Source organism: Salvelinus fontinalis, chromosome 22, assembly GCF_029448725.1.
Source record: "Salvelinus fontinalis isolate EN_2023a chromosome 22, ASM2944872v1, whole genome shotgun sequence".
NCBI classification, from domain to species: Eukaryota; Metazoa; Chordata; class Actinopteri; order Salmoniformes; family Salmonidae; genus Salvelinus; species Salvelinus fontinalis.
In genome coordinates this window covers 28,624,029-28,904,028 of record NC_074686.1, presented here as the reverse complement: position 1 = coordinate 28,904,028, position 280,000 = coordinate 28,624,029, and the positions used below count along the sequence as shown (strand labels likewise).

Below are 280,000 nucleotides of genomic sequence, written 5' to 3'. Positions count from 1 at the left end.
GGGTTCCGCTGGGCCCCCACACACGCATGAGGCTACAATCACTGTCCTGTCTCTATAATGCTGAAGGAGTGTCACTACTGTATTGTACTGCACTGATGACTCACAGCAACTTCATAATATAGAGAAATGTGTCAGATGTGACTGTGCATGAATCAGTGTTTACTGGAACTCCTGATATGGGGATCATTAACTACACCCCTGATGACTGACATACTGAACAAATAAAATAAAATCAAAGTTTATTTGTCACGTGCGCCGTATACAACAGGTGTAGAATTTACAGTGAAATGGTTACTTACAGGCTCTAACCAATAGTGCAAAAAAGGTATTAGGTGAACATTAGGTAAGTAAAGAAATAAAACAACAGTAAAAAGACAGGCTATATACAGTAGCGAGGCTATATACAGTAGCGAGGCTACAGACAGACACCAGTTAGTCCGGCTGATTGAGGTAGTATGTACATGCAGATATGCTAAAAGTGACTATGCATAGGGGGGGGGGGGGGGGGGGGGTACGCATTGCAAATAGTCCAGGTAGCCATTTGATTACCTGTTCAGGAGTCTTATGGCTTGGGGGTAAAAACTGTTGAGAGGCCTTTTTGTCCTAGACTTTGCACTCTGGTACCGCTTGCCATGCGGTAGTAGAGAGAACAGTCTATGACTGGGTGGCTGGGGTCTTTGACAATTTTTAGGGCCTTCCTCTGACAATGCCTGGTGTAGAGGTTGAAAATGTAACATTTGCCATAGTTGACTGGACAGTGGACTTCCAAAGACCATGATCAATCGTTTATGAACCTGAAGTATGTGAAGTATGTACTGTATGTGTAGGATGTGCATAAATGCTATCTAGTAGCGTGTGTTTATTTAGATAAGTGGGTTTGAAAACTTGTGTTGAAATTGCAGTTTCAACATAAAAGGAGATCAATCTCTTATCAGTTTACCTTTCTATGAATGCTATTTCCACTGTGATCGCTTGTGTGAAGGCTCTTTGAGTGATTTTGGGGATAGCCCCTATCCCCTTTCCCCCCTCTCCCCCGCTCTCGTCCCCCCTCGCCCCCTGTCCTCTCTCCCCCTCGCCCCCTGTCCCCTCTCCCCCTCTCCCCCCTCTCTCCCCCCTCTCCCCTCCTCTCCCCCACTCCCCTTTCCCCCTCGCCCTCTGTCCCCTCTCCCCCCTCTCCCCCCGCTCCCCCGCTCCCCTTTCCCCCTCGCCCCCTGTCCCCCCTCTCCCCCCCGCTCCCCTTTCCCCCTCGCCCTCTCCCCCCTCTCCCCCCTCTCCCTCGCTCTCCTTTCCCCCTCGCCCCCTGTCCTCTCTCCCCCTCGCCCCCTGTCCCCTCTCCCCCTCTCCCCCCTCTCTCCCCCCTCTCCCCTCCTCTCCCCCGCTCCCCCTTTCCCTCTGTCCCCTCTCCCCCCTCTCCCCCTGCTCCCCCGCTCCCCTTTCCCCCTCGCCCCCTGTCCCCCCTCTCCCCCCCGCTCCTCTTTCCCCCTCGCCCTCTGTCCCCTCTGCCCCCTCTCCCCCCTCTCCCCTGCTCCCCTTTCCCCCTCGCCCTCTATCCTCTCTCACCCTCTCCCCCCTCTCTTCCAAGCCCCCTGTCCCCTCTCCCCGTGTAGTGTGTTGTATTGATTGTGTCTTTAACAGTATTGATTGGTCACACTGGGGGGCTACTAGGGCACATATGTGTGTGTGGAGAAGACCTCCCCCCCTCTCGCTCTCTCTCTCTCTCTCTGGCTAATCCTTTGTCACCTCCAATATCCCGTCTTCACTGACAGACCTCTGCTCCATCCAGATTTTGGAGCACTGTTGTTTTAGGGCGACGATTGAAGGTGTCTAGGAAATTTTATGGGGAAGAAAACTAAACAAAATTATTTAGATGGTGGACATATTGTAGCAAAGGTTTGTTTATTGTCCGTCCTTTGTCATTTGTGCGATCATAAGTTGTTCACTAGCTTTGCTAGCCACAGTACAGGTGAGTCTTTTCAAAACACCCTTGGTGAAGTTGTTCTAGTAGTGACCACTAGGGGGTAGGTAGGTGATAACTTTGCGAACGTGAAACAAGTGGATGACTGCTTACATCACAAGCTAAGAAAGCTAAATCACATGGACAGAATAGAAAGGAAGACCTCCATGGCAGTTTGCTTTTGAAAAAAAGAGCAGTTGTTTTTGAGAAGAACTTGTTTAGGTTTACTCAATACTAGATTTGGAGCTGCCTCATAGGAGAGGCATGAAGGTGTTAGAGTAGGAACGTCATTCCATTTTTCTTCATCTTCAAATCTGATAGGAGATATGAAGAAGAGATAATCTTGAGGTAGGAGAGAGAGAGAGAGAGAGAGAGAGAGAGAGAGAGAGAAAGAGAGAGCGAGAGAGAGAAACCAGTGAAGCACAAACACCATTGTAAATACAAACTATATTTATCTGTCTATTTATCTTCCCTTTCATACTTCAACTATTTGCACGTTGCTACAACGCTGTACATAGACACACTGAAAAAATGAAATGCTTTGTGACACTAAAACTAGTGGCAACTGAGCTGCCACCAACTTAAAGGAGACGAAATCTTGACTCTGTTGGTGTATTGAAACACATGGTTGTGAGAGTGTTAGGACAGATTTAAGATGTTCTGAAACATTCACATGGAGATGTTCTTAAACACTCACACAGAGGGGTTCTGAAACATGACATGGTGTGTTGTAACACCACATAATCAAGAATTGTTCAACACCTTGCCAGAGACTGGCAGCCTTAAAAGTTTTAAAACACTATGATGGTGTTTTGAGTCCTTTCTAGTGCAGAATTAGATCCCTTATTCTGGAGTTTCCAAATACTGTAAATGGGAGTCTCTCCTCTTATTGTTTATTCCCTGCTCTTCGTTCGGGAAGTATTCAGACCCCTTCACTTTTCCCTTTGTTAGGTTAGTCTTTTTCAAAAATTGGTTAAAATGTTTTCCTAATTTCCTAATCATTCTACATACAATACCCCACAATGACAAAGCAAAAACTGTTTTTTAGAAATGTAAAAAAATAAATAAAAATAAAAACTTTTACATAAGTATTCAGACCCTTTACTCAGTACTTTGTTGAATCACCTTTGGCAGTGATTACAGTCTTGAGTCTTCTTGGGTATGGCGCTACAAGCTTGGCACACCTGTATTTGGGGAGTTTCTCCCATTCTTCTCTGCAGATCCTCTCAAGCTCTGTCAGGTTAGATGGGGAGCGTTGCTGCACAGCTATTTTCAGGTCTCTCCAGAGATGTTCGATCGGGTTCACGTCCAGGCTCTGGCTGGGCCACTGAAGGACATTCAGAGACTTTCCCCGAGGCCACTCCTGCGTTGTCTTGGCTGTGTGCTTAGGGTCATTGTCCTGTTGGTAGGTTAACCTTCGCCCCAGTCTGAGGTCCTGAGCTGTCTGGAGCAGGGTTTCATCACATATCTTTCTGTAAAAAAAAAGAAATCCCCACTGCCTGAGGCTGCCACCACCATGCTTCACCGTAGGGATGGTGCCAGGTTTCCTCCAGATGTGACGCTTGGCATTCAGGCCAAAGAGTTCAATCTTGGTTTCATCAGACCAGAGAATCTTGTTTCTCATGGACTGAGAGGCTTTAGGTGCCTTTTGCAAACTCCAAGCGGGCTGTCATGTGCCTTTTCACAGAGGAGTGGCTTCCATCTGGCCACTCCACCATAAAGGCCTGATTGGTGGTGTGCAGCAGAGATGGTTGTCCTTCTGGAAGGTTCTCTCATCTCCACAGAGGAACTCTAGAGCTTTGTCAGAGTGACCATCGGGTTCTCGGTCACCTCCCTGACAAAGGCCCTTCTCCCCCGGGTAGCCAGCTCTAGGAAGAGTCTTGGTGGTTACAAACTTCTTCCATTTAAGAATGATGGAGGCCACTGTGTTCTTTGGGACCTTCAATGCTGCAGAAATAATTTGGTACCCTTCCCCAGATCTGTGCCTCAACACAATCCTGTCTCGGAGCTCTACGGACAAATCCTTTGACCATGCATTGTCAACTGTGGGACCTTATATAGACAGGTGTGTGCCTTTCCAAGTCATGTCTAATCAGTTGAATTTACCACAGCTGGACTACAATTAAGTTGTAGAAACATCTCAGGGATGATCAATGGAAACAGGATGCACCTGAGCTCAATTTTGAGTGTCATAGCAAAGGGTCTGAATACTTATGTCAATAAGGTATTTCTGATTTAAGTGTTTTATACATTTGCAAACATTTCTAAAAACCTGCTTTCGCTTTGTCATTATGGGATATTGTGTGTAGATAGATAAGGATTTTTTTTATTTAATCAATTTTAGAATAAGGCTGTAACGTAGCAAAATATGGAGAAAGTCAAGGGGTCAGAATAGTTTCCGAATGCACTGTAGTGTAGCATATAGCATGTGGGCTACACATCAAACAGTAAATAAATCTCATGAAGCTAGTAGGCAAACAAGCCAGCAGTATTAATTGAAAAGCAGGCCTTAATTTGCACAAAAAAGTGTGAAAGTTGCAAACAATTATGTGTCAATTACCAGCTACATGTAGCATCAAGAAAAGTGATAAATTAATCAAAATGGCTCTTTTTTGAATTCCTCTTCTGTTTCCTTCTTCAATGTGATAAAATTGTGTACATGCGTTTTCATTGATGCATACTTTCTTGATTTGTTTTGAGTATCATGTGAGAAATTGACGTGCTCTCACCTCTCTGAGTTCCTGAAAAACTGAAAAACATTTGTTTTCTGATATGAAGGTATGAACAAATAAAGGTGGAATTTCACAAAAAAACTTATCCTTGGCTCTATTCACACTTGAGTTAAATACGTTGATTTAAAGTGGTCCATTTTTAAATTGAGTTACTGTTTAGTCTACTTAGCTCAAGTCTGAATTGGTCACCATGTGATCAATGTAACAGCTGGAGGACTGTTTACTCCAGGAGGACTGTTTACTCCAAGAGGACTGTTTACTCCAGGAAGACTGTTTACTCCAGGAGGACTGTTTACTCCAGGAGGACTGTTTACTCCAGGAGGACTGTTTACTCCAGGAAGACTGTTTACTCCAGGAGGACTGTTTACTCCAGGAAGACTGCTTACTCCAGGAGGACTGTTTACTCCAGGAAGACTGTTTACTCCAGGAAGACTGTTTACTCCAGGAAGACTGTTTACTCCAGGAGGACTGTTTACTCCAGGAAGACTGTTTACTCCAGTAGGACTGTTTACTCCAGGAGGACAGTTTACTCCAGGAAGACTGTTTACTCCAGGAAGACTGTTTACTCCAGGAGGACTGTTTACTCCAGGAAGACTGTTTACTCCAGGAGGACTGTTTACTCCAGGAAGACTGTTTACTCCAGGAGGACAGTTTACTCCAGGAAGACTGTTTACTCCAGGAGGACTGTTTACTCCAGGAGGACTGTTTACTCCAGGAGGACTGTTTACTCCAGGAGGACTGTTTACTCCAGGAAGACTGTTTACTCCAGGAGGACTGTTTACTCCAGGAAGACTGTTTACTCCAGGAGGACTGTTTACTCCAGGAAGACTGTTTACTCCAGGAGGACTGTTTACTCCAGGAAGACTGGCTGAGTGGGCCAAAGCAGTGTTTTGAGGAGAACTGAGTGCACATCCACCTTCTCACATGTATACCACTGGTGAGGGCTCACTTTATACCTGTTCCCTCTGCTATAACTTACATACCCCTAAGCATTTTGATTGTAACGTTATTTATATTCTCACAGTTTCCTGGTAACTGTAGACTATAATTAGTGCCAAAGTCTACCCTAGGAAACTATTTAATTCCTAGTGTCTTCTTTAAAATGTTAATCAAAATATTGACAAATTCTATCAATATTCAATGCTGTAAACCATTTGAAATGTAAAAACATTTGATTATATGAGACACAGTTTGGCAAAACATTTTGTGTTTGGATGTTACCTTTTACATGCATTGAAACACCAACAAGTGTTTTCACAACACTCTTAAAAACACAATGATTTAGATTGAAGAAACACTTTGGGTTTTTCAGAGTACTTCCGTTCTGTTTTGAAATAAATTCAGTGTATCACGACACTTATATTGGGTTTACATTCGAACACAGTCTAAACTCTATATCTCAGCTTTGGCACACTACTTTCATGGTTTTACTACCCAATTATGTTGTTTTGAGTCTCTATTCTTTTGAAACATTTGTGAGGGTAATGTTTACTGTTCATTTCACTTGTGTTTATTATCTATTCCACTTGGTTTGGCAAAGTAAACATGATTCCCATGCCAATAAAGCCAATTTAATTGATATATATACTAAGGAGGATACAGGGTGATAGGGCAGAGAGAGAGAGAGAGAGAGAGAGAGAGAGAGAGAGAGAGAGAGAGAGAGAGAGAGAGAGAGAGAGAGAGAGAGAGAGAGAGAGGAGAGAGAGAGAGAGAGAGAGAGAGAGAGAGAGAGAGAGAGAGAGAGAGAGAGAGAGAGAGAGAGAGAGAGAGAGAGAGAAGGGGGTGGGGTGGAGAGAGAGGGAGAGGGTGAAGGGGGAGGGGAAGACTGGCTTGTTCTTTCTTAGTGGCTGTATATAGAACTCCGTGGCTCAGGCTGACTATGTAGTGCCATTGTGAAAGAAGAGCGAGAGAGTGAGTGAGAGAAAGAGGGCACAGACTTTCTCTACCTGGTGAATGAGTTACTGAGAGGAGAGAGCAGCAGGAAAGAATATCAGCTTTCACAGGGCTGTGTTTTCCATTGGATTACAAACAACAAGAGGGAGAGATATTTCCCAGAACACACGTAGAAGGTAAGAATACCTTTAATTGAACTCATTCCCCTGTTACGTAACTCTTTTCTAACTCCTCTGATCCTCTCTCTCGTTCTGTGCCAGATCAGGCAGGTGCAGGTTTCAGGTCATAATCTATTGTTTTGGACAAATTTACACTTGGCTTGGATTAGGTTTGGAAGTAGTTTTGACGGTAAATCACTAAATAAATTGTATGTTTACGAACTAGTTGGATTTCCTTGCTATGCTAGTTTTATGATAGTGTATCTGTAACAAGCATTTTGGTTCAGTTATGTACAGGTTTCCTAATCCGATTCTGTGGGTAGTTTGTTTCATGGTGTGGTGTCAGACGGTGTCAGACGGACATGACAACAGTAATGTAACCCACATATAATACTAACATATGAGATTTGAATATGTGCCATGAAAGTGCCATAAAAATGTCTGAAAGTGTCGAGTACAGATTGTTATGTATCCTACATACTATGATTACTGTTAACTTTGTCTTTGGACTGTGTCTCCGTGCGCAGTGGCTTTGATGGCTTGCTTATGAAGAGGCACCGTAAAAAAGAAAAATTGTGCTGGGGGGGGGGGGGGCAGCAAGGCTATAGCTGTCTACAGTACTGCAGCACTGTGCCATTCTGTATGTCTGAGGCGCTCCCGTGCCAGACTGGAACCAGACTGGAACCAGCAGACCATGTCATGTTCACAGGGATTAGATACACAAGACAAAGCTGTCATCTACAAAAGGAAAGTTTGATTAGCAAGTGAGACCTCAAATGACATATATTTACTGATCAATAGGTTTACTGATCAATAGGTTTACTGATCATTAGGTTTACTGATCAATAGGTTTACTGATCATTAGGTTTACTGATCAATAGGTTTACCAATCAATAGGTTTACTGATCATTAGATTTACTGATCAATAGGTTTACTGATCAATAGGTTTACTGATCATTAGATTTACTGATCCATAGGTTTACTGATCAATAGGTTTACTGATCAATAGGTTTACTGATCATTAGATTTACTGATCATTAGGTTCTACTGATCAATAGGTTTACTGATCAATAGGTTTACTGATCATTAGGTTTACTGATCAATAGGTTTACTGATCAATAGGTTTACTGATCATTAGGTTTACTTGGCTTAATCAATAATGGACAGTATTTGCTGTATTTGCACCATACAGGCCGTTTTCCTTTAAAATATATATATTTCTTTTGCCTTTTGCCTCAGACCACCTCTTCTCCTCTGAGTTGGTCATTGTCTTCCCAAATGTTTCTAACAGATCATGTAGGGAAAACATGTGATACACTGCTCAAAAAAATAAAGGGAACACTTAAACAACACAATGTAACTCCAAGTCAATCACACTTATGTGAAATCAAACTGTCCACTTAGGAAGCAACACTGATTGACAATAAATTTCACATGCTGTTGTGCAAATGGAATAGACAGAAGGTGAAAATTATAGGCAATTAGGAAGCCTGCTGGAGGTCATTTTGCAGGGCTCTGGCAGTGCACCTCCTTGCACAAAGGCGGAGGTAGCGGTCCTGCTGCTGGGTTGTTGCCCTCCTACGGCCTCCTCCACGTCTCCTGATGTACTGGCCTGTCTCCTGGTAGCGCCTCCCTGCTCTGGACACTACGCTGACAGACACAGCAAACCTTTTTGCCACAGCTCGCATTGATGTGCCATCCTGGATGAGCTGCACTACCTGAGCCACTTGTGTGGGTTGTAGACTCCGTCTCATGCTACCACTAGAGTGAGAGCACCGCCAGCATTCAAAAGTGACCAAAACATCAGCCAGGAAGCATAGGAACTGAGAAGTGGTCTGTGGTCACCACCTGCAGAATCACTCCTTTTTTGGGGGTGTCTTGCTAATTTCCTATAATTTCCACCTTTTGTCTATTCCATTTGCACAACAGCATGTGAAATTTATTGTCAATCAGTGTTGCTTCCTAAGTGGACAGTTTGACTTCACAGAAGTGTGATTGACTAGGAGTTACATTGTGTTGTTTAAGTGTTCCCTTTATTTTTTTGAGCAGTGTATAATTTGCCCTTTGATATGGTCATTCTGGTCACATGTCCATTTACAGTACATAGAGTTGACCTGTGATTTGTTGATGGTGACTGATGGTGGTGGTGATGGTGATGGGGCTGATGGTTTGTCTGTGTGTGCTTGTGTGTGTGTGTGTGTGTAGTTGTTGATGGTTGTGATGGTAGTTGGTGATGGTGTTGATGGTGGTTGGTGATGGTGGTTGGTGATTGGTGATGGTGATGGTGATGATGTTTTTTGGTGATGGTATTGATGGTGGTTGATGATGGTGTTGATGGCAGTTGGTGATGGTGTTGATGGTGGTTTGTGATGGTGATGGTGATGGGGCTGATGGTTTGTCTGTGTGTGCTTGTGTGTGTGTGTGTGTGTAGTTGTTGATGGTTGTGATGGTAGTTGGTTGTGGTGTTGATGGTGGTTGGTGATGGTGGTTGGTGATTGGTGATGGTGATGGTGATGATGTTTTTTGGTGATGGTATTGATGGTGGTTGATGATGGTGTTGATGGTAGTTGGTGATGGTGTTGATGGTGGTTTGTGATGATGATGTTGATTGGTGATGGTATTGATGGTGGTTGATGATGGTGTTGATGGTAGTTGGTGATGGTGTTGATGGTGGTTTGTGATGATGATGTTGATTGGTGATGGTATTGATGATGGTTGATGATGGTGTTGATGGTAGTTGGTGATTGGCGATGGTGGTTGGTGATGGGGGTGATGTTTATTGGTGATGGTGGTTGATGATGGTGTTGATGGTAGTTGGTGATGGTGGTTGGTGATGGGGGTGATGTTTATTGGTGATGGGGGTTGATGATGGTGTTGATGGTAGTTGGTGATGGTGGTTGGTGATGGGGGTGATGTTTATTGGTGATGATGGTTGATGATGGTGTTGATGGTAGTTGGTGATTGGCGATGGTGGTTGGTGATGGGGGTGATGTTTATTGGTGATGGGGGTTGATGATGGTGTTGATGGTAGTTGGTGATGGTGGTTGGTGATGGTGATGATGTTTATTGGTGACGGTATTTGATGATGGTATTGTTGGTGGTTGGTGATGGTGGTTGGTGATGATGGTAGTGGCGGTTGGTGATGTTGGTTGGTGATGGTGGTTGGTGATGGTGTTGGTGGTGGTTGGTGATGGTGTTGGGGCTGATGGTTTGTCTGTGTGTGCTTGTGTGTGTGTGTGTGTGTAGTTAGTGATGGTTTTGATGGTGGTTGATGATGGTGTTTATGGTAGTTGGTGATTGTGTTGATGGTGGTTTGTGATGTGATGGTGATGATGTTTATTGGTGATGGTGGTTGGTGATGGTATTGATGGTAGTTGGTGATGGTGGTTGGTGATGGTGTTGATGGTGGTTGGTGATGGTAGTTGGTGATGTTAGTTGGTGATGGTGGTTGGTGATGGTGGTTGGTGATGGTGTTTGGTGATGGTGCTGTTGGTGGTTGGTGATGGTGTCGATGGTAGTTGGTGATGGTAGTTGGTGATGGTGGTTGGTGATGGTGGTTTAGGATGATGTTGATGGTGGTTGGTGATGGTGGTTGATGGTGGTTGGTGATGGTGGTTGGTGGTTGGTGATGGTGTTGATGGTAGTGGTGATGGTGTTGATAGTTATTGGTGATGGTGTTGATGGTAGTGGTGATAGTGGTTGGGGATGGTGGGTGTTTCTTTACTGTGCAGTTTACTGCATGTCTGTGCCTTTAGCTGGTGCACACACACACCATCACCAACCACCATCCACAACCACCATCCACAACCACCATCACAAACCACCATCAACACCATCACCAATAACTATCAACACCATCACCACTACCATCAACACCATCACCACTACCATCAACACCATCACCAACCACCATCACCAACGACCATCAATACCATCACCAGTAACATCAACACCATCATCAACAACCATCAACACCATCACCAACTACCATCAACAACACCACCATCAATACCATCATCAACCATCATCACCAACTACCATCAACACCATCATCAACCACCATCACCACCAACTGCCATAAACACCATCACCAGTACCATCAACACCACCATCCCCAACCACCATCAAATCAAATGTATTTATTAAGCCCTTTTTACATCAGCCGATGTCACAAAGTGCTATACAGAAACCCAGCCTAAAACCCCAAACAGAAAGCAATGCAGATGTAGAAGCACGGTGGCTAGGAAAAACTCCCAAAAAAGGCAGGAACCTAAGAAGAAACCTTGAGAGGAAACAGGCTCTGAGGGGGGGCCAGTCCTCTTCTGGCTGTGCTGGGTGGAGATTATAACAGTACATGGCTAAGACGTTTAAACGTTCATAGATAACCAGCAGGGTCAAATAATAATAATCACAGTGGTTGTAGAGGGTGCAACAGCCCCCTCACCACTAGAGGGATATCTTCAAACCACCAACGTACTACCCTGAGACAAGGCCGAGTATAGCCCACAAAGATCTCCCCCACGGCACGAACCCAAGGGGGGCGCCAACCCGGGCAGGAAGATCACGTTAGTGACTCAACCCACTCAAGTGATGCACCCCTCCTAGGGACGGCATGGAAGAGCACCAGTAAGCCAGTGACTCAGCCCCTGTAATAGGGTTAGAGGCAGAGAATCCCAGTGGAGAGAGGGGAACCGGACAGACTTAAAGGTCGAGACAGAGAAGCCAGTGTAGAGAGGCTAGCACTGGAGTAATATGATCACACTTTTTGGTTCTAGTCAAGATTCTAGCAGCCGTGTTTAGCACTAACTGAAGTTTTTTTTGTGCTGTTCTGGGTAGCCGGAAAGTAGAGCATTGCAGTAGTCTAATCTAGAAGTGACAAAAGCATGGATACATTTTTTTGCATCATTTTTGGACAGAAGGTTTCAGATTTTTGCAATGTTACGTAGATTTAAAAAAGCTGTCCTCGAAACAGTCTTAATATGTTCGTCAAAAGAGAGATCAGGGTCCAGCGTAACACCGAGGTCCGTCACAGTTTTATTTCAGACGACTTTACAACCATCAAGATGAATTGTCAGATCCAACAGAAGATCTCTTTGTTTCTTGGGACCTAGAACTAGCATCTCTGTTTTGTCCGAGTTTAAAAGTAAAATATTTGCCGCCATCTACTTCCTTATGTCTGAAACACTGGCTTCCAGGGAGGGCAATTTTGGGACATCCCCATGTTTCATCGAAATGTACAGCTGTGTATCGTCTGCATAGCAGTGAAAGTTAACATTATGTTTCAGATTTTTAGCACCAAGAGGTAAAATATTTAGTGAAAGCAATAGTGGTCCTAAAACAGAACCTTGAGGAACACCGAAATGTACATTTGATTTGTCAGAGGACAAACCATCCACAAAGACAACTGATATCTTTTCGACAGATAAGATCTAATCCAGGCCAGAACGTGTCCGTGTAGACCAATTTGGGTTTCCAATCTCTCCAAAAGAATGTGGTGATCGATGGTATCAAGCAGCACTAAGGTCTAGGAGCACGAGGACAGAGCCTTGGTCTGATTTTCTGAATACCAGAGAGCTAGTTTTTTAAGACAAATGTTTTTGTGTTTTTAGGGGTGCAACTGCATCTAGGATATTACGCAAGGTTAAATTTAGTTCCTCAGTTAGGTGGCTAACGGATTTTTGTACTCTGACGCCCTTGGGTAGGTGGAGGGAGTCTGGAAGGGCATCTAGGAATCTTTGGGTTGTCAAATAATTTATAGCACAGCTTTTGATGGTCCTTGGTTGGGGTCTGAGCAGATTGTTTGTTGCGATTGCAAACATAATAAAATGGTGGTCCGATAGTCCAGGATTATGAGGAAAAATATTAAGATCCACAATATTTATTCCACGGGACAAAACTAGGTCCAGAGTCTGACTGTGGCAGTGAGTAGGTCATCGACCCACTGAGTCGATGATGGCTTCGAAAGCCTTTTGGAGTGGGTCTATGGACTTTTCCATGTGAATATTAAAGTCACTCAAAATTTGAATATTATCTGTCATAACTACAAGGTCCGATAGGAATTCAGGGAACTCAGTGAGGAACGCTGTATATGGCCCAGGAGGCCTGTAAACAGTAGCTATTAAAAGTGACTGAGTAGGCTGCATAGATTTCATCACTAGAAGCTCAAATGATGAAAACGCAGTAATCTTTTTTTGGTAAATAGAAATATACTATCGTGAATGTAATCAAAATCTCCGCCCTTGCGGGATACGCAGGGAATATGGTCACTAGCTTAACCAGGAGGAAAGGCCTAATTTAACACAGTAAATTCATCAGGCTTAAGCCATGTTTCAGTCAGGCCAATCACATCAAGATTATGATCAGTGATTAGTTCATTGACTTTAACTGCCTTGGAGGTGAGGGATCTAACATTAAGGAGCCCTATTTTGTGATGTGAGGTATCACAATTTCTTTCAATAATGACAGGAATGGAGGCGGTCTTTATTCTAGTGAGATTGCTAAAGCGAACACCGCCATGTTCAGTTTTGTCCAACCTAGATCAAGGCACAGACACGGTCTCAATGGGGATAGCTGAGCTGACTACACTGACTGTGCTGGTGACAGACTCCACTAAGCTGGCAGGCTGGCTAACAGCCTGCTGCCTGACCTGGATCTCATTGAGGAGCGAGAGGAGTTAGAGCCCTGTCTATGTTCATAGATAAGATGAGAGCACCCCTCCAGCTAGGATGGAATCCGTCACTCCTCAACATCAACACCATCCCCAAACACCATCAACACCATCACCAACTACCATCAATACCATCACCAACTAGACACACACACACACACACACACACACACACACACACACACACACACACACACACACACACACACACACACACACACACACACACACACACACACACATACACACTCTTGCAGCTCACTGTTTATATGGCTATGGCAGAGCATGTTTATCAAAATATACAGTACAATGCATATAAAAGACAGCGAGACATACACATACATGGGCACACACAACTCAGTCACAAACACTTGTATCATTAATAAATAAGGCACGAGGGGGTGTGGTATACTGCCATCATTGCCAATATACCACAGCTAAGGGATATTCTTAAGCACGATGCAACTCGGAGTCCCTGGATACAGCCCTTAGCCGTGATATATTGGCTGCGCCTTCTTCACCACGCTGTCTGTGTGGGTGGACCAATTCAGTTTGTCCGTGATGTGTACGCCGAGGAACTTAAAACTTACTACCCTCTCCACTACTGTCCCATCAATGTGGATAGGGAGGTGCTCCCTCTGCTGTTTCCTGAAGTCCACGATCATCTCCTTTGTTTTGTTGACGTTGAGTGTGAGGTTATTTTCCTGACACCACACTCCGAGGGCCCTCACCTCCTCCCTGTAGGCCGTCTCATCATTGTTGGTAATCCATCCTACCACTGTAGTGTCCTCTGCAAACTTGATGATTGAGTTGCAGGCGTGCATGACCACGCAGTCATGGGTGAACAGAGAGTACAGGAGAGGGCTCAGAACACACCATTGTGGGGCCCCAGTGTTGAGGATCAGCGGGGTGGAGATGTTGTTACCTACCCTCACCACCTGGGTGCGGCCCGTCAGGAAGTCCAGTACCCAGTTGCACAGGGCGGGGTCGAGACCCAGGATCTCGAGCTTGATGACAAGTTTGGAGGGTACTATGGTGTTAAATGCTGAGCTGTAGTCGATGAACAGCATTCTCACATAGGTATTCCTCTTGTCCAGATGGGTTAGGGCAGTGTGCAGTGTGGTTGCGATTGCATCGTCTGTGGACCTATTGGGGCGGTAAGCAAATTGGAGTGGGTCTAGGGTGTCAGGTAGGGTGGATGTGATATGGTCCTTGACTAGTCTCTCAAAGCACTTCATGATGACGGAAGTGAGTGCTACGGGGAAGTAGTTGTTTAGCTCAGTTACCTTAGCTTTCTTGGGAACAGGAACAATGGTGGCCCTCTTGAAGAATGTGGGAACAGCAGACTGGGATAAGGATTGATTGAATATGTCCGTAAACACACCAGCCAGCTGGTCTGCGCATGCTCTGAGGACGCGGCTGGGGATGCCGTCTGGGTCTGCAGCCTTGCGAGGGTTAACACGTTTAAATGTTTTACTCACGTCGGCTGCAATGAAGGAGAGTCCACAGGTTTTGGTTGCGGGCCGTGTCAGTGGCATTGTATTGTCCTCAAAGCGAGCAAAGAAGTTGTTTAGTCTGTCTGGGAGCAAGACATCCTGGTCCGCAACGGGGCTGGTTTTCTTTTTATAATCCGTGATTGACTGTAGACCCTGCCACATACCTCTTGTGTCTGAGCCGTTGATTTGCGACTCTACTTTGTCTCTATACTGACGCTTAGCTTGTTTGATTGCCTTGCGGAGGGAATAGCTACACTATTTGTATTCGGTCATGTTTCCGGTCACCTTGCCCTGGTGAAAAGCAGTGGTTTGCACTTTCAGTTTCGCACGAATACTGCCATCAATCCACGGTTTCTGGTATAGTTGCTGTGGTTACGACATCGCCGATGCACTTGCTAATAAACTCGCTCACCGAATCTGCGTATTCGTCAATGTTGTTGTTTGATGCAGTGCGGAACATATCCCAATCCACGTGATCGAAGCAATCTTGAAGCGTGGAATCAGATTGGTCAGACCAGCGTTAAACAGACCTGAGCGCGGGAGCTTCCTGTTTTAGTCTCTGTCTATAGGCTGGGAGCAACAAAATGGAATTGGGGTCAGCTTTTCCAAAAGGAAGGCGGGGGAGGGCCTTATATCCATCACAGAAGTTAGAATAACAATGATCTAGGGTTTTACCAGCCCTGGTAGCACAATCGATATGCTGATAGAATTTAGGGAGTCTTGTTTTCAGATTAGCCTTGTTAAAATCCCCAGCTACAATGAATGCAGCCTCAGGATATGTGCTTTCCAGTTTACATAGAGTCAAATAAAGTTCGTTCAGGGCCGTCGATGTGTCTGCTTGGGGGAGAATATGTGGCTGTGATTATAATCGAAGAGAATTCTCTTAGTAGATAATGCGGTCGACATTTTATTGTGAGGAATTTTAAGTCAGGTGAACAGAAGGACTTGAGTTCCTGTATGTTGTTATGATCACACCACGTCTCGTTAATTGTAGGGCATACCCCCCCCCCCCCCCCCCCGCCCCTCTTTTTACCAGAAAGATGCTTGTTTCTGTCAGCGCGATGCGTGAAGAAACCAGCTGGCTGTATCGACTCCGATAGCGTGTCTCGAGTGAGCCATGTTTCCGTAAAGCAAAGAACGTTACAGTCTCTTGTGTCTCTCTGGAATGCTACCCTTGCTCGGATTTCATCAACCTTGTTGTCAAGAGACTGGACATTGGCGAGTTGTATGCTCAGGAGCGGTGCGCGATGTGCCCGTCTCCGGAGCCTGACCAGAAGACCGTTTTGTCTGCCCCTTTTAAGGCGACGTTGTTTTGGTTCGCCGGTTGGGATCCGATCCATTGTCCTGGGTGTTGGGCAAAACAGAGGATCCGCTTCGGGAAAGTCGTATTCCTGGTCGTAATAATGGTGAGTTGACGTTGCTCTTATATCCAGTAGTTCCTCCCGACTGTATGTAATAAAACCTAAGATTACCTGGGGTACCAATGTAAGAAATAACACGTAAAAAAAAAAATACTGCATAGTTTCCTAGGAACGCGAACGTGTACTGGCCTGTCTCCTGGTAGCGCCTCCATGCTCTGGACACTACGCTGACAGACACAGCTAACCTTCTTGCCACAGCTCGCATTGATGTGCCATCCTGGATGAACTGCAATACCTGAGCCACTTGTGTGGGTTGTAGACTCCGCCTCATGCTACCACTAGAGTGAGAGCACCGCCAGCATTCAAAAGTGACCAAAACATCAGCCAGGAAGCATAGGAACTGAGAAGTGGTCTGTGGTCACCACCTGCAGAATCACTCCTTTTTTGGTGGTGTCTTGCTAATTGCCTATAATTTTCACCTTTTGTCTATTCCATTTGCACAACAGCATGTGAAATTTATTGTCAATCAGTGTTGCTTCCTAAGTGGACAGTTTGATTTCACAGAAGTGTGATTGACTTGGAGTTACATTGTGTTGTTTAAGTGTTCCCTTTATTTTTTTGAGCAGTGTACATAAGTGAATTTGTCCCAGTACTTTTGGTCCGCTATAATGGGGGGACTATGTACAAAAAGTGATGTCATTTCTAAATGGTTCACCCGATATGGATAAAAATACCCTAAAATTAAAGCTGACAGTCTGCACTTTAACTTCCTAGTCATTGTATCATTTCATATGCAAAGTTCTGGAGTGCAGAGGCAAAACCACAAAAAATGTGTCACTGTCCCAATACTTGTGGAGCTCATATTGTCTGTAAGACAGAATAGAGAGTGAAGCATGCTCTTTGGGACATTTCCTGAAGTGTGACAGATTAGCTCTGACAGACAGCAGGAAGTTTGTCTGCTTCCGTACCGACATGATAACATTATACTACGGTGTTGATAATAATGTCATGCCCCTCGTTTCTGACTGTGCCCTGATGGCATGTCCCTTTAGATAAACAGTCAAGTACAGCATTCAGTGCTATTTTAGTGTGTCCACATCCATCAACGTATTATGCAATGAGACTCCAGAGAGCCATATCTATACCACTTAAAGGTTGCATCCCAAACGGCACACGAGTCCCTATAATATAGTGCACTACTTTTTACGTACAGGCCCTGGTCAAATGTAGTGCATTTTATATGGAATAGAATGTAATTTGGGACACAGACACAGTGTAACAAGTCTCTGACTTGAAGCAAATGAAATACAGTTACAATATAGGGCAGTTGAATCTTTGTAGCTTTACCTAACCGTTCTATCCATCATACACATGTGTAAGTATAGATGTGCATTGTCCAAATTGAAATATCACATTCTTTGTGTGCTATAGATTTCATTCGAAAAGTAGTAGCATTTTTAGGGCTATGTAGAGAGGTCGCTTGAAATTTGAACTCATGTCAACGCTACATAGTTTACAAAGTGATATGTTCCATACTTATTGATAATAAACACTTTTTACATACAAAGGTGCTATGTTACTATTCTTATTAGTTCTTCTGAAATAATCTATACCCACATGACAGGCTTATTCAACAAAAATCTAATTAAACACAGGAAGAGGATAAAAGAAATTCAGTACTTCAACCATCAGTTGCTCACAGTAGGTTCACCCTTTAAATCAAATCAAATATGTTATTGTATGCTATCACAGTTAGTTGATGTTTTAGATATACTATATGGCCCTGTTGAAAGTTGTGAGTGGATTGTTTAATAAAAGGACCAGATTAACCTGTGTGTTATCACGTAGGTGTGTTGATATTTTGGTCTTGCTGCCAGAGTCCAATCAAAGTCCACTGTGACCGTGTGAATGGAAACGTTGCCAAGTAGGCATACAACTCAGGACTCCTGCTCCTCCTGCTCCTGCTTCTCCTCCTCCTGCTCCTTCTCCTCCTCCTGCTTCTCCTCTACCTCCTCCCCTGCTCCTCCTCAGTCTTCCTAAGCACTCTCTCCAGCTGTTAAATAACCCACTGAGGGTGACTTTAGTGGTTACTGTTAGATTTAGACTATTCTCCTACTGTGTTAGGCTCACTTGATGATCTACAGGACTAGACCTATAACACATGGTTTTGTTCATCTCTTCCAAAATAATCCATTACTGTTATGTTTAGACTATATTCTCCTACGGTTATGAAAATTGGCTGATTTTCTACAGAAGTACTTCTGCATCCTCACAGATGTTCTTCTTTTTAGCTTCTGTCAGGGTGATAATGAAGCTTCTAGCATCATTAGCAGTGGTGCTCCTCCTGGTGGCGGTGGAGAGCATGGCGGCAAGAGGCACATCCAGGAGGACGAAGAGGGAGCTGATGAGCCCGCTGCACATGGAGGGCATCAGGGACCCGTTTGGGTCGTACTGCGAGCAGCGGGGTGGCTGCTGCCCGGGTCGTGAGGATCAGTGCACGGTGCCCTACCTGGACACCATCTGTTACTGTGACCTGTTCTGTAACCGCACCGTCTCCGACTGCTGCCCCGACTTCTGGGGCCACTGTCTGGGCATCTCACCCCCTTTCATTGGTAAGATGGAGAGAGAGTGTGTGTGTGTGTGTGTGTGTGTGTGTGTGTGTGTGTGTGTGTGTGTGTGTGTGTGTGTGTGTGTGTGTGTGTGTGTGTGTGTGTGTGTGTGTGTGTGTGTGTGTGTGTGTGTGTGTGTGTGTGTGTAGAGAGTGTGTGTAGAGAGAGTGTGTGTGTGTAGAGAGAGTGTGTGTGTGTGTAGAGAGTGTGTGTGTGTGTAGAGAGTGTGTGTGTGGGCTTGCTTTTTAGGATTAAGAAAGAAAGGACCAGTACAGGGAAATATGTACAGTATCCAAAGGCATAATACCCCACTAACCTAGCCCCACTGACAGGCCCCGTCCTAACCCTAGCCCCACTGACAGGCCCCGTCCTAACCCTAGCCCCACTGACAGGCCCCGTCCTAACCCTAGCCCCACTGACAGGCCCCATCCTAACCTAGTCCCACTGACAGACCCCACTTTAACCTAGCCCCACTGACAGGCCCACCCTAACCCTAACCCCACTGACAGGCCCTACCCTAACCCTAGCCCCACTGACAGGCCCTACCCTAACCCTAGTCCCACTGACAGGCCCCATCCTAACCCTAGCCCCACTGACAGGCCCCTCCCTAACCCTAGCCCCACTGACAGGCCCCACCCTAACCCTAGTCCCACTGACAGGCCCCACCCTAATCCTAGCCCCACCGACAGGCCTCACCCTAACCCTAGTCCCACTGACAGGCCCCACCCTAACCCTAGCCCCACTGACAGGCCCCACCCTAACCCTAGCCCCACTGACAGGCCCCACCCTAATCCTAGCCCCACCGACAGGCCTCACCCTAACCCTAGTCCCACTGACAGGCCCCACCCTAACCCTAGCCCCACCGACAGGCCCCACCCTAACCCTAGTCCCACTGACAGGCCCCATCCTAACCCTAGCCCCACTGACAGGCCCCACCCTAACCCTAGCCCCACCGACAGGCCCCACCCTAACCCTAGTCCCACTGACAGGCCCCATCCTAACCCTAGCCCCACTGACAGGCCCCACCCTAATCCTAGCCCCACTGACAGGCCCCACACTGAGTGGCTACTATGGGACTACTGAATGAATGGCAATAACCAACTGCTAATCTTATGTGTACAGGCAAAGTTATTTGTTCAGTTCTCACAGTTGCTTTACAATTCAATAATGATCTAGGTAGGAGGTCACATTGGCCTGTGAAATATGAATAAGCACACTGGTTATTATGCTCCACATACAGTATATCCCTGCTAGTTGTTGCAGAGGTGGCAGCAGGGCCGTACCTGAGAATAGACCAAAAACAGTGGTCTTCTTATTAGTCTGAGACAGAGGGAGGGGGAGGCCAGGGAGGGAAGGATGTATGAATGGAGGTCAGGAGAAAGAATGTGTGCTATGCACACGGAGGGATAGGTGATGGGAATGGGACAGGAGGCTGGGAGAGGTCGAGGCAGGTATGTGCTCACTAGACAACATGGGGCATGTTCATACACACACACCAGCACTCACGCGCACACACACATACGATTGAAGTCAGAAGTTTACATAGACTTAGGTTGAAGTCATTAAAACTCGTTTTTCAACCACTCCACACATTTCTTGTTAACAAACTATAGTTTGGCAAGTCGGTTAGGACATCTACTTTGTGCATGATACAAGTAATTCTTTCAACAATTGTTTACAGACAGATTATTTCACTTATAATTCACTCTATCACAATTCCAGTGTGTCAGAAGTTTACATACCATAAGTTGACTGTGCCTTTAAACAGCTTGGAAAATTCCAGAAAATTATGTCATGGCTTTAGAAGCTTCTGATAGGCTAATTCACACAATTTGAGTCAATTGGAGGTGTACCTGTGGATGTATCTCAAGGCCTACCGTCAAACTCAGTGCCTCATTGCTTGACATCATGGGAAAATCAAAAGAAATCAGCCAAGACCTCCACAACAAAAGTGTAGACCTCCACAAGCCTGGTTCATCCTTGGGAGCAATTTCCAAACGCCTGAAGGTACCACGTTCATCTGGACAAACAATGGCAGGCAGTATAAACACCATGGGACCACACAGCCATCATACCGCTCAGGAAGGAGACACGTTCTGTCTCCTAGAGATGAACGTACTTTGGTGCGAAAGGTGCAAATCAATCCCAGAACAATAGCAAAGGACCTTGTGAAGATGCTGGAGGAAACAGGTACAAAAGTATCTATATCCACAGTAAAACGAGTCCTATATCGACATAACCTTAAAGGCCGCTCAGCAAGGAAGAAGCCACGCCTCCAAAACCACCATAAAAAAGCCAGATTACGGTTTGCAACTGCACATGGGGACAAAGATCGTACTTTTGAAATGAGAAATGTCCTCTGGTCTGATGAAACAAGAATAGAACTGTTTGGCCATAATGACCATCGTTCTGTTAGGAGGAAAAGGGGGGATGCTTCGAAGCCGAAGAACACCATCCCAACCGTGAAACAGGGGGTGCTTTGGGGTGGCAGCATCATGTTGTGGGGGTGCTTGCTGCAGGAGGGACTGGTGCACTTCACAAAATAGATGGCATCATGAGGCAGGAAAATTATGTGGATATATTGAAGCAACATCTCAAGACATCAGTCAGGAAGTTAAAGCTTTGTCGCAAATGCGTCTTCCAAATGGACAATGACCCCAAGCATACTTCCAAATTTGTGGCAAAATGGCTTAAGGACAACAAAGTCATGGTATTGGAGTGGCCATCACAAAGCCCTGACCTCAATCCTATAGAACATTTTTGGGCAGAACTAAAAAAGCCTGTGCGAACAAGGAGGCCTACAAACCTGACCTGGTTACACCAGCTCAGTCAGGAGAAATGGGCCAAAATCCACCCACCTTATTGTGGGAAGCAAGTGGAAGGCTACCCAAAACGTTTGACCCAAGTTAAACAATTTAAAGTCAATTCTACCAAATACTCATTGAGTGTATGTAAACTTCTGACCCGCTGGGAATGTGATGAAAGAAATAAAAGCTGAAATAAATCATTTTCTTTACTATTATTCTGACATTTCACATTCTTAAAATAAAGTGGTGATCCTAACTGACCTAAAACAGAATATTTACTCGGATTAAATGCCAGGAATTGTGAAAAACTGAGTTTAAATGTATTTGGCTAAGGTGTATGTAAACTTCCGACTTCAACTGTGTGTGTGTGTGTGTGTGTGTGTGTGTGTGTGTGTGTGTGTGTGTGTGTGTGTGTGTGTGTGTGTGTGTGTGTGTGTGTGTGTGTGTGTGTGTGTGTGTGTGTGTGTTAAGCTCATTAAGGCATGATGGGGACCTGATATTCTGGGAAACACAGGCCAAAAGCCAACAGGACATTCCAACAGCAGATTACTGAAGCTCAGGGTTCCCAGACCCTACACACTACTATACACCTCACATCAGGGTGTTACTGTCAATTCTCTCACTAGAGGGGGGGGGGGGGGTGTAGTGTGTGTCTGTAGTGTGTAATATTGAGTGTGTGTCTGTAGTGTGGAGTGCCTAGTGTGTAGTGTAGAGTATGTGTCTGTAGTATGGAGTGTGTAATGCAGAGTGTGTGCATGTAGAGTGGAGTGTGTGTCTGTAGTGTAGTGTGTAGTGTAGAGTGTAGAGTGTGTGTCTGTAGTATGGAGTGTGTGTCCGTGGTGGGGAGTGTGTGTCTGTAGTATGGAGTGTGTGTCGGTAGTGTAGTGTGTATCTGGCGTGTATTGTGTGTCTGTAATGTGTAGTGTGTGTCTGTAGTGTAGTGTGTGTCTGTAGTGTGCAGTGTGTGTCTGTGGTGTAGTGTGTGCCTGTAGTGTGGAGTGTGTGTCTGTAGTGGCGTGTGTCTGTAGTGTAGTGTGTGTCTGTAGTGTAGAGTGTGTGTCTGTAGTGTGTAGCGTGTAGTGTGTGTCTGTAGTATGTAGTGTGTGTCTGTAGTATGTAGTGTGTGTCGGTAGTGTGGAGTGTGCAGTGTGTGTCTGTAGTATGTAGTATCTAGTGTGTGTCTGTAGTGTGGAGTGTGGAGTGTGGAGTGTAGAATGCGTGTCTGTAGTATGTCGTGTTTAGTGTGTGTCTGTGGTGTGTGTCTGTAGTGTGTAGTGTGTGTCCGTAGTGTGTAGTGTGTGTCTGTAGTGTTTGTCTGTAGTATGTAGTGTGTATCAATGGAATTGTGTAGTGTATCAATGGAAGTGTTGTGATTCTTTAAGTCATCCTCTCAGATCTTCCACCACAACAGGATCAAAGTAATCATTGGTGTGATCCTATCCACTGGCACCATCTTATTCAATTTTCTCCTTTTGTTTCATTCCAGGCACCTGTGAAAGAAACGGACACAAATTCCTCTCAGGACAGACATACAAAGAGAACTGCAACTTATGGTAAGTGTCTAACCGCTTTCTAGTGGTGTAACGTACTTAAGTTCTAGTGGTGTAAAGTACTTAAGTTCTAGTGGTGTAACGTGCTTAAGTTCTAGTGGTGTAACGTACTTAAGTTCTAGTGGTAAAAGGCTAAACTACAGTCACATCCCAGCTAGGGCTTAGTTAACTTATACACAGACTAAACTACAGTCACATCCCAGCTAGGGCTTAGTTAACTTATATACAGGCTAAACTACAGTCACATCCCAGCTAGGGCTTAGTTAACTTATGCACAGGCTAAACTACAGTATCATCCCAGCTAGGGCTTAGTTAACTTATACACAGGCTAAACTACAGTCACATCCCAGCTAGGGCTTAGTTAACTTATACACAGGCTAAACTACAGTATCATCCCAGCTAGGGCTTAGTTAACTTATACACAGGCTAAACTACAGTCACATCCCAGCTAGGGCTTAGTTAACTTATACACAGGCTAAACTATAGTATCATCCCAGCTAGGGCTTAGTTAACTTATACACAGGCTAAACTACAGTATCGTCCCAGCTAGGGCTTAGTTAACTTATACACAGGCTAAACTACAGTCACATCCCAGCTAGGGCTTAGTTAACTTATACACAGGCTAAACTACAGTCACATCCCAGCTAGGGCTTAGTTAACTTATACACAGGCTAAACTACAGTCACATCCCAGCTAGGGCTTAGTTAACTTATACACAGGCTAAACTACAGTCACATCCCAGCTAGGGCTTAGTTAACTTATACACAGGCTAAACTACAGTATCATCCCAGCTAGGGCTTAGTTAACTTATACACAGGCTAAACTACAGTCACATCCCAGCTAGGGCTTAGTTAACTTATACACAGGCTAAACTACAGTCACATCCCAGCTAGGGCTTAGTTAACTTATACACAGGCTAAACTACAGTATCGTCCCAGCTAGGGCTTAGTTAACTTATACACAGGCTAAACTACAGTCACATCCCAGCTAGGGCTTAGTTAACTTATACACAGACTAAACTACAGTCACATCCCAGCTAGGGCTTAGTTAACTTATACACAGGCTAAACTACAGTCACATCCCAGCTAGGGCTTAGTTAACTTATACACAGGCTAAACTACAGTATCATCCCAGCTAGGGCTTAGTTAACTTATACACAGGCTAAACTACAGTCACATCCCAGCTAGGGCTTAGTTAACTTATACACAGGCTAAACTACAGTCACATCCCAGCTAGGGCTTAGTTAACTTATACACAGGCTAAACTACAGTATCGTCCCAGCTAGGGCTTAGTTAACTTATACACAGGCTAAACTACAGTCACATCCCAGCTAGGGCTTAGTTAACTTATACACAGGCTAAACTACAGTCACATCCCAGCTAGGGCTTAGTTAACTTATACACAGGCTAAACTACAGTCACATCCCAGCTAGGGCTTAGTTAACTTATACACAGGCTAAACTACAATATCATCCCAGCTAGGGCTTAGTTAACTTACACACAGGCTAAACTACATCATTATCCCAGCTAGGGCTTAGTTAACTTACACACAGGCTAAACTACATCATTATCCCAGCTAGGGCTTAGTTAACTTATACACAGGCTAAACTACAGTCACATCCCAGCTAGGGCTTAGTTAACTTATACACAGGCTAAACTACAGTATCATCCCAGCTAGGGCTTAGTTAACTTATACACAGGCTAAACTACAGTATCATCCCAGCTAGGGCTTAGTTAACTTATACACAGGTTAAACTACAGTCACATCCCATCTAGGGCTTAGTTAACTTATACACAGGCTAAACTACAGTATCATCCCAGCTAGGGCTTCGTTAACCTAGCGGCTCCCCCGCTGGTAATTCGACCATGATAACAAGTTCAGTGTAAAGAAGTGCGCTAAGAGTCAGGAAGCAAGTTCAGGGAGTGAGGGTTTTAATAAATAAACACAACATAATACAAAATAAGAGACACAAACAACGCACAGACATGACACAGGAACAGAAACAATAACACCTGGGGAAGGAACCAAAGGGAGTGACATATATAGGGAATGTAATCAGGGAAGTGATGGAGTCCAGGTGAGTCTGATGACGCGCAGGTGCGCGCAACAATGGTGACAGGTGTGCGCCATAACGAGCAGCCTGGTGACCTAGACGCCGGAGAGGGTGCACACGTGGCATTTAGATAGCTGACTGCTACACTTACTTAGCAATCTAAAAAAGTATTGCTGACATGGGCTAATTGACTGACTATCAGTGACTGACATAGGAGAAAAACTGCTGATGCACAATCAAATAAAACAATTGCACCTTGTGTATTCTATTATTCTAACTCGCAACAGTAATTTCAGACCCCAACTGAGTTAAAAAAATATATAATTGGGGAAAATTGATCCGAGGGCCTTAAAAACATCTCCTTCCAAAATCATGTGCATTAATATGGAGTTGGTCCCCTTTGCTGCTATAACAGCCTCCACTCTTCTGGGAAGGCTTTCCACTAGATGTTGGAACATTGCTGCTATAACAGCCTCCACTCTTCTGGGAAGGTTTTCCACTAGATGTTGGAACATTGCTGCTATAACAGCCTCCACTCTTCTGGGAAGGTTTTCCACTAGATGTTGGAACATTGCTGCTATAACAGCCTCCACTCTTCTGGGAAGGTTTTCCACTAGATGTTGGAACATTGCTGCTATAACAGCCTCCACTCTTCTGGGAAGGTTTTCCACTAGATGTTGGAACATTGCTGCTATAACAGCCTCCACTCTTCTGGGAAGGCTTTCCACTAGATGTTGGAACATTGCTGCTATAACAGCCTCCACTCTTCTGGGAAGGTTTTCCACTAGATGTTGGAACATTGCTGCTATAACAGCCTCCACTCTTCTGGGAAGGTTTTCCACTAGATGTTGGAACATTGCTGCTATAACAGCCTCCACTCTTCTGGGAAGGTTTTCCACTAGATGTTGGAACATTGCTGCTATAACAGCCTCCACTCTTCTGGGAAGGTTTTCCACTAGATGTTGGAACATTGCTGCTATAACAGCCTCCACTCTTCTGGGAAGGCTTTCCACTAGATGTTGGAACTTTGCTGCTATAACAGCCTCCACTCTTCTGGGAAGGCTTTCCACTAGATGTTGAAACATTGCTGCTATAACAGCCTCCATTCTTCTGGGAAGGCTTTCCACTAGATGTTGGAACATTGCTGCCATAACAGCCTCCACTCTTCTGGGTAGGCTTTCCACTAGATGTTGGAACATTGCTGCTATAACAGCCTCCATTCTTCTGGGAAGGCTTTCCACTAGATGTTGGAACATTGCTGCCATAACAGCCTCCACTCTTCTGGGAAGGCTTTCCACTAGATGTTGGAACATTGCTGCTATAACAGCCTCCACTCTTCTGGGAAGGCTTTCCACTAGATGTTGGAACATTGCTGCTATAACAGCCTCCACTCTTCTGGGAAGGCTTTCCACTAGATGTTGGAACATTGCTGCTATAACAGCCTCCACTCTTCTGGGAAGGCTTTCCACTAGATGTTGGAACATTGCTGCTATAACAGCCTCCACTCTTCTGGGAAGGCTTTCCACTAGATGTTGGAACATTGCTGCTATAACAGCCTCCACTCTTCTGGGAAGGCTTTCCACTAGATGTTGGAACATTGCTGTGGGGACTTGCTTCCGTTCAGCCACAAGAACATTAGTGAAGTCGGGCACTGATGTTGGGCGATTAGGACTGGCTCGCAGTCGGCGTTCCAATTCATCCCAAAGGTGTTCGACGGGGTTGAGGTCAGGGCTTTGTGAAGGCCAGTGAAGTTCTTCCACACCGATCTTGACAAACCCTTTCTGTATGGACCTCGCTTTGTGCACGGGGGCATTGTCATGCTGAAACAGTAAAAGGCCTTCCCCAAACTGTTGTCACAATGTGGGAAGCACAGAATCGTCTAGAATGTCCTTATGTCCTGTAGCATTAAGATTTTGTATAATTGGAACTAAGGAGCCTAGCCCAAACCTTGAAAACAGCCCCAGACCATTATTTCTCCTCCACCAAACTTTACAGTTGGCACTATGCATTGGGGCATGTAGCGTTCTCCTGGCATCCGCCAAACTCAGATTTGTCCGTCGGGCTGCCAGATGGTGAAGCGTGATTCTTCACTCCAGAGAACGTGTTTCAACTGCTCCAGAGTCCAATGGCGGTGAGCTTTACACCACTCCAGCATTGCGCATGGTGATCTTAGTCTTGCGGGCGGCTGCTGGGCCATGGAAACCCATTTCAGGAAGCTCCCGACAAACAGTTATTGTGCTGATGTTGCTTCCAGAGGCAGTTTGGAACTTGGTAGTGAGTGTTGCAACCGAGGACAGATGATTTTTACGCGCTACACACTTCTGCACTCGCCAGTCCCGTTCTGTAAGATTGTGTGGCCTACCACTTTGCGGCTGAGCCGTTATTGCTCCTAGACATTTCCACTTCACAATAACAGCACTTACAGTTGACCGGGGCAGCTCTAGCAGGGCAGAAATTTGACAAACTTACTTTTTGGAAAGTATCATCCATAATCTTCTATGGAGATTGCATGGCTGTGTGCTCAATTTACATCTGTCAGCAACGGATGTGGCTGAAATAGCCGAATTCACTAATTTGAAGGGGTGTCCACATATTTTGTATATACAGTACCAGTCAAAAGTTTTCCACACCTACTCATTCAAGTGTTTTTCTTTATTTTTACTATTTTCTGCATTGTAGTATAATAGTTAAAAACGATTAAATAACACATATTGAATCATGTAGTAACCAGAAAAGTGTTAACAAATATATTTTATATATGAGATTCTTCAAAGTAACCACCCTTTGCCTTGATGACAGCTTTGCACACTCTTGGCATTCTCTCAACCAGCTCCACCTGGAATGTTTTTCTAACAGTCTTGAAGGAGTTCCACATATGCTGAGTACTTGTTGGCTGCTTTTCATTCACTCTGCGGTCCAACTCATCCCAAACCATCTCAATTGGGTTGAGGTCGGGTGATTGTGGAGGCCAGGTTATCTGATGCAGAACTCCATCACTCTCCTTATTGGTCAAATAGCCCTTACAGGTGTGTTGGGTCATTGTCCTGTTTGAAAACAAATTATAGTCCCACTAAGTGCAAACCAGATGGGATGACGTATCACTGCCGAATTCTGTGGTAGCCATGCTGGTTAAGTGTGCCTTGAATTCTAAATAAATCACTGACAGTCTCACCAGCAAAGCACCCCACATCATCACACCTCCTCCTCCATGCTTCACGTTGGGAACCGCACATGCGGAGATCATCCGTTCACCTACTCTGCGTCTCACAAAGACATGGCGGTTGGAACCAAAAATCTCAAATTTGGACATCAAACTGAAGGACAGATTTCCACCGGTCTAATGTCCTTAGCTCGTGTTTCTTGGACCAAACAAGTCTCTTCTTCTTATTGATGTCCTTTAGTAGTGTTTTTTTTGCAGCAATTCGACCATGAAGGCCGGTTTTATGTAGTCTCCTCTGAACAGTTGATGTTGAGATGCGTCTGTTACTTGAACTCTGTGGAGCATTGTTTTGGGCTGCAAGTCCTCAATTGGCAGCTTCATTAAATAGTACCCGCAAAACACCAATCTCAACGTCAACAGTGAAGAGGCGACTCCGGGATGCTGGCCTTCTAGGCAGAGTTGCAAAGAAAAAGCCATATCTCAGACAGCCCAATAAAAATAAAAGATTAAGACGGGCAAAAGAACACAGACACTGGACAGAGGAACTCTGCCTAGAAGGCCAGCATCCCGGTCACTGTTGACGTTGAGACTGGTGTTTTGTGGTACTATTTAATAAAGCTGCCTGTTGAGGACTTGTGAGGCATCTGTTTCTTAAACTGACACTCTAATGTACTTGTCCTCTTGCTCAGTTGTGCACCTGGCCCCCACTCCTCTTTCTATTCTGGTTAGTTCCAGTTTGCGTTGTTCTGTGAAGGGAGTAGTACACAGCGTTGTACGAGATCTTCAGTTTCTTGGCAATTTCTCGCATGGAATAGCCTTCATTTCTCCGAACAAGAATAGACTGACGAGTTTCAGAAGAAAAGGCTTTGTTTCTGGCCATTTTGAGCCTGTGATCAAACCCACAAATGCTGATTCTCCAGATACTCAACTAGTCTAAAGAAGGCCAGTTTTATTGCTCCTTTAATAAGCACGACAGTTTTCAGCTGTGCTAACATAATTGCAAAAGGGTTTCTAATGATCAATTAGCTTTTTAAAATTATCAATTTGGATTAGCTAACACAACGTGCCATTGGAACAGAGGAGTGATGGTCGCTGATAATGGGCCTCTGTACACCCATGTTTATTTCCATAAAACATCTGCCGTTTCCAGCTCCAATAGTCATTTACAACATTAACAATGTCTACACTGTATTTTTGATCAATTTGATGTTATTTTAATGGACAAGAAATGTGCTTTTCTTTCAAAAACAAGAACATTTCTAAGTGACCCCAAACTTTTGAACGGTAGTGTATATTACTATTATACTTCTATACTACTATAGTGGTACTATACTACAATAGTACTACTATACTACTATAGTACCGCTATTATTCTAGAGTACTATAGTACTACTATGCTTCTATACTACTATACTACTACTATACTTCTATTGCACTATAGTACTACTATACTAGTATACTTATATACTACTATAGTACTACTGTACTTCTATACTGATATAGTACTACTGTACTTCTATACTACTACAGTACCACTACACTTATTTACTACTATAGTACTACTGTACTTTTACAGTACTATAGTACTTCTATACCTCTATAGTACTATAATACTACTGTACTTCTATACTACTATAGTACTACTATGCTTCTATACTACTATAGTACTACTATGCTTCTATAATATTATAGTACTCATTTACTTATATGGTACTATACTACTACTATGCTTCTTTACTACTATAGTACTACTACACGTCTATACTATTATATTACTACTATACTTCTATAGTACTACTAAAAGTATTTGGTTTGAAATGTACTTAAGTATCAAAAGTAGAAGTATAAATCATTAAACATTTCTTATATAAACCAGACGACACAATTTTTTCATTTTTTTTCATTTACGGACAGCCAGGGGCACAGTTCAACAAATAATTTACAAACAAAGCATTTGTGTTTAGTGAGTCTGCCAGATCAGAGGCAGTAGGGATGACCAGGGATGTTCTCTTGATAAGTGTGTGAATTAGACAATTGTCCTGTCCTGCTAAGCATTCAAAATGTAATGAATACTTTTGGATGTCAGGGAAAATGTATGGTGTAAAAAGTTCTTTAGGAATATAGTGAAGTAAAAGTAGTCAAAAATATAAATAGTAAAGTAAAGTACAGATACCCCACAAAACTTTACACCACTGTACTACACTATGTTCTACAGATTACAGAATAACTGTCAGTTAGTCTGTGATACAACATACAGTCTGAGCTCTAACATGCAAATACACCTGGGCAAACTCTCTCATGTCAATACACCTGGGCAACATCTGTCTAACATGTCAATACACCTGGGCAACATCTGTCTAACATGCCGATACACCTGGACAACATCTGTCTAACATGTCAATACACCTGGACAACATCTGTCTAACATGTCAATACACCTGGACAACCTCTCTCTAACATGTCAATACACCTGGGCAACATCTGTCTAACATGTCAATACACCTGGGCAACATCTGTCTAACATGCCGATACACCTGGACAACATCCCTCTAACATGTCAATACACCTGGAACACTTTCTAACACACAGACATCTGGAAAACTCTCTAACACACAGACACTTGGAACCAATTTCTAACACAGAGACACCTGGAAAACTCTTTCTAATACACAGACACCTGGAAACCTCTCTAACACACAGACATCTGGAAACCTCTCTAACACACAGACACCTGGAAAACTCTTTCTAATACACAGACACCTGGAAACCTCTCTAACACACAGACACCTGGAAACCTCTTTCTAATACACAGACACCTGGAAACCTCTCTAACACACAGACACCTGGAAACCTCTTTCTAATAAACAGACACCTGGAAACCTCTTTCTAATACACAGACACCTGGAAACCTCTCTAACACACAAACACCTGGAAACCTCTCTAACACACAGACACCTGGAAACCTCTCTCTAACACACAGACACCTGGAAACCTCTCTAACACACAGACACCTGGAAAACTCTTTCTAATACACAGACACCTGGAAACCTCTCTAACACACAGACACCTGGAAACCTCTTTCTAATACACAGACACCTGGAAACCTCTCTAACACACAGACACCTGGAAACCTCTTTCTAATACACAGACACCTGGAAACCTCTCTAACACACAGACACCTGGAAACCTCTTTCTAATAAACAGACACCTGGAAACCTCTCTAACACACAGACACCTGGAAACCTCTTTCTAATACACAGACACCTGGAAACATCTCTAACACACAGACACCTGGAAACCTCTTTCTAATACACAGACACCTGGAAAACTATTTCTAATACACAGACACCTGGAAACCTCTTTCTAATAAACAGACACCTGGAAACCTCTCTAACACACAGACACCTGGAAACCTCTCTCTAACACACAGACACCTGGAAACCTCTCTAACACACAGACACCTGGAAACCTCTCTAACACACAGACACCTGGAAACCTCTCTCTAACACACAGACACCTGGAAACCTCTCTAACACACAGACACCTGGAAACCTCTCTCTAACACACAGACACTTGGAACCAATTTCTAACACACAGACACCTGGAAAACTCTTTCTAATACACAGACACCTGGAAAACTCTCTCTAATAAACAGACACCTGGAAACCTCTCTAACACACAGACACCTGGAAACCTCTCTAACACACAGACATCTGGAAACCTCTCTAACACACAGACACCTGGAAAACTCTTTCTAATACACAGACACCTGGAAACCTCTCTAACACACAGACACCTGGAAACCTCTTTCTAATACACAGACACCTGGAAACCTCTCTAACACACAGACACCTGGAAACCTCTCTAACACACAGACACCTGGAAACCTCTCTAACACATAGACACCTGGAAACCTCTCTAACACACAGACACCTGGAAACCTCTCTAACACACAGACACCTGGAAACCTCTCTCTAACACACAGACACCTGGAAACCTCTCTAACACACAGACACCTGGAAACCTCTTTCTAATAAACAGACACCTGGAAACCTCTCTAACACACAGACACCTGGAAACCTCTTTCTAATACACAGACACCTGGAAACCTCTTTCTAACACACAGACACCTGGAAACCTCTCTCTAACACACAAACACCTGGAAACCTCTCTAACACATAGACACCTGGAAACCTCTTTCTAACACACAGACACCTGGAAACCTCTCTAACACACAGACACCCGGAAACCTCTCTCTAACACACATACACCTGGAAACCTCTCTAACACATAGACACCTGGAAACCTCTCTAACACACAGACACCTGGAAACCTCTCTAACACATAGACACCTGGAAACCTCTTTCTAACACACAGACACCTGGAAACCTGTCTAACACACAGACACCCGGAAACCTCTCTCTAACACACATACACCTGGAAACCTCTTTCTAACACACAGACACCTGGAAATCTCTCTAACACACAGACACCTGGAAACCTCTTTCTAATACACAGACACCTGGAAACCTCTCTAACACACAGACACCTGGAAACCTCTTTCTAACACACAGACACCTGTAAAACTCTCTCAAACACAGGAATATGTAGAAAGACAAAGCCAGGTTGTCATAGACACCAAATTCTGAGTTCTCCTCACCTGCAGCTTTTCAATAGGACAAATTACATTGAGTAGCCCTCACTAACAGCTCTAGGCTTTTTGTCTTAATGGAATGGACTGTCTTTGTTCTAAGCACCTTGCATGTGGGGTGTGGATAGTTTTCCTGTCTGGGAGATGTACAGCCATTCAAAATAAAAGAGGGGATAGCAGGTAGGGGATGAGTGGTGAGAACAGTTTCCAGGATGAGGGGAGGTAGAATTCCTCACCTGTCTGCTAGAATGGTTTCTCACACCCCCACCACGGGCTGTTTCACAGTGTGTGTGTGTGTGTGTGTGTGTGTGTGTGTGTGTGTGTGTGTGTGTGTGTGTGTGTGTGTGTGTGTGTGTGTGTGTGTGTGTGTGTGTGTGTGTGTGTGTGTGTGTGTGTGTGTGTGTGTGTGTGTGTGTGTGTGTGTGCACTGGGGATGCAAAGGCAAGTGTCTGTGTGGCGTCTGCTCCCATTCATGTACCCATTCATGTATTTTAATACTCATGCAACATGTCCTGTAGCTGTTTCTCTGGGCCAATCTAACTCCAGCCATATTGGGGACTGACTGTGGTCAGTCCCTGGATGGGAGACCAGATGCTGCTGGAAGTGGTGTTGGAGGGCCAGTAGGAGGCACTCCTTCCTCTGGTCTAAAAAATATCCCAATGCCCCAGGGCAGTGATTGGGGACACTGCCCTGTGTAGGGTGCCGTCTTTCGGTTGGGACGTTAAACGGGTGTCCTGACTCTCTGAGGTCATTAAAGATCCCATGGCACTTATCGTAAGAGTAGGGGTGTTAACCCCGGTGTCCTGGCTAAATTCCCAATCTGGCCCTCAAACCATCATGGTCACCTAATAATCCCCAGTTTACAATTGGCTCTTTCATCCCCCTCCTCTCCCCTGTAACTACTCCCCAGGTCGTTGCTGCAAATGAGAACGTGTTCTCAGTCAACTTACCTGGTAAAATAACGGTAAAATAAAAATAAAAATAAATAAATATTCATGTCTGCCTACCAGAGCTGGGTTCAAATACTAGCCTGACTGTCAAAATCTTTAAATTACTAGCCTGCCTGTAGTGCCAGATGGGCCGGGTTTGCAGTTTGGGGACTATTCTATTGGGCCACTAAGCCAGACAAGCTCAACCAAACAGATGACGTATTTTAAAGGATTTAGAATAGTATTTGAACCCAGGTCTGCTGCATAGCTTCAGACTGATAGTCCTCAACCCTGGAGTCTATTGGACAGGAGACTGTTGGTGGCGACCTAAGGGTCAGATAGGAGCAGAGATAGTAAAGGGGAGCCTATAGACGTACAGTCTAACCTTGACAAATGGACCTAGTGTGTCTCCCTCTTCTCTCCTCTCCTTTAAGAGAAACGTTTGGCGGTTAAATAAACACAACCTCCCTGGTAAAAATAGATCCTGTTTCAGTACAGCATGGACCAGCATTTAAGTGTAAACTCCCCTTTCACTGTTAAATTCAAACGAAAAGTCACACGCAAGAAACACTCACAACCACTCATGCACTCACATACAAGCATGAAACATACACACACAGGTAGGCACATACAGTATGAACAAACATACGCACGCACGCACGCACGCACACACACGCACACGCACACACACACACACACACACACACACACACACACACACACACACACACACACACACACACACACACACACACACACACACACACACACACACACACACACACACACACACACACACACACACACACACGCTCCCCTACTCTCTTCTCATTTTCCATGTGTGCATATTGTTCCTAACACTCCTACACACTCCCAGACCATTGTGTCTTTTAACACACAGGGTTTTGGGTGGAAGACAGTTTCCATTCCTAAATAACCAAGCACGCTCCCTGTGCCTCTCCCTCAGTGTGCCCTCCTCTCCCCTCTCTGCTCTGGTCAGCCCCCACTGTCTTCAACTTTCCCTTCTACTCATCTTGGATGACCATTCTGATCTCCTTACAACAGCAGGCTGATATATTACAGCAGTCATGACCAACACCACACTACTAACATGCAGTTCAACATCTGCTTGAGTATCTGCGAATGCTTTGTCCGTGTGTCTATTTGTGTTTGAATGTGTGTGTGTGAGTGTGCATGCGTGTGTGTTTGTAGATATCTGTGTGTGTGTGTGTGTGTGTGTGTGTGTGTGTGTGTGTGTGTGTGTGTGTGTGTGTGTGTGTGTGTGTGTGTGTGTGTGTGTGTGTGTGTGTTTGTGTTTGTGTTTGTGTTTGTGTTTGTGTTTGTGTTTGTTGATGTTTATTTGTCTATCACCATGTGTTACTGTCTGATAAGCCCAGGCTTTTGTGTTCCTGATAGGATCTTCAATGGAAGCTTTGAGTCATTAAGCAGTTGGCTGTGATAACTCCTGATAACGCTTTGTCTAATGGAGGTCGTCTCTGGGGCAGCGCCTCCCGTGTTTCTTTGACTTGTGTGTGTGTGTGTGTGCGTGTGCATGCATGTCTTTCGTATGTCTTTTCGTGTTTCTGCCTGTCTGTCTGTCTGTGGTCTGAGAGGTGAGAATCTCCCTGCTGGGTATTATTTCTAGCCTCTTGTTTCTAATGGTGAAGTGTGATGGGGAATCTGAGCTATGGTCTCCCAATGTTCACACAGCCCTCGTATTTCACCGCTCTGTCTCTGTCTCTGTACTCTGTACCAGACTTAGACCTCAGAGTGTGTTTCAGTGCATGAATTTATTTCTGCTTCGGCCCACTGTGTCTGGGTCCTGGCACAGAGACTACTGGAGGCTTCTAGATGTTTCTGGGCTGCTGAGGGAAGGGGTTAGAGGTTTAAAGTCACTGTCTGTTTCCCCCAAGCAGAGACATCAGACAGCTTCTGTTGGCCTCAGGTTCAGTCACGGGTCTGGGTCTATGCCAGGGTAGCAGTAGTAAGAAGCCTTGGTGTGTGAAAGTCAGAACGGCTTATAGGTCAGAAGCCTATCTCCTGTTTCCATAACGTGAGGCAGCTTGATGTACAACTACTCCCCCTGGACAGGATGTTAGTGTGTCTCAGGGCCTTACCCCCAATGTATCGCCTTAATGCTGAGTGCCAAGCAGAGACGCATCAGGTCCCATTTTTACAGTCTTTGATGTGACTCGGCCAGGGATTAAACTCACAACCTTCCAATCTGAGGGCAGACACTAACCACAATGTCACTGAGTGTGCAAATGTGTCTGACTGTATGTTGTCCCTGGAATGTTATTTGTTAGCTAATACACATATTGGACCTAGCATGACTAAATTAGAATGTTTCGGTGGTTCTGACTGGGGCACTAGACAGGGACTCCACTCTATAAAATAGGACCACAGATCCAATAGACTTTATAGTCTGAGATTTCTAGGTACAGTCTTAGAAAAAGGGTTCCAAAAGGGTCCTTCGGCTCTACCCATAGCATAACCATTTTTGGTTCCAGGTAGAACCCTTTTTGGTTCCAGGTAGAACTCTTTTGGGTTCCATCTACAATCCTCTGTGGAAAGGGTTCTACCTGGAACCAAAAAATAACTTATTCAAAGGGTTCTCCTACGGGGACAGCCGAAGAACCCTTTTACGTTCTAGATAGCACCAGAGATAGGGTTAGTATTATCTTAAGATAATGATAAGGTAAGAAGTTAAGTCATCCTCATCATCTTTCTTTAGATAGTACAGTATATGAACCACCTGTGTGAGTATGCACGGCAACTCACTAATGCATAGATTGCTATTAGGAATCATGAGCTAGTGTGAATGTTTATGGCAAGTCAATGGGTGTCAGACCCTAAACATATTAGATAAAGCTGGCTTAAGGAGTTGTTACCATGGTAATGTATCCCACTATCTTCCTTACAGTATGTTGTACAGTAGGCCTATCAGACTTCATGTCTGTGTCCCAAATGGCACCACATGCCCTACATAGTACACTACTTTTGACCATAGCCTAATAGACCCTGATCAAAAGGAGTGCACTAGGGGATAATGTGTGATTTTGGCCTACGACTGTACTGTACTGTATGTGTGTTTGTCCAGCTACTAGTTGTTTCAGGGGGCCATGGCGCACACACCTCCCCACAGTGACTCAGCACAGACAGTAGAAATGCTCTATTTCAGTGGATCACAAAAATGGTCATGCGGTCATGTTTCAATATCTACTTATCACGCCCATCAGACTGGTTAGTATTCACTCCCCCCTGGTTCCTTAGGACTAAAAATGGACATTTTTCTGTGCTCTGTTGCCTTAAAAGGCCCCTTCTTCATCCCTTCATTCTCTCTCCTCTCTCTCTCTCTCTTTTCTCTCTCTCTTTGCCAAGTCCCGTGTTCCTCTTGTTCAGTCTCTCCCTGGGGAATTAGGCTATACAGTGGAACTTCTTATACATGTTTTATTTTTAAAATGTTCTCTCTGTATTGACTGTTAGCTTTCCTTGTTCCTTCCGTTAATTCAGCATCAATACTTCACAACAGTGGACAACGGTCAGTTGTGCTTTTGTACAGTAAATGACATCAATCACTTGAACTACAGTCTGTGCAGTACAGTAATAGACCTCCAATTATTATAATGAATAAAATGTGGCACCATTATCTATGAATCTAAAGCAGTGTTCTGACTTCTGACCCCTGTCCATTCTAACTTTAACTCTTGTACCCTCTCTCTGCCTCCCTCTTCATTCATCTTCCCCCTCTTTATCTGCCCCTCTCTCCTCTCTCTCTGCTCTTCTCCCTCTCCCCTTCTCTACCTCCTACAGCACGTGTGGAACAACTGGGCGTTGGGAGTGTGAGCAGCATGCCTGTCTGATAGAGAATGATATGATCCAGGCTGTCAACAGAGGAAACTTTGGGTAAGAGCACTTTAAAAAAAACTCTTAAGGATCGGACCCTGAAGCAAGGATGTGCATATTCTTGGTACCATTTGAAAGGAAACACTTTGAAGTTTGTGGAAATGTGAAAGGAATGTAGGAGAATATAACACATTTGATCTGGTCAAAGTTAATACAAAGAAAAAAACAACCGTTGTTTTGTAATTTTTTTACCATCATCTTTGAAATGCAAGAGAAAGGCCATAATGTACTATTCCAGCCCAGGTGCAATTTAGATTTTGGCCACTAGATGACAGCAGTGTATGTGCAAAGTTTCAGACTGATCCAATGAACCATTGCATTTCGGTTCAAAATGTTGTATCAAGACTGCTACTACTAATTTGTTTATTAATAACTTTTCACGTTCAAAACTGTGCACTCTCCTCAAGCATGGTATTCTTTCACTGTAATAGCTACTGTCAATTGGACAGTGCAGTTAGATTAACAAGAATTTAAGCTTTCTGCCAATATCAAATATGTCTATGTCCTGGGAAATTTTCTTGTTACTTACAACCTCATGCTAATTGCATTAGCCTACGTTAGCTCAACCATCCTGCAGGGGATCCACTAATCCTGAAGAAGTTTTAAAAACACACACAAACACACATACACACACACACACACATACAAAAAAATGTTACACTCACTGTCCTGACTTTCCTCTGTGTCCCTAGCTGGCGGGCAGCAAACTACAGCCAGTTCTATGGCATGTCTCTGGACGAGGGCCTGAGGTATCGCCTGGGGACACAGAGGCCCTCCAGGACCATCATGAGCATGAACGAGATGCAGGTGAGAAGACCTGTCTGCTGGGTAGGGCAAGGGTGGGATAGGGGGCAGGTTGATGCTGGCTGAGGATGGGGGATTCATGGGATGGATCTCCAATGCCATAGCACCCTATTCCCTATAAAGTGAATACTTTTGATGAGGGCCCATGTAAGGGACCATAGGGCACACTACTGTATATAGGGAATAGATAGCCAATTGGGATGCAGACATGGTGTCACAGCCTCACATTCAGAGTGAGGGACAGTACAGTCTGTTTTTCCCTTTATCAAAGCAGGTCGCTCTCAGAACATTACCTATGTAAACCTGAGAAGAATCTTCCAAATTTCCAATTTGGTGTAATATAAAAGTGTATGCATCAAAAGGGACCTATGATATAACATTTTATTTAAAGATTCTGCTTGCCTGGCCTGTATCATTACCAGCTATGGCTACCAGGCAGAGTCTGGTATTGATCTGTTGATAATTCTTTGTCTGTCTGGATCTTGGAAATCTCCCCTCTGCTATGTGTTGTCTTTAACTCTGTTTACATTCTAACCAGACATATTATGTAAGAGCCAATCACATCATCACAGAGGGGCTTGGGAGGATAAAGGTGGAGGATGGGGTAGAGGATAGAGGTGGAGGATGGGGTAGAGGATAGAAGATAGAGGTGGAGAGGATGGGGTAGAGGATAGAGGTGGAGAGGATGGGGTAGAGGATAGAGGTGGAGAGGATGGGGTAGAGGATAGAGGTGGTGAGGATGGGGTAGAGTATAGAGGTGGAGGATGGGGTAGAGTATAGAGGTGTAGGATGGGGTAAAGCATAGAGGTGGAGAGAATGGGGTAAAGCATAGAGGTGGAGAGAATGGGGTAGAGGATAGAGGTGGATGATGGGGTAGAGGATAGAGGAGGATGGGAGGATGGGGTAGAGGTTAGAGGTGGAAGATGGGGTAGAGGATAGAGGTGGATGGGAGGATGGGGTAGAGGTTAGAGGTGGATGATGGGGTAGAGGATAGAGGTGGATGGGAGGATGGGGTACAGGATAGAAGTTAGAGGTGGAGAGGATGGGGTGAGGATAGAGGTGGAGGATGGGGTAGAGGATAGAGGTGGAGGATGGGGTAGAGGTTAGAGGTGGAGGATGGGGTAGAGGATAGAGGTGGAGGATGGGGTAGAGGATAGAGGTGGAGGATGGGGTAGAGGATAGAGGTGGAGGATGGGGTAGAGGTTAGAGGTGGATGATGGGGTAGAGGATAGAGGTGGAGAGAATGGGGTAAAGCATAGAGGTGGAGGATGGGGTAGAGGATAGAGGTGGAGGATGGGGTAGAGGATAGAGGTGGAGGATGGGGTAGAGGTTAGAGGTGGAGAATGGGGTAGAGGATAGAGGTGGAGGATGGGGTAGAGGATAAAGGTGGAGGATGGGGTAGAGTCATCTTCTTTTAGACAACATAACAGACTGGCCCTCCCCTCTCTGTGCTACCCTTCCCAATCCCTACCCCCCACCTCTCCCACCTTACATCCTCCAGACCAAACTCCCCCACCCCCTCAAGTACACTCTCTCCAACCACTCCCCCCCCCTCCCTTCAATCCACTCTCTCCAACCCCCCACTCCCCCACCCCCTCCTCCCTACAACTCTATTCTCCCCAACCCACCACACCCTCATCCACCTGTCCCTCTCCTCCCAACATGCCCCTACCTGTACCTGGAGACAGATTTAAGCAGGAGAGCTTATTCATAAATCTCTCGGTCTGTTCTGTCTGTCTCCCAGCTGAGTCCCCGCATGTTAACAATCTTTCTACTGGGTGATGGACAGGCCCAGTCCTGAGGCCTGGGGGGTTGCAGCCACACATGCATGCACAGGCAAAATTGTCTCCAATTTCTTATACCCCTTATCTTTAAACATATCAGCACCGTGCTCCCACCTCCAAGCTGGGTCATGCGTCACTCCGAGGTATGGTTTGGACTTTGACCTTCTACAGCGTTCGCGCGAGCACACACACACATTCGTAGATTTTCTATCAGGTGTTTGTTTGGGAAGAATAGTTGAGATATTAACAGGGGGAATGTGAGTAGGCCGTACCAGCAGGTGTGGTGTGTCTAAACAGAGCTAGAGTTCAATGCATAATGCTCTAATGCTACATACAGTTGAAGTCGGAAGTTTACATACACTTAGGTTGGAGTCATTAAAACCTGTTTTTCAATCACTCCACAAATTTCTTGTTAACAAACTATAGTTTTGGCAAGTCGGTTAGGGCATCTACTTTGTGCATGCCACAAGTAATTTTTCCAACAATTGTTTACAGACAGATTATTTCACATAATTCACTGTATTACAATTCCAGTGGGTCAGAAGTTTACATACACTAAGTTGACTGTGCCTTTAAACAGCTTGTAAAATTCCAGAAAATTATGTCATGGCTTTAGAAGCTTCTGATAGGCTAATTGACATAATTTGAGTCAATTGGAGCCGTACCTGTTGATGTATTTAAAGGCCTACCTTCAAACTCAGTGCCTCTTTGCTTGACATCATGGGAAAATATAAAGAAATCAGCCAAGACCTCAGAAAAAAAACTGTAGACCTCCACAAGTCTAGTTCATCCTTGGGAGCAATTTCCAAATGCCTGAAGGTACCACGTTCATCTGTACAAACAATAATACACAAGTATAAACTCCATGTGACCACGCAGCGGTCATACCGCTCAGGAAGGTGACGAGTTCTGTCTCCTAAAGATGAACATACTTCGGTGCGAAAATCCCAGAACAACAGCAAAGGACCTTGTGAAGATGCTGGAGGAAACAGGTACAAAAGTATCTATATCCACAGTAAAACGAGTCCTATGTTGACATAACCTGAAAGGCCGCTCAGCAAAGAAGAAGCCACTGCTCCAAAACCGCCATAAAAAAAGCCAGACTACGGTTTGCAACTGCACATGGGGACAAAGATCGTACTTTTTGGAGAAATGTTCTCTAGTCTGATGAAATAAAAATATAACTGTTTGGCCATAATGACCATCGTTATGTTTAGAGGAAAAAGGGGGATGCTTGCAAGCCGAAGAACACCATTCCAACCGTGAAGCACGGGGGTGGCAGCATCATGTTGTGGGGGTGCTTTGCTGCAGGAGGGACTGGTGCACTTCACAAAATAGAGGGCATCATGAGGTAGGGAAATTATGTGGATATATTGAAGCAAACATCTCAAGACATCTGTCAGGAAGTTAAAGCTTTGTTGCAAATGGATCTTCCAAATGGACAATGACCACAAGCAAACTTGGAAGCAAAGTTGTGGCAAAATGGCTTAAGGACAACACAGTAAATGTATTGGAGTTGGCATCACAAAGCCCTGACCTCAATCCTATAGAAAATGTGTGGGAAGAACTGAAAAAGCTTGTGCGAGCAAGGAGGCCTACAAACCTGACTCAGTTACACCAGCTCTGTCAGGAGGAATGGGCCAAAATTCACTCAACTTATTGTGGGAAGCTTGTGGAAGGCTACCCGACACGTTTGACCCAAGTTAAACAATTTAAAGGCAATGCTACCAAATACTAATTGAGTGTATGTAAACTTTTGACCCACTGGGAATGTGATGAAAGAAATAAAAGCTGAAATAAATAATTCTCTCTACTATTATTCTGACATTTCACATTCTTAAAATAAGTGGTGATCCTAACTGACCTAAAACAGGGACTTTTTACTCAGATTAAATGTCAGGAATTGTGAAAAACTAAGCTTAAATGTATTTGGCTAAGGTGCATGCAAACTTCCGACTTCACCTTTACCTGCAAGGTTAAGCATGCCTCCCACCTCCATACCAGGCCTGTCTCCGTCCCAATGTATAGTGCTCTAATTTTGACCAGGACCCATAGGGCTCCATAGGGTTCATAGGGCTCCATAGGGCTCCGTAGGGCTCATAGGGCTCCATAGGGCTCATAGGGCTCCATAGGGCTCATAGGGTTCCATAGGGGCTCATAGGGCTCCATAGGGCTCCATAGAGCTCCATAGTGCGCCAAATGGCTCTATAGGGCTCCGTAGGGCTCCGTAGGGCTCTGTAGGGCTCCATAGGGCTCTGGGAAAGGTAGGGAACTATGTAGGGAACAACGTCAGAAACTTAGGCCAAATGGTCCTAATCGTCTGTGAATCAGTCATCTCTACCGGAATAACTTATCAGACTTTTGCCAACGATTTGCATGTGTTACACAGTCATCTTACTGTATTTACATTCATGAAAGTCCTATTATGGATAATTATTCACCTTGCGCTGAGCGAGCTCCACACAAAAGCATCAATAGGAAGTTGTTGTTGTTGGTTTGTCAGTCACCTCTTGTTGTTGGTTTGTCAGCCTCCTCTTGTTGTTGGTTTGTCAGCCTCCTCTTGTTGGTTTGTCAGCCTCCTCTTGTTGGTTTGTCAGCCTCCTCTTGTTGTTGGTTTGTCAGCCTCCTCTTGTTGGTTTGTCAGCCTCTTCTTGTTGTTGGTTTGTCAGCCTCCTCTTGCTGTTGGTTTGTCAGCCTCCTCTTGTTGTTGGTTTGTCAGCCTCCTCTTGTTTTGGTTTGTCAGCCGCCTCTTGTTGGTTTGTCATTCTCCTCTTGTTGGTTTGTCAGCCTCCTCTTGCTGTTGGTTTGTCAGCCCTCCTCTTGTTGTTGGTTTGTCAGCCTCCTCTTGTTATTGGTTTGTCAGCCTCCTCTTGTTGTTTGTTTGTCAGCCTCCTCTTGTTGTTGGTTTGTCAGTCTCCTCTTGTTGTTGGTTTGTCATCCTCCTCTTGTTGTTGGTTTGTCAGCCTCCTCTTGTTGGTTTGTCAGCCTCCTGTTGTTGTTGGTTTGTCAGCCTCCTCTTGCTGTTGGTTTGTCAGCCTCCTCTTGCTGTTGGTTTGTCAGCCTCCTCTTGCTGTTGGTTTGTCAGCCTCCTCTTGTTGGTTTGTCAGCCTCGTCTTGTTGTTGGTTTGTCAGCCTCCTCTTGTTGTTGATTTGTCAGCCTCGTCTTGTTGGTTTGTCAGCCTCCTCTTGTTGTTGGTTTGTCAGCCTCCTCTTGTTGTTGGTTTGTCAGTCTCCTCTTGTTGTTGGTTTGTCAGTCTCCTCTTGTTGTTGGTTTGTCAGCCTCCTCTTGCTGTTGGTTTGTCAGCCTCCTCTTGTTAGTTTGTCATTCTCCTCTTGTTGGTTTTTCAGTCACCTCTTGTTGTTGGTTTGTCAGCCTCCTCTTGTTGTTGGTTTGTCAGCCTCCTCTTGTTGGTTTGTCATTCTCCTCTTGTCAGTTTGTCAGTCACCTCTTGTTGTTGGTTTGTCAGTCTCCTCTTGTTGTTGGTTTGTCAGCCTCCTCTTGTTGGTGGTTTGTCAGCCTCCTCTTGTTGATGGTTTGTCAGCCTCCTCTTGTTTTGGTTTTTCAGCCTCCTCTTGTTGGTTTGTCAGCCTCCTCTTGTTGTTGGTTTGTCAGCCTACTCTTGCTGTTGGTTTGTCAGGCTCTTACCGTCTGGCCGCTGGAACACCTACTGTAGGTTTTGGGGAGTAATAATTAATTTTATTTGTATACTTCCAAATAAAATATCACGGTGGTCAAGTACATTGAAACAGGATTGAAACCGCACATTAGCTAATTCCTGTTCGCTATCCCCATGCTCAGGTGAATATGGATACTCAGAATGACCGTCTGCCTCAGTACTTCAACGCAGCAGAGAAGTGGCCTGGAAAGATCCATGAACCCCTGGACCAGGGCAACTGTGCTGCGTCCTGGGCCTTCTCTACTGCAGGTGAGACACAAAATGCTAGTAAAACACTGGCAGAATACTGGCAAATGCAAGTAAATACGGGCAAAATATTGACAAAGTACTGGTAAAATACTAGCAAAAGGCTGGTAAAATGCTGGCAGAATACTGGTAAAACGCTGGTATTTTGGTGAATTACTGGAATTTTTGTAAAATACTGGTAAATGTGGGTCAAGAAAATATAGCTGGTAAAATGGTCATAAAATGACTTATTTGAAGTTCCATCTCATTCCCACATAACATCTCTTAGGACATTTCACAGAGTTTATTTTAAGACAATCTCTTTCTTTCTATCTCACTTTCCATTGATCAGCGGTGGCATCGGATCGAATCTCCATCCAGTCGATGGGTCACATGACCCCTCAGCTGTCGCCCCAGAACCTAATTTCCTGTGACACGCGCAACCAAGGGGGCTGTGCTGGAGGACGTATCGACGGAGCCTGGTGGTACCTGAGACGCAGAGGGTAGGACATATTTCACTGTGACACCAGGCACAATATTTTTTTATGATAAAATTAAAGGTCAGTTTAAGTTTTTTTAGCTGTGAGTTAATGATTTATTGAATACGCTATGTTCTCTATCTCTCATCATCTATCTGTCTCCATCTCTCTCTCTCTCTCTCTCTTAGTGTGGTGACAAAGGAGTGCTACCCGTTCTCTGCTCCCCAGCATACGCCAGCGGAGGTGGGCCGCTGTATGATGCAGAGTCGCTCTGTGGGCAGAGGGAAGAGACAGGCTACTGCACGCTGCCCCAGCACACACACCTACCACAATGATATCTACCAGTCTACACCTCCCTACAGGCTCTCATCAAACGTATGTACACACACACACACACACACTATTACCACCATCAAAACATCTCCTGTCCAACACCTCTCCACGGGATGTGTACCTCTGACATCAGTTTATCACCGCTTGCAAAACATACTCTGTAATCCTCCATAACCATGGTAAAGTATGTTGCATGAGCTCTGTACACACCTGGCTGAATTCCTCACGCTACATTAGCCCATAATCTCTCTCACGTGTTTGTCTTAATGTGTTTTCTCTACCGTCAAGAAAGTACAGAAGTCTCCGTTTGCTCGCTCATAAATGAATTCCTTGTGAAGGATGCAGGCCTTTCCATTTCCATGTGGCAGAAAGAGAAAGAGTAGAGGTGTAGATATTAAATGGTAGGCTATAGTTAGATAACTTCTGGGCAACATCAGTCGTCAACATCACTCACCTGTAGGGCCTATTTTCCGGTTTACACTTGAACATGCCAGATTTCTCAACTGATCAGAGACAGAGTGGGTAGCAGCAGGGAATGTTACTGGAGTGAGCTACAGTAGATCAACAGGAAAGCCTGTATCTATTACATTAAGGCTGTGTCCCAAATAGCACCCTATTCCCTACATAGTACACTACCCTATGGACCCTCGTCAAAAGTAGTGCACTATGTAGGGAATAGGGTGCCATTAAGGAGGCAGCCTAATTGTTTCCAGATTACATGTGCACTTAGAGAACCCACATGCACCCACTTGTTTTATATCCTAATCAAAGTAGACCCACTGAGCAACAGCCTACCTGTGGTTTATTACCTCTCACCATCAATCATTCTACATTATGCCTAATGTTGGAAATCATTACAGCATATTTATCTGGCTCTATAACCTCTCAAGTCACCGAGAGATGTACTGTATTATCTACAGATTTATGTTGATATTCCCTCCACTTTGTCTCTTTCATCGAATCACAGTTCTGTCCATCTCTTTCCTTTCATCTAATCACAGATCTGTCCATCTCTTTCCTTTCATCTAATCACAGATCTGTCCATCTCTTTCCTTTCATCTAATCACAGATCTGTCCATCTCTTTCCTTTCATCTAATCACAGATCTGTCCATCTCTTTCCTTTCATCTAATCACAGATCTGTCCATCTCTTTCCTTTCATCTAATCACAGATCTGTCCATCTCTTTCCTTTCATCTAATCACAGATCTGTCCATCTCTTTCCTTTCATCTAATCACAGATCTGTCCATCTCTTTCCTTTCATCTAATCACAGATCTGTCCATCTCTTTCCTTTCATCTAATCACAGATCTGTCCATCTCTTTCCTTTCATCTAATCACAGTTCTGTCCATCTCTTGCTTCTTCACAGGAGAAGGAGATCATGAAGGAGATTATGGATAACGGCCCAGTGCAAGGTAGGATGGTCTAGTGATGATGACTTACTGTGTGTGCACGTGCATGCAATTGCCATCGGCAACTGTAAAATGATGAGATACTGGAACCATATGTGCATGCTGTAGCGCTCAGAGCCATCTCTTGGTTTTCTGAATGAATACAAACGGGCAAGACAGCCTTGGCTTCTGCTTAAGGAGGAAAATTGGGTATGAGAGGATGTGTATCAGATGTTTGGCTATAACTCTGATTTTATCATGCCATTGTTGGACATTGTTGGACTGATATTCAGGAGGAATAGTGACTTTGTACAGGGTATGTAATGTGGTGAACATGCCAGAGACCTAAAAAACATTGTCAGCCACCAGAGGCTTTAGCTTAGAGGGATAGCTGAGGCAGCTCAATTGACAAAAGCTCGAACCCCAGTGATTAGGACTGTTTATAGTGTAGCTTCCAACCCAACCCTTAGTTTATTCACCTTGATATGTAGACTTCTCACCTTCGCCCTAATGATTTTCTTATGATTTGTGGACAATGTCCTAAGATACAATTACTTTGGATACAAATGTGTCACCTGGAAAACACCTGGTTGAAATGAGTTAACGTCACCAAGCATCTGCTAGTATTCATAAACAGACATATCTGAGCTCCCTCTCTCTTTGTAGAACAGAGAGAAGTTCTTAACACATGTTTCACACTGCCTCACAAGCAGTGAAAAGTGTAAAGTGTAAAAAGGTGAGGCCTCAGGTAGGGAATTTGACCTTTGAAAGAACTGTGATGTTGACTGATGTCTGTGACCTCAGACTCAATTCGATCTGGGTCACCTAGCCAGGGGATACAACTGGTGCTCCTGATGCGAGTCATTATACACGGTTGTCCGAAACAATTTAAAATTCCTCAGAAGTTTGGATGGAGAGAGTGAAATGCATAGAAAGGGAAATTGAAAGGAAGAGAGAAATAGAGAATGACAAATAGACAGTGGAATGTAGACTGTGTGAGTGTTAGTACACTGTATACCTTTATGTGCACGTGTATGTGTGTACGTGTGGTTGTACAGAAGTAGCATGAGCCTGTTCCAGCCTTGATGTATTGTTGCAAACAGCAGGACTGAAACATTGGCCTGCTGACAACTTGTTCTTTCTTTTCCCTTGAATTTCTGTTGTTGCCTTTGCCATAGAGGAGTGTGTGTCCTTGTTTATTGGCAGTAAGAGAACAAGAGAATGGTAACCTAGTAAGAACAGGTAGTCCTCCAAATGTGGGAATTACTCAGCGAGAGTTCCAGATTGTTTTTCCCAGTGGGGTTTCTAGTGAGAAAGTCACAGGGAGTTTAGCTCTAATGGGTTTCTAGTGAGAAAGTCACAGGGAGTTTAGCTCTAATGGGTTTCTAGTGCACCGGATCAGAGAGTCCCGACACTACACTTGTACTCTGATGTTTGGGTGTGTTCTACTCAGGGGGAAATTGGAAATTGTCCTCAGAAGAAGTAAGGAAATGATTTACCCAGGTTCGCGTCCTTGCCCCACCGTTCGCTACAATATGGTTGAACATTCAGCATAGAAACGTTTTTCCAGATGTTTAGGTTGGCGTCCAAGGCCTGGTTTCCCGATCGCGATGGAACTTCGGCTTACGACGCATCATCCCTACAACGGCTGGAGATTTATATCACGCGTTTCCCAAAACACCACGCAGAGAGAAAGTTCCCTAAGTGCGTCGTTGAGGCGTGTGTCAATGCTGATAAGAGCTAAAGAAAGGCAGCGCTGCTCTCAGATCAGCTTTCTCCATTCAAATCTTACCTTAACGTTAGAATTATTCCACAATACGGATGACAGATCAGCTCCTAGAGTAGGGTTCTCCAACCCTGTTCCTGGAGATCTACCCTCCTGTAGGTTATCACTCCAACCCTGCTCCTGGAGATCTACCCTCCTGTAGGTTATCACTCCAACCGCAGTTGCATCTAACCTGATTCAGCGTATCAAACAGCTAATTGTAAAAATGAGGTGTGATAGATTAGGGTTGGGGTGAAAACAGACAGGACAGTAGCTCTCCAGGAACAGGGTTGGAGAGCTTCTGTTCTAGAGAGATATTATCACCGAGGGCTTCAAATATTGAGGTGGCTTATTCCAATGCTTACCCTATGATAATGCACTAAATCAGGATTTGGCACAAAATTGCACACGTTGTTACACATCATTAAATATATTTAAGCAAAATTACAGACAGTAGCCTACAATTTGCAAAAGAGAACTCAGTTGAACATTACATTTATTTCAACATATTTAATTATAAACAGTGCATTCGGGAAGAATTCAGTACCCTTGTTCTTTTTCCACATTTTGTTACGTTACAGCCTTATTCCATTCTTGATCAAATCGTTTTTCCCACTCATCAATATACACACAATACCCCATAATGACAAAGCATAAACAGGTTTTTAGATTGTTTTGCAAAGGTATTAAAAATAAAAACATAAATATTATATCTCTCTGTACTTTGCTCCATTCATCTTTCCCTCGATCCCGACTAGTCTTCCAGTCCCTGTACCCACAGCACCATGCTTCACTGTAGGGATGGTGCCAGGTTTCCTCCAGACGTGATGCTTGGCATTAAGGCCAAAGAGTTCAACCTTGGTTTCATCAGACCAGAGATGACCTTGATGACAGCTTTGCACACTCTTGGCATTCTATCAACCAGTTTCACCTGGAATGCTTATCCAACAGTCTTGAAGGAGTTCCCACATATGCTGAGCACTTGTTGGCTGCTTTTCATTCACTCTGCAGTCCAACTCATCCCAAACCATCTCAATTGGGTTGATGTTGGGTGATTGTGGAGGCCAGGTCATCTGATGCAGCACTCCATCATTCTCCTTCTTGGTCAAATAGCCCTTAAATGAGTTGTGTTGGGTCATTGACCTGTTGAAAACAAATATAGTCTACTAAGCGCAAATCAGATGGGATGGCATATTGCTGCAGAATGCTGTGGTAGCCACGCTGGTTAAGTGTGCCTTGAATTAGAAATATATCACAGACAATCTCACCAACAAAGCACCTCACATCATCACACCTCCTCCTCCGTGCTTCAAGGTGGGAAATACACATGCTCTGTGTCTCACAAAGACACAGCTGTTGGAACCAAAGATCTCGAATTTGGACTCATCAGACCAAAAGACAGATTTCCACTGGACTAAAGTCCATTGCTCCTGTTTCTTGGCCCAAACAACTCTCTTCTTATTATTGGTGTCCTTTAGTAATGGTTTCTTTGCAGCAATTTGACCATGAAGGCCTGATTCACACAGTCTCCTCTGAACAGTTGATGTTGAGACGTGTCTGTTACTTGAACTCTGTGAAGCATTTATTTGGGTTGCAATTTCTGAGGCTGGTAACTCTAATGAACTTATCTGCAACAGCAGAGGTAACTCTGGGTCTTCCGTTCCTGTGTTGGTCCTCATGAGAGCCAGTTTCATCATAGCACTTGATGTTTTTTGCGACTGCACTTGAAGAAACTTTCAAAGTTCATGAAATATTCCAGATTTACTGACCTTCATGTCTTAAAGTGATGAAGGAGTGTCATTTCTCTTTGCTTATTTCAGTTGTTCTTGCCATACTATTGGCTTGGTCTTTTACCAAATAGGGCTATCTTCTGTGTACAACGCCTACCTTGTCACAACACAACTGATTGGCTCAAACGCATTTAGAAGGAAAGAAATTCCACACATTTACTTTTAACAAGGCACACCGGTTAATTGAAATGCATTCCAGGTGACTACCTCATGAAGCTGGTTGAGAGAATGCCAAGAGTGTGCAAAGCTGTCATTAAGGCAAAGGGTGGCTACTTTGAAGGATCTCAAATATCAAATATATTTTTATTTGTTTAACACTTTTTTGGTTACTACATGATTCCATAAGTGTTATTTTATAGTTTTGATGTCTTCACTATTATTCTACAATGTAGAAAATAGTAAAAAATAAAGAAAAACCCTTGAATGAGTAGGTGTGCCCAAACTTTTGACTGGTACTGTATATATATTTTTCAATACATTTTAGAATAAGGCTGTAATTGGCAACTTTATATTTGTAGTAGAGCTGTGCCATATGGAAAAAAAATGCTTGTCGCAATAAATTGCCTAAAATAATGCAATAATCATAAATAGAACGATAAGTGTATAACATTAATGTGCACAATAGTTTTTTAAATTATCCTTTCAACTACTACTACCAGATTGATGGTTGTAGCCAATCGCCAATATTAGCAAACTTATTTAATTTCAAACTTCACATTTCTCTAGTATAGGCTACTTATTGTAATAAACGATATCAGCAAAATGCCTGCGATAAGTGATCGGCATGGTCGGTGTCAATCATTTTCGATTCATCGTCCCAGCTCTAATTTGTAGTCAACTTCATTGTAAAGTTATTGGCGGTCACAGAGAGACAGATTAACATCTTGATTCTATGTTTAGCAGAGATCTTCTGTGTATGATGTGGCGTAGAAAACCCCCCCACATCTAACCAAGTAATTAGCTGTTTGATGAGTGGTCTGAGGCAGTCGATAAGTAACAAGCTTTTTAAAGCGCAACTTTAGTAACGATGGTTTTGGGAAAAAGCTTGGAGATTAAACGATGCTCCTACAAAGGTTCGAACGATTACCTTAGCCTTAAGATGGTTTTGGGAAACCAGGCCTTGGTTACCTTTGAACTACAGTGATGCTTTCTTTACCTAATATGGGTTAATAGGAAAGTTGATTATATCTATGTTTTTCAACAATATTGAAGCATGAACTAAGGGCCTTTGGTTGGTCCTTTTCTAACCATCTGAGAAGCTATAGATTTGTCTGCCTGTATAAAGTGTGGTTCTGTGTTTCCAGTTCATTTAGCTTGTGTTTTTTTTCCTGCAGCCATCCTGGAGGTCCATGAGGACTTCTTCGTCTATAAGAGTGGGATCTATAAACACACAGACGTCAGCTTCACCAAACCGCCACTCTACCGCAAACACAACACACACTCCGTCAGGATCACAGGGTAAGGCTATCAATCATCTGCTGTCTGTTATAGCTTTGTGTTGTCTTCTATCCGTTGTTCTGTGATTACATTTCATTCGACAGTCACTATACAGGTGACATTGCAGCTGACGTGTAAATTACCTTTACAGTCTGTTATAGTGCACTGTGCTATAATTCACCTTGCATTGAATTCCGGCCTAAGTCTACCAACAATAGCAAACCTCAGTATACTTGTTAGCATTTTCCAAGTTATCAAATGATGAAAGCATCTTCATGTATACAGTCCCAGACCGCATGCTACCACAGGTGTGTTATGTTCTCCAGTGTGCCAAAGAGAGATATCCTCCCTCCCCTTCTGTCTGTCGCTCCTTCTGTCGGAGACACACCTTGGCTCCAGTCCTCTATTCCCCAGACAAGCCCCTTAGTTACCACAGAGACCACAAAAATGCAGGCAGACACTACACACCTGGATCACCTCCCCACCCCTTCTCGTCACGCCCCTGTCACTCCACCCCCACCCCTCTGTCTCCCTCTGGGAGTAGAATGAACGAGTCCCTAGACATGGATCTAAGGTCAATGATGATGTTTGGAGGTTAATAGATTAGGTTAGGTTTTTTTTGGGGGGGGGGGGGGGGGGGGTAAGCTGATCCTAGATCTGTGCCTAAAGGCAACGTCTATGAAGAGCGCACATTTCCTCCCAGACAGTATTCTCTCCATCTCCCCTCCATCACCTTTTACCCCCAACACCCCATCCCGGCCAAATACTCACATCATAGTTTAGTCTGAGTGACCAGGTAGTTGTTTTCTGCTGTTTGTCTGGGCTGTGTATTCTAGGCATTACAACCCGTATTACTAGAATGAGGAAAGGCATGCGTTATGAACACACTTCCCTCTTGTAAAGAGCCATTTGATGTGTTTTTCTCCAGCTGGTTTTTAAATGTCAATGACATGCTATACTTTACTATCGGGAAATTATCACCATCTGAGTCTGTTAGCTACCGGTGGAATTTTTGGCTTGTGTGTGTGCATGCGCAGGGGTGTGCGTGTGTGTGTGTGTGTGTGTGTGTGTGCGTGTGTGCGTGCGTGCATGCGCAGGTGTGTGTGTGTGTGTGTGTGTGTGTGTGTGTGTGTGTGTGTGTGTGTGTGTGTGTGTGTGTGTGTGTGTGTGTGTGTGTGTGTGTGTGTGTGTGTCTGTGTCTGTGTGTGTCTGTGTGTGTCTGTGTGTGTCTGGGTGTGTGTGTGTGTGTGTGTGTGTGTGTGTGTGTGTGTGTGTGTGTGTGTGTGTGTGTGTGTGTGTGTGCGTGCGTGCGCTCCAGCGTTGTGCAATGCTGAAGCCACATAATAAAAACTGGAGTTGGAGGGTTTGTTGTCTTTGGCTTGAACAATGCTGTCAGTTGAATAAAAAGGAGCTCTGAGCAGAGCTGCTGAGAGCCGTCATGGAGGCAGTTTCTCTAACTCTTATCTGATCGGCCATTGATCAAGAAAAACAGAGGATGGGGATCCACTTCCTGCCCCGTCCTGCTGCCTTTGTTTGGGTCTCCATGTGATATTGTGTCATTTAACTTTTAGGAATGTGTGTATTTGTCAGTGTGTATTTCTACCTGCATTTTGGTATAATTCATAGCCATGTCTGAAGACTTTATTTACCTATACCTGGTTTGTCTCTGACATCAAGTGAGTGCTCTGTTTGCTTGGTTGCTTGTGAGTATATATTTCACATGGATGTTATAAATGCAGTATATTAGATTATCGGGATTCGGGCAGCAGGCTGAATTTTTCTGGAGCGGATGGTCTGGTGGCAGGAACATAATTACAAATCCTTTATAGACTGCAAATTGACCACAAAAAGACCAAACATATATAATGTCTGACTAAAACATAGCAGTTTCAAACCTTGCTATCATTTATATACAAAACAAATCAAAGTGTATTACAGTGAAATGCTTACTTACAGGCTCTAACCAATAGTGCAAAAAAGGTATTAGGTGAACAATGGGTAAGTAAAGAAATAAAACAACAGTAAAAAGACAGGCTATATACAGTAGCGAGGCTATAAAAGTAGCGAGGCTACATACAGACACCGGTTAGCCAGGCTGATTGAGGTAGTATGTACATGTAGATATGATAAAAGTGACTATGCATATATGATGAACAGAGAGTAGCAGTAGCGTAAAAGAGGGGTTGGCGGGTGGTTAGTGGGACACAGTGCAGATAGCCCGGTTAGCCAATGTGCGGGAGCACTGGTTGGTCGGCCCAATTGAGGTAGTATGTACATGAATGTATAGTTAAAATGACTATGCATATATGATATACAGAGAGTAGCAGCAGTGTAAAAAGAGGGGTTTCGGGTGGGTTGTTGGGGTGGCACACAATGCAAATAGTCCGGGTAGCCATTTGATTACCTGTTCAGGAGTCTTATTGCTTGGGGGTAAAAACTGTTGAGAAGCCTTTTTGTCCTAGACTTGGCACTCCGGTACCGCTTGCCATGCGGTAGTAGAGAGAACATTCTATGACTGGGGTGGCTGGGGTCTTTGACAAATTTTAGGGCCTTCCTCTGACACCGCCTGGTGTAGAGGTCCTGGATGGCAGGCAGCTTAGCCCCAGTGATGTACTCGGCCATACGCACTACCCTCTGTAGTGAACGAGCAATTCCCCTACCAGGCAGTGATGCAACCAGTCAGGATGCTCTCGATGTTGCAGCTGTAGAACATTTTGAGGATCTCAGGACCCATGCCAAATCTTTTTAGTTTCCTGAGGTGGAATAGGCTTTGTCGTTCCCTCTTCACGACTGTCTTGGTGTGTTTGGACCATTCTAGTTTGTTGTTAATGCGGACACCAAGGAACTTGAAGCCCTCAACCTGCTCCACTACAGCCCTGTCGATGAGAATGGGGGCCTTCTCGGTCCTCCTTTTCCTGTAGTCCACAATCATCTCCTTAGTCTTGATTACGTTGAGGGATAGGTTGTTATTCTGGCACCACCTGCCCAGGTCTCTGACCTCCTCCCTATAGGCTGTCTCGTCGTTGTCGGTGATCAGGCCTACCACTGTTGTGTCGTCTGCAAACTTAATGATGGTGTTGGAGACGTGCCTGGCCATGCAGTCGTGGATGAACAGGGAGTACAGGAGGGAACTGAGCACGCACCCCTGGGGAGCTCCAGTGTTGAGGATCAGCGTGGCAGATGTGTTGCTACCTACCCTCACCACCTGGGGGCGGCCCGTCAGGAAGTCCAGGATCCAGTTGCAGAGGGAGGTGTTTAGTCCCAGGATCCTTAGCTTAGTGATGAGCTTTGAGGGTACTATGGTGTTGAACGCTGAGCCGTAATCAATGAACAGCATTCTCACTTAAGTGTTCCTTTTTTCCAGGTGGGAAAGGGTAGTGTGGAGTGGAATAGAGATAGCATCAACTGTGGATCCGTTTGTGCGGTATGCAAATTGGAGTGGGTCTAGGGTTTCTGGGATAATGGTGTTGATGTGAGCCATTACCAACCTTTCAAAGCACTTCATGGCTACGGATGTAAGTGCTACGGGTCTGTAGTCATTTAGTCAGGTTGCCTTTGTGTTCTTGGGCAGAGGGACGATGGTGGTCTGCTTGAAACATGTTGGTATTACAGACTCAATCAGTGACACCTGCCAGTTGGTCAGCACATGCCCGGAGCACACATCCTGGTAATCCGTCTGGCCCCGCGGCCTTGTGTATGTTGACCTTTTTAAAGGTCTTACTCACGTCGGCTACGGAGAGCGTGATCATACAGTCATCTGGAACAGCTGATGCTCTCATGTATGCCTCAGTGTTGCTTGCCTCGAAGCGAGCATAGAAATGATTTAGCTTGTCTGGTAGGCTCGTGCCACTGGGCAGCTCGCGGCTGTGCTTTCCTTTGTAGTTTGTAATAGTTTGCAAGCCCTGCCACATAAGACGAGCGTCGGAGCTGGTGTAGTATGATTCAATCTTAGCCCTGTATTGACGCCTTGCCTGTATGATGGTTTGTCGCAGGGCATAGCAGGATTTCTTGTAAGCTTCCGGGTTAGAGTCCCGCACCTTGAAAGTGGCAGCTCTACCCTTTAGCCTGATGCGGATGTTGCCTGTAATCCATGGCTTCTGGTTGGGGTATGTACGTACAGTCACTGTGGGGACGACGTCCTCAATGCACCTATTGATAAAGCCAGTGACTGATGTGGTGTACTTCTCAATGCCATCGGAAGAATCCCGGAACATATTCCAGTCTGTGACAGCAAAACAGTCCTGTAGTTTAGCATCTGCTTCATCTGACCACTGTTTTATGGACCAAGTCACTGGTGCTTCCTGCTTTAATTTTTGCTTGTAAGCAGGAATCAGGAGGATAGAGTTGTGGTCGGATTTACCAAATAGAGGGCGAGGGAGAGCTTTGACTCTGTGTGTGGAGTACAGGTGATCTAGAATTTTTTTCCCTCTGGTTGCAAATTTAACATGTTGATAGAAGTTTCCCTGCAATCACGTGTCTCTCTATTATGCGTGGGAATACTTGGGAACAGAATCATTTGGAGCTGATTTCCAACAATAAAAAAAAATATATAAAAAAAAGTAAGTTGGGGAACTCTGGTCTCGAGTCTCGGTCTATCAAGATCAATAGCATAAAACTGATTCCCAAATGGCGCCCTATTCCCTTTATAGTGCACTACTTTCACCAAGGCCGATAGTGCTCAGCTCAAAATAAGTGCTCTGTATAGGGAACATGGTGCCATTTGGGACACACTCTAGCTCTGCTCTGTCCTGGAATACTGCTGGAGTATGGTCTGTCCTGTCTGGTCGGTCTGTCCTGGAACACTGCTGGAGTATGGTCTGTCCTGTCTGGTCGGTCTGTCCTGTCTGGTCTGTCCTAAAACGCTGCTCGTGTCTAGTCTGAGCAGCATGCTCTACTGATGATGATGATGATGATGATGGTTGAAGCTCATCTTCCCTTTGCATCCAACCTCCGCTAACACTGCGGTTCTTTCGCTGGTTTGGGCTACGAACGCGAGGCTCGGTGGCTACCGAGGTTATGGATTTGGGGACGGGTTGGGGGGAAGAAGGGGGGTCAGGACAGGGTGCGTAGAGCCTGACTGTCACAAGCTTTGATGTTTTTACAAGCAAAATCCTGCTGCAGTGCGTTCTATTAAGCCAAGGGCCTGGGAACGTTTGTGTTTAGGGCATTGAGGTCCGCTCTGGTGGAAAGGGGATTGTCTGGTGTGTTGAACCCAACTGTACTGGACAGAGAGGGGATCAGGCCCATAGAGGAGGTCAGGGGTAAGGTGGGGGAGGACTGGTATGTCCCTCATTGTCCAGGGGGAACAACGCTAACTGGGGGAGATAAGGGCTCCGTAGTGGTCCAATTCTGTCTGGCTCTCTGGCTCTGCCCGTGTACACACAAGTACACACACACATACACATGTGCACACACACACACGCACAAACGCACACACACGCAAACACACCCACACACACACAGTTTGGCCTCCCAAAACCCACATCCTGCCTTGCCTGGCTATTCAACCACATCGCTCCGGACAAACGCCACGCCCACTAACATTTCTTCTCCACCATGAGTCTGAATTTGATCTTCTTCCCGACAACTTCTCCCATTCTAACCGTTCTGATTGGTCCCAGAAACCGATGGGTTGGGCCAGAGCCTGAACACAAGTGGTTAAAACAGCGTGGGGGACAACGTCCCTCACTTTGGTGTCAGCAGAAATGGCTTCTAGGATGGCAGTCTCAGACTGAATGTATGTAGCGATAGCGGAATTAAAGGGTCGTCAGGCAACCTCCAGTCTCCATCTATTTCAGATGTGGTTGGGATGTTTGTACAGCTGTTTGTATTTGCTTTTTCAGAGCATGATGACCCTTGAACTCTTGTCCAAACCAGAGTCGAGTAATAAAACATTATTCACCAATGTTTTGGTGGCAGGCTACCGAGTTGGCAACAACTGAAAACACAACCTCTCTTTCCCAGCATTCCTATTCCCTCATAAAATATGAGGCCCTAGGAACTGGTGTTCACAAACAGAATGGGAATAGAACTGTAGCAAGGGAGAGGGCAGGGAAAGTCGGTCTAAGACGCAGGGACGATGGGCCAAGTCCGACTGAGGGCAACTGCCAGATAGGACCAGAAGCTAAGGATGATGGGAATGTATGTGCCTTGGCCAGGAGGAGAGAGAGAGAGACCTCTACAGGAGTAAGGTGTATTTATTAGAGCCTCACTCAACCTTCAGCAATGTTGTTGTTGTCTGTGAGATGACAGGAGTCGGGCGGTGACCACTTCCTCACTGGCCATCCCTCTCCTTCCTGTTTCCTGAGCTGCGAGGGGGGAAGTGGCAGAGGGGGGAATTCAGTGTGCTACTGAAGAATCTGAATGATGTGTGTGTGTGTGTGTGTGTGTGTGTGTGTGTGTGTGTGTGTGTGTGTGTGTGTGTGTGTGTGTGTGTGTGTGTGTGTGTGTGTGTGTGTGTGTGTGTGTGTGTGTGTGTGTGTGTGTGTGTGTGTGTGTGTGTGTGGGCAGTATAATCACTCTGGTGTTCCTTAGCCATGGTCATAAATAACATCTTGTTTTCAGGATGCTGTTAAGAGATGAAAGATGTTTTGTACTCAGCATCTCTACCTATACTTATAGCTCTTACTCAAGTTGTGTCAGTTGTGTCAAAACACTCTCAGGTGTGCACATTCTTATGTGGGCGTGGGATATATTTAAAAAGCTACTTGTAAAAGGTTAAAAACAACCCAATTCACAACAGAATAATTGTCCGATTATTTTTACTTCCAGTGAAAAATGAAGAAACCTCTGAAGTTCATAATAATGTATTTCCTTTAGTTGAAAACAATCATGTCAGTAATCCGCCTGTGTGTTCTGTTCCAGGTGGGGAGAAGAGAGGAACTATGATGGGACAACTAAGAAGTACTGGGTAAGTAATGTCTCCTATCACATTACTCATCACATCTTTTTCTCTTTGTTGTCTCTTATTTGTGTAAATATCTTATTATGTATCTACCACAGGAGGTTGGTGGCTCCTTAATTAGGGAGGACAGGCTTGTGGTAATGGCTAGAGCAGATTCAGGGAACGGTATCAAATACATCAAACATATGGTTTCCATGTGTTTGTTGCCATTCCATTTGCTCTGTTTCAGCCATTGTTATGAACCGTCCTCCTCTCATCAGCCTCCTGTGGTCTCTCTCTACTATATCCACATTCTAACCCATGCCACTCTTTCTAATTACTTTTCCCAGATTGCTGCCAACTCGTGGGGGAAGAACTGGGGGGAGAACGGCTACTTCCGCATCGCTCGCGGAGAGAATGAGTGTGAGATCGAGGCGTTCGTGATCGGCGTGTGGGGTAGGGTCACCATGGAAGACATGCAAAGCCACCATCACCACCAACATCGCCGACGCAAGTAGAGACAGGCACTCCAGGAACTCAGCATCCCCAGAGCCCCTACCCTTCACCCCGTACCCACTTCCCCTTCCTACCCTGGGGGAGCAACTCAACCAGCCCCAGACCCCCTACCCTTCACCCCGTACCCACTTCCCCTTCCTACCCTGGGGGAGCAACTCAACCAGCCCCAGACCCCCTACCCTTCACCCCGTACCCACTTCCCCTTCCTACCCTATGGGAGCAACTCAACCAGCCCCAGACCCCCTACCCTTCACCCCGTACCCACTTCCCCTCAGTAGCCCCTACCCTTCACCCTGTACCCACTTCCCCTTCCTACCCTCGGGGTGCAACTCAACCAGCCCCGTACTAAACTCTGGGGGAGCAACACAACCAGAACCCCAGAGTTCACACTCTGACCCTTGGAGGAACCAACTACCCCAAGAACCACTTCTCTTACCCCTTACACCAATATCCCCTTACCCAACACTGGAGGTATTGGGTAAGGCCACCCCCAAGTTAACTCAAGGTTTATGGCATCAAAACAAGCTCACAGGCTTAGAGGGGCTCCTACAGCCTCCCCGGCTTCAGGACACAGCAATAATCTCCTCAGGACTCACTATCCCAAAGACCACACTTCCCAGACTCCTTGGCTTTGGCCTGGGATCGACTGTTTACTTCCTGCTTCTGTTCAGAAGTCTTCATTTCCACTGTTGTGATGATGAAAGGACTGGCTTGATCTCAACTCTCTTTCTCTGTCTTTCGCTCTCTCTCTCTGGAAGCCAAACACTTACGGACGGATTGGGATAGTGAGAACCAGAGAGATAGAATGTTAGATGACACAAGCACCAGAGAGAAACTAACAATCCACTTGTGTTACAGTTTAGTTAGTGTTATCACTGAGGACCTAACTCTTAATCATGCTAGCTATATCATTGATTAATGTATTCCTATTACTGTCAGCAGATCTGCAGTTGCAGTAGCCACGCATCTCTCTACACATTCCAAAAAAGCTGCATTTTACACTGGAAAGAGTCCTGGTCTAAGGCTTGGTGGTAGGTGGGATTGAGTTTAGTGAACTGTCCTTTTGACCAATAATTTATTTCCCCTCATTTACCAAAAAACGATGTTTTCTTTTTAGTACAATCCTGTACTATGCTAAGTGCATAGTACAGGATGGAGTCTCTGCAAGCTCTGGAAATGTTCAGTACCACATAACCTGTCTGGTTATGGAAGAGATGGTGTCAATCTTCCAATGATATCAAATCAACTTCAGTCTCATGACCATGACAGCTCTTGACTGAATCCAACTGCTTGAACATAACCTTTCTGTAAGAATAATTTTAGTGGGTCAACCATTTAAAAATATCCCTTAATAGACAGTATACACTCTTAGAAGTAATAGAGCCTGGAAGAACCTTTAGAACCAAAGAACCAATTCTAAAAATTATTCGAGGAACCCCTGTGGAAAGGTTTAAATCTGAACCTTTTTGTGATGAGTGAGGTTCAATTTTGAACCTTTTTAATAATATATTGTAGAGGTGGCAGCCTATCAGAAGATTGGAGGTGTATCTTATTGGAGGTGTGGCTTTCAGATAGTTATTTTTGGCCACCCATGACAGTAAATGTCATTCTTGTTCATCATGTAAAGTTTCATCATGTTTCAAATGTCAATTTTCCTTGAATATTTATGCATATTACATATTCTAATATAATATTAATAATATTAACATTGCTGATGACATAAGGTCCAAAATTGGGATTTGCATAGGCTCTTGAGGAACTCATACACCTCTGTAAGCCTCATTGAAGCTACAGAACTGTCATTGTTCAACCTTAACATGTGATGAAAATACAACAGAAAATCTGAAAGCCACACCCCTACCAAGCCACACCTCCAGTCCAGGGTTCCTACAGGAACACTTTGCTACATTGAAACATGAAAGGTTCCTCCAAGAACCCCTCAACTAACCTAAGGTGCAAATATTGAGGAACTCCAGGGGTTCATTGACTACCTCCAGTGTTCCTCGAGTCACCACTAATTCTAAGAGTGTACAGTACATTTGAAAGCAGAGATGAAGCAAGCAAGGAGCTTTAAAAAAACACTTTCCGTTTATTAATCAGCTGGTTGACAAAAACATATCTTGGAAAAAATGAGGCATTGATTGAAATATCTGAGTTGTCATTTCTTTGAAGAAGGTAAAATGGCCACCACCATGTCATTTTCAGATGTTGCTTCAACATGGAATCGTCTTGGTTGATCAAATACCTTAAAGAAATAAGCGCTGTTTTTGACCTCTGGTTGAAAGTATCCAAAGTATGTGTATTATAATCTTCATCTGTTTCATTCCGCGTACACTGTGTTACTATAATGCTGAAAGTATTGTTGTATTTTACTCCTATTTTCTTACTTGCTTTGAGAGATGTGGTTGTCTCACACACTCACTCCTCTCCCCTGACCAGCTGCTTTGAGAGTGCTTGCGTGGTGCACTTACTCCTTCTGAAGGTGAACGCACACAAAGTGCCTGACTCTAGGGAGAGGAGGAGGTCGGACTCAGCTGCCAAAGTCTGTTCAATGCTCTTTCATTATAGCCTAAATCTCACAGACGCAACATGCCACTAACACTTCAGTATTCAGCATTAGGCATGTAGGCCTACAACAGACTAATTGTGACATTTCAAAGGTTGTGCATTTCCAAAGAAGTGTTAGGTAGGTAGCTCAAGCCTCAACTGAAGCCAGTAATCACACAGGTTCTGATATACTGATATAACTTGATATAACTGCCTTATGTAATGTTGCCCTAGGTGCTCTTTTTATACTGTCTCCAATTCAGATATATTATTTCTGTGCCTATCATGAGGTTTAATGTCTAAGTTTCCAGAGGTGGCAACTGTCCTTTTAGAGACCACATCATGTATCAGTTCACACTGTGCAGTCTCACTTCACAATAAACTGCTTGGCTTCCCAGAAGTTATGTCTTTTTAACTGTGCCACCTTTCCAATATGGCTTCCAGTTTTCACATTGTTAATGTCAATCCTATATCCAATTTCGTACATTTCGAGTAGGCCTCAGTTTTAAACCCCCATTACAACCGTCACCTCATGAGAAAAGGATAGAGATGCAGGAACACCGATAGGTTCAGATGAACAAGCAATGTTCAATGTGGAGGAAGGGTACACTCTTAGAAATAAGGGTTCCAAAAGGATTCTTCGGCTGTCCCCATAGGAGAACCCTTTTTGTTCGAGGTAGAACCCTTTTGAGTAATCTGGAGGCGAAAGAAACGCACACCTGTTTAGGCGAGGTGCTGGCTAGCAGAGTAGAACTCCTGTTTAGGAGAGGTGCTGGCTAGCAAAGTAGAACACCTGTTTAGGAGAGGTGCTGGCTAGCAGAGTAGAACACCTGTTTAGGAGAGGTGCTGGCTAGCAGAGTAGAACACCTGTTTAGGAGAGGTGCTGGCTAGCAGAGTAGAACACCTGTTTAGGAGAGGTGCTGGCTAGCAGAGTAGAACACCTGTTTAGGAGAGGTGCTGGCTAGCAGAGTAGAACACCTGTTTAGGAGAGGTGCTGGCTAGCGGAGTAGAACACCTGTTTAGGAGAGGTGCTGGCTAATGGAGTAGAACACCTGTTTAGGCGAGGTGCTGGCTAGCGGAGTAGAACACCTGTTTAGGAGAGGTGCTGGCTAGCGGAGTAGAACACCTGTTTAGGAGAGGTGCTGGCTAGCAGAGTAGAACACCTGTTTAGGAGAGGTGCTGGCTAGCAGAGTAGAACACCTGTTTAGGAGAGGTGCTGGCTAGCAGAGTATAACACCTGTTTAGGAGAGGTGCTGGCTAGCGGAGTAGAACACCTGTTTAGGAGAAGTGCTGGCTAGCAGAGTAGAACTCCTGTTTAGGAGAGGTGCTGGCTAGCAGAGTAGAACACCTGTTTAGGAGAGGTGCTGGCTAGCAGAGTATAACACCTGTTTAGGAGAGGTGCTGGCTAGCGGAGTAGAACACCTGTTTAGGAGAAGTGCTGGCTAGCAGAGTAGAACTCCTGTTTAGGAGAGGTGCTGGCTAGCAGAGTAGAACTCCTGTTTAGGAGAGGTGCTGGCTAGCAGAGTAGAACACCTGTTTAGGAGAGGTGCTGGCTAGCAGAGTAGAACACCTGTTTAGGAGAGGTGCTGGCTAGCAGAGTAGAACACCTGTTTAGGAGAGGTGCTGGCTAGCAGAGTAGAACACCTGTTTAGGAGAGGTGCTGGCTAGCAGAGTAGAACACCTGTTTAGGAGAGGTGCTGGCTAGCAGAGTAGAACACCTGTTTAGGAGAGGTGCTGGCTAGCAGAGTAGAACACCTGTTTAGGAGAGGTGCTGGCTAGCAGAGTAGAACACCTGTTTAGGAGAGGTGCTGGCTAGCAGAGTAGAACACCTGTTTAGGAGAGGTGCTGGCTAGCAGAGTAGAACTCCTGTTTAGGAGAGGTGCTGGCTAGCAGAGTAGAACACCTGTTTAGGAGAGGTGCTGGCTAGCAGAGTATAACACCTGTTTAGGAGAGGTGCTGGCTAGCAAAGTAGAACACCTGTTTAGGAGAGGTGCTGGCTAGCGGAGTAGAACACCTGTTTAGGAGAGGTGCTGGCTAGCAGAGTAGAACACCTGTTTAGGAGAGGTGCTGGCTAGCGGAGTAGAACACCTGTTTAGGAGAGGTGCTGGCTAGCAGAGTAGAACACCTGTTTAGGAGAGGTGCTGGCTAGCAGAGTAGAACTCCTGTTTAGGAGAGGTGCTGGCTAGCGGAGTAGAACACCTGTTTAGGAGAGGTGCTGGCTAGCAGAGTAGAACACCTGTTTAGGAGAGGTGCTGGCTAGCGGAGTAGAACACCTGTTTAGGAGAGGTGCTGGCTAGCGGAGTAGAACACCTGTTTAGGCGAGGTGCTGGCTAGCAGAGTAGAACACTTGGAAAGGAAATGAGAGACGCACTCTAGGAGCTCAGATGCAATAATTGAATAACCTAATAACCAACGTTTCCACAGACAAGCTGTCTTCATCAGGGTATAATTCAGCAATAAGTCCCGAGGTGTTGTGGTATATGGCCAATATACCACGGCTAAGGGCTGTTCTTAAGCACGATGCAACATGGAGTGCGTGGACAAAGCCTTCAGTGTATTGGCCATACTATATATCACAAACCCCCGAGGTACCTTATTGCTATTATAAACTGGTTACCAATGTAATTATGGCAATAAAAATATTTTTTTTGTCATACACATGGTATAAGGTCTGATATACCATGGCTGTCAGCCAATCAGCATTCAGGGCTCGAACCACCCAGTTTATAATGACAAACACTGCGGGTCACTAGTTTATATAGTGGCAAAGGACACACACAGGTGTCTGTAATCATGGCCGGCTGTGGTTTGATTTCATTGGTTAATTAACAGATATAAATAGAACATATAGAAAGCATGAAAGGATAACATCTGATCATAAATGCAATTGGCTACATAGTCTACATAGGCAAAATCACAATAATCACAAGAATGGCTTCAGATCAAAGTCTACATTGAGACAGAAGGGAGCAATGGTTTTTAAATTAAAGATCCAGGCAGCCTCTCATTTTAACTATAAATTGTCAAGGTCACCCCATCTCCTTGGGAGGGTGACGGGTTTGATGCCGATATAACATAGGGACGAAATAGAGTAGTTTGCTTCCAAAAAGTGGGTACGTCGAGTTTTTGCACCTAATGGTGCTACGATGCTCCGAGATTCGTGCTTTTAATTCGCGCTTCGTTTACCCACATCATTTTTACCACAAGGACAAGTTATAAGATAAATAACTGCCTTAGTGGAGCACATGATAATACCTTTGATTGGGATCTGTTTCCCTGTTTGGGGGTGTTTGAAGGATCTACATTTATAAGTGCATTGCATTGAGCGCAGACAATACACTTGTAGTTTCCATCCAGTAGGGGCGCAAATAGACATTGTGCAGGGGTATTTTGGGGTGGTAAATCAGAGTATACCAACTCATCTCTGAGATTTCTGCCCTGCGAGAATACGACCATCGGAGGGTCCGAAAACACATTACCGATACTGTCATCGGATCTTAGAATGTGCCAATGTTTGTGAATGATTCCCTTAATTTGTTCAGAGCATTTTAAATAGTGGGTAGTAATAACCCAATAATGCTTATTTTTGCGAGACTGTCCTTGAAAGAGAACATGTCTCGATTTGTTTTGGATTTTCTCAATGGCAGTAATAATCTGACCATTTTTGTACCCACTCTCCTTGAATTTTCTTTGCGTCTCAGCCATATTTCTGTCGAAATCTGACCGTTTTTTGCAAATTCTTTTGATTCGACAGAATTGGCTTTAGGGTAAACTGTTTATTAGGGGAAGCAGGGAGTACAGGTCCCGCCATACACGCCTCCAACTCGATCATCAAGTTTGCAGACGACACAACGGTAGTAGACTTGATCACCAACAACGACAAGACCGGCTATAGGGAGGAGGTGAGGGCACTTGGAGTGTGGTGTCAAGAAAACAACCTCTAACTCAATGTCAACAAAACAAAGGAAATGATCGTGAACTTCAGGAAACAGCAGAGGGAGCACCCCCCCCCCCCCTATTCACATCGACGGGACAGCAGTGGAGAAGGTGGAAAGTTTTAAGTTCCTCGGCGTACACATCACGGACAAACTGAAATGGTCCACCACACAGACAGTGTGGTGAAGAAGGCACAACAGCACCTCTTCAACCTCAGGAGGCTGAAGAAATTTGGCTTGTCACCTAAAACCCTCACAAACTTTTACAGATGCACAATTGAGAGCATTCTGTCGGGCTGTATCACCGCCAGGTACGGCAACTGCACCGCCCACAACCGCAGGGCACTCCAGACGGTGGTGCGGTATGCACAACACATCACCGGGGGCAAAATACCTGCCCTCCAGGACACCTAAAGCACCCGATGTCACAGAGAGGCCAAAAAAATCATCAAGGACAACAACCACCCGAGCCACTGCCTGTTCACCCCGCTACCATCCAGAAGGCGAGGTCAGTACAGGTGCATCAAAGCTGGGACCGAGAGACTGAAAAATAGCTTCTATCTCAAGGCCATCAGACTGATAAACAGCCATCATTAACACAGAGAGGCTGCTTTCTACATACAGACTTGAAATCATTGGCCACTAACAAATGGATCACTAGTCATTTTATTACTGCCACTTTAATTAATAACGATGTTTACATTTCTTACATTACTCATCCCATCTCTTCTAAATCGTTGTTCTCTGGCCTCCTGGGTGGCGCAGTGGTCTAAGGCACTGCATCGCAGTGCTACTCTGGGTTCGAGCCCAGGCTCTGTCACAGCCGACCATGGAGGTCCATGGGGCGAAGCAAAATTGGCCTAGCGTCGTCCGGGTTAGGGAGGGTTTGGCCGGTAGGGATATCCTTGTCTCATCGCACACTAGTGACTCCTGTGGCGGGCCGGGTGCAGTGCGCGCTAACCAAGGTGTCCAGGTGGACGGTGTTTCCTCCGACACATTGGTGCGGCTGGCTTCCGGGTTGGATGCACGCTGTGTTAAGAAGCAGTGCGGCTTGGTTGGGTTGTGTTTCGGAGGACGCATGGCTCTCGACCTTCGTCTCTTTCGAGCCCGTACTGGAGTTGTAGCGATGAGACAAGACAGTAACTACTAACAATTGAGAATTTAAAAAATATATATTTTTTTTTTACATTTTAAAATCATTGTTCTCTTGTTCCTCCTGGACTGTACTGTATTTTATACAGTACTATGCCGCTCGGTCATTGCTCATCTATATATTTATATGTTCATATTCTTATTCCATCCCAGTAGATTTGTGTGTATTAGGTAGTTGTTGTGGAATTGTTTGATTACTTGTTAGATATTGCTGCACTGTCGGAACTAGAAGCACAAGCATTTCGCTACACTCGCAATAACATCTGCTCATCTACATGTGTATGTGACCAATACAATTTGATTTGATTTGATTGAGTCCACCTGTTACCAAAATGGTTCTACCTAGATCCAAAAGAGTTCTACCTGGAACAAAAAGGGTTCTACCTGGAACCAAAAGGGTTCTTCAAAGGGTTCTCCTATTGGGACACCCGAAGAACCCTTTAAGGATCAAGATAACGCCTTTTTTCTACGAGTGTAGGCTATAGGAGGCAGAGCAGACATAGCTGTGTGTTGTGTGAGCCATGCGGTCTACAGAATCACATAGCTTTGTGTTGTGTGAGCCTAGCGGTCTACATAATCACATAGCTTTGTGTTGTGTGAGCCATGCGGTCTACAGAATCACATAGCTTTGTGTCATGTGAGCCATGCGGTCTACAGAATCACATAGCTTTGTGTTGTGTGAGCCATGCGGTCTACAGAATCACATAGCTTTGTGTTGTGTGAGCCATGCGGTCTACAGAATCACATAGCTTTGTGTCGTGTGAGCCATGCGGTCTACAGAATCACATAGCTTTGTGTTGTGTGAGCCATGCGGTCTACAGAATCACATAGCTGTGTGTTGTGTGAGCCATGCGGTCTACAGAATCACATAGCTTTGTGTTGTTTGAGCCATGCGGTCTACAGAATCACATAGCTTTGTATTGTGTGAGCCATGCGGTCTACAGAATCACATAGCTTTGTGTTGTGTGAGCCATGCGGTCTACAGAATCACATAGCTTTGTGTTGTGTGAGCCATGCGGTCTACAGAATCACATAGCTTTGTGTTGCGTGAGCCATGCGGTCTACAGAATCACATAGCTTTGTGTTGTGTGAGCCATGCGGTCTACAGAATCACATAGCTGTGTGTTGTGTGAGCCATGCGGTCTACAGAATCACATAGCTGTGTGATGTGTGAGCCATGCGGCCTACAGAATCACATAGCTTTGTGTTGTGTGAGCCATGCGGTCTACAGAATCACATAGCTTTGTGTTGTGTGAGCCATGCGGTCTACAGAATCACATAGCTTTGTGTTGTGTGAGCCATGCGGTCTACAGAATCACATAGCTTTGTGTCATCTGAGCTATGCGGTCTACAGAATCTTTACTTTAATTGCAAACGGTGCGAGAGAGGATTAGTTTGACTCTGCTGGTCATCTACTGTGGGAACTTTTGAACATCTTGAACGATCTGGCCTTAATGGCCATGTACTCTTATAATCTGCACCCGGCACAGCCAGAAGAGGACTGGTCACCTCTCAGAGCCTGGTTCCTCTCTAGATTTCTTCCTAGGTTCCTGCCTTTCTATGGAGTTTTTCCTAGCCACTGTGCTTCTACAGTACATCTGCATTGCTTGCTGTTTGGGGTTTTAGGCTGGATTTCTGTACAGGCACTTTGTGAAATCTGCTGATGTAAAAATGGCTTTATAAAAACATTTGATTTAATTAAGGGAGGATGATGTGGCCAGGGTTGGGGTGAGGTGCAGCATGGGTTCACGAGGCATGACAGTGGGGAAAGAATTGATGACAGAAGGCAGGTGGAGGCGGAGGTGGAGGTTGGGACTGGGGGGAGTCAATGACAGGTTGTTGTGCCATCGTTTTTTCTTTCCACTTGACTAAATATTAATGAGTCGAGTTGGGAGGTGTTCCACATTATGCATTTATTCTCGATTTTACAATACTGTTATAAGCTACCATAACTGTTTATAGATATAACCTAGCAGTTTTTAATTTATTTTTAATTTAACCTTTATTTAACTAGGCAAGTCAGTTAAGCACAAATTCTTATTTACAATGACGGCCTACACCGGCAAACCCGGAACACGCTGGGCCAATTGTGCGCCACCCTATGGGACTCCCAATCACGGCCGGTTGTGATACAGCCTGGAATTGAACCAGGGTGTCTCTAGTGACGCCTGTAGCACTGAGATACAGTGCCTTAGACCACTGTGCTACTCGGGAGCAAGTCAAATCAGTTTATCCTTTAAAATAATGTTATAGTACTATCCCGCTAGTCTATAAGATACAGCCCCTAGCCACTGAAAACACTAGGGCTGTGTCCCAAATGGCACCATATTCCCTATAGTGCACTACCTTGACCATTAGGCCTACTGTATGAGGTTATTGTCAAACTGTTGGCTAACCAGATGGATCCATTTTCCCATGCAGTCATCCAGACAGCTGTGTCCTTATAGGGATAAACCAGTGATAGACAGATAATCCTGTCTGGATCAATGGGATGAGAGGAGCAGGCGGTTGGATCCAAGTCATGCGGAGAAAGGGGGTGGAATCTGTCCAAAGCTGGATCCAAGTCATGCGGAGAAAGGGGGTGGAATCTGTCCAAAGCTGGATCCAAGTCATGCGGAGAAAGGGGGTGGAATCTGTCCAAAGCTGGATCCAAGTCATGCGGAGAAAGGGGGTGGAATCTGTCCAAAGCTGGATCCAAGTCATGCGGAGAAAGGGGGTGGAATCTGTCCAAAGCTGGATCCAAGTCATGCGGAGAAAGGGGGTGGAATCTGTCCAAAGCTGGATCCAAGTCATGCGGAGAAAGGGGGTGGAATCTGTCCAAAGCTGGATCCAGGTCATGCGGAGAAAGGGGGTGGAATCTGTCCAAAGCTGGATCCAAGTCATGCGGAGAAAGGGGGTGGAATCTGTCCAAAGCTGGATCCAAGTCATGCGGAGAAAGGGGGTGGAATCTGTCCAAAGCTGGATCCAAGTCATGCGGAGAAAGGGGGTGGAATCTGTCCAAAGCTGGATCCAAGTCATGCGGAGAAAGGGGGTGGAATCTGTCCAAAGCTGGATCCAAGTCATGCGGAGAAAGGGGGTGGAATCTGTCCAAAGCTGGATCCAAGTCATGCGGAGAAAGGGGGTGGAATCTGTCCAAAGCTGGATCCAGGTCATGCGGAGAAAGGGGGTGGAATCTGTCCAAAGCTGGATCCAAGTCATGCGGAGAAAGGGGGTGGAATCTGTCCAAAGCTGGATCCAAGTCATGCGGAGAAAGGGGGTGGAATCTGTCCAAAGCTGGATCCAAGTCATGCGGAGAAAGGGGGTGGAATCTGTCCAAAGCTGGATCCAAGTCATGCGGAGAAAGGGGGTGGAATCTGTCCAAAGCTGGATCCAAGTCATGCGGAGAAAGGGGGTGGAATCTGTCCAAAGCTGGATCCAAGTGGGCCCGACTGTTCTTTTTCAGTTTGAGTGACTCCTGAGTGAGATTCACTGGGTTCCATGTTTAGTCCCAATGTGCCAAGATCCGTCGACAGAAGATCCTAGTGGGATACTAAAATGAAAAGATATATGTGGATAAGGGGTAAAACACACTCTCCATAGACAAATAATGAGTTATGACATCTTGGTCATCAACAAGATCTTCATCTGTCAGCCATTTTGGATGGTATTCAGGTAGTACAATTTCTCTGACATTGAAGAACCGCTCACTCACTCAACCAACCAAACATCTTATACTACCAGACTGCTCTTCAAAAACACCCTCAAAACATGTACAGATCCCCTGTCAGAAGTTGTGTATTCAAAGTCAAAGAATCACTTCATATTCAGTGATACATAGACTTTATTTATGATGCGGCAAGATGTGTAAATTATATATTTTCTGTGCAATGTTTACTATTATCTCTCTGTCTCGTGTATTGTGTGCACTAATATAAACACCACCATAGTTTTCACTTGTGAGGCACAATAAAGTATCTTAAAACAACCATACTACACGTATGACTCATTGTCTAATAATGGAACACAATACCCAGCATAATACAAATGTAACCAGCAGCAGAGTCAAAATGTAGAAAAAAGGATATGAAATTGTTTGTTAATGTCAACTGTTGATTTCCGTTCGGGAAAAGAGTTGAAGCGTTGTCTTGGCAAACGTTTTCACATTTAAAGAAATGTAAAAGAAAAAGTAACTAGTAGTGTATGGAAATATAATTCATAAACAAGTGTAGTCAGAGAGAGAAAATGGTCAGAAGACAGCAGGCATTTAGTTTTGGGAGCTGTTGGCACTCCTCTGTTGGGACGAAGGGGGCCACACTGGGCGAGAGTGGGGTAGAGGGTGGGGGCACAGAGAGGCCCATGGGACGAGTGAGGGACAAGGGTGGGATGGGGACAATTTGTATAGGACAGTGCTGTGTCAGCTCACTCCACCACCAGACAGACACAATCCAGGGACAAAAATACAGGAGGGTTATGGAACTCTTATACTTTGCGTGAGAGTCAGTTACGTTGTGCGTGTGTGTGTGTGTGTGTGTGTGTGTGTGTGTGTGTGTGTGTGTGTGTGTGTGTGTGTGTGTGTGTGTGTGTGTGTGTGTGTGTGTGTGTGTGTGTGTGTGTGTGTGTGTGTGTGTGTGTGTGTGTGTGTGTGTGTGTGTGTGTGTGTGTGTGCGTGTGCGTATTCAGCCAACAAAAAGAAGAGGAATTTGATCAGTAGGTTAGCAGACATCTTTCAGACCATAATTTTATTTATTTATTTTATTTCACTTTTATTTAACCAGGTAAGCTAGTTGAGAACAAGTTCTCATTTACAACTGCGACCTGGCCAAGATAAAGCAAAGCAGTTCGTCACATACAACAACACAGAGTTACACATGGAATAAACAAACATACAGTCAATAATACAGTAGAAAAAAGTACATATACAGTGTGTGCAAATGAGGTAAGATAAGGGAGGTAAGGCAATAAATAGGCCATGGTGGTGAAGTAATTACAATATACCAATTAAACACTGGAGTGAATAGATGTGCAGAAGATGAATGTGCAAGTAGAGAATCCCAGACACACATTCAGTCACACAAACAAATCTATGTGTAATACTATCAAAGAGTACAGATAGCATCCACTTGTGACTCTCTAGAACAACGTGATGGTGGAGAACTATCCCCAAGTGTACCCTCTGTTTGCAGATAACCTGTTTTGCTGTCACTGTTATTGGTTTTATGAAGACCTTAACACTGAGAAGGCTGTTAAGCCGAAACGACTGAGACGCTATGGTATCCATCATGCAGTAAAAATAATAAAATAAAAGTAAGCTTTATGCAAAATATTTTTCAGTGCGGACCCATTTCATATTTACTTGTCCAGATTCACTGTTACTGGCATTGAATACATCTGTCCAGAACAGTACACTGTGTGGACCAAGGGGCCAAGTAAGGATGCCAAAGGCACCAAGTAAGGACATTTGGAAAGAGGTATGCATTTGGCGACAATGTATTTACATTTCTGTCATGGTTTGTGGTTCAGGAATAGCCCAATCACCCATTACCTCAACGCTTACTGTTACTTTCCCTTCCAGATGATGATAATTGCCAAATATCTCAGTCGAGGAGGAAGCTGTGATTATGGACTTAGCATTGGAAAGAACATGTTGCCACCCCACCCCGGTGGTCCAGGAATTATCCGTCACATTCTGTTCTTCCTCACATTCTAGCCCATTCTTCTCTCATTGTCTGTGCCCCGCCCCCCCCCCCCCCCGTGTTCCTTCAGTAGTTCTGTTAAAGGAAAAATATTCTTGAAGACGTCAACAACCGTAAAGGACAATGGGAGTTTCCACAGGACGAGGGCTGGGGTTCGGGGGAAGCCCTTTATCACAAACAACTAAGCTGTGAAATAAAGGTGACTGGCTTCACTCAACGTGTGGGATTCTTATCTCCTGTCGGACTGTTGACATCATGCCAGTTCATGTAGCCCTAGTGAACCCCCTGAGAAACCTTCTGGATTTTACCTTGATGTATTGTTTTCCACTTGTTTGTGCAATACTTTCATTATTACAGATTATACAACAGGTGGCTGACGTCGGTCTAATCCTGAATGCTGATTGGTTAAAACCGTATTCCAGCTGGTGTCTATTCCAGTATTACCACTGGGTAAATCTATGATGTTAAAATGTCAATTTACTATTTTCCGTCTGACTGCGCAATCCACTGTCTCATCAGCCCAGCCAAGCAATTTATAAACTTGATCTCAACTATAAAAAGCATCTTGATATGTCCTGGAGGTTTCAGGTTTTAGCTTGTGTCTGGGGCCACCTTGGGCCCACTCTTTAACGTTGGGCCTCTGGGTGAGTAAAAACATGATTCATTGTGGTAGATATAGAACAAGGAAAATAATATCCACGATGTATGACAAATCTTTACCTGTTGCAAGGTGTGGTCCTCTTTCACCATCATCCGGTAGCTTTGGCTATGGGATTTCCCAGGCAACAGAAGCAACTCATCTAGCACTGTGTGCAAAGCCCTGCTCATGTAAACTGGTTTAGTGTCGCCATCTTGTGGTATAACTTTGTGTGCATCACGTATAAGACGGCCATCCTCACTAAAACAACCCATAACTAAAACCTCTTCTCAGAAAGGGATGGAAAATAAGGAAAATAAGCCATTGAAAGGTGGTCCTTGCATTAAGGATCAACTTAGAGACAACAAACATTTAGAGAGGAACTTTATTGAAAATGAGAAATTGTAAAGTCAGCATCGCTGCCCATATTCCTTATCAAAACTACAACACATTTGCATGTACAAAAAGCCTGTTATCATCTTGCATATATGTTTTTGAAAAAGGCACTACGGAGATATCATAACACTTGCAGTGTCAGCCATTTTGAAACATATTCTCCTGTTAACTGCACATAGATAATGAAATGAGTCATATTGACTTTATAAATAAATGCATTATCATTCTCGTAAATGTTCCTTTCATGTGAATGGCAGAAAGCTGTTGTATATTTTTTTTAATCAAACCTTTATTTATCCAGGAAATCCATTGGAAACATCAGGGAATGGAGGCCCAAGCAGTCGCAAAGGCTTTCTGTCATATGTTGGCCTCTCTGGATAAACATGGTCATTCATTCAGTGTTAAATGGTCCTCTTTTTAAAAACAGTTTGTGTATCTTGCTGTGTCTTTCTCTCTAGCGTGTAGGGCCGCCTCCTCTCCTACATTCATGCATTCTGTAGGCACACATGTAAAATATCCCTGGAAGACACAGAGCACATACAGGTTAATGGACAATGGACATTGCATCAAAATCCAGCTGTAGACATACCCTCCCTTCAGCCACTACCCTTCAATCAGGTCTGATGGATCCAGATAGGTGTCAGCAATATGATGTAGCCAGGCTCCCCTAACCCATTGGAAGGCTATGGAAAAACCATCACCATATTGCTTTTAACAATCTGGTCTCTTCAGATCTGCTAACACTGGGAGACAAGGGGCTTGGGGGTTGATTGTTTTTGGACTGGGTTGGTTGAGTACTGTGATTGATCCTGTGTGTCAGTTCTTACCTGCAAAGAAGGTCATGAGCAGTGCCACCCAGCCCAATATGTAAGACCAAGAGAAACGCCAGTCACCGAAGCGCTTGCCCAGGAAGTTCACTGTCACACCCGTGTAGATGGCCATCGCCAGCAGAACAAATAAACCTGGGAGAAGGAAGGGGGATATAAGAGGTGAAAATACTGCACAAAACTAGCGTGTGTGTGTGTGTGTGTGTGTGTGTGTGTGTGTGTGTGTGTGTGTGTGTGTGTGTGTGTGTGTGTGTGTGTGTGTGTGTGTGTGTGTGTGTGTGTGTGTGTGTGTGTGTGTGTGTGTGTGTGTGTGTGTGTGTGTGTGTGTGTGATATGAGACTCACTGGAGATGAAAAACATGATCCCTGCAGCGAAGGAGCGGTTGAACCTCTCGAAGGCGGAGAAGTGGGCGAAGGAGAGGATGCCCGCAATGATGCCCGCGAAGCACGACATCCCTGACAGGATCATAAAGGCACGGGTGGCATTCCAGTACGCTAGAGGGCAACAGTGAAAGAGGTGTGCAGGGTGACATAACAGAGGCCTTTGTCAAATGCATCCCTTCTTCCAGCCAAGAGTGAAAATGAATGGTATTGTAGTGTCATGCCCAGACACTAGGTGGTACCCTTTTGTAACATTTCTCCTCATGTTCAAGTCAACATTTTAACATTTATAGTAATTTAGCACATTCTCTTATCCAGAGCAACTAGGTTTAAGTGCCTTGCTCATGGGCACATCAACAGATTTTTCACCTAGTGGCTCAGGGATTTTAACCAGCAACCTTTCGATTACTGGCCCGACATTCTCAGCAACAGGTCTCTATCGTGAAGTAAAGCAACCATTTATTATGTTTCTGCCAGTGAATGGATGCACTTAGACCTTCCGTTCCATCAGACCAAGTCAGACTGTTAACATAGCTCATTTAAATCAGGTGGCCATTGCTATCCCTCTGTATATAATCTATATCCTTCCATCCCCTGACCCCTCCATGGTGTGTGGTCTTACCGATGCTGTCCGTCTGCATGTAACATTTGCCTGACATGCAGTACCTCCACAGGCCCTGGTGGGCGAAGCTGCCTGACAGGCGGTACTGCATCCAGTAGTCTGTTGCCATTGAAACCACCAGCAGGATGTTCCCCACCATGGCACAGAATAGGCCCCCACCCATGAAGCTATGCATCCTGAGAGATGCTGCTGTGGCCGCTGCGTGGTACCTGATACTGCACGGGACAAGGAGGGATAAACACACCTGAATTATATGAGGTATTACATGACAGACACTCAGTTTGCAATGGTCACCTCATAGGTCCTGATATTGGGGAGGGGATGTGGAAGTTAGACACACCTGTACTGATACTGGGGAGGAGGATGAGGGAGTTAGACACACCTGTACTGATACTGGGGATGGGATGAGGGAGTTAGACACACCTGTACTGATACTGGGGAGGAGGATGAGGGAGTTAGACACACCTGTACTGATACTGGGGAGGAGGATGAGGGAGTTAGACACACCTGTACTGATACTGGGGAGGAGGATGAGGGAGTTAGACACACCTGTACTGATACTGGGGAGGAGGATGAGGGAGTTAGACACACCTGTACTGATACTGGGGAGGAGGATGAGGGAGTTAGACACACCTGTACTGATACTGGGGAGGGGATGAGGGAGTTAGACACACCTGTACTGATACTGGGGAGGAGGATGAGGGAGTTAGACACACCTGTACTGATACTGGGGAGGGGATGAGGGAGTTAGACACACCTGTACTGATACTGGGGATGTGATGAGGGAGTTAGACACACCTGTACTGATACTGGGGATGTGATGAGGGAGTTAGACACACCTGTACTGATACTGGGGAGGGGATGAGGGAGTTAGACACACCTGTACTGATACTGGGGATGGGATGAGGGAGTTAGACACACCTGTACTGATACTGGGGAGGAGGATGAGGGAGTTAGACACACCTGTACTGATACTGGGGAGGAGGATGAGGGACTTAGACACACCTGTACTGATACTGGGGAGGAGGATGAGGGAGTTAGACACACCTGTACTGATACTGGGGAGGAGGATGAGGGAGTTAGACACACCTGTACTGATACTGGGGATGTGATGAGGGAGTTAGACACACCTGTACTGATACTGGGGATGTGATGAGGGAGTTAGACACACCTGTACTGATACTGGGGAGGGGATGAGGGAGTTAGACACACCTGTACTGATACTGGGGAGGGGATGAGGGAGATAGACACACCTGTACTGATACTGGGGATGGGATGAGGGAGTTAGACACACCTGTACTGATACTGGGGAGGAGGATGAGGGAGTTAGACACACCTGTACTGATACTGGGGAGGAGGATGAGGGAGTTAGACACACCTGTACTGATACTGGGGAGGAGGATGAGGGAGTTAGACACACCTGTACTGATACTGGGGAGGAGGATGAGGGAGTTAGACACACCTGTACTGATACTGGGGAGGAGGATGAGGGAGTTAGACACACCTGTACTGATACTGGGGAGGGGATGAGGGAGTTAGACACACCTGTACTGATACTGGGGAGGAGGATGAGGGAGTTAGACACACCTGTACTGATACTGGGGAGGGGATGAGGGAGTTAGACACACCTGTACTGATACTGGGGATGTGATGAGGGAGTTAGACACACCTGTACTGATACTGGGGATGTGATGAGGGAGTTAGACACACCTGTACTGATACTGGGGAGGAGGATGAGGGAGTTAGACACACCTGTACTGATACTGGGGAGGAGGATGAGGGACTTAGACACACCTGTACTGATACTGGGGAGGGGATGAGGGAGTTAGACACACCTGTACTGATACTGGGGAGGGGATGAGGGACTTAGACACACCTGTACTGATACTGGGGAGGGGATGAGGGAGTTAGACACACCTGTACTGATACTGGGGAGGAGGATGAGGGACTTAGACACACCTGTACTGATACTGGGGATGTGATGAGGGACTTAGACACACCTGTACTGATACTGGGGAGGGGATGAGGGAGTTAGACACACCTGTACTGATACTGGGGAGGGGATGAGGGAGTTAGACACACCTGTACTGATACTGGGGAGGGGATGAGGGAGTTAGACACACCTGTACTGATACTGGGGATGTGAAGAGGGAGTTAGACACACCTGTACTGATACTGGGGAGGGGATGAGGGAGTTAGACACACCTGTACTGATACTGGGGATGGGATGAGGGAGTTAGAAACCTGTATCTGTATGATATGATCTTTATAGCACGCACTCATTATTCCATGCTATGGTGCAGACTTCAATAGAAACATGAATAAGTTTAGTACTTGACATCGGGGATACGTGTGACATGGTGAGAGTGGACAACAAATCGAAAAGACAAAGTACAAATCGCTGAGTATCAATGATCTCAAATCACGTACAGTACCAGTCAAAAGTTTGGGCACACCTACTCATTGCAGGGTTTTTCTTTATTTTTACTACTTTCTACATTGTAGAATAGTAGTGAATACATCAAAACTATGAAATAACACATATGGAATCATGTAGTAACCAAAAAAGTGTTAAACTAATCAAAATATATTTTAGATTTTTCAAAGTAGCCACCCTTGTCCTGATGACAGCTTTGCACACTCTTGGCATTCTCTCAACCAGCTTCACCTGGAATGCTTTTTCCAACAGTCTTGAAGGAGTTCCACATATGCTGAGTACTTGTTGGCTGCTTTTCATTCACTCTGAGGTCCAACTCATTCCAAACCATCTCAGTTGGGTTGAGGTCTTGTGATTGTGGAGGTCAGATCATCTGATGCAGCACTCCATCACTCTCCTTCTTGGTCAAATAGCCCTTACACCGCGTGGAGGTGAGTTGTGTCATTGTGCTGTTGAAAACAAATGATAGTCCCACTAAGCACCAACCAGATTGGATGGCGTATCGCTGCAGAATGCTGTGGTAGCCATGCTGGTTAAGTGTGCTTTGAATTCTAAATAAATCACCAGCAAGGGACCCCCACACCATCACACTTCCTTCTCCATGCTTCACGGTGGGAACCACACATGTGGAGATCCTCCGTTCACCTACTCTGTGTCTCATAAAGTAACAGGGCGGTTGGAAACAAAGATCTCAAATTTTAACTCATCAGACCAAAAGAACAGATTTCCACGGGTCTAATGTCCATTGCTCGTGTTTCTTGGCCCAAGCAAGTCTCTTCTTCTTATTGGTGTCCTTTAAGAAGGGTTTCTTTGCAGAAATTTGAACATGAAGGCCTGATTCACGCAGTCTCCTCTGAACAGTTGATGTTGAGATGTGTCTGTTACTTGAACTCTGTGAAGCATTTATTTAGGCTGCAATTTCTAAGGTTGGTAACTCTAATTAACTTATCCTCTGCAGCAGAGGTAACTCTGGATCTTCCTTTCCTCTGTCGGTCCTCATGAGAGCCAGTTTCATCATAGCGCTTGATGGTTTTTGCGACTGCACTTGAAGAAACTTTAAAAGTTCTTGAAATGTTCTGTATTGACTGACCTTCATGTCTTAAAGTAATGATGTACTATCATTTTTTATTTGCTTATTTGAGCTGTTCTTGCCATAATATGGACTTGGTATTTTACCAAATAGGGCTATCTTCTGTGTACCACCCCTACCTTGTCACAACACAACTGATAAGAAGGAAAGAAATTCCACACATTTACTTTTAACAAGGCAACCTGTTAATTGAAATGCATTCCAGGTGACTACCTCATGAAACTAGTTGAGAGAAAGCCAAAGCTGTCATCAAGGCAAAGAGTGGCTACTTTGAAGAATCTCAAATATAACATATATGTTGATTTGTTTCACACTTTTTTGGTTACTACATGATTCCATATGTGTTATTTCATAGTTTTGATGTCTCCACTACTATTCTACAATGTACAAAATAGTAAAAAATTAAGAAAAACCCTTGAATGAGTAGGTGTGTCCAAACTTTTGACTGGTACTGTATATTACAGAGCTTATATTCAGTATCAGTTGTGCTCGCTCATTATAACTACTTTATATGATGCTATGGCAAACACAATAAGTCAGAAATATTACTTAATTTGAGCAATTTGCATTTTGTATGTACAGTTGAACTCGGAAGTTGACATACACCTTAACCAAATACATTTAAACTCAGTTTTTCACAATTCCTGACATTTAATCTCAGTAAAAATTCCATGTCTTAGGTCAGTTAGGATCACCACTTATTTTAAGAATGTGAAATGTCAGAATAATAGTAGAGAGAATTATTTATTTCAGATTTGATTTCTTTCATCACATTCCCAGTGGGTCAGACGTTTACATACACTCAATTAGTATTTGGTAGCATTGCCTTTAAAATGTTTAACTTGGCTCAAACATTTCGGGTAGCCTTCCACAAGCTTCCCACAATAAATTGGGTGAATTTTGGCCCATTCCTCCTGACAGAGCTGATGTAACTGAGTCAGGTTTGTAGGCCTCCTTGCTTGAACACACTTTTTCAGTTCTGCCCACAAATTTTCGATACGATTGAGGTCAGGGCTTTGTGATGGCCACTCCAGTACCTTGCCTTTTTTGTTCTTAATCTCATGCTCGTCATAAAGGTTGGACCAAGGTGCAGCGTGGTAGGCGTATATTTTCTTTATTAAATGAACACCGAACAAAAACAACAAAATACCAAACGAAACGTGAAGCTACCGGTGTGTACACAGGCAACTATCTGTAGACAAGAACCCACAAAAACACAAAGGGGAAATGGCTGCCTAAATATGATCCCCAATCAGAGACAACGATAAACAGCTGTCTCTGATTGGGAAGCATACCAAGCCAACATAAACCATTAACCACCTAGATGACCCACCCTAGTCACTATCACGCCCCACCAACATAGAATAAACAGCTCTCTATGGTCAGGGCGTGACAATACCCTCCCCCCCAAAGGTGCGGACTCCGACCGCAAAACCTGACTCAATAGGGGAGGGTCCGGGTGGCATCTACGACGAATAACACAGGACGTTGGGGGTGGCTCCGGTGCTGGGCGAAGTTCCCACTCCGCTCACAGATACTTCATCCTACATGGCAGCTCTGGTGCGGGGATCGTCGCCGGAAGCTCCGGACCGTGGGTCGTCGCTGGAGGCACCGTACCATGGATCGTTGCCGGAGGCTCCGGACCGTGGATCGTCGCCGGAGGAACCGGATCGTGGATCGTCGCCGGAGGAACCGGAAGGTAGATCGTCGCAGGAGGCTCTGGACTGAGAACCCCTGCTGAAGGCTCTGGACCGCCGCCCGTCGCTGGAGGTTCCGGACCGCCGCCCGTCACTGGAGGCTCCGGACCGCAGACCGTCGCTGGAGGCTCCGGACCGCAGACCGTCTCCGGAGGTTCCGGACCGTAGACCGCCTCCGGAGGTTCAGTACGGTGGACCGTCTCAGGAAATTCCAGACTGTGGCCCGTCGTTGGAGGTTCCGGACTGTGAAACGTCGCCGGAAGCTCTGGACTGGGAACTGTCGCCAGAAGCTCTGGACTGGGAACTGTCGCCAGAAGCTCTGGACTGGGAACTGTCGCCAGAAGCTCTGGACTGGGATCTGTCGCCGGGAGCTCTGGACTGGGAACTGTCGCCGGAAGCTCTGGACTGGGAACTGTCGCCGGAAGCTTTGGACTGGGAACTGTCGCCAGAAGCTCTGGACTGGGATCTGTCGCCGGGAGCTCTGGACTGGGAACTGTCGCCGGAAGCTTTGGACTGGGAACTGTCGCCGGAAGCTCTGGACTGGGAACTGTTGCCGGAAGCTCTGGACTGTGAAGACGCACTGGTGGAATCTTCTCTCACGCTCGTCATAAAGGTTGAACCAAGGTGCAGCGTGGTCGGCGTACATTTTCTTTATTAAATGAACACTGAACAAAAACAACAAAATACCAAACGAAACGTGAAGCTACTGGTGTACACACAGGCAACTATCTGTAGACAAGATCCCACAAAAACACAAAGGGGAAAATGGCTGCCTAAATATGATCCCCAATCAGAGACAACGATAAACAGCTGTCTCTGATTGGGAAGCATACCAGGCCAACATAAACCATTAATCACCTAGATGACCCACCCTAGTCACTATCACGCCCCAACCAACATAGAATAAACAACTCTCTATGGTCAGGGCGTGACACTTAACAATAGAGGGTGCTGTTTTCACTTTGTAAAAAGTTCGTTCCCAAATTAAACTGCCTAAACTGCCTGTCATCTGATGAAGTTGTTTCTTGGTTAGTGACTATTTATATCTTTATTTGGTCGAAATTGTGATAGCTACCTATGCAGGAAAAAAATGGTGGGAAAAAAAAGTTGTGTCTTTTGCCATCGTGGTTAGCTAATAGAAATACATATTGTGTCTTCCCTGTAAAACATTTAAAAAATCAGAAATGATGGCTGGATTCACAAGATGTGTATCTTTCATCTGGTGTCTTGGACTTGTGATTTAATGATATTTAGATGCTAGTATTTACTTGTGACGCTATGCTAGGCTATGCTAGTCAGCTTTTTTACTGATGGGGGTGCTCCCGGATCCGGGATTGTGACCAAGTAGAATTAAGCTATTTTGTCACAACTTTGGAAGTACGCTTGGGGTCATTGTTCGTTTGGAAGACCCATTTGCGACCAAGCTTTAACTCCCTGACTGATGTCTTGAGATGGTGCTTCAATATATCCACATAATTTTCCTGCCTCATGATGAAATCTATTTTGTGAAGTGCACCAGTCCCTCGTGCAGCAAAGCACCCCCACAACATGATGCTGCCACCCCCGTGCGTCACGGTTGGGATGGTGTTCTTCGGCTTGCAAGCTTCCCCATTTTTCCTCCAAAAATAACGATGGTCATTATGTCCAAACAGTTCTATTTTTGTTTCATCTGACCAGAGGACATTTCTCCAAAAAGTATGATCTTTGTCCCAATGTGCAGTTGCAAACCGTAGTCTGGCTTTTTTATGGTGGTTTTGGAGCAGTTGTAACGGTGGTCCTCCTCCTCTTCAACCGAAAAGGAGGAGTAGTGATGGAACCAAGGCGCAGCGGGTTGTGAACACATAATTTATTAAAAGAAAAGACGAAAAAACACGAACTTCACTATAACTAACAAAACAACAAGCGAAGTAGACAGACCTGGACGATGAACTTACATTAAACACGAAGAACGCACGAACAGGGAAAAATAGACTACACAAAATGACGATGTACAAAAACAAACCGAACAGTCCCGTATGGTGCGACAAACACTGACACAGGAGACAACCACCCACAACGAACACTGTGAAACAACCTACCTAAATATGACTCTCAATTAGAGGAACGCCAAACACCTGCCTTTAATTGAGAGCCATACCAGGCAACCCTTAAACCAACATAGAAACAGAAAACATAGAATGCCCACCCAAACTCACGTCCTGACCAACTAACACATACAACAAACTAACAGAAATAGGTCAGGAACGTGACATAACCCCCCCCATAAGGTGCGAACTCCGGGCGCACCAGCACAAAGTCTAGGGGAGGGTCTGGGTGGGCATCTGACCACGGTGGTGGCTCAGGCTCAGGGCGAGGTCCCCACCCCACCATAGTCAATCCCAGCTTACATCTCCCCCTACAAATGACCACCCTCATATTACACCCACTAAATCTTTTGGGTAACATCGACACAAGGGGCAGCACCGGGATAGAGGGATAGCTCAGGACAGAGGGATAGCTCAGGATAGAGAGGTAGCTCAGGATAGAGAGGTAGCTCAGGATAGAGAGGTAGCTCAGGATAGAGGGGCAACTCCGGACTGAAAGGCAGCTCCGGACAGAGAGACAGCTCTGGACTGAGGGGCAGTTCTGGATAAATAGCCGCTCTGGGCTGAGGGACAGCTCATGACTGGCTGACGACTCTGGACGCTCATGGCTGGCTGACGGCTCTGGACACTCATGGCTGGCTGACGGCTCTGGACGCTCATGGCTGGCTGACGGCTCTGGCAGATCCTGTCTGGTTGGCGGCTCTGGCAGATCCTGTCTGGTTGGCGGCTCTGGCAGATCCTGTCTGGTTGGCGGCTCTGGCAGATCCTGTCTGGTTGGCGGCTCTGGCAGATCCTGTCTGGTTGGCGGCTCTGGCAGATCCTGTCTGGTTGGCGGCTCTGGCAGATCCTGTCTGGTTGGCGGCTCTGGCAGATCCTGACTGACGAATGGCTCTAGCGGCTCCTGACTGACTAACGGCTCTGACGGCTCGGGACAGACGGGCGGCTCTAATGGCTCGGGACAGACGGATGGCTCAGACGGCGCTGGGGAGACGGATGGCTCAGACGGCGCTGGGGAGACGGATGGCTCAGACGGCGCTGGGGAGACGGATGGCTCAGATGGCGCTGCGGAGACGGATGGCTCAGACTGATCCTGTCTGGCGGAAGGCTTTGGCTGCTCCTTTCTGGCGGAAGCCTCTGTAGGCTCATGGCAGACGGGCAGTTCATGCGGCGCTTGACAGACGGACAGTTCAGGCGCCGTTGGGCAGACGGCAGACTCTGGCCGGCTGATACGCACTGTAGGCCTGGTGCGTGGTGCCGGAACTGGAGGCACCGGACTGGAGACACGCACTTCAAGCCTAGTGCGGGGAGCAGGGACAGGGCACACTGGATTCTTAAAGCGTACTATATGCCTGGTGCGTGGTACCGGCACTGGTGGCACCGGACTGAGTGCACGCACCTCAGGACGAGTACGGGGAGAAGGAACAGTGTGTACAGGGCTCCGGAGACGCACAGGTGGCTTAGTGCGTGGTGCCGGAACTGGAGGCACCGGACTGGAGACACGCACCATAGAGAGAGTGCGTGGAGGAGGAACAGGGCTCTGAAAACGCACTGGAAGCCTGGTGCGTGGTGTAGGCACTGGTGGTACTGGGCTGGGGCGGGGAGGTAGCGCCGGAAATACCGGACCGTGCAGGCATATTGGCTCCCTTGAACACCGAGCCTGCCCAACCCTACCTGGCTGAATGCTCCCCATCTCCCGACCAGTGCGGGGAGGTGGAATAACCCGCACCGGGCTATGTAGGCGAACCGGGGACACCATGCGTAAGGCTGGTGCCATGTAAGCCGGCTCAAGGAGACGTACTGGTGGCCAGATATGTAGGGCCGGCTTCATGACATTTGGCTCAATGCCCAATCTAGCCCTACCAGTGCGGGGAGGTGGAATAACCCGCACTGGGCTATGCACACGTACAGGAGACACCGTGCGCTCCACTGCGTAACACTGCGTCTGCCCGTACTCCCGCTCTCCACGGTTAGCCTGGGAAGTGGGCGCAGGTCTCCTACCTGCCCTTGGCCCACTACCTCTTAGCCACCCCCAATAAATGTTTGGGTGGTACTCACGGGCTTTTCGGGCTTCCGTGCTAGACTCGTCCCCTCGTAACGCCGGTTCCCTTCTCCGATTGCCTCTGCTCTCCTCAGTGCCTCCAGCTGTTCCCATGGGAGGCGATCCCTTCCAGCCAGGATCTCCTCCCATGTGTAGCAACCTTTCCCGTCCAAAACATCGTCCCAAGTCCATTCCTCCTTCTTGCGCTGTCCCTTACTCCAATTACACCGCTGCTTGATTCTGGATTGGTGGGTGGTTCTGTAACGGTGATCCTCCTCCTCTTCAACCGAAAAGGAGGAGTAGTTATGGAACCAAGGCGCAGCGGGTTGTGTTGACATAATTTATTTACAGAAAGCGAAAAACACGAACTTGACTATAAACTAACAAAACAACAAAACGGAGTAAACAAACCTGGACATGCAAACTCACATACAACGCAGAACTCACAAACAGGTAAAATAAGACTACACAAAATGACGATGTACAAAAACAAACCGAACAGTCCCGTATGGCGCGACAAACACTGACACAGGAGACAACCACCCACAACGAACACTGTGAAACAACCTACCTAAATATGACTCTCAATTAGAGGAACGCCAAACACCTGCCTCTAATTAAGAGCCATACCAGGCAACCCTTAAACCAACGTAGAAACAGAAAACATAGAATGCCCACCCAAACTCACGTCCTGACCAACTAACACATACAACAAACTAACAGAAATAGGTCAGGAACGTGACAGCAGTGGCTTCTTCCTTGCTGAGCGGCCTTTCAGGTTATGTTGATATTGGCCTCGTTTTACTGTGGATATAGATACTTTTGTACCTGTTTCCTCCAGCATCTTCACAAGGTCTTTTGCTCTTTTCGCACCAAAGTACATTCATCTCTAGGAGACAGAACGCGTCTCCTTCCTGAGCGGTATGACGGCTTAGTGGTCCCATGGTGTTTATACTTGCGTACTATTGTTTGAACAGATGGACGTGGTACCTTCAGGCATTTGGAAATTGCTCCCAAGGATGAACCAGACTTGTGGAGGTCTACAATTTTTTTCTGAGGTCTTGGCTGATTTATTTTTATTTTCCCACGATGTCAAGCAAAGAAGCACTGAGTTTGAAGGTAGGCCTTGAAATACATCCACAGGTACACCTCCAATTGACTCAAATTATGTCAATTAGCCTATCAGAAGCTTCTAAAGCCATTACATAATTTTCTGGAATTTTCCAAGCTGTTTAAAGGCACAGTTAACTTAGTGTATGTAAACTTCTGACCCACTGGAATTGTGATACAGTGAATTATAAGTGAAATAATCTGTCTGTAAACAAATGTTGGAAAATTACTTGTGTCATGCACAAAGTAGATGTCCTAAACGACTTGCCAAAACTATAGTTTGTTAACAAGAAATTTGTGGAGTGGTTGAAAAACAAGTTTTAATGACTCCAACCTAAGTGTATGTAAACTTCCGACTTCAACTGTAGCTGTGTCTTAAAATGAGACCTGTTAACATATATGAGCATGTGCTCCATATATAATAAACAAACATTGTCATGGAATGGACATTAACAACTAGCAGCGTTAAACATCATCTCTTTTGCCAAGCACTTAATTAATTGCATTTGATCAATGCTTATTCAATCACTAGTTCACCATTGTCTTTACTTTTTAGACTTCAGTTCACCATTAAGTTGAGTAACTTATTATTTTGCACAACTATACATTTTTATCAAGGGAACATTATATAGATATATTTAGGATGCCCCTTACCTTGTTTCTTTAGTAAAAGTACTCTCTTAACCGTCTGCCTTTCTGGGGAGAACGGGAGAGAGGGATAGAGGGAAAGAGAGAGAGAAGGAGAGATGTTGCAAGCCGAGGAGGAGAGATAGGAGAATAAAAGAGAACTCCACTGGGCTGAATTCCAAAAAGTTATCCCCTCTGTTTTTTCTGTTGATGGAAGCAGAATCCTTAAACAATCGGTCCCTATGTAACGGATGTACTATCGTGTGGGGCACGAGATCACGTGACCCCCTTTGTCCTTTCAGTGTGGGCAGCTGGGATGGGGTCAGGGGGTTAGGGTAGGGGCTTTGGCTGGGGGGCTCCATATTCTTTATGTTTGTTTGTATTTGGTATGTTCTAGAATTGTGGGTGTAAATAGGTATGAAGTACTGCTGGAGTCAATGTAACATGCTGAAGCCAACATTTTTCTTTCAATGGATCTGGGGCTGTGGCGGCATGGAAGGACATTTAGACACACATAGAGGGCGAGATGGCCCCCCTGTCTCACTGGTTGTCCTCTCTCTAATATACAGAATACATATGTAATCTGTAGCTCACCTGCATCCTCATGATACTGTTTTTAAAATACACCGTTAGTTGAGCAATGTGATCGTAGTTTTCCATGACACAGTATTTATATAGTGTATACACACTTCAATACACTCACTTAAACCACACACAGGCAAACACACACACACACACACACACACACACACACACACACACACACACACACACACACGCACACACACACACACACACTGACATTCTTAAGACAGCTACAAACAGTTCTGTGAGGCCTGAGCAAGGGATAGGTCATCTTCGAATGACAGAAATGTCATACCGTTCATCAAAACCCACCACCATCGTGGCATTTAACAGAATCAATTGATCAAAACATAGCAATTAGAACTGCCATTTCATTTCACACAATCTTCCAATCAGTGTTAGCATATATTCACGGGACAAATGGCCAGAGGATGCAGACGCCACAGATGCAGATAAGGACGTGTTTCTGTCTGCTTCATTATGCAAGGAGGTGGGTGGGTGGGGATAACCTTATAGAGATAAAAGGTGATGGTTGACAATTTCAGGACCTGTGAAACTGAGGCTGTGCATATGGAGACTAAGATCTAAATCAGTGCTATCTGCTTTTCATTTGTCTTTCTTGTGTTTTTGTGCAAACCCGTTCACAAGAATTCTGTCCGTGTACTTTTCCCTCCATGTAGTTCATTGCATATTTAATAATGAAAATACCTACCAAAAGGAGAACAGGGATGTGGTTAATTTCTGTGCATGTTAAAAAAAGTAAAATAAGTAGCATATCTGGATGTTATTTACAGTAGATATATCTGTCAACAGTCATACACATGATGTATAATCCTGCCATGTGATTCTGGCCCGCGATGGCAATAATATACTCTAATGTGGCCCCCCATGGAAAATAATTTCCCAATCCTGGACTAGTCCGAACGAGGAAACGTTGAAATTTCCGAATGGCTTATTCATTGAACCCGGCTTTTGTATAACAACAACCAGTTAACAAGTCAGAAATGTCAGTTTCCTAGTGCCGACTAGCACGTGAACGTGGCACTAGAGCGCTATTTATAACTGGTCAGACATGTCCAAATCAACTAGCACGTCAGCTAACGTTTTTTTTAGCCCATAGGTTTTGTAGTAATGTTCGAGTCACTCAAATAGCACGACTACACATTAGACATGGCAACATTTATAGAAAATTAGCTTTACAAGTGTGTAGAATTGTAGGAAATAAGCTTTAAACCTGCTAATTGTTCTCTCAGGGTGTGAACAGTGTGTAATGAACAGTGCTTGTGCCCAAAGAAATAGACATGACGCGGGCCTTCAATAGATCATTGATATGAGTCAACTTTTCTGGATAGGAAGTAATTACTTATATTGACCCGGAAGTGGACGCCAAATCTGAACGATTCCATCGGAGGAGTAAAGATGGCGGACAACGGCGGCGCAGATCCTGTTAATAACAACAATGATACAACTGTTGGTTTGGAGGGAACTATTATTAAGGTCACAGTCAAAACCCCAAAAGACAAGGAGGAAATCGCCATCTCGGAAGATGCCTCTGTCACTCAGGTTCGTTCATTTTGTGAATCAGTAATAGCTGGCTAGCGAGCGGCAACTTGCTGCTACGCTACATCATCATGCCCCTGCCCACTTGCCTTGCCTGTGTGTGTAAGCATGTTGCGAGCTAGCTAGCGAGCTAACATGTCAGAATCTGAAAGTTTAGCGATATTTAAAGCTAGTTATTGACTTGACACGCTATTCACAAGAGTTGTTCTATAGCTAGCTAGCTAATACGGATCACTACTATTACTCGCTCCGTATTGATAACAGTTTAACAGTGTATGTTCCCAAGTTAGCAAACTTAGCTAACCGGCTTGCTAGTAAGGAATTCCCTGAATACACAGTCAGAAAAATGTGTCGCGTGACTTCTGTATGTTAGTCATGGCAACAAAAACATTTAATCAGCTTATATGTAAGTAGCTAACATTAGTTAGGTGTATTGCTAACTAGCTAACGTTGGGCTAATTTTGTTGCCTAAGTGCTAACCAGTATGCTAGCTAGTTTCTTAATCGTAGCTGTTTCTCCAGGACATTTGTGCTTCCTAGGTAGGTAGTCTAGAAACAGTATTCTTCTTCAGAATATAACAGCACCTCATTGTTCTGAATGTCAGTTACTGGACTGTAGATTGTTGTTCATGTGAATCTCCTCTCCCAATGAATGATACACCTGCCCATATTTCACTTTAAGTAGTTTTGTTATGAATCTGTCAGCAAATGCCACTTTTCTTCCTGTCACTTCAGTCCTGGTTGATACCCTGAACAGCTAAATAGCCTAAAGCTTATTTTACTCCTGTTTAATATGCCTCTCATATGTGTAGTATTTTTGTAGCTAGTTGTAGACTGGGGCCAGATGTTGAATCACAATGTTGTCTTGTATTCAGAGGAATGTCTATGCTTGCTGTTTCACAGTTGGATTCAGTTCTTTTGATTTTAAGCTTCTCCCATTGTGAAAAACAAAACACCAAGAATGAGGTGGTATTCGTAATCAGGTAGTAGGATTCCTATAATAGGTTAAGCAATGAGGATTTACCCAGAAACAAGGCTTTAGAATTGAAATCCGCTTATTGAACTAATTGTTTCTTTACTCGATTTCTCCCTTTTCTTCCACCTCTTTCTCTTGCTGTCTATCCATATCTTTCTGTCTCTCTCTCATTTTAAGGGACTTTATTGACATGGGAAACATATGTTTACATTACCAAAGCAAGTGAAATGTATAATAAATTAACAAACAATGACCTCTCTCTCTCCAGTTTAAAGAGGAGATCTCACGGAGGTTCAAAGCCAAGCAGGATCAGTTGGTTCTGATCTTTGCAGGGAAGATACTGAAAGACGGGGACTCTCTCAACCAGCACGGCATCAAGGATGGCCTGACAGTCCATCTGGTCATAAAGACAGCACACAAGTAAGATGGTGCAACTTCTCAAAGGAGAATGAACATTGTGTGTTTCAGTAGGATATGTCAGTGTTTGGCAGGAATAGGAATTGCTTGATAGCATTTTGGATAAGTGATTACAGTACCAGTCAAAAGTTTGGACACCTACTCATTCAAGGGTTTTTCTTTATTTTTACTTTTTTCTACATTGTATAATAATAGTTAAGACATCAAACATATGAAATAACACACATGTAATCTTGTAGAAACCAAAGAAGTGTTAAACAAATCAAAATATATTTTATATCTGAGATTCTTCAGATAGCCACCCTTTGCCTTGATGACCGCTTTGTACGCTCTTGGCATTCACTCAACCAGCTTCACCTGGAATGCTTTTCCAACAGTCTTGAAGGAATTCCCACATATGCTGAGCACTTGTTGGCTGCTTTTCCTTCCCTCTGCGGTCCAGCTCATCCCAAAACATTGCAATTGGGTTGAGGTCGTGTGATTGTGGAGGCCAGGACATCTGATGCAGCACTCCATCACTCTCCTTCTTGGTCAAATAGCCCTTACACAGCCTGGAGGTGTGTTGGGTCATTGTCCTGTTGAAAACAAATGATAGTCCTGCTAAGCGCAAACCAGATGGAATGGTGTATCACTGCAGAATGCTCTGGTAGCCATGCTGGTTAAGTGCCTTGAATTCTAAATAAATCAGACAGTGTCACCAGCAAAGCACCCCCACACAATCACACCTCCTCTATGCTTCACGGTGGGAACCACACAGACTCTGCGTCTCACAAAGACAAGGAGGTTGGAACCAAAGATCTCAAATTTGGACTCATCAGACCAAAGGACAGTCTAATGTCTATTGCTCGTTTTTCTTGGCCCATGCAAGTCTTCTTATTGGTGTCCTTTAGTAGTGGTTTCTTTACAGCAATTCAACCATGAAGGTCTGATTCACGCAGTCTCATCTAAACAAGTCTCCTTTTCAAACAAGATGTTGAGATGTGTCTGTTACTAGAACTCTGTGAAGCATTTATTTAGGCTGCAATTTCTAAGGTTTGTAACTCTAATGAACTTATCCTCTGCAGCAGAGGTAACTCTGGGTCTTCCTTTCCTGTGGCGGTCCTCATGAAAGTCAGATTCATCATAGCGCTTGATGGTTTTTGCAACTGCACTTGAAGAAACTTTAAAAGTTCTTGAAATGTTCTGTATTGACTGACCTTCATGTCTTAAAGTAATTATGGACTGTCGCACAGCTGTTAATTGAAATGCATTCCAGGTGACAACCTCATAAAGCTGGTTGAGAGAATGCCAAGAGTGTGCAAAGCTGTCATCACGGCAAAGGGTGGCTGCTTTTTTGGTTACTACGTCATTCCATATATGTTATTTCATAGTGTTGATGGCTTCGCTATTATTGTACAATGTAGAAAATACTTTTAAAAAATTAAGAAAACCCCTTTAGTCGTGTCCAAACTTTTGACTAATACTGTATGTAGTGGAGTTTAGATTGACTCAGGCCATATATGCTTACTTACTCACTCCACAGCTTGAAGTGTCTCCACTTGCGCAATTGGTTAGTACGTATTCAAGCGGCCGGTCATGTGGGTTTTCAAACAAGAGTATCACTTGTTGGAGCAGTGGTACAAACAGGGACAGCGAGGGAAGCTATACGGTTATAAGCACAGTGAAGCCATTTACATATACAATATATGGGCTGAATCCATGTGTGTGTGTGAGCTGATGCGTTTGCACAACTGGCCTGCATGTATTTCAATGGAAGGTTTGTAGGCAGATACCAAGTTGATGTCAATATGTAAACATAACTGATCAATGCGTTGTCCCTCCAGGGCAGGAGATGGCGCTAGTTCCTCTTCCTCCTTCACCACACAGGTGGGCAGCAGTAGTGGCAACTCCTCTGGCTCCAGTTCTGCAGCCCACCCTTCTACTGTAGGGTCCACTCGAGGCCCTGCCTCAGCACCCCCACAGACCCCCAACATACTGAGTGAGTCTACTAGGCTAAATACACACACACTTATCTATCCACCCCCTCACACACACCCAACACTTTATACAGAAAGACAACCATCATCATTATCATCACCGCTTCCTGACCATACCCCTCTCCCTCCCTCCTAGCTGGGTTCAGTGGCTTGTCCAGCCTGAGCAGCATGGGCATGGGCTCCGCTAACTTCATGGAGCTGCAGCAGCAGATGCAGAGCCAGCTGATGTCTAACCCGGAGATGCTGTCCCAGATCATGGAGAACCCCCTGGTGCAGAACATGATGTCCAACCCAGACCTGATGAGGCAGATGATCGTGGCCAACCCCCAGATGCAGCAGCTGATGGAGCGCAACCCCGAGATCTCCCACATGCTCAACAACCCAGAGCTTATGAGACAGGTAAGGAGGTTTGGCCAGAGTGTACTGTGTCACAGACAGCTTGGGATTGGCTGGGGTGTGCACAGAAGTTGGCCTTGGTTAGTAAGGTGTATGTAGCTGGTGCTGTTTTTGCTATCATTATTTTTGAACTGTGGGAAGTCTACTGCTTTGAGTGGCTGATCTTTGTTTAGCTGCATTCTAAGTCCTATAAAGAAATAGTCTTAGAGGTGGTTTCTCGAACGCAGATGAAACACCCTAGCCTTCTTGAGTACCTATACCCCAGAAACCTGTCTAGCTATCAATATTGTCCTCTTTCATAACATCACAAATCCTGTCAACCCCTTCCTGTTCCCTTCTCCTCAGACCATGGAGCTGGCCAGGAACCCTGCCATGATGCAGGAAATGATGCGTAACCAGGACCGGGCGCTTAGCAACCTGGAGAGCATCCCCGGAGGCTACAATGCCCTGCGCAGGATGTACACAGACATCCAGGAACCTATGTTCAGCGCAGCACGGGACCAGGTACCCATTATGGCACTAACTGAAGTTATTCCTCTTGGTCTCGCTAGTTCCCATCGTTTTTTTTAGTTAGATGGAGAGTATAAGGGGAATCCTAACTTCCACTTGTGGTGAAATGTTCATCAATTGACATCATTGCTGACGAAGTACAAATTCGGCTTAAGTGGAAGTAAGGATTCACTCATTATGGAGCTTTTTTAGCCTCAGAAACTAACTCTCAGCTATCCCATGGAGAGTGCTGAACAGAAACCGGTGTTAAACAGGTTGTTAATGACTTATCTCTCTCCTCTCTCCCAGTTTGGAAACAACCCTTTCTCAGCCCTGGGGGGCAACTCTGACGGGGGGGTGCAGCCGTCGAGGACAGAGAACCGGGAGCCCCTGCCCAACCCCTGGGGTTCAACTAACCCCTCTGAGGGTGGAGGGGGCACTGACACCACAGGCTCCTCTACCACTGGCAGCACCACCCCCAATGTGTCCAACCCTCTGGGCGTCAACTCTGCCAGTCTGGGTAACGGTACGAGAATACATAGACAGACTTTGCTTAAGAGAATACCATTCAAGAGATACTGCAGCTTCCCATACTGCAATATCACGTGGATGTGAATTCCTAAATACATACATATAAATGAGTGATACCCATACATATATCAAGCGGGGGATGCATACGCACACACCTACACCCAAAGCATGCATACGCACACACCTACACCCACACACCATCAACCTCCCTCCCTCTGTGTGTGTGTCTGTGTGTGTCTGTGTGTGTCTGTGTGTGTCTGTGTGTGTGTGTGTGTGTGTGTGTGTGTGTGTGTGTGTGTGTGTGTGTCCCAGGCATGTTCAGCAGTCCGGGCATGCAGAGTCTGATGCAGCAGATCTCGGAGAACCCCCAGCTGATGCAGAACATGCTGTCTGCTCCCTACATGCGCAGTATCATGCAGTCTCTGGCCCAGAACCCTGACATGGCCTCCCAGGTCTGTAGCAGCAGAGTAGTGGGCCCTGGGGATTAGCATGGATCAGGAAGTCATTGATGTGTCTCAAATGGCACCCTATTTCCTTTATGGTGCTCTACAGTGCCCTTGTCAAAAGTAGTGCATTATAAAGTGAATAGGGTGCCATTTAGGATGAGACCAATCTGAACGCAGGGGGATCTATAGGAACCAGTGGGAATGGGTTGTTTGTAATGAATTGTAATGAGAACAATAAAGCAGATCTGGGCCTGTATTCACAAAGCGTAGGAGTGATGATCTAGGATCAGTTTAGCCTTTTGGACCAGGGATGAGCAACGGGCATCCCACGGGCTCCCCCCCGAACTCAGTCAGGCTCTCAACTTACTGTTGAGCATTAGAATGGTAGAATACACAAGGTGCAATATTGACATTTGGTTGTGCATAAGCAGTTTTTCTCTTGTTATCTCAGTCACTGACAGTCACTCAAATACCAACGTCAGCTAAAACATTTTAGATTTGTAAATTAGTCAAGCCAGCTATCTAAACTTATATTCATAGTCAAATTACCGGCTGGGGGGCACCCCATTGAATGCAAAATGTGTCATAAAATTGCTACATCTTCTCTCCGCACCCGTGGCAAAATGTGTAGAATTGCAGTAAATGAAATCTAAAACTTCTAAATTTTTCTCTCCTGTCGAGGGGGGCAACGAAATGTAACTTAGGGCACTCAAAAGGCTAGTGCTGTATGTGTGGGTATGAATTTGGGCCACTGAGGCCCATCATGATGAGTTCAGATTTTGTGGCCCCCATTCACATCAAAGTTTCCAATCCCTGTTCAAGACCATAATGAATAAGATAACATGAACGGGGAGGGGCTGATCCTAAATCAGCAGCCCTGCTCAGAGCCAAGTAGTAGTCCTTGGCAGCTGTATGGAACAGATCCAGCTGGCAGTGCTTTACCACTAGGTGTCTAGAACAGATCCAGCTCGCAGTGCTTTACCACTAGGTGTCTAGAACAGATCCAGCTGGCAGTGCTTTACCACTAGGTGTCTAGAACAGATCCAGCTGGCAGTGCTTTACCACTAGGTGTCTAGAACAGATCCAGCTGGCAGTGCTTTACCACTAGGTGTCTAGAACAGATCCAGCTGGCAGTGCTTTACCACTAGGTGTCTAGAACAGATCCAGCTGGCAGTGCCTTACCACTAGGTGTCTAGAACAGATCCAGCTGGCAGTGCTTTACCACTAGGTGTCTAGAACAGATCCAGCTGGCAGTGCTTTACCACTAGGTGTCTAGAACAGATCCAGCTGGCAGTGCTTTACCACTAGGTGTCTAGAACAGATCCAGCTGGCAGTGCTTTACCACTAGGTGTCTAGAACAGATCCAGCTGGCAGTGCTTTACCACTAGGTGTCTAGAACAGATCCAGCTGGCAGTGCTTTACCACTAGGTGTCTAGAACAGATCCAGCTGGCAGTGCTTTACCACTAGGTGTATAGAACAGATCCAGCTGGCAGTGCTTTACCACAAGGTGTCTAGAATAGATCCAGCTCGCAGTGCTTTACCACTAGGTGTCTAGAACAGATCCAGCTGGCAGTGCTTTACCACTAGGTGTCTAGAACAGATCCAGCTGGCAGTGCCTTACCACTAGGTGTCTAGAACAGATCCAGCTGGCAGTGCTTTACCTCTAGTTATCTCCATGTAGATAGACAGATGTGAGGAAGAGGGTGAACACTGGGAAAGCAGCTGGTGAACGATAGGACCCTGACCTTCTGTTTCTCTCTCTCTCTCCTGTCTTTCTTTCTTTTGCCCCCCCGCTCTCTGTCTTTCTCACATTCTGTGTCTCCTCTAGGTGTTGATGAATAACCCTCTGTTGGCTGGAAACCCCCAGCTGCAGGAACAGTTCAGGAGCCAGCTGCCCGTCTTCCTGCAGCAGGTACACACACACACAGCTGTATTTTCTTCAAACTGAGAGAGAGTTGAACCTCTCCCAAGGACCTGATTGGATTGCTTGAGACTGGATGGACCCTAAACAGATGATTTGGGGATTGTTTTAGAATGTTAATTGATTCATTGTTAGTTTGATTGTCTGATGTTGTTGTTTAGATGCAGAACCCAGAGGCTCTTTCTGTGATGACCAACCCCCGTGCCATGCAGGCTCTCCTCCAGATACAACAGGGCCTACAGACACTGCAGACAGAGGCACCGGGACTCATGCCAAGGTGCACACTGACACGCATGCACACCAGTGTTCTCCACAAGTACAGAGAGTAGCCAGCCAGTCGCCCCCCCCCCCCCCGAGCCCAGCCAGTCGCTCCCAGCTCCTTTTTGCCCAAAGAGGTCTTCTGGTACATTCTAATGCCTTGACTCCATCTGAAATACACAGCTAAATGATTCAATAGTTCAATACCGCCCAGATTGGAAACATAAGTTGTGGTATTGTGTAGAAAGACATGACTTTTCAATTTAAATGACTGAAAATGAACGAATTCAGTGTGTTACTTGTTTTGGATATTGTCAAAGAGAGAACATCAAGCCTTTTTTAACTCTTGAGATTAAAGTCTTATTTACAGTTTTACTGCAAGATATGAATTGCCACAATGTTTGTTCCTTAAATAATGTATTAAAACAGAACTGAAGTAAGTAGCCCACATTATCTTGAAAAATTATTTCAAGGTTTAATTTTCCCCCATGTTTTCGCTCTCAAAATCAAACTTTTTTAAAATAGAGAAACAAGCAAAATTGGATGTTGTAAGTGCACAACAATGCTTAAACCACATCAGGAGACTACATTTGAGGTCTGGGGAAAAATCTGAGAAATTTAGATTTTTGGGTGTAATTACCCTTTAATTCCAGTTGGCACCTAGCATGAGGCTGTTAAGCTATGTCTTTGTAGCACACGTGATCGTAGAGTTTGCGAAACAAATACCCACTACATTGATGAAAATAATCATAATAGCATTCTGCCAGGTATGCACAGGCTACATTGTAGTTAAGATGTAATTGAGACTATTTTTGGGAAAGCCTTTCCATCTACCAGAAGACTGTTTATTAGCATCATGGCCCACGGCTACGCAGTGGTGGACCATGCACCGCACAAAACGGGGAGTTCTCGTTGCTTCTTCAGGAAAGTTGCAGGAAATATGAATCGCTGATCCATTGTGTTCGTGTCTTATGATAAACTTGGCCAAATTAATACATTTTTTTGATTCCCTACTGAAGGTCCAAAAAAATAATATTTTGTTGAATTCCGTTTTAATACCAGGATTCCGTTAGGGAAACCTCGGAAATCCTTTGGTTTACTTGTTCCGATGTGACACCATGGGCATATAACCATGCTGCCGCATTTATAAATGGCAAAGAGATATAGGAGATCGACTTTATTCAGTCAGTTCGACACCTTTCATAAACTAGTCAACACTTGCTGTTCAGTTGTCAACTATGCACCACGACTCCACTTGGCTGGCTACATGAAATAAAAGAAATGAATGTGTCAGAAAACAATAATTAGGCTAAGTCGTGGCTTTCGACTAATCATTACCACTTACATTACATGCCACGTGTGCAAGTTCACGAGCACGATGCACTCTCTCTCTCTCCCTCCATGTATATAAATTAGACAGCAACCAGAGATCTGCATATAATGACGACATGCTCATGTCTCCGCGCTAACAATTGGAGTCGTTCTGATGGCAGGCGACAAGCTTGGGTCCAAAATAAGCCCATAGAAACGCATTGGGCTTATTTTGGATGAATTTTGGCGGAAGTGAAACCTCTCCCTTTGCCTCTTCCTCTATGCTGTGTTCCCCTGTCATCTCTTTGTGACTGAACTGACAGGCACCTATCCTCTCAACAGATCGCTAGAAGATGCGTATTGTTCATTCTAGTGGGAGATGGCTCGACGAACTAGCAAATGTAAACTTTTAAATAAAAATATGAAGTGGAAAATGTAGCCAGTTGAAAATGAGTCTAACCGGTTGTTTGGCCGACAGCCAGCGCTTATGGAAAACAATGACACACACACACACACACACACACACACCCAACCACACGACCTGGAGAAAATGGGAAATACAGAGTTGTTTGAGTAGTAGATACTCTGTTACGCAATCTCCCCCTAACCCCTTGGTCTCCCAGTTTGGCACCAGGTGGACTGCCAGGAGGTCTCCCTGGAGGTCTACCAGGGGGACTACTGGGCGGATTACCAGGTGGAATACCCACAACTCCCCTGTCCACGGGAGGGGGTGTGGCTCCAGAGAACCCTGCCTCTTCGCCGAGTGCTGGGGAAAACCCAGCCCAGCAACTGATGATGCAGCAGATGCTCCAAATGTTCGCAGGAGGGAATTCCTCGGTACGTACCACACACACACACCTACCTGTATTCCCTGTTTTACTGTGATTGTACTGGTTGATTGATTCATTGATGGTTGGTTGACTGATTGATTGACTGCTGTTTTGGACCCTCTCTCTACCGCACCTGCTGTCTCTAACTCTGAATGATCGGCTTTGAAAAGCCAACTGACATTGACATTTACTCCTGCGGTGCTGACCTGTTGCACCCTCTGTGATTATTATTATCTGACCCTGTTGGTCATCTATGAACGTTTGAACATCTTGGCCATGTTCTGTTATAATCTCCACCCCGGCACAGCCAGAAGAGGACTGGCCACCACTCAGAGCCTGGTTCCTCTCTAGGTTTCTTTCTAGGTTCCTGCCTTTTTAGGGAGTTTTTCCTAGCCACCGTGCTTCTACATCTGCATTGCTTGCTGTTTGGGGTTTTAGGCTGGGTTTCTGTACAGCACTTTGTGACATCGGCTTATGTAAAAAGGGCTTTATAAATAGATTTGATTGAGAGATTTTTGACTGGTCCCCCTACAGAGCCAGACCCCGGAGGTGCAGTTCCAGCAGCAGCTGGAGCAGCTGGGTGCTATGGGCTTCATTAACAGAGAGGCCAACCTGCAGGCCCTGATCGCTACCGGAGGAGATGTCAACGCTGCCATCGAGAGACTGCTGGGCTCACAGCCCTCATAAAGACACACTCAGTCACATCGATACAGACACATGCATACATACTATCACCTCTGCAGCAAGGGGAACTCACACGCATATACATTGTCTACAGAGAACCAAGAGAGAAGAAATAAACCATCCAAAAAAGACACAGACGAAACCCGGTCAGGACATGTACCATTCTAAACATCCACCGCAGTCTCCTGTCAGATCATTCCCTAACCATGGCTCCCTTACCCTCTGGTTTTAGCCTCGTCCATAGAGCGCTGCTCAGCAGGACCAGACTGACCGGATCATTTCCTCAACAGAGGGGTGCCCGGTGAAGGGAGGGGGGTGAGCGAGAACGGCACAGATTTGCCTCCCTCCAAACCCTCTCCAAAACAGAATTTCTTTACTCTACCAGAATCACTAATCCCTCTTCCTCTTTAATAAAGCTGTGTTTATTCCGGGGGTAGACCACCCTGGTCCTGGAGAGCTGCAGGCACTTCATGTTTTTGATTTAACTGACCTGGATGACCAGGGGTGTTGAGTTTAGGCAGTCACTGAACTGATCAATTAGCTCAGTTGGTCAAGTGTGGTGCCTAGTTGGGGCAAAATCCTGCAGTACCTGAGGCACTCCAGGAACAGGGTTGCCTACCCCTGGTTTATTCAATGGGTTGGAGGGTTCGTAGTGCGGCAGGTAGAAATACATTGCATAAAGCTGTTTATGAAACTTCAGAACGCATTCCAGGGATTTGTTTCCTGTATTTGTTGCATTTCTAGCTGCAATGTGTTTGTAACCTTCCACCCTTTTGACTAAGCCCCTGGTTGCAGGGTAAGGTATATGAAGACCGGAGGAAGAGAATCACAAAACAGAACTTCCTCAATTTCACACGGATATCAGTTAAGCCTGCCCAAAACCCTTTCTATTTATTGCTAAAAGAACCCCCACACTTCCCTAAAATAATCCAAATAGTCATTCCAGATAGAGATTTCCTATCTCCACTCAGCTGTGAGTTGTTCCCTGAAGGTAGGATTGCTGTGCTTTTTTGTCTTCAACAAAACATTTAACACCAACCACTATCAAATGGATCGATTTGATCAAACCCTGGCTAGTCAAATCAAATGAGTCTGCCATTGGTGGTCTAGATTGACTTCACACACCGGCGTGTCACAAGATTGAGAACTGTCATGATAATGGTTATTAAAAAGACAGGAGTTCTGAGGAAGAACACAGACAAGACAGACAGATTTCCTTTTCATTTTAATCTGATTCATGATGTATTTTAATTTGATGTGTAAGTAGTACATATAGAATCTGTTTTGTCTCATTAAAATAAAAACAAATCTTCCTGGAAAATGTATGAATAAAATATAATGGGAAAAAAGCTTTCCATTTTTGGTATGGTGTGGCAATGAAGTTCTAGCTTTTTGCTTTTTCTGAGAATCTCAGCATTGTAGTTGTGGTAACCTTGGCAATGGCTTCTATAGCTGTGCTTTGTCTGTTGGCCTCAGCTTAAATCTATCACCCAATTCAACATGTTGGAACTAACCTTTAACAGTACTGTACTACAAAATAAAACAAAGTTGGTCAATAAGAACCCTCTAAGTGTGTCCGTCCTGACTTGTAGGAAAAATATAATTATACCAGTGTTGGGGTCTATTCCATTTCAATTCCAGGCAATTCATGAAGTATACTGAAATTCCAATGCTTTTCAATTAGGAAAATGTGGAAATGAAATGTACAATATTTACTGTCATTTTTTTATCGCCTCATATGGTGGGAAAGGGAACTTTTTCATTTATTCTAAAGTGGTTCCATTGGAATGAATGGCCACCTTTTAGATGACTTATTCTGGAATTAGTGAAACATTTTTGTCACGTTCACAGTTTAATAATACATGCCTGGAGGCTACTTGGTATAATACTGTAATTTATCTTCCACAAATGCTAACCTGAGGGGGAACCCAAAAGTTATCTTAGATCAGTGTTGTCTAAGGGAAATATAATCCTATTCGCACTGGCTCACTGCCATACACTGAAGATGCACCTGTCAGATGAGATGGGCAGACTAGATGAAGAGGGTTGAGTCTATTCTCTTGTGATGACTGGCTGTTAATGCTAGTGGTTCTACCTGTTACACCTGCTCTTACCTCACCTTTCCTCCCTCCCCCTCTGCCTCTCCCATGTGTCAGCTGAGCCACAGAGGGATCGGCAGTAGCAGGGATCGTCTAACCACAAACGAACTGCCCCTATCTACAGATAAAGGAAGAGTGTTAGCCTTAACATTTTCTCTTCATTCATTTTTGCTGTCTTTCCACCCTGGCTCCTTGGGAGAGAAGAGAGTAGCTTGTCTGCTGTTCTCTCGTTCTGTCCTCCCTGTCCTGGGATCTAATGCAGTAACAGCCCTAGGATATTGACTGAAACAGGTGGAGGATCCCGCCAGGGCTCAACACAGGCACAGTATGGGTGACGAAAGCTACAACTTTGTCTTCAAAGGTGAGTGTTTTGTTTGTCAAAGAATCTGATTCTATAAGGGAAAAAATCCCCCATTCTCTGGTTTGCGCACAAAGCCTTTGGGCTTAGCTTAGGGGTGCAAAGGTTAGAGTGTGAGAGAGAAGTTTGATCTTTGGTGTTTAATATTTTTAGGGAAGAGAGGTGACATGGAAAGCAGGAAGTAGCTTCCTGGGCAAGGCAGAGAACCAATGTGACAAGGAAAGCAGGAAGTAGTTTCCTGGGCATGGCAGAGAACCAATGTGACCTTTGACCTAAAAGAGGGTTATATTGACTACTGTGGCTTATTTGTTTTTGTAATAGGTTTTTGTCACCTTACTGACAATATGCACTTGTGGAGAATAAGGTTTAACAGTGTCAAGAGTAATTACTTTATTTTCATAGTTTCCAATCCGGGCTAGGCATGCACCTCTTTGACACCAAGTCTGGTGATGTTAGGTAGGGTAGTGGGTACACTTGATGTGTCAGAATGATGCTAGAGCAGGGTGAAGTGGGGTTGAGAGAAGTAACAGTTCCTTATTCTGTTTTATGTAGCAGAGAGTCATGCTACCTCATATGGTACAGGAGGTTGGTGGAACCTTAACTGGGGAGGACGGGCTCGTGGTAAAGGCTAAAGCGGAATAGGTGGAATGGGATCAAATATGGTGTGTTTCCATGTGTTTGATGCCATTCCATTTGCTCCATTCGAGCCATTATTATGAGCCGTCCTCCCCTCAGCAGCCTCCTGTGCTACAGTTATACCTGAAACATCTAACATTGCACCTAAGTCATGATTCTTTTCACCATTGAGAAATGCAGTATTGATATATTACACTTGATAATATGTCTGTCATCCTTTAGTGGTTCTGATTGGTGAGTCTGGTGTTGGGAAGAGCAACCTGCTGTCACGCTTCACCAAGAATGAGTTTAACCACGACAGCCGCACCACCATCGGAGTGGAGTTCAGCACCCGCACTGTTCAGCTGGATACCGTCACCATCAAGGCTCAGATCTGGGACACGGCAGGGCTGGAGAGATACAGAGCCATCACCTCAGCGTGGGCACACACACACACACACACACACACACACACACACACACACACACACACACACACACACACACATACACTCCTTGTACACAATACACACACAGGAATACAGAGATCTACAGAGCCAATCACCTCAGAATGAATAGATACACACAGATATTTGCAAACACATGTATGCAAACCCACCCACCAAGTGAACATATTTCTCTGACTCCACTCGTCTGATTCTCTCTCTGTCTCTGTCTCTGTGTGTGTGTGTGTTTCCAGGTACTACAGAGGGGCAGTGGGTGCTCTCATGGTCTATGACATCACCAAGCACCTAACCTATGAGAGTGTGGAACGTTGGCTGAAGGAGCTGTACGATCACGCTGACCCTCACATCCTGGTCATGCTGGTTGGCAACAAGAGTGACCTGGAGACCCTGAGGACCGTGCCCACCGTGGAGGCCAAGGAATTTGCAGGTTATCATTTACTTAGTTAGCAGTTACTTACTAGTTACAGTAGTTTCAGTTAATCTTGGTTAACCCAGAACAAAAATCTTGGGTAATTTGGTTAAGTGCAGAAAATGTCCACGAGAGATTAGTTACCAGTTATCTACTACTTGCTTACCAGTTACCAGTCAGCAGTTAGTTAGCCGTTAGTTACCAGTTAACTTAATAGTTACTTACTAATTGCCAGGTATTTATCAGTTACCAGTTACTTAGTTACCAGTTAGACAAGTGTGCAATATGCAGTCAATGACAGTTCTAAAGTGACAGAATATTGCAACAATTTTCATATTGTTTTTTCATAGTATAGCATATACATTTCGGACAGTAATGCGAAACAATTACCAGCTTTGCACCAATGACAAGTAATTCTATGGTTGGTTCTTCATGGCATGATTGAGTATGATGTATGTGAGAATATAGTCAACAAGGTATTGGTTCTCATGCAGAAAAGAAGGGGATCTTGTTTATGGAGACGTCAGCTCTGGATTCTACCAACGTTGAAGCTGCTTTCCAGGAAGTTCTCACAGGTTCTTATTATGTTGCTCTTGTGCTTCATACCTTTATCTACAAAACGTTAGACAACAACATGTCATGTGAATCTCTATTATTCTTCTCTGTGCACTTTTCTGCCGTGCACCTTTTATGTGATGTGTGTGTTCATGACGTGAACATTTCTGTTACCCCCAGCGATCCACAAAAAGGTGGCCAGTCGAGAGGTGACCCGCGGGTCAATCAGTGCCGTGACACTGTCCAGTGCTACTGGAACGGCTAGCGAAGTCCAGGAGGAACGTAGGACCTGCTGCAAGAACCTCTGACCGGTTCTGACTAGCTCTGACCGGTTCTGACGGTTCTTTCCGGTATTAAACAGAATCTTCCTACTCTGTCCTCATTCAGGATTAAGGGAGTCTATGTTGATGACTACAGGAGGCATAGCTGTGGGAAGTAGGGGTGCTGAGGGTGCTGCAGCACCCACCTGAAAATGAAAGTGCACTGGGCCTTTACTAGTATTGTATTAGAAGACCCATATACATTCTGCCACCCCCCCACACACCCCCCTACCGTCGGCAAAAATATCGCAGCACCCCAACCACCCTAACATCTTCCCACATCTATGACAGGAGGGCTGTCTAAACCAAAGACCAGGCAGTCCACAAGACACAGGCCACATTTACACTTTGTCAATAAATACACTATTGGTGTCACCTATATTCTCCCTGTTTGGCGAAAGGTTGCAGACCACTTGAAAATATTGGTGTGGAAAGTTGTTGTTTTTTTATGCTTGTTATGTATTATCTACCAAATAAGTCTTGTTGGGGTCTATTTGAAAGGAGGAACTGCATTATTTTTGGATATTCAACATGTGCATGTATTGTTTGTAACCAAGATGAAAAAACTGAATGAGGTTTTGTGTTGACTAAATGGGAACATTTGTAAAGGTTTTAACTTAAGTTAATGAATAGTATGTGTGGCTCGGAGACTGGTTCGAGACCAAGTAGAAAAGTAACTTGATTCATGAATTTGAAATATTGACGTTTGATATTACAAAAACTATGCACTGTATCTAATCTTTTGTAGACATGTCTTTTATGACAAACTTGTATCATTAATCTTTGTGATAGAAAAAATGCTTAGAGATTTCGGAGTTCATTCACTATTAATTTGCTATTCTCCTGTAGAGGGCAGTGTTGTTTTGAATACATCTATGGTGTCTCCAAAATACACAGTTGAAAGTGATGTCTCCGTATCAGATCTGCTATTCGTATCTAACTTTACCTCACACATATAGAAGCAGTAGTTTATGAAGAGCACACACACAGGAGTTTCAATCTTAGAATTAAACTGCCCTAAATGGATGGCGTCATCTATAATTGAGTCAGTCTGGGTGTGGTGCTTATGTGAGTGTTTGTGTGGGTCATGGCGTGTATCATCCTCTCAACAACAAAAACACTCCCACACATAGCCTATACCTGTCTCTTTCCCACTCACACACAGTTAGACTGGACAGCCGTGCAGCCTATGCGCTTCTATAGAGATGATTGACAGGTTAGTGCTGTCACATGACAGATGAGAACCCCTGAGGTGGCTACCTGTCTGCTTCTGGGGCACGTCTACAGATGACATTACCACGACACCATTCTAAGGGAGTGAGGGATTCCATCTCACACCCATAGAAAAAAGCCTAAACAAACCTGGTTTTGGATCAAGCATTTTGAGTGTGGGCATGTGAACATGTCTGTATAAAAGTGTCTGTAGCCATAGAGAATGATAGAGTCCTCTAGTGGCCAAAAGGCCATTTTAGCATGGGCTGCACCATTGAGAGCTTCCACCATTTTAATGTAGTCAGCTGGATGAGACTTCCAACTTCATTGGCTGATCCCTCCTGGTGACCCTGTTGAAGTCATGTCCAACCAGGTCATCAGGAAGGATTGTGAAGAAGGAAACAATCGTGAAGAAGAAAATTGAATAATTCAAAATGGAGATGGCCTCAATGGCGCTGCCCATGCTGTCACAGTCGCTGTAATGGCACAGATACAAAGAGGAGTCCACTATCAATCTATGGTCTGTAGCTCATCTGTGGACCATGGTATAAATTCATTTTTTATGTAGCTCAGCCAAGGGAGTATAAATCTCCACTATTGGTGGTTAGTGACATTCATGACAGATACTGCTCTGTCTCTGTTTCACAGATGTCTACAGAGAACCTTTACTGTGTGTGTGTGTGTGTGTGTGTGTGTGTGTGTGTGTGTGTGTGTGTGTGTGTGTGTGTGTGTGTGTGTGTGTGTGTGTGTGTGTGTGTGTGTGTGTGTGTGTGTGTGTGTGTGTGTGTGTGTGTGTGTGTCAACTGGAAATGATCACATAGGTTTCATTACAATTATTTTATGAAAGCAAAATACTGAGTTTTCTGCACAGGGCAGTAAATGTTTAATAATTTCCTGTGAATTATGATATTGTTATAGACAGGGGGAAAACATATGGTTTGATAATCGGGGCAGGCTGAGCTGGATCTACAGGTTGAGGAGATTGATCTTGAAGTCCGTAAATCTCAGTTTGCTTCAAATAAAGGTGAGGGAGATCATGAAAAAACGTATCAAGACCTATTGCACTGTGGAGTGGGATAGGAAAGCTCTCAGGCAGCATGAGATTTGTTACTCTACGCTACTCTGTGCATTTGACCGAATTCCCCAAATGCTTCCCAGATTTTCTTGTCTGACTGCGGTTTGACCCCTAGCTATGGAAGGTAAGTTGGAGAGTGGTCTTAGTGAGCGTGGGTATATGGCCATTATGCCGAGCCTGTAAAACCCTGTGTAAACCTTGGGATTCATTCATGGCGAATGGTTGAGTACCACAGAGGCTTTAAAACACCAACACTGGTCCTATGTCTCCCCGTTTCAGTTTTGATGTGAGTAGTTGCTATCCGTCCACTCCGCTCTACGCTCGATTGGCGTCTGATTAACGTGAGGATTTACGATTGTCGCACCCCACCTGTGTTTTATCGCGACCCCTACGACCTCTGCATTCACCCTGATCCTTGACCGCAGAGAGCATGGACCTCTCCCCAACCCCAGTGGGGAATCTATCTAATGGAATCCACCGGTGCCCTGTAAAGTGATGGACGACTAAAATGATGGATGTCAATCTCTCGCTCGCTCTCTTTCTCTCTGCACTATACTGCACTATATTGCACCTAGACCTAGGTACAAGATATGATCTGGTGGAGACCCTTCTGGTGTCCACAGACAGAATGCAGCCATCAGATATCTCTCCAGCCTATCCAGCAGTGTTTACTGTAAGGTTAACCATGAAGTGATTAGCATATTAGCTGTGTTTATGGTTCATCTGGTGTTACAGTTCAGCCTAGGGACAGATCAGCCTGGCTCCTGAGGTTGGACAGGGAGTTTGGTAAATTTGTCCTCCTGTCTGAAATGTTCAAAGAGGCACTCTGTGACCGATCAGGTTTCAAACTGGGTCATTGGCACTGGCATAAGAATGTTACCCTGCTAAACTCTAACTCAATCCCCATTTCACAGGCAAGGTTACTTACTCATGGTTCAACTCCAGGCCAGGGAAGCTTTGTTCCATTCCATCCTCCTCCCCTCCATACCCTCCGACCTCTGTATGGAGAGCTGACTAGTGGTGCTAGCTCTAATCAGACATGTATTGATCAGACTGGCTGGGACGAGGGTGGAGCATTAGGTTTACAGTCAAGGAGGTCTAAATATTCTATAGGGCTGTGGAGTGTGTGTGTGTGTGTGTGTGTGTGTGTGTGTGTGTGTGTGTGTGTGTGTGTGTGTGTGTGTGTGTGTGTGTGTGTGTGTGTGTGTGTGTGTGTGTGTGTGTGTGTGTGTGTGTGTGTGTGTGTGACTCTTCCTCAAATGTTTGTTCTTGTTCTGTGTAATTTTGGCTGGCGGTGTCTGACTGTCCATTTGTGGATACATTTGATACATTTTTCGTAAAGGAAAAGCAAGTGTAAGTTACACAATTCAGAAGCATTTTAAACCTCAAATACAATGAAAGTTTAAAAGTTCTCCTAAACCAGGGTGTTCATATTAAGATCCAAAATCTGTAGAGATTACTATAGATCTTCCACTATATACTGCATGGCTACATTCTACTGACCTCTACATGTGTAAGGAAGGCTATCTCTCTGTGTTGGACTATGTCATCTACAGTATACATTATATAGCCTACTATGTGTGTGTGAGCTCTCCAGGGGTGTGTGCTCAGTCCCTTCCTGTACTCCCTGTTCACACACGACTGCATGGCCAGGCACGACTCCAACACCATCATTAAGTTTGCAGACGACACAACAGTGGTAGGCCTGATCAACGACAAGACAGCCTATAAGGAGGAGGTCAGAGACCTGGCCGGGTGGTGCCAGAATAACAACCTATCCCTCAACGTAACCAAGGCTAAGGAGATTATTGTGGACTACAGGAAAAGGAGGACCGAGCACGCCCCCATTCTCATTGACGGGGCTGTAGTGGAGCAGGTTTAGAGTTTCAAGTTCCTTGGTGTCCACATCAACAATAAACTAGAATGGTCCAAACACACCAAGACAGTCGTGAAGAGGGCACGACAAAGCCTATTCCCCCTCAAGGAACTAAAAAGATTTGGCATGGGTCCTGAGATCCTCAAAATGTTCTGCAACATCGAGAGCATCCTGACTGGTTGCATCACTGCCTGGTATGGCATTTGCTCGGCTTCTGACCGCAAGGCACAACAGAGTGTAGTGTGTACGGCCCAGTACATCACTGGGGCTAAGCTTCCTGCCATCCAAGACCTCTACACCAGGCGGTGTCAGAGGAAGGCCCTAAAAATTGTCAAAGACCCCAGTCACCCCAGTCATAGACCTTTCTCTCTACTATCACATGGCAAGCGGTACCAGAGTGCAAAGCCTAGTACAAAAAGGCTTCTCAACAGTTTTTTGCCCCAAAGCCATAAGACTCCTGAACAGGTAATCAAATGGCTACCTGGACTATTTGCATTGTGTGCCCCCCAACCCCTCTTTTATGCTGATGCTACTCTCTGTTTATCATATATGCGTAGTCCCTTTAACTATACATTCATGTACATACTACCTCAATTGGGCCGACCAACCAGTGCTCCCGCACATTGGCTAACCGGGCTATCTGCATTGTGTCCCGCCACCTACCACCCGCCAACCCTTCTTTTACGCTACTGCTGCTCTCTGTTCATCATATATGCATAGTCACTTTTATCATATACACATGTACATACTACCTCAATCAGCCTGACTAACCGGTGTCTGTCTGTAGCCTCACTACTTTTATAGCCTCCCTACAGTATATAGCCTGTCTTTTTAGTGTTTATTTCTTTACTTAACTATTGTTGACCTAATACCTTTTTTGCACTATTGGTTAGAGCCTGTAAGTAAGCATTTCACTGTAAGGTCTACCTACACCTGTTGTATTTGGTGCACATGACAAATAAACTTTGATTTGATTTGATTTGAGGGTGTGCGTGTGTGTGTCAAATCAAATGCTATTGTCATAAACACATATTTAGCAGATCTTATTGCGGGTGTAGCGAAATGCTTGTGTATAGTGTTGCGAAATCCTTGTGTATCGTGTTTACCCACATGTAATGCACCTGTGATGTGGAATCTCATTCCAAGTTCCCCCGCTGAAGATTTACCATTGGAATGACTCCAATGTCTGTATTTGTTGAAAAACATATCCCACATTTCATTGACTAATGGCATCACATAAACACATGATCCAGTGGCCTGCAGATCATTCAGGTGGCCTGAATGATTGTTGACGTAGCATTTCAATCCTCTCGACCAGGAGATGTAGAGTGGGTCTGGATTACTATAGGAAGTACATACAGTATATGGATCGAACCTAGAAGTGACCTCTTCGAGCAGAACAGAAATCCCCAAGAATGAAAAGAAAGAAATGAGGAACTATCTAAACGAGCAATGTCAGAGTCTGAACTATATATACTGAACAAAAATATAAACTTAACATGTAAATTGTAGGTCCCTTGTCTCATGAGCTGAAGTAAAAGATCCCATAAATGTTCCATACTCAATTTTCTATTCCTCCCTTTAGGTGAGCATTTCTCCTTTTGCCAAGATAATCCATCCACCTGACAAGTGTGGCATATCAAGATTAAACAGCATGAACATTACACAGGTGCACCCTGTGCTGGGGACAATAAAAGGCCAATAAAATGTGCAGTTCTGTCAGACAACACAATACCATGCAATTGGCATGCTGACTGCAGGAATGTCTACAAGAGCTGTTGCCAGAGAATGTAATGTTAATGTCTCTACCATAAGCCGCCTCTAACGTTGTTTTAGAGAATTTATCTGTACGACCAATCGGCCACACAACCGCAGACCACGTGTAACCACGCCAGCCCAGGACTTCCACATCTGCTTCTTCACCTGCGGGATCGTCTGAAATCAGCCACCCGGGCAGCTGATGAAACTGAGGAGTATTTATGTCTGTAATAAAAGCCCTTTTGTGGTGAAAAACTTATTCTGATTAGCTGGGCCTGGCTCCCCAGTGGGTGGGTCTATGCCCTCCCTGGCACACCCATGGCTGTGCCCCTGCCCAGTCATGTGAAATCCATAGATTATCTCCTAATTTATTTATTTTAAATTTACTGATTTCCTTATATGAACTGTAAATCAGTAAAATCGTTGAAATTGTTGCATGTTGCATTTGTATTTTTGTTCAGTATATACAGTATCAGTCAAAAGCTTAACAACACATACTCATTCAAGGGTTTTTCTTTATTTTACTATTTTCTACATTGCAGAATAATAGTGAAGACATCAAAATTCTGAAATAACACATGGAATCATGTAGTAACCAAAAAAGTATTAAACAAATCAAAATATATTTTATATTTGAGATTCTTCAAATAGTCACCCTTTGCCTTGGTGACATCTTTGCACACTCTTGGCATTCTCTCAACCAGCTTCATGAGGTAGTCACCTGGAATGCATTTCAATTAACAGGTGTGCCTTCTTAAAAGTTCATTTGTGGAATTTCCTTCTTAATGCGTTTGAGACAATCAGTTGTGTTGTGACAAGGTAGAGGGGGTACACAGAAGATAGCCCTATTTGGTAAAATATCAAGTCCATATTATGGAAAGAACAGCTCAAATAAGCAAAGAGAAACAACAGTCCATCATTACTTTAAGACATGAAGGCCAGTCAATGCAGAACATTTCAAGAACTGTGAAAGTTTCTTCAAGTGCTATGATGAAACTGGCTCTCATGAGGACCACCACAGCAATTGAAGACCCAGAGTTACATCTGCTGCAGAGGATAAGTTCATTAGAGTTACCAGCCTCAGAAATTGCAGTCCAAATAAATGCTTCACAGAGTTCAAGTAACAGACACATCTCAACATCAACTGTTCAGAGGAGACTGTGTGAATCAGGCCTTCACGGTCGAATTGCTGCAAAGAAACCACTCCTAAAGGACACCAATAATAAGAAGAGACTTGCTTGGACCAAGAAACACGAGCAATGGACATTAGACTGGTGGAAATCTGTCCATTGGTCTGATGAGTCCAAATTTGAGTTTTTGGTACCAACCGCTGTGTCTTTGTGAGATGCAGAGTAGGTGAACGGATGATCTCTACCTGTGTAGTTCCCAACGTGAAGCATGGAGGTGTGTGGTGTAGGGGTGCTTTACTGGTGACACTGTCAGTGATTTATTTAGAATTCAAGACACACTTAACCAGCATGGCTACCACAGCATTCTGCAGCGATACGCCATCCCATCTGGTTTGCGCTTAGTGGGACTATCATTTGTTTTTTCTGCAGCATTGAAGGTCCCCAAGAACACAGTGGCCTCCATCATTCCTAAATTTAACAAGTTTATAACCACCAAGACTCTTCCTAGAGCTGGCCTCCCGGCCAAATTGAACAATCGGGGGAGAAAGGCCTTGGTCAGGGAGGTGACAAAGAACCTGATGGTCAATCTGATAGTGCTCCAGAGTTCCACTGTGGAGATGGGAGAACCTTCCAGAAGAACAACTATCTCTGCAGCATTCCACCAATCAGGCCTTTATGGTAGAGTGGCCAGACGGCTCAGGACCTTAAACTGGTGGTTCACCTTCCAACAGGACAATGAACCTAAGCACACAGCCAAGACAACGCAGAAGGAGCTTCGGGACAAGTCTCTGAATGTCCTTGAGTGGCCCAGCCAGAGCCCGGACTTGAACCCGATCGAACATCCCTGGAGAGACCTGAAAATAGTTATGCAGGGATGCTCCCCATCCAACCTGACAGAGCTTGAGCTGATCTGCAGAGAAGAATGGGAGAAAGTCCCCAAATACAGGAGCTTTCAATTGAGTTCATGAGCAGATATTTCCATCTTTGTTATTTCCTCCTTCTCTCTCTCTCTCTCTCTGCCGTTGTTCCGTGGAGCTGGACAGAGACACATACATTAAGTCACTGGGAGATACTCTGGGTGTGTCCCAAATTACACCCTGTTACCTTTAAAGTTCACTACTTTTGACCAGTGTCCATAGGAGGGCTCTGGTTAAAAGTAGTGCACTATATAGGGAATAGGGTGCCATTTGGGACATACATTCTCTGAGGACGCTGGATGTTGAGATGCTGCTGTAACTATGGGCCTCCATACTAAATAACTGTGGTCTATCTGTGCAGTGTTTTACTGTCTGGATCGATGTATGCCTTTGGTTAGTCCTGTGATTGTCCAGTGTTTTACTGTCTGGATCGATGTATGCCTTTGGTTAGTCCTGTGATTGTCCAGTGTTTTACTGTCTGGATCGATGTATGCCTTTGGTTAGTGATTGTCCAGTGTTTTTATTCTACAGTTGCCTTCTTGGCTAAAAGATCGTCAGGGAGATGATATCTCTGTTATGGAAAAGATGCTTTTGTTTTGGTATCCATTATTATTATATTGACAGATCGGCCCTTATATTTGTGTGAAGTGTGAATATACTCTCATGATATGCCAAGTATATTAATGAATTAAAAATACAGTATGTATTTGCTGTTTGGGGTTTTAGGCTGGGTTTCTGTACAGCACTTTGAGACGTCAGCTGATGTAAGTGTCACGCCCTGGCCTTATTATTCTTTGTTTTCTTTATTATTTTAGTTAGGTCAGGGTGTGACATGGGGAATGTTTATGTTTTGTTGTTTTGGGTGTTTATTTGGTAAAGGGGTTAATGGGTGTAGTATATGGTTTTGTGTTGAGTGTAGATGTTTAGCATTGTCTATGGTGGTTAGTATTCTAGGAGAGTCTATGGTTACCTGAATGAGTTCCCAATTAGAGACAGCTGATTTCGGTTGTCTCTGATTGGGAGCCTTATTTAGGGTAGCCATAGGCTCTCATTGGTTGTGGGTAATTGTCTATGTAAGAACGTTAGTAGCCTGTATGTTTGTGCACAACGTTTGTAGCTTCACGGTCGTTTTGTTATTTTGTAAGTTTTGAAAGTGTTTGTTTTCGTGTCATCAGTTTTCGTTGTTATATAATAAAGATGGCATATTTCCCTGAACCCGCATTTTGGTCAGAAGATCCTTCTCTCCTCACCTCATCTGAGGATGAGGAAAGCGACAGCCTAGACAGAATTACCCACCATAGGACCAAGCGGCATGACCAGCGGCAACAGGAGAAATACAAGGATTCATGGACATGGGAGGAAATTTTAGACCGGGAGGTACCAGGAGAATATAACCGCCCCAAAGCTGAGCTGGAGGCAGCGAAAGCAGAGAGGCGGCGATATGAGGAGCTAGCTCGGAGACAGGAAAAGGAACCTACAAAGGATCTGGGCTACACTACGTGGGAGGAGATCGACAGGTGGGCGATCAACCCAGGGAGAGTGCCGGAGCCCGCCTGGGATTCTCTGGCGCAGTGCGAGGAGGGATACCGGCGAATGGAGGCAGCACGACGAAGCGGTAGGAAGCCTGTGGGAAAACCCAAAAAAATTCTTTGGGGGGGGCTTAAAGGGAGAGTGGCGAAGTCAGGTAGGAAACCTGCGCCTACTCCCTGTAATTACCGTGGAGAGCGAGAGTACGGGCAGACACCGTGTTACGCAGTAGAGCGCACGGTGTCTCCTGTACGTGTGCATAGCCCGGTGCGGGTTATTCCACCTCCCCGCACTGGCAGGGCTAGATTGAGTATTGAGCCGGATGTCATGAAGCCGGCCCTACATATCTGGCCACCAGTGCGTCTCCTCGGGCCGGTTTACATGGCACCAGCCTTACGCATGGTGTCCCCGGTTCGCCTACATAGCCCGGTGCGGGTTATTCCACCTCCCCGTACTGGTCGGGCAACGGGGAGCATTCAACCAGGTAAGGTTGGTCAGGCTCAATGCTCAAGGGAGCCAATACGCCTGCACGGTCCGGTATTTCCGGTGCCACCTCCCCGCCCCAACCCAGTACCACCAGTGCCTCCTCCACGCACTAGCTATATGGTGCGTGTCTCCAGCCCTTTACCACCAGTGTCTAAACCACGCACCAAGCCTCCTGTGTGTCCCCAGAGTCCTGTGCGTCCTGTTGCTGCTCCCCGCACTAGCCCTGAGATGCGTGTCCCCAGCCCGGTGCCACCAGTCCCGGCACCACGCACCAGGCCTACAGTGCGCCTCAGCCGGCAGGAGTCTGCCGTCTGCACTGCAATGACTGAACTGCCCGTCTGCCAAGCGCCATCTGAGCCATCCGTCTCCCCAGCGCCATCTGAGCCATCCGTCTCCCCAGCGCCATCTGAGCCATCCGTCTGCCATGAGCCTGCAAAGCCGCCCGTCTGCCATGAGCCTGCAAAGCCGCCCGTCTGCCATGAGCCCACTGAGCCGTCCGCCAGACAGGAGCCGCTAGAGCCGTCCGCCAGACAGGAGCCGCTAGAGCCGCCAGCCAGACAGGAGCCGCTAGAGCCGTCCGTCAGACAGGATCTGCCAGAGCCGCCAACCAGACAGGATCTGCCAGAGCCGCCAACCAGACAGGATCTGCCAGAGCCGCCAACCAGACAGGAGCAGCCAGATCAGTCAGCTAGCCATGAGCAGCCAGATCCGTCAGCTAGCCATGAGCAGCCAGATCCGTCAGCTAGCCATGAGCAGCCAGATCCGTCAGCTAGCCATGAGCAGCCAGATCCGTCAGCTAGCCATGAGCAGCCAGATCCGTCAGCTAGCCATGAGCAGCCAGATCCGTCAGCTAGCCATGAGCAGCCAGATCCGTCAGCTAGCCATGAGCAGCCAGATCCGTCAGCTAGCCATGAGCAGCCAGATCCGTCAGCTAGCCATGAGCAGCCAGATCCGTCAGCCAGCCATGAGCAGCCAGATCCGTCAGCCAGCCATGAGCAGCCAGATCAGTTAGCCAGCCATGAGCAGCCAGATCAGTTAGCCAGCCATGAGCAGCCAGATCCGTTAGCCAGCCATGAGCAGCCAGATCTGTCAGCCAGCCATGGGCCGTCCCTCAGTCCGGAGCTGCAGTCCCTCAGTCCGGAGCTGCAGTCCCTCAGTCCGGAGCTGCCCCTTACCCTGGAGCTGCCCCTTACCCTGGTGCTGCCCCTTACCCTGGTGCTGCCCCTTACCCTGGTGCTGCCCCTTACCCTGGTGCTGCCCCTTACCCTGGTACTGCCCCTTATCCTGGTACTGCCCCTTATCCTGGTACTGTCCCTTACCCTGGTACTGTCCTTTTAGTCCGGAACTGCCCCTTAATGCAATGGGGTTAATGTGGAGGGGGGTCGTTTGGAGAAAGCCTAGGAGGTGGTTAGGTACTGTGGTGACGAGGGGACTACGACCAGAGCCGGAGCCGCCACCGTGGAGGGGAGCCCACCCAGACCCTCCCCTAGACTGTGTATGGTGCGCCCGGAGTTCGCGCCTCAAGGGGGGGGTTATGTCACGCCCTGGCCTTATTATTCTTTGTTTTCTTTATTATTTTAGTTAGGTCAGGGTGTGACATGGGGAATGTTTGTTTTGTTGTTTTGGGTGTTTATTTGGTAAAGGGGTTAATGGGTGTAGTATATGGTTTTGTGTTGAGTGTAGATGTTTAGCATTGTCTATGGTGGTTAGTATTCTAGGAGAGTCTATGGTTACCTGAATGAGTTCCCAATTAGAGACAGCTGATTTCGGTTGTCTCTGATTGGGAGCCTTATTTAGGGTAGCCATAGGCTCTCATTGGTTGTGGGTAATTGTCTATGTAAGAACGTTAGTACCCTGTATGTTTGTGCACAACGTTTGTAGCTTCACGGTCGTTTTGTTATTTTGTTAGTTTGTAAAGTGTTTTTGTGTCGTGTTCATCTTCGTTCGTGTTAAAATAAAAGAAGATGGCATATTTTCCAACTGCTGCATTTTGGTCCGTTAATCCGCCACACGATGGTGACAGTAAGAAGGGGTTTTATAAACAAATTTGGTTGATTAAACCCAAACACTGTATTGTATTATTTGGAGTGTGGCAGATCCAATAGACCATTCCATTTAAATGCCACTCTCTTCCTGATTAATCTGTCCCAGGTGCCACGGAATGTGAGAAAACACATGTTATTGTCCTCCTCCCAAAAAGAGGGGAGGCTGGAACAGAGAGTGGACAGGAAAGTTGAACTGGGTTCACACACCACCAAAACCCATTTATATTCTGACTGTGAGTGTAACTGTGAGGTGTGTGTGTGTGTGTGTGTGTGTGTGTGTGAGAAATAGAGGGACAGTTGTGTACTTGAATACATGCGTTAGTACATGCACATGTGATGATGATGGTGATGATTCCAACACACCACACACTTGCCCTTCCCTAGTGTGATGTTATGGTCCAACAACATGTCTGCCTGACATATGTGGTTTCCTTCTGACACAGTGAAGCCAGGGATGCATCTAACAAATACCTGCCCCTGGAGGAATGGAGTGAGGATGTGAAATAATTTATACACATATTTAAACACAGGCTCATCCAAAGACAACAGCCTGGGCAGCCTCCATAGACTCACAGTGGATGGAATGAATCACAGTGAGGAGGCAGGGATTTCCCCCTTTTTAAGGCTGGATGTGATCACAGTGTCCTATATACCCCATTAGATCACACCACTTCTCTGCTCTTTCTCCCTCTCCTTCTCTCTCTTTCTGTGTGTTTACGTACGGGTCTTTAGATTAACAAGAGCACCTGGCTCAGTCACGACTTGACCAATAAATTCAAATAGCCTACAACAGATAACACAGACACACCCTGCATATGGCTCCGACACCCCAATAAAGTTGTGGGAAAGGAGAATAAACATGTAACGGCTGTCTAATGCCTCCTCCTCGGATGAGGAGGAGGAGTAAGGGTCGGACCAAAACGCAGTGTTGTATGCAAACATAATGGAATATTTATTTAAACAAGACGTAAACCGAAAACTCTTACACAAACTACAAAACAACAAACGACGTAGACAGACCTGAACTTGAGCACTTACATAAAGACACGAAGAACGCACGAACAGGAAAGACCAGCCAAACGAACGAACAAACGAAACAGTCCCGTGTGGTGCAACAGACACAGACACAGGAACAATCACCCACAAACAAACAGTGAGAACAGCCTACCTTAATATGGTTCTCAATCAGAGGAAACGTCAAACACCTGCCTCTAATTGAGAACCATATCAGGCAACACATTTAACCCTACATAGAAACACATAACATAGACTACCCACCCAGCTCACGTCCTGACCAACTAAACAAAGTAAAACAAAGGCAAATAAGGTCAGGAACGTGACAAAACAACCTTGCAACAGGTGCTTCCAACATGTTTATAACACAATGCATGAGCAGTGGAGTATATCTTCACTCTCAGAGAGAATGCTAGAAAGGAGGTAGGTGGAGAGGAGGGAGACAGAAGCCCTGTTTACACCTGGTGCTAGCATGCGTCCCTTGTCCTGATCTTGTCCACATTCTGATTGTGCCCACATTTTTAGACAGGTGTACACGATTAAAAGATGCATCTTCCTGACCACCTTCGGAGGTAGTCTCATTGTATCTGGATATCAATCAAGTGTAAACAGAGCTGGATGGTCAAACCACTTAAATCATCATTATATATGCGTATTAATACACACTTGTACATGTGTAACATAGCACAAATATAGAGAAGCATGCAGCTGCAGATTATGTGGGTTGACACCGCTTGCTCTATGAATCTCAAACGCCTGGTCTGCGAATCTCAAAGCGCAGATGGTATGTGCTCGCGCAACCCTTACTAAAGCCGTAACATAGTAGACGTTTTCTTGTGTCCTTCTGTTTTGTATGATATATTATGTTTCTGTGATATGTATGAATTTGTAATTATCCCTCCAATCCGCATGATATATTATGTTCTGTGATATGTATGAATTTGTAACTATCCCTCCAATTCATATGGTTACATCCACCGATCCGTATGATAAATTACGAATTCAAATTACTATTATATGTTACGAATTTTCATACTTGTTAATGCCCTACTTGTACATTTTTGGGGTTAAAAATCTATACAACCAAGCTAAACCAAACTTCAGCTGTCACCTTAATAAATTGGCTGCACTAGCTATCTAGCTAGCTCTCTGTCACTATTCCACATCCTGTCTCAGCTCACATGTCTCACAGCGTCTGTGTCCTGAGAAGGTATCTGCTGAAGCCAGACCCTATTGCAAATATAATCCACCAAATTATTATTATTAATTATTATTATTATACCAGCCTCTAAAATCATTGACAGGTAGCTTGATGAAAGGTATCAATAATTGTCTTAAAATAAATACATACATATTATTTTGAATAAATATCTAAAATAATTTGGATAGCCTACATGGAGGCACCAGGAAATATGGTCAAAATGCAGACACAGTGGACAGATAAGATACACATTTTAACAGGATGTGTAAACGGACAAACCTTGATCAGATAGTGATTGGAACATAATGATCAGATTACAAAACCCACATGTTGGAGCAGAGTGTTAACAAGGCTAGAGAGACAGCGAGGGAGTTGAGAGGAAGGAGAGTAGCCTACTACAGCAGTGAGAGGTAGACTTGTGGAGACAAGCTCATTCCGAACCCATCGCACAACTACGCTGCGCTAGAGTCGATCTCGCTGCGGGTGAAAGACTTGAGCGGCAGGAGCTGAATTTGCATGAAGACGGACTATTGCTGTTGATAAATTGACGGACTAGACGGACTATTACTGTTGATAAATTGACGAAAACCAGGATGTATTTTGGTAAGTAGGTACTTCTACAGTAGGAAATTATCATAATGCATTTAGCTAGCCTAAATATATATATATATATGTTTGTTTTACGGAAACGGGTTATACGAATTAAAATGTATGTCCCAAGTCTAATCGATATTGTTTTTATGGCTCAGTAGCTTACATGCGCAGATAGTTGCTTCATTTAAAACGTGTCAGGTAAAGATGCGCTCTTTGAGGACGTGTGAAACACAGAAATAGTCTGTTGCCCATCCGGAAAAGTTGTTAAGTCTGCCTTTTTGTTTTGTTTTCTTTATATATTCCAAGCACTTGATGTAGCCTAATGTTTCATGAAAGGTTTTACAACATGTACTATTGTGTAATGCAGTATAATATAGCCTAATCAAGTCCCAGTGGGCAAAACGTTAGTTGACAAATCCAACCGAATGTAAATCAAAACTAGACATTGAACTGACGTCTGTGCCCAGGGTGGTATGTTTATGTTTAAGTTGACTTAGCCTACACATTGTCCCAGAGATCGGGCACAACTCTTACCACTTCCTGTCTGAATGTCTCCATGGCCTCAAGGCAATCTGCTGGCATTTCACTGTGTTTTCATTCATGATCTTTACTGTAATAATGATACTCCTGTTTCCTCACCTCAGAACTCTATGTGGTAATAAAGCGTGACTATGATCTCTACGGTCATGCCTGATCTGCTACATAATACAGTCTACAGTCCACAGTCTATCTGCTTCCCAAATGGTACCTTATTCTGTACATAGTGCACTGCTTTTGGCCAGAGCCCTATGGGAGTGATCAATGGGATTTATTACAAATAATAGAATGCATTTGCCTCTCTGCATGTCTCTCAGCCACAGGGAATGTTAATACTATCTATACAGTTTCCATTGCAAGGCTATACTCTATACAGACAGCGAGAGACAGAGAGAGAGACAGAGAGAGAGAGAGGGACTGAGAGAGAGACAGACAGCGATAGAGATAGAGACTGAGACAAAGAGAGAGACTGAGAGAGACACATAGAGAGAGGGACTGAGAGAGAGACAGACAGCGAGAGAGATAGAGACTGAGACAAAGAGAGAGACTGAGAGAGACACATAGAGAGAGGGACTGAGAGAGAGACAGACAACGAGAGAGATAAATTCTACAACCACCTAAAAGGAAGCGATTCCCAAACCTTCCATAACAAAGCCATCACCTACAGAGAGATGAACCTGGAGAAGAGTCCCCTAAGCAAGCTGGTCCTAGGGCTCTGTTCACAAACACAAACACACCCCACAGAGCCCCAGGACAACAGCACAATTAGACCCAACCAAATCATGAGAAAACAAAAAGATAATTACTTGACACATTGGGAAGAATTAACAAAAAAACAGAGCAAACTAGAATGCTATTTGGCCCTAAACAGAGAGTACACAGTGGCAAAATACCTGACCACTGTGACTGACCCAAACTTAAGGAAAGCTTTGACTATGTACAGACTCAGTGAGCATAGCCTTGCTATTGAGAAAGGTCGCCGTAGGCAGACATGGCTCTCAAGAGAAGACAGGCTATGTGCTCACTGCCCACCAAATGAGGTGGAAACTGAGCTGCACTTCCTAACCTCCTGCCTAATGTATGACCATATTAGAGAGACATATTTCCCTCAGATTACACAGATCCACAAAGAATTCGAAAACAAATCCCATTTTGATAAACTCCCATATCTACTGGGTGAAATTCCACAGTGTGCCATCACAGCAGCAAGTTTGTGACCTGTTGCCACAAGAAAAGGGCAACCAGTGAAGAACAAACACCATTGTAAATACAACCCATATTTATGGTTATTTATTTTCCCTTGTGTACTTTAACCATTTGTACATTGTTACAACACTGTATATATATAATATGACATTTGTAATGTATTTATTGTTTTGAAACTTCTGTATGTGTAATGTTTACTGTTAATTTTGATTGTTTATTTCACTTTGTCTATTATTATTACCTCACTTGCTTTGGCAATGTTAACACATGTTTCCCATGCCAATAAAGCCCCTTGAATTGAATTGAATTGAATTGAGAGAGAAACCAAGACAGACAGAGAGAGAGTATTTATGTTGATAAATTATTTTTTATTTTCCCTTTTTTGTACTTTAACTATTTGCACATAGTATTATTTTGGAAGTTTTGTGGGTGTAATGTTAACTGTTAATTTGGATTGTTTATTTCACTTTAGTTCATTATCTACTTCACTTGCTTTGCGATGTTAACATATGTTTCCCATTCCAATAAAGCCCTTAATTTGAAATTGAATTGAATTGAGAGAGAGAGCTGTGAACTATCTGAGAGAAAAGGCAAGAAGGGCCTTCTATGCCATCAAAAGGAACATCAAATTTGACATACTAATTGTGACCGACCGCCTTGATTCGGTCTTATGTAGCAAAATATGAAATTGTGTTTTTTACATTGGATAAAAGCAGAGACACAGAGTTACAAAATGGTATATCATACACTGCATTTGAGGAACAATGGGAAAGTAATTCTGCTTTGAAATTCGATAAACTTGTGAACTCACTTTTGAGAAAATGGCCTTTGAATGTTTTGGTACCTACTATAGAGCTCTTCTTTGTCTACACCCATTCAGCATCGTTCACACCCTCTTAAGCTTTATCTCCAACCATCTCTTTAAGGGTTGATCCGAGCATTCTGTCCTAACAACAGCAGTCAAGCACCCAAGCTAACTGGCTAACATTGGCTAGCTTGCTAGCTACTTCCAGACACAAATGAGAGAACAGCTCACTGACCATTTTACTAGCCCTAGCAGAGCTGGTTAGGCTGTTTTTATGTTATCCAGAGCGTACACTTTTTGCCAACGTTTACTGACACCGGCCATAATCAACGGGTGTTGAGCGTTTGTAAATTTGTCAGTTATTCTGCGGAGTAGATAGCCAGAGCGAATTTACTAGCTACTTCTATCAACAGTTGTCGCATTGACATTCTATTGAAATGGTTACTTGCGTAGTGGAGTTTTTTGTTATGATATGTAGCTAGTTAGCTAGGTAAGCAATGAACCATAATCCCAATTTATGACGTTACTACCCTACATGAATCTGCAAGTAGCTAACCAACCAGGTTCAATGTTAGCTAGCAAAGCACATGGCTCTTTATTTTTATTTATTTTTATTTTTTATTTTACCGTTATTTTACCAGGTAAGTTGACTGAGAACACGTTCTCATTTGCAGCAACGACCTGGGGAATAGTTACAGGGGAGAGGAGGGGGATGAATGAGCCAATTGTAAACTGGGGATTATTAGGTGACCATGATGGTTTGAGGGCCAGATTGGGAATTTAGCCAGGACACCGGGGTTAACACCCCTACTCTTACGATAAGTGCCATGGGATCTTTAATGACCTCAGAGAGTCAGGACACCCGTTTAACGTCCCATCCGAAAGACGGCACCCTACACAGGGCAGTGTCCCCAATCACTGCCCTGGGGCATTGGGATATTTTTTAGACCAGAGGAAAGAGTGCCTCCTACTGGCCCTCCAACACCACTTCCAGCAGCATCTGGTCTCCCATCCAGGGACTGACCAGGACCAACCCTGCTTAGCTTCAGAAGCAAGCCAGTAGTGGTGTGCAGGGTGGTATGCTGCTGGCGAGGAGATATGAATATTAAGATGATACACGTAACGTAACGTTAGCTAGCTAACAGTACACTTTAACTTACACTTTAACACTTTAACTTGAAATGAAAATGACTTTCTGTCAAAGTTAGAAATGTGTAATATCTGAAAATGTAGCTAGCTAGACTATCTTACTCGTATACATCCTGGATGGACGCTTCTCCCTGTCACGGATGCCATGGGTGCCCTAGGTTTGAAGATGTAACCCGGAGACAGGTGTTTTTTCCATCTCCTTAGCTATCATACTCGAATTCCACTGATTTCAAAACTCGGGCCTCCAGGAAGTGGAGAGCAACACTTACGCACTTCTACTAAGCATTTTTTAAGCCGCGTTAGACAGGATTACCAACACATACTGACCAGCTCAAATAGACAGAAGCGTGCTATATGGCAGACCAATCCGAACTCATCCCTCGGCATGTCCAGCCCACTTATTATCTCAGCCAATCATGGCTAGCGGGAAGGTTGCTCGCTTTTTCTGTGGTTAAACCAACTGGCTCGTAATTTAACAATCGTATTCGTATTTAGAGATGGCATACAAGTTTGTTATTAAGACACATGAAAGTTCACATGTTCCAGAAGGCATTTCTGCCAAAAAAAACACATTTTGATTAAACAAAAAAGTTTAAGTTTAAATGGCTCTCATGTGAAGTAGTGACCATGACATACGCCTAGTTTCCTGAAACGAGTCACAAGTAGGATCTGTCTAAAAATACAATATAGAAGCCATTGCCCTTTATGGTTGTGAGGTCTGGGGTCCACTCACCTACCAAGATTTCATAAAATGGGACAAACATTTTTTGACCCTAAACAGAGAGTACACAGTGGCAGAATATCTGACCACTGTGACTGAACCAAAATTAACGAAAGCTTTGATTATATACAGACTCAGTGAGCAGAGCCTTGCTATTGAGAAAGGCCGCCGTAGGCAGACCGTGCTCTCAAAAGAAGACTATGTGCACACTGCCCACAAAATGAGGTGGAAACTGAGCTGCACTTCCGAACCTCCTGCCAAATGTATGACCATTTAAGAGAAACATATTTCCCTCAGATTACACAGACTCACAAAGAATTTGAAAACAAATCCAATCTTGATAATCTCCCATATCTATTGGGTGAAATACCACAGTATGCCACGACAGCAGCAAGATTTGTGACCTGTTATCACAAGAAAAGAGAGAGAGAGAGAGCGAGAAAGGGGGGGGGGGAGAGAGAGACAGGGACAGGGACAGAGAAAACACATGCACAAACACACACTCACACACATACACACATACACTTGTAGGGTAATCAGATCTAATGGTTGTGCAGCAGGGTGTGCGTGGGCCTCTGATTGTTACGATTATATATTCTGGTTCTGAATTAAACCGTAATCAGGCTCTGTAGAAATGCAAAACCTAAAAATTCGCTCCATAATCAGGAACTCAGCCACACAAACAAAGCTAATCACAGAGGAAGACACATCAATGAGTTTATGTCCTTGCGTGTGAATGTCAGTAAACCTGTGATTGACCCCCTCTCCCTCACCCTCTTTTTTTAATGAGAAAAATCTGTTTAGAATTTACTTGATCACTGCGTCTCCTAGGTAACGTCTGTCAGAACACCGCTGTTCACTCATTGGCCCGTGGGCCCACTGCGAGCGGTGCCCAAACCTCCATGGCGCTGAAGACCCTCCTCCCGTTCAGCCTGTTCCCTGGCTTCAGTGAAGTGAGTAGTACCACCATCACCATAGTTACAATGCTGTCAATCACTATGTTGTCATCACAGAAGATTGATGCCCCTACCACCCAGAGCCAAATATTTATATGTAAATATATGGCTCTGTTTCCACCTACACACTTGTGTAGATCTGAAGAGATTAGATGAGTAACCGGTGGTATTACTGGTATCTCTGCTTTACCCTTCTGATAGGCCAGGTGGAAATACCCCCTAAGGGTTGATTTGGGATTGGGCGCCTGTCACAATAATCCATATTGACACTGCGGTGACCTAGACTGACTCAGCTAAGGGCCACAACCATTGACAAAGAAAGGTGGGACTCTGCAGGATCATACTCGTCTAAAGGTTTGATCATCATGTCACACTGCAGAGACTGAAATCTGGTCAAACATAGCAGTTGAGAAACTCATTTATTACAGTACATGTCAGTTAACCATCTCCCATAAAGATTAGGTTAAAATCAACATGGATATGTAATACACTATGGGCCTCCTGAGTGGCACAGCGGTCTAAGGCACTGCATTGCAGTGCTTGAGGCATCACTACAGACCTGGGTTTGATCCCAGGCTGTGTCACAGCCGGCCGTGACCTGGAGACCCATGAGGCTGCGCAAAATTGTTCTAGCGTCGCCCGGGTTAGGGGAGGGTTTGGTCCAGCGTCGTCCAGGTTAGGGGAGGGTTTGGCCCAGCGTCGTCCGGGTTAGGGGAGGGTTTGGTTCAGCGTCGTCCGGGTTAGGGGAGGGTTTGGCCCAGCGTCGTCCGGGTTAGGGGAGGGTTTGGCTGGCTGGGTTGTCCTTGTCCCATGGTGCTCTAGCAACTCCTGGGTGTCTGCAAGCTGACTGTGCGGCTTGGCAAGGTTTCGGGGGACGCATGGCTCTCGACCTTCGCCTTTACCAGAGTCCGTACGGGAGTTGCAGCAATGGGACAAGACTGTAACTACCAATTGGATATCACAAAATTGAGGAGAAATAATACACTCTGTCGTCCATGGGCCCACCATGTGTGCAATTTTCTGTCCGCTTAAAAACGCCGAAATGCAGAGAAACAACATATCACTCTTAATATAGATGTATAAATTCAGACGTAACATACCATACGTTTGTCACGCCCTGGCCTTAGTATTCTTTGTTTTCTTTATGTTTTTTAGTTAGGTCAGGGTGTGACATGGGGAAGGTATGTGTTTTGTAATGTCTAGGGGTGTATGTGTATGGGGCAGAGTAGAGTAGTGTTGTCTAGTTATGTCTATGGCTGCCTAGATTGGTTCTCAATCAGAGACAGCTGTCATTCATTGTCACTGATTGGGAGCCATATTTAAGGCAGCCATAGGCAGTAGGCTTTTGTGGGGTGTTGTCTATGTTGAACGTTTGTTGCTTGTCTGTGCACTTACGTTATTTAGCTTCACGGTCGTTTGTTGTTTTGTTAGTTTGTGTATAGTGTTCGTTTCGTGTTTTATCTCTCTTCCAAAATAAAGAGATGTATTTTGCACACGCTGTGCCTTGGTCCTCTCTCTCTCACGAAGACGATCGTGACAACGTTGTTATTTTGGTTTTTCTTGTTGTCTCTTAGTTAGTAGTACACAATTCTTTGAGATTTCTCCACACATCCTGAGGTGAGCTTTACTCCAGTGGTTCCGCGGACCACCAGGGTACTGCAGGTGGTCTGCTATTATTATTATTATTATTATTATTTCTTTATTTTTTGCAGATTTTTGTTTATTATAGTTTTTTTATTCCAAAAATAATAACAGTTGGGAGTATTAATGGTATTATAAGCAATGTTACATTACTTTTCACAATGTAAATTGTTAACAATAATAATAATCATAATATGCCTTTCATTTGTTACATTCACTGCTAAAAAGGGACTACATTTGGCCTCCCGTGTGGCGCAGCTGTCTAATGTATTGCCGTGACGTCATACGGGTTAGGACAGGGTTTGGCCGGGGGGGGGGGGGGGGGGGCTTTACTTGGTTCATCATGCTCTAGCGACTCCTTGTGGCGGTCCGGGCGCCTGCAGGCTGATTTCGGTTGTGTGTTTCCTCCAACACATTGGTGCAGCTGGCTTCCGGGTTAGGCGAGTTGGTGTTAAGAAGCACGGTTTGGTGGGTCATGTTTCGGAGGACGCCTAACTCGACCTTTGCCTCTCCCGAGCCTATTGGGGAGTTGCAGCGATGATACAAGATCGTGATCATGAAATTGGGGAGAAAAAGGGGAAAAAATATATATATTTTCTGTAAAAAAATTCAGCAAATCTGTGAATGGTGGTCCTCAAGAGCTTTTGACAGTGATTTGGTGGCCCTGGAGAGCTTTTTACAGTGATTTGGTGACCCTGGAGAGCTTTTGACAGTGATTTGGTGGCCCTGGAGAGCTTTTGACAGTGATTTGGTGGCCCTGGAGAGCTTTTGACAGTGATTTGGTGGCCCTGGAGAGCTTTTTAATGTGATTTGGTGGCCCTGGAGAGCTTTTTACAGTGATTTGGTGGCCCTGGAGAGCTTTTTACAGTGATTTGGTGGCCCTGGAGAGCTTTTGACAGTGATTTGGTGGCCCTGGAGAGCTTTTTACAGTGATTTGGTGGCCCTGGAGAGCTTTTTACAGTGATTTGGTGGCCCTGGAGAGCTTTTGACAGTGATTTGGTGGCCCTGGAGAGCTTTTTACAGTGATTTGGTGGCCCTGGAGAGCTTTTTACAGTGATTTGGTGGCCCTGGAGAGCTTTTTACAGTGATTTGGTGGCCCTGGAGAGCTTTTTACAGTGATTTGGTGGCCCTGGAGAGCTTTTGACAATGATTTGGTGGTCCTCAATTTTGTCCACGGAACAGAAAAGAGAACCGCTGCTCTACTCTGTTGTTTCCAGACCAAGGTTCTTATTAGAACTCTCTGTCCAGGACTTTCTATTAGAACTCTCTGTCCAGGTCTTTTTATTAGAACTCTCTGTCCAGGTCTTTCTATTAGAACTCTCTGTCCAGGACTTTCTATTAGAACTCTCTGTCCAGGTGTTTTTATTAGAACTCTCTGTCCAGGACTTTCTATTAGAACTCTCTGTCCAGGACTTTCTATTAGAACTCTCTGTCCAGGACTTTCTATTAGAACTCTCTGTCCAGGTATTTCTATTAGAACTCTCTGTCCAGGTCTTTCTATTAGAACTCTCTGTCCAGGACTTTCTATTAGAACTCTCTGTCCAGGACTTTCTATTAGAACTCTCTGTCCAGGTCTTTTTATTAGAACTCTCTGTCCAGGACTTTCTATTAGAACTCTCTGTCCGGGTCTTTCAATTAGAACTCTCTGTCCATGTCTTTCTATTAGAACTCCCTGTCCAGGACTTTCTATTAGAACTCTCTGTCCAGCTCTTTCTATTAGAACTCTCTGTCCAGGTCTTTCAATTATAACTCTCTGTCCAGGACTTTCTATTAGAATTCTCTGTCCAGGTCTTTTTATTAGAACTCTCTGTCCAGGTCTTTTTATTAGAACTCTCTGTCCAGGACTTTCTATTAGAACTCTCTGTCCAGGACTTTCTATTAGAACTCTCTGTCCAGGTCTTTCTATTAGAACTCTCTGTCCAGGTCTTTCTATTAGAACTCTCTGTCCAGGACTTTCTATTAGAACTCTCTGTCCAGGACTTTCTATTAGAACTCTCTGTCCAGGTCTTTTTATTAGAACTCTCTGTCCAGGACTTTCTATTAGAACTCTCTGTCCAGGACTTTCTATTATAACTCTCTGTCCAGGACTTTCTATTAGAACTCTCTGTCCAGGTATTTCTATTAGAACTCTCTGTCCAGGTCTTTCTATTAGAACTCTCTGTCCAGGACTTTCTATTAGAACTCTCTGTCCAGGACTTTCTATTAGAACTCTCTGTCCAGGTCTTTTTATTAGAACTCTCTGTCCAGGACTTTCTATTAGAACTCTCTGTTCAGGACTTTCTATTAGAACTCTCTGTCCGGGTCTTTCAATTAGAACTCTCTGTCCATGTCTTTCTATTAGAACTCCCTGTCCAGGACTTTCTATTAGAACTCTCTGTCCAGGTCTTTCTATTAGAACTCTCTGTCCAGGTCTTTCAATTATAACTCTCTGTCCAGGACTTTCTATTAGAATTCTCTGTCCAGGTCTTTTTATTAGAACTCTCTGTCCAGGTCTTTTTATTAGAACTCTCTGTCCAGGTCTTTCTATTAGAACTCTCTGTCCAGGACTTTCTATTAGAACTCTCTGTCCAGGACTTTCTATTAGAACTCTCTGTCCAGGACTTTCTATTAGAACTCTCTGTCCGGGTCTTTCAATTAGAACTCTCTGTCCATGTCTTTCTATTAGAACTCCCTATCCAGGACTTTCTATTAGAACTCTCTGTCCAGGTCTTTCTATTAGAACTCTCTGTCCAGGTCTTTCAATTATAACTCTCTGTCCAGGACTTTCTATTAGAATTCTCTGTCCAGGTCTTTTTATTAGAACTCTCTGTCCAGGTCTTTTTATTAGAACTCTCTGTCCAGGACTTTCTATTAGAACTCTCTGTCCAGGTCTTTTTATTAGAACTCTCTGTCCAGGTCTTTCTATTAGAACTCTCTGTCCAGGACTTTCTATTAGATCTCTCTGTCCAGGTCTTTCTATTAGAACTCTCTGTTCAGGTCTTTCTATTAGAAATCTCTGTCCAGGTCTTTCATCTAGAACTCTCTGTCCAGGACTTTCTATTAGAACTCTCTGTCCAGGACTTTCTATTAGAACTCTCTGTCCAGGTCTTTTTATTAGAACTCTCTGTCCAGGTCTTTTTATTAGAATTCTCTGTCCAGGTCTTTCTATTAGAACTCTCTGTTCAGGTCTTTCTATTAGAAATCTCTGTCCAGGTCTTTCATCTAGAACTCTCTGTCCAGGACTTTCTATTAGAACTCTCTGTCCAGGACTTTCTATTAGAACTCTCTGTCCAGGTCTTTTTATTAGAACTCTCTGTCCAGGTCTTTCTATTAGAACTCTCTGTCCGGGTCTTTCAATTAGAACTCTCTGTCCATGTCTTTCTATTAGAACTCCCTGTCCAGGACTTTCTATTAGAACTCTCTGTCCAGGTCTTTCTATTAGAACTCTCTGTCCAGGTCTTTCAATTATAACTCTCTGTCCAGGACTTTCTATTAGAATTCTCTGTCCAGGTCTTTTTATTAGAACTCTCTGTCCAGGACTTTCTATTAGAACTCTCTGTCCAGGACTTTCTATTAGAACTCTCTGTCCAGGTCTTTTTATTAGAACTCTCTGTCCAGGTCTTTTTATTATAACTCTCTGTCCAGGACTTTCTATTAGAACTCTCTGTCCAGGACTTTCTATTAGAACTCTCTGTCCAGGTCTTTCAATTAGAACGCTCTGTCCATGTCTTTCTATTAGAACTCTTTGTCCAGGATTTTCTATTAGAACTCTCTGTCCAGGTCTTTCTATTAGAACTCTGTGTCCAGGATTTTCTATTAGAACTCTCTGTCCAGGACTTTCTATTAGAACTCTCTGTCCAGGTCTTTCAATTAGAACTCTCTGTCCAGGTCTTTCAATTGAAACTCTCTGTCCAGGACTTTCTATTAGAACTCTCTGTCCAGGTCTTTCTATTAGAACTCTCTGTCCAAGACTTTCAATTAGAACTCTCTGTCCAGGACTTTCTATTAGAACTCTCTGTCCACGACTTTCTATTAGAACTCTCTGTCCACGACTTTCTATTAGAACTCTCTGTCCAGGTCTTTTTATTAGAACTCTCTGTCCAGGACTTTCTATTAGAACGCTCTGTCCATGTCTTTCTATTAGAACTCTTCGTCCAGGATTTTCTATTAGAACTCTCTGTCCAGGATTTTCAATTAGAACGCTCTGTCCATGTCTTTCTATTAGAACTCTTTGTCCAGGATTTTCTATTAGAACTCTCTGTCCAGGTCTTTCTATTAGAACTCTGTGTCCAGGATTTTCTATTAGAACTCTCTGTCCAGGACTTTCTATTAGAACTCTCTGTCCAGGTCTTTCAATTAGAACTCTCTGTCCAGGTCTTTCAATTGGAACTCTCTGTCCAGGACTTTCTATTAGAACTCTCTGTCCAGGTCTTTCTATTAGAACTCTCTGTCCAAGACTTTCAATTAGAACTCTCTGTCCAGGACTTTCTATTAGAACTCTCTGTCCACGACTTTCTATTAGAACTCTCTGTCCAGGTCTTTTTATTAGAACTCTCTGTCCAGGACTTTCTATTAGAACTCTCTGTCCAGGACTTTCTATTAGAACTCTCTGTCCAGGACTTTCTATTAGAACTCTCTGTCCAGGTCTTTTTATTAGAACTCTCTGTCCAGGACTTTCAATTAGAACGCTCTGTCCATGTCTTTCTATTAGAACTCTTCGTCCAGGATTTTCTATTAGAACTCTCTGTCCAGGATTTTCAATTAGAACTCTCTGTCCAGGTCTTTCTATTAGAACTCTCTGTCCAGGTCTTTCAATTATAACTCTCTGTCCAGGACTTTCTATTAGAATTCTCTGTCCAGGTCTTTTTATTAGAACTCTCTGTCCAGGACTTTCTATTAGAACTCTCTGTCCAGGACTTTCTATTAGAACTCTCTGTCCAGGTCTTTCAATTAGAACGCTCTGTCCAGGTCTTTTTATTAGAACTCTCTGTCCAGGTCTTTCTATTAGAACTCTCTGTCCAGGACTTTCTATTAGAACTCTGTGTCCAGGATTTTCTATTAGAACTCTCTGTCCAGGACTTTCTATTAGAACTCTCTGTCCAGGTCTTTCAATTAGAACTCTCTGTCCAGGTCTTTCAATTGGAACTCTCTGTCCAGGACTTTCTATTAGAACTCTCTGTCCAGGTCTTTCTATTAGAACTCTCTGTCCAAGACTTTCAATTAGAACTCTCTGTCCAGGACTTTCTATTAGAACTCTCTGTCCACGACTTTCTATTAGAACTCTCTGTCCAGGTCTTTTTATTAGAACTCTCTGTCCAGGACTTTCTATTAGAACTCTCTGTCCAGGACTTTCTATTAGAACTCTCTGTCCAGGACTTTCTATTAGAACTCTCTGTCCAGGTCTTTTTATTAGAACTCTCTGTCCAGGACTTTCAATTAGAACGCTCTGTCCATGTCTTTCTATTAGAACTCTTCGTCCAGGATTTTCTATTAGAACTCTCTGTCCAGGATTTTCAATTAGAACTCTCTGTCCAGGTCTTTCTATTAGAACTCTCTGTCCAGGTCTTTCAATTATAACTCTCTGTCCAGGACTTTCTATTAGAATTCTCTGTCCAGGTCTTTTTATTAGAACTCTCTGTCCAGGACTTTCTATTAGAACTCTCTGTCCAGGACTTTCTATTAGAACTCTCTGTCCAGGTCTTTCAATTAGAACGCTCTGTCCAGGTCTTTTTATTAGAACTCTCTGTCCAGGTCTTTCTATTAGAACTCTCTGTCCAGGACTTTCTATTAGAACTCTGTGTCCAGGATTTTCTATTAGAACTCTCTGTCCAGGACTTTCTATTAGAACTCTCTGTCCAGGTCTTTCTATTAGAACTCTTTGTCCAGGTCTTTCAATTGAAACTCTCTGTCCAGGACTTTCTATTAGAACTCTGTGTCCAGGTCTTTCTATTAGAACTCTCTGTCCAAGACTTTCAATTAGAACTCTCTGTCCAGGACTTTCTATTAGAACTCTCTGTCCACGACTTTCTATTAGAACTCTCTGTCCACGACTTTCTATTAGAACTCTCTGTCCAGGTCTTTTTATTAGAACTCTCTGTCCAGGACTTTCTATTAGAACGCTCTGTCCATGTCTTTCTATTAGAACTCTTCGTCCAGGATTTTCTATTAGAACTCTCTGTCCAGGATTTTCAATTAGAACGCTCTGTCCATGTCTTTCTATTAGAACTCTTTGTCCAGGATTTTCTATTAGAACTCTCTGTCCAGGTCTTTCTATTAGAACTCTGTGTCCAGGATTTTCTATTAGAACTCTCTGTCCAGGACTTTCTATTAGAACTCTCTGTCCAGGTCTTTCAATTAGAACTCTCTGTCCAGGTCTTTCAATTGGAACTCTCTGTCCAGGACTTTCTATTAGAACTCTCTGTCCAGGTCTTTCTATTAGAACTCTCTGTCCAAGACTTTCAATTAGAACTCTCTGTCCAGGACTTTCTATTAGAACTCTCTGTCCACGACTTTCTATTAGAACTCTCTGTCCAGGTCTTTTTATTAGAACTCTCTGTCCAGGACTTTCTATTAGAACTCTCTGTCCAGGACTTTCTATTAGAACTCTCTGTCCAGGACTTTCTATTAGAACTCTCTGTCCAGGTCTTTTTATTAGAACTCTCTGTCCAGGACTTTCAATTAGAACGCTCTGTCCATGTCTTTCTATTAGAACTCTTCGTCCAGGATTTTCTATTAGAACTCTCTGTCCAGGATTTTCAATTAGAACTCTCTGTCCAGGTCTTTCTATTAGAACTCTCTGTCCAGGTCTTTCAATTATAACTCTCTGTCCAGGACTTTCTATTAGAATTCTCTGTCCAGGTCTTTTTATTAGAACTCTCTGTCCAGGACTTTCTATTAGAACTCTCTGTCCAGGACTTTCTATTAGAACTCTCTGTCCAGGTCTTTTTATTAGAACTCTCTGTCCAGGTCTTTTTATTAGAACTCTCTGTCCAGGTCTTTCTATTAGAACTCTCTGTCCAGGACTTTCTATTAGAACTCTCTGTCCAGGACTTTCTATTAGAACTCTCTGTCCAGGTCTTTCAATTAGAACGCTCTGTCCATGTCTTTCTATTAGAACTCTTTGTCCAGGATTTTCTATTAGAACTCTCTGTCCAGGTCTTTCTATTAGAACTCTGTGTCCAGGATTTTCTATTAGAACTCTCTGTCCAGGACTTTCTATTAGAACTCTCTGTCCAGGTCTTTCAATTAGAACTCTCTGTCCAGGTCTTTCAATTGAAACTCTCTGTCCAGGACTTTCTATTAGAACTCTCTGTCCAGGTCTTTCTATTAGAACTCTCTGTCCAAGACTTTCAATTAGAACTCTCTGTCCAGGACTTTCTATTAGAACTCTCTGTCCACGACTTTCTATTAGAACTCTCTGTCCACGACTTTCTATTAGAACTCTCTGTCCAGGTCTTTCTATTAGAACTCTGTGTCCAGGATTTTCTATTAGAACTCTCTGTCCAGGACTTTCCATTAGAACTCTCTGTCCAGGTCTTTCTATTAGAACTCTCTGTCCAGGTCTTTCAATTAGAACGCTCTGTCCATGTCTTTCTATTAGAACTCTTTGTCCAGGATTTTCTATTAGAACTCTCTGTCCAGGTCTTTCTATTAGAACTCTGTGTCCAGGATTTTCAATTAGAACTCTCTGTCCATGTCTTTCTATTAGAACTCCCTGTCCAGGACTTTCTATTAGAACTCTCTGTCCAGGTCTTTCTATTAGAACTCTCTGTCCAGGTCTTTCAATTATAACTCTCTGTCCAGGACTTTCTATTAGAATTCTCTGTCCAGGTCTTTCTATTAGAACTCTGTGTCCAGGATTTTCTATTAGAACTCTCTGTCCAGGACTTTCTATTAGAACTCTCTGTCCAGGTCTTTCAATTAGAACTCTCTGTCCAGGTCTTTCAATTGGAACTCTCTGTCCAGGACTTTCTATTAGAACTCTCTGTCCAGGTCTTTCTATTAGAACTCTCTGTCCAAGACTTTCAATTAGAACTCTCTGTCCAGGACTTTCTATTAGAACTCTCTGTCCACGACTTTCTATTAGAACTCTCTGTCCACGACTTTCTATTAGAACTCTCTGTCCAGGTCTTTTTATTAGAACTCTCTGTCCAGGACTTTCTATTAGAACTCTCTGTCCAGGACTTGCTATTAGAACTCTCTGTCCAGGACTTTCTATTAGAACTCTCTGTCCAGGTCTTTTTATTAGAACTCTCTGTCCAGGACTTTCAATTAGAACGCTCTGTCCATGTCTTTCTATTAGAACTCTTCGTCCAGGATTTTCTATTAGAACTCTCTGTCCAGGATTTTCAATTAGAACTCTTTGTCCAGGTCTTTCTATTAGAACTCTCTGTCCAGGTCTTTCAATTATAACTCTCTGTCCAGGACTTTCTATTAGAATTCTCTGTCCAGGTCTTTTTATTAGAACTCTCTGTCCAGGACTTTCTATTAGAACTCTCTGTCCAGGACTTTCTATTAGAACTCTCTGTCCAGGTCTTTTTATTAGAACTCTCTGTCCAGGTCTTTTTATTAGAACTCTCTGTCCAGGTCTTTCTATTAGAACTCTCTGTCCAGGACTTTCTATTAGAACTCTCTGTCCAGGACTTTCTATTAGAACTCTCTGTCCAGGTCTTTCAATTAGAACGCTCTGTCCATGTCTTTCTATTAGAACTCTTTGTCCAGGATTTTCTATTAGAACTCTCTGTCCAGGTCTTTCTATTAGAACTCTGTGTCCAGGATTTTCTATTAGAACTCTCTGTCCAGGACTTTCTATTAGAACTCTCTGTCCAGGTCTTTCAATTAGAACTCTCTGTCCAGGTCTTTCAATTGAAACTCTCTGTCCAGGACTTTCTATTAGAACTCTCTGTCCAGGTCTTTCTATTAGAACTCTCTGTCCAAGACTTTCAATTAGAACTCTCTGTCCAGGACTTTCTATTAGAACTCTCTGTCCACGACTTTCTATTAGAACTCTCTGTCCACGACTTTCTATTAGAACTCTCTGTCCAGGTCTTTCTATTAGAACTCTGTGTCCAGGATTTTCTATTAGAACTCTCTGTCCAGGACTTTCCATTAGAACTCTCTGTCCAGGTCTTTCTATTAGAACTCTCTGTCCAGGTCTTTCAATTAGAACGCTCTGTCCATGTCTTTCTATTAGAACTCTTTGTCCAGGATTTTCTATTAGAACTCTCTGTCCAGGTCTTTCTATTAGAACTCTGTGTCCAGGATTTTCTATTAGAACTCTCTGTCCAGGACTTTCTATTAGAACTCTCTGTCCAGGTCTTTCAATTAGAACTCTCTGTCCAGGTCTTTCAATTGAAACTCTCTGTCCAGGACTTTCTATTAGAACTCTCTGTCCAGGTCTTTCTATTAGAACTCTCTGTCCAAGACTTTGAATTAGAACTCTCTGTCCAGGATTTTCAATTAGAACGCTCTGTCCATGTCTTTCTATTAGAACTCTTTGTCCAGGATTTTCTATTAGAACTCTCTGTCCAGGTCTTTCTATTAGAACTCTGTGTCCAGGATTTTCTATTAGAACTCTCTGTCCAGGACTTTCTATTAGAACTCTCTGTCCAGGTCTTTCTATTAGAACTCTCTGTCCAGGACTTTCTATTAGAACTCTCTGTCCAGGACTTTCTATTTGAACTCTCTGTCCAGGTCTTTTTATTAGAACTCTCTGTCCAGGACTTTCTATTAGAACTCTCTGTCCAGGACTTTCTATTATAACTCTCTGTCCAGGACTTTCTATTAGAACTCTCTGTCCAGGTATTTCTATTAGAACTCTCTGTCCAGGTCTTTCTATTAGAACTCTCTGTCCAGGACTTTCTATTAGAACTCTCTGTCCAGGACTTTCTATTAGAACTCTCTGTCCAGGTCTTTTTATTAGAACTCTCTGTCCAGGACTTTCTATTAGAACTCTCTGTCCGGGTCTTTCAATTAGAACTCTCTGTCCATGTCTTTCTATTAGAACTCCCTGTCCAGGACTTTCTATTAGAACTCTCTGTCCAGGTCTTTCTATTAGAACTCTCTGTCCAGGTCTTTCAATTATAACTCTCTGTCCAGGACTTTCTATTAGAATTCTCTGTCCAGGTCTTTTTATTAGAACTCTCTGTCCAGGTCTTTTTATTAGAACTCTCTGTCCAGGACTTTCTATTAGAACTCTCTGTCCAGGACTTTCTATTAGAACTCTCTGTCCAGGTCTTTCTATTAGAACTCTCTGTCCAGGTCTTTCTATTAGAACTCTCTGTCCAGGACTTTCTATTAGAACTCTCTGTCCAGGACTTTCTATTAGAACTCTCTGTCCAGGTCTTTTTATTAGAACTCTCTGTCCAGGACTTTCTATTAGAACTCTCTGTCCAGGACTTTCTATTATAACTCTCTGTCCAGGACTTTCTATTAGAACTCTCTGTCCAGGTATTTCTATTAGAACTCTCTGTCCAGGTCTTTCTATTAGAACTCTCTGTCCAGGACTTTCTATTAGAACTCTCTGTCCAGGACTTTCTATTAGAACTCTCTGTCCAGGTCTTTTTATTAGAACTTTCTGTCCAGGACTTTCTATTAGAACTCTCTGTTCAGGACTTTCTATTAGAACTCTCTGTCCGGGTCTTTCAATTAGAACTCTCTGTCCATGTCTTTCTATTAGAACTCCCTGTCCAGGACTTTCTATTAGAACTCTCTGTCCAGGTCTTTCTATTAGAACTCTCTGTCCAGGTCTTTCAATTATAACTCTCTGTCCAGGACTTTCTATTAGAATTCTCTGTCCAGGTCTTTTTATTAGAACTCTCTGTCCAGGTCTTTTTATTAGAACTCTCTGTCCAGGTCTTTCTATTAGAACTCTCTGTCCAGGACTTTCTATTAGAACTCTCTGTCCAGGACTTTCTATTAGAACTCTCTGTCCAGGACTTTCTATTAGAACTCTCTGTCCGGGTCTTTCAATTAGAACTCTCTGTCCATGTCTTTCTATTAGAACTCCCTATCCAGGACTTTCTATTAGAACTCTCTGTCCAGGTCTTTTTATTAGAACTCTCTGTCCAGGTCTTTTTATTAGAACTCTCTGTCCAGGACTTTCTATTAGAACTCTCTGTCCAGGTCTTTTTATTAGAACTCTCTGTCCAGGACTTTCTATTAGAACTCTCTGTCCAGGACTTTCTATTAGAACTCTCTGTCCAGGACTTTCTATTAGAACTCTCTGTCCAGGTCTTTCAATTAGAACTCTCTGTCCATGTCTTTCTATTAGAACTCTTTGTCCAGGATTTTCTATTAGAACTCTCTGTCCAGGTCTTTCTATTAGAACTCTGTGTCCAGGATTTTCTATTAGAACTCTCTGTCCAGGACTTTCTATTAGAACTCTCTGTCCAGGTCTTTCAATTAGAACTCTCTGTCCAGGTCTTTCAATTGAAACTCTCTGTCCAGGACTTTCTATTAGAACTCTCTGTCCAGGTCTTTCTATTAGAACTCTCTGTCCAAGACTTTCCATTAGAACTCTCTGTCCAGGACCTTCTATTAGAACTCTCTGTCCACGACTTTCTATTAGAACTCTCTGTCCACGACTTTCTATTAGAACTCTCTGTCCAGGTCTTTTTATTAGAACTCTCTGTCCAGGACTTTCTATTAGAACGCTCTGTCCATGTCTTTCTATTAGAACTCTTCGTCCAGGATTTTCTATTAGAACTCTCTGTCCAGGATTTTCAATTAGAACGCTCTGTCCATGTCTTTCTATTAGAACTCTTTGTCCAGGATTTTCTATTAGAACTCTCTGTCCAGGTCTTTCTATTAGAACTCTGTGTCCAGGATTTTCTATTAGAAATCTCTGTCCAGGACTTTCTATTAGAACTCTCTGTCCAGGTCTTTCAATTAGAACTCTCTGTCCAGGTCTTTCAATTGGAACTCTCTGTCCAGGACTTTCTATTAGAACTCTCTGTCCAGGTCTTTCTATTAGAACTCTCTGTCCAAGACTTTCAATTAGAACTCTCTGTCCAGGACTTTCTATTAGAACTCTCTGTCCATGTCTTTCTATTAGAACTCTTTGTCCAGGATTTTCTATTAGAACTCTCTGTCCAGGTCTTTCTATTAGAACTCTGTGTCCAGGATTTTCTATTAGAACTCTCTGTCCAGGACTTTCTATTAGAACTCTCTGTCCAGGTCTTTCAATTAGAACTCTCTGTCCAGGTCTTTCAATTGAAACTCTCTGTCCAGGACTTTCTATTAGAACTCTCTGTCCAGGTCTTTCTATTAGAACTCTCTGTCCAAGACTTTCAATTAGAACTCTCTGTCCAGGACTTTCTATTAGAACTCTCTGTCCACGACTTTCTATTAGAACTCTCTGTCCACGACTTTCTATTAGAACTCTCTGTCCAGGTCTTTTTATTAGAACTCTCTGTCCAGGACTTTCTATTAGAACGCTCTGTCCATGTCTTTCTATTAGAACTCTTCGTCCAGGATTTTCTATTAGAACTCTCTGTCCAGGATTTTCAATTAGAACGCTCTGTCCATGTCTTTCTATTAGAACTCTTTGTCCAGGATTTTCTATTAGAACTCTCTGTCCAGGTCTTTCTATTAGAACTCTGTGTCCAGGATTTTCTATTAGAAATCTCTGTCCAGGACTTTCTATTAGAACTCTCTGTCCAGGTCTTTCAATTAGAACTCTCTGTCCAGGTCTTTCAATTGGAACTCTCTGTCCAGGACTTTCTATTAGAACTCTCTGTCCAGGTCTTTCTATTAGAACTCTCTGTCCAAGACTTTCAATTAGAACTCTCTGTCCAGGACTTTCTATTAGAACTCTCTGTCCACGACTTTCTATTAGAACTCTCTGTCCACGACTTTCTATTAGAACTCTCTGTCCAGGTCTTTTTATTAGAACTCTCTGTCCAGGACTTTCTATTAGAACTCTCTGTCCAGGATTTTCAATTAGAACTCTCTGTCCAGGTCTTTCAATTATAACTCTCTGTCCAGGACTTTCTATTAGAATTCTCTGTCCAGGTCTTTCTATTAGAACTCTGTGTCCAGGATTTTCTATTAGAACTCTCTGTCCAGGACTTTCTATTAGAACTCTCTGTCCAGGTCTTTCAATTAGAACTCTCTGTCCAGGTCTTTCAATTGGAACTCTCTGTCCAGGACTTTCTATTAGAACTCTCTGTCCAGGTCTTTCTATTAGAACTCTCTGTCCAAGACTTTCAATTAGAACTCTCTGTCCAGGACTTTCTATTAGAACTCTCTGTCCACGACTTTCTATTAGAACTCTCTGTCCACGACTTTCTATTAGAACTCTCTGTCCAGGTCTTTTTATTAGAACTCTCTGTCCAGGACTTTCTATTAGAACTCTCTGTCCAGGACTTTCTATTAGAAATCTCTGTCCAGGTCTTTCATCTAGAACTCTCTGTCCAGGACTTTCTATTAGAACTCTCTGTCCAGGACTTTCTATTAGAACTCTCTGTCCAGGTCTTTTTATTAGAACTCTCTGTCCAGGTCTTTTTATTAGAATTCTCTGTCCAGGTCTTTCTATTAGAACTCTCTGTTCAGGTCTTTCTATTAGAAATCTCTGTCCAGGTCTTTCATCTAGAACTCTCTGTCCAGGACTTTCTATTAGAACTCTCTGTCCAGGACTTTCTATTAGAACTCTCTGTCCAGGACTTTCTATTAGAACTCTCTGTCCAGGACTTTCTATTAGAACTCTCTGTCCAGGTCTTTTTATTAGAACTCTCTGTCCAGGTCTTTTTATTAGAACTCTCTGTCCAGGTCTTTCTATTAGAACTCTCTGTCCAGGACTTTCTATTAGAACTCTCTGTCCAGGACTTTCTATTAGAACTCTCTGTCCAGGTCTTTCAATTAGAACGCTCTGTCCAGGTCTTTTTATTAGAACTCTCTGTCCAGGACTTTCTATTAGAACTCTCTGTCCAGGACTTTCTATTAGAACTAATTGAAAGTCTTGGACAGAGAGTTCTAATAGAAAGACCTGGACAGAGAGTTCTAATAGAAAGTTCTGGACAGAGAGTTCCAATTGAAAGACCTGGACAGAGATTTCTAATAGAAAGACCTGGACATAGAGTTCTAATTGAAAGTCCTGGACAGAGAGTTTTAATAGAAAGTCCTGGACAGAGAGTTCTAATAGAAAATCCTGGACACAGAGTTCTAATAGAAAGACATGGACAGAGAGTTCTAATTGAAAATCCTGGACAGAGAGTTCTAATAGAAAATCCTGGACGAAGAGTTCTAATAGAAAGACATAGACAGAGCGTTCTAATTGAAAGTCCTGGACAGAGAGTTCTAATAAAAAGACCTGGACAGAGAGTTCTAATAGAAAGTCCTGGACAGAGAGTTATAATAGAAAGTCCTGGACAGAGAGTTCTAATAGAAAGTCCTGGACAGAGAGTTCTAATAAAAAGACCTGGACAGAGAGTTCTAATAGAAAGTCGTGGACAGAGAGTTCTAATAGAAAGTCGTGGACAGAGAGTTCTAATAGAAAGTCCTGGACAGAGAGTTCTAATTGAAAGTCTTGGACAGAGAGTTCTAATAGAAAGACCTGGACAGAGAGTTCTAATAGAAAGTCCTGGACAGAGAGTTCCAATTGAAAGACCTGGACAGAGAGTTCTAATTGAAAGACCTGGACAGAGAGTCCTAATAGAAAGTCCTGGACAGAGAGTTCTAATAGAAAATCCTGGACACAGAGTTCTAATAGAAAGACCTGGACAGAGAGTTCTAATAGAAAATCCTGGACAAAGAGTTCTAATAGAAAGACATGGACAGAGCGTTCTAATTGAAAATCCTGGACAGAGAGTTCTAATAGAAAATCCTGGACGAAGAGTTCTAATAGAAAGACATGGACAGAGCGTTCTAATAGAAAGTCCTGGACAGAGAGTTCTAATAAAAAGACCTGGACAGAGAGTTCTAATAGAAAGTCGTGGACAGAGAGTTCTAATAGAAAGTCGTGGACAGAGAGTTCTAATAGAAAGTCCTGGACAGAGAGTTCTAATTGAAAGTCTTGGACAGAGAGTTCTAATAGAAAGACCTGGACAGAGAGTTCTAATAGAAAGTCCTGGACAGAGAGTTTCAATTGAAAGACCTGGACAGAGAGTTCTAATTGAAAGACCTGGACAGAGAGTTCTAATAGAAAGTCCTGGACAGAGAGTTCTAATAGAAAATCCTGGACACAGAGTTCTAATAGAAAGACCTGGACAGAGAGTTCTAATAGAAAATCCTGGACAAAGAGTTCTAATAGAAAGACATGGACAGAGCGTTCTAATTGAAAGACCTGGACAGAGAGTTCTAATAGAAAGTCCTGGACAGAGAGTTCTAATAGAAAGTCCTGGACAGAGAGTTCTAATAGAAAGACCTGGACAGAGAGTTCTAATAAAAAGACCTGGACAGAGAGTTCTAATAAAAAGACCTGGACAGAGAGTTCTAATAGAAAGTCCTGGACAGAGAGTTCTAATAGAAAGTCCTGGACAGAGAGTTCTAATAAAAAGACCTGGACAGAGAATTCTAATAGAAAGTCCTGGACAGAGAGTTATAATTGAAAGACCTGGACAGAGAGTTCTAATAGAAAGACCTGGACAGAGAGTTCTAATTGAAAATCCTATTAGAACTCTCTGTCCAGGTCTTTCTATTAGAACTCTCTGTCCAGGACTTTCTATTAGAACTCTCTGTCCAGGACTTTCTATTAGAACTCTCTGTCCAGGTCTTTTTATTAGAACTCTCTGTCCAGGACTTTCTATTAGAACTCTCTGTTCAGGACTTTCTATTAGAACTCTCTGTCCGGGTCTTTCAATTAGAACTCTCTGTCCATGTCTTTCTATTAGAACTCCCTGTCCAGGACTTTCTATTAGAACTCTCTGTCCAGGTCTTTCTATTAGAACTCTCTGTCCAGGTCTTTCAATTATAACTCTCTGTCCAGGACTTTCTATTAGAATTCTCTGTCCAGGTCTTTTTATTAGAACTCTCTGTCCAGGTCTTTTTATTAGAACTCTCTGTCCAGGTCTTTCTATTAGAACTCTCTGTCCAGGACTTTCTATTAGAACTCTCTGTCCAGGACTTTCTATTAGAACTCTCTGTCCAGGACTTTCTATTAGAACTCTCTGTCCGGGTCTTTCAATTAGAACTCTCTGTCCATGTCTTTCTATTAGAACTCCCTATCCAGGACTTTCTATTAGAACTCTCTGTCCAGGTCTTTCTATTAGAACTCTCTGTCCAGGTCTTTCAATTATAACTCTCTGTCCACGACTTTCTATTAGAACTCTCTGTCCAGGTCTTTTTATTAGAACTCTCTGTCCAGGACTTTCTATTAGAACTCTCTGTCCAGGACTTTCTATTAGAATTCTCTGTCCAGGTCTTTTTATTAGAACTCTCTGTCCAGGTCTTTTTATTAGAACTCTCTGTCCAGGACTTTCTATTAGAACTCTCTGTCCAGGTCTTTTTATTAGAACTCTCTGTCCAGGTCTTTCTATTAGAACTCTCTGTCCAGGACTTTCTATTAGATCTCTCTGTCCAGGTCTTTCTATTAGAACTCTCTGTTCAGGTCTTTCAATTGAAACTCTCTGTCCAGGACTTTCTATTAGAACTCTCTGTCCAGGTCTTTCTATTAGAACTCTCTGTCCAAGACTTTCCATTAGAACTCTCTGTCCAGGACTTTCTATTAGAACTCTCTGTCCACGACTTTCTATTAGAACTCTCTGTCCACGACTTTCTATTAGAACTCTCTGTCCAGGTCTTTTTATTAGAACTCTCTGTCCAGGACTTTCTATTAGAACGCTCTGTCCATGTCTTTCTATTAGAACTCTTCGTCCAGGATTTTCTATTAGAACTCTCTGTCCAGGATTTTCAATTAGAACGCTCTGTCCATGTCTTTCTATTAGAACTCTTTGTCCAGGATTTTCTATTAGAACTCTCTGTCCAGGTCTTTCTATTAGAACTCTGTGTCCAGGATTTTCTATTAGAAATCTCTGTCCAGGACTTTCTATTAGAACTCTCTGTCCAGGTCTTTCAATTAGAACTCTCTGTCCAGGTCTTTCAATTGGAACTCTCTGTCCAGGACTTTCTATTAGAACTCTCTGTCCAGGTCTTTCTATTAGAACTCTCTGTCCAAGACTTTCAATTAGAACTCTCTGTCCAGGACTTTCTATTAGAACTCTCTGTCCATGTCTTTCTATTAGAACTCTTTGTCCAGGATTTTCTATTAGAACTCTCTGTCCAGGTCTTTCTATTAGAACTCTGTGTCCAGGATTTTCTATTAGAACTCTCTGTCCAGGACTTTCTATTAGAACTCTCTGTCCAGGTCTTTCAATTAGAACTCTCTGTCCAGGTCTTTCAATTGAAACTCTCTGTCCAGGACTTTCTATTAGAACTCTCTGTCCAGGTCTTTCTATTAGAACTCTCTGTCCAAGACTTTCAATTAGAACTCTCTGTCCAGGACTTTCTATTAGAACTCTCTGTCCACGACTTTCTATTAGAACTCTCTGTCCACGACTTTCTATTAGAACTCTCTGTCCAGGTCTTTTTATTAGAACTCTCTGTCCAGGACTTTCTATTAGAACGCTCTGTCCATGTCTTTCTATTAGAACTCTTCGTCCAGGATTTTCTATTAGAACTCTCTGTCCAGGATTTTCAATTAGAACGCTCTGTCCATGTCTTTCTATTAGAACTCTTTGTCCAGGATTTTCTATTAGAACTCTCTGTCCAGGTCTTTCTATTAGAACTCTGTGTCCAGGATTTTCTATTAGAAATCTCTGTCCAGGACTTTCTATTAGAACTCTCTGTCCAGGTCTTTCAATTAGAACTCTCTGTCCAGGTCTTTCAATTGGAACTCTCTGTCCAGGACTTTCTATTAGAACTCTCTGTCCAGGTCTTTCTATTAGAACTCTCTGTCCAAGACTTTCAATTAGAACTCTCTGTCCAGGACTTTCTATTAGAACTCTCTGTCCACGACTTTCTATTAGAACTCTCTGTCCACGACTTTCTATTAGAACTCTCTGTCCAGGTCTTTTTATTAGAACTCTCTGTCCAGGACTTTCTATTAGAACTCTCTGTCCAGGATTTTCAATTAGAACTCTCTGTCCAGGTCTTTCTATTAGAACTCTCTGTCCAGGTCTTTCAATTATAACTCTCTGTCCAGGACTTTCTATTAGAATTCTCTGTCCAGGTCTTTTTATTAGAACTCTCTGTCCAGGACTTTCTATTAGAACTCTCTGTCCAGGACTTTCTATTAGAACTCTCTGTCCAGGTCTTTTTATTAGAACTCTCTGTCCAGGTCTTTTTATTAGAACTCTCTGTCCAGGTCTTTCTATTAGAACTCTCTGTCCAGGACTTTCTATTAGAACTCTCTGTCCAGGACTTTCTATTAGAACTCTCTGTCCAGGTCTTTCAATTAGAACGCTCTGTCCATGTCTTTCTATTAGAACTCTTTGTCCAGGATTTTCTATTAGAACTCTCTGTCCAGGTCTTTCTATTAGAACTCTGTGTCCAGGATTTTCTATTAGAACTCTCTGTCCAGGACTTTCTATTAGAACTCTCTGTCCAGGTCTTTCAATTAGAACTCTCTGTCCAGGTCTTTCAATTGAAACTCTCTGTCCAGGACTTTCTATTAGAACTCTCTGTCCAGGTCTTTCTATTAGAACTCTCTGTCCAAGACTTTCAATTAGAACTCTCTGTCCAGGACTTTCTATTAGAACTCTCTGTCCACGACTTTCTATTAGAACTCTCTGTCCACGACTTTCTATTAGAACTCTCTGTCCAGGTCTTTTTATTAGAACTCTCTGTCCAGGACTTTCTATTAGAACGCTCTGTCCATGTCTTTCTATTAGAACTCTTCGTCCAGGATTTTCTATTAGAACTCTCTGTCCAGGATTTTCAATTAGAACGCTCTGTCCATGTCTTTCTATTAGAACTCTTTGTCCAGGATTTTCTATTAGAACTCTCTGTCCAGGTCTTTCTATTAGAACTCTGTGTCCAGGATTTTCTATTAGAACTCTCTGTCCAGGTCTTTTTATTAGAACTCTCTGTCCAGGACTTTCTATTAGAACGCTCTGTCCATGTCTTTCTATTAGAACTCTTCGTCCAGGATTTTCTATTAGAACTCTCTGTCCAGGATTTTCAATTAGAACGCTCTGTCCATGTCTTTCTATTAGAACTCTTTGTCCAGGATTTTCTATTAGAACTCTCTGTCCAGGTCTTTCTATTAGAACTCTGTGTCCAGGATTTTCTATTAGAAATCTCTGTCCAGGACTTTCTATTAGAACTCTCTGTCCAGGTCTTTCAATTAGAACTCTCTGTCCAGGTCTTTCAATTGGAACTCTCTGTCCAGGACTTTCTATTAGAACTCTCTGTCCAGGTCTTTCTATTAGAACTCTCTGTCCGAGACTTTCAATTAGAACTCTCTGTCCAGGACTTTCTATTAGAACTCTCTGTCCACGACTTTCTATTAGAACTCTCTGTCCACGACTTTCTATTAGAACTCTCTGTCCAGGTCTTTTTATTAGAACTCTCTGTCCAGGACTTTCTATTAGAACTCTCTGTCCAGGATTTTCAATTAGAACTCTCTGTCCAGGTCTTTCTATTAGAACTCTCTGTCCAGGTCTTTCAATTATAACTCTCTGTCCAGGACTTTCTATTAGAATTCTCTGTCCAGGTCTTTTTATTAGAACTCTCTGTCCAGGACTTTCTATTAGAACTCTCTGTCCAGGACTTTCTATTAGAACTCTCTGTCCAGGTCTTTTTATTAGAACTCTCTGTCCAGGTCTTTTTATTAGAACTCTCTGTCCAGGTCTTTCTATTAGAACTCTCTGTCCAGGACTTTCTATTAGAACTCTCTGTCCAGGACTTTCTATTAGAACTCTCTGTCCAGGTCTTTCAATTAGAACGCTCTGTCCATGTCTTTCTATTAGAACTCTTTGTCCAGGATTTTCTATTAGAACTCTCTGTCCAGGTCTTTCTATTAGAACTCTGTGTCCAGGATTTTCTATTAGAACTCTCTGTCCAGGACTTTCTATTAGAACTCTCTGTCCAGGTCTTTCAATTAGAACTCTCTGTCCAGGTCTTTCAATTGAAACTCTCTGTCCAGGACTTTCTATTAGAACTCTCTGTCCAGGTCTTTCTATTAGAACTCTCTGTCCAAGACTTTCAATTAGAACTCTCTGTCCAGGACTTTCTATTAGAACTCTCTGTCCACGACTTTCTATTAGAACTCTCTGTCCACGACTTTCTATTAGAACTCTCTGTCCAGGTCTTTTTATTAGAACTCTCTGTCCAGGACTTTCTATTAGAACGCTCTGTCCATGTCTTTCTATTAGAACTCTTCGTCCAGGATTTTCTATTAGAACTCTCTGTCCAGGATTTTCAATTAGAACGCTCTGTCCATGTCTTTCTATTAGAACTCTTTGTCCAGGATTTTCTATTAGAACTCTCTGTCCAGGTCTTTCTATTAGAACTCTGTGTCCAGGATTTTCTATTAGAACTCTCTGTCCAGGACTTTCTATTAGGACTCTCTGTCCAGGTCTTTCAATTAGAACTCTCTGTCCAGGTCTTTCAATTGGAACTCTCTGTCCAGGACTTTCTATTAGAACTCTCTGTCCAGGTCTTTCTATTAGAACTCTCTGTCCAAGACTTTCAATTAGAACTCTCTGTCCAGGACTTTCTATTAGAACTCTCTGTCCACGACTTTCTATTAGAACTCTCTGTCCACGACTTTCTATTAGAACTCTCTGTCCAGGTCTTTTTATTAGAACTCTCTGTCCAGGACTTTCTATTAGAACTCTCTGTCCAGGACTTTCTATTAGAACTCTCTGTCCAGGACTTTCTATTAGAACTCTCTGTCCAGGTCTTTTTATTAGAACTCTCTGTCCAGGACTTTCAATTAGAACGCTCTGTCCATGTCTTTCTATTAGAACTCTTCGTCCAGGATTTTCTATTAGAACTCTCTGTCCAGGATTTTCAATTAGAACTCTCTGTCCATGTCTTTCTATTAGAACTCTGTGTCCAGGATTTTCTATTAGAACTCTCTGTCCAGGACTTTCTATTAAAACTCTCTGTCCAGGACTTTCAATTAGAACTCTATGTCCAGGTCTTTCTATTAGAAATCTCTGTCCAGGTCTTTCAATTGGAACTCTCTGTCCAGAACTTTCTATTAGAACTCTCTGTCCAGGTCTTTCTATTAGAACTCTCTGTCCAAGACTTTCAATTAGAACTCTCTGTCCAGGACTTTCTATTAGAACTCTCTGTCCACGACTTTCTATTAGAACTCTCTGTCCACGACTTTCTATTAGAACTCTCTGTCCAGGTCTTTTTATTAGAACTCTCTGTCCAGGACTTTCTATTAGAACTCTCTGTTCAGGACTTTCTATTAGAACTCTCTGTCCAGGTCTTTCTATTAGAAATCTCTGTCCAGGTCTTTCAATTGGAACTCTCTGTCCAGAACGCTCTGTTCATGTCTTTCTATTAGAACTCTTTGTCCAGGATTTTCTATTAGAACTCTCTGTCCAGGATTTTCAATTAGAACTCTCTGTCCATGTCTTTCTATTAGAACTCTGTGTCCAGGATTTTCTATTAGAACTCTCTGTCCAGGACTTTCTATTAGAACTCTCTGTCCAGGACTTTCTATTATAACTCTCTGACCAGGTCTTTCTATTAGAAATTTCTGTCCATGTCATTCAATTGGAACTCTCTGTCCAGAACTCTCTGTCCAGGTCTTTCAATTGGAACTCTCTGTCCAGGCACTCCATGTCCCCCCTCAGGCCCTCCATGTCCCCCTCTCACTTCCTTCATGTCCCCCTCTCACTCCCTCCATGTCCCCTCTCACTCCCTCCATGTCCCCCCTCTCACTCCCTCCATCTCCCACCTTCACCCCCCCTCACTGCCTCCATGTCCCCCCTCTCACTGCCTCCATGTCCCCTCACTCCCTCCATGTCCCACCTTCACCCCCCCTCACTGCCTCCATGTCCCCTCACTCCCTCCATGTGCCACCTTCACCCCCTCTCACTGCCTCCATGTCCTCCTCTCACTCCCTCCATGTCCCCCTCTCACACCCTCCATGCGCCCCCTCTCACTCCCTCTATGTCCCTCCCTTTAACTGCCTCCATGTCTCCCCTCTAACTGCCTCCATGTCCCCCCTCTCACTGCCTCCATGTCCCCCCTCTCACTGCCTCCATCTCCCCCCTCTCACCCCCTCCACATCCCCCTTCTCACTCCCTCCATGTAACCCCTTACTCCCTCCATGTCCCACCATCACCCCCCTCTCACTGCCTCCATGTCCCTCCTCTCACTCCCTCCATGTCCCACATTCACCCCCCTCTCACTGCCTCTGTCCCACCTTCACCCACCTTCACCCCCCTCTCCCTGCCTCCATGTCCCCCCCCTCACTCCTTCCATGTCCCATCTTCACCCCCCTCTCACTCTGTCTGTCTGTCTGTCTGTCTGTCTGTCTGTCTGTCTGTCTGTCTGTCTGTCTGTCTGTCTGTCTGTCTGTCTGGTGGTGTGTGATATGGTGATTGATCAGTAGGTTTTGCCAGAATGTTAATGAAACCTGGCTAGGGTAATGGGGATCCTCCCCCTCTCTCAAAAACAGCACTGATGATTTTAACCTGTGGGTGTTTCAGTTGTTAGTGTGTACAGTTTAGCTGAACCCTGGCTGCACTTTCCCTGTCAGTGTTTGTATTTGTTTGTGTGTGTGCGTGTAAGTGTGTTACTGTGCTATGTGTAACTGTTAGCATTTTGCCCAGGAGTCTGTAAGCGCATATACCCTCCAGCATGTATTTTTGTTTGGCGCCCACATGGGGTTTTCATGGTTACAGGAATGTGTGTGTGTCGTGTGCCAAGCACCACGTCTAAAGGGGAGGGATTGATGGGTTGTTTGGCGTGTTGTGTCGTGTTTCTTTTGGGAAACGGAGAGAGGGGTGCCATAGTGTCCTAAGTGGCCTCTTCGTGAGTTGAGAGAGTTAAGCAAACACTCACTCATACATTTCAGTTCAGTTCCACATGAAATACTGACGTTGTTTAATAACAGTCAAGAGATGTAATAACAGTCAAGAATGATTACCGTACAAAAGAACCGCCATCCTTCTGAATGTACTCCGATTCAACCAGAGCCGTACTGACCACTCTCTCTGTCCAGATAACTCATAGTACTGACTGTACTGACCATGATCATCTCAGACTCAGAACTGTGTCTGGCAGCTCCCTCAGAGGGACCAGGAAGTGGGAACTGCAGTACAGCGGTGTTCATGCTATGATGTGTTTCTGTCTACTGACACGTAGTCCTTAACTCTCTTTCCTACAGCACATGAAATAAACAAAGACAGGTTATAGGAGGGATGGAGAGAATGACAGGTGACATTTGTAAGTGTGAAAAGAGGAAGATACTGTATGTATATATGGACAGAGAGAGAGAGCAAAGGAGAGAAATTCAAATCAAAAATCAAATCAAATCTATTTATAAAGCCCTTCTTACGTCAGATGATACATCCGGACCTCTGGCAGTCTCTATGGGGGTACCACAGGGTTCAATTCTCTGGCCGACTCTTTTTTCTGTAAATATCAATGATGTTGCTCTTGCTGCGGGCGATTCCCTGATCCACCTCTACGCAGACGACACCATTTTGTATACTTCTGGCCCTTCCTTGAATACTGTGTTAACTAACCTCCAAACAAGCTTCAATGCCATACAACTCTCCTTCCGTGGCCTCCAACTGCTCTTAGTAAAACCAAATGCATGCTTTTCAACCGTTCGCTGCCCGCATCCGCCCGACTAGCATCACTACCCTGGACTGTTCTGACTTGGAATATGTGGACAACTACAAATACCTAGGTGTCTGGCTAGACTGTAAACTCTCCTTCCAGACTCATATTAAACATCTCCAATCCAAAATCAAATCTTGATTCGGCTTTCTATTTAGCAGCAAAGTCTCCTTCACTCACTCACGCCGCCAAACTTACCCAAGTAAAACTGACTATCCTACCGATCCGTTTTGTCACCAAAGCCCCATATACCACCCACCACTGCAACCTGTATGCTCTAGTCGGCTCACCAACTTTTTTTCCCTCACCAACTTTAAACATCAGCTATCTGAGCAGCTAACCGATCACTGCAGCTGTACAAAGTCCATCTGTAAATAGACCACCCAATCTACCTACCTACCTCATCATTTTATTTACTTTCTGCTCTTTTGCACACCAGTACCTCTACTTGCACATCATCATCTGCTCATTTATCACTCCAGTGTTAATCTGCTAAATTGTAATTTTTCGCTCCTGTGGCCTATTTATTGCCTTACCTCCTCATGCCTTTTGCACACACTGTATATAGACTTTATTTATTTTTTCTAGTGTGTCATTGACTTGTTTATTGTGTTAATGGCTTGTTTATTGTTTACTCCATGTGTAACTCTGTTGTTATCTGTGTCACACTGCTTTGTTTTATCTTGGCCAGGTCGCAGTTGTAAATGAGAACTTGTTCTCAACTGGCCTACCTGGTTAAATAAAGGTAAAATAAAAAATAAAATAAAAAATATCTCAAAGTGCTGTACAGAAACCCAGCCTAAAACCCCAAACAGCAAGCAATGCAAGTGTAGAAGCACGGTGGCTAGGAAAAACTCCCTAGAAAGGCAGGAACCTAGGAAGAAACCTAGAGAGGAACCAGGCTCTGAGTGGTGGCCAGTCCTCTTCTGGGTGTGCTGGGTGGAGATTATAACAGAACATGGCCAAGATGTTCAAACGTTCATAGATGACCAGCAGGGTCAAATAATAATAATCACAGTGGTTGTCGAGGGTGCAACAGGTCAGCACCTCAGGTTAGGGTTAGGTTTAGAGGAAGAGTATGATGGGGAGAGCTTAATGTGACATTGATGAGACAGAAACATAGGAGGTGATAAAGGGGCGGGAGGGAGGGGGTAAAGGAGTTGATTTATATGAATTCATGTATTATGTTTGTAAAATGTGAAGGAAAAAAAACTTTCTTCATAAATAATTCTTAAACAAAAACCAGTAAAGGAGTGGGTCCGAGAGCTATGGGTTTAAAGATGATCATGTAAAAGTTAAGTTAAGGAGTGAAGAGGGTTCATATTGGAGCAGACGGGGTGGAATGTGGAGTGCTAGATCAGAGAGCGGTCAGAGGGGGATAGAAGGGTTGATGGTACTAAAGGGTTAGGAGGGTGGTGAATGGTTGGAGGGGGGGGTGCTGAAGAGTTAGTAGGTGGGGAGTGGGGCCTTAAGGTCACAGAGTACATGATAGAAGACAGCAGAAGAGAAAGGCTTAGAGCAGACACACACACACACACACACTTGCTTGTGTATACAGGAGCACATGCCAGGCTTAATAATGTATCATCACAGTAGGAATCAGGAGCACATGCCAGGCTTAATAATGTATCATCACAGTAGGAATCAGGAGCACACAGCAGGCTTAATAATGTATCATCACAGTAGGAATCAGGAGCACATGCCAGGCTTAATAATGTATCATCACAGTAGGAATCAGGAGCACATGCCAGGCTTAATAATGTATCATCACAGTAGGAATCAGGAGCACATACCAGGCTTAATAATGTATCATCACAGTAGGAATCAGGAGCACATGCCAGGCTTAATAATGTATCATCACAGTAGGAATCAGGAGCACATAACAGGCTTAATAATGTATCATCACAGTAGGAATCAGGAGCACATGCCAGGCTTAATAATGTATCATCACAGTAGGACCTCAGAAGCACATAACAGGCTTAATAATGTATCATCACAGTAGGAATCAGGAGCACATAACAGGCTTAATAATGTATCATCACAGTAGACTGGTCTGCCGACGTAATTGTCCGAGGTGGTTTCAACAGGCTTTTCCATTGCGACGTTTCTGAATACCCATCTGCTAATTATTAGCTGTCTTATCGGCTGCTATCTAAATAAGTATACAGGACAATTTTTTTCTTTTTTTTTCTTGGGTCACTATCTATTTTGCCAATTGGATCGATCCCCTCTACCACACGGAACCCCACTAATCTACCGACGGAAACGAACGAGGTGACAAAATAAATAAATAAATAAATATTTAAAAAACAGACCTCCATCCTATGTTATCTTGCTACCGATAGCCAGCTACCCGGCCAGCTGTCTGGATCGCCGTGACCCCAACCAACCTCTACTCACTGGACCCTTATGATCACTCGATTAAGCATGCCTCTTCTTAATGTAAATATGCCTTGTCCATTGCTGTTCTGGTTAGTGTTTATTGGCTTATTTCACTGTAGAGCCTCTAGCCCTGCTCACTATACAGTAATCCCTCGTTTATCGCGGGGGTTACGTTCCGAAAATGACCCGCGATAAGTGAAATCCGCGAAATAGAAAACTTTTTTTTTTTTTACAATTAGCAACTATTACATGTATACAAATACAGTGACTCACGTGTAGGCCGTTTCACTGCTCTTCAGAGCGTTTCGTCGACATTATGGGTTTAGGAGATGTTCGAAATTACAAGATAATTTGGCCAACTTTAATGTAAATTTGCCAAGCTGTTTTATGTACGTACACATAACTGCACGAGACGACAAAATGATAGCACAATTCGTAGCATGTTTTGATACAAGAAGCGGGAGTGAGTTTTTAGTGAATCAGAATGCAGAGCACAATGCACCAAAAAAAAAAAAAAATGCATTATGAAAATCCGCGAAATAGCGAATCCGCGATAAGTGAACCGCGAAGTGGCGAGGGATCACTGTATATCCAACCTCTCAGTTCCACCACCCACATATGCGATGACATCACCTGGTTTCAATGATGTTTCTAGAGACAATATCTCTCTCATCATCACTCATTACCTAGGTTTACCTCCACTGTACACATCACATCCTACCATACCTTTGTCTGTACATTATACCTTGAAGCTATTTTATCGCCCCCAGAAACTTCCTTTTGCTCTATGTTCTAGACGTTCTAAACGACCAATTCTCATAGCTTTTAGCCGTACCCTTATCCTACTCCTCCTCTGTTCCTCTGGTGATGTAGAGGTGAATCCAGGCCCTGCAGTACCTAGCTCCACTCCTATTCCCCAGGCGCTCTCTTTTGATGACTTCTGTAACCGTAATAGCCTTGGTTTCATGCATGTTAACATTAGAAGCCTACTCCCTAAGTTTGTTTTGTTCACTGCTTTAGCACACTCTGCCAACCCAGATGTTTTAGCCGTGTCTGAATCCTGGCTTAGGAAGACTACCAAAAATTCTGACATTTTCATCCCTAACTACAAGATTTTCAGACAAGATAGAACGGCCAAAGGGGGCGGTGTTGCAATCTACTGCAAGGATTGCCTGCAGAGTTCTGTTTTACTATCCAGGTCTGTTCCGAAACAATTTGAACTTCTACTTTTAAAAATCCACCTCTCTAAAAACAAGTCTCTCACTGTTGCCGCCTGCTATAGACCACCCTCTGCCCCCAGCTGTGCTCTGGACACCATATGTGAACTGATTGCCCCCCATCTATCTTCAGAGCTTGTGCTGCTAGGCGACCTAAATTGGAACATGCTTAACACCCCAGCCATCCTACAATCTAAGCTTGATGCCCTCAATCTCACACAAATTATCAATGAACCTACCAGGTATCACCCCAATTCCGTAAACACGGGTACCCTCATAGACATCATCCTAACCAACTTGCCCTCCAAATACACCTCTGCTGTTTTCAACCAAGATCTCAGCGATCACTGCCTCATTGCCTGTATCCGTAATGGGTCAGCGATCAAACGACCTCCACTCATCACTGTCAAACGCTCCCTGAAACACTTCAGCGAGCAGGCCTTTCTAATCGACCTGGCCGAGGTATCCTGGAAGGATATTGATCTCATCCCGTCAGTAGAGGATGCCTGGATATTTTTTTTAAATGCCTTCCTCACCATCTTGAATAAGCATGCCCCATTCAAGAAATTTAGAACCAGGAACAGATATAGCCCTTGGTTCTCTCCTGACCTGACTGCCCTTAACCAACAGAAAAACATCCTATGGCGTTCTGCATTAGCATCGAACAGCCCCCGTGATATGCAACTTTTCAGGGAAGCTAGAAACCAGTATACACAGGCAGCTAGAAAAGCCAAGGCTAGCTTTTTCAAGCAGAAATTTGCTTCCTGCAACACAAACTCAAAAAAGTTCTGGGACACTGTAAAGTCCATGGAGAATAAGAACACCTCCACCCAGCTTCCAACTGCACTGAAGATAGGAAAAACTGTCACCACCGACAAATCCACTATAATTGAGAATTTCAACAAGCATTTTTCTACGGCTGGCCATGCTTTCCACCTGGCTACCCCTACCCCGGTCAACAGCACTGGCCTCCCCTCTGCTACTCGCCCACGCCTTCCCCATTTCTCTTTCTCCCAAATACAGTCAGCTGATGTTCTGAAAGAGCTGCAAAATCTGGACCCTTACAAATCAGCCGGGCTAGATAATCTGGACCCTTTCTTTCTAAAACTATCTGCTGAAATTGTTGCCACCCCTATTACCAGCCTTTTCAACCTCTCTTTCGTGTCGTCTGAGATTCCCAAAGATTGGAAAGCAGCTGCGGTTATCCCCCTCTTCAAAGGGGGGGACACTCTTGACCCAAACAGCTACAGACCTATATCTATCCTACCCTGCCTTTCTAAGGTCTTCGAAAGCCAAGTCAACAAACAGATTACCGACCGTCTCGAATCCCACCATACCTTCTCCGCTATGCAATCTGGTTTCAGAGCTGGTCATGGGTGCACCTCAGCCACGCTCAAGGTCATAAACGATATCTTAACCGCTATCGATAGGAAACAGTACTGTGCAGCCATATTCATTGACCTGGCTTTTGACTCTGTCAATCACCACATCCTCATCGGCAGACTCGACAGCCTTGGTTTCTCTAATGATTGCCTCGCCTGGTTCACCAACTACTTCTCTGATCGTGTTCAGTGTGTCAAATCGGAGGGTCTGTTGTCCGGACCTCTGGCAGTCTCTATGGGGGTGCCACAGGGTTCAATTCTTGGACCGACTCTCTTCTCTGTATACATCAATGATGTCGCTCTTGCTGCTGGTGAGTCTCTGATCCACCTCTACGCAGACGACACTATTCTGTATACTTCTGGCCCTTCTTTTGACACTGTGTTAACAACCCTCCAGGCGAGCTTCAATGCCATACAACTCTCCTTCCGTGGCCTCCAATTGCTCTTAAATACAAGTAAAACTAAATGCATGCTCTTCAACCGATCGCTGCCTGCACCTGCCCGCCTGTCCAACATCACTACTCTGGACGGCTCTGACTTAGAATATGTGGACAACTACAAATACCTAGGTGTCTGGTTAGACTGTAAACTCTCCTTCCAGACTCACATCAAGCATCTCCAATCCAAAGTTAAATCTAGAATCGGCTTCCTATTCCGCAACAAAGCATCCTTCACTCATGCTGCCAAACATACCCTTGTAAAACTGACCATCCTACCAATCCTCGACTTCGGTGATGTCATTTACAAAATAGCCTCCAAAACCCTACTCAATAAATTGGATGCAGTCTATCACAGTGCCATCCGTTTTGTCACCAAAGCCCCATATACTACCCACCACTGCGACCTGTACGCTCTCGTTGGCTGGCCCTCGCTTCACACTCGTCGCCAAACCCACTGGCTCCAGGTCATCTACAAGACCCTGCTAGGTAAAGTCCCCCCTTATCTCAGCTCGCTGGTCACCATAGCAACGCCCACCCGTAGCACGCACTCCAGCAGGTATATCTCTCTGGTCACCCCCAAAACCAATTCTTCCTTTGGCTGCCTCTCCTTCCAGTTCTCTGCTGCCAATGACTGGAACGAACTACAAAAATCTCTGAAACTGGAAACACTTATCTCCCTCACTAGCTTTAAGCACCAGCTGTCAGAGCAGCTCATAGATTACTGCACCTGTACATAGCCCATCTATAATTTAGCCCAAACAACTACCTCTTTACCTACTGTATTTATTTATTTTGCTCCTTTGCACCCCATTATTTCTATCTCTACTTTGCACCTTCCACTGCAAACCAACCATTCCAGTGTTTTTTTTACTTGCTATATTGTATTTACTTCAGCACCATGGACTTTTTATATTTTTATTTATTTATATATATATTTTGTTTGCCTTCACCTCCCTTATCTCACCTCACTTGCTCATATTGTATATAGACTTATTTTTCACTGTATTATTGACTGTATGTTTGTTTTACTCCATGTGTAACTATGTGTTGTTGTATGTGTCGAACTGCTTTGCTTTATCTTGGCCAGGTCGCAATTGTAAATGAGAACGTGTTCTCAATTTGCCTACCTGGTTAAATAAAGGTGAAATAAATAAATAAATAAATAAAAGGAGCACATAACAGGCTTAATGTGTCATCACAGTAGGAACTCAAGCCCCTTTCTTCCCACATCCACACTGTCTCTCCAGTTGGAAGGAATTCACCCCTAGGTAAAAAGTGCATAACGGAAGAAAACATCATTTTATAAGTACAGTCTCCTTAGTTTGACAGCCTCGTGATAGAAGTCCTGTTCTATGGGTTGTTATGGTTCATTATTAGAAAGATGCTAAATCCAGGAAAGTGTTGTGCATGTTTAGTTCTGTAGCGCTCTCCATCACACACACACACACACACACACACTCTCCACATCTCCATTCTCCCACCAGATGGCCTTTGAAGACGTGACTTACAGCCTCTCTGAATATCAGTGTTGTTTTACTGCTCGTTCCGTTTTACACCGCAGGTCATTGTTTTGTTTTGCTTCAGAAAGCCCATTCCCCTTTTATTGGAGTGTCTGCTTATTAAAACCCCACTATAGGTAAAGACCAGAAACACACACACACACAAGCATACACACGCACAAGCACACACACACACACACAAACACATACACAAACACAGTGTGATAGCAGGTCAAGTCCAGAAACACACAGTGAGATAATGATACAGCACACCAGGCCCAGGCAGTTTTGCTCTCCGTTTTATCACTCGTTTCTATACGGTCGTAAAGAGACACACTCTGGCACTCCACTGGAGGAGAGAGATCTGTGGCTGTATCTCTACCCAGTGGTTGTTACATTTTATACAGGAGGAGGGAGAGGAGAGAGTTCTGTGGCTGTATCTTTACCCAGTGGTTGTTACATTTTATACAGGAGGAGGGAGAGGAGAGAGTTCTGTGGCTGTATCTCTACCCAGTGGTTGTTACATTTTATACAGGAGGAGGGAGAGGAGAGAGTTCTGTGGCTGTATCTCTACCCAGTGGTTGTTACATTTTATACAGGAGGAGGGAGAGGAGAGAGTTCTGTGGCTGTATCTCTACCCAGTGGTTGTTACATTTTATACAGGAGGAGGGAGAGGAGAGAGTTCTGTGGCTGTATCTCTACCCAGTGGTTGTTACATTTTATACAGGAGGAGGGAGAGGAGAGAGTTCTGTGGCTGTATCTCTACCCAGTGGTTGTTACATCTTATACAGGAGGAGGGAGAGGAGAGAGACAGGAGGAGGGAGACAAAGTCAGTTAATTAACAAAATCAAACAATATTTTATTTAACTATAAGATTTCAGATTTAATAAAAAAGTATCTATTGTGATCTGGCCAAGTGGTGAATTGTATTCCTCTACACTCATAGAAAAAACGAGTTCCAAAGGAGTTCTTTGACTGTCCTCTGAGGACACCCAGTAACTTTGCATAAGGACGTCTGACCACCACTTCCCTACTCTAGGTTCTATCTAGAACCTAAATGGGTTATTCGGCTGTCCCCATAAGATAACCCTTTGAAGGACCCTTTTGATTCCAGGTAGAACCTTTTTGGTACCATGTAGAACTCTTTTGGTTCCCATCTAGATCCTGTAAAGCAAAAGGGTTCTACCTGGAACCGAAACCAAAAAGGCATTACTGTGAGCTCAACCGCTCCATTGGCCAAGCAAGCTCAAGAGTTCATCTTTGAACTTGTCGAGGTGAACTCACAGATGCTCTTCTCAACCCAGAGTTTTCCAAGCCCGTCTCTGTGGACAACAATTACCATCACCCTCTAGAGGGGTGTCCAGTGAGAGATGTTGGACCTGCCCACCTTTTAAGGGCAATTTGAGGTCTTTAGGGGTATTTACTGTTAAAAGGTACTAAGTACCCTGTGATCCGTCATGGAGCAGTAACTTTCTCTTTCTTTTTCTCTACCGTGACCACTTGATCAACCTAACCCTAACCACATTTTACCACTTGATCAACCTAACCCTAACCACATTTTACCACTTGATCAACCTAACCCCAACCACATTTTACCACTTGATCAACCTAACCCTAACCACATTTTACCACATGATCAACCTAACCCTAACCACATTTTACCACTTGATCAACCTAACCCTAACCACATTTTACCACTTGATCAACCTAACCCTAACCACATTTTACCACTTGATCAACCTAACCCTAACCACATTTTACCACTTGATCAACCTAACCCTAACCACATTTTACCACTTGATCAACCTAACCCTAACCACATTTTACCACTTGATCAACCTAACCCTAACCACATTTTACCACTTGATCAACCTAACCCTAGCCACATTTTACCACTTGATCAACCTAACCCTAACCACATTTTACCACTTGATCAACCTAACCCTAACCACATTTTACCACTTGATCAACCTAACCCTAACCACATTTTACCACTTGATTAACCTAACCCTAACCACATTTTACCACTTGATCAACCTAACCCTAACCACATTTTACCACTTGATCAACCTAACCCTAACCACATTTTACCACTTGATCAACCTAACCCTAACCACATTTTACCACTTGATCAACCTAACCCTAACCACATTTTACCACTTGATCAACCTAACCCTAACCACATTTTACCACTTGATTAACCTAACCCTAACCACATTTTACCACTTGATTAACCTAACCCTAACCACATTTTACCACTTGATCAACCTAACCCTAACCACATTTTACCACTTGATCAACCTAACCCTAACCACATTTTACCACTTGATCAACCTAACCCTAACCACATTTTACCACTTGATTAACCTAACCCTAACCACATTTTACCACTTGATCAACCTAACCCTAACCACATTTTACCACTTGATCAACCTAACCCTAACCACATTTTACCACTTGATCAACCTAACCCTAACCACATTTTACCACTTGATCAACCTAACCCTAACCACATTTTACCACTTGATCAACCTTAACCACATTTTACCACTTGATTGCTGTTGAAAGGTTAGTAACCATGCACTCTGTTATCAGGAACATAAGCATTATTTTGAGTCTCTGGCAGCCTCTGGCAGTCTCTGGTCAAAGGCAGTACATTACATAGGGAATAACAGTGCAGTAATGTCTAACAAGTAATATCTAACAATTTCACAACAAAACACACAAATCTAAAGTAAAGGAATGGAATGGAATTAAGAATATATAAATATTTGGGCAAGCAATGTCAGAGCGGCATAGGCTAAGCTTTATATGGGACATAGCTTCTGGCTACTCAGCCAGTCTAGTCAAGGGAGAATTTAAAATATAATAATATATACCATTTAGCAGACGCTTCTACCCAAAGTGACAGTCATGCGTGCATACATTTTACATACAGATGTAATCCACTGTCCTGGCATTGCAAGCACTATCTGTCACATGGAATGACGCAGGAGAGACGAAGCAGGTACTGGGAGTAAAACATTTCATGAAGAACGGACATGAAACGAGACAGGAACAGTGTCAGCAAACTAATAATACAGACAAAAAACAATCAATGCAGTAGCGGGGCACAGAGCAAGGGAACTGACAAATATAGGGGAGGAAATAAACAAATGATGAGTGAGTCCAGGTTAGTCCAATATCGCTGATGCGCGTGACGAGGGAAGGCAGGTGTGCGTAATGGATAATAGGAGTGAGTGATGCAGAGCAGTCTGGCGCCCTCAAGCTCCGAGGGGGGGGGGGGGGGGGGGGGGGCAGGAGCAGCCGGGGTCCCACCTGGGCGAACCGGCCGAGACATGGGCGCTGGGCAAGACGGTTGGGGTGTGGAAGCCCGACGAACCGTCAGGAGCGTGGGAGCCGGCTGAGGTAAGACGCCTGTAGATCAAATCAAATGTATTTATATAGCCCTTCTTACATCATCTGATATATCAAAGTGCTGTACAGAAACCCAGCCTAAAACCCCAAACAGCAAGCAATGCAGGTGTAGAAGCACGGTGGCTAAGAAAAACTCCCTAGAAAGGCCTAAACCTAGGAAGAAACCTAGAGAGGAACCAGGCTATGAGGGGTGATGCAGGCTAGATCCCGCTGGAGCGAGGGAGACGTGATGCAGGGCAACCTGGCACCCTCGAGCACCAGGAGGGGATGAGCGGGAGCAGTCGTGACAGTACCCCCCCCTCCCCTCTTGGGGCACCACCCGGCGTCCCACCTGGGCGAACCGGCCGAGACATGGGCGCTGGGCAAGCCGTTTAGGGCGTGGAAGCCCGACGAACTGACAGGGGCGTGGGAGCCTGGCGAGCCGGCTGAGGCATGGGAGCCTAACATCCAGCTGAGAAAAGACACCTGTCGATCCCGCTGCAGAGAGGGAGCCCGACAATCCAGCGGACGGGATGGAAACCTGCCGAGCCAACCGAGGCAACGAAACCTCTCGAGCCAGCCAGGGTGTGGAAGCCCGACGGGCTGGCTTAGGCACCCCCGGTTCCATCGGCGGCGGAATCCACCCCGAGGTCACCAACAAAACAAACAAACAAAAAACCTCCTGGACCGGCTGGGGGAACGAGAACTGACGATCAGGCTGAGGCCTGACGTGGGATGGGTGCCATCCGAGCCAACCGGGGAAAGGAAACCTCTCGAGCCAGCTAGGGTGTGGAAGCCCAACGAGCTGGCTAGGCACCCCTGGTTCCATCGGTGGCGACCCAGAGCCGATGTCACCATACCAACTGGAACGCCAGTACTCCCCGATGCTTCGTATGATGGCTGATGCATTGATTGTTTTGTCTTTGTTTTCTTGTATGCTGACGCTGTTCCTGTCTCGTTCTATGTCCATTCCTCATCAAATGTTTGACTCCCCGTACCTGCTTCGCCTCTCCAGCGTCAACTCATGTGACACTATCCTCCACTAACTGAGCTACAGAGGACCGTTTCAGGTCTCCTTCCTCAACATTGACCTCTTGCTTAAAACCTTTACTTAATACCCATCCTGGATCCGGAAGCATCCTCATCAAAAAAGCTGACTAGCATAGCCTAGCCTAACGGGACAGGGATATCATATAATATAATTTTCATGAAATCACAAGTCCAATACAGCAAATGAAAGATAAACATGTTGTGAATCCAGCCATCAGTTCCGATTTTTAAAATGTTTTACAGCGAAAACACAATATGTATTTCTATTAGCTAACCACAATAGCCAAAGACTCAACCGCATATTTTCACCATGTTTCTACCGCATAGGTAGCTATCACAAAACCAACCAAATAGAGATATAATTAGTCACTAACCAAGAAACAACTTCATCAGATGACAGTCTTATAACTTGTTATACAATAAATGTATGTTTTGTTCGAAAATGTGCATATTTGAGGTATAAATCATAGTTTTACATTGCAGCTACCATCAAAAATATCACCAAAGCAGCCAGAATAATTACAGAGAGCAACGTGAAATACCTAAATACTCATCATAAAACATTTATGAAAAATACATGGTGTACAGCAAATGAAAGATAAACATCTTGTGAAACCAGCCAATATTTCCGATTTTTTAAGTGTTTTACAGCGAAAACACAACATAGCATTATTTTAGCTTACCACAATAGCCAAACGCATTTATTCACCGCATAGATAGCATTCGCAAAAACCAGCAAAAGATATAAAATGAATCACTAACCTTGAACAACTTCATCAGATGACAGTCTTATAACATCAGGTTATACAATACACTTATGTTTTGTTCTAAAATGTGCATATTTAAAGCTGCAAACCGTGGTTATACATTGTGAAAATGTAGCAACATTTCCCCAGAATGTCAGGAGCTATTTTGGACACTCACCTAATCTGACCAAAGAACTCATCATAAACTTTACATAAAAATACTTATTGTATGGCAAATGAAAGATACACTGGTTCTTAATGCAACCGCCGTGTTAGATTTTTAAAAATAACTTTACCATAACAAACAGCTTGCGTTATTGCGAGACAGCGCCCGCTAAAACGGCAGAGAATAGAAATAACATTTTCCACAGAAATACGAAATAACATCATAAATTGTTCTTACTTTTGCTGAGCATCCATCAGAATCTTGTACAAGGAGTCCTATTTCCAGAATAAATCGTTGTTTGGTTTTAGAATGTCCTTTTCTTCTGTCGAATTCGCGCCACAATGCTAGCCAATGTTGATGACGTTCCCAGTTTCTCTCGACGCAAAGAACGGAAAACTCCAAAAGTCCCAATAAACGTTGAATAATCTGATAAAACTCGGTTGAAAAAACATACTTTACGATGTTATTATCACATGTATCAAATAAAATCAGAGCCGGAGATATTAGCCGTGTATACCGAATGCTTATCAGAAGACAATATGGATGTCACGTTCCTGACCTGTTTTTCCTTTTTCTTGTATTTATTTAGTTGGTCAGGGCGTGAGTTGGGGTGGGTTGTCTATGAGTTATTTTTCTATGTTGGGATGTTTGTGTTCGGCCGGGTATGATTCTCAATCAGAGACAGCTGTCAATCGTTGTCCCTGATTGAGAATCATACTTAGGCAGCCTGGGTTTCACGTGTGTTTGGTGGGTGTTTGTTTCCGTGACTGTGTTTGTTGCACCACACGGTACTGTATCGGTTTATGCACTTCGTTTATTTGTTTTGTAAGTCAGTTTCAGTTTCGTTATAATAAATCATTATGAACCCTAACCACTCTGCGTATTGGTCCGATCCGTCTCGCCTCTCCTCGTCCGAGGAGGAGGAAGAATATGACGATAGCCGTAACAATGGAGGTGCTTCGTGCGCCTAGGTAGAGAAAGGAAATTCCTGCCCTGCCACTCCAAAAGCTCTTGTTCGACCTCATATCAAGCTAGACACCCCATTCCACCTTCCACTGCCTGTTGACATCTAGTGGAAGGCGTATGAAGTGCATGCATATCGATAAATATAAGCCAGTTGAATAGGCAGGCCCTGGAACAGAGCCTCGTTTTCAGATTTTTCACTTCCTATGTGGAAGTTTGCTGCAAAATGAGTTATGTTTTACTCACAGATATAATTCAAACAGTTTTAGAAACTTGAGAGTGTTTTCTATCCAATAGTAATAATAATATGCATATTGTATCATCTAGAATAGAGTACGAGGCAGTTTAATTTGGGCACGATTTTTTCCAAAGTGAAAATAGCGCCCCCCTATTGACAAGAAGTTTAACCCTAGTCTTAACTCTACTCTTAAGCCTACTCTTAAACCTAGTCTTAACCATACTCTTAAACCTAGTCTTAACCCTAGTCTTAACCTTACTCTTAACCTTACTCTTAACCCTAGTCTTCACCCTAGTCTTAACCCTAGTCTTAACCCTGGTCTTAACCCTACTCTTACCCCTAGTCTTCAACCTAGTCTTAACCCTAGTCTTAACCCTAGTCTTAACCCTAGTCTTCACCCTAGTCTTCACCCTACTCTTAACCCTACTCTTAACCCTAGTCTTAATCCTAGTCTTCACCCTAGTCTTCACCCTAGTCTTAACCCTACTCTTAACCCTACTCTTAACCCTAGTCTTAACCCTACTCTTAACCCTACTCTTAACCCTACTCTTAACCCTAGTCTTAACCCTAGTCTTAACCCTAGTCTTAACCCTACTCTTCACCCTAGTCTTAACCCTAGTCTTCACCCTAGTCTTAACCCTAGTCTTAACCCTAGTCTTCACCCTAGTCTTAACCCTAGTCTTAACCCTAGTCTTCACCCTAGTCTTAACCCTACTCTTAACCCTACTCTTAACCCTAGTCTTAACCCTAGTCTTAACCCTATTCTTAACCCTATTCTTAACCCTATTCTTAACCCTAGTCTTAACCCTACTCTTAAACCTAGTCCTAACCCTAGTCTTAACCCCAGTCTTTTCCCTAGTCTTAACCCTATTCTTAACCCTAGTCTTAACCCTAGTCTTTTCCCTATCCATACCACATTTTCTCTCTTGTTTGGTTTGGGAAGGTAGGCATTGGTCACCATCTGTTATAAGTAAAGGAAGGACCATTACTCTAAGCTTGTTTAAGTCTGGGAGCATTTGAGGTACTCTAACATTGAACTCTTGCTAAACCTTTGCTCCTGCCTTAGTCTCTGCCCTAGCCATAGCAGAGTAATTCACCACCTCTTCACTCTTGTTCTTGCAGATGGACCGCATTCACAAAATGCTGATTGGTCCAGGGGTTGGGCTAGCCACGCCCCTTATGAGGAAACCCAGCTCATCGTGTGTTGTGTGCCGACTGAGGTTCAACTCGGAGGTAGGCAGAGTTTGACCTCATAAAGGGCAGTACCAGGGATGCTTGAGAACTCTACTGTCTCAACACAGTATTTGGCTGTTCCCATAGGAAAACCTTTTTTGGTTCCAGGTAGAACCCTTTTTGGTTCCAGGTAGAAATCGTTTGGGTTCCTACATGGAACCCAAAATAGATCTACCTGGAACCAAAAGGGTTCTACACTGAACAAAAACATAAACGCAACATGTAAAGTGTTGGTCCCATGTTTCATGAGCTGAAATGAAAGATCCCATAAATTTTCCATACGCACAAAATGCTTATTTCTCTCAAATTGTGAGCACAAATGTGTTGAGCATTTCTTCTTTGCCTAGATAATCCATCCACCTGACAGGTGTGACATATCAAGAAGGTAATTAAACAGCATGATCATTACATGTTCATTTCTCTCCCATAAGCCGCCTCCAATGTCGATTTAGAGAATTTGGCAGCATAACTACGTCAGCCCAGGACCTCAACATCCGGCTTCTTCACCTGCAGGATCGTCTGAGACCAGCCACCCAGACAGCTGATGAAACTGTGGGTTTGCACAACTTAAGAATTTCTGCACAAACTGTCAGAAACCGCCTCATGGAAGCTCATCTGTGTGCTAGTCATCCTCACCAGGGTCTTGACCTGACAGCAGTTCGGTGTCGTAACTGACTTCAGTGGGCAAATGCTCACCTTCGATGGCCACTGGCACGCTGGAGAAGTGTGCTCTTCATGGATGAATCCCGGTTTCAACTGTATTGGGCAAATGGCAGGCAGCGTGTATGGCGTCATATGGGCGAGAGGTTTGATGATGTCTACGTTGTGAACAGATTGCCCCATGGTGGCGGTGAGGTTATGGTATGGGCAGGCATAAGCTACGGACAACGAACACAATTGCATTTTATCAATGGCACTTTGAATGCAGGCCCATTGTTGTGCATTTCATCCACCGCCATCATCTCATTTTTCAGCATGCTAATGCACGGCCCCATATCGCAAGGATCTGCACACAATTTCTGGAAGCTGAAAATGTCCCATTTCTTCCATGGCCTGCATACTCACCAGACATGTCACCCATTGAGCATGTTTGGGATGCTCTGGATTGACGTGTACGACAGCGTGTTCCAGTTCAGACAATATCAAGAACCTTCACACATCCATTGAAGAGGAGTGGAACATTCCACAGGCCACAATCAACACCCTGATCAACTCTATGTGTCTCGCTGTATGAGGCAAATGGTGGTCACACCAGATACTGACTGGTTTTCTGATCCACGCCTCTCCCTATTTTTTAAAGGTATCTGTGACCAACAGATGCATATCTGTATTCCCAGTCATGTGAAATCCACAGATTAGGGACTAATGAATTTATTTCAATTGACTGATTTCCTTATATGAACTTTAACTCAGTAAAATCTTAGAAATTGTTGCATGTTGTGTTTATATTTTAGTTCAGTGTACATGGAACCGAAAAGCGTTCTTCAGAGGGTTCTTCAAAGCGTTATCCTATGGGGACAGCCAATTAACCCTTTTAGGTTGTAGATGGCACCTCGTGCCTGGTCTATCTCAACATGCAGGGATTGTCAAATGTGTTATTGAGTTATTTTATTAGGATCCACATGATCTGTTCTAAAAGCAGCTACTCTTCCTGGGGAATATGCAAGTGTTGTGTGGGTGTAAACCGTGTGAGCGCAGGCTTGAAATAATGGATGAAGTGTATGAGATGAAATTCTCTGAGAGTTTATTTATAAATTGCTCTGGATAAGAGTGTCTGCTAACTGACGAAACTGTAATAATGTTAGATATCTGGCTTGACCCTGTGGCTATATGACTTGATGAGTTGAGAACATACTACTGCATAGTCATTGGGCTTCTTGTTGTATATTGTGTGACTCTGTGATTCTGGTTCTATTGTCTCTCTCCGTGTAGAGTCAGGCCTCATCCCATTACAGTGGTTCTGGTTCCATTGTCTTTCTCTGTGTAGAGCCAGGCCTCATCCCATTACAGTGGTTCTGGTTCCATTGTCTCTCTCTGTGTAGAGCCAGGCCTCATCCCATTACAGTGGGTCTGGTTCTATTGTCTCTCTCTGTGTAGAGTCGGGCCTCATCCCATTACAGTGGTTCTGGTTGTAATGTCTCTCTTTGTGTAGAGCCAGGCCTCATCCCATTACAGAGGTACCAAACACTTCAAGAGGCTCAAAGCCCTCGACCCACTGGACTGCAAGACCAGAGCCCCTGATGCAGTCAGCAAGAGCCCTGTCTCTCCCTGCCCTGTGCCACCCAGCTCAGACTACAGTTCAACAGGTTGGTGTGTGTGTGCCAGGGGGGAGAAAGGGTAGACAGAGAGAGAGGGATGATGTGTGTGAGCATGTGTGTGTGCGCGTGCATGCGTGAATGAGTGCACGCGTTAAGGGTGTGTGTGTGTATGTACGTGCACGTGTGCGTGTGTGCGTGCGTTCAAGGGTGTATTTGTAAATATGTGCTGACATCAAACACATAAATGCTCCGTGTAGCTTTGATCATGCAGAGCATCCCTTCTAACAGACCCTGCGTTTCCTGTCACCACTCCCTATCTCTTTGATGTGTGAGGAAGCCTCTTGTCTGTCTATCCTCACTGCCATATAGAGCAGATGGACTAAAACGCTGAAAGGCATTCAACTCTCCTCTCTCTACATGACCATGTATACATGTAGACACACATTCTCACCTATGAGTCTTTAGCGGTCCAAACGCAGCACTTTGCTTGTGTGTCTGTAACACATGCAGATGTGGGAGTATGTGTGTCTGTAACACATGCAGATGTGGGAGTATGTGTGTCTGTAACACATGCAGATGTGGGAGTATGTGTGTCTGTAACACATGCAGATGTGGGAGTATGTGTGTCTGTAACACATGCAGATGTGGGAGTATGTGTGTCTGTAACATATGCAGATGTGGGAGTATGTGTGTCTGTAACATATGCAGATGTGGGAGTATGTGTGTCTGTAACATATGCAGATGTGGGAGTATGTGTGTCTGTAACACATGCAGATGTGGGAGTATGTGTGTCTGTAACATATGCAGATGGGGGAGTATGTGTGTCTGTAACACATGCAGATGTGGGAGTATGTGTGTCTGTAACATATGCAGATGTGGGAGTATGTGTGTCTGTAACATATGCAGATGGGGGAGTATGTGTGTCTGTAACATATGCAGATGTGGTAGTATGTGTGTCTGTAACATATGCAGATGTGGGAGTATGTGTGTCTGTAACATATACAGATGGGGGAGTATGTGTGTCTGTAACATATGCAGATGGGGGAGTATGTGTGTCTGTAACATATGCAGATGTGGGAGTATGTGTGTCTGTAACATATGCAGATGGGGGAGTATGTGTGTCTGTAACACATGCAGATGTGGGAGTATGTGTGTCTGTAACACATGCAGATGGGGGAGTATGTGTGTCTGTAACATATGCAGATGTGGGAGTATGTGTGTCTATAACATATGCAGATGTGGGAGTATGTGTGTCTGTAACACATGCAGATGTGGGAGTATGTGTGTCTGTAACATATGCAGATGGGTGAGTATGTGTGTCTGTAACATATGCAGATGTGGGAGTATGTGTGTCTGTAACATATGCAGATGTGGGAGTATGTGTGTCTGTAACATATGCAGATGTGGGAGTATGTGTGTCTGTAACACATGCATATGTGGGAGTATGTGTGTCTATAACATATGCAGATGTGGGAGTATGTGTGTCTGTAACACATGCAGATGTGGGAGTATGTGTGTCTGTAACATATGCAGATGGGGGAGTATGTGTGTCTGTAACATATGCAGATGTGGGAGTATGTGTGTCTGTAACATATGCAGATGTGGGAGTATGTGTGTCTGTAACACATGCAGATGTGGGAGTATGTGTGTCTGTAACATATGCAGATGGGGGAGTATGTGTGTCTGTAACATATGCAGATGTGGGAGTATGTGTGTCTGTAACATATGCAGATGGAGGAGTATGTGTGCGGGCGTTTGCGTTGTTTGTTAATGTATGCATGCCTCAGAGTATGTCTATCTACATGAGTAGGCGTGATCATATGTGTTGTGGGGTGTTATAGAGGAAGAGTCTATTCATTTGACTTCATGCCAGAGTGATAGAGTGAGCAAGTTTTTCTATTTAGTGTGGAAGGAACAGGGGAGCTTTGTGATGATTACTTTGCCAAACAGCCTTATTGCCGTTTTAGAGAGACAGTCAATGACAATAAAGAAGCGCTAACAGGCCTAATCACCATTAACACATGACCTACTATGGGGTTTCCCTCTGGGGAAGCCCTTCCGCTCCAGGTCCGTCTCACTGCAGATAATGGACCGTAATCAGTTCAATCCGAAGCCTTTAATTTTCCCACTCTGAAAAATGGAAGCAGATTCCCATGGGAAATCTTTGGTTATTACTGAGATTACAGAGGCTAATGAATCTCATAAACACTGTTGCTGGTTTCTCTGTCTCAGTGAGTTATGGTAAAAGCTGAGAGACTTGGTCTGCTTCCCAAATGGCACCCTTTCCCTACATAGTGCACCATGGGCCCTGGTCAAAAGTGGTACACTTGTTAGAGAATAGGGTGCTATTTGGATGCAGGCCCGCAGTAGTAACCAGCATTAGATGCAGGCCTGCAGTAGTAACCAGCATTAGATGCAGGCCTGCAGTAGTAACCAGCATTAGATGCAGACCAGCAGCAGTAACCAGCATTAGATGCAGGCCTGCAGTAGTAACCAGCATTAGATGCAGGCCTGCAGTAGTAACCAGCATTAGATGCAGGCCTGCAGTAGTAACCAGCATTAGATGCAGACCAGCAGCAGTAACCAGCCTTAGATGCAGGCCTGCAGTAGTAACCAGCATTAGATGCAGGCCTGCAGTAGTAACCAGCATTAGATGCAGACCAGCAGTAGTAACCAGCATTAGATGCAGGCCTGCAGTAGTAACCAGCATTAGATGCAGGCCTGCAGTAGTAACCAGCCTTAGATGCAGGCCTGCAGTAGTAACCAGCATTAGATGCAGGCCTGCAGTAGTAACCAGCATTAGATGCTGGCCTGCAGCAGTAACCAGCATTAGATGCAGGCCTGCAGTAGTAACCAGCATTAGATGCAGGCCTGCAGTAGTAACCAGCATTAGATGCAGGCCTGCAGCAGTAACCAGCATTAGATGCAGGCCTGCAGTAGTAACCAGCATTAGATGCAGGCCTGCAGTAGTAACCAGCATTAGATGCAGGCCTGCAGTAGTAACCAGCATTAGATGCAGGCCTGCAGCAGTAACCAGCATTAGATGCAGGCCTGCAGTAGTAACCAGCATTACATGCAGGCCTGCAGTAGTAACCAGCATTAGATGCAGGCCTGCAGTAGTAACCAGCATTAGATGCAGGCCTGCAGTAGTAACCAGCATTAGATGCAGGCCTGCAGTAGTAACCAGCATTAGATGCAGGCCTGCAGCAGTAACCAGCATTAGATGCAGGCCTGCAGTAGTAACCAGCATTAGATGCAGGCCTGCAGTTGTAACCAGCATTAGATGCAGGCCTGCAGCAGTAACCAGCATTAGATGCAGGCCTGCAGTAGTAACCAGCATTAGATGCAGGCCTGCAGTTGTAACCAGCATATTTTAGAGGTTGATGATGGCGAGAACTTAACTTATCCCTCCTTTCTCTCTCACCACCACTATCACACACACAAACACTCTCCTCACTAATTCACCACTTAACACACTCAAATTCGGTTTCATTCTACGATGGGAGGGATAAACTTGTATAGATTTCACTCATCAGCAAAAAATGATGTTAGCCTTATTACAATGCTCTATTATATTCTATTATTCTGTGTAGATGTCACATTCGGACCCGTCTTTTCACCACCCTCTGCCTCTGGGGTGGCGCCATCGACCTGCAGCCCAGCAGTTTCGATGGAGACGCCCACTGATCCCTCTCTGTCGCCCTGTCCCATGGTGGAGAAGGAGAAGGAGATGGAAGGAGCGGTGGAGGAGGTCGGAGAGTCAGAGGAAGAGAAGGCTAAGAGACTGCTCTACTGTTCTCTCTGCAAGGTGGCCGTCAACTCTTCATCCCAGCTACAGGCTCACAACAGCGGTGAGAATGAAGCATCACTGACCTATGTGTGTGTGTGTGTGTGTGTGTGTGTGTGTGTGTGTGTGTGTGTGTGTGTGTGTGTGTGTGTGTGTGTGTGTGTGTGTGTGTGTGTGTGTGTGTGCGTGCGTGCGTGCGTGCGTGCGTGCGTGCGTGCGTGCGTGCGTGCGTGCGTGCGTATTTGTGTGTGTCATCATCATGCTGCAACAAGTCCGTCTTCTTAATCAATCAAAGACGTCTACAGAGCTCAGGGCTCTTATCTGATCAATACCACACCAATCAATCACTCCCTCCCTTCCCCTAAGGCCGAGGCCATTACTGCCATCTTGATCTGACAGGTAAAGTGTATGTTAGGACAGGGCCTCTCTCTTGTCATCATCTCCATTTACACTGAGATGCACCTTTATGTAGTAGCCAGATGTCCCACTTTGTTAATACTTAGTTGGCGTCTCTGCTTCTAACCTTTGACCCATCTGACCTTTCACCCTGTCAGGCACGAAACACAAAACAATGCTGGAGGCCAGGAGCGGCGACGGAGCCATAAAGTCATTCCCCAGGTCAGGGGTCAAAGCCAAGCTGGCCCCTCCCACCGAGGTGTCAACGGGGCTCCAGAACAAAACTTTCCACTGTGAGATCTGCGACGTTCACGTCAACTCCGAGACACAACTCAAACAGGTTAGTTATATACTTTATGTCAACTCCAAGACACAACTCAAACAGGTTAGTTATATACTTTATGTCAACTCCGAGACACAACTCAAACAGGTTAGTTATACATGTCAACTCCGAGACACAACTCAAACAGGTTAATTATACACAGCAACTCCCAGACACAACTCAAACAGGTTAGTTATATACTTTATGTCAACTCCGAGACACAACTCAAACAGGTTAGTTATATACTTTATGTCAACTCCAAGACACAACTCAAACAGGTTAGTTATATACTTTATGTCAACTCCGGGACACAACTCAAACAGGTTTGTTATATACTTTATGTCAACTCCCAGATACAACTCAAACAGGTTAGTTATTTACATTATGTCAACTCCCAGATACAACTCAAACAGGTTAGTTATTTACTTTATGTCAACTCCCAGATACAACTCAAACAGGTTAGTTATTTACTTTATGTCAACTCCCAGATACAACTCAAACAGGTTAGTTATTTACATTATGTCAACTCCCAGATACAACTCAAACAGGTTAGTTATACATGTCAACTCCGAGACACAACTCAAACAGGTTAATTATACACAGCAACTCCCAGACACAACTCAAACAGGTTATTTATATGCTGAATGTCAACTCTGAGATACAACTCAAACAGGTTAGTTATACATGTCAACTCCGATACACAGCTCAAACAGGTTAGTTATATAGTGTATGTCAACTGCGAGACACAGCTGAAACAGGCGAGTGAAATACAGGTTGAGTGTAACAGCATTCAAAGAAACACAAAACAAATATATGAAGGTAAGCATCAGGTTGTGTTGGTACAAATGTGTTGTACTGGTTGTTGTAAGTTGAAATGTTTAGGGTTTATATAAGGCCAGGTGCTTATGAATATTCATCAGTTCATTAGACATGGTTTGGACTGATTGGTAATAACCATCTGTCTGTGTACGCCACTCAAAATCAAATCCTCCCTTTTATAAATATTTATACATTTAGAAGGCCAAGAACAAATGTACATTACAGAGATGAGAGGAAAAACTTTAATTAGGTGTAGTGTTTCCTTCATTTCCTGTGGCCTGATGAATCTATGATTTAGACTGAGCCATGTGGCCTGATGAATCTTTGATTTAGACTGACCCATGTGGCCTGATGAATCTTTGATTTAGACTGAGCCATGTGGCCTGATGAATCTTTGATTTAGACTGACCCATGTGGCCTGATGAATCTTTGATTTAGACTGAGCCATGTGGCCTGATGAATCTTTGATTTAGACTGACCCATGTGGCCTGATGAATCTATGATTTAGACTGACCCATGTGGCCTGATGAATCTATGATTTAGACTGAGCCATGTGGCCTGATGAATCTATGATTTAGACTGAGCCATGTGGCCTGATGAATCTTTGATTTAGACTGAGCCATGTGGCCTGATGAATCTTTGATTTAGACTGACCCATGTGGCCTGATGAATCTTTGATTTAGACTGACCCATGTGGCCTGATGAATCTATGATTTAGACTGACCCATGTGGCCTGATGAATCTATGATTTAGACTGAGCCATGTGGCCTGATGAATCTATGATTTAGACTGACCCATGTGGCCTTATGAATCTATGATTTAGACTGAGCCATGTGGCCTGATGAATCTATGATTTAGACTGAGCCATGTGGCCTGATGAATCTATGATTTAGACTGAGCCATGTGGCCTCATCTCTCTCTCTCTCAAGTTCAAGCTGCTTTACTAGCCTGAAAAACATTGTGTCAATAGTGCCAAAGCAACAATGTATACAATATATGTATACAATATACATTGTAATAATAGAATGTCTCTCTCTATCTACTTTTCTCTTTTTCTCTTTTTCTCTCTCTCTCTCTCTCTCTCTCTCTCTCTCTCTCTCTCTCTCTCTCTCTCTCCCCCTCTCTCTCTCTCTCTCTCTCTCTCTCTCTCTCTCTCTCTCTCTCTCTCTCTTTCTCTCTCTCTCTCTCTCTCTCTCTCTCTCTCTCTCTCTCTCTTTCTCTCTCTCTCTCTCTCTCTCTCTTTCTCTCTCTCTCTCTTTCTCTCTCACTCTCTTTCTCTCTCTGTCTCTCTCTCTACTTTTCTCTCTCTGTCTCTCTCTCTACTTTTCTCTCTCTACTTTTCTATCTCTGTCTTTCTCTCTCTCTGTCTGTCTGTCTGTCTGTCTGTCTGTCGCTCTCCCTGTCTGTCGCTCTCTCTCTCTGTCTGTCGTCTCTCTCTACTTTTCTCTCTACTTTTCTCACTCTCCATCTCTCTCCCTCTCTCTCTCTGTCTCTCACTCTCGGTGTCTCTCTGTCTCTCTCTCTCTCTCGGTCTCTCTCTATCTCTCTCTCTGCCCGTCTCTATCTCTCTCTCTCTTTCTCAAGTTAATTCAATGGGTTTTATTGGCATGTGAAACATATGTTTACATTGCCAAAGCAAGTGAAATAGATAATAAACAAAAGTGAAATAAACAGTCAAAAATTATTTATTTATCTAGGCAAGTCAGTTAAGAACAAATTCTTATTTACAAAGATGGCCTACACCGACCAAACTCGGACGATGCTGGGCCAATTGTGCGCTGTGATCAATTGTGCGCTGTGATACACAGATACATACAGTCTGGTTTTGAACCAGGTTGTCTGTAGTGACGCCTCTAGCACTGAGATGCAGTGTCTTAGACCGCTGCACCACTTGGGAGCCCATTAAAAGTAAACATTACACTCACAAAATGTCTAAGAAATAGAGACATTTCAAATGTCATACTATGGCTATATACAGTGTTAAAGTTCAAGTACGAAAGGGAAAATAAATGAACTTTTATTGTGGTAACAGGTCACAAATGTTGCTGATGTGATGGCACACTGTAGTGTACATATGGGAGTTTTACAAAATTGGTTTTGTTTTCAAATTCGTTGTGGATCTGTGTAATCTGATAGAAATGTGTGTCTCTAATACATTTGGCTGGAGGTTAGGAAGTGCAGCTCAGTTTCCACCTCATTTTGTGGGCAGTGCGCAGATAGCCTGTCTTCTCTTGAGAGCCGGGTCTGCCTACGGCGGCTTTTCTCAATAGCAAGTCTGTACATAGTCAAAGCTTTCCTTAAGTTTGGGTCTCTCGCTGTGTCTGTCTCTGTCTACCCCCCCCCCCCCCCCCATCCTCAGCACATCAAAAGTAGAAGACATAAAGACCGAGCAGCAGGGAAGCCAGCCAAGCCCAAGTTTAGCCCATATGGTCTACCGCCCCAACGCAACCAGTCAGTGAGTACCACATTATTGTATTATCAAGTCAAATCAAATTGTATTTGTCACATGCACCGAATACAACAGATGTAGACCTTACCGTGAAATGCTTACTTACAAGCCCTTAACCAACAATACAGTTCAAGAAATAGAGTTAAGAAAATATTGACTAAATAAACAAAAGTTTTAAAAATCGAATCAAAAAGTAACACAAAATAATTACGTAACAATAATGAGGCTATATACAGGGGGTACCGGTACCGAGTCAATGTGCAGGGGTAGAAGTTAGACGAGGTAAACAGAGATTAGCAGCAGTGTAAAACAGGGGGGGGGGTTAATGTAAATAGTCCGGGTGGCCATTTGATTATGGTTCAGCAGTCTTATGGCTTAGGGGTAGAAGCTGTTAAGGTGCCTTTTAGTCCTAGACTTGGCACTCCGGTACAGCTTGCCGTGCGATAGCAGAGAGAACAGTCTATGATTTGGGTGACTGGAGTCTTTGACAATTTTTTGGGCCTTCCTCTGACACCGCCGAGTAAACAGGTCTTGGATGTCAGGAACCTTGGCCCCAGTGATGTACTGGGCTGTAAACACTACCCTCTGTATCGCCTTACAGTCAGATGCCGAGCAGTTGCCATACCAGGTGGTGATGCAACCAGTCAGGATGCTCTCGATGGTGCAGCTGTATAACTTTTTGAAGATCTGTGGACCCATGCGAAATCTTTTCTGTCTCCTGAGGGAGAATAGGCGTTGTTGAGCCCTCTTCACGACTGTCTTGGTGTGTTTGGACCATGATAGTTCATTGGTGATGTGGACACCAAGGAACTTTAAACTCTTGTCCCGTTCCACTTCAGCCCCGTTGATGTTAATGGGGGCCGGTTCGGCCCTCCTTTTCCTATAGTCCACGGACAGCTGCTTTGTCTTGCTCACATTGAGGGAGAGGTTGTTGTCCTGGCAACAAACTGCCAGGTCTCTGACCTCCTCCCTATAGGCTGTCTCATCGTTGTCGGTGATCAGGCCTACCAGTGTTGTGTCATCAGCAAACTTAATGATGGTGTTGGAGTCGTGCTTAGCCACGCAGTCGTGGCAGTACTTTACTGGAGGTTTTGTTGTGGACTGATTGTGGAACGTGTGATAGCTGTATGGTGGTGATCAGACTGTAGAACAGTTGTAGAAAGATTTTAATCATGTTGTTTGTGGTTTCCAGGTTGGGATCGCTCTGAGGAAGGAGCAAGACTTGGCGAAGCCTCTCGCCTCGTGCCTCTTACAGCGCCATCTCTCCCTTGTTGCTGCTTCTGCTGCCATGGCAACCCTGTCCCCGTTTCATTTGCGCCCTGGCCCTACACCTGGCCCTGCCCTCTTTCAGATTCAGGCCCTCCCCCAGACCTTGTTACATCCCGCCCCAGGACCTTTCCGTTCGGCACATACATCAGTTCTGTTCTCACCGTACTGACCCAGATCTGCACCAGACTTGGCCCATACCTGACCCAGACCCGTAACAGATGGACCAAAACCCAACAGAACCTGTGGGACCAGTGCAGACAAATTATGGTCTGAAAAGTGTGCATGTGTGTGTTTGTGTACGTGTGCGTGCGTTTGTCATGTGCGTGTGTTTGTCAAGAAATATGGGTATTGTTTTTCAATAAAGAATATGTTTCTGGCTGTGATGTTGTGGAGGTCTATTGTTTAAGAAAAATCCGATCCGTCCTTGTTTACGGAATCCCATCCGTCCTTGTTTACGAACACTGGAATGTGAGATGATAGAAAACTTCATTATTTAGTTGAATGATTTTTGATTTGAACATCATTATAGCCTACACGTTCTCATTCTGAACTTCTAACCCGAGTGGGACGGGTGTGGCTTTGTGACAATGATCAGAAGAGCAGCTGCTAACGGATTGGACAGCTCCAACGCAGTTCCACCTCCGACATCACAAAAACATCAGCTATGCGGGTGTCGGCTATCGCCAGTTAATTAACACCTCATCTGATTGAATCTAGGCCAAAGTCAGCCTCAAATAGAGCCAGAGGCAGACAACCAGAGACACAGACAGAAGCACATCCCTCAACCCGCACCTCAGTGAGTAGAGAAGCCATCTGAACCCTTCTGCTACTGAAGCTAGTTTACAGTCTGACGCTAATCCCTTTTTGGATCCCATTCAAGAATTTCTCAAAAACTGAAATAAATGAAGAGATGCAGATCCTTCATTTGGCTTCAAACGATGGGCCTTCATCAATGATTTATTACTTAGAGTCCAGATAATCCCCCTGGCGTAACTCATTCAGATAAATCACAACAGGAATGTGCTCCTTGACCGTGACTTTATTGTCTGGGAGATGTTGCTGTGCACAGGAGGACTCCATGCCCCATACATATCTGTAGAGATACATTTGATCAGACATATGTTGTTAAATCTAATGTTTTGGTGGGAGATAGTCGTTAAGAAGGGGTCAACCCCTATCAAATACAACTATTTGATGATGACATCCTTAAATGGGGGTGGAGGGGGGGGGGGGGGCTGGAAGTTGTGTGCATTGTGACTAATACATGCCTAGGGTTGCAAAGCTACCAGTAATTTACAAAAGTTACCAGAATCTTCTGTAATTTTGGTAATTAACAGAAAATCTATCGCAATCTATCATTACTTTGATAATTTATACTTTAATAACTTACTTTAAAAAAATTGAGATGCAGTATTGATATCTGTGTCCATATTTTCTAGTAGATAGACCATATGATTGAAGAGAAAATAGCCTAATTAATGAAAAAAGACAATGCCATTATTTCAATGAACTCTGCAACTCTTCCAACTATTGACTTTCACAACTGCCACCAGTTTCCAGGCCAAAAAGGACAATACATATTGCCATAGTTACATTTAAACCTATGTAAAAAACATTTAAAAGGATATTTATTGCTGAAACGCTCATATTAAACACCAGTGGTATTCACTAAGTTTATGGTTTATATTTAGGATACTGTTTTGCAGCTTTGTCATTCTATTAATCTATTTGATAATAATTGTATTTCATTATTTCTTATATTGTACATGTGATAAGGCCACACAGAGGGCCAGTGATAATTACAGACACCTGTGATAATCTGGAGGGACACTACATAAAATCCTTGAAAGTTACCAAAATTCAGGTAGTTTACTGGTAAACTTCGAAAGTTTACAGTAATATACACTCCCTTTTCAACCCTATACATATCTAAGGAACTGTTTCAGAGGAAGAAACGTTTATATTCAGCGGTCGATTTTATTAGTGTGAGAGTCCCAATTGACCTTCAGTGGCTAAATACATCAGCATGCAGCAGAGGGGCACCTATTTGGGGATTCTCTAGTGGTACATGTAAAGTCCCACACACTCCTATAGTAGGCCATGAGATCTTCTCCTGCTACTCTTTCTCATGTGCTTGAAGCAGTTGCTCCAGAACTAATAACTCAATCGGTGAGGCTAGAAAATGACCCCTCGTGGGATCACTGACTCTCCACAAATTCAAACCTTACACAACCACACACTCAGTAACGTAATATTACTTTCAGTTACTTTTGGATGACTTTCTGCTTAAGAGGCATTAGAAACCAAAAAGGATCAATCAAACAAATGTCGTCATAGTGATGGTAACGTAACTGATTATAGTTACAGTGTTCATTTGATCAGATTACAAGTAACGGATTAAATGTAATCAGTTAATCCCCAACCCTGCACACACCACACACACACACACACACACACACACACACACACACACACACACACACACACACCACACACCACACACTACACACACACCACACTACACTACACCACACACCACACACACACACACCACACACACATCACACACCACACGACACCACACACCACACACCACACACCACACCACACAGTCAACACTGCTGTTCTATTTCTATACTATTTTCTCTATACTATGAGACACAATCCACTTTAAATTGTAAATACTTGACATAGCACATTCATTATTGATACTGTATATCCTATTGTGTACATACCCATTTTATTACTATGCATACTACCTTCTTACTTACTTGTTATTTTCAATAGACTTTTGATTATTATTGATATTTGATATGCCTTGTTGAAGGAGCTTGCAAGTAAGCAATTCACAGCACCGTTTATACCTGATGTAAACTGTGTATGTGACGAATAAACTTTTATTTGATTTGCCATATTGCTCTCCTTAATTCTCTGGAGCCGTAATTGTGAACATCTGTGTGTGGGTTAGTCAGGGTAATATTTAATATTCCATCAGACCCCCTTCAAGCCATCTGGCCAAGCCGAGCTGGTCTGCTCCTTACCTCATTCTGCATGTTTGTCTGTCTCTCTCTCTCTCTCTGTCTCTCTGAGTCTGTCTCTCTCTCTACCTCTCTCTCTCTCTCTCTTTCTCTGTCTCTCTGTGTCTGTCTCTCTCTCTACCTCTCTCTCTCTGTCTGTCTCTCTGTCTGTCTCTCTCTCTATCTCTCTCTCTCTCTCTCTCGGTCTCTTTGTGTCCCTCTCTCTCTACCTCTCTGTCTCTCTGTGTCTCTCTCTCTCTCTCTACCTCTCTCTCTCCCCCTCTCTAACTCTCTGTGTCTGTCTCTCTCTATACCTCTCTCTCTCTGTCTCTCTGTGTCTGTCTCTCTATCTACCTCTCTCTCTCCCTCTCTGTCTCTCTGTGTCTGTCTCTCTCTACCTCTCTCTATCCCTCTCTGTCTCTCTGTGTCTGTCTCTCTCTACCTCTCTCTCTCCCTCTCTGTCTCTCTGTGTCTGTCTCTCTCTGTGTCTGTCTCTCTCTCACTCTCTTTCTCTCTCTCTGTCTTTCTGTCTCTGTGTCTCTCGCTGTCTGTCTCTCTGTCTCACCTACACACACACGCACGCATGCACGCGAACACACACACACACACACAGTGAAGTACCTGACTTGGCACCCTGGGATGTGTCTCCAGCCACCCCACCTATCTTCCTGCCTGGAGAGAGTACAGAGGTCATATAAGTAGTTTATTAGGACCCCCACCTAACCTCACCTAGTCCCATTCACTCCTCCAGACACCTGCTGTTTCCACCCACCTAACCTCACTTAGTCCCATTCACTTCTCCAGACACCTGCTGTTTCCACCACCTAACCTCACCTAGTCCCATTCACTCCTCCAGACACCTGCTGTTTCCCCCACCTAACCTCACCTAGTCCCATTCACTCCTCCAGACACCTGCTGTTTCCACCCACCTAACCTCACCTAGTCCCATTCACTTCTCCAGACACCTGCTGTTTCCACCACCTAACCTCACCTAGTCCCATTCACTCCTCCAGACACCTGCTGTTTCCACCCACCTAACCTCACCTAGTCCCATTCACTTCTCCAGACACCTGCTGTTTCCACCACCTAACCTCACCTAGTCCCATTCACTTCTCCAGACACCTGCTGTTTCCCCCACCTAACCTCACCTAGTCCCATTCACTTCTCCAGACACCTGCTGTTTCCACCCACCTAACCTCACCAAGTCCCATTCACTCCTCCAGACACCTGCTGTTTCCCCCACCTAACCTCACCTAGTCCCATTCACTTCTCCAGACACCTGCTGTTTCCCCCACCTAACCTCACCTAGTCCCATTCACTTCTCCAGACACCTGCTGTTTCCCCCACCTAACCTCACCTAGTCCCATTCACTTCTCCAGACACCTGCTGTTTCCCCCACCTAACCTCACCTAGTCCCATTCACTCCTCCAGACACCTGCTGTTTTCACCACCTAACCTCACCAAGTCCCATTCACTCCTCCAGACACCTGCTGTTTCCCCCACCTAACCTCACCTAGTCCCATTCACTCCTCCAGACACCTGCTGTTTCCAACCACCTAACCTCACCTAGTCCCATTCACTCCTCCAGACACCTGCTGTTTCCCCCACCTAACCTCACCTAGTCCCATTCACTCCTTCTTGCCATGGATCATCACTGGAGGCTTCGTGCCATGGATCGTCACAGGAGTGGAGAGACACACAGGAGGCCTGGCTTTGGGAGCAGGCACAGGACTCACCAGGCTGGGGAGACATGCAGGAGGCTTCTTCCTTAGCCGAGGCACCGGATACACTGGGCCGTGGAGGCGTACTGGTGGTCTCGAGCGCAGAGCTAGCACAACTCATCCTGGCTGGATACCCCCTGTAGCCCGGCAAGTGCGGGGAGTTGGAACAGGCCGCACTGGGCTGTGCTGGCCGGGGACACCGTGCGTAGGGCTGGCGCAGGATAACCTGGGACGAGTAGACGCACTGGAGATCTGGAGAGCAGGGCTGGCACACTCCGTCCTGGTTCGATGCCCACTCTAGCCCGGCCGATGCGAGGAGCTGGGATATAGCGCACCGGGCTAAGAACGCGTACTGGAGACACCGTGCGCTACACCGCATAACACGGTGCCTGACCAGTACGACGCCCGCCACGGTAAGCACGGGGAGTTGGCTCAGGTCTCCAACCTGACTCTGCCACACACCCCATGTGCCCCCCCCAAAACAATTTGGGGGCTGCCTCTCGGGCTTCCTTGCCAGCCGTGTTCGTCTTGCCGACTCCATCCTCCGGTATCCCTCTTCGCACTGCTCCATAGACTCCCAGGCGGGCTCTGGCACTCTCCCTGGGTCGACCGCCCATCTCTCTACCTTCTCCCAGGTTGTCTCATACTCCTGGCCACGCTGCTCCTCCTTACCACGCTGCTTGGTCCTTTGGTGGTGGGTAGTTCTGTAACGATGTTCATCTGAAGAAGAAGGAGTAGACCAAGGTGCAGCGTGGTACGTGTTCATGATTTTTAATAAAGCTGAACACTAGAACAAAAATGAACAAAATGGAACAAACGAAACAGTTCTGTCTGGTGCAGACACACAAAACAGAAAACAACTACCCACAAAACCAACATGGAAATTGACAACCTAAATAGGCTCCCTAATCAGAGACAACGAGAAACAGCTGTCTCTGATTGGGAACCAACTCAGGCCACCATAAACCTACAAACCCCTAGACCATACAAAATCCCCATAGACAAACAAAAACCCTAGACAAGACAAAAAACCCTAGACAATACAAAAACTAAACAAACCACCCTTGTCACACCCTGACCTAACCAAAAAACAAAGAAAACAAATATAACTAAAGTCAGGGCGTGACAGACCCAAGTGAAACAATTTAAAGGCGATGCTACAAAATACTAATTGAGTGTATGTAAGCTTCTTACCCACTGGGAATGTGATGAAAGAAATCAAATCTGAAATAAATCATTCGCTCTACTATTATTCTGACATTTCACATTCTTAAAATAATGTGGTGATCCTAACTGACCCAAGAAAGGGAATTTTACTAGGATTAAATATCAGGAATTGTGAAAAACTGAGTTTAAATGCATTTGGCGAAGGTGTATGTAAACTTCCGACTTCTACTGTAAATACCGCAGCAAACTCAATTTCTCACGGATTCCATACTGGGTCAGACAGTTACCGTAGCACAGTCACAGGCCGAAGCCTAGACCGTATCAATGAAAGTTGAGGGATATTTCTCATAAATAACACACACATGGTGTGGAGGTCTCCTCGCGGAGACACCTTCATACATGTTCTCCCTGGAACCCAGGAGACCTGAACCCTCACACCATAGCACTCCACTATATACAATGAGTGGACAAAACATTAGGAACTTTTTCCATGACATAGACTGACCAGGTGAATCCAGGTGAAAGCTATGATCCCTTATTGATGTTACTTGTTAAATCCACTTCAATCAGTGTAGATGAAGGGAAGGAGACGGGCTAAATACGTTTTGTTAAGCCTTCAGACAATTGAGAAATGAATTGTGTGTGTGTGCCATTCAGAGGGTGAATGGGCAAGGCAAAAGATTTAAGTGCCTTTGAACGGGGTATGGTAGTAGGTGCCAGGCACAACGGTTTGAGTGTGTCAGGAACTGCACCACTGCTGTGTTTTTCACTCTCAACAGTTTTTTCCGTGTGTATCAAGAATGGTCCAACACCAAAAGGACGTCCAGCCAACTTGACACAACTGTGGGAACCATTGGAGTCAATATGGGCCAGCATCCCTGTGGAACGCTTTCAACACCTTGTTGAGTCCATGCCCTGACAAATTGAGGCTGTTCTGAGGGAAGGGGGGTCCAACTCAATATTAGGAAGGTGTTCCTGATGTTTTGTACACTCAGTATACAATTCCCACTGGTCACAAGTGCAGCTCATCACCTGTGATCAGGGATAGAGGGAGGAGAGAGAGGGATGCAAGAGAGAGGAGAGAGCGGGAGGAAAGAGAGGGAGGAGAGAGGGAGGAGACAGTTAAGAGAGAGGGAGGAGAGAGAGGAAGGAGAGAGAGGGAGAATAGAGAGAGGAGATATAGAAAGGGAGGAGATAGAGGAAGGAGAGAGAGGAAGGAGAGAGAGGGAGGAGATAGAGAGAGGGAACAAAGAGTGAACTAAATAACAACACAAAATAATGACATCACCTAACTCTCATTCGTTCAACTACTTTTTATTTTGTATTTATTTAACCCTTATTTGACCAGGTAAGTTGACTGATTGCACATTTAAATTTACAGCAGCGACCTGGTGAATAGTTACAGGGGAGAGGAGGGGGGTGTTTTAAGAAATATTAAATATGGATTATGATACTGATCAGTAGAATAAAGGATAAACATAAACAATCATACATCCACTCTCTCATACTCAGCCCCCCCTTCTAGATAGAGATGGCAGGCACCCCATGAAGGCCTCCCTTCACAAGCACTGCAAGGACTTTATGATGATGTTACAAGGTTGTTGTAGCACTGAGATGATGTCACAATGTTTTCACTGACATTTTCAACCTCTCCCTGTCTGAGTCTGTAATACCAACATGTTTCAAGCAGACTACCATAGTCCCTGTGCCCAAGAACACTAAGGTAACCTACCTAAATGACTACCGACCAGTAGCACTCAAGTCTGTAGCCATGAAATGCTTTGAATGGCTCACATCAACACCATTATCCCAGAAACCCTAGACCCATCCTAATTTGCATACCGCACCTGTTCACTCATGACTGCAATAAAGTGCTGTTTGAATGATTGCTTACGAGCCTGCTGACGAGCCTGCTGCTGCCTACCACCGCTCAGTCAGACTGCTCTATCAAATATCAAATCATATACTTAATTATAATATAATAAACACACAGAAATACGAGCCTTTGGTCATTAATATGGTCAAATCCAGAAACTATCATTTCGAAAACAAAACGTTTATTCTTTCAGTGAAATACAGAGCCGTTTTATCGAACGGGTGGCAACCCTAAGTCTAAATATTGCTGTTACATTGCACAACCTTCAATGTTATGTCATAATTATGTAAAATTCTGGCAAATTAATTACGGTCTTTGATAGGAAGAAATGGTCTTCACACAGTTCGCAACGAGCCAGGCGGCCCAAACTGCTGCATATACCCTGACTCTGCTTGTACTGAATGCAAGAGAAGTGACACAATTTCCCTAGTAAATATTGCCTGCTAACATGAATTTCTTTTATCTACATATGCAGGTTTAAAAATATATACTTGTGTATCGATTTTTATAAATGCATGATTGTTTATGGTTAGGTACATTTGTGCAACGATTGTGCTTTTTTCGCGAATGCGCTTTTGTTAAATGATCACCCGTTTGGCGTTGAAGTTGAAGTACGCTGTGATTCGATGATACATTAACAGCCACCGCATTGATTATATGCAATGCAGAACAAGCTAGTTAACCTAGTAATATCATCAACCATGTGTAGTTAACTAGTGATTATGTAAAGATTGATAGTTTTTTTATACGATAAGTTTAATGCTAGCTAGCAACTTACTTTGGCTCCTTGCAGCCACAGGTCCTTTTGATGCTGCACTCGTGTAACAGGTGGTCAGTCTGCCATGCAGTCTCCTCGTGGATTGCAATGTAATCGGCCATAATCGGCGTCCAAAAAGGCTGATTACCGATTGTTATGAAAACTTGAAATCGGCCCTAATTAATCGGCCATGCCGACCTCTAGAGCACGCCCCCATTCTCATCGACGGGGCTGTAGTGGAACAGGTTGAGAGCTTCAAGTTCCTTGGTGTCCACATCACCAACAAACTAACATGGTTCAAGCACACCAAGACAGTCGTGAAGAGGGCATAACAAAACCTATTCCCCCTCAGGAGACTGAAAAGATTTGGCATGGGTCTTGAGATCCTCAAAAGGTTCTACAGCTGCACCATCGAGAGCATCTGGTTGCATGACTGGTTGCATTACTGCCTGGTATGGCAGAGGGTAGTGCGTACGGCCCAGTACATCCCCGGGGCCAAGCTTCCAGCCAACCAGGACCTCTATACCAGGCGGTGTCAGAGGAAGGCCCTAAAGACTCCAGCCACCCTAGTCACAGACTGTTCTCTCTGCTACCGCATGGCAAGCCATGCCGGAGCGCCAAGTCTAGGTCCAAGAGGCTTCTAAACAGGTTCTTCCCCCAAGCCATAAGACTGCTGAACAGCTAATCAAATGGTTACCCAGACTATTTGCATTGCCCCCCCCCCCCCCCCCCCCTTCTACACTGCTGCTACTCTCTGTTATTAGTCACTTTAATAACTCTACCTACATGTACATTGATTCTGTACCGGTACCGCCTATATATAGCCCTGCTATTGTAATTTACTGCTGCTCTTTAATTATTTGTTATTCTTATCTCTTACTTGATTTTTTTGTATTTTCTTAAAACTGCATTGTTGGATAAGGGCTTGTAAGTAAGCATTTCACTGTAAGGTCCTGTTGTATTCAGCGCATGTGACAAATTACATTTGATTTGACTTGTTATGAATGATGTTATAAGGTTGATGTAGCACTGATATGATGTCACAATGGTGCTGTAAAGTTGATGTAGCACTGATATTGTCACGTTCCTGACCTATTTATGTTAGTTTTTGTGTGTTAGTTGGTCAGGACGTGAGGTTGGGTGGGCATTCTATGTTATCTGTTTCTATGTTGGTTTTGGTTTGCCTGGTATGGCTCTTGATTAGAGGCAGGTGGTTTGCGTTTTCCTCTAATCAAGAGTCGTATTTAGGTAGGGCATTCTCACTGTTTGTTTGTGGGTGATTGTCTCCTGTGATGTCTTTCGTCGTTGTGTTCGATGTATTCACTTTCGGAGCTGTTTGGCTGTTAGTATGTTTCGATGAACGTTCCTGTTCGTGAGTTTACGTTTGTCTATGTAAGTTTATGTTCAGGTTGCGTCAACGTCGTTTTGTTATTTTGTAAGTTTTGAAAGTGTTTTGTTTTGTTTAGTCTACGTCGTATTTGTAATAAAGATGGCTTATTTCCCTGACTCCGCATTTTGGTCTGAAGATCCTTCTCTCCTCACCTCATCCGAGGATGAGGAAAGCGACAGCTATTACAGAATCACCCACCTACAAGCTAAGACCAAGCGGCAAAGGAAAACGAAACGGAGTAAGGGACAAGAGAGAAAGGATTTCTGGACATGGGAACAGATAATGAATGGAGAAGGTCCCTGGGCTAAGGCAGAAGAAAATCGCCGTTCACAGGAAGAGAGGGAGGCAGCTAAAGCCCAGGAGCGGTGGTTTGAGGAGGCAGCAAGGAGACGTGGCTGGAAGCCCGAAAAGCCGTGGGAACAGGTGGAGGCACTGAGGAGAGCAGAGGCTACCTGGGAGAGGAACCGGAGCTATGAGGGAACGCGTCTGGCACGGAAGCCAAAAAAGCCCGTGAGTAATTCCCAAAAATTTCTTGGGGGGGGGCTAGGAGATAGTGGGCCAAGGGCAGGTAGGAGACCTGCGCCCACTTCCCAGGCTTACCGTGGAGAGCGGGAGTACGGGCAGGCGCCGTGTTACGCAGTAGAGCGCACGGTGTCTCCTGTACGAGTGCATAGCCCAGTGCGGGTTATTCCACCTCCCCGCACTGGTAGGGCTAGATTGAGTATTGAGCCAGGTGTCATGAGGCCGGCTCAACGCGTCTGGTCTCCAGTGCGTCTCCTCGGGCCGGCATACATGGCACCTGCCTTACGCATGGTTTCCCCGGTTCGCCTACATAGCCCGGTGCGGGTTATTCCACCTCCCCGCACTGGTCGGGCAATCGGGAGTATTCAACCAGGTAAGGTTGGGCAAGCTCAATGCTCAAGAGTGCCAGTACGCCTCCACGGTCCGGTATTTCCGGCACCACCTCCCCGCCCCAGCCTAGTACCTACAGTGTATACACTACGCACTAGGCTACCAGTGCGTATCCTGAGCCCTGTTCCTCCTCCACGCACGTGTATCTAGCCCGGTGCCTCCAGTTCCGGCCCCACGCACTAAGCTACCAGTGCGTCTCCAGAGCCCTGTACACACTGTATATTCTCCCCCTACTAATCCTGATGTGCTTGTCCTCAGCCCGGCGTCACCAGTGCCGGTACCACGCATCAGGGATAGAGTAGGCTTTGAGAATACAGTGTGCCCTGTCCCTGCTCCCCGCACTAGTAGGAAGGTGCTTATCATTAGCACGGTGCCTCCAGTTCCGGCACCACGCACCAGGTCTACAGTGCGCCATATCCGGCCAGAGCCATCCGTCTCCCCAGCGCCATCTGAGCCATCCGTCTCCCCAGCGCCATCTGAGCCATCCGTCTCCCCAGCGCCATCTGAGCCATCCGTCTCTCCAGCGCCATCTGAGCCATCCGTCTCCCCAGCGCCATCTGAGCCATCCGTCTCCCCAGCGCCGTCTGAGCCATCCGTCTGCCAGGAGCCTGCAAAGCCGCCCGTCTGCCATGAGCCTGCAAAGCCGCCCGTCTGCCATGAGCCTACAGAGCCGTCAGCCAGACAGGAGCCGCTAGAGCCGTCAGCCAGACAGGATCTGCCAGAGCCGCCAACCAGACAGGATCTGCCAGAGCCGCCAACCAGACAGGATCTGCCAGAGCCGCCAACCAGACAGGATCTGCCAGAGCCGCCAACCAGACAGGATCTGCCAGAGCCGCCAACCAGACAGGATCTGCCAGAGCCGCCAGCGAGCCATGAGCAGCCAGAGCCGTCAGAGCGCCATGAGCAGCCAGAGCCGTCAGAGCGCCATGAGCAGCCAGAGCCGTCAGAGCGCCATGAGCAGCCAGAGCCGTCAGAGCGCCATGAGCGTCGAGAGCCGTCAGAGCGCCATGAGCGTCGAGAGCCGTCAGCCTGCCATGAGCGTCGAGAGCCGTCAGCCTGCCATGAGCGTCGAGAGCCGTCAGCCTGCCATGAGCGTCGAGAGCCGTCAGCCTGCCATGAGCATCGAGAGTCGTCAGTCAGCCATGAGCTGCCCTTCAGCCTGAAAAGGCTAGATACCCAGAACTGCCCATCAGTCCAGAGCTGTCTCTCTGTCCGGAGCTGCCTTTCAGTCCGGAGTTGCCCCTCTATCCTGATCTCCCTCTCTATCTTTATCTACCTCTATAGTCTTATCTATCCCTCTGTCTTGGTTTATCTCTCTGTCCCGGTATTGTCATTATTAGATATGTTATTAGGAGGATTTTGTGGGGGAAGTAAGAGGGTGGACATTCTTGAAGGGAGGGGGCTAGGATGGATTATGGTGGGGTGGGAACCGCGCCCGGAGCCTGAGCCACCACCGTGGTTAGATGCCCACCCAGACCCTCCCCTAGACTTTGTGCTGGTGCGTCCGGAGTTCGCACCTTGTGGGGGGGGTACTGTCACGTTCCTGACCTATTTATGTTAGTTTTTGTGTGTTAGTTGGTCAGGACGTGAGGTTGGGTGGGCATTCTATGTTATCTGTTTCTATGTTGGTTTTGGTTTGCCTGGTATGGCTCTTGATTAGAGGCAGGTGGTTTGCGTTTTCCTCTAATCAAGAGTCGTATTTAGGTAGGGCATTCTCACTGTTTGTTTGTGGGTGATTGTCTCCTGTGATGTCTTTCGTCGTTGTGTTCGATGTATTCACTTTCGGAGCTGTTTGGCTGTTAGTATGTTTCGATGTACGTTCCTGTTCGTGAGTTTACGTTTGTCTATGTAAGTTTATGTTCAGGTTGCGTCAACGTCGTTTTGTTATTTTGTAAGTTTTGAAAGTGTTTTGTTTTGTTTAGTCTACGTCGTATTTGTAATAAAGATGGCTTATTTCCCTGACTCCGCATTTTGGTCTGAAGATCCTTCTCTCCTCACCTCATCCGAGGATGAGGAAAGCGACAGCTATTACAGATATGATGTCACAATGGTGTTGTAAGGTTGGTGTAGCACTGATATGATGTCACAATGGTGTTGTAAGGTTGGTGTAGCACTGATATAATGTCACAATGGTGTTGTAAGGTTGGTGTAGCCACAATGTTGTTTTGTCACAATGCTGCTAGAAAAAGGGTCTAGCCATGTATGATATGACAAAAATGTTGATACTGAGCTCTGAGATTAGGTTACAGAGCCTCTTTTTATAATGTTAGATTGTTAGTGTTGCTCTATTATGATATCGGTAAAGCAATGCTTTTGTGATGCAGTGATGTCAGATTGAACATTGTTCTTCTGTATAAAGGAGCAACAGAAAGGCGTCTGTCTCAAATGGACTCCATTGAACAAACCCTAATCCCAGATTTTCTGGGTTGTTTCTCTTTAAGTGTTTGCTTTGGGGCTGAATGCTCTCCCTGTGTTATGATTTAACTATCAGAAATGTTGTGCTTGGCTCTCCATATTTTCCACATTAAATGTTGTGTTACGTTTTTTGCCCTTGGGAGGGAGATCAGTGATTACAGCTAATGAATTTCATCTGGTGGGAGGGAGAGCTCCAAACTGGCCTGATCACTGGCTAGACTTTTCTGAGATGGACCTGTCTGGTGTTATGACTTGTCTTCATTGGTGTTGTCTTCTACTAAACAGTGATGGATGGAGGGAGGGATGGATGGATGGATCGACTGATTGATTGTTTCCACTCTCTGATGTGTGAAACACCATGTTAGAACTCGCTCACGTCAGTCAGTCAACCAGTCAGTCAGTCAGTCAGTCAACCAGTCATCAGTCAGTCAGTCATTCAGGCAGGGCCAATCAATCAGTTTGTTTACTCCTCTCCTCTGTTTTTATGATAATCAACATCTCCAGTCAACTGTCATTATAATAATCAGGAATGGCATTGAGAAGACTGATAGCAGTTAACACAGCTGCATACCCAGACCCGGACCCATGTGACAGTGAATGTGGTCTCCCGCTGTGACAGAGAATGTGGTCTCCCGCTGTGACAGAGAATGTGGTCTCCCGCTGTGACAGTGAATGTGGTCTCCCGCTGTGACAGTGAATGTGGACTCCCACTGTGACAGTGAACGTGACCTCCCGCTGTGACAGTGAACGTGGCCTCCCGCTGTGACAGTGAATGTGGACTCCCGCTGTGACAGTGAACGTGACCTCCCGCTGTGACAGTGAACGTGGCCTCCCGCTGTGACAGTGAACGTGGTCTCCCGCTGTGACAGTGAACGTGGCCTCCCGCTCTGACAGTGAATGTGGTCTCCCGCTGTGACAGTGAATGTTGCCTCCCGCTGTGACAGAGAATGTGGTCTCCCGCTGTGACAGTGAATGTGGTCTCCCGCTGTGACAGTGAATGTGGTCTCCCGCTGTGACAGTGAATGTGGTCTCCCGCTGTGACAGAGAATGTGGTCTCCCGCTGTGACAGTGAATGTTGCCTCCCGCTGTGACAGTGAATGTGGTCTCCCGCTGTGACAGTGAATGTGGTCTCCCGCTGTGACAGAGAATGTGGTCTCCCGCTGTGACAGTGAATGTGGTCTCCCGCTGTGACAGTGAATGTGGTCTCCCGCTGTGACAGAGAATGTGGTCTCCCGCTGTGACAGTGAATGTGGTCTCCCGCTGTGACAGTGAATGTGGTCTCCCGCTGTGACAGAGAATGTGGTCTCCCGCTGTGACAGAGAATGTGGCCTCCCGCTGTGACAGAGAATGTGGTCTCCCGCTGTGACAGTGAATGTGGACTCCCGCTGTGACAGTGAATGTGGACTCCCGCTGTGACAGTGAATGTGGTCTCCCGCTGTGACAGTGAATGTGGTCTCCCGCTGTGACAGTGAATGTGGTCTCCCGCTGTGACAGAAAATGTGGTCTCCCGCTGTGACAGAGAATGTTGCCTCCCGCTGTGACAGTGAATGTGGTCTCCCGCTGTGACAGTGAATGTGGACTCCCGCTGTGACAGTGAACGTGACCTCCCGCTGTGACAGTGAATGTGGTCTCCCGCTGTGACAGTGAATGTGGTCTCCCGCTGTGACAGAAAATGTGGTCTCCCACTGTGACAGTGAATGTGGTCTCCCGCTGTGACAGTGAATGTGGCAACCATATCATTTTCATGGCCTTTCCGGAAAATTACAGCAATGTCTCCTCTGCAATGAGATGATGTCTAATGGAATGGGTACCGTTGGTTGTGTTGTGAGTTTGTTGTGGTTCAGGTGGTTAAGCAATGTCATGAAGATAATGTATGATCTGTGAAGAGACACAATGCTGTGAAAGTAGTTGCAGTACGTGGAGTCCCTGTTGCCCAATGTGGTGAACATTCATACCCTTGCACATTCGATGTACACAGAGCATTGCCTTCTCTCCCTTGCACCACAATATACCCTAAGTGAGCAGCATTATAATTGAAAATCTGTGAGGCAGACATCCGACTAGTGGCCTAGAACGTGCATCTCTGGATGCTACACAGCTTTGTGAGCGCTGACTGAGGTCATTGTGAAACTGTCAGGGAAGTGTATCTCCCTTACAACACCTTTATTACCAACCCACCCTAGCATTGAACCACTCTCTTGTCAGTCCTTTCAATGTCTTTGACATTTACTTGGACCTGATTGATGCCAAGCTCCTCCTGACTCACCATAGGTGGGTCTGTTTAGGTTTCCTGCTGCCATGCAGAAAAAAAGTGTCTCTCTGTGTGTCAAGATACAATTGCTCCATTTGACTCATTCAGAGGAAAGTAAATGAGATCACTGCTTGGTATTTCATTGAAAGTATTATTTCTGGAAGGTTTATTGAGCAGAACACGAGCAGTAAGGAATTACTATTTACGGCACTGGGAGCAGAGAGAACGGAACAACGGAACAGGGGAGCAGAGAGAGCTGGAGAGTGGGAGGGGGAGAGGGAGAGAGGGATGGAGAGAGGGAAACAGAGCGATGAGAGAGGGAAAGGGGAGAGAGATGGGAGGAACATGGGGACAAAGAGAGAGAGAGAGATTAGACCCAACCAAATCATGAGAAAACAAAAAGATAATTACTTGACTAACAAAAAAACAGAGCAAACTAGAATGCTATTTGGCCCTAAACAGAGAGTACACAGTGGCAGAATACCTGACCACTGTGACTGACCCAAGCTTAAGGAAAGCTTTGACTATGTACAGACTCAGTGAGCATAGCCTTGCTATTGAGAAAGGCCGCCGTAGGCAGACATGGCTCTCAAGGGAAGACAGGCTATGTGCACATTGCCCACAAAATGAGGTGGAAACCGAGCTGCACTTCCTAACCTCCTGCCCAATGTATGACCATATTAGAGACACATATTTCCCTCAGATCACACAGATCCACAAAGAATTCGAAAACAAATCCAATTTTGATAAACTCACATATCTACTGGGTGAAATTCCACAGTGTGCCATCACAGCAGCAAGATTTGTGACCTGTTGCCACAAGAAAAGGGCAACCAGTGAAGAACAAACACCATTGTAAATACAACCCATATTTATGCTTACTTATTTTAACTTGTGTGCTTTAACCATTTGTACATTGTTACAACACTGTATATATTTAATATGACACTCATAATGTCTTTATTGTTTTGAAACTTCTGTATGTGTAATGTTTACTGTTAATTCGTTTTGTTTGTTTCACTTTTGTGTATTGTCTACCTCATTTGCTTTGGCAATGTTAACACGTTTCCCATGCCAATAAAGCCCCTTGAATTGAATTGAATTGAATTGAATTGAGAGAGAGAGAGAGAGAGAGAGAGAGAGAGAGAGAGAGAGAGAGAGAGAGAGAGAGAGAGAGAGAGAGAGAGAGAGAAAAAAAACTTGATGAATATCAAATAAGTAAATAACTTAATTACATATTATTTATTGATGGATTTATACTGAGAAACATAACAATCAACTTCATCCAGCCCCTGTCAACTCATTACCATTCACTATTCAAACTCACTTATCATTATTATTTCAACAGGCAATTACCAATGTCGACTTTTAAATAATCATTGTGGTGCTCTGAAATGATCTGTCAAAACAGTATTATACTGTAATTGGGCCATTGTATCTTTTTCTGTCCTTGGTAAATATTTTCCATCAGTTATTTTTTTTTTTCCTTCTTCCTGTATACAAACGCATGCATTCAGGCACACACCCACAAATATACTGTACAGAAATTGAAAGAGTATAGAGAGGGAGAGCGAGAGAGAAACATGGCTTTGGTGTCACCTAGTGGAAAAGTAAAGTTTTGCATTTCAGATGATAGGAAATGACGCGTCCCAGTTCCCACCAATCAGCACTCGCAGCGCAGAATTCGAAAGTCAACCAGTAGAGAACGGATTTATGGCTAGTTATTTGACCACGTTATGAAAATTCCTTGTGAAATATACTGATTTTAATTACATTTCACTGTACTGTTTATAACTGAGGAGGTAAGTCAACATTTAAAACGTCGGTATATGTGATATTACGCAGTTAATTCCATGTATTAGCAATGGAGACGCTGCTAGCGGAGTTGCTAGCGTAGCAGATCAACAAAAACATTCAACCCTGAGGACGGGTTCTAACGTAGACATGTCAAACTCTCTTGTCTTCTGCCAGTTACGTACAACCATGGTGAGGGGACGGGGCCAGAAGAAGTCTTTCCAGCAAAGCCTCAATGACATCAAGGAAAAGATGATTGAGAAGAGGAACAAACGCCTGGCAAGCGCCTCTGCAGCCAACAGGGGACGGTCCAAAAGGATCAACAGAACCAGTGGTAAGAGATTCACATAATATGCCAACCAGTATCATGTTGAAGATGGTAATGTAAACTTAAGCATCATGGTAGTTAACCTAAAATCTGGTCAATTGGACGTAGCTATACCTACTAGTTATCTAGCTAGCTACTATAGTAATTTCACAACTCATATGGTGGTTAACCTTTGAAGAGGAGTATATCTCAGCTAGCTCCCTCTTCTTCTCTCTACAGCGGGCAACGTGAAGCCAATTATCCTGAAGAACGTGCAGATCAATAACAAAGCCCTGGCTCTGGCCCTGCAGGCGGAGAAGGAAAAGGTGAGGCAGGCCAACGGTATCATCCTACAGATGAAGAGGGAGCAGCAGGCCCTCTTCCTCCACCTCCTCATGCTCAAGAAGAGGCTCAAAGATCAGGAGGCGCAGGCCAGTAATGTACAGGTATGAAGTTGCCTGAATGACTGATTGGGTTAAACTGAGTAACTGCTATGGGTGCTTTTCATCACAGAAAGTTGTTCCCTTCCTGTGTGTGTGTGTGCGTGTGCGTGGCTTAGACTGGACCTGCACAGCTCCTTCCTGAACCACCAAAGCTAGTGGACACCTCCATGTGAGCTATTCAAATATCATATCAACTGAATGCATCATATTTCTCACATTCAAAGAGCCAATGTTTAATGTCCAGTGTGCTTCATCCCATCTCCTGTCACCTTGTGAATGTCATCAATACCTCCCTGAAATGTCAAACTTTTCCCCTTTTGTTCCTTTTGTGCAGGAGAATTCAAAGCCGAGCTGCTCTGGAAGATCCTGTGAAGGACGAAGCCCCACTCTCACCCATCAGCTCAGGTATATCAAATTACATTTACCAGACAACCCATTCTAACAGATTTGAACTGTTAGGGCTTTCACTCCAGAATTGTGACGTTACTTTGGATAATTAGACAGAAAATCACGACAACAATGTGCACGTCTGTTAGGATGTGTCACTTTTAATGAACCATCCATGTCGTTGACAAAGTTATCCATTCTCCTGTCTCAGAGCCTCAGTTTCCTAAAGGGGCGGGACAAAGCGAAAGTGGCGGGCAAGTGGCGTTGCCAAAGACAGTGGGTGTGAGACGTCGCCGGGTGGAAGGCAGAGGGAGGCGATCTGAGTGTGTGCGGAAAGGGCGCCGTTCCTCGTTCTATGAGCAGAACCACAGCGCCCCTCCAGAACCTCTCATACAGAAAGAGACTGAGGTCGTAGTAGAGAGCCTGGTTCTAAACGCCAGGAGAGGCCAGAACCACATACAGGAAGTGAAGATGGAGAGAGGCAATCCGATTGGCTCAGAGGAGTTCCAACAGCACTTCACCCCAGAGCCACCGGCTAAACCAGCAAATCAACAGCAGCAACCCCGGAACAAACTGAAACAGGCCCATCCACCGCGGCCTAAACCCGAACTGGCTGCACGCAAGCAAGAGAGGGGCCTCAAACCGGACCGCCCCCCTCTGAAGAAACCCTGGGAGACCTCAAAACCCAGAGCCCGGTCCAAGAGCCGGGACCGCTCGGCCACACGGTCCAGAACCGGGGTGGCCTCCGCTGCACCTCTCAACACCTCCCTCAACACATCTCAGGGATTCAATGACACTTTTGATTTCGACTGCGAGGATGGGGTACACCTCACCCCCTTCAAGGGTAGCGGACCCAAGGATAACCCCCGAGACACACCCATACAGGAGGTGGAGAGGGGACCGAAACAGAACCCGAAGAGGACTCTGTCGTCATCTGAGTCTAGTTCATCTTCTGAGTCAGAAGACAGCCCCTACGTTCCTCAGAAACGGAAGAGACGGAGCCCCCCGGACCAGGCCAAGCCCGCCCTCGCTCGTAGAGCCAGAGGTCGACCCTCCAAAGCAGCTACAGACAAGGAGAACGGCCCCCCATCCAAACCAGAGTTGTTACATGGTGAGCATTTAACTGTTAACGTAGACAATTAGGATGACTGTCTTTGCCATTACTAACCAGATACCTTGATGGTTGCTCTGAATCATTGCTGTAAATCTTCAACTTGTGTCCAGGTAACATAAAATTATAGTAGGCAGAGATGTAGATATGAGGGCTTTTTCTATAGGTTTCCACATATTCTAATATAGAAGAGGATATGCTATTGTCTGTTTAAATAGTTGTTCATCTCCTGTGTCTAGTAAACAGAATGGAGGTCTGTCCCACCCCTGTCGTCCTTGACAAACAACTCAAGGGGGAACCAGAAAGGAGACAGAGCCAGAGCTCGATTTGGATACAGCCGTTGTCTGTGGTTGCCATGGATGTTGCCTTGGAGGCCAGCTTGTCTGAGTCCGAGGGTAGTCCCTACGTTCCTCAAAGCCGTGGCGTACGAAAGACACAGGTCCACCCAGAGCAGGCCAAGCCCACCCCCGCTCGCAGGGGACGGCCCTTTAAAGCAGCCAGAGACAAGGAGAACGTCCCCACTCCTAAACGACAGTCACGTGGTGAGCAATGAACAACGTACAGATTATACGTGCTGTTATAGGAAAGGATAGGTTATGTGTTGTATCTGCTGCTTATCACCTGTGTCTATCCAGTCACCAGAGTAGAGGCCAGTCCCACAGCTGGGCCCGCTGAGGTCCCTGAGACAGAACTACAACTCCCAGAAATCCCTGGGAGTATCTTTGTTAACAGTCCTGGTCCAATGGCAGAGCAGGGTCTTGAGGGCCACCCAGGTAAGTGGACATGCTTGAAATGGTAGATAGTCTATTGCCATGACTGAGGCGTCGTCACAAATGCACAAATGGCACCTTATTCCCTATGTAGTGCACTATATACATAAGTTGGAAGTTTACATACACTTAGGTTGGAGTCATTAAAACTAATTTTTCAACCACTCCACAAATGTCTTGTTAACAAACTATAGTTTTGGCAAATCGATTAGGACATCTACTTGTGCATGACACAAGTCATTTTTCCAACAATTGTTTACGGACAGATTATTTCACTTATAATTCACTGTATCACAATTCCAGTGGGTCAGAAGTTTACATACACTAAGTTGACTGCCTTTAAACAGCTTGGGAAATTCTAGAAAATGATGTCATGGCTTTAGAAGCTTCTGACAGGCTAATTGAATTCATTTGGGTCAATCGGAGGTGTACCTGTGGATGTATTTCAAGGCCTACCTTCAAACTCAGTGCCTCTTTGCTTGACATCATGGGGAAATCAGCTAAGACCTCAGAAAAAAATTGTAGACCTCCACAAGTCTGGTTCATCCTTGGGAGCAATTTCCAAACGCCTGAAGGTACCACGTTCATCTGTACAAACAACAGTACGCAAGTATAAATACCATTGGACCATGCAGCCGTCATAACGCTCAGGAAGGAGACGCGTTCTGTCTCCTAGAGATGAGCGTACTTTGGTGCGAAAAGTGCAAATCAATCCCACAACAACAGTAAAGGACCTTGTGTAGATGCTGGAGTAAACAGGTCAAAAGTATCTATATCCACAGTAAAACGAGTCCTATATCGACATAATCTGAAAGGACACTCAGCAAGGAAGAAGCCAAAACCGCCATAAAAAAGCCAGACTACGGTTTGCAACTGCACATGGGGACAAAGATTGTACTTTTTGGAGAAATGTCCTCTGGTCTGATGAAATGAAAATACAACTGTTTGGCCATAATGACCATTGTTATGTTTGAAGGAAAAAGGGGGAGACTTGCAAGCCGAAGAACACCATCCCAACCGTGAAGCACGAGGGTGGCAGCATCATGTTGTGGGGGTGCTTTGCTGCAGGAGGGACTGGTGCACTTCACAAAATAGATGGCGTCATGAGGCAGGACAATTATGTGGATATATTGAAGCAACATCTCAAGACATCAGTCAGGAAGTTAAAGCTTGGTTGCAAATGGGTCTTCCAAATGGACAATGACCCAAGCATACTTCCAAAGTTGTGGCAAAATGGCTTAAGGACAACAAAGTCAAGGTATTAGAGTGGCCATCACAAAGACCTGACCTCAATCCTATAGAAAATTTGTGGGCAGAACTGAAAAGGCATGTGTGAGCAAGGAGGTCTACAAACCTGACTCAGTAACACCAGCTCTGTCAGTAGGAATGGGCCAAAATTCACCCAACTTATTGTGGGAAGCTTGTGAAGGCTTCCCGAAACGTTTGACCCATGTTAAACAATTTAAAGGCAATGCTACCAAATACTAATTGAGTTTATGTAAACTTCTGATCCATTGGGAATTTGGTAAAAGAAATAAAAGCTGAAATAAATTATTCTCTTTACTATTATTCCGACATTTCACATTCTTAAAATAATGTGGTGATTCTAATTGACCTAAGGCAGGGAATTTTTACTAGTATTAAATGTCAGGATTTGTAAAAAACTGAGTTTAAATGTATTTGGCTAAGGTGTATGCAAACTTCCGACTTCAACATGTATATAGGGGTTAGGGTGCCATTTGGGACACAAGTGAAAAGTTGTAAATGATGATGGTGGTTGTGTTCCAGAGCCCCACAGACAAGATAAAGAGGAGGCTCTGCTTCCCGTCACTCCAGGAGTGGAGGAGGAGATGATGAGGATCGGCAATGTCCTGTCTGGTTTCAGGGACCCCCCTTGTGAGTCTCCTGGGATACCGACCAGCAGCACCCCCCAGAACCACGTCTCACACATCCCCAAACCATGCAAGAGGACAGGTACAGCCCGGTTAACTGCTTAGGGCATGTTAATGAATGATGCTAAATCGGTGTCCTCTCATTCTTTCACACTACACTTACAGTACCAGTTAAAAGTTTGGACACGTCAACTCATTCAAGGGTTTTTCTTTATTTTTAATGTTTTCAACATTTATTTATTTATTGTTTATTTTTATCTATTTTCTTTTTAGTTTATAATATATATAGATTTTTTTATCTTTATTAAACTAGGCAAGTCAGGTAATAACAAATTCTTATTTACAATGACAGCCTAGGAACAGTTGGTTAACTGCTTTGTTCAGGGGCAGAACGACAGATTTTTACCTAGGCTAGGCTACCTGCCGCACATTGTAGAATAATAGTGACGATATCAAAACTAAAAACATGGAATTATGTAGTATCCCAAAAAAGTGTTAATCAAATCAAGATTTATTTTAGATTCTTCAAAGTAGCCACCCTTTGCCTTGATAACAGCTTTGTACACTTGGCATTCTCTCAACCAGCTTCATGAGGAATGCGTTTCCAACAGTCTTAAATCAGTTCCCACATATGCTGAGCACTTGTTGGCTACTTTTCCTTCACTCTGCGCTCCAAACCATCTCAATTGGGTTGAGGTCGGGTGATCGTGGATGCCTGGTCATCTGATGCAGCATTCCATCACTCCTCTTGGTAAAATAGCTCTTACACAGAATGGAGGTGTGTTTTGGGTCATTGTTCTGTTGAAAAACAAATGATAATCTCACTAAGCGCAAACCAGATGGGATGGCATAACGCTGCAGAATGCTGTGGTAGCCATGCTGGTTAAGTGTGCCTTGAATTCTAAATAAATCACTGACAGTGTCACCAGCAAAGCACCCCTACACCACACACCTCCTCCATGCTTCACGGTGGGAACTACACAGGTAGATCATCCGTTCACCTACTCTGCATCTCACAAAGACACGGCGGTTGGAACCAAAAATCTCACATTTTGGACTCATCAGACCAAAGGACAGATTTCCACCAGTCTAATGTCCATTGCTCGTTTTTCTTGGCCCAAGCAAGTCTCTTCTTCTTATTGGTGTCCTTTAGTAGTGGTTTCTTTGCAGCAATTCGACCATGAAGGCCTGGTTCACGCAGTCTCCTCTGAACAGTTGATGTTGAGATGTGTCTGTTAGTTGAACTCTGAAGCATTTATTTGGGCTGCAATTACTGAGGCTGGTAACTTTAATGAACTTATCTTCTGCAGCAGAGGTAACTCTGGGTCTTCCTTTGCTGTGGCGGTCCTCATGAGAGCCATTTTCACCATAGCGCTTAATGGTTTTTGCAACTGCACTTGAAGAAACATAAGACCTTCATGTCTTAAACTAATGATGGACTGCCATTTCTCTTTGCTTATTTGAGCATTTCTTGCCATAATATGGACTTGGTCTTTTACCAAATAGGGCTATCTTCTGTATACCACCCCTACCTTGTCACAACACAACTGTTGTGTCCACAAATTAACTTTTAACAAGTCACACCTGTTAATTGAAATGCATTCCAGGTGACTACCTTATGAAGCTAGTTGAGAGAATGGCAAAATTGTGCAAAGCTGTCAAGGCAAAGTGTGGCTGCTTCTATAAAATATATTTTGATTTGGTGATTCCAGATGTGTTATTTCATAGTTTTGATGTCTTCACTATTATTCTACAATGTAGAAAACCGTAAAAAAAAAAAAAAAAAAAAAAAAACATGGAATGAGTACATGTGTCCAAACTTTTGACAGGTGCTGTATATGTTAAACATGAGCAGTGTTCTTCTTCTCTGAACACTATTTGGCTGTATCTTAGTATCTCTTCTCTCATTCCTCCACCTCTGTCTGAACCACTAGTCCACCACTAGTCCACTGCTGTCAATATCTACCTAAACTTTATACTTTTTTCCCAACGTTTCTTCACTGACAATTCACTTTGTCCTCTCACAACAGGTGGGCTTAGTCTCAGAACTGGGCGGGGCTTCAATCTGAGTGATGTGACCAATCTTACCCCTGCAGCTTATCGGAAGTTCTCTTTAAAGAGCTCCCGCCCTTCAGACCGATGTTCCACCCCTGTCCCCGGCCGCAAGAGGCGGTCCACGATGACAGTGGACTACAAAGAGCCATCGCTGCACGCGTGAGTATTAAAGTGAAAGGGGTATTCCAAGGGAATTTTTGAAATGTGTGGGATTCTTTCTTGGTTTACTGCTCAAATGTTTTTTGAAAATGACAAAACGTAACTCTTACAGAGCGTAACACTCCCATTAATTTCAATGAACAACGAGTGAAAGCAGCAGCAAATAACTTGCGCTGGCAAAAGCTACAGTACACAACGTTTAAACAGCTAAATCTCCTATTGTTTCTGTAATGCCCCAGTGTTGCTCATGCCAGTCATTTTTGAAGAGAATCTCTATCTCTACCACCATCTCTTATCTCTCTCTTATTTCCTGTCCGCCAGGAAACTGAGACGTGGAGACAAGTTCACAGACACCAAGTTCCTCCTCTCTCCCATCTTCAAAAAGAAACCCAGGAAGTCCGTAAAGACTCGGCTGTCGTTGGAGAAATACAACGAGTCATTTGTGGGATGTCGCTGACATGTCTTCACATTGAACACACGTTTTACCCATTCAAGTTAGAGAGGATTTTTTGTCGTGAATACTTACCTCTGTGTCCCACATGTTAATTGTTTTTGTCCAATGAAAGGGAGGACAGCTTTAATTGTGTCGATTCTTTGTTGTTCACCGTATGCTGAATTTGGCCAAATCATCATGGGAATTAGTGACATTCAATCAAATCACCCAAAAATGTGTTCTCTATCTCGATGACTGTATGGATTGTTAGCCACCTGTAGAGGGCAACATTAGATCAATATTCTGTTTGAGAAGACGTCAACCACAACATGTACCTTCATCTATGGTTGTATTCGTTTCGCTGTTGTAAATACAGTGTATATTTAGCTTGCCCTTTCAAGATCTTTGAATATGTATTCTCTACATGGCCCTGTTTTCATGTGTAACATGTTTTGATTTTATAATAATAAACTTTCAGTCCATAATCCCTATTCAGCTGAGTCCTTATTGTTCCGTACACACTCGGGTTATACAACACATTTGACTTAATGGTCGTGATACAACAGAGAGATTGTCTGCATGAAAATTCTGTCACACGTCACAACCATATTGACAAGTGCGTTGTACATGAGTTCTACAAACGGAATGTGAACAGATCCGTTGTAAGGATGTGGATTTCTACTTTCCAGAGTTCCTGTCGTATCATAGAATGGTGGGAGGAGCTAAATGACAGGCTTGTAATGGCTTGAATGGAATAGCTGTAATGGAGTCAAACGGGGTTTCCATGTGTTTGATACCTTTCCATACACGCCATTACAATGAGCCCGTCCTCCTATAGCTCCTCCCACCCTCCTCTGACCATTTTTGTGGGTTTTCAAGTGACAAAAGTCTTTAAAAACTCAATGAAATTTGAAATGTGTACTACCTTTTGAAAGGCAAGCGTATAGAAAGGTCATCAGGCCAGTAGGGGGGATGGCACCGCATTTGTATCACTGTTGCGTGATAGAGAGGTAAAGGTCATTTGCAATTGAGCCGACATACGCAGGATGAATGCAAGGAACATTGCCTTTACATTTCAATCTTCATACGGATTGAATAGAACCCTTATTGTCATGAACGCATACATTTTACGTATGGGTCGCCCCTGGAATCAAACCAACAAACCTGACACTAGAAGTGCCATGCTGTTCAATCATTTAGAATGTCAGTAGATTTGAAGTGTGATTCGTTAAAGTATGTTGTCTAAGGTTGGATAACAAAAGCTGCACTGGGATTTGAACTGGCAACCATGTTTTTAACAGCCTCCATTCACCTCCAACCAACACCCTTTGCAAAAAAATGGACTCCACCCACTGACCTGTCACTAAGCTCTTCCCAGCTCCAGAGGTGGTCAGGAAGATCTGATCACAATCAGTTATTTTACTCATCTACACTGGTCTAAACGTATGGGCTCAATTAGAATATAGAAACGACAGGAGCATGTTAGTGCCATGTACAAACAGGGCTTTTGCTCTACATAGATTTGCAAAAATCTGAACTTCTCAGTCAGTGTAATTTGCAGCAGCAAAAACAACTCCAATCCATTATTTTCACTTCTATTTTAATTAGTCTATAAAATCGGTTATAACTACGGCATTAAAAGCAATAGTACAAAGGCCATGTAATAACTCCTCCAGACATATCACAAAATCCAGATTTATCCTATAGTTTAAAAAGTACAAACATCTTTATACAAAACAGAAAAACAAGATAGTACTGCACAATCTCTTTTCTTTTATCTTCAAAGTACAAAGGTAGCAATCTCCATTTGCTAGACAGAAATAATTTGGCAAAATAAATTAAGACCTTTTGATAAGCATTATTCCTTTAAATTATAGCACATAAATAAGGATTAACTATACATGGTTAAATTAGCCATAGCGTGCATTTCCCTAAAAACACAAAACAGCTCGATGGAAAACAAAAATGTTCTTATTCGCCATGAGGTGCTGAATAGTTGCTTGAAAAATAAATAAGTGCATTTCCATGGTCACCTTTTGCCTTATGAGACTTTTTACATGGACAAGCAAGACGGGTAACTTATATACAGTACATTGAAAATATACATTAAATAATTCAAGAGGTTAAACCTCTTGAATTACTTAATGTAAACATACGGATTTGAAATATAATTGTCCTTTTTTTGGCAGGATGAACTCTAATAACATACATAGAAACTTTGACCTCATACATTCTGAGACACAGACCTCGCATGATGTCATGTGTACACTCACACACGCGTTAGGTAACACACACATACACATTAGAACTAATTACTGATTACTATGGCTCCTGAGGAGAGGTTTCCCCTAGGTACAGATCAAGGATCAGCTTCCCATCCCACAATCATAACTGTTAACATTAGTAGGGAAAATGCAAAACTGACCCAAGATCAGTGTCTAGGGGCAACTTCACCCTACACCATTACGACCCAGTAACACCAATCTGGAGACCGACAGACTGAATGGCTGAGTAACTGACTGGCTGACTATCCCTCCCCGTTTCTCCCAGACAGTCCAGCTGTTCACAGATGTGACGTCTACATGTAGTAGGACTCTGAACAGATGTAGGGTTAGGTTAGCTGTACAGGTGGAGTTTCTACATGACATCTGTTTTCCTGAGTCAACAAAGACAAGGTGAAGCAAGGGAGAAGCAGAGACTGATAACACAGAGTAAAGGACAGAGGAGGCAGTATGACAAGGATGGAGAAGAGAGTGATAGAACAGCAGACATTGAGTATTCCAATGAACCTAAAACCCTCCTCCCTACTCCATATAGCCGGTCCTACTGTTTTTCTAGTTGACAAGAGTAGAAAAATAAAGACTAAGACAATAAAAACCTTTTGAAAATCATTAGAACTAAACCACACTCTCCCTTTAAGCCCCTCCCATCTCCCTTGAAGCCCCTCCCATCCCGTCACTTCTCAATGAGGCCCGCCTCCTTGATCTTGGTGTAGAAGACCTTCTCTAGCAGGTTGGCACACTTGTAGTACTGGCTCTCTGGAGGGTTGTACTCTCGACAGTTGGTGAAGATGCGCTGCATGTCGGCCATGAAGAGCTTCCGCGTGGTGTAGTACCTGCTCTTCAGACGCTCCGACATCGTCTTCAGGTCTGGAGATAATCACACAATACAACATTAACATGAATCTTGATTAGCCTCTAGTCTAAATGATCAAATTAAACCAAACCAAACTCTGATGTGATTAACCAAAAACACCATATGACTACACTAACCATTACGTGTTGGTCTCTGACTAAGGTAACTATGCTCAATTCAATTACCCAGATTTGTTTTCTTACAAGTTATGTACTGCTATATTGCTTCCCCTGAAAAGTTGACCCAGACACAGATGTGTTCCATGCGTAGTGCCATTACATACCCATGGGGAAGCGGATGACTTGGTAGTAACCAGGAGCCTCAGTCTTCTTCACTGGTTCCATGAATGGCCAGGCATTCTGGTGACTCTAACACATAACACATAGTGAGAAACCTGTGTGTGTATGCGTGCGCACGTTGGTGCGTGCATGTACGCGAGTTGTGTGCATATGTGCGTGCCCCTCACCTTAACGTGTTGTAAAATGGTCTTCAGGGTGCTGTACAGCTGATCTGGATCCTTCAGCTCCTTCCTGGGATCACAACAGGAAGTTATCACCTAATTTCCTGTCAGAGTTACCATAATGATAACAGTGGTAGCTCACTAGTAAAGCCTTCAGACGAAACCCTCAAAGCATATTTTTTTCTGTTTACTAAAATGCTATGCACAACAGATGAGAATAAGCTATACGGAGCTGAAAGACCCACCCTTTGCCCACCGGTTTCCATCCAGTTTCTCCTGGTGACAAAGAGGAGCTGAGTTAAATTAGAGACACTGTCCACACACTTCCTTCCTACCCCACTTCACTGCTACCTCTCTTTAGATTTGCCTTTGAACCTTTGCTGAAGGTAGACTAATTAGGCATATAATGACAGGGGGAGAAACTCAACGTATTCCAGGAATGCTCTCAATGGGAATCTGCCGAACTCCTTCCTTAAAACAGGAAAGTCCTGGGTAGACCTTTCTGATCTGAGCCTGCTTCCTCTCTATCAGTTTCTTTATGATCTGAGAGAAAGAGAGAGGGAGGAAGACAGAAAGTGAGAGAGAGACAATTGAGGTAATGCAATTTATTATACAGATAGACAGGTTTGTAGGCACACGCGCACACACACCACACACACCTCCTTCTGTTTCTTGATGATGACAGAGAACTCGGTGTAAGGGATGCTGGGGTTGAGCTCACAGCCCATCAGCGTCGCTCCCTCATAATCTTTGATGTAGCCCAGATACTTGGCCTTGGGAACCTTGATGTCTTTAGAGAAGCCCTGACACACACACACACACACACACACACACACACACACACACACACACACACACACACACACACACACACACAGACACACAGACAGACAGACAGACAGACAGACAGACGAGACAGAGAGACAGACAGAGATGACAGACAGAGAGAGCGACAGACAGAGAGAGCGACAGACAGACAGACAGACAGACAGACAGACAGACAGACAGACAGACAGACGAGACAGACAGACGAGACAGAGAGACAGACAGAGATGACAGACAGAGAGAGCGACAGACAGAGAGAGCGACAGACAGAGAGAGCGACAGACAGACAGACAGACAGACAGACAGACAGACAGACAGACAGACAGACAGAGACAGAGAGAGAGAGACAGACAACAGACACAGACAGACAGAGAGAAAGACAGAGCTGTAAGAGGGGTCCATTTCACAAAGATACCCAGTTTATTGATGTTTCCCTACAATGGATTCTGGGTACTAACTCCTAAACTTGGAATAGTTATAATTATCAGGTATCCTATTGAAATATTGAGTGCTTAGGTTTAGAGGGTCTACACCAGAAGTTAATGGTTACCTGTAGAAGGAAGGTACAGTGGGGCAAAAAAGTATTTAGTCAGCCAACAATTGTGCAAGTTCTCCCACTTAAAAAGATGAGACAGGCCTGTAATTTTCATCATAGGTACACTTTAACTATGACAGACAAAATGAGAAAAAAAAATCCAGAAAATCACATTGTAGGATTTTTTATGAATTTATTTGCAAATGATGGTGGAAAATAAGTATTTGGTCAATAACAAAAGTTTATCTCAATACTTTGTTATATACCCTTTGTTGGCAATGACAGAAGTCAAACGTTTTCTGTAAGTCTTCACAAGGTTTTCACACACTGTTGCTGGTATTTTGGCCCATTCCTCCATGCAGATCTCCTCTAGAGCAGTGATGTTTTGGGGCTGTTGCTGGGCAACACGGACTTTCAACTCCCTCCAAAGATTTTCTATGGGGTTGAGATCTGGAGACTGGCTAGGCCACTCTAGGACCTTGAAATGCTTCTTACGAAGCCACTCCTTCGTTGCCCGGGCAGTGTGTTTGGGATCATTGTCATGCTGAAAGACCCAGCCACGTTTCATCTTCAATGCCCTTGCTGATGGAAGGAGGTTTTCACTCAAAATCTCACGATACATGGCCCCATTCATTCTTTCCTTTACACGGATCAGTCGTCCTGGTCCCTTTGCAGAAAAACAGCCCCAAAGCATGATGTTTCCACCCCCATGCTTCACAGTAGGTATGGTGTTCTTTGGATGCAACTCAGCATTCTTTGTCCTCCAAACACGACGAGTTGGACATGTACTGGCTTAAGCAGGGGGTCACGTCTGGCACTGCAGGATTTGAGTCCCTGGCGGCGTAGTGTGTTACTGATGGTAGGCTTTGTTACTTTGGTTCCAGCTCTCTGCAGGTCATTCACTAGGTCCCCCCCGTGTGGTTCTGGGATTTTTGCTCACCGTTCTTGTGATCATTTTGACCCCACGGGGTGAGATCTTGCGTGGAGCCCCAGATCGAGGGAGATTATCAGTGGTCTTGTATGTCTTCCATTTCCTAATACTTGCTCCCACAGTTGATTTCTTCAAACCAAGCTGCTTACCTATTGCAGATTCAGTCTTCCCAGCCTGGTGCAGGTCTACAATTTTGTTTCTGGTGTCCTTTGACAGCTCTTTGGTCTTGGCCATAGTAGAGTTTGGAGTGTGACTGTTTGAGGTTGTGGACAGGTGTCTTTTATACTGATAACAAGTTCAAACAGGTGCCATTAATACAGGTAACGAGTGGAGGACAGAGGAGCCTCTTAAAAAATAAGTTACAGGTCTGTGATAGCCAGAAATCTTGCTTGTTTGTAGGTGACCAAATACTTATTTTCCACCATAATTTGCAAATAAATTCATTAAAAATCCTACAATGTGATTTTCTGGATTTTTTTTCTCATTTTGTCTGTCATAGTTGAAGTGTACCTATGATGAAAATTACAGGCCTCTCTCATCTTTTTAAGTGGGAGAACTTGCACAATTGGTGGCTGACTAAATACTTTTTTGCCCCACTGTATATAGTGTGTGCAATTAAGCTTGGAATGTGCTGAGTATAGGGAAAGTGATCACATGTAGCAGGCGGAGGAGTGAGCACTTTGGGGTAGAGGTCAGGTCAGATGAAGTGAGAAAGAACAGATATCACTAAGGTTCTGTCTAGCAACAGAGATGCATTGGCTGTTCAGATGTGTAGGAGGAAAGGGTTAAATATCAGTGCTTGTGGTAAATGTCGTTGTCTAATGCAGCTGTATTGACCCTCTGGGAAGAATAAACTTGGTTTAAGCTTTCATAGTGTCCGTCAAGTTTATACTCTGAGAATTAGAACCTAACATCTAACATAACAAGATAACCAATAATGCCATTTGCTGATCTTTTTAAGCAGCCAATCATGTACTGACCTGCTTTTTGAAGTAGCCAATGGCGTACTCGTCTGCGTAGGTGAGGAAGTTGAGGATGTCGTGCTTGATGTGATACTCTTTCAGGTGGTTCATCAGGTGAGTGCCATACCCCTGGAAACGATAGGTAGGGGTCAAAGGTAAAAACAGAAATTTGACCAGAAGAGGAACTGTAGCATGGTCCCAGAACTGTTTGTTTGTGTCTAGCCAAGTCCTATGGTCACTGTCATGTCGAACATTACCATAGGAGATGGAAAGACGGTACAAACAGATCTGGAACCGGGCTAAAAGAGCTGCAGTCTCGTACCTTGACCTGCTCGTTGGAGGTGACGGCACAGAACACGATCTCTGTGAAACCCTGTGAGGGAAACATCCGAAAACAGATTCCTCCAATCACACGGCCATCTTTGATCAGCGACAGCGTCTTGTGCTTCCTGTTTGGAGAGGAAATAAATAGTTCCCTTTTTCTGATTCACTTCAATGATAATGTCATCGCAACAACTCATACTACGGCCAGGTTCAATGGTTGCCATAACATTGAGGGGTCAAACATACTTGTAATGTAACATATCTATCTTTGTATCAAATGTTATGAACCAAGTAATTACATTTTGGTTACAACTGTAGAGCAACTTCATATAAAGCAGTGGTCACTAACCGGTCTCTAAGCCATTCCTAGTTGATCACTACACATTTCTTAATAAACAACAACTATAAAGCCTTGCATTCCTATTTTTTCTTTATTTGTTTTGCGCTGTTGTCGGAAGGTGCACTTTATTCATCAGCCCTAGCGCTCAGAAGGGAAAGGGTTCACATTTTTAACCATTTCATGTGTCCGAAGGTAGAACTCTGCCTGCCCGGCAGACACAGAGAGCAAATCAAGTGCACTTAAAGGCCTACCCCTAGCCAATCAGATAGTTTAGACTATCTGCGTAGACTGAGCCATAGACTGTAAAAAGAAGCCTCGAACGCACAGCAAAGTTGATACTGAGATTTCTAAACTTTTAAAACCTGACTTGAGAGAGTCTCAACGAATACAGCAAAGAGTAAGTTCATGTTTAAGTTGTTATTCACCACTGTCAACACTTTGTTGAATACTTTGATAAGCCATCAAATGTGCATTCTCCCTACTTCCACTCACGCTACAACCAGTACTGCATCTGTATGAATGACTATAGCAAAGTGTTCCCATAAGCTGTGTGGTTGTTATTAGCTGCTTGTGTCTTTTTTAATATCGAGGAATATTTCCCTTTCTCTGGTCATAGGAGTAACAACATGAATTGATGCATGAGGCAGAAATAATGCAGTGTGACTTTCGCCATCAGCTGGAAGACTGAGGGAGGGAGAGTGATTCAGGTGAGAGGCAGCCTCACCTCTGCTCCCTCCCTCACCTCAGACTGACCATCAGATCCAGGCCATCAGGCCAGTAAAAAAAAAAAAGCTAATGATTATGCTCACTCAGCTGTGCCTCAAGTAATACAACACATGATCTATTACCAGTGTGATCATATACCTACATGTTTTAAATATCATTTCAAAATGGTCTGAGAACAACCACATTGGCAAGGAAATTCAAGCATAGCCAATATGCAGTGATAATGTATTGGGCCTATATCCTTCTGCACAAACCTCATTGCTACAAAACTGTTTTGATTGGTTAATGTTGCATTGCCATAAGTCATGTAAAAACATTCTGAGCAGTAAAGCTCGGCTTACATTTTGCCTCAGAAAGAGATCTCCTCTCAGAAAAGGTTGATGACCACTGATAAATATTTTTCTTTCTGTGCTACAAAGTTGGGACAATTTTTCTCTTTGGGGTCAAGCAGGGTCCATCTGTACCGTAACACTCACGGGTCGAAGACGAGGCGTGTGATGTACTCTTTGGGCATGCGAGGCAGCTGGTGGGAGAAGACGTTCTGGAGGCCCACCAGCCACATCAGGATCCTTTTGTTGGGCTTCTGGTTGAGGGAGTTCCCAATGACGTGGAATTCTATCACCCCCCTCCTCTCCTCCAGGCGTGCCGCCTCATCACGGGCTGAGTGGGCCGACAGCAGGCTGGTCTGGGGGTAGGGGATGACGTCAGCATCATCAAGTCCTATTACAGTACTCATTTTGATTTAGCAGTGTCCCATCAGCAGCAGCAGTAGCTTTAACATCATCATCATCAAGTCCTATTACAGTACTCATTTTGATTTAGCAGTGTTCCATCAGCAGCAGCAGTAGCTTTAACATCATCATCATCAAGTCCTATTACAGTACTCATTTTGATTTAGCAGTGTTCCATCAGCAGCAGCAGTAGCTTTAACATCATCATCATCAAGTCCTATTACAGTACTCATTTTGATTTAGCAGTGTTCCATCAGCAGCAGCAGTAGCTTTAACATCATCATCAACCTCTATAATACTGTCTCTAAAACATTGACTTACAGGGGGGGCAATCATAATCAGATATCCATGCACTAACTGATTTTTAACTGAGATGGAATAGAGTGTAACAGGCTGACCACACCGCTCGCGTCGCGTGCTAAATACATTTAGAAATCTATGTTATTCAATTATTGCACCCACACTGCTCGCGAGCGTCTGCATTGCCAAGGGTTAAAATAGAAGTCCTTTCAATTTCTGACGCAGATCGCGCTGCAAGTCCTGCCTCTCCCATCTCCTCATTGGTTTATAGAAGCAGGTACCCACGTGCCATCTCCTCATTGGTTATGCCCACGTGGGTGACTGAAAGGCGAACGATGTCAGTGGCGATAATGCACCTAATTTATGAAAGTTGCCATTCGCAATATAAAGTCAAGAGAAGAAAAAGCCTGGAAGGAAGAGAGATGACTAGAAACGATTCGGTTGACCGTTTCATGTGTGGATTAATTGGCGGAGTAGAGGACCTTGTGCATTTCAGGTAAAATAACAACTCAATGTTTATATCCCAGGACGAATTAGCTAGCAACAGCAAGCTAGCTAAATAGGACAAATTAGCTAGCAAGTGCAAGCTAACTAGCTAAATTGCCATACATGTTTAATGCTTTTCGACCTGTCCCCAAATTAATATAATTGGTTCAGAGTTTGTTTTGATATTTTTACTTGCGTGTCATGATCGCGTTTGGTGTGGGGGGACAAAATAAATGTATGCACGATGGCGCACGTGCGCAGCCGGTTTGGGTTCCGTGTTAAGCTCTGGAATTATTGATGACTTTATGTCGGACTGACTGAGCGTCTGATGTTACCTCTGGTCCCAGCATGGAGGTCGGGTCAGTAATGGTTGCCATGACTTCGTTGATGAGTTCCATGGGGATGTCGCCGACAATCCTGAGCTTCTTAGTCTCGTCATGGGGGATGGGCTCCGATGGCTTCCTCTTCTGCCCACCTACACAGGTAGATCATATGTCAAGTTGTCCCTATTTTACCAGGTAAGTTGACTGAGAACACATTCTCATTTACAGCAACAACCTGGGGAATCATCTCAGGGGAGAGGAGGAGGGATGAATGAGCCTAATGGTTAAGATTATAATTTTTGGTGGGTAAGCTGATCCTAGATCTGTGTCTAGAGCCTGTTGTGTTTACCTAGGCTGGGTTCCAGAGCAGAGGCTGTCTTCCTGGCAGGACTGACACTGCCACAGCTGGATGGGTCCACTGATACTGGGCTGGTGCTGTAGTACAGAGGCCTGGCCACCGGTGGCGCACTGATCACTGTCATTATACACAGGTGAGATCATCAGATCAATTTAACAGTGGAGAGAAGCACTCATATCAATCACATCACATCTTTCAAAGCGTGAGCATCACAAGTTATGGGCTAAACAAGGAAGTGAGTTACAAAAATAATATGATCGCTGTGCAGGGTTGTCAGGTCTAGCTAGAATTTCCAGCCCAAAAACCACTCAAAACCCACCCAAAAGGCCTGAAAACTAGCCCTTTTTTTTTTTTTTACAAGAATAGAGAACTTGCCATATTTATACAATAAACCCTTTTTCCATAACATTATCAAGGCAATCAAGAAGGAATATCGTAGTAATTTGTAACAATGTTAGAAGCAAAATTAGATTTTCCTCAAAATAACAATTATTGCGAACTATGACATGACGTACTGAAGGAATTTGAATATTTTGGAAGATAAAATGTAATTCGCTCTTATTAAATTTGCCTTATCCTTTTTCTTCAATGATGTTGATTTAACTTGTTTGACTGCTATGATTAAGCAATAAGACACAAGGGGGTCTGGTATACGGCCAATATACAGTACCACAGCTAAGGGCTGTTCTTAAGCATGACGTAACATGGAGTGCCTGGATACGGTCATTTGCCGTGGTATATTGGCCATATACAACAAACCCCCGGGGTGCATTTTTGCCATCATAAACTGGTTTCCAACGTAATTAGTACAGTAAAAAAAATATGTTTTGTCTTACCCATGGTATATGGTCTCATATACCACGGCTTTCAACCAATCACCATTCAGGGCTTGAACCAGCTTTATAATTGTAAATATATCCCCTTTGCGCATAACTATGCAGGAGAGTTTGAGTGTTGTTGTGCTGTTATTACATTTACATTACATTTACATTTAAGTCATTTAGCAGACGCTCTTATCCAGAGCGACTTACAAATTGGTGCATTCACCTTATGATATCCAGTGGAACAACCACTTTACAATAGTGCATCTAACTCTTTTAAGGGGGGGGGGGGGGTTAGAAGGATTACTTTATCCTATCCTAGGTATTCCTTAAAGAGGTGGGGTTTCAGGTGTCTCCGGAAGGTGGTGATTGACTCCGCTGACCTGGCGTCGTAAGGGAGTTTGTTCCACCATTGGGGTGCCAGAGCAGCGAACAGTTTTGACTGGGCTGAGCGGGAACTGTACTTCCTCTGAGGTAGGGAGGCGAGCAGGCCAGAGGTGGATGAACGCAGTGCCCTTGTTTGGGTGTAGGGCCTGATCAGAGCCTGAAGGTACGGAGGTGCCGTTCCCCTCACAGCTCCGTAGGCAAGCACCATGGTCTTGTAGCGGATGCGAGCTTCAACTGGAAGCCAGTGGAGAGAGCGGAGGAGCGGGGTGACGTGAGAGAACTTGGGAAAGTTGAACACCAGACGGGCTGCGGCGTTCTGGATGAGTTGTAGGGGTTTAATGGCACAGGCAGGGAGCCCAGCCAACAGCGAGTTGCAGTAATCCAGACGGGAGATGACAAGTGCCTGGATTAGGACCTGCGCCGCTTCCTGCGTGAGGCAGGGTCGTACTCTGCGAATGTTGTAGAGCATGAACCTACAGGAACGGGTCACCGCCTTGATGTTAGTTGAGAACGACAGGGTGTTGTCCATGATCACGCCAAGGTTCTTAGCACTCTGGGAGGAGGACACAATGGAGTTGTCAACCGTGATGGCGAGATCATGGAACGGGCAGTCCTTCCCCGGGAGGAAGAGCAGCTCCGTCTTGCCGAGGTTCAGCTTGAGGTGGTGATCCGTCATCCACACTGATATGTCTGCCAGACATGCAGAGATGCGATTCACCACCTGGTTATCAGAGGGGGGAAAGGAGAAGATTAATTGTGTGTCGTCTGCATAGCAATGATAGGAGAGACCATGTGAGGATATGACAGAGCCAAGTGACTTGGTGTATAGCGAGAATAGGAGAGGGCCTAGAACAGAGCCCTGGGGGACACCAGTGGTGAGAGCACGTGGTGCGGAGACAGATTCTCGCCACGCCACCTGGTAGGAGCGACCTGTCAGGTAGGACGCAATCCAAGCGTGGGCCGCGCCGGAGATGCCCAGCTCGGAGAGGGTGGAGAGGAGGATCTGATGGTTCACAGTATCAAAGGCAGCCGATAGGTCTAGAAGGATGAGAGCAGAGGAGAGAGAGTTAGCTTTAGCAGTGCGGAGCGCCTCCGTGACACAGAGAAGAGCAGTCTCAGTTGAATGACTAGTCTTGAAACCTGACTGATTTGGATCAAGAAGGTCATTCTGAGAGAGATAGCAGGAGAGCTGGCCAAGGACGGCACGTTCAAGAGTTTTGGAGAGAAAAGAAAGAAGGGATACTGGTCTGTAGTTGTTGACATCGGAGGGATCGAGTGTAGGTTTTTTCAGAAGGGGTGCAACTCTCGCTCTCTTGAAGACGGAAGGGACGTAGCCAGCGGTCAAGGATGAGTTGATGAGCGAGGTGAGGTAAGGGAGAAGGTCTCCGGAAATGGTCTGGAGAAGAGAGGAGGGGATAGGGTCAAGCGGGCAGGTTGTTGGGCGGCCGGCCGTCACAAGACGCGAGATTTCATCTGGAGAGAGAGGCGAGAAAGAGGTCAAAGCACAGGGTAGGGCAGTGTGAGCAGAACCAGCGGTGTCGTTTGACTTAGCAAACGAGGATCGGATGTCGTCGACCTTTTCAAAATGGTTGACGAAGTCATCAGCAGAGAGGGAGGAGGGGGGAGGAGGGGGAGGAGGATTCAGGAGGGAGGAGAAGGTGGCAAAGAGCTTCCTAGGGTTAGAGGCAGATGCTTGGAATTTAGAGTGGTAGAAATTGGCTTTAGCAGCAGAGACAGAAGAGGAGAATGTAGAGAGGAGGGAGTGAAAGGATGCCAGGTCCGCAGGGAGGCGATTTTTCCTCCATTTCCGCTCGGCTGCCCGGAGCCCTGTTCTGTGAGCTCGCAATGAGTCGTCGAGCCACGGAGCAGGAGGGGAGGACCGAGGAGGATAGGGAGGATAGGCCTGGAGGATAGGGGACATAGAGAGTCAAAGGATGCAGAAAGGGAGGAGAGGAGGGTTGAGGAGGCAGAATCAGGAGATAGGTTGGAGAAGGTTTGAGCAGAGGGAAGAGATGATAGGATGGAAGAGGAGAGAGTAGCGGGGGAGAGAGAGCGAAGGTTGGGACGGCGCAATACCATCCGAGTAGGGGCAGTGTGGGAAGTGTTGGATGAGAGCGAGAGGGAAAAGGATACAAGGTAGTGGTCGGAGACTTGGAGGGGAGTTGCAATGAGATTAGTGGAAGAACAGCATCTAGTAAAGATGAGGTCAAGCGTATTGCCTGCCTTGTGAGTAGGGGGGGAAGGTGAGAGGGTGAGGTCAAAAGAGGAGAGGAGTGGAAAGAAGGAGGCAGAGAGTAATGAGTCAAAGGTAGACGTGGGGAGGTTAAAGTCACCCAGAACTGTGAGAGGTGAGCCATCCTCAGGAAAGGAACTTATCAGGGCGTCAAGCTCATTGATGAACTCTCCAAGGGATCCTGGAGGGCGATAAATGATAAGGATGTTAAGCTTGAAAGGGCTGGTAACTGTGACAGCATGGAATTCAAAGGAGGCGATAGACAGATGGGTCAGGGGAGAAAGAGAGAATGTCCACTTGGGAGAGATGAGGATCCCAGTGCCACCACCCCACTGACCAGAAGCTCTCGGGGTGTGCGAGAACACGTGGGCAGACGAGGAGAGAGCAGTGGGAGTAGCAGTGTTATCAGTGGTAATCCATGTTTCCGTCAGTGCCAAGAAGTCGAGGGACTGGAGGGAAGCATAGGCTGAGATGAACTCTGCCTTGTTGGCCGCAGATCGGCAGTTCCAGAGGCTGCCTGAGACCTGGAACTCCACGTGGGTCGTGCGCGCTGGGACCACCAGGTTAGAGTAGCAGCGGCCACGCGGTGTGAAGCGTTTGTATGGTCTGTGCAGAGAAGAGAGAACAGGGATAGACAGACACATAGTTGACAGGCTACAGAAGAGGCTACGCTAATGCAAAGGAGATTGGAATGACAAGTGGACTACACGTCTCGAATGTTCAGAAAGTTAAGCTTACGTTGCAAAAAATCTTATTGACTAAAATGATATAGTACTGCTGGCTGGTGAAATAGGCTAGCTAGCAGTGGCTGCGTTGTTGACTTTGTTTGAAAGTGTAGCTGGCTAGGTAACCTCTAACTGGCTAGGTAACCTCGACATTTACTCTAGACTACACAATTATCTTGGATACAAAGACGGCTATGTAGCCAGCTAAGATCAAACAAATCAAACTGTTGTACTGTAATGAAATGAAATGTAATACTACCTGTGGAGCAAAGCGGAATGCAACTACTCGCTCCAACCCGGAAGTGCGTATCGTAGAGGGAGAGGCAATAGAAGTGTTGTTTCTTGTATTATTGTCTTTTGTGTCTTTAGAGGACTGCTTCACCTTAATGTCCCCTTTCCCCCTTTCCCATTTCTTCTGTCCTTATTTTGTCCCACTTTGTCCCTTCTTTGTCCCTTCTTCTCTTCTGCCAACTAGACACTCCTTGTTAGCTAGCTAGCTTCTTCCAGGAATGTCCCTAGCAACTGCCTAGCAACAGGTAAACAACTTAGCTAGCTAAGAAAACGGTATAATTTTATGAAAAAATTGTTACTTTTTCAAAAGCCTTTCTTCTTTGTTTGCTGCTTGTTTGGTCTCCTATTCAGTTTGCAGTTTTCTTTTGATTTTTTTTTCGATGTACTTTACTCTAAAAAAACATTTAAATTTCAATATTTGTAGGAGCTCATCTTTTCAGCTGCTGCTGCTTAATTTGGAACTCCGGGAAATCCCATTATTATTATGTGCTAGATATTAAAACTACAAACAGTTAAATGTCCCATTTTCAAGATTGACTTGTCATTTCAATAGGCATAGGCTAGTGACTAAAATCTGGGTTTATAATTGTAATTCCATTTTGCCATGGTTAGCTGAGATAGATGCAGGTAGCCTATAGCCCCTGATAGGCCAACATCTCATTTCAGGATAATCTACAGTAGCCTAGACAAGATGTAGGCAAGATGTAAACTGACAGGTAGCCTAAAGCCCCTGATAGGCCAACATCTCATTTCAGGATATTCTACAGTAGCCTAGACAAGATGTAGGCAAGATGTAAACTGACAGGTAGCCTAAAGCCCCTGATAGGCCAACATCTCATTTCAGGATAATCTACAGTAGTCTAGACAAGATGTAAACTGACAGGTAGCGTATAGCCCCTGATAGGCCAACATCTCATTTCAGGATAATCTACAGTAGTCTAGACAAGATGTAAACTGACAGGTAGCCTATAGCCCCTGATAGGCCAACATCTCATTTCAGGATAATCTACAGTAGTCTAGACAAGATGTAAACTGACAGGTAGCCTATTGCCCCTGATAGGCCAACATCTCATTTCAGGATAATCTACAGTAGTCTAGACAAGATGTAAACTGACAGGTAGCCTATAGCCCCTGATAGGCCAACATCTCATTTCAGGATAATCTACAGTAGCCTAGACAAGATGTAGGCAAGATGTAAACTGACAGGCAGCCTATAGCCCCTGATAGGCCAACATCTCATTTCAGGATAATCTAAAGTAGCCTAGACAAGATGTAGGCAAGATGTAAACTGAACGATTTAGCAGCTTGCTTAGTTCAAATTAACAGACTCATTTATTCAACATGAATAGCTTGGTGATTTTGAGGTAAGAAATGCTTGTGTTTTCCAATAACCTGCTGGAATAGACTACTGAGGATGAGATCGTAATTTCAATCACTGAATTGATCACCCCTCTGGCCCTCCCCAGAAGAAACAGCCTGCCTCACTGTCAGCAGCAGGTCACAGTGAAAGATATATTTTTTAAGAGAAATTACATGGCGGCCGCAGTGCTACTTAGAAATAGCCCAAAAACACGCAAACAATACATTTTCACCCACGACATCATTTTTAAAGTAGCCCAATTTGTCGGTAAAACCACAAATATGGCAACACTGTTGCTGTGATAGAAATGTATGGATTATCGCCATTTTTAAAAGTCCAATCCAATACAGCTGTAGCAGGCTTGCACCCTTTCCCGACCCAATTTCAACCACACCCCTTTCAAGTCCCACTTTGACGCTAAATGTTCCCACGCCAGGAGCCTGGGGACGATGTTAAGGGGTATTAGGCCAATTTACATGGTCTGTAACCTGATTTGATGTGTGCGTAGATGTGAGAGTATGAGGGCCGTGTTGTATGTACATGTGCCCAGAAAACAGCAAACTTCCCAGGGTCCAGGGCCAATTCCTTCTTGACATCTTGGTCCAAGGAGATTAGTATTTGTTCAGTTGGTGACCCCCAAAAAAACAAACACAAAAACAGGCATGCCAAACTAAAGACTCAAAACCAAACGAAAGGCCTCATGGCCACCAAACAAACTAGCAGCCTCACAGCTCTGCCAGCTGGGACAGACTGACTATCACCCTAAATGCCTGCACCTGATGTGCTTATGAAGGCTTCCTAGCAGAGCCCCGGCCTTGACCCGGTTGGTGCTGCCACCTGGTGATGAGGTGTGGAAATGTATCCTGGTAGTGCAGGGGTCTTCAACCTTTTGTTGCACAGGGACCCCCTCCCATGCAAACAGACGACCCAGGGACACCCATCATAGGTTAGCAAAACAATTAATTCACATGTCTTGTCTTATCATCAGGTGAATGATAATGGCAAGGATAAGTAATGAACATTTTAAAATGAATAGATTTGGTATAGTTTTCTATTTTTTTGACCTCCCCACATAATAATTGGAAGAGGAAGTGTAAAATCTAGCATAACCTATTAGCTAGACATCCAAACACATTTTCCCCAAAGAGAAGCAGTTTAGATGGCTGAACAAAGGTTAGCCATGTGTTGGCAAACATGTATGTCCAAGTCAAGAAACCTTACCAGCATACAGCAGAACTTGTCGCAATGGAAGCCTAGTGACCAGTAGCCTACTGACCGGTAGCCTACTGACCGGTAGCCTATTGACAGGTAGCCTACTGACCGGTAGCCTATTGACTGGTAGCTTATTCATGGGTGCTTTGTACTATTCCCTTCACAGAACAGCGCAAACTGGCTCTAACCAGAATAGGAAGAGGAGTTGGAGGCCCCGGTGCACAAATGAGCAAGAGAACAAGTACATTAGAGTGTCTAGTTTGAGAAACAGATGCCTCACAAGTCCTCAACTGGCAGCTTCATTGAATAGTACCCGCAAAACACCAGTCTCAACGTCAACAGTGAAGAGGCGACTCCAGGATGCTGGCCTTCTAGGCAGTGTTTCTCCATCCAGTGTCTGTGTTCTTTTGCAACATCTTACTCTTTTCTTTTTATTGGCCAGTCTGAGATATGGCTTTTATTTGCAACTCTGCCTAGAAGGCCAGCATCCCGGAGTCGCCTCTTCACTGTTGACGTTGAGACTGGTATCCATTAAAAATCAGCCGTTTCTCCAGCTACAATAGTCATTTACGACATTATTATTATTATTATTTACCGTTATTTTACCAGGTAAGTTGACTGAGAACACGTTCTCATTTGCAGCAACGACCTGGGGAATAGTTACAGGGGAGAGGAGGGGGATGAATGAGCCAATTGTAAACTGGGGATTATTAGGTGACCATGATGGTTTGAGGGTCAGATTGGGACATTTACGACATTAACAATGTCTACACTGTACTTCTGATCAATTTGATGTTATTTTAATGGATAAAAAATGTGATTTCCTTTAAAAAAAAAGGACATTTCTAAGTAACCTCAAACTTTTCAACGGTAGTGTATGTAATTCAAAATGTGTTTATTCTGTTGTTGCTAGCGATATTCATAAAAAACATTTTAAAATATATATACAGTACCAGTCAAAGTTTATACACATGTACTCATTCAAGGGTTTTTCTTTATTTGTAATATTTTCTCAATTGTAGAATAATAGAGAAGTCATCTAAACTATGAAATAAGACATATGGAATCATGTAGTAACCAAAAAAGTGTTAAACAAATCAACATTTATTTTGGATTCTTCAAAGAAGCCACCCTTTGCCTTGATGACAGCTTTGCACACTCTTGGCATTCTCTCAACCAGCTCCATGAGGTAGTCACATTGAATGCATTTCAATTAACAGGTGTGCCTTGTTAAAAGTTCATTTGTGGAATTTCTTTCCTTCTTAAAGCGTTTGAGCCAATCAGTTGTGTTGTGACAAGGTAGGGGTGGCACACAGAAGATAGCCCTATTTGGAAAAATACTAAGTCCATATTATGGCAAGAACATCTCAAATAAGCAAAGAAAAACAACAGTCCATCATTACTTTATGACATGAAGTCCAGTCAATGCAGAACATTTCAAGAACTGTGAAAGTTTCTTCAAGTGCATTCGCAAAAACCATCAAGCGCTATGATGAAACTGGCTCTCATGAGGACCGCCACAGGAGAGGAAGACCCAGAGTTACCTCTGCTGCAGAGGATAAATTCATTAGGGATTAACTGCATCTCAGATTGCAACCCAAATAAATGCTTCACAGAGTTCAAGTAACAGACACATCTGTGACGACCCTCCCACTCTATCTGCCGAATTCTTTCTCTTGTTTTCCTTAATAGGAAGTCGGTGGGCGGAGCCGGGAGGGTCATCAAGAGAAATGGGACACAACTGGGCTCGGGTGTGTCCCAGAATAAATGCACCTCTTCTCCATTCATTGGGGAGACTGTCTCCATGCAGACACTGATAGATTTTGGATTGTGGCATTTTTTTGTGGCTGTTTTTGTTTGTTTGCGTTGGCACCTTTCAACACCTCTCATTATCACATTAATGCACGCAACCACTCACTTACACTATTGATTACTGACTACACACACCATTGGTAATTGTATTTAGTTTACTTTAGTTAATAAATATATTTTGTTATTCCTTATCTCCACGTCGTCTCCCTTTTTGTTAAGGGCTTCGAGCCGGTTCGTGACACATCTCAACATTAACTGTTCAGAGGAGACTGCATGAATCAGGCCTTCATGGTCGAATTACTGCAAAGAAACCACTACTAAATGACACCAATAGGAAGAAGAGACTTGCTTGGGCCAAGAAAAATTAGCAATGGACATTAGACTGGTGAAAATCTGTCCTTTGGTCTGATGAGTCAAAATGTGAGATTTTTGGTTCCAACCGCCGTGTCTTTGTGAGACGCAGAGTAGGTGAACAGATGATCTCCGCATGTGTGGTTCCCACCGTGAAGCATGGAGGTGGTGTGTGGGTGCTGCAGCGATACGCCATCCCATCTTTTTTTGCGCTTAGTGGGACTATCATTTGTTTTTCCACAGGACAATGACCCAACACACCTCCAGGCTGTGTAAGGGCTATTTGAGCAAGAAGGATAGTGATGGAGTGCTGCATCAGATGACCTGGACTCCACAGTCACCCGACCTTGACCCAATTGAGATGGTTTGTGATGATTTAGAGTGAAGAACAATTAGCCAACAAGTGCTCAGCATTTGTGGGAACTCCTTCAAGACTGTTGGAAAAGCATTTGAGGTGAAGCTGGTTGAGAGAATGCCAAGAGTGTGCAAAGCTGTCATCAAGGCAAAGGGTGGCTACTTTGAAGAATATAAAATATATTTTTATTTGTTGTCACGTCCTGACCATAGAAAGCCTGTATTTTTTATGGTAGAGAAGGTCAGGGCGTGACTAGGGGTGTTTAGTCTAGTTTATTATTTCTATGTAGGGTTCTAGGTTTAATTTTCTATGCTGGTGTTTGTGTATGATTCCCAATTAGAGGCAGCTGGTAATCGTTGTCTCTAATTGGGGATCATACTTAAGTTAAACTTTTTCCACCTGTGGGTTATGGGATATTGTTTATGTTTAGTTGCCTGTTCGCACTGCATTGTCATCACGGTTCGTTTATTCTTTATTTGTATTTGATTAAGTTTCACTTTCATTAAAATATGTGGAACTCAACATACGCTGCGCCTTAGTCCGACCTTCATTATAACGAACATCGTGACATTTGTTTAACACTTTTTTGGTTACTTTATGATTCCTTATGTGTTATGTCATAGTTTTAATTCATTCACTATAATTCTACAATGTAGAAAATAGTAAAAATAAAGAAAAACCCTTGAATGACTAAGTGTGTCCAAACTTTAAACTGGTACTGTATATTTTCATGGACCCCCTGCAGAGCCCCCCGGGTTGTAAATACCCCTGTGCTAGTGTGTTGCCTAATTGTGTGCTAACACTAAACTACCCCCCATATCATATCACTGGCTACAGTTCAAGGGTCAGGTGTGTTTACCTGTATGGATGGGGATCTGTCCTCCTGTGGATCCAACCAGGAAGTCTTCGCTCCAGATGGGAGAGCTGTGACTGTACACTTCCTCCTCCAACATGGACAGGAATCTACAGCACACAGACGTCTTCATCATCACACCTACTGTTGACAGAGACTAGGAATCCTCCTCTACCTCGTGTGTGTGTGTGTGTGCACGATGCGCATGTATTCCCTCAGTGTGTCTCTTACTTGGGGAAGTGTGTAAGGATGAGAGTGCGTTTCTCCGGGGGTAACGTATCCTTCTCCTGCCTGGCCTGCTCTAGCAGCTGTTTCCTCATCACAGTGAAGACTGAGCCCAGCAGGGTTCGACCGAAGATCTGGGTCGTCTCGTACCGCGGTAGACTGTCACAGAACTGAGGGACGTTGCAATAGCACAGCCATCTGGGGGGAAAACACACCACAAAAATATGGGCTTGATTATGGGTTATAACAGTGATACAATTTGAATGAAATGTGTGCATCCTCTATTGGTATGAAGAGGATTTCATCGGCTCCAGGAGGACAGTGTATCTGTAGGTACCAAGGTTCAAGTTACAGGTGTACTGTGTACTGGGCACTAAACACACCAGAGCTACAGTAATCGATGTTTAAGTGTTTGCGAAATGAAGGTGGGCACTGTGCACCCCCATAAGCATTAAGAACATGAAGCCAGCCCACAGTGTGGTCAGTGCAGTGTGTATAAACATGTCACGACTGTGAACACATCACCAAAGTACGCCTGCCAGCAGTTGCAATTGAATCATCAAAAGGCGCCTGCTACCTGGTGTAGTTTACTTTGTACCCGGCAGCATCATCAGCAGGCGCCCGCTGTCGTCTCTGTGAGGGCGTCTCCAGCTGCCAGTAGTTGATCTGGTTGAGGAACATCTTGGCCAGCTCCACAATGGTCTGTCGCTCCTTGGAGGGAAGATGGCTGAACTTGTACTGGACAAAGTTATTCACCCCCTGTTGAAGACACACAGAGATCATGTAAACCACATATAATGTCTTCATCTTGTGGAAGTCTAAATGTGTCACTTTTCCTCAGAGTGTGTGTGTGTGTGTGTGTGTGTGTGTGTGTGTGTGTGTGTGTGTGTGTGTGTGTGTGTGTGTGTGTGTGTGTGTGTGTGTGTGTGTGTACTTGCCTGTTCGATGCTGGGTTTCTCAAAGGGAGGACTTTCCTGTGCCTCCACCACAGGTTTGCCCATCTGTAGGATGCATTTCCTCAACAGCTGAAGGAGAAAGAAGAAATTGTGAAACCGATGCACTGAAAGTAATGTGTTGTTGACATGTTGAGCTGTGGCCTACCTTGAAGAGGGAGAAGTAGACTTGTTTGGTGTCAGCGTCCTCCTCTTTGTGAACACATGTGTACAGGTACTCCACGTCCAGGACTATACCCAGAAGCCTGTTCATCTCCTCCTCTGAGACGTTCTCCAGGTGGGTTACATGGTCACCTGAGGGAGAGAAAGTGAAAGAGAGAGAGACAGAAAGGGAGAGAGAGAGAGGACAGACTTTATTTCGTTTTTCTGACTAATGTACCTCTGAAAACCTACTTTATTACTTGGCTTTTCTAGAACATTACATCTGCCTGTACCATCTACCCCTAGTCTTACCCAGTGTGTGGGAACAACTGCGGCAGGGCTCCAGCAGGTTGACAGCGTTGGGCTGCTGGTCCGTACGGGGCGGTGTGGGAGGGGGGTTCTGGCTCTTCCAGCCGTTACACTTACAGCCCCCCTCAGCCTACAGCACAGGGTCACAAGGGTGATAAAGCCACATAAGCACACATGCATGCTGTTTCATGTTTATAAACCCGTTTAACTTCTCTGATATCATCATAAGTTGACAAGTGATGGACAGCTTGGTAAACAAGTGGCATACTAGCGCTAACCTTGCTGCTGATATCTACTTTATTGAGGAAAATGTACTTACTATGACTGAGATATGTGGTTGTCTCACCTAGCTATTTTAGTCGTTTTTAAGTTTTCCCTTTAAGATGAATGCACTACCTGTAAGTCGGTCTGGATAAGAGCCTCTGCTAAAGCTAAATTACTAAAATGGATATGTAAAACGCATAGCTAAATCCGCGCCTGGTGGGACAGCACTCTTACTACAAGTGCTACATATCTGTTATTATTTTCAGCTGGAGCTGCGCACAGGAACATGCGCCGATGAACATCAACAAACTCCGCCCCCCAACAGCTGTCACCCTGTCAAAACAAAGACGTCGCTCCTTGCAGATGTTATATAAATTCAATAAATACTTAATAGTTTACAACGCCGCGCCACGCTGACAGACAGCGAAAACACTGTCACTTTTCCAGAGGGGTGAATTACACTCCGCACATTCCCCTAGCTTGGAGTCATTAAGGCTATGCACCACCACGCAAAACCTGAATTTGTCAAAGCGCAAGAGAATGTTTAAATCTACTCTCCCGCCTAGAAAGAAACATTGTAATAGTAAATATGGGAACGCCATACTGAACATGTTGCCGTTTTTGGTCCTGATATTATTTTCCAAAAGGACAATTTTGCATAAATAGAGAATGAGGGATATGAAAATATATATATATAGTGCGGCAATGGCTTCCTTTACTGCGCTTGCATTATAGCAGCACTGCAAACCAACAAGAATTTGAAACACAATCCACTTGCAAAACATTGAAACATTTATAATAATTGCTAAATCATTTAATAATGGACGACAAACTACCTTGCAAGAGGAATACACTCCGAGCTTCTCCAGTTTCTTAGGGCGCGGGGAGGAGCGGAGCTGCGCCTTCTTCGCCGCGATTCGTGCCGATCCTACCGTGGCGCCCGAACCCTCCGTTCCCCCGGCTCCCGGAGCCGCAGGAGCCGATCCCGCCGCACCGATGGCCGGGGAGCCCTGCTGAACACCTGCGCTCTCGGACATCCTCGATACCGAGACCGAACGCGATCCCCGACCCTGGAGCTAAAACGTTAAAGTGTCCGGTTCTCTATTACACTACCGGAGAATCAGACATGGCGCTCATCCCTACTTTTTTATTTGTCATTGTAGGTCCGTTTTTTCTCCACTAGGGGTGACAAAAATGGTTATTCCAGAAGGCTATGAATCAGGGGAGAGGTCACAAAAAAAATGTTACAATTTGTAGCAAGAATTTCAAGGTCAAATGTAACCGAGCAGTGACAAGTGTAGTGTCAGAAACAGTCATAGGCAAAAAAAGTAGGCCTAGGCCTGCAGTGGTCTACCGAAATGGGAAGGGCAGACAAAAGCTGCTCCTGGTGTCTGGCTTACAAATACCACAATAACATAACAGACCTTGTAGTTACAGAGTAGCTAAATGTTAACAGGTTTCCTATTATAGGCCCATTATTACATTTTACAACATAGTTTTGTTATTCCGACCTGATAATATTCAGTCATCATAACTCCTTGTCTGTAAGCTGTCGGGGCTGCTTTCTGAGAGCCCGGGTGAGGACAAATCTGATATTTATTTATTTAACCTTTATTTAACTAGGCAAGTCAGTTAAGAACAAATTCTTATTTACAATGATGGCCTACCCTGGCCAAACCCTAACGACGCTGGGCCAATTGTGTGCCGCCCTATGGGACTTCCAATCACGGCCGGTTGTAATACAGCCTGGTAACACCTAGCACTGAGATGCAGTGCCTTAGACCGCTGCGCCACTCGGGAGCGCCAAGACCACCAGGACCTAAGTTGCTGTGACCTCATTAGGCAGGGCTGAGGGAGCAAATGGTGATTTCAAGACAACTGGGAACTCAGGGGGGGGGGGGGGGGGGGGGGGGGGGGCACAAGGTCAAATCATGACGTTGGAGCTCTAGAAAGATGCCCGAGTGTCTTACATGGAATTCCTAGTTGGATGACTGTTCAGAAGATATTTCTCAGTCAGAGCTAATTTTCTCCCCCAGAGTTCCCAGTTGTCTTGAGCACACTGAAGTCTGAGATTTCCCAGTTCCCTGTTGTTTTAAACACAGCAAATGGTCAGAGAAACATTACATGACTTCACTGGAAACCTCAGGCAGAGCTGTAGGGGTTCTTTACCCTACACAGATAAGTAGGGGTTCTTTACCCTACACAGAGAGGTAGGATTTCTTTACCCTACAGAGTGGTAGGGTTTCTTTACCCTACACAGAGAGGTAGGGGTACTTTACCCTACAGAGTGGTAGGGGGTTCTTTACCCTACACAGAGAGGTAGGGGTTCTTTACCCTAAACAGAGTGGTAGGATATCTTTACCCTACAGAGAGGTAGGGGTTCTTTACCCTACACAGAGAGGTAGGGGTTCTTTACCCTAAACAGAGTGGTAGGATATCTTTACCCTACACAGAGTGGTAGGATATCTTTACCCTACACAGAGAAGTAGGGGTTCTTTACCCTACACAGAGAAGTAGGGGTTCTTTACCCTACACAGAGAGGTAGGGGTTCTTTACCCTACACAGAGAGGTAGGGGTTCTTTACCCTACAGAGAGGTAGGGGTTCTTTACCCTACACAGAGAAGTAGGGGTTCTTTACCCTACACAGAGAAGTAGGGGTTCTTTACCCTACACAGAGAGGTAGGGGTTCTTTACCCTACACAGAGAAGTAGGGGTTCTTTACCCTACACAGAGAAGTAGGGGTTCTTTACCCTACACAGAGAAGTAGGGGTTCTTTACCCTACACAGAGAAGTAGGGGTTCTTTACCCTACACAGAGAGGTAGGGGTTCTTTACCCTACACAGAGAGGTAGGATATCTTTACCCTACAGAGAAGTAGGGGTTCTTTACCCTACACAGAGAGGTAGGGGTTCTTTACCCTACACAGAGAAGTAGGGGTTCTTTACCCTACACAGAGAAGTAGGGGTTCTTTACCCTACACAGAGAAGTAGGGGTTCTTTACCCTACACAGAGAAGTAGGGGTTCTTTACCCTACACAGAGAAGTAGGGGTTCTTTACCCTACACAGAGAAGTAGGGGTTCTTTACCCTACACAGAGAAGTAGGAGTTCTTTACCCTACACAGAGAAGTAGGGGTTCTTTACCCTACACAGAGAAGTAGGGGTTCTTTACCCTACACAGAGAGGTAGGATATCTTTACCCTACACAGAGAGGTAGGATATCTTTACCCTACAGAGAGGTAGGGGTTCTTTACCCTACACAGAGAAGTAGGGGTTCTTTACCCTACACAGAGAAGTAGGGGTTCTTTACCCTACACAGAGAAGTAGGGGTTCTTTACCCTACACAGAGAAGTAGGGGTTCTTTACCCTACACAGAGAAGTAGGGGTTCTTTACCCTACACAGAGAAGTAGTGGTTCTTTACCCTACACAGAGAAGTAGTGGTTCTTTACCCTACACAGAGAAGTAGTGGTTCTTTACCCTACACAGAGAAGTAGGGGTTCTTTACCCTACACAGAGAAGTAGGGGGTTATTTACCCTACACAGAGAAGTAGGGGTTCTTTACCCTACACAGAGAAGTAGGGGTTCTTTACCCTACACAGAGAAGTAGGGGGTTCTTTACCCTACACAGAGAAGTAGGGGGTTCTTTACCCTACACAGAGAAGTAGGGGTTCTTTACCCTACACAGAGTGGTAGGATATCTTTACCCTACAGAGAAGTAGGGGTTCTTTACCCTACAGAGAAGTAGGGGTTCTTTACCCTACAGAGAGAGGTAGGGGTTCTTTACCCTACACAGAGAAGTAGGGGGTTCTTTACCCTACACAGAGAAGTAGGGGGTTCTTTACCCTACACAGAGAGGTAGGGGTTCTTTACCCTACACAGAGAGGTAGGGGTTCTTTACCCTACACAGAGAGGTAGGGGTTCTTTACCCTACACAGAGAAGTAGGGGGTTCTTTACCCTACACAGAGAAGTAGGGGGTTCTTTACCCTACACAGAGAAGTAGGGGTTCTTTACCCTACACAGAGTGGTAGGATATCTTTACCCTACAGAGAAGTAGGGGTTCTTTACCCCACAGAGAAGTAGGGGTTCTTTACCCTACAGAGAGAGGTAGGGGTTCTTTACCCTACACAGAGAAGTAGGGGTTCTTTACCCTAGAGAGTGGTAGGGGTTCTTTAACATACACAGAGAAGTAGGGGTTCTTTACCCTACACAGAGAAGTAGGGGTTCTTTACCCTACAGAGTGGTAGGGGTTCTTTACCATACACAGAGAAGTAGGGGTTCTTTACCCTACACAGAGAAGTAGGGGTTCTTTACCCTACACAGAGAAGTAGGGGTTCTTTATCCTACACAGAGAGGTAGTGGTTCTTTACCCTACACAGAGAAGTAGGGGTGCTTTACCCTACACAGAGAGGTAGGGGTTCTTTACCCTACACAGAGAGGTAGGGGTTCTTTACCCTACACAGAGAGGTAGGGGTTCTTTACCCTACACAGAGAGGTAGGGGTTCTTTACCCTACACAGAGAGGTAGGGGTTCTTTACCCTACACAGAGAAGTAGGGATTCTTTACCCTACACAGAGAAGTAGGGGTTCTTTACCCTACACAGAGAAGTAGGGGTTCTTTACCCTACACAGAGAAGTAGGGGTTCTTTACCCTACACAGAGAAGTAGGGGTTCTTTACCCTACACAGAGAAGTAGGGGTTCTTTACCCTACACAGAGAAGTAGGGGTTCTTTACCCTACACAGAGAAGTAGGGGTTCTTTACCCTACACAGAGAAGTAGGGGTTCTTTACCCTACACAGAGAAGTAGGGGTTCTTTACCCTACACAGAGAAGTAGGGGTTCTTTACCCTACACAGAGAAGTAGGGGTTCTTTACCCTACACAGAGAAGTAGGGGTTCTTTACCCTACACAGAGAAGTAGGGGTTCTTTACCCTACACAGAGAAGTAGGGGTTCTTTACCCTACACAGAGAAGTAGGGGTTCTTTACCCTACACAGAGAAGTAGGGGTTCTTTACCCTACACAGAGAAGTAGGGGTTCTTTACCCTACACAGAGAAGTAGGGGTTCTTTACCCTACACAGAGAAGTAGGGGTTCTTTACCCTACACAGAGAAGTAGGGGTTCTTTACCCTACACAGAGAGGTAGGGGTTCTTTACCCTACACAGAGAGGTAGGGGTTCTTTACCCTACACAGAGAGGTAGGGGTTCTTTACCCTACAGAGAGGTAGGGGTTCTTTACCCTACACAGAGAAGTAGGGGTTCTTTACCCTACACAGAGAAGTAGGGGTTCTTTACCCTACACAGAGAGGTAGGGGTTCTTTACCCTACACAGAGAAGTAGGGGTTCTTTACCCTACACAGAGAAGTAGGGGTTCTTTACCCTACACAGAGAAGTAGGGGTTCTTTACCCTACACAGAGAAGTAGGGGTTCTTTACCCTACACAGAGAGGTAGGGGTTCTTTACCCTACACAGAGAGGTAGGATATCTTTACCCTACAGAGAAGTAGGGGTTCTTTACCCTACACAGAGAGGTAGGGGTTCTTTACCCTACACAGAGAAGTAGGGGTTCTTTACCCTACACAGAGAAGTAGGGGTTCTTTACCCTACACAGAGAAGTAGGGGTTCTTTACCCTACACAGAGAAGTAGGGGTTCTTTACCCTACACAGAGAAGTAGGGGTTCTTTACCCTACACAGAGAAGTAGGGGTTCTTTACCCTACACAGAGAAGTAGGAGTTCTTTACCCTACACAGAGAAGTAGGGGTTCTTTACCCTACACAGAGAAGTAGGGGTTCTTTACCCTACACAGAGAGGTAGGATATCTTTACCCTACACAGAGAGGTAGGATATCTTTACCCTACAGAGAGGTAGGGGTTCTTTACCCTACACAGAGAAGTAGGGGTTCTTTACCCTACACAGAGAAGTAGGGGTTCTTTACCCTACACAGAGAAGTAGGGGTTCTTTACCCTACACAGAGAAGTAGGGGTTCTTTACCCTACACAGAGAAGTAGGGGTTCTTTACCCTACACAGAGAAGTAGGGGTTCTTTACCCTACACAGAGAAGTAGTGGTTCTTTACCCTACACAGAGAAGTAGTGGTTCTTTACCCTACACAGAGAAGTAGTGGTTCTTTACCCTACACAGAGAAGTAGGGGTTCTTTACCCTACACAGAGAAGTAGGGGGTTATTTACCCTACACAGAGAAGTAGGGGTTCTTTACCCTACACAGAGAAGTAGGGGTTCTTTACCCTACACAGAGAAGTAGGGGGTTCTTTACCCTACACAGAGAAGTAGGGGGTTCTTTACCCTACACAGAGAAGTAGGGGTTCTTTACCCTACACAGAGTGGTAGGATATCTTTACCCTACAGAGAAGTAGGGGTTCTTTACCCTACAGAGAAGTAGGGGTTCTTTACCCTACAGAGAGAGGTAGGGGTTCTTTACCCTACACAGAGAAGTAGGGGGTTCTTTACCCTACACAGAGAAGTAGGGGGTTCTTTACCCTACACAGAGAGGTAGGGGTTCTTTACCCTACACAGAGAGGTAGGGGTTCTTTACCCTACACAGAGAGGTAGGGGTTCTTTACCCTACACAGAGAAGTAGGGGGTTCTTTACCCTACACAGAGAAGTAGGGGGTTCTTTACCCTACACAGAGAAGTAGGGGTTCTTTACCCTACACAGAGTGGTAGGATATCTTTACCCTACAGAGAAGTAGGGGTTCTTTACCCCACAGAGAAGTAGGGGTTCTTTACCCTACAGAGAGAGGTAGGGGTTCTTTACCCTACACAGAGAAGTAGGGGTTCTTTACCCTAGAGAGTGGTAGGGGTTCTTTAACATACACAGAGAAGTAGGGGTTCTTTACCCTACACAGAGAAGTAGGGGTTCTTTACCCTACAGAGTGGTAGGGGTTCTTTACCATACACAGAGAAGTAGGGGTTCTTTACCCTACACAGAGAAGTAGGGGTTCTTTACCCTACACAGAGAAGTAGGGGTTCTTTATCCTACACAGAGAGGTAGTGGTTCTTTACCCTACACAGAGAAGTAGGGGTGCTTTACCCTACACAGAGAGGTAGGGGTTCTTTACCCTACACAGAGAGGTAGGGGTTCTTTACCCTACACAGAGAGGTAGGGGTTCTTTACCCTACACAGAGAGGTAGGGGTTCTTTACCCTACACAGAGAGGTAGGGGTTCTTTACCCTACACAGAGAAGTAGGGATTCTTTACCCTACACAGAGAAGTAGGGGTTCTTTACCCTACACAGAGAAGTAGGGGTTCTTTACCCTACACAGAGAAGTAGGGGTTCTTTACCCTACACAGAGAAGTAGGGGTTCTTTACCCTACACAGAGAAGTAGGGGTTCTTTACCCTACACAGAGAAGTAGGGGTTCTTTACCCTACACAGAGAAGTAGGGGTTCTTTACCCTACACAGAGAAGTAGGGGTTCTTTACCCTACACAGAGAAGTAGGGGTTCTTTACCCTACACAGAGAAGTAGGGGTTCTTTACCCTACACAGAGAAGTAGGGGTTCTTTACCCTACACAGAGAAGTAGGGGTTCTTTACCCTACACAGAGAAGTAGGGGTTCTTTACCCTACACAGAGAAGTAGGGGTTCTTTACCCTACACAGAGAAGTAGGGGTTCTTTACCCTACACAGAGAAGTAGGGGTTCTTTACCCTACACAGAGAAGTAGGGGTTCTTTACCCTACACAGAGAAGTAGGGGTTCTTTACCCTACACAGAGAAGTAGGGGTTCTTTACCCTACACAGAGAGGTAGGGGTTCTTTACCCTACACAGAGAGGTAGGGGTTCTTTACCCTACACAGAGAGGTAGGGGTTTTTTACCCTAAACAGAGTACAGGAAGAGTAACTGGAACACCTGAAAACAATCTTAAAACAAAAGATTTTACTCCACACACACAATACAACCTTCATCCCATATAAATTCTACATTTTATTTCTGTATTTATTTGGTCATTATTTAACAGTACTGTAAAATGTTTGCATTTGTTATTTTTTTACCATCTGCAATTAACTGTCCACAGCAACAACAAACAATGTACATCCCTATGAGTTAATCCATTTATTCATCATCATGATCCACCAGCTAGTACCAACAGTAAAACGGAACAGTCTTTCTTTTTTATTCTACTACTACTGTTGTTACATTGTTCCTACAACGTTGTTACATTCTTACTGAGACGTATAAGACAGGCGGACGGTTAGTTTTGTCAATCCGATCTGTTCCCGCGACCGGGATTCTACACCCAGACAGTGTATGGTGTGTGAGTTCAGTTCTAGTGGGACAAGGAGTATTGGACAGGGATTATTAGCTTTAGCTAGCTAACAAAATGATTAATGAAATGCGAGAGAGAATATTAAAAAATAGAAAACCAAAACAATAGTTTTTCTTGAAAAAAACATAAGACAGACCACTAAAGAAATGCAAGTACATTTTGTTAACACTACACACATTTATAAAGACCACCATCGATTAGAATAGATTTGTGTGTGAAAAAACAAAACTCCAAACCCATACAAAGTGTTTTTTTGCTAACTGTACAGTATTTTGTTATTTAATGATTATCTAGACAACTCACTAGCAAGCATTAGTCCTGTCAATTACCCTATTTACAGCATATTATTTATAAATATATTTATATCACACTGGCTGTAATTATGACAAGATATATTCATGAGCGTCATTAGTGCAAGGCATGAGGAAGACAGACCTGGAGAGAGGGGTGGGGGGGTATTTTTAACGGTGTGTGTAACAGGTCCAGAGTTTAAAAATAACACAAAAAAGTGTATGTTTTAGCTTGTGGTTAGGTGTGTGTGTTATATTATGGTAATTAGATCTAGCAGAGTTGCGAGAGAAATAAACCTGTGTGTATACACGGTGTGTGTGTGTGTCATGTGTGTTTGTTGTCTTTGAGGATATTTGTATCACCAGACAGCCCAGTCCCCCTGTGTACACACTGACAAACAGTGTCTAAAGCACTTCCTATAGAACAAGGGATGAAGTGACCGATCTCAGTGTCCATGACAAAGAGACTGACGTCCCAAATGGCACCCTATTCCCTATGTAGTGCACTACTTTTGACCAAGGCTCTGGTGTCAGCAGATTCCTAATGACACCTACAGAGGTCACCTCACCATGCTCCCCTGTCTCTCCAGGTGGAAAACAGCTGCCTTCCAACCAGCACCTTGTTTATACCTGGACAGGCAATAGGCCTCAACCATGACCTAATCTCATCCATTACATGTTGAGACATAACGGACAGCTGACATCATAGCCCATATAGATCAGGATCATCCCCTCCCTCGGACAGACACCATCAGGACAGGATGGGGAGGGGTCTGGAGGCTTGGAATTGGGGGGTGGGGTTACTAGTGAACAAGCCTCAGAGGCCCCGATGCCATACTGTGGTGGTAACTGAAGAAGTCACAGAGCAATTACTGTGAACCATTGCACGATGCCACTAGAACAGCTACGCCCAATCCCAAACCCACCCCTAGCCCCTTCAATAATTGTGTAGATCTGAAAGGACTGAATAGGTCTATTAGGAGCATTACGGTGATAATGCTCCTAATACACCCTCTGATAGGCTAGGTGGAATGTTACCCCCATTGTTTACAACCTCAAATCCTCTCAGACCTACATGAAGTACATAAGGGTTTAGGGCAGGGGTGTTAAACATATGGCCCGTGGCCAGGAGGGGGTCCAATCCAGCCTGCAGGTGGTTTGAGTGAAAATAAAAACAAAATATATATATTTTTGAAACTATATAGAAATGATAATGGACCTACATGCATACAGTTTCTTGACTGTCCAGCTGGATAATAACCACTAGACAATGAGAGCATCAAAAATTCCAAAAACGATGGCGGCAAGGAAATAAAACCAATTTTCAGTGCGTCCGTTTTGGACCTTGTTGAAGACTAAATGCGGCCACCGGGGAAAAATGAGTTAGACACCCCTGGTTCAGGAGTTAGTTATTAAGGTTTGATTTGGGACTGAACACTAGAAGCAGGCAAGGCCCTGGGATGGGGCCAAGAGAGAAGGGAAAAACTCTACACTAGTGCTACTAAAAGGTTTAGTTGAGAAAGCATATGAATATGTTACACAAGAGAAAGAGGAGGCCAGACAAACAGAGGGACCAACAGAGAAAGAAACAAGACCGTTTTTTCTTTAGCTTCCTTATGATTTAGCCCTAACAAACCTTTGGAGCCTCTCTTTCCCTCTCATCTCTCCCTCTGTTTTTTTCTGTCAGCGTTTTTGGAGACACTCCTCTTTTCACTCTAAGATGTTTTGTGTGCCGCTGAATAAAGTTAAAATATATATATTTTTTCATCATCATGATGGGCCTCGTAGTGATACATGCATCCATAATTCCGATGAATAACTGTGAAAAACAAAACAAATCTAACAAAAACAAAACGGGACATGAAGAGAGATTGCGTATTAGAAACAGTCCATCTTTCCCAGGAGAGGAGAGACCAAATCACAGGAGCCCCGCCCTTTAGTCCTGCTGCTAGCCAATAGTCTGGAGGAATGGGGTAGGGAAGTCAGCACTAAGGGGGAAAAAAAAGGAAGGTGGGAGGAGTCTCAATTAGTAACAGCAGAATCAGTGGGGGAGGGGTGGGGCGTAGTTGAGAGAAAAATAGACGAGGGTGTTGCTTTGCATTAGTTACTGCAGAGAGGAGAAGAAGGGTTCAGATATCAACTTTTTTCATTGCTGAGGATCAGAGTTTTTTTGTGGGTGGGGCGTCGCATTAGTTTACTGCAGCGGAAGTCGGGCATCGGTCATATTAGTCACTGCAGTAGGTGGGCATCGCATTAGTTACTGCAGCAGGGGGCCTTGGTTGGCTGGGCGGCTTCAGTTAGGTCGACACCCCTGTTCCGCCCGCTGTTAGCTCCAGCGGCTGCAGGCTCGCTCTTGGGCAATCTTTTCGCTAGAGCACGGAGGAAAAACAAAACAAAAACTTCAAAGTGCCAGCTACTGATGAAGATTACTAGATCAAAACATCCTGCTAGTTCACATTTTCTTGTTACTTGTCTAAGTATGTATTAGAACATTTGCTTGTGCAGGGCCCTATTCAATTATAGATCAGTAAAGTGATGCGGATCAAGGAGTGAGAGGTACCTACCAATAGCCATGAATATCTCGTTCACATTCATAGATGTCTTGGCCGACGTCTCCATGAAGAGCAAGCTGTTGTCGTCTGCATAAGACCGGGCATCCTGGGAAAACAACCATGTCAGAGACAGTCACTGTCTGTCAAACTCAGACACACACAGGTGTGTTCTAAAGGGACACGAGACAGGTAAGGCTGTTTGGAGGGCTCACCTGGAAGTCGACGGCTCTCTTGCTGGCGAGGTCAGCCTTGTTGCCTGACAGAGCGATGACAATGTTGGGGCTGGCTTGTCTCTGCAGCTCCTTCACCCAGTTCTTGGCCCGCGCAAATGACTCCTGGAGACAAGAAACATGGTACGCACAACTTCCAAAGTTATTTGAATAATCCAGCGTGAAGGGATCACAAGTGTGACCACCTATGCAAACACGTGAGATCAATTATCATTTTGACGATGGAAGGAAGGTGGCATTGGTTACATAATCTATCGAGGTCCTGATCATGAGTGGGGCGTGTATTGATGACATCATGACACCACTTGCCTCATTTGTGATGTCGTAGACCACGATGGCGGCCTGCGCCCCTCTGTAGTACATGGGCGCCAGGCTGTGGTAGCGCTCCTGTCCCGCCGTATCCCAGATCTCAAACTTCACCGTCGTGTCGTCTAGACACACCGTCTGTGTCAGGAAGGCCGCTGGGGAGGAGAGCAGAGAGACATGTCAAATACATAGTTGTATTTGTTTTTTACCTGAACTGTAAAAAACAGGCTTAAGTGCATAATTGAGTGCAGTCGTAAGTCACCTCCTATGGTGCTCTCCTGGAACTCGTGGAACTGGCCCTTGACAAAGCGGAGCACCAGGCTGGACTTGCCCACCGCCGACTCCCCCAGCAGCACTAACTTGAACTGGCAGATTTTGTTCCCAGCGTTAGACCCGTTGGGTCTCGTAGCTCCTCCCCTGTTGGCCATGGCCTAGTCAGATCCCCCGGTCAGTGTCTGTCCTGCACGTCTGACTGCACTTTTAGGGCTTCAGCTGGAGGAGTCGATAGAGGAAAAAGAATGATTCACGTGACTCTGATGATATTTTTAACTAGGGCTATGTCAGATGTGTTAGAGATAATGGTGTTTTGAAGTAGAGATAAAGATGTTTTCATAAAGTCGTTTTGACGCGTAGTTTAACCCTGGCCTAGATCTACATCCTCTATGATTGAGTCAGGGGTGGACATGCTTCTCGAAAGAGAAAAGGAAGAAACCTTGATATCGGAGTCCAGACTTGCCTCACAAAGAGATTAAATTAGTAATGAACTACATAATTGACTGGACATTCTTTCCCCTCCTTCCTCAAGGAAGTAAACAATGGATATATTCTCCTGTCTCCCCTGAAGACAAGAGAGAGAAAAACATGTAGAAAAATAAACATGGTTGGGGCAGCAAGTAGCCTAGTGGTTAAGAGCGTTGGGCCAGTAACGGTAAGGTCAGTGAGGTGGAAAGATCTGCTGTTCTCCCCTTGAGCCAAGCTGTTAACCCCCAACAACAACTGCTCCTTGTGAGCCGATGATGTGGACATTGATTAAAGCAGCACCTCTCTGATTCAGATGGGTTGGGTTAAATGTGGATAACACATTTCGGTTGAATACATTCAGTTGTGCAACTGACTAGGTATCCCCGCCCTTTCCACACAGCCAGTCAAACCTAGCTAGCTGACCAGTCTGAGTGGTATATCAGAGATGGATCTGAGCTGACAGAGCTTTTTTCCCTGTTCAAATGTAACTGACAGAGGTTGTGTGCCTTACATGTAAATCTTTCAAGTTGGCAGTAGTAAAAAGATAGAATGATATGGCTGTGTACTCCCCATATGTGTTTCCAGTCAAAACCATTCACGCCCTGTGGGTACACAAAGTAACATTCTCAGTCTAGGTGCTGAAATTTAGCCCCTCAAGTGACAAAACATACACATTATTTGGAAAACACTACTCAGCAAGGTGACATATTTACAATCGCATACAGGCTTAGGGCAAGGCGTTGCAGTGATGATTTAAGAATGCCTTCCAATGTAAATGGGTTTGCCAATGCCTAATAGCGACAAGCTAAAAGGTAAACATGCGCAATAGGCGGAAAGCAACGGGCTGTACTGGCTGTTGCCTTCAAAGTGGGAACTCAACTAGCACTGTTATTAATCAATGCTAGTATGGATAGTTCAAATTTCCAAACTAGCTAGTTACTAGTATAGTTAACGTGAGCTATTATTCGCTTTATTTTCGTAGCCAGCTATAGCTAGAACATTGAGAGGACGACATTCCCAAATAGAAGCAAACACTTAAACCAACTAACGTTAGATATCTTGCTAACTTAGCTAGCTAGATTATTCGCTTGGTTGTTTAGATAGCTACATCAACATCCGAATTAATAATGCTAGTATGCTAGCTAACGTTACATACTAGCTACCTGATTGTTGCCCGTCTTGCTAAGCAGTTAGCTAGCTAAAGTTAACTGGCTGCAAACTAGCAAAACATGTCAGTATGCGATGATGGAGCTGGCTGGCTAGCTTTTTCAAGAAGATAGCTAGCAAGCAGAAGGGTAGGACGAGCCCATATCCGCCACGATCAACAAAACGATGATAAACAACCAATATATATATTATTATGAACACTGTTTAAGTCGGAACTTTGAACTGACAACCCCGTTGTTACCTAACGTTAGAGCCCTTCCCAATTCGGGGCCGAGGCCTATTTTTTGCGATTCTCATCAGACATGTAATGTTAGCATAGCAAGTTAGCTAGCCAGCTGACAACTAACGAGCTGAAATCCACAACTTGTAACACCAATTCGCTTACTATACCTGAGACCTAGGCGTTGTTTGTGAACACAGAATACCCCCCAAAGAGTCTATACACTAATTAAAGGGCGCAGTGCGGATACGCATTGTTAAACCTACAATTAATTTCAACAACCCAGATCACGTCTCCTCCTTTTTCTTTCTTCTTGCAACTTCCCATTTAGAACCAAAACACAAACATCCCTTCCGCCCCTTCTACACGTCACACAGCACGTCTACTCTTGCAGAGGATGTAACCAAAGATAGTTATAACTAACCCAAGATACTTTATCTGTGTCGTTTACAGGGGGAGCAAATGAAGCAAGAGCTAGCGAGATCCCATTGGCGCGTTGTAGCGTGTATCTGAATATTTCCGCTAGGGAACGCCTCTTCTATGAAGTGCGCGTGTGCAGAAACTCAAATCGACCTTGCACTCCTTCTGAACAACATACACTCTAAAAAATGAGGGGTTCAACAAGGGTTCTTCTAAGATCCTCAAAGTTCTTAGAAGAACCTTAGGGTTCTTGGCACTGAAAATGGCCCCCAAAAGGTTCTTCCAAGAACCCCATAGGAAGGGGGGTTCATAAGGAACCTCCTTAGTTGGTGGGGGTTCTTAAAGGAACCTAACTGCCCAACTGAAACATTGGGATTTGAAAGGACAGCAGGTGCAGGCACTTCACTGAAAAATGTAAAGTTCTCCTCAATGTAAGGTAAGGTTTATCCCTTATATGATCTAAGTCATTTAGCAGACACTCTTATCCAGAGCGACTTACAAATTGGATAGCATTGAGATTTTCACAGCTTTTCACTTTCTTACATATTTCAGTGTAGTTACATCATATTTCAATACTAGTTACATACAGTATATATATATTTTTATACCTTTATTTAACTAGGCAAGTCAGTTAAGAACAAATTCTTATTTTCAATGACAGCCCAGGAACAGTGGGTTAACTGCCTTGTTCAGGGGCAGAACGACAGATTTTTACCTTGTCAGCTCAGGGATTTGAACTTGCAACCTTCCGGTTACTAGTCCAACACTCTAACCACTAGGCTACCCTGCCACCCATCTACATTTATATTGTTTTGTGATGATACCATCTATCTTTTCATATTTGCGAAAATCTGTCTCAAACAGAAAATAGACACAATTCAATGCATATCAATCAACAAAAAGGTAAGAATATGTAGGCTATGAGAACATGTTGAAGGCTAGCTGTATTGGGTGCAGAGGACTGAACTGCTCACTTTTGTGTCTGTGGGTGTACAGACAAGGAGGCATACAAAGGCATTTCAATTGGTATGTTATGCAGATCACATTTACTCCTTCCTAACCTCGTCAATGAAAATCCCAATAGGCCTCTACATTATGGACAAGGTATGTGTATGAAAACCATTATCAAAACAGTGAATACTGTTGTGTGCATATTTTGTTAATCATCTGTATAATGACTATTTTTTGGGGATTCATAGACTTCACCCTCCCTACACCTCTGATGAATATAACAGGAAACATGTTCGACTACCATGCACTGCAAAATCATTCTGGCTATGGATACGGAGAACATCAACACATAACATCAAAAATGTACCCGAAAAGGTTCTTCGAGGATCCATTAAAAGGGGTTCTTTGAAGAACCCTTTTAAAGGGTTCCCTCGAAGAACTTATAGGGGTTCCCCGACAGTTTCAATTTGAAGAACCCTTAAAGGATACTCCAAGAGCCTTTTCTTTTTAGAGTAGACTTTTTTTAAACTTTGGCAAAATGTCAACTCTATAACATTTTATGCACTATGTTCGTAACAAATTTAGGGAACAAAAATGAAGATCAGATGTTTAATCGATGAGAAAATGAGCAGAAGGTCGACCCAGTTTCCATTAGTTCCATCCTCTCCCACTATCCACGACTGGACTTCCTAAATGTGCAGCACGTTGGCCCAGTTTCACCTAGTTCCATCCTCTCCCACTATCCGTCTGGAACCGCCTATGGTCCCTTGTGTGTCTGGAACGGCTATGGTCCCTCGTGTGTCTGGAACCGGCTATGGTCCCTCGTGTGTCTGGAACCGGCTATGGTCCCTCGTGTGTCTGGAACGGCTATGGTCCCTCGTGTGTCTGGAACGGCTATGGTCCCTCGTGTGTCTGGAACGGCTATGGTCCCTCGTGTGTCTGGAACGGCTATGGTCCCTCGTGTGTCTGGAACCGGCTATGGTCCCTCGTGTGTCTGGAACGGCTATGGTCCCTCGTGTGTCTGGAACGGCTATGGTCCCTCGTGTGTCTGGAACGGCTATGGTCCCTCGTGTGTCTGGAACCGGCTATGATCCCTCGTGTGTCTGGGACCGGCTATGATCCCTCGTGTGTCTGGGACTGGCTATGGTCCCTCGTGTGTCTGGGACTGGCTATGGTCCCTCGTGTGTCTGGGACTGGCTATGGTCCCTCGTGTATCTGGGACCGGCTATGGTCCCTCGTGTATCTGGGACCGGCTATGGTCCCTCGTGTGTCTGGAACGGCTATGGTCTCTCGTGTATCTGGGACTGGCTATGATCCTTTGTGTGTCTGGGACTGGCTATGGTCCCTCGTGTGTCTGGGACTGGCTATGATCCTTTGTGTGTCTGGGACTGGCTATGGTCCCTCGGTTGTCTGGGATCAGCAAGCTTTTCCTCCTATATTAAACCTAACTGTAGAACTGACTAAATTAGTAAGTAAAACATTTCAGGGACCGGTCAGAAACACTGATCTCGGTCAAGGAGTAAGATGCTGCTGTTATTTGAAACAGAAGAGGGAGCTCAAGGCTTTTAAATGATACAATACATACAGTCCATTGGTGGAGGTCTAGATTTGTGTGAAGTGTGCTTACTATGGTGCCTCACAGCTGGTCATGATGTCTGGGCTGCCTTGTATGAGTTTTAACAGTTATAAAAGGATGCCGAACATACACACACAAGATAAATAAGCTATCAACAGCACTGTGAACAGCATAGGAATTTTCTTCTCATATAAGGTTACCTTTCCATTTCTATAATGTGTTATTCATCCAAAAAGGTGACAAAAATATTTTGTTTAGGAAGAGTGATTCTGTCAATATCCCCTGTTTTTTTTCCGACCTTCTGTATATCGGTCAATCAATCTGCAAACCAATGGGTTGACAAAGTAATCAATCGACCAAAACCAATAAAGTAATCAATTTTTATTGTTTTTATAAAGAGGTAAACCAGTCACAGCCAAAGTCTTATTAAACCTGAGGATAGAATGGCAGCAGTGAGTTGGCCCACAGACTCTCTTTAGGAAGCCTCTCCTGGTATAGTAACATTAGCTACTCTACTTTGACAGTGGGGCTATTCTTAGTACAGTGCACTTAGCCCAGTCCAGTACAGCACCGTTATGGGTCATACTCGCTATTCAATGAAGCCAATAGGCAGTACGTCTGTCTGGTCCCTTAGGGCCCAAGTCAAGGAGGTTGTACCGGATGCCTGGACAAACAACAAGATGATGATTCATTTGCCCTCTCCCACTTATAAAGTACCAGTCAAGAAGTTTGGACACAGCTACTCATTCAAGGGTTTTTCTTTATTTTTACTATTTTCTACATTGTAGAATAATAGTGAAGACATCAAAACTATGAAATAACACATGGAATCATGCATTAACCAAAAAAGTTTTAAACAAATGAAAATATTTTTATATTTAAGATTCTTCAAAGTAGCCACCCTTTGCCTTGATGACAGCTTTACACACTCTAATCACATTACATACTTTCGGTGACCCATGAGTGGACCATGATACTGTGAAATCCAACATCGCTCTCACATGTTTAAATTATTAAACCAAGACGTCAAGGCAGTTGGCCTCGCGCACGCACGCACACACACACACAAAAGACCTAACCTTACCATTCTCCGGTCATTTGACTGCTACAGAGAGTGCATCCAAAGATGATTCTGACAGCTATCATTGATCCTCTATCTGAATAAGACTGACAGCTATCATTGATCCTCTATCTGAATAAGACTGACAGCTATCATTGATCCTCTATCTGAATAAGACTGACAGCTATCATTGATCCTCTATCTGAATAAGACTGACAGCTATCATTGATCCTCTATCTGAATAAGACTGACAGCTATCATTGATCCTCTATCTGAATAAGACTGACAGCTATCATTGATCCTCTATCTGAATAAGACTGACAGCTATCATTGATCCTCTATCTGAATAAGACTGACAGCTATCATTGATCCTCTATCTGAATAAGACTGACAGCTATCATTGATCCTCTATCTGAATATGACCTCTGCTATGATCTCCGCATAGTCATCAAACGAGCATAGGGACAATATAGGAATAAGGTGGAATCATATTACACAAGCTCTGACGCCTGCCGCATGTGGCAGGGGCTACAGTCCATTACGGATTACAAAGGAAGACCCAACCGTGATCAGCCCAACGATGCATCTCTACCAGACGAACTCATTGCATTTTATGCACGATTTGACATCAACATCGAGCTGGGTGTGAGGGCCGTCACCGACCCAGAGGACTGGGGGATCTTGCTCTCCGAGGCCAACGTGAGAAGGGTCTTTAATCAGGTCAACACCCGCAAGGCCACAGGCCCCAAAGGTATTTCAGGGTGCATTTTCAGAGCATGCGCAGATCCGCCGGCAGGCATATTCACGGTCATTTTCAACCTCTCCTTGTCCCAGTCGGTAATCGCCACGTTTTAAGATGACCACAATCATCCCTGTTCCTAAGAACTCTAACTCCAATTTGCATACCACCCCAACAGATCCATTCATGATGCAATCTCAATTGCTCTCCACACTGCCCTCAGTCACCTAGATAAGAGGAATACCTACAGCATGTGAGAATGTTGTTCATTGACTACCTCCTTCTGCAACTGGATCCTAGACTTGAGTTTATTTTTACAGGGACATTGCACATTAATCAACGTTTCAGTAAAAGTGCTGGTATGAGCCAACCGGCTAGTTTTCAACCGCAGTCCCTGGGCAGGTTTTTAAAAACAATTACAATACAGACAATCAATGAGCAGTGAGCACACGCAGAGCAACATAGGACAAGCAAGACATAGCAACATAGCACAAAAAAGCAACAAAGTGTTTCCACACCTCACAAGTTACAGATAACAGACAACATGGAAAGCAGCAATACACAGCTAGGGATTATGTTCACAAATCTGATTGACCTTTAGCCATGTCTTCATGTTTTTGGTGAAAGTGTGATAGGTGGTGCAGTTATGTGTGTCTGATGGCAGTGTATTCCAGACATGGGAAGCTCTCACAGAGAAAGCAGATTGACTCAGGGTGCTTTTCCTTAAGGGAACTATACAGTCACTTCTCATGGCAGACCTTGTGGATCTGTTGCCATATGTTTGGGTTTTCTGTTAAACAAAAGTACTGAGTGGAGGGAGAGCCAGGCCATTTAGGATCTTGAATACAAGACATGCGTCAGTGTATTGCACAAGATTTTCCCAACTCAGGAGCTCATGCTTTCTGAGGATGTAATAGTGATGATGGCTATTGGGCTTCCTATCAAGCACTTTGAGAGCCTGTTTGTAGACAGACTGAATGGGTTTTAATGTTGTACAGCAAGCAAGCTTCCTGACGGGCCGACCCCAGGTGGTGAGGGTAGGCAACATCACCTCCACCACGCTGACCCTTAACACGGGGGCCCCACAGGGGTGTGTGCTTAGTCCCCTCCTGTACTCCCTGTTCACCCACGACTGTGTGGCTACGCACGACTCCAACACCATTACAAAGTTCGCTGAAGACATAATGGTGGTAGGCCTGATCAACAATGACGACGAGTCAGCCTATAGGGAGGAGGTCCGTGACCTGGCAGTGTGGTGCTGCAGCAATAACCTCTCATTCAACATCAGCAAGACCAAGGAGCTGATCGTGGACTACAGGAAACGGGGGGCAACCATCCACATCGACTGGGCGGCAGCGGAGCAGGTAGACAGCTTCAAGTTCCTCGGTGTCCAAATCATTAAAGACTTAAAATGGTCCAAACACACACTCCGAGTTATGAAGAAGGAGCGACAGCGCCTCATCCCCCTCAGGAGGTTGAAAATGTTTGGCATTGGCCCTCAAATCCTGAAAAGGTTTTACAACTGACTATTTAAATATTTCCTGTACATAGTATGCTAACTTACTTACTTAATTGTCTATTTCATATTCTTATTTCTTGTGTGTTTTTGTTGTTGTTGAGTAATACATTATAATTGATTATTGCATTGTTAGGTTTTAAGTTTGCAAGAAAGGTATTTCACTGTACTTGTGCATGTGACATTAAAACTTGAAATTTAAATTGAAAATTGAAAAAAATTATGAATAAGACTGACAGCTATCATTGATCATCCTCTATCTGAATAAGACTGACAGCTATCAATGATCCTCTATCTGAATAAGACTGACAGCTATCATGGATCCTCTATCTGAATAAGACTGACAGCTATCATGGATCATCCTCTATCTGAATAAGACTGACAGCTATCATGGATCATCCTCTATCTGAATAAGACTGACAGCTATCATTGATCATCCTCTATCTGAATAAGACTGACAGCTATCATTGATCCTCTATCTGAATAAGACTGACAGCTATCATGGATCCTCTATCTGAATAAGACTGACAGCTATCATGGATCATCCTCTATCTGAATAAGACTGACAGCTATCATGGATCATCCTCTATCTGAATAAGACTGACAGCTATCATTGATCCTCTATCTGAATAAGACTGACAGCTATCAATGATCCTCAATCTGAATAAGACTGACAGCTATCAATGATCCTCTATCTGAATAAGACTGACAGCTATCATGGATCCTCTATCTGAATAAGACTGACAGCTATCATATATTAGGATGAGCACTCTCGGAGTGGCATTGACTAAAATACAGTAGAATAGAATACAGTATATACATATGAAATAAGTAAAGCAGTATGTAAACATGATTAAAGTGACTAGTGTTCCATTATTAAAGTGGCCAGTGATTCCATGTCTATGTACATAGGGCAGCAGCCTCTAAGGTGCAGGGTTGAGTAACCGGGTGGAAGCTGGCTAGGGATGACTTTTTAAAAAGTCTGATGGCCTTGAGATAGAAGCTGTTTTTCAGTCTCTTGGTCCCAGCTTTGATGCACCTGTACTGATAATAATTTTGTTCATTTACTTTTGCTTTCTTGGGTACATGGTGGACATCTTGAAGCAAGTGGGGACAGCAGACAGGGATAGTGAGAGATTGAGTCAGTATCTCCAGTAACAACCCTGCATGAGGAGGTTGCCGTTCAAAGCTGACACAGAGACATTTATCAATTGAAAAACTTGCCCCCTTGCCTTATACAATATTTATATGATGACTGACAAGGTAAAGCATTTACTCAATGACAGCAACTGTGATGGTACTGTAAGGCCTATGTGCACTAGACTACACAGATACTGAGTCTGCGACACACACAGCCAGGTCAACTGAATCTGGGTACATATGGGATACAGGTAAGTGGTAGGAAGGAATGAATGAATTACATTTTATGTTTGTGTCAAATCGCCAATTGGCAACCCATCCCGTATACGATTAACATAAACACACATTACAATAATTCACTATGGTAATTAAATGATCATTCTTCTTCTAGTGTTCTCTGCATTCCGCATCGCACAAAGAGTGAAAAAAAGTAAGGTAAAAATCAATATATAATAGTAAATAAGGTTATCCAAACAATAATTACAGAAAAATATACACATAAAAACAAAGATTGTACTTTTTGGAGAAATATCCTCTGGTCTGATGAAACAAAAATAGAACTGTTTGGCCATAATGATCATTGTTATGTTTGGAGTAAAAAGGGGGAGGCTTGCAAGCCGAAGAACACCATCCCAACCGTGAAGCACGGGGGTGGCAGAATCATGTTGTGGGGGTGCTTTGCTGCAGGAGGGACTGGTGCACTTCACAAAATAGATGGCATGAGGAAAGGAAAATGATGTGGATATATTGAAGCAATATTCTTCAAGACATCAGTCAGGAAGTTAAAGCTTGGTAACAAATGGGTCTTCCAAATGGACAATGACCAGAAGCATACTTCCAAAGTTGTGGCACAATGGCTTAAGGACAAAAAAGTCAAGGTATTGGAAATAATACAAATCTTCAGTTTCTTGGCAATTTCTCGCATGGAATAGTGTTAATTTCTCAGAACAAGAATAGACTGACGAGTTTGAGAAGAAAGTCCTTTGTTTCTGGACATTGTGAGCCTGTAATCGAACCCCAAATGATGATGCTCCAGATACTCAACTAGTCTAAAGAAGGCCAGTTTTATTGCTTCTTTTTATTTTATTTTATTTATTTTACCGTTATTTTACCAGGTAAGTTGACTGAGAACACGTTCTCATTTGCAGCAACGACCTGGGGAATAGTTACAGGGGAGAGGAGGGGGATGAATGAGCCAATTGTAAACTGGGGATTATTAGGTGACCATGATGGTTTGAGGGCCAGATTGGGAATTTAGCCAGGACACCGGGGTTAACACCCCTACTCTTACGATAAGTGCCATGGGATCTTTAATGACCTCAGAGAGTCAGGACACCCGTTTAACGTCACATCCGAAAGACGGCACCCTATACAGGACAGTGTCCCCAATCACTGCCCTGGTGCATTGGGATATTTTTTAGACCAGAGGAAAGAGTGCCTCCTACTGGCCCTCCAACACCACTTCCAGCAGCATCTGGTCTCCCATCCAGGGACTGACCAGGACCAACCCTGCTTAGCTTCAGAAGCTTAGCTTTAATCAGCACAACAGTTTTCAGCTGTGCTAACATAATTGCAAAAAGGTTTCATAATGGTTTTATAACGGTCAATTATCCTTTTAAAATTATAAACTTGGATTAGCTAACACAACGTGCCATTGGAACACAGGAGTGATGGTTGCTGATAATGGGCCCCTGTACGCCTATGTAGATATTCCATAAAAAAATCAGCCGTTTCCAGCTACAATAGTCATTTACAACATTAACAATGTCTTCACTGTATTTCTGATCATTTTGATGTTATTTTAATGTGCAAAAAATGTGCTTTTCTTTCAAAAACAAGGACTTTTAAATGGTAGGGTAAAAAAATACAGAAAGAAAGAAACAGAAGTTACGAAGATAAATTTCATATGGGAGACAGGCCTATTTTATTTTGTCTTTATTTAACTAGGCAAGTCAGTTAAGAACAAATTCTTATTTACAATGACTGCCTACCCCGGCAAAACCTGGACCAGTTGTGCGCCACCCTACGGGACTCCCAATCACAGCCAGATGTGATACCTGGATTTGAACAAAGGACCGTAGTGATGTCCCTGCCACTTTGGATCCCTATACACAATCTTCTCTACCAAGAGAATTCTCTTCGATTATAATCACAGCCGTATATATTCTCCCCCCAAGCAGACACATCGATGGCCCTGAACAAACTTTATTTGACTCAATGTAAACTGTAAACCACATATCCTGAGGCTGCATTCATTGTAGCTGTGGATTTTAACAAGGCTAATCTGAAAACAAGACTCTCTAAATTCTATCAGCATATCGATTGTGCAACCAGGGCTGGTAAAACCCTGGATCATTGTTATTCTAACTTCCGCGACGCATATAAGGCCCTCCCCCGCCCTCCTTTCGGAAAAGCTGACCACGACTCCATTTTGTTGCTTCCAGCCTACAGACAGAAACTAAAACAGGAAGCTCCCGCGCTCAGGTCTGTTCAACGTGGTCCGACCAATCTGATTCCACGCTTCAAGACTGCTTCGATCACGTGGATTGGGATATGTTTCGCATTGCGTCCAACATCAACATTGACGAATACGCTGATTCGGTGAGCGAGTTCATTAGAAAGTGCATTGGCGATGTCGTACCCACAGCAACTATTAAAACATTCCCAAACCAGAAACCGTGGATTGATGGCAGCATTCGCGCGAAACTGAAAGCGCGAACCACTGATTTTAACCAGGGCAAGGTGACCGGAAACATGACCGAATGCAAACAGTGTAGCTCTTCCCTCCGCTAGGCAATCAAACAAGCTAAGCGTCAGTATAGAGACAAAGTAGAGTTGTAATTCAACGGCTCAGACACAAGAGGTATGTGGCAGGGTCTACAGTCAATCACGGATTACAAAAAGAAAACCAGCCCCGTCGCGGACCAGGATGTCTTGCTCCCAGACAAACTAAATAACTTCTTTGCTCGCTTTGAGGACAATACAGTGGCACTGACACGGCCCGCTACCAAAATCCTTCACTGCAGCCGACGTGTTAACCCTCGCAAGGCTGCAGGCCCAGACGGCATCCCCAGCCGGGTCCTCATGCACAGACCAGCTGGCTGGTGAGCATGCGCAGACCAGCTGGCTGATGTGTTTACGGACATATTCAATCAATCCTTATCCCAGTCTGCTGTCCCCACATGCTTCAGGAGGGCCACCATTGTTCCTGTTCCCAAGAAAGCTAAGGTAACTGAGCTAAACGACTACCGCCCTGTAGCACTCACTTCCGTCATCATGAAGTGCTTTGAGAGACTAGTCAAGGACCATATCACCTTCCACCCTACCTGACACCCTAGACCCACTCCAATTTGCTTACCACCCCAATAGGTCCACAGACAACGCAATCGCAACCACACTGGACACTGCCCTAACCCATCTGGACAAGAGGAATACCTACGTGAGAATGCTGTTCATCGACTACAGCTCAGCATTTAACACCATAGTACCCTCCAAACTCGTCATCAAGCTCGAGACCCTGGGTCTCGACCCCGCCCTGTGCAACTGGGTACTGGACTTCCTGACGGGCTGCCCCCAGGTGGTGAGAGTAGGTAATAACATCTCCACCTCGCTGATCCTCAACACTGGGTCTCCACAAGGGTGCATTCTCAGCCCTCTCCTGTACTCCCTGTTTACCCACGACTGCGTGGCCATGCACGCCTCCAACTCAATCATCAAGTTTGCGGACGACACTACAGTGGTAGGCTTGATTACCAACAACGACGAGACGGCCTACAGGGAGGAGGTGAGGGCCCTCGGAGTGTGGTGTCAGGAAAATAACCTCACACTCAACGTCAACAAAACAAAGGAGATGATCGTGGACTTCAGGAAACAGCAGGAGGAGCACCCCCCTATCCACATCGACGGGACAGTAGTGGAGAGGGTAGTAAGTTTTAAGTTCCTCGGCGTACACATCACGGACAAACTGAATTGGTCCAACCACACAGACAGCTTTGTGAAGAAGGCGCAGCAGCGCCTCTTCAACCTCAGGAGGCTGAAGAAATTCGGCTTGTCACCAAAAGCACTCACAAATGTTTACAGAGGCACAATCGAGAGCATCCTGTCGGGCTGTATCACCGCCTGGTACGGCAACTGCTCCGCCCACAACCGTAAGGCTCCAGAGGGTAGTGAGGTCTGCACAACGCATCACCGGGGGCAAACTACCTGCCCTCCAGGACACCTACACCACCCGATGTCACAGGAAGGCCATAAAGATCATCAAGAACAACAACCACCCGAGCCACTGCCTGTTCACCCCGCTATCATCCAGAAGGCGAGGTCAGTACAGGTGCATCAAAGCAGGGACCGAGAGACTGAAAAACAGCTTCTATCTCAAGGCCATCAGACTGTTAAACAGCCACCACTAACATTGAGTGGCTGCTGCCAACATACTGACTCAACTCCAGCCACTTTAATAATGGGAATTGATGTAAAAAATGTATCACTAGCCACTTTCAACAATGCCACTTAATATAACGTTCACATACCCTACATCACTCATCTCATATGTATATACTGTACTCTATACCATCTACTGCATCTTGCCATCTTTATGTAATACATGTATCACTAGCCACTTTAAACTATGCCACTTTATGTTTACATACCCTACATTACTCATCTCATATGTATATACTGTACTCGATACCATCTACTGCATCTTGCCTATGCCGTTCTGTACCATCACTCATTCATATATCTTTATGTACATATTCTTTATCCCTTTACACTTGTGTGTATAAGGTAGTAGTTGTGGAATTGTTAGGTTAGATTACTCGTTGGTTACTACTGCATTGTCGGAACTAGAAGCACAAGCATTTCGCTACACTCGCATTAACATCTGCTAACCATGTGTATGTGACAAATCAAAATTTAATTTGATTTGATATACACAAATGCCATGTACACACATGCCATTCCCAATGGGAATACAATGCTATACATTAATCATGCAGGTCTCTCATTACCTGTTCATGCAGACAGCTTCACCCTTAGTGCCTTGGTTGTTGCGGTTAACTGGTGAGCGATGATCTCTTCATGGATGTATAATTACATCAAATCAAAGTTTATTTGTCACAAATACAACAGATGTAGACCTTACAGTGAAATGCTTACTTACAGGCTCTAACCAATAGTGCAAAAAAAGGTATTAGGTGAACAATAGGTAGGTAAAGAAATAAAACAACAGTAAAAAGACAGGCTATATACAGTAGTGAGGCTATAAAAGTAGCGAGGCTACATACAGACACCGGTTAGTCAGGCTGATTGAGGTAGTATGTACATGTAGATATGGTAAAAGTGACTATGCATATATGATGAACAGAGAGTAGCAGTAGCGTAAAAGAGGGGTTGGCGGGTGGTGAGTGGGACACAGTGCAGATAGCTTGGTTAGCCAATGTGCGGGAGCACTGGTTGGTCGGCCCAATTGAGGTAGTATGTACATGAATGTATAGTTAAAGTGACTATGCATATATGACAAACAGAGAGTAGCAGCAGCAGAGTAAAAAGAGGGGTTGGGGGGGCACACAATGCAAATAGTCCGGATAGCCATTTGATTACCTGTTAAGGAGTCTTATGGCTTGGGGGTAAAAACTGTTGAAAAGCCTTTTTGTCCTAGACTTGGTGCTCCGGTACCGCTTGCCATGCGGTAGTAGAGTGAACAGTCTATGACTGGGGTGACTGGGGTCTTTGACAATTTCTATGACCTTCCTCTGACACCGCCTGGTGTAGAGGTCCTGGATGGCAGGCAGCTTAGCCCCAGTGATGTACTAGGCTGTACGCACTACCCTCTGTAGTGCCTTGCGGTCAGAGGCCGAGCAATTGCTGTACAAGGCAGTGATGCAACCAGTCAGGATGCTCTCGATGTTGCAGCTGTAGAACCTTTTGAGGATCTCAGGACCCATGCCAAATCTTTTTAGTTTCCTTAGGGGTAATAAGCTTTGTCATGCCCTCTTCACGACTGTCTTGGTGTGTTTGGACATTTCTAGTTTGTCGTTGATGTGGACACCAAGGAACTTGAAGCTCTCAACCTGCTCCACTACAGCCCCGTCGATGAGAATGGGGGCGTGCTCGGTCCTCCTTTTCCTGTAGTCCACAATCATCTCTTTAGTCTTGGTTACGTTGAGGGATAGGCTGTTATTCTGGCACCACCCGGGCAGGTCTCTGACCTCCTCCCTACAGGCTGTCTCGTTATTGTCGGTGATCAGGCCTACCACTGTTGTGTCGTCTGCAAACTTAATGATGGTGTTGGAGACGTGCCTGGCCATGCAGTCGTGGATGAACAGGGAGTACAGGAGGGAACTGAGCACGCACCCCTGGGGAGCTCCAGTGTTGAGGATCAGCGTGGCAGATGTGTTGCTACTTACCCTCACCACCTGGGGGCAGCCCTTCAAGAAGTCCAGGATCCAGTTGCAGAGGGAGGTGTTTAGTCCCAGGATCCTTAGCTTAGTGATGAGCTTTGAGGGTACTATGGTGTTGAACGCTGAGCTGTAGTCAATGAACAGCGTTCTCTACTTTTGTCCAGGTGGGAAAGGGCAGTGTGGAGTGCAATAGAGATTGCATCATCTGTGGATTTGTTGGGGCGGTATGCAAATTGGAGTGGGTCTAGGGTTTCTGGGATAACGGGAGACCTGTGTGTTTACACTGTATGATATATCATCTTGAGAACGTTCACAGGAAACCCTGTATGAACTGGAACTGAGAAAATACTGTTTCAAGAACATGGAAATGATCGCAGGCAGACACAGGGGTCCTGCTAAGTGTGAAAGCTACTCTTTAGAACCTCCTGTGTCTGCCTGCTATCATTTCTAGTTTCTTGAAACAGTATTTCTCTGTTTTAGTTACAGGGTTTTATATAAGTCACATCATATTCATATTAGTACCTTGTATTGCAGATGTTCTTCAGCTGCTTCAGCTCGAGACCCAAATGACAAATGTACTGTCATCGAACGACCCAAATTAAGAAGAAATAGTGTGCCATTATAAAAGTTTACTCATAACTCGCGACCCACCTGTCACATACTCAGGGCCCACTTTGGCTCCCAAACCATTGTTTAGGAGAGTTGTGTGGGGTTACGCACTTACGAGTATACAGTATGATCCCATATTGAGGATTGTAGCTCTGAGTTTTTAATCAGACCACTGCTGGAAAGCATTATATCTTTGGCATTGTTCACATTTAAGTGTATGTACTGTACATGGGTTCACAGGGAGATGTAGAAACCTCCTTTCTCCTCCCTTCTGTCTGTATGTACAGTATCATTATGTGACTTGTGCTCCTTCCACTCCTCTTTTCTCCTCCCTCTTTCATCTTCTCTCCTCCCCTCTTCCCTTGTTCCTGCTCTACGTGCTTTTGTTGAGCCTGATGTATATTGACGGGCCATCAGGCAGGGTTTCCGACCCCATCAGAGGCTGCTGCTGCATGTCTGGTGCATGTAAACATGTCAGATAAAGCTAAAATGACATCTCTCTCCATGCTCTCTCGCTCCGCTCGCTCTCCACACTCCCTCTCGCCATGTTGTGTCTCTCTCACCGCCATTTCTGTGTCTCTGTGTTCTCTCTCTTCCCCTCTCTTTCTGTGTATTTACCTTCTCTCTCCCCCTCTCTTTCTGTGTCTCTGTGTACTCTCTATCCCCCTCTCTTTCTGTGTCTCTGTGTTCTCTCTCTCCCCTTCTCTTTCTGTGTATCTGTGTTCTCTCTCCCCCTCTCTTTCTGTGTCTCTACATACTCTCTCTCCCCCTCTCTTTCTGTGTCTCTGTGTTCTCTCTCTCCCCTTCTCTTTCTGTGTCTCTGTGTACTCTCTCCCCCCCTCTTCCTGTGTCTCTACATACTCTCTCTCCCCCTCTCTTTCTGTCTCTGCCTTCTCTATCTCCCCCTCTCTTTCTGTATCTCTGTGTTCTCTCTCTCCCCCCTCTCTTCCTGTGTCTATGTGTTCTCTCTTCCTGTGTCTCTGTGTTCTCTCTCCCCCCTCTCTTCATGTGTCTGTGTTCTCTCTCTCCCCCTCTCTTTCTGTGTCTCTGTGTACTCTCTCTCCCCCTCTCTTCATGTGTCTCTGTGTTCTCTCTCTCCCCCTCTCTTTCTGTGTCTCTGTGTTCTCTCTCTCCCCCTCTCTTTCTGTGTCTCTGTGTTCTCTCTCTCTTTCTGTGTCTCTGTGTTCTCTCTCTCCCCCTCTCTTTCTGTGTCTCTGCCTTCTTTTCTCCCCCCTCTCTTTCTGTGTCTCTGTGTACTCTCTCTCCCCCTCTCTTCATGTGTCTCTGTCTTCTCTCCCCCCTCTCTTTCGGTGTCTCTGTGTTCTCTCTCCATACCATATACACCATTTTCTTTCCAGGAACTTTGGTGACCTCTCTCTCTCTCTATCATATCACCCCTTTTATTTCTGTCTGCCTTTCTAGGAGCTGGTGACATTGTTTTGTGTTGTCAAAGTCTTTGCCCTTTTGATGACGATGCATAGGTCTAGTTTACCCAATCAGGACTGGAATTGATTGTTGGGCACCGTAGACTATTTCATGACACTTGTATCTTCACAATGCTTAATGTGGTTGTGGTGCAATTAGGCTATACATCGTAGGGCCTCAGGAGTTGGGCTTGCAGTTAGTGGAGGTAAAGTGCATTAAAATGTGACACAAAATGTTTACTCACAGCTGCAATTAATGCCAGGGACAAAACACTCTCTAAATGTCTAATGCAAAATGCTTCAGTTGAAAGAAACAAGGCCTATACAGTCAACATTTTACCAGAGAGGCCCCATCCGCCCACAAACCCATTTTCATTATTTTAGTTTTATGATGCGAGCAAATGGTAAAAACTTTGAGATAGCTTTGAGGTATTTGTAAGGTTTTTCCCTACTTTGCTGACTGTGGTTGGGTCCAGTTGCCTCTGATATCAGTTTCCCTCAGATGCTGCTGTTGTGTCAGAACTTATTCAGGAGACTTTTTTACACAATGTTGAAACATCTCTTCTTTTCTTAATTCCTTCTTCTGCGAAAGGTTTTGGAGGAGAGTTTTTAGCCCGGAAATCTTAACTGAACAGCATAAAAAGTTTCCTGGGCAGATTTTTCCATTTTCATATTCTTTAAAAGCCCAATGCAGCTGTTTTCATCTCAATATCAAATCATTTCTGGGTAGCAATTTAATACCTTGCTGTGATTGTTTTAAATGAAAATGGTCCAAAAGAAAAGCTTCTTAGCAGACAATTTTGCTAGGACTTTCTGTGAGTGGTCTGAGTGGGGAGGGGAAAGCTGAAAACAAGCTGTTATTGGCAGAGAGGTTGTGATGTCACCAGGTAGGCCAAAACCCACCAAAACAGGCTGAAATTTCAGGCAGTTTTTTTCAAACAGCTCTTACACTAAAAGGGCATTATCATAATTTTCACAATTTCACTGTTTTATTCTAACCTCTAACCTGCAGTGGGCCTTTAAATTTTTGGGGGGGCATTATTGTACAGTGGGATTTTTGCTTTTGGTTTGCAGCAGATGAAAGGAAGAGAGAGCAGAGAGAGGTAGGCTTTGACAGAATACGTGTGACCTTGCGTTCTGCACCGCGGGCAGATTTTCCCCCGTGCTGCTCCCGAGCCAATTTAGCTCACAAGTTGCTACCACCGTGGTGTGATTGACTATCCAAGCAGCGGCGCATTTTAACAAGCCTGCAAGAAGTGCACAGAGCAATTTCAGAATTGGGAGATTTTACATATCTGCGCCTCACAGTGTGCTGTTATGTAATGCAGGAAACTGGCGAGGGACACGAGGGTGAAGGCTCTCACTTTTTCATACACCTGCATCCTGATGAAATCAATTCTAACCTGTTTCTAAGATGATACTTATGACATATGCCTAAAAAGTGCTGCACATATTGCAGACAGTGTTTAAATGTTAGGGTGGGGAATAGGAGTTTTGAATGATGAGAGAGAACAGGTAGCATGGTCTAGAGCCTGGGTGGGCAAACATTTTGGCTCAAGGGCCACATTGAGTTTTTGAAACCAAGTGAAGGGCCACATACTATATGCGTGACAAAACATGTGAAGCCTTTATTCATTCTCACATTGACACGCAACTACTAGTGTACTGTAGGTGTACATATGCTTGCAGAACAATTCTACCCTTGTTTTTTGTGAACACATTTTTCACCACATCTTCACAAATTGTATATAATTTATAACATGACAGTAGACACAGTCACACACACAGATCCTGCATCTCTACCCTTGTAAAGTACAATCAAACTTACAGTTGTCGTGTCTTTACTATGGATTAAATGATATATGACATGCTATTTTATCAAATCAATTCTCTGTAATTAATATTACCTGATTAAACTAATCATGTAAATGTAATTAACTAGGAAGTCGGGCACCACAGAAGAATGTTTATAGAGCTGTTGTCTTCCGAATAAACTCTTAAAGACTTGGTAATCTTTCATGTCAATAACAGTCAATTATTAATCGTCACCTTATTCAGTCTCATCTGAACATCGTAAACTCTTGGTTATCTTCCCGAACCCTGGCTAGCAAGTTGAATCAGCAATACAAAATTTGGTTTAATTATTTATTTACTAAATACCTAAATAATCACACAAAATTACATATGCACAGGATGGATCATACATTGATTACTAATTATGTCATACAAGAAAACGTCCCCAGCGGACGGAACCGATATGACAGCTGGTTACGCAAAGAAAGGGGGTTGGGTTTGAATGAAAGCGCGGGAAGACTGAGGAACAAAAGGATTGGGTCTCTATCGGAAATTATGAAGCTATGCTATCATAAATACAAAATCTTATGCATTCTAAATAATTGCCCATTCGGGAAAAGGAAAATGCAAGAAATATATTTACTCTGAGCTGCGCTTTGATAGATTGGTCGAAGATGGAAGGCTGGGTTGCCCAGCAGAGATCTCCCTTGTCCTTTTAAGAATATTTCTGAGCGGATACGTTGTAGTCTGTCGTTGTGTGGTATAACGGACACGTTGTAGTACCCTGTCGTCTTGTGGTAGAACGGATACAATGTCATTCTGAAGAGATTGTCCGTCCTTTCCAAGGCCATGCACGTTTACAGCTGCTGCTGATAACTCGACGTCTAGGATGTATCACTTCTTTAGTGAATAAGTTCAAAGTTCATACCAAGTTGCCGTACTAAGTTCATGTTATATTCTGGCTGGTATAGTCAAATTCATCCTTCCAGCGTGGCGATCGTCACCTCCATGTTGAAATTTGCCCTTCTAAACATATGGACATCAGTCCTCACGTCACCGGGAACACAATGCTAATTTCGTTAGGTTGTAGTCGTTTAACCATTCACAACCAGAGCTCACGCTGAGGTTGGCTTAGTTCGCCGTGAATTGTGTCAAGGGGACTCTTATAAAAATGTAGTAAATGGGTTTCTTCATCATTTCCAACAAATGCCTATTCACGTGGGCGTGGCCACTGATTGAGCATATTTTACTTATGAAAACAATTCTCTCATTTTAAAAACTAAACTTACATTTCCTCTTTTCACAAATTGTTTAATATTTAAACATTTAAATTGCACAACAATTCCATGTGAATCTGATAACTAGAATGTGTAGACTTTCCAAGATATAGTTTATGTCGTCCTATCATCAGACATAATGTCTCAGACTACAGCTGATCGGACATCATATTCTTTAAGTACGAAAGAGTACTTTCAACTGGTTGGATTACCAAAATAGTTTTCTGTTCCCAACCTTTTGATGTTACCATACTCTCTCTATGTTAACAAAGGGTTTTCCAACAGTCACATCTGTAGAGTAGAGAGAGAAAAGGGGGAAAGGTATTTATGGGGTCATAAACCTCACCAACAGGGCAACTGTCATGCCCTGACCTTAGTATTCTTTGTTTTCTTTATTATTTTGGTTAGGTCAGGGTGTGACAAGGGATGGTTTGTTTAGTTTTGTCTTGTCTAGGGGGTTTTGTATGTCTATGGGTTTTTGACTAGTCTAGGTAGTTATATGTCGATGGTTGCCTAGATTGGTTCTCAATTAGAGGCAGCTGTTTATCGTTGTCTCTGATTGGGAACCATATTTAGGCAGCCATATTCCTTGAGCATTTCGTGGGTGATTGTCTATGTATTAGTTGCTTGTGTCTACACTTAATATATATAGCTTCACATTCGTTTTGTAAGTTTATTCAGTGTTATTCGTTAATAAAAGTAACAATGTATTCATATCACGCTGCGCATTGGTCCTCCTCTCTTTCTACAGACGATGAATGTGACAGCAACATCATGACACAGTCTGCTGGAGGTCATTTTGCAGGGCTCTGGCAGTGCTCCTCCTTGCACAAAGGCGGAGGTAGCGGTCCTGCTGCTGGGTTGTTGCCCTCCTACGACCTCCTCCACGTCTCCTGATGTACTGGCCTGTCTCCTGGTAGCGCCTCCATGCTCTGGACACTACGCTGACAGACACAGCAAACCTTCTTGCCACAGCTCGCATTGATGTGCCATCCTGGATGAGCTGCACTACCTGAGCCACTTGTGTAGGTTGTAGACTCCGTGTCATGCTACCACTAGAGTGAAAGCACCGCCAGCATTCAAAAGTGACCAAAACATCAGCCAGGAAGCATAGGAACTGAGAAGTGGTCTGTGGTCACCACCTGCAGAATCACTCCTTTATTGGGGGTGTCTTGCTAATTGCCTATAATTTCCACCTTTTGTCTATTCCATTTGCACAACAGCATGTGAAATTTATTGCCAATCAGTGTTGCTTCCTAAGTGGACAGTTTGATTTCACAGAAGTGTGATTGACTTGGAGTTACATTGTGTTGTTTAAGTGTTCCCTTTATTTTTTTGAGCAGTGTATATATTATATTACTGGAGACATGCAAAATGTAACAGCAGATGTGTAAAAAAAAACGATTCTAAAATTTAAAATTTGAGTGAAACATATGGTAAGAGCATCCGTTTCATTTGGAATGGTCTGTTTTTGAAAGGATATTAAGAAACAATTCTCATCTCTATTGTGAGCCATATTTACAGTTATCCAATCACCTCAGCCCAAATCTGACTGATTAGTTATTACCTGTAATAAATGCATTGCTGGATAATTCTCACTGCATAACCATCACCATGAAAGAGTATAATCATTGCCTACCCCAGTCACAGTTATTCCAGTCTTAATGTGAACAATGGGTCTGGTCACCTCTCTTGGGAAGGGCATCAAAGTCTGGTGTCATCGTTGATGTAGAGATTCTCAGAACAGCTAACGAGTGGTCATTTGTTAAATTTGACCTGTGACAGAATTTGTTGTAATTCATTACTGAGAACATTTGTTCACACACATTTGTGGACCTGAATAAAATAAGCATACTTTGGGCTTTTTAATGTTTGGAAACTTTGTTTCATTCAGTGAGCCATAGAACTGGTCTATTGTTGCTGTTTTGTACTTCTCCTTCAAAGCACTGTCACATTGGATGTCAATGAGCTCCAATTGTGTGTCTGGTGGTGCTTTCTCAGTATCGAAAGACAGGGGGCAAGATACAAGCTCCAGCTCAGTCTCAATCTTGGTGAAGCGGCAGGAAAACTCTTCCAGCATGCAGGTCGATCAAAGTGCTACTGTCTGTCAGTGAGGCACTGTGATGTGGGCGTGTTCAGTGTGGCCAGTGTTGGGAAATGAGCGAGTGACCGGCTGCTCATTTGTCTGAAGAACAACATAAGTTTGGTCTTGAAGGCTTTCACGTTGGAATACAGTTCATGCACAAAAACACAATTTCCCTGCAGTTTCACGTTTAGATCGTTCAGATCCCCCAATATGTCCACACCGAAAGCAAAGTCACCCAGCCAGTCTGTCTTTCAACTCGGATAAGTCGTCAGCTTTACCAACCATATCAAGGAACATACCTATTTCCCCTGTCAGTTCTCACACACGGCAAAATACTTTTTCCAGGCTTAGCCAGCTCACATTTGAATGGTACAACAAGTCCTGGTGCTCTGCCTCTGTGTCATTGAGCAGCTGAATGAACTGATGATGGTTAAGTCTCCTCGCCCGTTTGAAGTTGACAAGTTTTACAACCGCTTTGACAACATTTTCCAACTTTAACACACTTTTACACAGGGCTTCCTGATGAATAATACAGTGAGGTAGGTCTTTCTTCTTTTACTTTGTCTTGTAATCTTTTTAGTAGGCCAATGTTTTTACCGGTTAGATTTGGTGATCCATCTGTTGTGAGGTTTGTCAGTTTGCTCCACGGTAGATTCATTTTTACCAAGCAGGCAGACACCCTGTCGTATAAGTTAGAGCCCCTAGTTGTTCCCATCATTGATTCCATCGCAAGAAGTTCCTCTGTTATTTCAAAGTTCCCATGTATTCCTCTGACAAAAATTAACAACTGAGCGGTGTCTCTAGTGTCACTGCTCTCATCCAGTGCTATAGAAAAAAGATCGAAGCCATCTGCTTTTTTCTTCAACTCTGTGAAGAAAAATGCTCCTCACCTATCACTTCCATGCGCCTAGTGATGGTTTTGCGTGATAAGCAAATTATCTCAAATTGGCTTTTACTCTCAGGACAACGTACACCAGCAGTCTCCACCACTCTTTCCCAAACTCCCCTTCAGCAAAAGGCTTGCTATGCCCTTGTATTTTATGTGCCACTACTTAGCTTGCCTTAGTTACAGAGTCTTGAGTAGAGCACCGGTTAGTAACAACAAAATACAAAATACGTTTAGTATACATATTTTGTTGGCCTTTTAAATTTGTGGCTAGTTTTAAGGCATTCCTTGCCTTTTCCTGAGAGGACAGATTGCTAGCGTAGTTAGCATGCTTGCTTGAAAAATGACGATTGAGATCATATTCCTTAAAAACGGCAACACTTTCTTAAAATATCAGACATACTGTCTTATGTCCAATACTAGTAAAAAACACACGACATTCAGAGTCCACTTTTCTCATCAAAAGTCGTCAAGCAATGAAGTGGCTATGATGACTGAGCTCATTCTGAATCTGACTGTAGGCCCAAATACAGAGTGCGCTGCCAGGCTACATCGCCATCTATTGGAGGTTGTTTGTATATCATGGAATGAGTAATTAAAGGCCAAAAATCATAACTCAAATATAATAATATTTAATACATTTAAAAATGTCTCGCGGGCCGTACTTTGCCCCCCCCGGTCTAGAGGCTATAGCAGCATGGTCACAACATCACGCTATCTGTTGAAACTGCTTAGCCAACCTCTGACAGGTGAGCAACAATAGAAGCAATTTAGAAGGTGCCATGGCACCGTCGGTCGGTCGGAGAGCGTAGCTGGTTCTATGTCATCTACAGTGGAGCCCCACATTAATCTTCTGCTCTAATGTGCGCATTGTTCTCCTCTTCCCCGCTGCGTGTAGAACGATACCCAAGGGAGCTGCACTCACAGACTCATTTATCAAACACCTAGTTGTCCCGCAAGTAAATGGTAATGTCCTGGGCCTTGACAGGATCATGCAAATAGGACGATCCGGCTGAAGACCTCTCATGTGCAACAGCCATACCCATTGTAGTGGAAGAAATACTGCTAGACATAAAACTACAGACACATAGACACATGCACACAAGCTTGCGCACACACACCCACACACACACACACACGGGCCATGGGGTTCATCTACAGGACCATGCACGTCTACAATATGTCTTCTCTCCTTGGGAGAGAATAATAGACCCTAGGCTTAAGTTGTCGACAAGAACAAAATGTGACATTTCCTTATACAACACACAACTGCTGTTTCTGTGGAGATAAAAGAATACTGAATAGAAAGGAGTCATTTAGTTACCTGAGTGAGATAAATACATGTATTTTCTTACCTGAGTGAGATAAATACATGTATTTTCTTACCTGAGTGAGAGAATACATGTATTTTCTTACCTGAGTGGGAGAAAGAAATTTATTTTCTTACCTGAGAGAGAGAAAGACATTTATTTTCTTACCTGAGTGAGAGAAAGAAATGTATTTTCTTACCTGAGAGAAATAAATGCCTTCTCTTACCTGAGTGAGAGAAAGAAATGTATTTTCTTACCTGAGAGAAAGACATGCCTTTTCTTACCTGAGTGAGAGAAAAGAAATGCCTTTTCCCCCTCTTGGCTGCACAGACAGAGATGCTGTTTTGTGCTGAAATCTGGGGCAAGAGACAAGTGGAGGAAGAACTATTTTCACTGGGACAAAGTGCTAATTTAAATGGAAGAATGAGTGTATATGATTGAGTGGGTTTGTGTGTGTGTGTGTGTGTTTACAGTATTCGGCTGTGTACACGAGAAGAAGACAAAGTAATTGCTGCTATATTTAGGTTAAGGCCATCATTAAGGATTTTGAACTTCCGAGGAAAGCTCTCAGAGACAAACAGACACACACACACACACACACACACACACACATGGGCAGTAAAGATGACTATTGTACTAAACAACTAAACTATCTCACCCATGCACACAAGCCCATACAAACACACAGGTGCCGGTAATAAAGCAATAATAAATATGTCATAGGATGGTAAATAAATAAAGCGTGATCAACCAAAGCATTTTTGGAAAGGATATGAATAACTTGAATGTCCTTAGTACCTCCTATCAATCTCTCTCTCTTTCTCTCTGTCTCTCTCTCATAGACAATCATTTGTGGGACTCTATTTCCTAATGATAAATAAAAGGAGGTGGAAAGCAGTGAATAAAATATGAGGCAGATAGCAGGTGGACAAAATAGTGCATAAACAGACAGGATGGGATTGTCTGTTCACCATTAAATATGGATGGGCTTCAGCAAGCAAAGCCAAATAACAAGTTCCACAGAGAGCCATCGCTAAACACACATCATCATCAAAACACACCGCCCGCCATCTACTTCCCCGTCCTGGCAAAACACACACACCATGAACATAGTGTTTTGCACAATTACATCCCCATACACACAAATAAACTCAGCAAAAAAAGAAACGCCACTTTTTCAGGACCCTGTCTTTCAAAGATAATTCGTAAAAATCCAAATAACTTCACAGATCTTCATTGTAAAGGGTTTAAACACTGTTTCCCATGCTTGTTCAATGAACCATTAACAATTAATGAACATGCACCTGTGGAATGTTCGTTAAGACACTAACAGCTTACAGACGGTAGGCAATTAAGGTCACAGTTATGGAAACTTAGGACACTAAAGAGGCCTTTCTACTGACTCTAAAAAACACCAAAAGAAAGATGCCCAGGGTCCCTGCTCATATGCGTGAACGTGCCGTAGGCATGCTGCAAGGAGGCATGAGGACTGCAGATATGGCCAGAGCAATAAATTGCAATGTCCGTGCTGTGAGACGCCTAAGACAGCGCTACAGGGAGACAGGACAGACAGCTTTGCACAATCCTCGCAGTGGCAGACCATGCGTAACAACACCTGCACAGGATCGGTACTTCCGAACATCACACCTGCTGGACAGGTACAGGATGGCAACAACAACTGCCCGAGTTACACCAGGAACTTACAATCCCTCCATCAGTGCTCAGACTGTCCGCAATAGGCTGAGAGAGGCTGGACTGAGGGCCTGTAGGCCTGTTGTAAGGCAGGTCCTCACCAGACATCACCAGCAACAACGTCGCCTATGGGCACAAACCCACCGTCGCTGGACCAGACAGGACTGGCATAAAGTGCTCTTCACTGATGAGTCGTGGTTTTGTCTCACCAAGGTGGTGGTCGGATTTGCATTTATTGTCGAAGGAATGACCGAGGCCTGTACTGTGGAGCGGGATTGATTTGGAGGTGGAGAGTCCATCATGGTCTGGGGCGGTGTGTTACAGCATCATCAGAATGAGCTTATTGTCATTGCAGGCAATCTCAACGCTGTGCGTTACAGGGAAGACATCCTCCTCCCTCATGTGGTACCCTTCCTGCAGGCTCATCCTGACATGACCTGGTGGCATGACAATGCCACCAGCCATACTGCTCGATCTGTGCGTGATTTCCTGCAGGACAGGAATGGCAGTGTTTTGCCATGGCCAGCGAAGAGCCCGGATCTCAATCCTATTGAGCACATCTGGGACCTGTTGGGTCAGAGGGTGAGGGTGAGGGCCATTCCCCCCAGAAATGTCTGGGAACTTGCAGGTGCCTTGGTGGAAGAGTGGGGTAACATCTCACAGCAAGAACTGGGAAATCTGGTGCAGTCCATGAGGAGGAGGTGCACTGCAGTACTTAATGCAGCTGGTGGCCACACCAGATACTGACTGTTACATTTGATTTTGACCCCCCCCCCCTCCCTTTGTTCAGGGACATATCATTCAATTTCTGTCAATCACATGTCTGTGGAACGTGTTCAGTTTATGTCTCAGTTGTTGAATCTTGTTATGTTCATACAAATATTTACACATGATAAGTTTGCTGAAAATAAACGCAGTTGACAGTGAGAGGACATTCAGTTTTTTTCTGAGTTTACAAACACACACAACCCATCTCCCATCGTCTACACCTCCTTCAGTTAAACACAGACATTTTCATTGCCACTGACTTTTATGTGCTCTACCACACACATATACACAAACACCATCATCACATTCTGTTTTTAACCTCCACATTCACGACTCACCCTCTCATCCTTCTACCCTCATTAAATACACACCTCACCCTCTCATCTCCCACCCACATTAATTACACCACTCACCCTCTCATCCCACCCCCCCATTAAATACACACTTTACCCTCTCATCTCCCATCCCCATTAATTACACACCTCACCCTCTCATCCTTCTACCCTCATTAAATATACACCTTACCCTCTCATCTCCCACCCCCATTAATTACACACCTCACCCTCTCATCCTTCTACCCTCATTAAATATACACCTTACCCCCTCATCTCCCACCCCCATTAATTACACACCTCACCCTCTCATCCTACTACCCTGATTAAATATACACTTTACCCTCTCATCTCCCACCCCCATTAATTACACACCTCACCCTCTCATCCTACTACCCTGATTAAATATACACTTTACCCTCTCATCTCCCACCCCCATTAATTACACATCTCACCCTCTCATCCCACACCCCCATTTAATACACACCTCACCCTCTCATCTCCCACCCCCATTAATTACACCACTCACCCTCTCATCCCACACCCCTGATTAAATACACACTTTACCCTCTCATCTCCCATCCCCATTAATTACACACCTCACCCTCTCATCCTTCTACCCTCATTAAATATACACCTTACCCTCTCATCTCCCACCCCCATTAATTACACACCTCACCCTCTTATCCTTCTACCCTCATTAAATATACCCCTTACCCTCTCCTCTCCCACCCCATTAATTACACACCTCACCCTCTCATCCCACACCCCCATTTAATACACACCTCACCCTCTCATCTCCCACCCCCATTAATTACACCACTCACCCTCTCATCCCACACCCCTGATTAAATACACACTTTACCCTCTCATCTCCCATCCCCATTAATTACACACCTCACCCTCTCATCCTTCTACCCTCATTAAATATACACCTTACCCTCTCATCTCCCACCCCCATTAATTACACACCTCACCCTCTCATCCTTCTACCCTCATTAAATATACACCTTACCCTCTCATCTCCCACCCCCATTAATTACACACCTCACCCTCTCATCCCACACCCCCATTAAGTACACACCTTACCTTCTCATCTCCCACCCCCATTAATTACACACCTCACCCTCTCATCCTACTACCCTGATTAAATATACACTTTACCCTCTCATCTTCCACCCCCATTAATTACACATCTCACCCTCTCATCCCACACCCCCATTTAATACACACCTTACCCTCTCATCTCCCACTCCCATTCATTACACACCTCACCTCACCCTCTCCTCCCCCACCCCATTAATTACACACCTCACCCTATCATCCCCCACCCCCATTAATTACACACCTTACCCTCACCCTCTCATCCCCCATCCCCATTAATTACACACCTCACCCTCTCATCTCCCACCCCCATTAAATACACACCTCATCCTCATCTCCCACCCCCATTAATTACACACGTCATCATTTCATTTCACTGTCATCCAAGCACCACTATACTTCCTCTATCTACGAGGTCAGCAGTCAGGCTGCTGAAAGTTGAGCCCACAACTTTTTACATTTGATGTTATTTCAATGGACAATTCTTAAAATGTTCTTTCAAAAACCAGGACATTTCTAAGTGACCCCACACTTTTGAACGGTAGTTTATACGTACACACACACACATACTCACACACAATATGAATAAACAAAGTAGGGACAAACATCAAGGATGTGTGTGTGTGTGTGTGTGTGTGTGTGTGTGTGTGTGTGTGTGTGTGTGTGTGTGTGTGTGTGTGTGTGTGTGTGTGTGTGTGTACACGTATAAACTACCGTTCAAAAGTTTGGGGTCACTTAGAAATGTCCTTGTTTTTGAAAGACATTTTTTTAAACTGTCCATTAAAATGACATCAAATTGATCAGAAATACAGTGTAGACATTGTTAATGTTGTAAATGACTATTGGAGCTGGAAACGGCTGATTTTTAATGGAATATTTACATAGCTGTACAGAGGCCCATTATCAGCAACCATCACTCCTGTGTTCCAATGGCACGTTGTGTTAGCTAATCCATGTTTATCCTTTTAAAAGGCTAATTGATCATCAGAAAACCATTTTGCAATTATGTTAGCATAGCTGTAAACTGTTGTCCTGATTAAAGAAGCAATACAACTGGCCTTCTTTAGACTAGTTGAGTATCTGGATGGGTGGGTTCGATTACAGGCTCAAAATGGCCAGCAACAAAGAACTTCCTTCTGAAACTCGTCAGTCTATTCTTGTTCTGAGAAATTAAGGCAATTGCCAAGAAACTGAAGATCTTGTACAACGTTGTGTACTACTCCCTTCACAGAGCAGCGCAAACTGGCTCCAACCAGAATAGAAAGCGGAGTGGGAGGCCCTGGTGCACATCTGAGCAAGAGAACAAGTACATTAGAGTGTCTAGTTTGAGAAACAGACGTCTCACAAGTCCTCAACTGGCAGCTCATTGAATAGTACCCGCAAAACACCAGTCTCAACATCAACAGGAAGAGGCGACTCCGGGATGCTGGAGTCTAAAGAAGGCCAGTTTTATTGCTTCTTTAATCAGAGCCGTTTCCAGCTACAATTGTCATTTACAACATTAACAATATCTATACTGTATTTCTGATCAATTTGATGTTATTTGAATGGACCAAAAATGTGCTTTTCTTTCAAAAACAAGGACATTTCTAAGTGACCCCAAACTTTTGAACGGTAGAGTATATAATCATAATTTACTTCACAATAAACAAGATGATGGACATAAGTTATATTTGTTATTTATTAGCATAACAGGTTTTTATCTAATAATAATAATAAATATCAAAATCAATGAAAGTTCAATTGATTACAGTACATTCCATCTGCAGAGAAGCCAAGAGGCACGCAAACCTAGGAACAAAGAGAGAATACAAAAGCCATTGGGACAGGAATGGCCTTGTCTGGTACAGTATTACGCTTATAGGAGAGAGTGACGCGTTTCCCCCACTACTTCTGGTTCCATTCTGGAGTCAGAGGTCCATTCATTTCAATGGAGCTTATGTTTTGACTATACGTAGTGCACAAAAACAATCAATAATTTTGAGGAGGGTAGATAGACAGATATTTTGCTCATGGTTTTTAAAGCAGTGTGCCACTTCACCATGTTTATTCATCTCAAAGTGCTTTAGAAATGTGTTCCATTGAAATGAATGGCTCTGGAAGTAGACATATGAAGACAGGTTAGATTCACTACTTCTTGTTCTCCTGGCGTACCCAGCAAACAGGGGTCGTCCTGAGGACATTAGACAACGTTCCCATTTGTTCCCTTAAGGGTTTCGGCGCAATGTTATCCCATTGACGTTCTGAGAATGTTCCAAGAATGTTGTGTGATGGTCCGAAGGGAACGTTCTTTCGGGGACCTATGTGTAGTTCCCTGTAAGTTACCAGAACATCACTGAAGACCATGTCAGGACCATGTTAGGACCTTTTTAGGATGTTCTCAGGAATTTCATTGTACTAGTTCTTATGATGTTGCATGATGGTCCCAAGGGAAAGTTCTCTGGGGGACCTTTTTGTAGTTCTCGGGTTTGTCCCGTGGACGTTTTTAGCACGTTCTTGGGATGTTGTGTCATGGTCCCCTGGAGATTTTGTCTGGTTCCCTGTTTGTCCTGGGGACTTCCCCAAGGACATTTCTGGGACATTGTGTCATGGTACCCTGAAGGTCCCCTGAACATTCCTGGGACGTTGTGTCATGGTCCCCTAGAGGTTTTTGTCACGTGATGGTCCCATGTGTCCCAAACCCTTATAAAGTTTTTTTTAAAGGTAAGTGGTACGCTGTTCAACTAAAATGATGTGCAAATCTTTAATCAATGACAATATGATTAGATTTAACATGATCACTTAGTAGTGACATTACAATATGACCCCACCTGGGATTTGAATTCAGAACCTCTAGATTTGGGGTACGCTGATCTTTCTGACACAAAGTCCCAAGAACGTCCTAAAAACAGGCTCAACCGGGAACTAGACAAAACCTCCAGGGGACCATGACACAACATCCCAAGAACGTTCTAAAAACTTCCTTGGGAATGTCCCCGGGACTAACCGGGTACTAGACAAAACCTGATGACGTCCTGATGACTTTAGGCATCCCGGGGATGTGCTAACGACTCATTCTTGTTTGCAGGGTAGCCTACTCACCAACACAGCCACATTCACCACCACAATATAACGCTCCCCTCAAACAAAGAGCAACCCTTACCCCTGCAGTCCACGAGGTACAAAAATACATCTTTAGTATCGATACATTCATATCATTTTTCTTCTTCTCTTGGTCTATTGAAACGTGTAAATATTGCCTTTTATTCTGATTGGTCTAGGACATGGAACGCTGAGGCAGTCTGTTACACAGGAGGATGGTGGCACTTTAATTGGGAAGACGTGCTCGTGGTAATGGTTGGAGCGGAATAAGTGGAATGGTACCACACCAAACGCGTGGTTTCCATGTGTTTCATTCCATTCACTCCGTTACAGCCATCATTATGAGCCATCCTCCCCTCAGCAGCCTCCACTGATCTCTTACCAATGGGAGACGTATTGGGAAAATATTCCTAATAGGTCTAATGAGTCATTAACCAATAAGCTATTGGGATTGTGCTGCTGGCGTTTAACTACAGGGGTGTCTCTTGCTACTTGTGTCTAAAACTTGCCATTTTTTTTATATCAAAAGACCCCATCCCGATAAATATGTGTTGATAAATGCCAAGTTCACTAATTAAAGAATGAACTGTGTTTCCTTTAAATAGATAAATGGCAAGCTGTATTTCCATAGAGTGACATGCAGCATGTTAATGTCTCTACAGGCACTACTCAAAGGGCTTAAAGAGGCATGCACACAGGTAGAGAGACAGACAGAGAGAAAGGGAGCGATTTGCGTTGAGAAAGAAAGACTGAGAGTCACCTCGCTGTGCACAGTATGACAGACAACAGCGGGGGCTGTGTCGCTCCAGGCACACCATGCCCCCCCCCCCCCCCCACCCCACCCGAGGGACCACCATGAAAGACCAGACTCCAACAATCCACCCTTTCTTTCTCACAGCATAGGCTCAGTCCATCCTATACCCATCAAACCAGCACCTACCTACCAGCCCCTAAACACCAGCACCTAGCAACCCACCAACCAGCCCTTACCTACCAACCCCCCAACCAGCCCCTACCAACCAGCCCATACAAATCAGCCCCTACCAACCAGTCCCTACCAACCAGCCCCTACCAACTAGGCCCTTCCAACCCACCAACCAGCTTCTACCAACCAGGCACTATCAACCCACAAACCATCCCTTACCAACCAGCCCCTACCAAGCCACCAACCAGGTCCTACCAACCAGCCCCTACTAACCAGGCCTTACCAACCCACCAACCAGCCCCTACCAACCCGCCCCTATCAACCCACCAGCCAGCCTCTACCAACCGGCCCCTACCAAGCCACCAACCAGCCTCTACCAACCAGCCCCTATCAACCCACCAGCCAGCCTCTACCAACCAGGCCCTACCAACCAGCCCCCAAACACCAGGCACTGGCCCCCATCCACAGGCCCAGACCTTGGCTACAAGAGCAGGGAGGGAAAACTAGAACCTGGAACTCTCTCTTCCTCATACCCCCACCTCCACCACTCTCTCTTCCTCATCCCTCCACCTCCACCACTCTCTCTTCCTCATCCCCCCACCTCTACCACTCTCTCTTCCTTATCACCCCTCTCTCTTCCTCATCCCTCCACCTCCACCACTCTCTCTTCCTCATCCCCCACCTCCACCACTCTCTCTTCCTCATCCCCCACCTCCACCACTCTCTCTTCCTTATCCCCCCACCTCCACCACTCTCTCTCATCTCTCCTCCAATCCAACCAACCTGAAACCCCGCCAGCAAGGAGTGAAAGAGCAAGCAAGACCCCCCATCCAACTCCTCTTTTCCCTCCCTCCCTCCCTCCCTCCCTCCCTCCCTCCCTCCCTCCCTCCCTCCCTCCCTATCCACCCAGGCATCTCCACTGTTCCCTCCATTGCTGATGCGACCCAGTCCCCTCCTCCTCGTCCTCTGTCATTGTGCGGTCCTGCTGTTCCTCCTCTCACTCCTCCAGACCCCAGGGCCTTCTCCAGAGAATAACACACAAAGTCACAGTGACCTTCATGATTCTATACCCCTCTAGAACACTACTGGAACATCTGCTAACGTCTATACAAGGTAAAGCTACCTATAAGCTACCTACTGCCCCTCTGCTTTTGTCATGCTATTTGAAAAGAAAAACGTGCCTTGGAAACAGATAGAAAATGAAAGGTTATCATCATCATCAGAGATCTGAGTGTGTCCCTGTAACAGTGTATACTCCCCTGATATAGGGACCTGGTTGTTAGTCCCATACACTATTTTAGTCCAGTATCTCTTTAGTCCAGTATCTCTTTAGTCAATACAGTATCTCTTTAGTCCAGTATCTCTTTAGACAATACAGTATCTCTTTAGTCCAGTTCAGTCTGCTATAAATCCATGTGCTGGTAGCTCCCTCCAGGGCGGGGCAGGCTTCTGGAGCTCTGAGGGGTGACCGCAACGACCCCTCCTCCTCCTCTCCTGTCACAAGGTGGCTGTGGGGTCTCCAAACTGTGTGCCCGCGACCTGGAGGACCCAGTGCCCCCTCCCCGTTCACAATGGGGTATCCCAGGAGAAGAGGGCAACAGGGGCTCTGTGGAGGTGTCCGTGAGGGAGAAGGAGGATGGGTAGGGAGGCGAGAGGCGGGAGGGGGCCGAGTGGAGATCTTGGGGACTGTGTGGAATGGCGGTGAGGGCGGGATCCACATGGAACATCCCAGGATGCCGCTGGGCCAGGCCAAAGGGTGGAGAGGTGCAGGAAGATATGGTCGTGAGGGGGGTGTCTGGCCAGAGAGGTTCAGTCTGAGAGGGGTAGGACTGTGGGTGGTTGGTGTGGGGTGGGGGCGAAGGGGGGGACAGGTACGCATGGTGTCCAGGTACGCAGTGTGCAGGATAGAGGAGTTGGGGTCCGGAGAAGAAGGACTCCATCAGTTGAGCCATACTCCTCATTACTCGGCCCAGCTCTGTCACCTCCTTCCCCAGAGAACTCACCTGGGAACAAACAAGAGCATACAGTACATCTCTTAGTCATCCATATTCATTTGGGCTCAGTAAAATCAAATGATGCATTTTGGGTCAGACGTTTTAGCTCTACCACTGAGCACATTCCTTCTAATGGATTTAACAAGGGTGGAAACTCCTTCCAGCCAATGCTTAAACCATGACAGGGAGTGTTAAAGTGCACACTTTGGGAGAAGGGTGGAAAATCTGGATGTAGCCTTAATCTGCCACCCTCAGTGAAACTGCCATTCAACCATTCCGGGTCATCAATATTAATTTGGTCATTTCCAGCCAGCAATTTTGGGTTGCTATTCTGGCCAAGCATGATGATGCTGGTCTAATTGGTCATTAAAATGATGGCTTGGAGGTGATTAGTCCTATTCAGCCAGTAGTAGTCCTACAGAGAGAGGGCACAGCAAGGGTACCATGCCAGCAGGCCAGCTGGCTCTGTCACTCAAAGCATACATAGGTATTCATTCTGCTAGACACCCCACTAACAAAACCAGACATAGATCAACACGCATGCAGTCACCACATGTTAGACACAATTCAACAGGGGATCATGCTACGCACAGATAAAATAAGAGGCAAGTCATGAAGTGTTGGAACTTTGCCCATATGAAACTTGACATATCAGGACCAGACACTGAATGTAAATACATCTACACAGGCTAAGCCAATGCAAACATCGAGAACTGACTGATGACCGTGACATACTGGCACTAGACGGCACAAACTAACTTAGCCATATAGTCAAGTCAACTCTTAGCCATATAGTCATGTCAACAATTAGCCATATAGTCATGTCAATAACTTAGCCATATAGTCATGTCAACTCTTAGCCATAGAGTCATGTCAACTCTTAGCCATATAGTCATGTCAACACTTAGCCATATAGTCATGTCAACACTTAGCCATATAGTCATGTCAACTCTTAGCCATATAGTCATGTCAACACCTAGCCATATAGTCATGTCAACACCTAGCCATATAGTCATGTCAACTCTTAGCCATATAGTCATGTCAACTCTTAGCCATATAGTCATGTCAACTCTTAGCCATATAGTCATGTCAACACTTAGCCATATAGTCATGTCAACACTTAGCCATATAGTCACGTCAACTCTTAGCCATATAGTCATGTCAACAATTAGCCATATAGTCACGTCAACTCTTAGCCATATAGTCATGTCAACAATTAGCCATATAGTCATGTCAACAATTAGCCATATAGTCACGTCAACTCTTAGCCATATAGTCACGTCAACTCTTAGCCATATAGTCATGTCAACAATTAGCCATATAGTCATGTCAACTCTTAGCCATATAGTCATGTCAACTCTTAGCCATATAGTTATGTCAACAATTAGCCATATAGTCATGTCAACAATTAGCTATTTAGTTATGTCAAATCTTAGCCATATAGTCATGTCAACAATTAGCCATATAGTCATGTCAACAATTAGCCATTTAGTTATGTCAAATCTTAGCCATATAGTCATGTCAACAATTAGCCATATAGTCATGTCAACTCTTAGCCATATAGTCATGTCAACAATTAGCCATATAGTCATGTCAACAATTAGCCATATAGTCAAGTCAACAATTAGCCATTTAGTTATGTCAAATCTTAGCCATATAGTCATGTCAACAATTAGCCATATAGTCATGTCAACTCTTAGCCATATAGTCATGTCAACAATTAGCCATATAGTCATGTCAACAATTAGCCATATAGTCATGTCAACAATTAGCCATTTAGTTATGTCAAATCTTAGCCATATAGTCATGCCAACAATTAGCCATATAGTCATGTCAACAATTAGCCATTTAGTTATGTCAAATCTTAGCCATATAGTCATGTCAACAATTAGCCATATAGTCATGTCAACTCTTAGCTATATAGTCATGTCAACACTTAGCCATATAGTCATGTCAACTCTTAGCCATATAGTCATGTCAACTCTTAGCCATATAGTCATGTAAACTCTTAGCCATATAGTCATGTCAACAATTAGCCATATAGTCATGTCAACTCTTAGCCATATAGTCATGTCAACTCTTAGCCATATAGTCATGTCAACTCTTAGCTATATAGTCATGTAAACACTTAGCCATATAGTCATGTCAACAATTAGCCATATAGTTATGTCAACTCTTAGCCATATAGTCAAGTCAACTCTTAGCCATATAGTCATGTAAACTCTTAGCCATATAGTCATGTCAACAATTAGCCATATAGTCATGTCAACTCTTAGCCATATAGTCACGTCAACTCTTAGCCATATAGTCACGTTAACTCTTAGCCATATAGTCATGTCAACTCTTAGCCATATAGTCACGTCAACTCTTAGCCATATAGTCACGTCAACTCTTAGCCATATAGTCATGTCAACTCTTAGCCTTATAGTCATGTCAACTCTTAGCCATATAGTCATGTCAACAATTAGCCATATAGTCATGTCAACAATTAGCCATATAGTCATGTCAACTCTTAGCCATATAGTCATGTCAACACTTAGCCATATAGTCATGTCAACAATTAGCCATATAGTCATGTCAACTCTTAGCCATATAGTCATGTCAACTCTTAGCCATATAGTTATGTCAACTCTTAGCCATATAGTCATGTCAACTCTTAGCCACATAGTCATGTCAACAATTAGCCATTTGGTCATGTCAACAATTAGCCATTTAGTTATGTCAAATCTTAGCCATATAGTCATGTAAACAATTAGCCATATAGTCATGTCAACAATTAGCCATTTAGTTATGTCAAATCTTAGCCATATAGTCATGTCAACTCTTAGCCATATAGTCATGTCAACTCTTAGCCATATAGTCATGTCAACTCTTAGTTATATAGTCATGTAAACACTTAGCCATATAGTCATGTCAACAATTAGCCATATAGTTATGTCAACTCTTAGCCATATAGTCAAGTCAACTCTTAGCCATATAGTCATGTCAACTCTTAGCCATATAGTCATGTCAACAATTAGCCATATAGTCATGTCAACTCTTAGCCATATAGTCACGTCAACTCTTAGCCATATAGTCACGTCAACTCTTAGCCATATAGTCATGTCAACTCTTAGCCATATAGTCATGTCAACTCTTAGCCATATAGTCATGTCAACAATTAGCCATATAGTCATGTCAACAATTAGCCATATAGTCATGTCAACTCTTAGCCATATAGTCATGTCAACACTTAGCCATATAGTCATGTCAACTCTTAGCCATATAGTCATGTCAACTCTTAGCCATATAGTTATGTCAACTCTTAGCCATATAGTCATGTCAACTCTTAGCCACATAGTCATGTCAACAATTAGCCATATAGTCATGTCAACAATTAGCCATATAGTCATGTCAACAATTAGCCATTTAGTTATGTCAAATCTTAGCCATATAGTCATGTAAACAATTAGCCATATAGTCATGTCAACAATTAGCCATTTAGTTATGTCAAATCTTAGCCATATAGTCATGTCAACAATTAGCCATATAGTCATGTCAACAATTAGCCATTTAGTTATGTCAAATCTTAGCCATATAGTCATGTAAACAATTAGCCATATAGTCATGTCAACTCTTAGCCATATAGTCATGTCAACACTTAGCCATATAGTCATGTCAACTCTTAGCCATATAGTCATGTCAACTCTTAGCCATATAGTCATGTCAACTCTTAGCCATATAGTCATGTCAACTCTTAGCCATATAGTCAAGTCAACTCTTAGCCATATAGTCATGTCAACACTTAGCCATATAGTCATGTCAACTCTTAGCCATATAGTCATGTCAACACTTAGCCATATAGTCATGTCAACTCTTAGCCATATAGTCATGTCAACTCTTAGCCATATAGTCATGTCAACTCTTAGCCATATAGTCATGTCAACTCTTAGCCATATAGTCATGTCAACTCTTAGCCATATAGTCAAGTCAACTCTTAGCCATATAGTCATGTCAACACTTAGCCATATAGTCATGTCAACTCTTAGCCATATAGTCACGTCAACTCTTAGCCATATAGTCATGTCAACTCTTAGCCATATAGTCACGTCAACTCTTAGCCATATAGTCACGTCAACTCTTAGCCATATAGTCATGTCAACTCTTAGCCATATAGTCATGTCAACTCTTAGCCATATAGTCATGTCAACAATTAGCCATATAGTCATGTCAACAATTAGCCATATAGTCATGTCAACTCTTAGCCATATAGTCATGTCAACACTTAGCCATATAGTCATGTCAACAATTAGCCATATAGTCATGTCAACTCTTAGCCATATAGTCATGTCAACTCTTAGCCATATAGTTATGTAAACTCTTAGCCATATAGTCATGTCAACTCTTAGCCACATAGTCATGTCAACAATTAGCCATATAGTCATGTCAACAATTAGCCATTTAGTTATGTCAAATGTTAGCCATATAGTCATGTAAACAATTAGCCATATAGTCATGTCAACAATTAGCCATTTAGTTATGTCAAATCTTAGCCATATAGTCATGTCAACTCTTAGCCATATAGTCATGTCAACTCTTAGCCATATAGTCATGTCAACTCTTAGCTATATAGTCATGTAAACACTTAGCCATATAGTCATGTCAACAATTAGCCATATAGTTATGTCAACTCTTAGCCATATAGTCAAGTCAACTCTTAGCCATATAGTCATGTCAACTCTTAGCCATATAGTCCTGTCAACAATTAGCCATATAGTCATGTCAACTCTTAGCCATATAGTCACGTCAACTCTTAGCCATATAGTCACGTCAACTCTTAGCCATATAGTCATGTCAACTCTTAGCCATATAGTCATGTCAACTCTTAGCCATATAGTCATGTCAACAATTAGCCATATAGTCATGTCAACAATTAGCCATATAGTCATGTCAACTCTTAGCCATATAGTCATGTCAACACTTAGCCATATAGTCATGTCAACAATTAGCCATATAGTCATGTCAACTCTTAGCCATATAGTCATGTCAACTCTTAGCCATATAGTTATGTCAACTCTTAGCCATATAGTCATGTCAACTCTTAGCCACATAGTCATGTCAACAATTAGCCATATACTCATGTCAACAATTAGCCATTTAGTTATGTCAAATCTTAGCCATATAGTCATGTCAACTCTTAGCCACATAGTCATGTCAACAATTAGCCATATACTCATGTCAACAATTAGCCATTTAGTTATGTCAAATCTTAGCCATATAGTCATGTAAACAATTAGCCATATAGTCATGTCAACAATTAGCCATTTAGTTATGTCAAATCTTAGCCATATAGTCATGTCAACAATTAGCCATATAGTCATGTCAACAATTAGCCATTTAGTTATGTCAAATCTTAGCCATATAGTCATGTCAACAATTAGCCATATAGTCATGTCAACTCTTAGCCATATAGTCATGTCAACACTTAGCCATATAGTCATGTCAACTCTTAGCCATATAGTCATGTCAACTCTTAGCCATATAGTCATGTCAACTCTTAGCCATATAGTCATGTCAACTCTTAGCCATATAGTCAAGTCAACTCTTAGCCATATAGTCATGTCAACACTTAGCCATATAGTCATGTCAACTCTTAGCCATATAGTCATGTCAACACTTAGCCATATAGTCATGTCAACTCTTAGCCATATAGTCATGTCAACTCTTAGCCATATAGTCATGTCAACTCTTAGCCATATAGTCATGTCAACTCTTAGCCATATAGTCATGTCAACTCTTAGCCATATAGTCATGTCAACTCTTAGCCATATAGTCATGTCAACTCTTAGCCATATAGTCATGTCAACTCTTAGCCATATAGTCAAGTCAACTCTTAGCCATATAGTCATGTCAACTCTTAGCCATATAGTCATGTCAACAATTAGCCATATAGTCATGTCAACTCTTAGCCATATAGTCACGTCAACTCTTAGCCATATAGTCACGTCAACTCTTAGCCATATAGTCACGTCAACTCTTAGCCATATAGTCATGTCAACTCTTAGCCATATAGTCATGTCAACAATTAGCCATATAGTCATGTCAACAATTAGCCATATAGTCATGTCAACTCTTAGCCATATAGTCATGTCAACACTTAGCCATATAGTCATGTCAACAATTAGCCATATAGTCATGTCAACTCTTAGCCATATAGTTATGTCAACTCTTAGCCATATAGTCATGTCAACTCTTAGCCACATAGTCATGTCAACAATTAGCCATATAGTCATGTCAACAATTAGCCATTTAGTTATGTCAAATCTTAGCCACATAGTCATGTAAACAATTAGCCATATAGTCATGTCAACAATTAGCCATTTAGTTATGTCAAATCTTAGCCATATAGTCATGTCAACAATTAGCCATATAGTCATGTCAACAATTAGCCATTTAGTTATGTCAAATCTTAGCCATATAGTCATGTCAACAATTAGCCATATAGTCATGTCAACTCTTAGCCATATAGTCATGTCAACACTTAGCCATATAGTCATGTCAACTCTTAGCCATATAGTCATGTCAACTCTTAGCCATATAGTTATGTCAACTCTTAGCCATATAGTCATGTCAACTCTTAGCCACATAGTCATGTCAACAATTAGCCATATAGTCATGTCAACAATTAGCCATTTAGTTATGTCAAATCTTAGCCATATAGTCATGTAAACAATTAGCCATATAGTCATGTCAACAATTAGCCATTTAGTTATGTCAAATCTTAGCCATATAGTCATGTCAACAATTAGCCATATAGTCATGTCAACAATTAGCCATTTAGTTATGTCAAATCTTAGCCATATAGTCATGTCAACACTTAGCCATATAGTCATGTCAACTCTTAGCCATATAGTCATGTCAACAATTAGCCATATAGTTATGTCAACTCTTAGCCATATAGTCAAGTCAACTCTTAGCCATATAGTCATGTCAACTCTTAGCCATATAGTCATGTCAACAATTAGCCATATAGTCATGTCAACTCTTAGCCATATAGTCACGTCAACTCTTAGCCATATAGTCACGTCAACTCTTAGCCATATAGTCATGTCAACTCTTAGCCATATAGTCACGTCAACTCTTAGCCATATAGTCACGTCAACTCTTAGCCATATAGTCATGTCAACTCTTAGCCATATAGTCATGTCAACTCTTAGCCATATAGTCATGTCAACAATTAGCCATATAGTCATGTCAACAATTAGCCATATAGTCATGTCAACTCTTAGCCATATAGTCATGTCAACACTTAGCCATATAGTCATGTCAACAATTAGCCATATAGTCATGTCAACTCTTAGCCATATAGTCATGTCAACTCTTAGCCATATAGTTATGTCAACTCTTAGCCATATAGTCATGTCAACTCTTAGCCACATAGTCATGTCAACAATTAGCCATATAGTCATGTCAACAATTAGCCATTTAGTTATGTCAAATCTTAGCCATATAGTCATGTAAACAATTAGCCATATAGTCATGTCAACAATTAGCCATTTAGTTATGTCAAATCTTAGCCATATAGTCATGTCAACTCTTAGCCATATAGTCATGTCAACTCTTAGCCATATAGTCATGTCAACTCTTAGCTATATAGTCATGCAAACACTTAGCCATATAGTCATGTCAACAATTAGCCATATAGTTATGTCAACTCTTAGCCATATAGTCAAGTCAACTCTTAGCCATATAGTCATGTCAACTCTTAGCCATATAGTCATGTCAACTCTTAGCCATATAGTCATGTCAACTCTTAGCCATATAGTCATGTCAACTCTTAGCCATATAGTCACGTCAACTCTTAGCCATATAGTCATGTCAACTCTTAGCCATATAGTCATGTCAACAATTAGCCATATAGTCATGTCAACTCTTAGCCATATAGTCACGTCAACTCTTAGCCATATAGTCACGTCAACTCTTAGCCATATAGTCATGTCAACTCTTAGCCATATAGTCATGTCAACTCTTAGCCATATAGTCATGTCAACAATTAGCCATATAGTCATGTCAACAATTAGCCATATAGTCATGTCAACTCTTAGCCATATAGTCATGTCAACACTTAGCCATATAGTCATGTCAACAATTAGCCATATAGTCATGTCAACTCTTAGCCATATAGTTATGTCAACTCTTAGCCATATAGTCATGTCAACTCTTAGCCACATAGTCATGTCAACAATTAGCCATATAGTCATGTCAACAATTAGCCATTTAGTTATGTCAAATCTTAGCCACATAGTCATGTAAACAATTAGCCATATAGTCATGTCAACAATTAGCCATTTAGTTATGTCAAATCTTAGCCATATAGTCATGTCAACAATTAGCCATATAGTCATGTCAACAATTAGCCATTCAGTTATGTCAAATCTTAGCCATATAGTCATGTCAACAATTAGCCTTATAGTCATGTCAACTCTTAGCCATATAGTCATGTCAACAATTAGCCATATAGTCATGTCAACTCTTAGCCATATAGTCATGTCAACACTTAGCCATATAGTTATGTCAACTCTTAGCCATATAGTCATGTCAACTCTTAGCCACATAGTCATGTCAACAATTAGCCATATAGTCATGTCAACAATTAGCCATTTAGTTATGTCAAATCTTAGCCATATAGTCATGTAAACAATTAGCCATATAGTCATGTCAACAATTAGCCATTTAGTTATGTCAAATCTTAGCCATATAGTCATGTCAACAATTAGCCATATAGTCATGTCAACAATTAGCCATTTAGTTATGTCAAATCTTAGCCATATAGTTATGTCAACAATTAGCCATATAGTCATGTCAACTCTTAGCCATATAGTCATGTCAACACTTAGCCATATAGTCATGTCAACTCTTAGCCATATAGTCATGTCAACTCTTAGCCATATAGTCATGTCAACTCTTAGCCATATAGTCATGTCAACTCTTAGCCATATAGTCAAGTCAACTCTTAGCCATATAGTCATGTCAACACTTAGCCATATAGTCATGTCAACTCTTAGCCATATAGTCATGTCAACACTTAGCCATATAGTCATGTCAACTCTTAGCCATATAGTCATGTCAACTCTTAGCCATATAGTCATGTCAACTCTTAGCCATATAGTCATGTCAACTCTTAGCCATATAGTCAAGTCAACTCTTAGCCATATAGTCATGTCAACACTTAGCCATATAGTCATGTCAACTCTTAGCCATATAGTCATGTCAACTCTTAGCTATATAGTCATGTAAACACTTAGCCATATAGTCATGTCAACAATTAGCCATATAGTTATGTCAACTCTTAGCCATATAGTCAAGTCAACTCTTAGCCATATAGTCATGTCAACTCTTAGCCATATAGTCATGTCAACAATTAGCCATATAGTCATGTCAACTCTTAGCCATATAGTCACGTCAACTCTTAGCCATATAGTCACGTCAACTCTTAGCCATATAGTCATGTCAACTCTTAGCCATATAGTCACGTCAACTCTTAGCCATATAGTCACGTCAACTCTTAGCCATATAGTCATGTCAACTCTTAGCCATATAGTCATGTCAACTCTTAGCCATATAGTCATGTCAACTCTTAGCCATATAGTCATGTCAACTCTTAGCCATATAGTCAAGTCAACTCTTAGCCATATAGTCATGTCAACACTTAGCCATATAGTCATGTCAACTCTTAGCCATATAGTCATGTCAACTCTTAGCTATATAGTCATGTAAACACTTAGCCATATAGTCATGTCAACAATTAGCCATATAGTTATGTCAACTCTTAGCCATATAGTCAAGTCAACTCTTAGCCATATAGTCATGTCAACTCTTAGCCATATAGTCATGTCAACAATTAGCCATATAGTCATGTCAACTCTTAGCCATATAGTCACGTCAACTCTTAGCCATATAGTCACGTCAACTCTTAGCCATATAGTCATGTCAACTCTTAGCCATATAGTCACGTCAACTCTTAGCCATATAGTCACGTCAACTCTTAGCCATATAGTCATGTCAACTCTTAGCCATATAGTCATGTCAACTCTTAGCCATATAGTCATGTCAACAATTAGCCATATAGTCATGTCAACAATTAGCCATATAGTCATGTCAACTCTTAGCCATATAGTCATGTCAACAATTAGCCATATAGTCATGTCAACTCTTAGCCATATAGTCATGTCAACTCTTAGCCATATAGTTATGTCAACTCTTAGCCATATAGTCATGTCAACTCTTAGCCACATAGTCATGTCAACAATTAGCCATATAGTCATGTCAACAATTAGCCATTTAGTTATGTCAAATCTTAGCCATATAGTCATGTAAACAATTAGCCATATAGTCATGTCAACAATTAGCCATTTAGTTATGTCAAATCTTAGCCATATAGTCATGTCAACTCTTAGCCATATAGTCATGTCAACTCTTAGCCATATAGTCATGTCAACTCTTAGCTATATAGTC

General features: G+C 44.2%; 9 protein-coding genes across 20 annotated transcripts in view; 5 read left to right on the top strand and 4 right to left on the bottom strand.

Annotated features, from left to right (window-relative positions):
* Positions 1-6,542: 6,542 nt before the first annotated feature.
* On the top strand, positions 6,543-61,956 carry LOC129820152 (tubulointerstitial nephritis antigen-like). Of its 4 annotated transcripts, none has more exons than XM_055877085.1 (12): positions 6,543-6,755; positions 18,553-18,873; positions 23,164-23,230; positions 37,834-37,926; positions 38,619-38,733; positions 44,314-44,440; positions 44,769-44,919; positions 45,084-45,270; positions 46,597-46,642; positions 51,508-51,631; positions 58,475-58,520; positions 58,844-61,956. In XM_055877085.1, exons 2-12 carry the CDS (start codon positions 18,570-18,572, stop codon positions 59,009-59,011), a joined length of 1,428 nt encoding a protein of 475 aa, XP_055733060.1. In that variant the 5' UTR covers positions 6,543-6,755; positions 18,553-18,569; the 3' UTR covers positions 59,012-61,956. The 4 variants fall into 4 exon arrangements, with proteins under 4 accessions (XP_055733060.1, XP_055733061.1, XP_055733063.1 ...); XM_055877086.1 differs by lacking the exon at positions 6,543-6,755 and adding an exon at positions 6,814-6,927; XM_055877088.1 differs by lacking the exon at positions 6,543-6,755 and adding an exon at positions 7,365-7,501 and having other exon boundaries at positions 18,563-18,873.
* An 11,367-nt stretch (positions 61,957-73,323) lies between these two features.
* Positions 73,324-86,518, bottom strand: LOC129820151 (lens fiber membrane intrinsic protein-like). Its single transcript, XM_055877084.1, has 5 exons — positions 86,288-86,518; positions 75,178-75,392; positions 74,520-74,669; positions 74,176-74,310; positions 73,324-73,867 (listed from the first exon to the last, which is right to left on the bottom strand). The coding sequence occupies exons 2-5, from the start codon at positions 75,350-75,352 to the stop codon at positions 73,803-73,805; spliced, it is 525 nt and encodes a 174-aa protein (XP_055733059.1). The 5' UTR covers positions 75,353-75,392; positions 86,288-86,518; the 3' UTR covers positions 73,324-73,802.
* A 1,713-nt stretch (positions 86,519-88,231) lies between these two features.
* On the top strand, positions 88,232-100,202 carry LOC129820150 (ubiquilin-4-like). Its single transcript, XM_055877082.1, has 11 exons — positions 88,232-88,408; positions 89,649-89,800; positions 91,621-91,775; positions 91,910-92,172; positions 92,515-92,673; positions 92,968-93,184; positions 93,502-93,641; positions 95,465-95,548; positions 95,719-95,834; positions 97,750-97,963; positions 98,491-100,202. The coding sequence occupies exons 1-11, from the start codon at positions 88,265-88,267 to the stop codon at positions 98,641-98,643; spliced, it is 1,797 nt and encodes a 598-aa protein (XP_055733057.1). The 5' UTR covers positions 88,232-88,264; the 3' UTR covers positions 98,644-100,202.
* A 572-nt stretch (positions 100,203-100,774) lies between these two features.
* LOC129820149 (ras-related protein Rab-25-like) lies at positions 100,775-104,370 on the top strand. Its single transcript, XM_055877081.1, has 5 exons — positions 100,775-101,100; positions 101,956-102,151; positions 102,413-102,606; positions 103,083-103,163; positions 103,324-104,370. Exons 1-5 carry the CDS (start codon positions 101,067-101,069, stop codon positions 103,449-103,451), a joined length of 633 nt encoding a protein of 210 aa, XP_055733056.1. The 5' UTR covers positions 100,775-101,066; the 3' UTR covers positions 103,452-104,370.
* Positions 104,371-118,119: 13,749 nt separating this feature from the next.
* LOC129820148 (zinc finger protein 385D-like) lies at positions 118,120-176,251 on the top strand. Of its 2 annotated transcripts, XM_055877079.1 has the most exons (8): positions 118,120-118,307; positions 123,548-123,669; positions 163,645-163,755; positions 165,908-166,061; positions 169,607-169,864; positions 170,355-170,536; positions 173,697-173,792; positions 174,979-176,251. In XM_055877079.1, the coding sequence occupies exons 1-8, from the start codon at positions 118,298-118,300 to the stop codon at positions 175,222-175,224; spliced, it is 1,179 nt and encodes a 392-aa protein (XP_055733054.1). In that variant the 5' UTR covers positions 118,120-118,297; the 3' UTR covers positions 175,225-176,251. The 2 variants fall into 2 exon arrangements, with proteins under 2 accessions (XP_055733054.1, XP_055733055.1); XM_055877080.1 differs by lacking the exon at positions 123,548-123,669.
* Positions 176,252-192,236: 15,985 nt separating this feature from the next.
* sgo1 (shugoshin 1) lies at positions 192,237-200,403 on the top strand. Of its 2 annotated transcripts, none has more exons than XM_055877078.1 (11): positions 192,237-192,363; positions 192,533-192,689; positions 192,903-193,108; positions 193,222-193,274; positions 193,440-193,510; positions 193,704-194,603; positions 194,843-195,145; positions 195,239-195,376; positions 197,162-197,347; positions 199,362-199,479; positions 199,801-200,403. In XM_055877078.1, exons 2-11 carry the CDS (start codon positions 192,545-192,547, stop codon positions 199,934-199,936), a joined length of 2,256 nt encoding a protein of 751 aa, XP_055733053.1. In that variant the 5' UTR covers positions 192,237-192,363; positions 192,533-192,544; the 3' UTR covers positions 199,937-200,403. The 2 variants fall into 2 exon arrangements, with proteins under 2 accessions (XP_055733053.1, XP_055733052.1); XM_055877077.1 differs by having other exon boundaries at positions 199,296-199,479.
* Positions 200,404-201,495: 1,092 nt separating this feature from the next.
* LOC129820146 (histone acetyltransferase KAT2B) lies at positions 201,496-223,805 on the bottom strand. Of its 3 annotated transcripts, none has more exons than XM_055877076.1 (18): positions 223,477-223,805; positions 222,380-222,506; positions 222,075-222,220; positions 221,912-221,998; positions 221,551-221,732; positions 220,980-221,171; positions 220,755-220,858; positions 210,340-210,465; positions 210,003-210,142; positions 208,627-208,835; positions 207,083-207,209; positions 206,779-206,889; positions 204,167-204,310; positions 203,936-204,050; positions 203,753-203,783; positions 203,514-203,577; positions 203,331-203,406; positions 201,496-203,061 (listed from the first exon to the last, which is right to left on the bottom strand). In XM_055877076.1, the coding sequence occupies exons 1-18, from the start codon at positions 223,675-223,677 to the stop codon at positions 202,868-202,870; spliced, it is 2,376 nt and encodes a 791-aa protein (XP_055733051.1). In that variant the 5' UTR covers positions 223,678-223,805; the 3' UTR covers positions 201,496-202,867. The 3 variants fall into 3 exon arrangements, with proteins under 3 accessions (XP_055733051.1, XP_055733050.1, XP_055733048.1); XM_055877075.1 differs by having other exon boundaries at positions 203,331-203,415; positions 203,753-203,780; XM_055877073.1 differs by having other exon boundaries at positions 203,331-203,415; positions 223,477-223,804.
* Positions 223,806-230,562: 6,757 nt separating this feature from the next.
* LOC129820145 (ras-related protein Rab-5A) lies at positions 230,563-236,944 on the bottom strand. Of its 5 annotated transcripts, none has more exons than XM_055877069.1 (7): positions 236,691-236,842; positions 235,549-235,639; positions 234,559-234,788; positions 234,300-234,451; positions 233,973-234,095; positions 233,773-233,866; positions 230,563-233,577 (listed from the first exon to the last, which is right to left on the bottom strand). In XM_055877069.1, exons 3-7 carry the CDS (start codon positions 234,722-234,724, stop codon positions 233,462-233,464), a joined length of 651 nt encoding a protein of 216 aa, XP_055733044.1. In that variant the 5' UTR covers positions 234,725-234,788; positions 235,549-235,639; positions 236,691-236,842; the 3' UTR covers positions 230,563-233,461. The 5 variants fall into 5 exon arrangements, with proteins under 5 accessions (XP_055733044.1, XP_055733046.1, XP_055733047.1 ...); XM_055877071.1 differs by lacking the exon at positions 236,691-236,842 and adding an exon at positions 236,595-236,680; XM_055877072.1 differs by lacking the exons at positions 235,549-235,639; positions 236,691-236,842 and adding an exon at positions 236,849-236,944.
* A 31,477-nt stretch (positions 236,945-268,421) lies between these two features.
* Positions 268,422-280,000, bottom strand: part of LOC129820144 (potassium voltage-gated channel subfamily H member 8-like) — a 91,173-nt gene continuing 79,594 nt past the window's right edge. Inside the window, exon 16 of the mRNA XM_055877067.1 lies at positions 268,422-269,515. Coding sequence (XP_055733042.1) covers positions 268,916-269,515 — 600 coding nt within the window. The 3' untranslated portion in view covers positions 268,422-268,915. The remainder of the gene's footprint in view (positions 269,516-280,000) is intronic.

Excerpts from the sequence above, each read along its gene's own strand:
- LOC129820152 (XM_055877088.1), top strand. The coding sequence starts at position 7,380 with ATGTCTGAGGCGCTCCCGTGCCAGACTGGAACCAGACTGGAACCAGCA. Across the intron at positions 44,920-45,083 it reads TGGTACCTGAGACGCAGAGG|TGTGGTGACAAAGGAGTGCT; the intron begins GTAGGACATATT and ends TCTCTCTCTTAG. Across the intron at positions 45,271-46,596 it reads CCTACAGGCTCTCATCAAAC|GAGAAGGAGATCATGAAGGA; the intron begins GTATGTACACAC and ends GCTTCTTCACAG.
- LOC129820151 (XM_055877084.1), bottom strand. The coding sequence starts at position 75,352 with ATGCATAGCTTCATGGGTGGGGGCCTATTCTGTGCCATGGTGGGGAAC. Across the intron at positions 74,311-74,519 it reads GATCATGTTTTTCATCTCCA|GTTTATTTGTTCTGCTGGCG; the intron begins GTGAGTCTCATA and ends TCCTTCTCCCAG. Across the intron at positions 73,868-74,175 it reads GCTCATGACCTTCTTTGCAG|GGATATTTTACATGTGTGCC; the intron begins GTAAGAACTGAC and ends TGTGTCTTCCAG.
- LOC129820150 (XM_055877082.1), top strand. The coding sequence starts at position 88,265 with ATGGCGGACAACGGCGGCGCAGATCCTGTTAATAACAACAATGATACA. Across the intron at positions 92,173-92,514 it reads ACCCAGAGCTTATGAGACAG|ACCATGGAGCTGGCCAGGAA; the intron begins GTAAGGAGGTTT and ends CCTTCTCCTCAG. Across the intron at positions 93,185-93,501 it reads CTCTGCCAGTCTGGGTAACG|GCATGTTCAGCAGTCCGGGC; the intron begins GTACGAGAATAC and ends TGTGTGTCCCAG.
- LOC129820149 (XM_055877081.1), top strand. The coding sequence starts at position 101,067 with ATGGGTGACGAAAGCTACAACTTTGTCTTCAAAG. Across the intron at positions 102,152-102,412 it reads TACAGAGCCATCACCTCAGC|GTACTACAGAGGGGCAGTGG; the intron begins GTGGGCACACAC and ends GTGTGTTTCCAG. Across the intron at positions 102,607-103,082 it reads GGAGGCCAAGGAATTTGCAG|AAAAGAAGGGGATCTTGTTT; the intron begins GTTATCATTTAC and ends GTTCTCATGCAG.
- LOC129820148 (XM_055877079.1), top strand. Across the intron at positions 166,062-169,606 it reads CTCAGACTACAGTTCAACAG|ATGTCACATTCGGACCCGTC; the intron begins GTTGGTGTGTGT and ends TATTCTGTGTAG. Across the intron at positions 169,865-170,354 it reads GCTACAGGCTCACAACAGCG|GCACGAAACACAAAACAATG; the intron begins GTGAGAATGAAG and ends TCACCCTGTCAG.
- sgo1 (XM_055877077.1), top strand. The coding sequence starts at position 192,545 with ATGGTGAGGGGACGGGGCCAGAAGAAGTCTTTCCAGCAAAGCCTCAAT. Across the intron at positions 193,109-193,221 it reads CGCAGGCCAGTAATGTACAG|ACTGGACCTGCACAGCTCCT; the intron begins GTATGAAGTTGC and ends TGCGTGGCTTAG. Across the intron at positions 197,348-199,295 it reads CAAACCATGCAAGAGGACAG|GTGGGCTTAGTCTCAGAACT; the intron begins GTACAGCCCGGT and ends CTCTCACAACAG.
- LOC129820146 (XM_055877073.1), bottom strand. The coding sequence starts at position 223,677 with ATGTCCGAGAGCGCAGGTGTTCAGCAGGGCTCCCCGGCCATCGGTGCG. Across the intron at positions 221,999-222,074 it reads TCTACTTCTCCCTCTTCAAG|CTGTTGAGGAAATGCATCCT; the intron begins GTAGGCCACAGC and ends TTTCTCCTTCAG. Across the intron at positions 203,578-203,752 it reads TGGAAACCGGTGGGCAAAGG|GAAGGAGCTGAAGGATCCAG; the intron begins GTGGGTCTTTCA and ends TTGTGATCCCAG.
- LOC129820145 (XM_055877072.1), bottom strand. The coding sequence starts at position 234,724 with ATGGCCAACAGGGGAGGAGCTACGAGACCCAACGGGTCTAACGCTGGG. Across the intron at positions 234,096-234,299 it reads TCTACGACATCACAAATGAG|GAGTCATTTGCGCGGGCCAA; the intron begins GCAAGTGGTGTC and ends TCTTGTCTCCAG. Across the intron at positions 233,867-233,972 it reads AGAGAGCCGTCGACTTCCAG|GATGCCCGGTCTTATGCAGA; the intron begins GTGAGCCCTCCA and ends TTGTTTTCCCAG.